We start from the raw sequence: 252,934 nt of genomic DNA, 5'->3' as shown, positions 1-252,934 counted from the left end.
GGTACCGTATGGCTCAGCGCACTAGTCAATCAATAAATATCATATTTTTCTTTCACTTGGGATTCCCAAGTCATCAGAACACAGGGAGAACTATTATTAACACCAGAGATTCCACACCAGAGATTCTCCCAGCAGTGGGCTGGGCCTGGGGCCTGCCCAGGGAGAAACCAGAGGAGGAGGTGGTGGAAGAAGTTTTGGGCTTCTCAGCCGACTGCTCCTTTTTCTCCTCCCCCTCACTAATCGTCGCTGGTCCAGTACGTGACTGGCTCTCCCTTACGCAATCCTTTGGGAACAAGATGAAACGTTAGCAAAGTGATGAAAAATGAACTGCTTAATGAACATACACTAACATCTGGAAAACTCATTGACATGACCTTTCTCTTATTATTTCACATCTGACAAAACAATAAGAAGCACAGCAACGTAGCTAGTGTTTCCCTATTATACTGTGGGAAGGAACTGGTGCAATTGCTATGCCCAACCTAAACAGTGGATTTGAACTATCACTTTAAGATTAAGTAGATGACCAGGGAAACACAGAATAAACATACAAACATATAAATAAACAACCAAGCAATTGATTCAAGAGGTTCAGGATAGAAAACACACAAAAGACTGTAAACCATGAAAGTCCATAAAACAACCATCTGCAGAGTGCAGACAGTTCACACAACATGCCATTGGAACACAGGAGTGATGATTGCTGATAATGGGCCTCTGTACGCCTATGTAGATATTCCATAAAAAATCTGCTGTTTCCAGCTATAATAGTCTTTTCAACATTAACAATGTCTACACTGGAATTCTGATCAATTTTATATTCTTTTAATGGACAAAAAGTGTGCTTTTCTTTCAAAAACAAGGACATTTCTAAGTGACCCCAAACTTTTGAACGGTAGTGTACCTTCTTCCCCTCTCTGGTGAGTCCTGATAGCGTGCCAACCGGTCGTCCATATCCCTGCTACTGGACTAATATGGTCGCATTTATTAAGCATTTTACATTACTATTCAGTGGAGTGGGTGTGTGGTCCCAAGTCTGGGTTCTCTTTTCCAAGCTTAAAATGATAAATATTCAACTTTGCCCATGCTGTCAATCCAGCAGGACTTCTGCCACGCTTAAAACAACTTGAAACTCAGAACTGGGAAATCTGATTTCAATGAGTTCAAGACAACTGGGAACTCGGGAAAAAAATAGCTCCCATCTGGGAAAATATGCTTTGAACAGTCATCCAACTTGGAGTCGCATGTCGGGAACTCTGGCCTCTTTCTAGAGCTCTGACCTGAAAATCACTGACGTCATGATTCAACCTTGTTTTTTTCCCAGAGTTCCCAGTTGTCTTGAAAGCACCATAGCTCCAGAAAATGCTAGACTTTGATGACAAAATTTGCCCACGAAGGACCGCCACGCCACCTTCCTGTTCAAGTGAGCACAGCACAACAAGATGAGTCCAAAAATGTATTGTATGCTGCTGCATAAATGATGTAATATGCCAGTGAGATATCTACAGTATACTGTACCTAAGAAAGTAATACTAAGTGCATGATGTGTAGTAAGCTGTTGGTAGCTCATGTGCCTCACCCTAATAATTGGGTCCCTTTTCAGCTCTTAATTTCACCTACTGTTCTGTTAGGTCAGCACCTATTCACAGAAAAACACAGCTGTTTTTCCAGCCAAAGAGAGGAGTCACAAAAAGCAGAAATAGAGATAAAATTAATCACTAACCTTTGATGATCTTCATCAGATGACACTCATAGGACTTCATGTTACACAATACATGTATGTTTTGTTCGATAAAGTTCATATTTATATCTAAAAATCTCAGCTTGTGATTTTTTGCAGAGAGCCACATCAATTTACAGAAATAATCATAATAAACATTGATAAAAGATACAAGTATTATACATGGAACTTTAGATAAGCCTCTCCTTAATGCAACCGCTGTGTCAGATTTTAAAAAAACTTTACGGAAAAAGCACACCATGCTATAATCTGAGTACAGCGCTCAGAGCCCAAACAAGCCATGAAGATATCCGCCATGTTGTGGAGTCAACAGATGTCAGAATAGCATTATAAATATTCACTTACCTTTGATGATCTTCATCAGAATGCACTCCCAGGAATCCCAGTTCCACAATAAATGTTAGTTTTGTTCGATAAAGTCCATCATTTATGTCCAAAACCTTATTTTTGTTCGAGCGTTTAGTCCAGTAATCCAAATGCACAAGGCGCAGGCACTAGGTCCAGACGAAAAGTAAAAAAATATAAAGATTATATTACAGTTCGTAGGTCAAACGATGTATATAATCAATCTTTAGGATGTTTTTATCATACATCTTCAATAATGTTTCAACTGGACAATTCATTTGTCTTTAGAAATGAAAAGGAACAGAGCTCGTGCTCACGGCCGCACGCGTAACTAAACTAATGGCTTTCTGCCAGACCCCTGGTTCAAACAGCTCTTATTCGCTCCCCCTTCACAGTAGAAGCCTGAAACAAAGTTCTAAAGACTGTTGACATCTAGTGGAAGCCGTAGGAAGTGCAATCGGACAAAATTTTACACTGTATATTGGATAGTCAATCACTTGAAAAACTACAAACCTCAGATTTCCCACTTCCTGGTTGGATTTTTTGTCAGGTTTTTGCCTGCCATATGAGTCCTACTATACTCACAGACATCATTCAAACAGTTTTAGAAACGTCGGAGTGTTTTCTATCCAAATCTACTAATTATATGCATATTCTAGCTTTTGGGCCAGAGTAGCAGGCAGTTTACTCTGGGCACCTTATTCATCCAAGCTACTCAATACTGCCCCCGAGTCCCAAAGAAGTTAATGAGTAAACCAAACACTGGTTTGGTTGAAAGAACGGCATGTTGAATAATTTATTTCCTTTGCAAGACAAAAAAATCCTGATAGTTTGTTTACATTCTTTTAGCAAACAAAAGGTCACGCAAGCGGGACTGATCAGCAAGAACTCAAGATAAGTGTAGTGAGTGCCCAGAAATGAACAACAACAACAGCTGAGTTATTTTTTCTTTTATAGATTTCCTGCCAATCTTCTGCTCAATTTCTAACAACTCATTTTGCATATTGAGTTTGAATATTATTATTTGTATAGTTCTTGTGAATATTTTCAATGGTAACCTTGATGGATCACTTACCTGCTTTGACCTAAAAGGGCAGATCAAACTCTCGGGGGGCATCTTTGTTTAAAAACTTCTTCAGAATCGGTGGGTCCCCTGCGGGATGTAGGCTAATGCGATTAGCATGAGGTTGTAAGTAACAAGAACATTTCCCAGGACATAGACATATCTGATATTGGCAGAAAGCTTAAATTCTTGTTAATCTAATTGCTCTGTCCAATTTAGCTATTACAGTGAAAGAATACCATGCTATTGTTTGAGGAGAGTGCACAGCTTTGAACATGAACAGTTATTAATAAACAAATTAGGCACATGTGGGCAGTCTTGATACAATATTTTGAACAGAAACGCAATGGTTCATTGGATCAGTCTAAAACTTTGCACATACTCTGCTGCCATCTAGTGGCCAAAATCTAAATTGAACCTGGGCTGGAATAATACATTATGCCCTTTCTCTTGCGTTTCAAAGATGATGGTACAAACAGCGGTTGTTTTTTTCTTTGTATTATCTTTTACCAGATCTAATGTGTTATATTCTCCTACATTCCTTTTACATTTCCACAAACTTAAACGTGTTTCCTTTCAAATGGTACCAAGAATATGCATATCCTTGCTTCAGGGCCTGAGCTACAGGCAGTTAGATTTGGGTATGTCATTTTAGGTGAAAATGTAAAAAAAGGGTCCGATCCTTAAGAGGGGAGAGGTTCTCTAGTTCCACCGCTCCTGGGAAGACAAGGATCAAGGGTGGGTCTAGACTTCAGCTACAGTGCTACGGCAAATTTATGATACATTATTATAATTATCGTGCTATATTGTTTACTGCAGGGATTCTGGTAGCATATCATGTTTGGCAAGTTGAAGAGCTGTCAAATTCAATGAGGGTAAGAGCGATGATGATGTCATCGTAGAAACAGACAGTGGACACCCTGAGTCACCAAACAGACAGACAGACAGGGTACCTTTGAGGAGGGCGATTGAGAGCTAGTCTGTATTTAAGCTGCTGCCATATTTTCCTAAGGTATGTGAATACCCAGGCAACAAGTCCCTCCAACATTATGAGGGGTCAGGGAGGAGGAGTGAGGAGGGGCTTAGAGGGGAAGGTGTGGCGGGGATTCTCCAGAATAACTTGATAAAAATATAAAAACAACCAAACATTAAAACAGAGTGGCTGGAGGCCTCATTCTAAAGTGAACTGGTAAGTGACAACACGTACAGTATAAGAACAAAGTTAACTTGTTCAGATTGCTTTGCAACTAACACCTGATGGTGCTCTTCACAAAAGTCATGATGGCAGTTTCTCTGACAACTAATCATAACACTAAATAACAGTAGCTACAGTACCTCTAACTAGTCTAAGTAACGTCTTTATCAATGCCAACTTGGCAAAACAGTAACTCAAGTTTGGCATTAGTTTTGAGCTAGCTTGTTATCACATGAGAACAGACAGACATCATGAGACAGACAGGTCGTTTCTGTTTTGACAACGATACCGTCACTAACTTAGCTATCTACGTTAGTCTATTGTCTAAGTTGGCTAAATCAGATAGCTAGCGCGCTAGTTTTGGCTACTATAAATTGACAGCTCAGCTGCCATTAATGGTTTTGAAAATACAATTTACCTTAAGCTAGTTATTAACTAGCCAACTCCCGTTAGTCTACCAGTGTGTTGTAAATAACATTAACAGTTCGCGTGAGTAATGGCAAAATGTCATATTCATAAATGTAAATTCACAAATAAAAAAACACTTCCATGTTTTCTATAAGGAATTCGAGCAGTACATTAAGACTATTCTACATTTTTTCAATAAGAAAGTTGTTAAAACAATCAATACGTGTTAATCTTTTAAGGTCTTTGTGTAATCTGTAATTTGTCGTACCCCCTAGCATATGTTATCATTGTTTGTTTGTATACTTCTTGTATGTATACTGGTGTTTCTGCAATAAACATAAATACATTAAATAACTGTTAGAGTAACAAAAGTGGATTCGGCGGTTCACCTTCAAAATAAAAGTCCTAATTTGAAACGGACGCAAACGGATAAAAATTGTCAAATCATGCCACAATTGGACTGACTCAATAATGCTGAACAAGGTTGGATGTTGTCATATGAATTCAACTAAATAACTGCATTGAGGGCATTCTTGTATGTGCTGTACAGCCTAACCTATGGATTGTGCACCCATGAAATGGGGTATCAGCCTACTCAGATACATCCACAGAACACAACTATGTAGAGTTTACACAAATATTTGCATATTGGCTATTATTGGAAGACTTTCATTGTGAGAAACCACATTTCCAATCAGTCTATTGTGTGTATTGGACATTCATATTTCACTGTTCAGCCTAACCTATGGATTGTACACCGATTAAATGGGGTATCAGCCTACTCAGTGACACTCGCAGAACAAAACTGTTAGAGTTTACACAAATATTAGCGTCTTAGTTATTATTGTGGGACTCTGAAACCACTCAAATAAAACATTGCACCGAGGAGGGCCCCAATGCCTGGATGTGAAATCGATCTGTTATTTTGTGACTCTTTGGCGGGCTTAAGGGATACTAAATTCATGAAGAATTTTTTATTTGAGACCATTTCAATGTCTTCAGAAATAACAATGCAGTCATTTAATGCTCAACAGTTGACCAAAATGTATACTATGGCTTGCCTATATAAATGTATTAATTTCTGTGATCCTGCTATCTAGCTTTCATCACAAGGGGGTGCAATTTGGCCATCAGTATAACTTGGTGCTGTGCACACTCATTGATCTACCATTCAGCTGGTATACCAAACAACCATCTAGCATTCAACATGTCAGAAACCAGGAAGCTTTTGTCTCCAGACATTAGGCCAATACATTGTGACCTAGTTGTGGCATATTCCATGGGTCAAAGTAATTACAAATTGTTTAGTCAACCAAATTGCCACAGTGATACAAAGTCATGTTGATGAAGCAAGTTAAAATAATGAGGAAACTGTTGACAAAACCCATCTTTGGCTGAGGGGTGACATTTTTAGTGGGTGGTGTGTTTGCCAGGAGCTATAACTTAGTGAGTCAGCAAAGCAGACCATGATGGACGTGTGATGGAGTATTTATAGGACAAGATTACAGTTTTGTTCAAATTTGCTTGATACACTTTTAAATGAGATATCCTTAACACTGCTGCTCACAAGCAAGAGGAGCAGATAGCTCAGTGCCGTCCATTGAGGTTATAAAGACACACTGGTATAATTTCATTATTTTAGTTGAGCTTTTTACTATATTGTTATGATTGAAATGTACAAATAAAATGTATTCCCCATTTTAATGTACATTGTATCTATAAGTGAAAATGAACTTGGAAGAAAAGTTTGATTTGATTCCACTAGTACATACTGCCATAAAATGGCCTGTGCAATGCTGTCAGTGGAAACATTTATGAAATTATACTGGTTTACAGAAATGCAATCTCGTGCGACCAGGTGCCAAATCTAATCCCAGGGCAGTAGTTAAATCTGGACTAACACCACATCCATTAGATTCTCATGATTTACTACCCCTCCTCCATCCATCCATCTCTACTGTCAACATCTACTAATGACTCTCGTTCCTGGCCCCACTGTGGTTTAAAACCCCTTTTGTAATTACTGGGCTGGCCTGATCCCAAGACTTCATCAGATCTGCTAAACATACTGAGAACACTAATCCAGCCAGACCCCACAAACCTAATCGCTATGGTCACCAGACCAGGAGGCTACACACACGGACATGCACGCATACACACGCACACACGCGGAGACATGTACGGCCACATACACACACACACACACACACACACACACACACACACACACACACACACACACACACACACACACACACACACACACACACACACACACACACACACACACACACACACACACACACACACACACACACACACACACACACACACCTCAAAACCTAAATCTAAATGATTTTCAACTTATCTTGGGTGTAGTCAATTCACCAGGACAGGATAGTTCCTTTACTTAAGTACTTCTCAGTTCTATTTTGTTGAGTCAGCAAGTATATCTAAACACTTAACAAACTGGCCAAATCCATTCCTATTACCTCCGTATGCCTTTTCTATAGCCTGCTGTAGCCTGTCTCCTTTACATATATGAAAAGTCACTTTATCGCACTATAATCCACTTTAGAATTTTGATTGTATGATGTAGGTTGAAAATGGTTTGGTGTATTGTTTCAAATAATGTGTAACAGAGTTAAATTAGTTATAAAGGGGCTGAGAAAGTACACATAAGACTAAACAGTGTAATAACCACACAATTACATAAAACACATTCATTATTACATCTTTATGGTAATAACCACACTCGGTCTCCCCTGTGCTGTAAGCATAACGCCTCCATACTTCCCCACCTCCAATACCCAGCACGTCCAGCAGCATTAAGTCCTGGCAGATGTTAGTCTTCCAACTACACTGCCCCCATAAACTCCACCCCCATCCGCTCCACAGACTGGTCCACATAATCCAAGGCAGGCCCACAGTGGCAAAGATCGCCATCTGTTCCGGCTCACAGATCTGTAAAACCCACATCTGGACACTGCACGGGCGAGGCAAGGGGGAGATGGGAAGCCCCTCACCCTCACGGGCCCTAATGGGAAAGGATTGATCTCTCTCTCTCTCTCTCTCTCTCTCTCTCTCTCTCTCTCTCTCTCTCTCTCTCTCTCTCTCTCTCTCTCTCTCTCTCTCTCTCTCTCTCTCTCTCTCTCTCTCTCTCTCTCTCTCTCTCTCTCTCTCTCTCTCTCTCTCTCTCTCTCTCTCTCTGTGTGTGTGTGTGTGCAACAAAAGCCTAAAGCATTTGAATTTGAGATCCCTTATAGCAGGCAGCAGCTCCCTTTCAGCACACAGCAGGCTTGAATGTACAGTACCTTCAGAAAGTATTCACACCCCTTGACTTTTTCCACATTTTGTTGTGTTACAGCCTGCATTTAAAATGTATTAAATTGAGATTTTGTGTCACTGGCCTACACACAATACCCCATAATGTCAAATTGGACTTACAGTACCAGTCAAAAGTTTGGACACATCTATTCATTCCAGGGTTTTTCTTTATTTGTACTATTTTCTACATTGTAGAATAATAATGAAGACATCAAAACTATGAAATAACACATATGGAATCATGTAGTAACCAAAAAAGTGTTAAACTAATCAAAATATATATATTATTTTTGAGATTCTTGAAAGTAGCCACCCTTTGCCTTGATGACAGCTCACTCTTGGCATTCTCTCAACCAGCTTCATGAGGTAGTCACCTGGAATGCTTTCCCAAAAGTCTTGAGTTCCACATATGCTGAGCAGTTGTCGGCGGCTTTTCCTTCACTCTGCGGTCCAACTCATCCCAAACCATTTGGGTTGAGGTCGGGTGATTGTGGAGGCCAGGTCATCTGATGAGGCACTCCACCACTCTCCTTCTTGGTCAAATAGCCTTTACACAGCCTAGAGGTGTGTTTTGGGTCATTGTCCTGTTGAGAAACAAATGATAGTTCCGCTAAGCGCACACCAGGTGGGATGGCGTAACTCTGAAGAATGCTGTGGTATGTCACGCCCTGACCATAGTTTGCTTTGTATGTTTCTATGTTTTGTTTGGTCAGGGTGTGATCTGAGTGGGCATTCTATGTTGTATGTCTAGTTTGTCTGTTTCTGTGTTTGGCCTGATATGGTTCTCAATCAGAGGCAGGTGTTAGTCGTTGTCTCTGATTGGGAACCATATTTAGGTAGCCTGTTTTGTCATTGTGGGTTGTGGGTGATTGTCTATGTTAGTTGCTTGTGTCAGCACTATTATTATTATAGCTTCACGTTCGTTGTTCGTTGTATTGTTTTGTATAGTTCGTTCAGTGTTCTCTGTTTATTAAATTCATGATGAACACATACCACGCTGCATATTGGTCCTCCGATCCTTCAAACTTCTCCTCCTCAGATGAGGAGGATGACGAGCGTGACATGGTAGCCATGCTGGTTAAATATGCCTTTCATTCTAAATAAATCACAGACAGTTTCAGCAGCAAATCACCCCCAAACATCACACCTCCTCTTCCATGCTTCACGGTGGGAAATACACTTGCGAAGATCATCAGTTCACCTACTCTGCGTCTCACAAAGACACAGCGGTTGGAACCAAAAATCTAAAATTTGAACTAATCAGACCAAAGGACAGATTTCCACCGGTCTAATGTCCATTGCTCGTGATTCTTGGCCCAAGCAAGTTTCTTCTTCTTGTTGGTGTCCTTTAGTAGTTGTTTCTTTGCAGCAATTCGACCATGAAGGCCTGATTCACGCAGTCTTCTCTGAATAGTTCATGTTGATATGTGTCTGTTACTTGAACTCTGTGAAGCATTGATTTGGGCTGCAATCTGAGGTGCAGTTAATTGCAGAATTCTGAGGCTGGGAACTCAAATGAACTTATTATCTGCAGCAGAGGTAACTCTGGGTCTTCCTTTCCTGTGGCGGTTCTCATGAGAGCCAGTTTCATCACAGCACTTGATGGTTTTTGCGACTGCACTTGAAGAAACTTTCAAAGTTAAGGAACTTTTCCGCATTGACTGACCTTCATGTCTTAAAGTAACGGACTGTCGTTTCTCTTTGCTTTTTGAGCTGTTCTTGCCATAATATGGACTTGGTCTTTTACTAAATAGGGCTATCTTCTGTATACCAACCCTACATTGTCACAACACAACTGATTGGCTCAAACTCACTAAGAAGGAATGAAATTCCAAAAATTTACTTTTAACAAGGTACACCTCTTAATTGAAATGCATTCCAGGTGACTACCTCATGAAGCTGGTTGAGAGAATGCCAAGAGTATGCAAAGCTGTTATCAAGGCAAAGGGTGGCTACTTTGAAGAATCTCAAATATAAAATATATTTGGATTTGTTTAACACTTTTTTGGTTACTACATGATTCCATATGTGTTATTTCTTTGTTCTAATGTCTTCACTATTATTCTACAATGTAGAAAATAGTAAAAAAATAAAAAAAATAAAGAAAAACCCTTGAATGAGTAGGTGTGTCCAAACTTTTACTGGTACTGTACGTTTTTCAGAATTTTTACATATTCATAAAAAATTTAAAGCTCAAATGTCTTGAGTCAATAAGTAGTCAACCCCTTTGTTAACCCACATAATAAGTTGTATGGACTCTGTGTGCAATAATAGTTTTAAACATGATTTTCGAATTACTACCTCATCTCTGTACCCCATACATACAATTACTGTATGCAACCTCATGTAGGTTGTGTGGTACTCCGGTGTTTTGGTTTCTTCTAGTTCTAACCACTGATTTCAGTCATTGGCACCATAATGCCACTATCTTTATCGCTGGATTTTAGATTTGAACTGGTTCCAAGTCGTTTGTCCCTTATTGGTGCTGTGGCAGTCAACATGGTCATGGACCTCTGTCACTCTAATCCCTTTTGTGGACCACAGAGAAATTATTCATACTGTTCAACTGCTGTTCAATTATTCATAGTGTTCAACTCACTCAAGGTGTAGCGTTACTTCCTATGTTCTCTACATATTTTTGCCCTGCAGGCCACCGCAGTTAACTCTGCAGGGAAGCTACATTAAGTAGATGTGGGACATTGGACACGTAACAGGGATGGTATTTGTTTTCATCCATCCTCAGAGGGTGTAACATGAGGCATTCGATTTAGTGAAGTTGTGTCTCACTTGCATAAGTGGATGGCATCAGAATTATAATACTATTGTATAATTCAGCTGTTTGTTATTTCTGTCTCAATGTAGTAGACAGGGGAGAGAGAAAGAGAGAGCAGTGACGTAGCAATTTTGAAATCTCTTCCTCTGTGGCAGTTTCGACTTCCAACCGAACTGGCCTCCAGCCATGTAACCATGGCGACAACAGGAATTCAGTGGATGAGGGAAAATCCTCATTCCCGAAAATCCTCCTTCCCCTCCTCCGCTCTCATCCTACTTCTGTCCATTCTGTATGGCGGCTCAGCTGACTGCACGGCATAAAGGATGAGGAGGGAGGCACTGGCAGAATGGCTCACCATCCCTCCACTCTGATCTTCATCAGTGGCGTGTTGGAGTCGGAGTTCTGTTCTGACTCAACACCCCGCTGTTTATCCGTTCCCTTTGTTTGTGTGTCCGTGCCCACAGGCTTCAACTGTATGCCATCCAGTTGTTTTACAGCACACGAGACAGTATTGTTCACCTCCCTTCGCCGACACTATCTAACAGCATGCTGACTCCCAGTGCATGAGGCACTATTTCAGCGTGTATTACATAATTAAGGTCCACAAGGACATACAAATACATTATATAAATAAACGTTTTAAGAAAAATATTACCATCAGAACAATAACAGGACAGTGTTGTGTTATCCTATCAAACAGAACCTAGACAGTGATGTAGCTGGTATGACAGTGATTATCTCTTTTGCGTATTATCTCAGATAGTCTGCATATTATACTGTATTATAACACATATAAGAATATACTCTATATTCGTAGGGTCAACAAATCTGATGACCACATGCCACATAACAATAAATCTTGAAAAATTAGGGTCTCCTTCAATCCTCAACTCTCTGTTCTATGGCGTGGGATATGGATGCCAGCTGTAGCGTTATGGGAGCTGTGATTATTGGACCGAAACAAACAGATTTCATTGAGGGTAAAGGTCAACCCTATTGGCCACATATGGGATCATTTGGTTGGACAGTGACATCCGCTCTTCACTGTAAGATGCTACTATGTGGGTATGTGGGTATATATCCATGAGACTGGACTAGAGAAATAGGACATTTCTATAGGCCACAATTTCAAACAATATAATGGAAGTGGGATTTTTCTCCATAGATAGGTTATGTTGCATGTGAAAGAAGTGCTCCATGTTGACATGTAAAGTTTTGTTTTCAGAGATAAATAACATTATATTACACATGCATAGCAGGATGTTTCTTGTTCCAAAAGGTTATTATTGCAAATTAGAATTGGTTCTCGAATAAGACACCATGTTATATAAGAGTTAAATCAATAAAAATATAAATATTTTACATATGTCTTCATTCAAAGAAACAAGACAGGTATGTGAAATCAAAGTTATAACAGCAAAGTTAGTGTGTGTATTTTACCGCTTTATTTTATCTCTTTACATTTTTTTATATTGCATTTTGCAACCCCATGATTATCTTTTCCAGGTGTTTGTTATGGTGCATCATGACAGAAAAATAGCCCTTTCATCTGTTTTTGGGATCTCAAATCTCATTGGTGGGTTACAAGCGCCAGCAAACCTCATTGGTGGGTTACAAGTGCCAGAGACGGATACAGTTTGACTGAAGAAACATAAGTGAGACAGATGGACACCCGCTCAAAACTCAGGTCTTGAAGCATCTGTGACTATGCTGGTTTTCATTTATGATCTACCAGTTGTTTCACTATTCTCTTAGCCAAACAATACACATGACATCATTGACCTATAGCATTCATTCATCAATTTCACCTGGCTGCTACTAGCTGCTGGTCTATTGAGGATATAAAGGCCGACACAGGAAAAGGCTGGAAGGCCCAAACATCAAGGATGATGAAGACGACGAAACACTGAATTCATTTTTACCTTAGCCCTCCTAGCTTGGAATTATAGTCTTTGTGACAATACTGTTACTATGTGAAATCCCCATACAAACAAGAGAAGACTTAATTTGTACAAAAAAAATAATAAAATAACCAAAACATCAACAAAAGCTTCAGTATCAATATAAACCTTTTGTTCAAATGTAAAAAATAAATAAAATAATTATGCCTGAAACAGGAAAATACTTACAGTCCACTTACAGTACAAGCTGTATAATATAATTATTTCCATAGTTACATTTGTGGGTCATAAATGGCAGGTTATTTTAGCATATTGTTCTATACTGTATACTGTACCTAATGTGTGATTGTTTTTTAACCAATATTACATTTGTGCTAGCCTAAGTGCCAGACTGTTTGTGCTCTCTTGCCAACTCCTTAGGGCGTTGTCTCGCCAAACATAGTCAGGCTACATTTGTGCTCCAAAAACAGATATTGTAACAATATCCTCCATATTTACTTGATTTTACTTCTGAGAGTTTGTGTCACAGTTTAGTGTAACATCCTTGTCGATAGCTCATGCTATCCCATTTCTGTGTTCTATATTGTAACAATAGAATCTTCTCATTCAGCCTGCTCTTTGGTAAACAAAGGTTAAGTAGGTTGCTACTCAAATCACTGCAATGGACATAGTTATGCATTAGACTGCAGTGTGCCTGTCCCTTGTCCTTCTCTCTGTTCTTTTACCTCTCAGCTCAACCCAGATCTCAAAGAACCTGTTTGCCCCTTTGAAAGGGTGGTGCAAGTAATTTTACCTCATCTTAGACTCAAAGTACAGCCCAAATATAGTACTATGATTTCAAGGGAATGCTGGAGGATCTCTCCAAAGTAAGGTAGTAAGGCTGTGTACACTAAGGCAGTGCTAAGGCAGTGCTAAGAAAACATTTGTATTATTCAAGCGTATGGTTTAACCCACTGCCCTAGCACCCCTCCTGGTGTGCCTCTGACTGCCACCAATGCGGCGAGCAGGAATTCACATGGTAAGATCCTTTTGGCCCAGTTCCTGGGCCAAATACTCCCTTGTTGTCCTTGACTTACTCTTCCATTTTCCTGCCCTTCTTCACGGCCCTCTTACAAGGTATGTAGTCAGGGTGTCTGCAGTGTCTGCAGTGACACTGAATCTGGTCCCAGATCACGCTCTTTCTCTCCCTCAGTCGTTGCCCTCCTCCTCGTCTGCCTGACCAGCTTTGCCCAGGCGCTGGAAGCAGTGGACCATAGAGGCCAGAAAGAAACTGGCTATGATGGCTACCACAGAGACGGAGATGCCCGAGAAGATGACTATGAGGATATCCGTGAGGGAGAGGTAGCCCCGGCACTCCCGGAAACTGGCCTCAGAGAGCAGACTCAGGGACATAAGACTCCCGTCCATGGGGAGGGAGCACTCCAACCCTTCCATACCTGAGAGGAGCGAGAGAGAGACAGAAAACAGTCTGGATCACAGTCACTCTATGGTCCAATCCCAAATAAACCCCAGCCTATACACAGTGTAGATCTGAAATGAATTTAAATATATACAGTGTATTCGGAATGTATTCAGACCCCTTCCCTTTTTCCACATTTTATTACTTCACAGCTTCATTCTAAAATTGATAAAATAATCTGCACACAATACCCCATAATGACAAAGTGAAAACAGGTTTTATAATTTTTTGAAAATGAAATACCTTGAGATATAAGCAAATACCATAAGCATTCAGACCATTTGCTATGAGACTCGAAATTGAGCTCAGGTGCATCCTGTTTAAATTGATCATCCTTGAGATTATTCTACAATTTGATTGGAGTACACCTGTGGTAAATTCAATTGATTGGACATGATTTGCAAAGGCACACACCTGTCTATATAAGGTCCCACAGTTGACAGTGCATGTCAGAGCAAAAACCAAGCCATGAGGTCGAAGGAATTGTCTGTAGAGCTCAGATACACGATTGTGTCGAGGCACAGATCTGGGGAAGGCTACCCAAAAAAAATCTGCAGCATTGAAGGTCCCCAAGAACACAGTGGCCTCCATCATTCTGAAATGGAACCACCAAGACTTCCCAGAGCTGGCCACCCGGCCAAACTGGGCAATCGGGGGAGAAGGGCCTTGGTCAGGGATGTGACCAAGAACCCAATGGTCACTCTGACAGAGCTCCAGAGTTCCTCTGTGGAGATGGGAGAACCTTCCAGAAGGACAACCATCTCTGCAGCACTCCACCAATCAGGCCTTTATGGTAGAGTGGCCAGACGGAAGCCACTCCTCAGTAAAAGGCACATGACAGCACACTCAAAGTTTGCCCAAAGGCACCTAAAGGACTCTCAGACCATGAGGAGACTAATCAGGATCGAGAGAAAGATGAACAGAGCAATGTACAGAGAGATCCTTGATGAAAACCTGCTCGAGAGCGCTCAGGACCTCAGACTGGGGCAAAGGTTCACCTTTCAACAGGACAACGACCCTAAGCACACAGCCAAGACAACGCAGGAGTGGCTTCGGGACAAGTCTCTGAATGTCCTTGAGTGGCCCAGCCAGAGCCCGGACTTGAACCTGATTGAACATCTCTGGAGAGACCTGAAAATAGCTGTGCAGCGACGCTCCCCATCCAACCTGACAGAGCTTGAGAGAATCTGCAAAGAAGAATGGGAGAAACTCCCCAAATACAGGTGTGCCAAGCTTGTAGCGTCATACCCAAGAAGACTCAAGGCTGTAATCGCTGACAAAGCTGCTTCAACAAAGTACTGAGTAGAGGGTCAGAATACTTATGTAAATGTCATATTTCAGTTTTTTATGTTTAATACATTCACAAACATTTCTAACCTGTTTTTGCTTTGTCATTATGGGGTATTGTGTGTAGATTAATGAGGGGAAACAACTTTTGAATCCATTTTAGAATAAGGCTGTAATGTAACAAAATGTGGAAAAAGTCAAGGGGTCTGAATACTCTCTGAATGCACTGTAAGTATGGTAATAGCTTAACAGTGAAGGTAACAGCTACACTCTGCCCTGTATGTTTAGTGGCATTTTCATCATATTGCATCTATTAATTCCTTTCAGATCTAAATGCATGTTGGAGCTGACCTCTCTCTGATGACTGAATAAAAAGCCCACACAGGTGATTAGCTGTCTTGTCTGTTCACAGTACTGTTGAATAGCATGCTGACCATACAATTTGGAATGGCATGCATTGACCGTGGTTGAAATCCACCAAGAATGGCTAGTCTGTGATATCATCCTACTGTAACAGTGTAAGTGAGGACACTGCGAGACCAGATGGGTGCCATTGTTTTGCCTTACAGGAGCTATAGCCCAGTACGCGTACAGTAGTAGCTACTATATTGTGTGTGTTCGTGTCTCATCATTTTCCACACCCATCGAATCACATCAAGTCCCAAAACCCCATTAATTTGATGTTTGTGTTTAGTTTTCCCTCTTATAATAGTGTAAAGTATCAAGTGTTGAATTTACTCACTGCAACAGAGAACCACATTGCCATAAATCAACACCTAACACTCCACAGGAATTTATGATTTTCTTTTAATAGCCATATAAATACATGTGCTTAGTGCCAGGCTGCGTTCCCTGTGTCGTCGTTTGGTGTGATTTAAAGAGCTTTACAAAGCACCTGTCACAGACACACGTAACTCATATTACATAATTCCTATATAAGGTTTTCCTTAGGAATCCAACTTTGCTTTATTCACCTCTCCAAGGCAAATATTAATTTGTGAAATGTCCATGTTGCAATCAGATTTATCTGATTTGGTTTATACAGAAGGAAGAGAGTAATTTACTCCAACCAGTGTGTTACTAGCAGACACCAGATCAACCGCTGGGTAATAATAGAACAGAGACAGATTTATTGAAACTGAAATACATAAATATCTCATTTACATAAGTATTCACACCCCTGAGTCAATATATGTTAAAATCATCTTTGGCAGAGATTACAGCTGTGAGTCTTTCTGGGTAAATTTCTAAGAGCTTTGCACTGTACAATATTTGCACATTATTCTTTTTTAAATTCTTCATGCTCTGTCAAGTTGGCTGTTGATCATTGCTAGACAACCATTTTCAAGTCTTGCCATAGGTTTTCAAGCTGATTTATTAAGTCAAAACTGTAACTAGGCCACTCAGGAACATTCAATGTCATCTTGGTAAGCAACTTGGACTTGTGTTTTAGGTTATTATCCTGCTGAAAGGTGAATTTGTCTCCCAGTGTCTGTTGGAAAGCAGACTGAACCAGGTTTTCCTCTAGGATTTTTCCTATGCTTAGCTATATTTTCCGTTTATTTTTGTCCTTGCCGATGACAAGCATACCCATAACATTTTGAAGCCACTACCATGCTTGAAAATATGAAGAGTGGTACTCAGTGATGTGTTGTGTTGGATTTGCCTCAAACATAACGCTTTTATTGAGGACATTAAGTTAATTTCTTTGCCACATTTTTTGCTGTTTTATTTTAGTGCCTTATTGCAAACAAGATGCATGTTTTGGAATATTTTTGTTCTGTACAGATTTTCTTATTTTCACTCTGTCATTTAGGTTAGTATTGTGGAGTAACTACAATGTTGTTGATCCATCCTCAGTTTTCTCCAATCACAGCCATTAAACTCTGTAACTGTTTTAAAGTCATAATTGGCCTCAGTGAAATCCCTAAGCGGTTTCCTTCCTCTCCAGCTACTGAGTTAGAAAGGACAACTGTATCTTTGTAGTGACTGGGTGTTTTGATACACCATCCAACGTGTAATTAATATACAGTTGAAGTCGGAAGTTTACATACACTTGGGTAGGAGTCATTAAAACTCGTTTTTCAACCACTCCACAAATTTCAAACTATAGTTTTGGCAAGTCGGTTAGGACATCTACTTTGTGCATGACACAAGTAATATTTCCAACAATTGTTTACAGACAGATTATTTCACTTATAATTCACTGTATCACAATTCCAGTGGGTCAGAAGTTTACATACACTAAGTTGACTGTGCCTTTAAACAGCTTGGAAAATTCCAGAAAATGATGTCATGGCTTTAGAAGCTTCTGATAGAATAATTGACATAATTTGAGTCAATTGGAGGTGTACCTGTGGATGTATTTCAAGGCCTACCTTCAAACTCAGTGTCTCTTTGCTTGACATCATGGGAAAATCGAAAGAAATCAGCCAAGCCCTCAGACAAAAATTGTAGACCTCCACAAGCCTGTTTCATCCTTGGGAGCAATTTCCAAACGCCTGAAGGTACCACGTTCATCTGTACAAACAATAGTACGCAAGTATAAACACCATGGGACCACGCAGCCGTCAAACCGCTTAGGGCGGAGATGCGTTTTGTCTCCTAGAGATGAACGTACTTTGGTGCGAAAAGTGCAACTCAATCCCAGAACAACAGCAAAGGACCTTGTGAAGATGCTGGAGGAAACAGGTACAAAAGTATCTATATCCACAGTAAAACGAGTCATATATGGACATAACCTGAAAGGCTGCTCAGAAGCCACTGCTCCTAAACCGCCATAAAAAAGCCAGACTACGAGTTTGCAACTGCACATGGGGACAAAGATCGTACTTTTTTGGAGAAATGTCCTCTGGTCTGATGAAACAAAAATCTAACTGTTTGGCCATAATGACCATCGTTATGTTTGGTTGAAAAGGGGGGATGCTTGTAAGCTGAAGAACACCATCCCAACCGTGAAGCACAGGGGTGGCAGCATCATGTTGTGGGGGTGCTTTGCTGAAAGAGGGACTGGTGCACTTCACAAAATAGATGGCATCATGAGACAAGAAAATGATGTGGATATATTGAAGCAACATCTCAAGACATCAGTCAGGAAGTTAAAGCTTGGTCACTAATGGATCTTCCAAATGGACAATGACCCCAAGCATACTTCCAAAGCTGTGGCAAAATGGCTTAAGGACAACAAAGGCAAGGTATTGGAGTGGCCATCACAAACCCCTGACCTCAATCCTATAGAACATTTGTGGGCAGAACTGAAAAGTGTGTGCGGACAAGGAGGCCTACAAACCTGACTCAGTTACACCAGCTCTGTCAGGAGGAATGGGCCAAAATTCACCCAATTTATTGTGGGAAGCTTGTGGAAGGCTACTCGAAACGTTTGACCCAAGTTAAACAATTTAAAGGCAATTCTACCAAATAATAATTGAGTGTATGTAAACGTCTGACACACTGGGAATGTGGTGAAATAAATAAAAGCTGAAATAAATCAGTCTCTACTATTATTCTGACATTTCACATTCTTGAAATAAAGTGCTAATCCTAACTGACCTAAAACAGGGAATTTTTACTGGGATTAAATGTCAGGAATTGTGAAAAACTGAGTTTAAATGTATTTGGCTAAGGTGTATGTAAACTTCTGACATCAACTGTAAGTTCACCATGCTCAAAGGGATATTCAATGTCTCCTTTTTTTATTTGAACTCATCTACCTGTAGGTGCCCTTCTTTGTGAGGCGTTTGAAATTCACTGCTCGAGGGACCTTACTGATAATTATATGTGTGGGGTACAGAGATGAGGTTGTCATTCAAAAACACTATTATTGCACATACTGTAGAGTGAGTCCATGCAACTTATTTAGGCTTGGCATAACAAAGGGGTTGAATACTTATAGACTCAAGACATTTAAGGTTTTCATTTTTATTCATTTGTAAAACTTTCTAAAAACATAATTATACTTTGACATTATGGAGTATTGTTTGTTGGCCAGTGACACAAAATCTCAATTTAATCCATTTTAAATGCCGGCTGTAACCCAAAGAAAATGTGTAACAAGTCAGGGGATGTGAATACTTTCTGAAGGCACTGAATGTGAGAATGCTGTTCATTGACTACAGTTCAGCCTTCAACACTATTGTTCCCTCGAAGCTCGACACCAGGTTCAGAGCCCTGGGTCTGGACACCACCCTCTGCATCTGGATCCTGGACTTTTTTGACTGGCAGACCACAAGCTGTGAGGATGGGCAGCAACCCCTCCTCCACACTAACTCCTAACACAGGGGCCCCCCAGGGGTGTGTCCTCAGCCCTCTGCTGTACTACCTGTTCCCCCACGACTGTGTGGCTTTGCACGACACCAACTCCATCATCAAGTTTGCTGATGACACCACGATTGTAGGCCTAATAACCAACAACGACGAGTCCTTCTCTAGGGAGGAGGTAAGCGAAATGGCATTGTGGTGCCAGGACACCAACTCTCACTCAACGTCAGCAAATCAAAAGAGTTGATTGTTGACTTCAGGAAGCAGAGGAGGAAACATGCCCGATCCATATCAACATGACTGCAGTAGAAAGAGTCAGCAGTTTTAAGTTCCTCGGCGTCCACAGCACCGAGGACTTAACATGGACCGAACTACAACACCACTCTTGATAAGAGGGTGTAACAGCGTCTCCACTTCATAAGGCAGCTGAAGAAATCTATTCTCCAAATACTACCGCTGCACCAACGATAGCGTCTCGACTGGTTGTATCACATCCTGGTAAGGGAATTGCTCCATCCACAACCGCAAGGCCCTCTAGCGGGTGATGAAGACCGTGATCCCACCCATCCAGGATATCTACTCGAAACTGTGCCTGAGGAAGGGCCACAGCATCATCAAGCACCCCAAACAGCCCAGCCACATGCTGTTCACTCCCTTACTGTCGGGAAGACGGTATCGGAGCATCGGGTCTGATACCAACAGGCTCAGAGACAGTTTCTATCTACAATACATCAGACTGCTGAACACTTGAACTGGACTGACCACCTGCACTGACTCTCCGCACTTTAGCACTCATGCACTCACTCACTCACTCACACACACACACACACACACACACACACACACACACACACACACACACACACACACACACACACACACACACACACACACACACACACACACACACACACACACACACACACACACACACACACACACACACACACACACACACACACACACATACATTCATGCTACACACACATCACAACTGCTTCTACCAGACTTCTATTATTATTGCTAAATAATGCACAATTAAACACCTTCCACCCAATCCCCCCTTCCGCAAAACACGTGTAAATATTGGACTATAAATTGTGCCTTCCTATATTATACTTATGCAAAAAATATATATATATATTCTACTGAGCCATTTACTATGTTCGTGTTCTTATCTTTTACTATTTCTTATTGTTGTTGCATTGTCAAGAAGGAACCAGAAAGTAAGCATTTCGTTGGATGGTGTATGCCATGTGTATCCTGTACATACGACTAATAAAAACTTGAAACTTTAAATTATTGCATGAGAAAAACAGAAGTGTGCAGAACAAGAAATAGACTTATGTTTGCACTCTGGTGATTAATATTTGCACTCTGGGGTTTACATATCATACCAGAATAAAATCAAATAATACACTGTAACAGATAATAACTGAACAGAACCAAATTATAATGATAAGGGGCATCAATGGGGCTCTGGTTTCCTAGTAAAATAACTCAATCTATTCCACTAATGCACTAATCAGAATTATATATATTTTTTAATCAATCGGTATTAGCTGTTTTTGTAAGAAGTATTCAATATAAAACATTCATCTAAATCACATATGGTGTACCTCAGTCATGATAATAAAGGCAGTTTCGATGCTTCCATTTTGGCATGCCTGTGCTGTGGTCAGCAGTCAGAATACATCATTATCAAGTGTGTGTGCGTGTGAGTGTGTGTGTGTGTGTGTGTGTGTGTGTGTGTGTGTGTGTGTGTGTGTGTGTGTGTGTGTGTGTGTGTGTGTGTGTGTGTGTGTGTGTGTGTGTGTGTGTGTGTGTGTGTGTGTGTGTGTGCGTGTGTGCGTGTGTGTGGTGAGTCACAGTCAGACCAGAAGGGGTTTTCCACATGCGGAAAGATTCAGTGACCTCATCGCTCTGTGATATTCCAGTCACGTGGCTCTCCTCTCATCTCACCATGCAGCACAACAAGCTCAGCCCAGACACTGGCTGTCCTGCTCTCTCTGTCTCTGTCTCTGTCTCTGGCTCTATCTGTGGAGAGGACCAGAATGCTAAATTGCAAATAGATGGAGAGAGTCTGTATGGTCTCGGTGTTGGTGGTGATGGGTTTGGGGGTGGGGAAGGGAAGAGAAGGGTTGAGTAACATAATGCCTACATTGTCTGACGCTGCCTATAAAATCAAATTGTATGTGTCACATACACCGAATACAACAGGTGTAGACCTTACAGCGAAATGCTTACTTACAAGCCCTTAACCAACAATGCTTTAAGAAGTTTTAAGAAAAAAATAGACAAGTAGAAAATAATTAAACAGCAGCAGTAAAATAACAATAATGAGGCTATATACAGGGGGTACCGGTACAGAGTCAATGTGCTGGGGCACCGGTTAGTTGAGGTAATTGAGGTAATATACATGTAGGTAGAGTTAAAGTGACTACAGTGGGGAGAACAAGTATTTGATACACTGCCGATTTTGCAGGTTTTCCTACTTACAAAGCATGTAGAGGTCTGTAATTTTTATCATAGGTACACTTCAACTGTGAGAGACGGAATCTAAAACAAAAATCCAGAAAATCACATTGTATGATTTTTAAGTAATTCATTTGCATTTTATTGCATGACATAAGTATTTGATCACCTACCAACCAGTAAGAATTCCGGCTCTCACAGACCTGTTAGTTTTTCTTTAAGAAGCCCTCCTGTTCTCCACTCATTACCTGTATTAACTGCACCTGTTTGAACTCGTTACCTGTATAAAAGACACCTGTCCACACACTCAATCAAACAGACTCCAACCTCTCCACAATGGCCAAGACCAGAGAGCTGTGTAAGGACATCAGGGATAAAATTGTAGACCTGCACAAGGCTGGGGTGGGCTACAGGACAATAGGCAAGCAGCTTGGTGAGAAGGCAACAACTGTTGGCGCAATTATTAGAAAATAGAAGAAAATAGAAGAAGTTCAAGATGATGGTCAATCACCCTCGGTCTGGGGCTCCATGCAAGATCTCACCTCGTGGGGCATCAATGATCATGAGGAAGGTGAGGGATCAGCCCAGAACTACACGGCAGGACCTGGTCAATGACCTGAAGAGAGCTGGGACCACAGTCTCAAAGAAAACCATTAGTAACACACTACGCCGTCATGGATTAAAATCCTGCAGCGCACACAAGGTCCCCCTGCTCAAGCAGGCGCATGTCCAGGCCCGTCTGAAGTTTGCCAATGACCATCTGGATGATCCAGAGGAGGAATGGGAGAAGGTCATGTGGTCTGATGATTCAAAAATAGAGCTTTTTGGTCTAAACTCCACTCGCCGTGTTTGGAGGAAGAAGAAGGATGAGTACAACCCCAAGAACACCATCCCAACCGTGAAGCATGGAGGTGGAAACATCATTCTTTGGGGATGCTTTTCTGCAAAGGGGACAGGACGACTGCACCGTATTGAGGGGAGGATGGATGGGGCCATGTATCGCGAGATCTTGGCCAACAACCTCCTTCCCTCAGTAAGAGCATTGAAGATGGGTCGTGGCTGGGTCTTCCAGCATGACAACGACCCGAAACACACAGCCAGGGCAACTAAGGAGTGGCTCCGTAAGAAGTATCTCAAGGTCCTGGAGTGGCCTAGCCAGTCTCCAGACCTGAACCCAATAGAAAATCTTTGGAGGGAGCTGAAAGTCCGTATTGCCCAGCGACAGCCCCGAAACCTGAAGGATCTGGAGAAGGTCTGTATGGAGGAGTGGGCCAAAATCCCTGCTGCAGTGTGTGCAAACCTGGTCAAGAACTACAGGAAACGTATGATCTCTGTAATTGCAAACAAAGGATTCTGTACCAAATATTAAGTTCTGCTTTTCTGATGTATCAAATACTTATGTCATGCAATAAAATGCTAATTAATTACTTAAAAATCATACAATGTGATTTTGGGGATTTTTGTTTTAGATTCCGTCTCTCACAGTTGAAGTGTACCTATGATAAAAATTACAGACCTCTACATGCTTTGTAAGTAGGAAAATCGGCAAAATCGGCAGTGTATCAAATACTTGTTCTCCCCACTGTATGTGAAGACACTTGCCAGTTGGTCTGCGCATGCTCGGATTACACGTCCTGGTAATTCGTCTGGCCCTGCGGCCTTGTGAATGTTGAACTGTTTAAAGGTCTTACTCACATCGGCTGCGGAGAGCATGATCACACAGTCGTCCAGAACAGCTGATGCTCTCATGCATGCTTCAGTGTTACTTGCCTCGAAGCGAGCAAAGAAGTAATTTAGTTTGTCTGGTCGGCTTGTGTCACTGAGCAGCTCTCTTGGTAAATAGTGTGGTCTACAGCTTATCATAAGATACTTTACCTCAGGCGAACAAAACCTTGATACTTTGTGCACCATCTGTTTACAAATACAGTATACATAGACCACCACCCCTTGTCTTAACAGAGGTCGCTGTTCTATCCTGCCAAAAAAGCTTAAAACCTGCCAGCTGTATGTTATTCATGTCATCGTTCAGCCACGACTCAGTGAAACATAAGATATTACAGTTTTTAATGTCCTGTTGGTAGGATATACACTACCTTTCAAAAGTTTGGGGTCACTTAGAAATGTCCTTGTTTTTGAAAGAAAAGCACATTTTTTGTCCATTTTTTGTCCATCAAATTGATCAGGATGTCACGACTTCCGCTGAAGTCGGTCCCTCTCCTTGTTCAGGCAGTGTTCGGCGGTCGACGTCACCAGCCTTCTAGCCACCGCCGATCCACTTTTCATTTTCCATTTGTTTTGTCTTTGTTTTACACACCTGATTTCAATCCCACAATTACTGTTTCATTATTTAACCCTCTGTTCCCCCATGTTTTTTTGTGAGGGATTGTTTATTGTATTTTCGGTCTGTCATGGTGTGCGTGTATTTGTTACTTTGTATATTTTACATTTTGAGTAAAAGTACGTTGATTACTCATATCTGCTGTCCTGCGCCTGACTCGCTACACCAGCTACACATAGGACCTATTACATAGGAATAAAGTGTAGACATTGTTAATGTTGTAAATTACTATTGTAACTGGAAACAGCAGATTCTTTCTGGAATATCTACATAGGCCCATTATCAGCAATCATCACTCCTGTGTTCCAATGGCACGTTGTGTTAGCTAATCCAAGGTTTATCATTTTAGAAGGCTAATTAATCATTAGAAAACCCTTTTGCAATTATGTTAGCACAGCTGAAACTGTTGTCCTGATTAAAGAAGCAATAAAACTGGCCTTCTTTAGACTAGTTGAGTATCTGGAGCATCAGCATTAGTGGGTTCGATTACAGGCTCAAAATGGCCAGAAACAAAGACATTTCTTCTGAAACTCGTCAGTCTATTCTTGTTCTGAGGAATGAAGGCTATTCCATGCGAGAAATTGCCAATCCCTTTACAAAACAGCGCAAACTGTCTCTAACCAGAACGGGGTGAGTAATCGCTGTCCTGATATCTAGAAGCTCTTTTCGGTCATAAGACACAGTGGCAGAAACATTATGTACAAAATAAGTTACAAATAACGCGAAAAAACATACATATTAGCACAATTGGTTACGGGACCATAAAACGGCAGCCATCTCCTTCGGCTCCATTCTCATATAAACCTAAAATTGTCAACAAAACACTGCATCATATCTGACATGAGTATGCATAGTATCTTATATCAATGTGATTACAGTTGCTATGCTGCTATAGAGTTGGCATTATATGTTTGTTTGTGTATACGTTTGTGTGTGTCCAGTGGCGTGTATTCATGGAAGCCAAGGAAAGCCAGACATCCCCCAAAAATTGACAAGGAAACAATATAACATACAAGAATCATTTTGCTTTCATCTCTCCGTGTTTCATAAATTTCCTTCAATTTGCAGAGGCTGAATGTACCGTATATCACCGGAGAAAGCATCCAAGCGAGCAAAACAGCGTCCCTCTATCCTAGTATGTGTAGCAAATCTATCTCATGCTGTCTGGTCAAAAAGAGTACGACATTGTTGCCACCCGTAGCATTGAATGCAAGAGAAGCCAGCGAGCATTTGTCCTCCCTTGATAAAAATAAATAAATGATAATATCCAATCAGTGTTGGCGCACCAAAAAAAAAGTGTCAAGAGAAGCCGGTTTGGATTTGGCTTCAGACCAATCACATCAAAACCAAACGTCATTGACAGGAGAAAACTTTTGTTATTGTTACATCTCGTTGTGTTGTTGTCCTCTAGTGGCTAGCTAGCTAGCTAAAATCGTTCCTTTCCTAAATTAATCATGAATGGAGATAGGGATTTGGACTTGTGGTTCTACTTAATTCTCCGTACTGGCCAATGATTATAACAGCGATTCTGATCCAACCATAAATTCATACATTGTGCCCCTGGCCTGAGAGGATGGAAGTATGTATGCTAATGTTAACTAGCTGGCCTACTGCATTATTGCCCATGAAAGGAAGTTAGGCTAACGAGCAACATTTTAGCCAGGTAGCCTAGGACAACAAAAACTAAAAGCGTGTACGGTATGACAGACTCATAGACCGTTTAGGCAACATGAAAGAGAAGGATGGCATTGGCGTTTCTCTACAAGTAGGGTGCGTCAACATGTTTTTTCTATTTGCATGCACGCGCTTACTCACGCACGCACGCACGCACGCACGCACGCACGCACGCACGCACGCACGCACGCACACACACACACACACACACACACACACACACACACACACACACACACACAGACAGAGAGAAATCAGTGCCATGGACAGCCACATTATGTTTAGCTTACGTTGATTGGACTAAATCGTTTTTGGTATCTTTTTAGTCATTGTTTCATACTAAGCATAGGTGATTTGATGATGTTGAAATATTGAAGTTGATATGGTGCTGGAATAGTGGAGGCAGCTTCTGTTTTCTTAGGGACTTCTGGTAACTCTCTGTGGTTCTAAATCAATAGTTGTTAATTAGTCCGAAAATGTTGTAAACATTACCTTGCTTGACCATGCTGTAGGTCATGTAATTGTTTGTTAAATACAATATGTTTTGTGGACTTCCCTGAACAGATGTTGCTCTCTGGTTTTGTAATGGAACAAATGTGTGGTTGAATTTATTCTGCTACTGTGTCTTCTTGTTGTCTCGACCTTAGCCTATACTGTATACCACGGTGCCAAGGCATATGAACTGACAGGTTATAGAGCAAACAATGCAATTATCACAACACATACAGCGCCTTTGGAAAGTAGTCAGACCACTTGATTTTTTCAACATTTTGTTACGTTACAGCCTTATTCTAAAATTGATTAAATAAAAAAAATCCTCAGCGATCTACACACAATAGCCCACAATGACAAAGCAAAAACAAGTTTTTAGAGTTTTGCAAATTTACTAAAAATAAAAATAGATCTGAGGAAGGGTACCAAAACATGTCTGTGGCTTTGAAGTTCCCGAAGAACACAGTCGCCTCCATCATTCTTAAATGGAAGAAGTTTGTAACCATAAAGACTCTTCCTAGAGCTGGCCGCCCGGCCAAACTGGGCAATCGGGGGGGAAGGGCCTTGGTCAGGGAGGTAAGCAAGAACCCGATGGTCACTCTGACAGAGTCCGGAACCTCCTGAGACGGTCTACGGTCCGGAACCTCCTGAGACGGTCTACGGTCCGGAACCTCCTGAGACGGGCTACGGTCCGGAACCTCCTGAGACGGTCTACGGTCCGGAACCTCCTGAGACGGTCTACGGTCCGGAACCTCCTGAGACGGTCTACGGTCCGGAACCTCCTGAGACGGTCTACGGTCCGGAGCCTCCTGAGACGGTCTACGGTCCGGAGCCTCCTGAGACGGTCTACGGTCCGGAGCCTCCAGCGACAGTCCCCGGTCCGGGGTCTCCTAGCGACGGTCCGGGGTCTTCAGCGACGATCCCCGGTCCGGGGCCTCTAGTGACGAGCTGCAGTCTAGAGTCTTCAGCGACGAGCTGCAGTCCAGAGCCTCTGGCGATGATCCACGGTCCGGTTCCAAAAAAGCGGAGGGATCAGCGTAAGGAGGGGGGGCTGCGTCCAGAAGCGGAGCCGCCACCGAGGGTAGATGCCCACCCGGACCCTCCCCTATAGGTTCAGGTTTGCGGCCGGGAGTCTGCACCTTTGGGGGGGTACTGTCACGCCCTGACCTTAGATATCTCTGTTTTTCTATATATTTTGGTTAGGCCAGGGTGTGACTAGGGTGGGTACTCTCGTTTTTGTATGTCTAGGGTTTTTGTATGTCATCTAGGGTTTTTGTATGTTTATGTTGGCCTGATATGGTTCCCAATCAGAGACAGCTGTTTATCGTTGTCTCTGATTGGGGATCATATTTAGGAAGCCATTTTCCCCATTGTCAGTTGTGGGATCTTGTCTATGTCTAGTTGCCTGTCTGCACTAGTCGTATAGCTTCACGTTTCGTTCGTTGATTTTGTTGTTTTTGTTAAGTGTTTCATTCAGTAAAGAGAATGTACGCATACCATGCTGCGCCTTGGTCTCATCATTACGACGATCGTGACAGGTGTGGCACGCTTGTAGCGTCATACCCAAGAAGACTCGATGCTGTAATCGCTGCCAAAGGTGCTTCAACAAAGTACTGAATAAAGGGTCTGAATACTTATGTAAAATATTTGTCAATGTGGGGTATTGTGTGTAGATTGATGAGGGAAAAAAACTATTTAATCGATTTTAGAATAAGGCTGTAACATAACAAAATGTGGAAAAAGTCAAGAGGTCTGAATACTTTCCCGGAGGCACTGTAGATTGTAATATGGCTATTTTGGGGGGTGAGGGGGGGGGCTTGGCCTCCCTGGTGATTTTACCCACGCACCGTGTGTCACTCGCAGAGCGATGGAGTATCTTTTACAGTGATGGAACATTAATCTAGATAATGTCAGTGTCAATGGCATGCTGTCATCAGTATCAAATTAAGTGTAGTTGTGAATAATAGATGCTGATTGTTCATCCTTGACCTATGCTGTAGTGTGATTACACACATTCACCTACAGGCACCATCGTGAAATATCCTCAGTGAATGTGTCTTAAACGGGCACTCTGCAGTTCAAACATAAACAGAGTAGTTATATTCTTCAAGAATCAATGGGTATATTCATTTACAAGTTAAAAAAAACATGTGTGCCAATTGCAGTTGCCTCTTTATCTGAGCTTTGTTGCATCTTGTTGATACAGTACCTGAGAGTACACTAGGCTTCAATGTGTCTATTCATGTTCTCAAATACTTAACAGATCAAGACGATCTCAATCAGGATCTGACAGAGCAATGTCCCTGACAGCAAAGTTGGGAAAAGAAAGATGTTACTGTTTGGGTCAGTGAAATTACGGTGTCCAATGAAATTACAGTGTCCAAGAGAAAATTAAGTTTTTGACTTATCCCACAAACCCAGTGACTGGGCTTGAATGAATGGCTCTGTGGAAGTGTCCAGTTCAGCAAGTGGTCCATTATTCCGTGCCCTTCATTCTCCAGTTTGTTCAGAGCTGTAGTTCACACAAGAACATTGATTGTGATTTGCCTCAGAGAGTCAGGAATTGAGTAATCAGTGAGTAAAGGTCTCGTTTAGCCTAATCCATCAAAGCTCCATTTCTTCCTAGTGTATACATTCCGATCCATGTTTCTAGTCTGCCCCCTTGTCAGAATGATGAAAAGATTATCATGGCATTCAACGAGTTTCTCCCAAAGGCAATGGGAAGGAGTAAGTCTGCCTGTGTGTCAAATATACTGTACAACCCACATGTCCTTTAGGTCAACATACAGTAGAGGCTTTCTATGGTTAGCCCTATTAAAGGTGCTAAACCAGGCATAAGGCCAGAGCCTACAGTTGCTAAGGCCTATAGAAGAGCATGTAGGAAGCACCATAGTGTTGGTGTGTATATGTGTCGGTGCTCACTGAAAACTAGGTGTTAATGTGCCCCCAAATCATTTTGTTACTATAACCTGGAGTCCAGGGCACAGCTATTGAAATGAAATCCACTGTGAAGATTGCCAATGTGCCAATTCGATCAATTGATATGATCCATAGAACACCGTGTTGCTTTGATTAGCGTACTGTAATAACATAGGGTATGTCCCAAATGGCACCCTATTCCTTATGAACCCTGGTCAAAAGTAGTGCACTATAAAGGGGAAAGGGTACCATTTTGGGATGTACCCACATAGCTTACTTCAATAGAGGCCCTAATTCCAGCTGACATTGCTGTACCTCATTTGTATGGCCCTTAATACACATGTAGGAGGGTGAAGTAGGACTAGCCCAGCTCTCTTGGGAAGCAGTTCATATGTAAATATGGAGTTGGACTTCCACTCACAGAACGTTTGCTCAGGTCAGAGCTCACCATAACATTGGAGCGCCGGAGAATGAGAGTGAGCATATACTGCGTGCAATAACCTGCCAGCACTGCAAACAAGGAAAACAAACAACAATACCCTCACCTTCTATAAATATGGCAACACTACAAAGTGTGGATCAGAAGCTATATGTAATGCTTATTGTCTGTAATTACATAAACAATGCAGCTATATTATGATCTATCAAGTGATTCAGATCCTATTGAATTTGATTCCCTGGCCTCATATCTTTTTCATCTTGAAGATCTTACATGTGATCTACCCACTCGATATTTTGGTGTACACACTCTTCGGGAAAAAAAAGTGCTATCTAGAACCTCTAGAAGGTTTAATTGGCTGTCCGCATAGGAGAACCCTTTGAAGAACCCTGCTTGTGTGTGTGTAAGAAAATAATAAAATATTACTACAAATAAGTAAAGTACAAAACACACACACACACTCTCTCCCCATGTTCTAAAATCCCAAAAAGGAGACTGTTTATTGACCCTATCCAGGTTTCATACTCAAAAACTATACGCACACGCACACACACACAATCTGAGAACACACTCTAATGAGGCATATGGTTCATTCATTATTCAGACACAATCTGGTATCTGTAATCTGGGACCCTCCACTGGCCTTACAGAATTATCTTCTCTCTTTCTAATGCTTATCAAGATGTTTCCGAGTGATCTTATGACAGCATTGAAGTGTCCATATCCATACAGAACTATCAGCAGTATGAGCAACAAACTGCACATGAAATAAATGATGATGAGGTTGTTAGCCAATAGCTGTTTACTCTATATTAGACAATTGAAAATAAAGAGGAGGAACCATATTTGTATACATACAGTGTAGAGATATTTCATACTAACCACTGTTATGCACGTTGCGTTATCTGTCTTTCAGTGTACTGTGCAGTTTTGGATTCTAATTCTATAACCGATTGGCTTATGGTATGATAGTGAGTTGTTTGAATCAGAAACGAGTGGGCTGACAAAATAGTGGTTTTATATGTCCTAGCATGTTAAAGCAAATACGTGCTGTTAAGCAGCTTACATACCCGTTGGAAGCTTGTGGCGGTTCTCCATCAGCCACACAAAGAGTTTAGCAAAGTGGCAGTTGCACACCCAGGGGTTGCCCTCCAGGCGCAGCACCCGGAGTGAGGTTAGGGGCTCCAGCACCCCCACGTCCAGCCCCTGCAGGCCGTTTCTCTCCAGCTCCAGCACCCGCAGTGAGGTTAGGCCCAGGAAAGCGTCCTCCTCCACCAGGCTAAGATAGGGGTTGTTCCCCAGCCGCAACTTAATCAGGCTCCTGGACTCTCCAAAGGTCTCTGACTGGATCTCTGTCAGGTTGTTGCTGCCCAGGTCCAGGAAGACCAGGCGGGACGATGTGCTGAGGGTGCCAGGCTCCAGCCCAGACAGGGAGTTATTCCTCAGGTCCAGGTAGACCAGGTCGCTGTACAGAACCAGGAAATCGGAGGGGATCAAGGGAATCCAGTTGTCAGAGAGCAGGAGGCGCCGGACGTCCAGGGGGATGGGGCTTGGGAGGCGGGTGAGACCTTGGCCCTGGCAGTCCACGGTGTGGTGGTCTGGACACAGGCAGCTGGACGGACAGTTGTGGCCCCGAGTCAGCAAGGTGGAAGAGAGCAAGGCAAGGAAAGGCTGAAGCCAGTTAATGCATGGTAACATTGTCAAGGGGGTAAGAGAGAGAGTAGGACTTTAGGTAGGGTAGGGGAGGGGGAGGTTGGGAGGAAGGGGGCACAGGACAGGAGAGGGCACGGGGGGTGGGTAGAGATCAAGAGGTGGGAGATTAAGGAAGGGGAGGGGGAAGCAGAAGGAGGAAAGGAGTCAATGTCCTGGCGCTGGCATCTTTCTTCCGCTTGGTGTATAATCTACAAAGGCCCGGCCATCGAGTGGCAAGAGAGATGCGGAACAGTGTTTTCCAGGAGATCATGTAGCAAGCGGTCTGTATCGAATAGCAGCCTGCTGGCTTTGAGGGAATAAGGGGAGGAGTGAGAGAGCGGGATTGAGCGAGAAAGAGGGAGGGAGGGGGTGTGGATTAACACAGAGGTAAATAGCAACTAGCGAACCAGATACACGCTGGGGAGGGGGTGTGTGGGGGTCGAGGGACGGAGGGCGGTAGGGTAAGCCAGGGGGGGGTGTGAACTTGCAGTAGGGTCGCCCCTCAGAACAGTTAACGAGTGACGCCGTCTGTGAGTCAAAAGAAGAATATCATGTGAGTATCTTAGCATTGGAAGGCTAGACTCACTTAAAACATGGGTGTTTGTATCCAACCGTTTGCCTCTTCTTCTTGTGCTCAGAAGCTACCGTCAGTGGCTCGCTGTCCAATTGACATCACATTCACAACTCACATGTTGCATTTCGCATTTCGCTATACTCGCAATAACATCTACTAACCATGTGTATGTGACCAATACATTTGATTTGATTTGATGATGTCAAATGGCTCCCAGAATCCCTGGAGGAAAATCATCCTGACGACTCCTGACCGTGAACCTCGGGAATCATCATCATATACGTCTCCTCCTCATCTGTCCTCTGCCTCCCTGTGCTGCACGATCCAGCCATCCCAGCTCCGTTGCCATAACAACATGCTCTAAACATCCACCGTGGCGTGAAGCCGCCTGTTCGGCACAGACGAATGTACTGAAAGTGTCATATTGAGGAATGCCATCACTTGACAGCTTGCCACAGCGGCATGATGCATTTGTCTCGTGCCTTCACTGAACAAGCTGAATGGCTGTCTCATACCATACACATCCACCACAGTACCTTTAATGCACTGTATCCTATAAATAGAAATACACTATACATCCACTACAGTTTAACACATCCACTGCAAAAGCCCAGTGGTCCTCAGAAATACTTGACCTTACACTAAGCAGTATGTTCCCAATTGCAGTTACCAACAGCAGCTGATTTGGCAGCTGTTTTTGTTGACATGCTATTTACCTGCATGCTACAGTAGTCAGACATGATGTCCCCAGACCACAGTTACAGAAACAGAATGTGTGCTAGTATGTCCTCCGAAAGCATTTCCTGGTACATGAAACACAGACCAATGAAATTACCATCAGTTTACACGGCAGCTTTGACCTATGGAAAAGAGCTAAACATGACAGAGATGTTGGCAAATCCTCTGAAAAGCCTCACATATCAAAATGGATACTAAGAGGGGTAAATTCCAATGAATCCCAGGAATGGACTTGCACAGATTCAGTAGGATTTTGTATGTGCCTAGTCCTAATGTCTTGTTCCTTTTTTTACAGTTTATTTCACTGTTTCCTATTTAACACAAAACAACCACAGAATACACCAAACTATAGACAATACAACCAATAAAATACAAAAACAATAGCCAACATACTGTACCAAACAAACAAAAAATGAATAATAAAAACCAAGTCCATAGGGAGATATTTATTTTCTTCTAATAAGTGATACTTCATTGCCATGGTACGTACCGTTAAAGAGGCACTTCGCAGTTGAAACAATAATAAAGTACCTTCCCCGCCCTTGTTTCCATAAAAAGATGGCAGGGTTGGGTATGTTACTTTCTAAATGTAATCTGTTACAGTTACTAGTTACCTGTCCAAAATTGTAATCAGTAACATCATTTTTGGATTGCGACGCAGTAACGTAATCTGATTGCTTTCAGTTAATTTTGGAATACTTTCCCCTTATGAGGCATTAGAATTGGACAAAAGGCATTCATCAAACACATTTGGTGTGTCATCATAGTGGTCTCTGATTTGTGGTCAGACTCACTCATGTGGGACAAACTTAAACGTGTGCTTTCTTTCAATGCCGAATTGAATGTCATTGAGAAAACAAAAAGACGTCATAATGTATTTTTTCACAAACATTCTTTCTGAATTTAAAAGTAATCCAAGAATTAATCATGTAGTTTTTCATAAGTATCTGTAATCTGATTACAATATTTTTGCTAGTAGGGTAACCAGTTGCTCTCTAACCCCGGGGAGTGGAGAAATGTAACCACTCTGAAATCCATAGACACAGTTATGGATGCAAGGACGCAGCATCCGTTATATCAAAATTATAGTTTTAACCATGTTTTGAGGCTATACAGTGTTTGTTTACATTTAATTTGATTACAAACATTGGATTAAAACAAGCTTATATTTTGGGTTCTGATGGGGTACAAATGTTGAACTAAGCTCATGAGGCATGTATAAATCAAATCAAATCAAATGTTATTTGTCACATACACATAGTTAGCAGATGTTAATGCGAGTGTAGCGAAATGCTTGTGCTTCTAGTTCCGACAATGCAGTAATAACCAACGAGTAATATAAACTAACAATTTCACAACAGCTACCTTATACACACAAGTGTAAAGGGATGAAGAATATGTACATAAAGATATATGAATGAGTGATGGTACAGAACGGCATAGGCAAGATGCAGTAGATGGTATCGAGTACAGTATATACATATGAGATGAGTAATTTAGGGTATGTTAACATTATATTAAGTGGCATTGTTTAAAGTGGCTAGTGATACATTTTTTACATGTATGGCAGCAGCCACTCAATGTTAGTGGTGGCTGTTTAACAGTCTGATGGCCTTGAGATAGAAGCTGTTTTTCAGTCTCTCGGTCCCTGCTTTGATGCACCTGTACTGACCTCGCCTTCTGGATGATAGCAGGGTGAACAGGCAGTGGCTCGGGTGGTTGTTGTCCTTGATGATCTTCATGGCCTTCCTGTGACATCGGGTGGTGTAGGTGTCCTGGAGGGCAGGTAGTTTGCCCCCGGTGATGCGTTGTGCAGACCTCACTACCCTCTGGAGAGCCCTGTGGTTGTGGGCGGTGCAGTTGCCGTACCAGGCGGTGATACAGCCCGACAGGATGCTCTCGATTGTGCATCTGTAAAAGTTTGTGAGTGCTTTTGTTGACAAGCCAAATTTCTTCAGCCTCCTGAGGTTGAAGAGGCGCTGCTGCGCCTTCTTCACCACACTGTCTGTGTGGGTGGACCAATTCAGTTTGTCCGTGATGTGTACGCCGAGGAACTTAAAACTTTCTACCCTCTCCACTACTGTCCCGTCGATGTGGATAGGGGGGTGCTCCCTCTGCTGTTTCCTGAAGTCCACGATCATCTCCTTTGTTTGTTGACGTTGAGTGTGAGGTTATTTTCCTGACACCACACTCCGAGGGCTCTCACCTCCTCCCTGTAGGCCGTCTCGTCGTTGTTGGTAATCAAGCCTACCACTGTAGTGTCGTCTGCAAACTTGATGATTGAGTTGGAGGCGTGCATGGCCACGCAGTCGTGGGTGAACAGGGAGTACAGGATAGGGCTCAGAACGCACCCTTGTGGGGCCCCAGTGTTGAGGATCAGCGGGGTGGAGATGTTGTTACCTACCCTCACCACCTATAAATTATATTCTTCAAGAATCAATGGGTACATATCATTAATTTATAAGTAAAAAAATAGATGTACAGATGTAGGATACTAATTTGATCAATATTAAGTATTAAGGAATACCTAGGATAGGATAAAGTAATCCTTCTAACCCCCCCCCCCCCTTAAAAGAGTTAGATGCACTATTGTAAAGTGGTTGTTCCACTGGATATCATAAGGTGAATGCACCAATTTGTAAGTCGCTCTGGATAAGAGCGTCTGCTAAATGACTTAAATGTAATGTAATGTAATGTAAATGATCAACCTGTTGCATGAGAACTTTCCTGAAATGCAGGAAATGTAAAACTTGTAGTGTATTTGAGGTTTAAAAAGGCTTCTGAAGTTTGTAATTTGAGACTTGATTTTCACATTTTTTTAAGTAGGCAAGTCAGTTAAGAACAAGTTCTTATTTACAATGACGGCCTACCCCAGCCAAACCCAGACGACACTCTATGAGACTCCCAATCACGGCTGGATGTGATTCAGCCTGGATTCAAACCAGGGACTGTAGTGACACCTCTTGCACTGAGATACTGTGCCTTAGACCACTGTGCCACTCAGAAGTTTCTGCAGGCTTATTTTCCTGCTGTAGCAAACTGGCTCAAACTAAGATCCAACATCTATAGCAACTACAGATTGCCCCTTTAAGGAAAAGAAGAATTGTCCCAAATATTTTTTGAGTCTGTATTATTTTTATAGGCTTTTGTCTAGAATAATTTTATAAGATTATGTTTTATCAACATAATCATCCATTCTGTGAACACTGGCTCATTAGAGCTTTTACAATATTTGACAACCAGCCTTAACATCGACACAATACCCAAACATAGTATCTTCTGTCTGGTTAATGTCTTGCTTGCCTGTCCCCTTGGTCAAGAAAATATGATAGATCGTTGGTTGTATCTTAGAAAATGAAATACAATAATTTATTTTAAGATATGAAGCAAATCCTTTAGATGCAGAGCAAATTTCTATGCAACCAGACAATGAAGTATGATCTCATCTCATTTCAATTCAAAGAAGCGTAGCTCAGGATATTTAGCAATCAAAACAACTCTCAAACGCTACATACATTACCATAAATTGCTCATTTCATTAGCACCAACATAGATTTTATTATTGTTATTGACAAGTTGATAAGTCAGTGTTCTTTCAAGGTGACTTCCCTGCAGGGATCACTGGAGCCCTATCAAGTGAAAATCGGCTAATGTGTTTCCCCCATACAGTGTAGGTTGAGCATGTAAATAAATGATAAATGTCAGTGTAGCGTGGTGTTTGGCACCCTGGGTCAGAGCATGGTGTTTGGCACATACAGGGCTGTGAGGGAGGGTGGTGCCATGGAAAAGCAGACAGCCTGGCAGGCACACAGGACACACACTGCAAATGTCATCCCACTTTCCGACAGTCTGTTCTCCAAGTGTCCAAAGCATCCAACACCATAGGGAGCAGCTGTGACATCTGTAGTTGCATGTTGGCAGGTGTGACTGTGCCCGCTGGCTGTTGGCCAGGAGTGGGTCACTGTCAAGGACAGAAAGCTTGGGCCCATAGGGGGAGAGCCACTGTGGAAAGTTAGACAGGCAGGCAGACACTGGGCATATTGAGGATTGGTGGTGTGATAAAAAATGATACACAGTAGGACCCTAACCAGTGCATTTGCGCTTTCGAGGATGTAGTATAATGTGCCTTCTGAGAAATGGGACACACTTACCCAGATTATGTGGCAGAAATAAAGGAGTATTTGAGTGTCCTCAGATGAGGAAATCCCTAATCTAGTAGAGATAAATTGCAGCTACATCTGTTACATTGCCAGATGTACGTATATATCCGGATTTCCATGCAGTTTGTTTACATTCGATAGTAAAGAATGAAAGTCCTCTCTCAGAAAGCACACATGACCCCAGAATGTTCTAGTGGGTGAAAGAAAACTGTTCATGGACAACTTGAAATCAAGCGTTCTTAGCCTTGTATTTGGAAATGTAATTACAATAATATTGTGTTCTGATAAAAGACTAAACAGACTTCAGGAAAATGCTCACCAATTCCCTCAGAAAAATAGCTTTGCAAAAACAAACAAACAAGTAACATTGTTCGACAAAACCCTAGAGTGGTCTCTACTCCCCCCTTCTGTTCAATGTGTTCTTTACAGACTAAGGACCAGATTTCCAAAGTGTTGGCACAAAATTGTAGCTGTTATTTTACAGTTAGTTTACAGTTGAGGAAATGTATATTTAATGCAAGATAAAGGGAAAAGGTGCTTTAAGAAAATACAAGTTCTTTGAATGTAACCTTTTTTTATTTATAGAAGACAGTTGCTACCGGCTTCCAGTTTGTTGTCGTAATTGTTGTTTTATTTTGTTTGTTCTTTTTTTATTTTTATAAAATAGACAAATAACAATATTACAAATAATTAAAATTGTTACATCATTCACAGGGTTACAGTCAATGTACATTTGTACAGAAAATGAAACGTCCCAATGCAATCACAGTGGTTAGGACTGGAGGGGGGGACAAAAGGACAGAGGACAAAAGTGAAAGAGTGTGAAAAAGGTACGATAAAGGTACTATAAAGGTATAGAGGTATGGTAATAGCGCAGGTTTAACATGGGACCAGCAGAGGGAATGAGCTTAGCACAGTGTACAGTGTTTGAGTTATTTTTAAACACCTAAAATGACAAAAAAGTAAATGTGCTCATATAGAGGTCACAGCTATATTGAGTTACAGTAGAAGCGTCCATTTTGGTTTATTTTGTTTGCAAATGGCACGCACTCAGAGATGGCAGGCTCTGAGTGTATTTGTTGACAGCAACAAAACAGTTTTTGTATGATTTTTTGTTGTTGTTACACATCATATTTGTATGATTGTCTTCCTTCATTTAGAAATTCAGATCTTGTATAGTACATTGCCTCCCCCCTTGTTGCGGCAGGCCTATAAAACAAAGTAAAATAATAGTGTCTGGGGCTATCCTGCATGATCAATTAACATATCTTTCCACACATGGACATAATTCCACATAATGCACACTATACCCAGCTGAGAAGCTATTGATAAGAGAATAATACGATGAGGACAATGTATCTGGGAAGAACTGCAGAAGAACATACCCCTATTTATCGAAATTGGAAATTACTTTTTCCCCCCAGAGGCAGCAGAGTTTGTTGGTTGGGTAGTAACAGTGTAACACTTTAATAACACCGTTGATAACACCATTACCAGCGGTAAATGGTCAAATGTTTCTCATTGAGGTGTATCCTAATTAGTACCATATTCATACCTATTAAATGCTACAGTATGTGAGATGACCTATGGAATGACTGATGGTGATTTATCCATGAAGTGCGGAGACAATGGAAGCATGCAAACACTATCGCACTCAAAGAACAGAGGGTTGCATCATCCTGGTTTGACTAGTGTAATTTGAATTAACATTTTTGTTTCTAATCCCTGAACCTCAAGTACAGTATGTTATGGATGGAGTATAAATGTGTAAACTTGTGATTTGTGCTGGCACAATATGAAAAAGAGCTATACCCTATTTCTCAGTACAAAAAAAAAACGAAATTACCTTTCATCCATTTCTTTAAAAAGTCCCCACTTTTCTCTGTGACGAATCATAAATCATAAAAATGAATGGCAACGGTATATACATATGTCAATATGAACGCTGTGTATGACCCCAGATCACGTGACAATTCACAGCTCCATCAAAGGTGATCATAGGTAGCAATATAAAAACAAATCACAAAATATCATTATAAAACACATTTAAAAACAAACCAAACAACAACAGTGTTCCGTGAAGTCTTTTAAATACCAGCAGGCTCCCTTTGGAATCCTTTCCCAACTGGTTTGAGCTTCAGAGGCTGTCATTTTGTGCAAGTACAGTATAGTACACCTGGCTGCATAACCTATTGCAGCCATTTTGTATGTACCATAAATGGAAGGACACGTGCTTTTTCATGACAGAGCCAAAATATATATTCACACGAGATCCTTTAAACATAGAGGAGGACAAAAGGAAAGTGAAATCTAAACTTTGCACACAACACTTTTGTAATGGAAGAATTTATGGAAGTGCCCATCCTACTTCTTTATTAAGGTGCACATACAAATATTTTAAAAACAAATACCAACTGAGTCACCGAAACAAAGACTGCACGGAGCGGAACTCCAAAACAGTGAAAATGGCCGACATGGTTCAGTGGCTATGGCAGCCTGTGATTCCCAGAAGAGAAAGAGACAATGACATGCACAGTACAGTACTTTTATATTATGTTTCATTTGGGCTGTTGGAAGTAATGTGTGTTCAAAGTTCAAGAGAACGGAAGTGAAGGTAGGTAGCAAACAGTAATATAATCACAACAATTTTCAAACTGTCAAATGAGAGCATTATGCACAAGGATGGTAAGTTTGTTCTCACGGGATAGACTCTTCCCGAAGATGAGTCATTTGATTTCACATCCATTAAGTCCATGGAACTGTATGGGAGTCTGACACTTGTCCTATTCACTATCCAGTACATCATACACTCCGTTCAGAGTACTGGTCCTACTGTTAAAGTCACTGATACCCTCAGAATCTCAATGTGAAAGATGCGAGTAAAGTTATATGAAGTCTTGTCCCAACCTTCTCTTAATAGCCCTTTTAAAGGGCCGTCTGTTGATGAGTTTTAGTCTGGGGATCAGTAGAAATCATATCCAACCAAAAGACTGTAAACAATGTCATACTACAAAAACAAGGAGGGGCTGCAGCCGTGCAATCCAACTGCAGTTGGAGACTGGACAAAATCTGAACAGAGTCTGGACAGTCGTAGACTCAGCACAGCTAGAGACAAACTGAACATAGGAGGGGCAGTGGTTGTGGACACGCTGAGCACGGCTGCAGACTGACCATAAAGTACAGGCTGCCGACTGTTGACTGAACTCATGGGAGTGCAGTCTAGAGAAGGGAGGCTGATGGGGATGGGGGTCACAGTCTGACAGGGAGACCAGGCTGGAGGTCCGGTCCAGTCCAGTGTCCTCCCCGTCTAGACATCAGAGGTCAGACCTCAACGGAGGTGATCTGATTCATCTGGGCCCGCATAGACTGGACACTGTTAAGGATCTTCTTCTGGTGGCCCACTAGGGTCACCCCTACTCGGAGGATGTCCCTGTGGAGAGAGAGAGCAGTCAGTGACACAACACTGTGTCTATGACACATTTAGCACAGTCCAGGACATATTTAGTACACTCCAGGACACATTTAGCACAGTCCACCAGGACACATTTAGCACAGTCTAGGACACATTTAGGACAGTCCAGGACACATTTAGTAGAGCCCAGGACACATTTAGTAGAGTCCAGGACACATTTAGCACAGTCCAGGACACATTTAGTACAGTCCAGGACACATTTAGCACAGTCCAGGACACATTTAGCACAGTCCAGGACACATTTAGCACAGTCCAGGACACATGTAGTAGAGTCCAGGACATATTTAGCACAGTCCAGGACACATTTAGCACATTCCGGGACACATTTAGCACATTCCGGGACACATTTAGCACAGTCCAGGACACATTTAGAACAGTCTAGGACACATTTAGCAGTCTGGGGAGGTTCACTTACTCCATGGTCATTTGGGAGACCACGTCGAAGCTGGTGAATTCCTCGTTGGCAAAGTTCTCCTTGTACTGGCCCATCTTGATGGCATCCAGCCACTCATCCACGGTGCTGAAGCTGGAGAAGTCAGGCGTCCTGCGGTCCAGCAGAGGTAGGTGAACACTAGGAACAGGAGAGGAACCCAGTGAGAACCCAAACCCAATGACAACCCAGTGAGAACTCAAACAAACCCAATGACAACCCAGTGAGAACCCAAACAAACCCAATGACAACCCAGTGAGAACTCAAACAAACCCAATGACAACCCAGTGAGAACTCAAACAAACCCAATGACAACCCAGTGAGAACTCAAACAAACCCAATGACAACCCAGTGAGAACTCAAACAAACCCAATGATAACCCAGTGAGAACCCAAACAAACCCAATGATAACCCAGTGAGAACCCAAACAAACCTCAAAAGACAAGGAGAAAATAAATAAACAGTGATGGATAGGCCTCTGAGATGAATGGTCGTCATTGAGGAAAGGAGATGAGGAAAGGGTGGACGCCAATTAAGATGACTGACATGCCTTACCTTGATGACAGCGGCGTCGTGGCCTTCAGACTGTTGGGGTTGCGGATCATCTTGTCCAGGTTATTGACAATCTGGCTGAACTTGGGCCGATTGTTGCGGTCCTTCTGCCAGCAGTCCAGCATGAGCTGGTGCAGGGCACTAGGGCAGTCCATGGGCGGGGGCAACCGGTAGTCCTGTTCTATGGCATTGATCACCTACAGGGCATTGTCACAGATTGATATGAAAATTAATAAAAATTATGATTTAGAAATCTAAGAGTCTCACTATACTTACTATACATTTGATTCAGGCACTATAAACCACACGGGGAGACCAAACACTTAGTGAGACTGTCTCTATCTGTATGTGTCTCGATCGCTCCCCCTGAAAGTATTGGGACTGCGACATATTTGAAGTGATACAATAACTATGAGGTTGAAGTGCAGACTGTCAGCTTTAACATGAGGGTATGTTCATCTATATCAGGTGAACCGTTTAGAAATAACAGTACTTTTTGTACATAGTCCCCTCTTTTTAGGGAACCAAAAGTATTGGGACAAATTCATTTATATGTGTATTAACATCGTAAATAGTTAAATATTTGGTCCCATATTCAATGACTATATCAAGCTTGTGACTCTACAAATTGGTTGGATGCATTTGCTGTTTGTTTTGGTTGTGTTTCCGATGATTTTGTACCCAGTAGAAATTAATGGTAAATAATGTACTTTGTCATTTTGGAGACACATTTATTGTAAATAAGAATAGATTACGGATAGTCCTGAATTAATCGTGAATAATGATGCGTGAGAAAGTAACAGACGTACAAATATCATACCTCCAAGACATGCTAACAGTTGAAAAATATATGGCAAATAGAAATAGCAAAAATGTTTATTTTAAATTTACAATCTGTAGAAACAATGAGAATAGAAAGGTTCAGAATTTTGGTGAAACATCACAACACAGTTGAAACATATATGGCAAATAGAAATCCAATATGGATGGTGTTACGAGATAGATGGGAGCAGTTGAGGGTAGAGGAAGGACAGGAGTAAAAACAAACAAAATAGAACTATTGTAAAATAAACTGTGTCCATACAATGTATATAGTATGTATAACTCCCGATTTGTTCAAAATAACAAAATGTCTATAGTTTTCCTCCCCAATTGTTTGTTGTGCTTGTTTGCAGTGCATCTCAGTGCTAGAGGTGTCACTACAGACCCTGTTTCGATCCTGGGCTGTATCACAACCGGCAGTGATCGCGAGTCCCATAGGGCACAATTGGCTCAGCGTCTTTTGGGTTAAGGGAGGGTTTGGCCGGGGTAGGCCGTCATTGTAAATAAGAATTTGTTGCCTAGTTAAATAAATAAATACGATGGAAATACAGGCCTAAGACATTACAAGAACAGGGGAGGTTTGCATTTTTTGGGGGTGTGATATTTGTGCGTCTATAACTTTCTCAGTCATCATTATTCACAATTTATTCAGGATTATCCGTAATCATGGTAGCAACCACATTAATATAGATGTGTTCATAAACATTTTCTATTCTTATTGACAATAAAAGTGACTCCAAAATGATACCACTCATTTCTATTGTGCTCAAAATAATCTAAAACACAACCGAAACAAACAGAAAATGCATCCAACAAAGCTGTAGAGTCACAAACGTGATGTAGTCACTGGGTGCTATGAATATGGGACCAAATACAAAACTTTTATTCCTTTAATACACATATCAGTGAATTTATCCCAATACTTTTGGTCCCCTAAAATGGTGAGACTATGTACAAAAAGTATTGTAATTTCTAAACGGTTCACTGAATAATGGATGAAAACACCCTCAAATTAAAGCTGACCATCTGCAGTTTAACTTCAAAGTCTTTGTATAATTTCAAATATAAAGTGCTTGAGTACAGAGCCAAAACAACAACAAAAATGTTTTACTGTCCCAATACTTTTGGAGGTCACTTTATGTTTTTGTTCTGCTGCTAGTCTACCATACACACATTGCAAATCAAATCAAATGTTATTTTGTCACATGCGCCGAATACAACAGGTGTAGTAGACCTTACAGTGAAATGCTTACTTACAAGCCCTTAACCAAGTTTTAAGAAAATCCCTAAAAAAGTAAGAGATAAGAATAACAAATAATTAAAGAGCAGCAGTAAATAACAATAGCGTGGCTATAGGTAATTGGGGTGTGTGGGGGGGGGGGCGCAAATAGTCTGGGTAGACATTTGATTAGCTGTTCAGGAGTCTTATGACTTGGGGTAGAAGCTGTTTAGAAGCCTCTTGGACCTAGACTTGGCACTCCGGTACCGCTTGCCGTGCAGTAGCAGAGAGAACAGTCTATGACTAGGGTGGCTGGAGTCTTTGACAATTTTTAGGGGCTTCCTCTGACACCGCCTGGTATAGAGGTCCTTGATGACAGGGAGCTCCTGAGGGAGAATAGGTTTTGTTGTGCCCTTGTCACGACTGTCTTGGTGTGCTTGGACCATGTTAGTTTGTTGGTGATGTGGACGCCAAGGAACACTCAAAAGGCTCCACTACAGCCCCGTCAATGAGAATGGGGGCATGCTTGGTACTCCTTTTCCTGTAGTCCACAATCATCTCCTTTGTCTTGATCATGTTGAGGGAGAGGTTGTTGTCCTTGCACCACACGGTCAGGTCTCTGACCTCCTCCCTATAGGCTGTCTCATCGTTGTCGGTGATCAGGCCTACCACTGTTGTGTCATCAGCAAACGTAATGATGGTGTTGGAGTCGTGCCTGGCAGTGCAGTTATGAGTGAACAGGGAGTACAGGAGGGGACTGAGCACACACCACTAAGGGGCCCCCGTGTTGAGGATCAGCGTGGCGGATGTGTTGTTACCTACCCTTGCCACCTGGGGGTGGCCCATCAGGAAGTCCGGGATCCAGTTGCAGAGGGAGGTGTTTAGTCCCAGGGTCCTTAGCTTAGTGATGAGCTTTGAGGGCACTATGGTGTTGAACACTGAGCTGTAGTCAATTAATAGCATTGTCACATAGGTGTTCCTTTTGTCCAGGTGGGAAAGGGCAGTGTGGAGTGCAATAGAGATTGCATCATCTGTGGATCTGTTGGTGCGGTATGCAAATTGGAGTGGGTCTAGGGTTTCTAGGATAATGGTGTTGATGTGAGCCATGACCAGTCTTTCAAAGCATTTCATGGCTACAGACGTGAGCGCTACTGGTTGGATGCAAACCCTGCCACATCCCCGACGAGTGTCAGAGCCGGTGTAGTACGATTCAAACTTAGTCCTGTATTGACGCTTAGCCTGTTTGATGGAGGGCATAGCGGGATTTCTTATAAGCTTCCGGGTTAGAGTCCCGCTCCTTCAAAGTGGCAGCTCTACCATTTAGCTCAGTGCGAATGTTGTCTGTAATCCATGGCTTCTGGTTGGGATAAGTATGTACGTCACCGTGGGGATGACGAACTCGATGCACTTATTGATGAAGCCAGTGACTGACGTGGTGTACTCCTCAATGCCATCGGAAGAATCCCGGAACATATTCCAGTCTGTGCTAGCAAAACAGTCCTCTAGTTTAGCATCTGCTTCATCTGACCACTTTTTTATAGACCGAGTCACTGGTGCTTCCTGTTTTAATGCTTGCTAGTACTCAGGAATCAGGAGGATAGAGTTATGGTCAGATTTGCTAAATGGAGGGCGAGAGAGAGCTTTGTACTATGTGTGTGGAGTAAAGGTGGTCTAGAATTTTCCCCCCCTCAAATAGTGTGAATCAAAGATATCATGTCATGAGAGAGAGAGAGAGAGAGAGAGAGAGAGATGATGACTCCTGGATACTCACATCTTGATTACTCATGTCCCAGTAGGGCCTCTCTCCGTATGACATCACCTCCCACATGACGATGCCGTAGCTCCACCCATCACTGGAGGAGGTGAACTTCCTGTACTGGATGGCTTCCGGGGCAGTCCATCGGATAGGGATCTTCCCTCCCTGGAAAGACAGACAAGTGTTGCGTACCAATTCTCTACCCTTCTGTCAGGACTGTGCACTCGATCACTCTCCTCATGCATTTAGAAGTATTGGATTGGTGCAAGTAATTTAGCAGACACTCTAATTCCAGAGCGACTTAATTTCAGTTTCCACCATGTTTCTTAAACTTGTCCATTTCTTTTAAAACTATAAGAAGGAGTACAAAAAAGAGGAAGGAGGTGCTGCTAGATAACACACTAGTACAGTAGGTATTTGTAAATAAAAGGTGCTCTTTGGTTAAAAGGGGTTAAATAACAAATATTTTAAAACTCTGACACATTTCGAAGAACTCCCTGATGAAGGCCATGCTGCCGAAACGCGTCTTTAAAAAAATATTGTTTCATTGAACATGAATACAAATAAAGCTTTTTTAATTCCCTTGGTCCTCCTTGCTTCTTTTTTTTGAGTGCACACTTCAGGAGTAGGGTAAAAAATGGACTGCAGGCTGCAAATAAAACCTAAGTTGTGGGTGGATCTTAATAGTCTCAAGAAGTGATAGTTGTTTCCTCATCTCCCTTGACTTCATCTGCACTGATCTGATGGCACTGAACAGGTGGAAGCAAATTCTTTGTTAAAGGGATACTTCAGGAGTTTGGCAATGTTGACCGTTATCTACTTCCCCAGTCAGATGAACTCGTCGATACCATCTTGATGTCTCTGCAGTTTGAAGGAAGTTGCTAACTAGCGTTAGCGCAACACTAGTTAGCATTGGCTCGTGAAACTACCTCTAACTTCCTTCATACTGGAAGCAGATACATAAAAATGGTATCCACAAGTTAATTTGACTCTGGAGAAGTAGATAAAGGCCTTCATTGCCAGAATCTCAAAGTATCCCCTTCAAGCAACTGTGATATTGCTTTCCTGTGTCCTATACTTGAAAATCAGTGGCGATGAAAGGACGGAGACGAGAAGAAGAACCCACTTTAGACTTAGGATGCATCCTGTATGCATAATCTTAAACCTGATACAGTTCCAAACTAGCATACCACTTACAATGCACGCCCAATACATTGCTTCATAATAAGTGGTATTCTAGTCTGTATATTGGAACCATAGAAATATAATATATTCCTATGATTGGTACAGAGCCATACTCACCAGGACACTGGTGTTTGTGGGGTCTAACATGCCCAAAATACATTGCTTCATACTACACAGTATGGAAGTATGGATATTGGGACAGAGCCACACTCACCAGGGCGCTGGTGTAGGTGGGATCTGATGTGTCATCCTCCAGAAAGCGCGAGAGCCCGAAGTCAGACACCTTACACACCAGGTTGCTATTGACCAGGATGTTGCGGGCGGCCAGGTCCCGGTGCACGTAGTTCATGTCATTCAGGTACTTCATGCCCGCTGCTATGCCACGCAGCATGCCCACCAGTTGGATCACTGTGAACTGCCCGTCATTTTGCTAAAAAAATACAGAAATGTTATATTGCTATATGTTATGCTATACTGTGCTATGTTATGCTATGTTTGTTATGTTATGTTTTATGCTCTCTGAAATGTGCTCAGGCGTACGGTACACATTCTCAAAAAATTATGCTGGTTCTCATATTAGTTTCCAGGCGTTGTTAGCCGCACAAAATGTAGCGTCTGGTTAATCCTCATCTGGATCTGTGAGCTCACCTGATCTAACTAAGCCAACTCTACACACCTCACACCTGGGCCCAGCCCGGAGGGACCCACTACAGCGAATCAAAAACAAGAAAGCTATAAAGTGTTGATGCAGAGGAGAGAAAGCCACTGTGTTCTTGAATCCATTGTGTTCTTGATGTAGAAACATAGTTGTAGTTGAAAAATCTGTAGTCGATAAGAGATACTTATCCACTGTCTGGTTACTGTGATACAGTGCCTTCAGAAAGTAGTCATACCCCTTGACTTATTCCACAATTTGGTGTGTTACAGCCTGAATTCAAAATAAATTAAAAACAAATATCTCATCCATCTACACACAATGCCCCATAATGACAAAGTGAAAACGTGTTTTTAGAAATGTTTGCAAATTTATAGAAAATTAAATACAGAAATATCTCATTTACATAAGTATTCACACCCCTTTATTCATCCTTGAGATGTCACTACAACTTGATTGGAGTCCACCTGTGACCAATTCAATTGTTTGGACATGATTTAGAAAGAAACACATCTGTCTATATAATGTCCCACAGTTGACAGCACAGGTCAGAGCAGAAACTATACCATGAAATCCAAGAAACTGTCCGTAGATCTCCGAGATAGAATTGTGATGAGGCATATATCTGGGGAAGGGTATAAAACTATTTATAGAGTGTTGAAAGTTTCCAAGAGCACAGTGGTTGGTGTCCATTGTTGGGAAATGGAAGAAATATGGAACTACCCAGACTCCGCCTAGAGCTGGCCGTGCGACCAAACTGAGCAAATGGGCAAGAAGGACCTTGGTCAGGGAGGTGACCAAGAACCCAATGACCACTCTGACATAACTACAGAGTTCCTTGGCTGAGATGAGAGAACCTGCCAGAAGGACAACAGTCTCTATGGTACTGAACCAATTTAGGCTTTATGGGAGTGCAGCCAGATGGAAGCCACTCCTGAGAAAAAGGCATATGACACCACACCTGGAGTTTGCAAAAAGGCACGTGAGAGTATAAGGCAAAAGATTTTGTGGTCTGATGAAACAAACATTTTACTCTTTGGCCTGAATGCAAAGCACTATGTCTGGAGAAAACCAGACAGAGCTCATCACCCGTCTAACACCATCCCTTCCCTGAAGCAACGGGGATGCTTTTTAGCGGCAGGGTCTGGGAGACTGGTAAGGATAGAGGGAACAATGAATGGAGTCAAATACAGGCAAATCCTTGATGAGAACCTGCTTCAGAGTGTAAATGACCTTAGACTGGGGTGAAGATTTATGTTCCAACAGGACAAGGACCCCAAGCATACAGCCAAAGCAACGCTGGAAAGGCTTCAGATCAAGGATGTGAAAGTCAATGAGTGGCCCAGCCAACGCCCAGACTTGAAACCCATTGAAAATCTTTGAAAATACTTGAAGAATGCTGTTCACCGCCGCCTCCCATCCAACCTAACAGAGCTTGAGAAAATCTACAGGGAAGAATGGAAGAAAATCCCCAAATCCATATGTGCAAAGCTGATACAGACATACCCAAGATGACTCAAAGCTGTAATCGCCACCAAAGGTGCATCTACAAAGTATTGACTCAGAGGTGTGAAGACTTATGTGAATGACATACATTTCATTTTCAATAAATTTGCTTAAAATTAAGTTTTCACTTTGTCATTATGGAGTATTCTTTGTAGATGAGTAAAACAAAAACAATACATTTTGAATTCAGGCTATAACAACAAAATGTGGTATAAGTCAAGGGGTATGAATACTTTCTGAAGTTCACTGTATAATTTAAATGCTGTCATATTTATTATCTCCGAAATTCACTCAGGAGAATAGGCAGAGATCCAGCCCTTAGGTTCTCCACTCCTAACTTCGTCACCTTTCCTTTTATTTGAAAAAGACAAACAGGGGAAAGCAACCTACTGTGTTTGAACCTGAAGTGTCTGGAAGAAGGAAGGAAAGGAGAAAAGATCTCTCCAGAGTATTGAGATGCCCTACGTTGAGGCCCATTGACCTACTGACCCTGAGGAAGGAGTCCAGTGATCCATTCTCCATGAACTCAGTGATGATCATGACGGGGGCACTCTTGGTGACCACGCCCTCCAAGTGGATGATGTTGGGGTGGTCAAACTGGCCCATGATGGACGCCTCAGATAGGAAGTCCCGCCTCTGGCGCTCTGTGTAGCCCACCTTCAGGGTCTTGATGGCCACCAGGATCTCTCTCTTTCCGGGGAGACGCAGGTTCCCACTGCACACCTCCCCAAACTCTCCTGAACAATAACATGTTCAGGTTTACTGTGCATCAGCAAAGGGCTCTGATACATCACTACAGATGCCGTATCTTAATTTGATCATCCTGTTGCAGAAATGTGCAAACTTGTAGTGTATTCAAGGTTTAACAAGGCTTCTAAAGTTTGTCATTTCCACTTTAACATTTTAGACTTGATTTGCCCTAACATTTTTTTATAATCCATTATAATCCACATAATAATTCACATTTCTTGTTGCTGCAGGATTATTTTCCTGCTGTAGCAAACTGGATCAAATTAAGATCCTACATCTGTATAAGACTTCCAAGTGCTATGATTTGGGTCTGTAACTTGGATATATTAAATGTAAGACAATCTTACAAAATTTATTATTGGGTTTAATACACACGTGTATGTCAATATCACACTTTATGGGCCAGTTTCCTAGACACAGATTAAGTCAAGTCCTAGACTAAAAAGTGATTTAAATCGAGAATCTCCATTGAAAATGCTTTTTAGTCCAGGACTTAGCTTTAAATGTGTTATAATGTATATATTGTAATGTATATAGGGTTTTCACCTTCACCGGTTGATTTTTTACCTGCGCCAATGACTTGCTCAATCTTGACACAGGAGGTGTCAATCTCTTTGGCAAACTCCCTCACTGCCTCGTTGGGGTCCTCATAAGTGAATGGGTCGATATAGATCTTCATTCCTGGAGACACTTGGAAGGAGAAACAAAGAAAACAGAGGCTATGCATAATATCCAGTACCAGTCAAAAGTTTGGACACACCTACTCATTCAAGGGTTTTTCTTTATTTTTACTATTTTACTAGAAGGCCAAGAGTGTGCAAAGCTGTCATCAAGGCAAAGGGTGGCTACTTTGAAGAATCTCAAATATAAAATATATTTTCTTTTGTTTAACACTTTTCTGGTTACTACATGATTCCATATGTGTTATTTCAAAGTTTTGATGTCTTCACATTTATTAGAAAATAGTAAAAATGAATAAAAACCCTTGAATGAGTAGGTGTGTGGAAACTTTTGACTGGTACTGTACATCCTGGGGATACGCATTGGGACTACATACAACAGTAGCTAAAACCTTGCCTGGGCTAAGACCTGATACAGGTAGTTAGGTACAGTAGTAACTCTGAACTCCCAGTATTCCACATCTAACCGTAATATCCCCACTGTCTCCAGGATGACAGTATTATTCCAAAACAAATGTTTCACTCCACCATTCAACACATTTGCCACGGATAGATGTTTATCTGTTGGAAGGTGGATCTATATAAATCTAAATGAATCCTAGTTCAAAAAAAGATAATTCAAATTGTAAAAACATGTTACTCACTGTGGCCACTTGTGTAGTGCTGGAGCTTATCTGTGAATTCAGATTCTGGTCTCTCAGAGCTTCTTCGATTGCAGACGAATACGAATACGACGACAGCGATGATGAAGACCATGCCTGCAGCGGCGGAGCCAATGATGAGGGGGAGCTTCTCCTGAAAGCTGGACTGGTACTCTTCTGCAAGTACACAACAAAATAAACCCCATTCGGCATATTAACTTCTACTAGGTTGGCCTACTCTGTAATGCTGCACTTTTGGGACCGTACCATTTAGCGGGCGAGCACCAAAAGTGTTTGGGAAAAAAACTAAAAATACTATTCGCTTGTTCAAGGTTTGGTTCAAACGGCATACCTTCGGTCATGGTCTGAAAGAACATCTTTCCGCTGAAGCGTCCGAATCCAGCCACGGTCCGAGCCCGCACCTGGAAGACGTATATAGCTCCAGGCTTCAGGCCCCGGATGACTGCTGTGTTGGTCTGGCTGCGCACCACTGATGAGTTCCATTCTGCCATGCTCTGGAACACACAGTGTAAGACTGGATCTGCTCACTGTCTGAATGCTCCCCAAGCTTACAGTAATAGTAATTACAGCAGTAATACAGTAGTAACACCTGTCAACTGACTTTACCTTTTCATAGTACTGCAGCTCATAGTCCAGTATGAGGCCGTTGGGCTGGTCAGGTTGGGACCAGGAGAGAGTGATGCTGTCAGGGGTCCGGCTCACCTGGTGCATAATCGACACGGCCGATGGCGCTGACAGAGAGAGAGTGAGTGAGTGAGAGTGAGAGTGAGAGTGAGAGTGAGAGAGAGAGAGAGAGAGAGAGAGAGAGAGAGAGAGAGAGAGAGAGAGAGAGAGAGAAAGAGAAAGAGAAAGAGAGAGAGAAAAGAGAGGAGATACAGGTTCAGATAGACAGGGATAGAAGGGTTAAGGTTAGTGACAACACCACAACACTCGGGAGCAGACAGCTTTAAAATCCCAACTGCCAATCAAGAACTAGACTAATGATGCAGCAACCTGTACCTGGTCCTGCACCCTGTCTCTAAGGCTGACATCTGTACTGTGCTGAAGGAACTGAGAGCCAGGAACATCGGAGGCGGTTTATTAAGTACTATTACAGTCATCCATGCGCTGAAAATACTTATAGTAATATTGTATTTGTTTTCAAAGGGGTGAAATATTCACTCAGTAGGCAAAGACACACAGGCATGTGCGTGCATACACACACACACCCACACACATGCACACACACAGGCATTTCGTTAATGAGGGCTTAATGAGGGCCTGTTTATGTAATATTAGTGCTTCTCCTTACAGTCTGTAATTGCAGGTCCCAGCAGCCCCAGAGACACTGGGGTTCATGGGAACCTGAGTTTGGTCTTTTTACAGTCCCAGCCCAGACAGTAATTAGGACTGACAGCTACTGCACTGGAGAAAAGACTACAGTGTCAAGGGCAGAGAGTTTCAACTGATAGCCTGACCCCAATAACAACACTGCCTGACACCCAGTCCATTGAATGTCATGTCTGAATACTGTATACCAAGCGCCCTAAATGCAGTGCAACTTACTCAATACTAATAAAGGTCCCAAATCATTCTGTCACTGAATTATTCTGGAATATCCTCTATCTCATGCAGACATCATAAATATTACTTAAGCATCCTTACACAGACATGGTTTGTACCAGATGAAGTATATATGTACTTATGCAGATCTTGCCCTTGGAAAACACCTGGATGACTAATATTTTCGTCCATCAAAATATCTAAACCTATTCGGTGTAATATTTCCTTTGGCACTCCTTGTCAGACTGGACCCACTGCAGACTATTTCTCTCCACTGAACTTCACACTTGAACACGGTACTGTTGGAGAAGAGTGAATCAATTGCTGCAGCGGACTGTGTCTATTGGTTCCTTACCGGCCTGGTTGGTGGTGATTTTGACTGAGGAGTACTGTGGCGAGTAGGGGCTCTGGTCGGAGACCCCGTTGACTGCCTGGATCTCAAAGGTGTACTGCGTGTGGGCCAGCAGGTCACTGATGTGGACCCTGGTCTCTGTCAGGCCCAGTTGGCGGGGGACGAACTGGACGTTGTCCCCGCAGCGGGTACAGCCTCCCCGGCCCCCTCCACAGCTCTTACAAATGATGTTGTAGACCACGTCCTCGCGGCCCCCGCCATCGCGCGGCGCGCCCCACTCCAACCTCAGGGATGTCTCGTTCACGATGGAGATTACACTCTGGGGCGCAGAGGGGATGGCTGTCAGGGAAGAGGGGGGATATGAGGAAGAGTTTAGGGAGGGTCACTGATAAATAAGGTCTATACTCCAGACATTGGTCATCATCAACCTTGGTCCTGAGGAGCAACAGGGGGTGCAGTGTTTGATTTCAACCCAACCCACACCCTGTACTATAGCTCTCCAGGATCAGAGTTGTTGACTACTGGTTAACTCTGTAATAAATTACCTCTATGTGGTTGGAGTAGTGAACAGTACGTTACAAAACTACAGTCTCTACACTCTACACAACAGAAAGTATTCACCTTAGCTGATCAGTCGGAGACTAAATTCAAAGACTCCAAAGTATTTTCATGAGCTCTATTCAACCCCATCAGGCTTCAGATAAACATGTTCAATAGTAGGGAGAGAGAGCAGTGAAAAGAGCAGTGAGCTAGCTAGTTAGCGTCCTGTCGGAATCTGAGACACAAAGAATGCCCATGCACACTCATTTCTGCCTCTTCAATCAGAAAGAGACTGCTGAGGGCCACCTCGCCATTGTGGCCCTGATTGCGTCCCATATAGAACCATATTGCCTTGATAGTACACTACTTCTTACCAGGGCCCATAATAGGGTACCCATAGGGCTTAGGGTCAAAAGTAGTCCACTATAAAGGCAATAGGGTACCATTTGGGACGCAGGCCATGTTTTCACATTCTAAAACAGCTGCCCCCCTCATAAGGGACAGGCTTATGCAAATCTCTCTATTTTCTCTGAGGTCCTTTTCGGACTGTTGCACCGATGGAAGAGAATGGAAGGGACATTCCACCAGTTCAGTGCGTATACAAAAGAGGGCTACCACATACCAGGATGAAGCATAACCCGTGTTTTTCCCTCGGGTACGGGGCACCTAGAAGTATGCATCACTTTGGTATTTCTTATGTGAAAATATACAAGTGGAGCTGGAGTGTTGTTAAAAGAGCGGACGTTGAATAGGTTAGCAGTTTTGTTTGTGCTCATTGCAATATGCACAAAATATATCAGATTAATTCTGTCTTTGCTAGACAGGTGCATTTATCTATAGTGAATGGCACGTTAGGCCTAAATTATTAGAGGTGAGGTGATCGATTCTGTTAGTAAATTCAAAATCACAAATGAAAACTCAGTTCACAAATTGATAATGGCCCATTATGTCCTGAGAGCATTTGTCAATTCATTAGTCAAAATGTAAATGTGCATGCTGCAAAACGTTATATTCTTAAATACACAAAAAGCCTACTAAATAAGCTGTAGTATGAGAATCTCCACTGTCTTTCCTTGACACTGTGCTACCCCCTATGGAGAGTGAATGGTACTGTAAGAACCAGGAACCTACTGGTGCAGGGCATCAGTGGGGGATCTGAGTCGGTGCGGTAGTAACCGTTGCGGCACACACAGTTGGTGGCCCCCTCGTTGGTGATGCGACTGTTGATGGGACACTGGAGACACTGGTGGTCGCCCTGGGAAGGCTTAAAGAACCCTGAGCCACACGCTGCAGAGGAGAAAGACAGATGTATTTTTATTTAACCTTTATTTAACTAGGCAAGTCAGTTAAGAATAAATTCTGATTTAGAATGACGGCCTACCAAAAGGCATTGGGATTAAAAAAATATATATTATAAATATAGGACAAAACACACATAGCGACAAGAGAGACAACACAACATGACATAAAGAGAGACCTAAGACAACAACAGAGCAAGAGGGCAACACATAACACCACAGCATGGCGATAGAGACATGAAGAGACAGAGGGAGTGGGAGAGTGAGGTTATGAATTAAGTTATTATACTTAAGAGTGACAAATTCAATACCAGACATTATACAATATGACGGCATGAGAGAAAAAAGGATACAGAGTCGATTGAAAGACAAATTCCCAGACATATCGTAAAATATTGGTCTTGAAATACACAGACACATTACCTTTGGCATGTCCTTCCACATATGGTTAATAAAATAAAACTTCCAGGAATCTGAGGCTTGCTATTCAGGTTTTTGTCTCATGGCATTTGAAACTCTGGGAGAACAGAGTGAGACATAGTCAAAGAGACTTTGAAGTCTGGAGGTCTGGAATTGAATGGCTATACCATAAAAGGCAAAGGGTGTGTGATAGGGAGAGAGAGGTGGTAGAGTGTAGGGGACAATATATGGAGTTACACATATTCTACAACTGTGGAGTATGTGTTGAAATAGGGCTAAAGAGAAAGAGGAGCATCTATACCAAATCCTCATATCACTACCAAAGGCTAATATGCTCCATCATTCATTCTCCTCCATGAATGCCGACATTGAGAATGTCTATGTGTAGAAACCTTTGTTCCAATCAACAAATGCTGCTAACCAATATCCTACCAAAACCACGTACGGTGTCTTCTAAAGGGGTAAATGATGTGTGTGAAGGTTCCTGCAGCCTCCAGCTTTGCAAGCTAATCCAATCAAGATGGTGTGAAAGTAATTAAATGCCTGTCTGCCACTTCCTCAACTCTCTGGATGCGTCCCAAATGGTAACCTATTCCCTATATAGTGCCCTACTTTTGACCAGGGCGGCAGGGCCCATAGGGCTTTGGTCAAAAGTGGTGCAAAGGGAATGGGGTGCTATTTGGGATGTGGGCTCTGACTGTCTGACACTGGCAGACACGTAGCAGTCCATCCCCGACCACTCTGGAGTGCATTTAGCCAGTCTGTGTCATGACAGTGGGAACAAATATATACTTCTGCACCTGCATTGCTTGCTGTTTTGGGGTTTTAGGCTGGGTTTCTGTACAGCACTTTGAGATATCAGCTGATGTACGAAGGGCTATATAAATACTTTTGATTTGATTTGATATACAGTAGTATATTTTTTACCCTTTTCGGAGGATAACTTTACATTGTTCTCTTGTATTGAAACAGTGTTAGTCTCTTGTTGTTATTGAATTCATTTAGTTTTTGTCTCATTTACCAAGAGGTCCGAAACCTTCTTTGACTAACTGTCCTATCTTCTACTTGCCACAAGGAGAAGCTATAGGAATCCCAGGCAGTCAAAGGACAGCCAGTGTGACGAGACAAAAGAAAGTTTGCTGACAGAGGGACCCAGGGAACACCCATGGCTGGACCCAGACAGAGAGGAAGGAGGATTGAAGGGGGAGAGAGGATTTGACAATTCTATAATAAGGGGTCATTCAATAAATAAATAGTTACACAATCTGTGATCCTCAGATATCAATATTTCAGGCCACAGTGTAGTCGTCCCAGCCCCTGGATCCTACCAAAATAGAATATATTCATAAGAATGGGTTTCCCCAATGAGGGCGCACTCCCTTTAAACTGCCCCTAATTTACAAATGTTTAGCTACAACTTCACTTGAGCAAAGTGAGATGTAGAATCACTGATCTACAAAAAGTATTCCCTGCCAAATAATAAGCATAGCGCAATTAAGATTCATAGAGCTATGCCTCCCCTGGCTTACGGCACTGCTACACTACAGCCATCGGGCATCCAGCAATGCCATCAGCCATTGAGGGAACACTTCCTTTGAAATCAATGAAAGCTGCTATACTGCCCGCGTTGTGTCACGTCCAATGACAGCGTCCAAGCTCAAGAATCGTAGATTCAATTCTCGACGGCTGACGCATTCTATCTTCTATCTTGTGAATGGAAATGAGGGTCTTGTCTAGCAGGTAGAACGTCACATTGACACAATGCTGATGGCAACACAGGTAGTGTAGCTGACTTGTTCGGCGATCCCCCCCAACCACAAATTCACACACAACCAGACATTGATTGACTGATTGGAGACAGCTTGTGTCAATTAAATAATATTTCCTGGGATTTTCTACCTGTAGCAGACCTACAGTAGTGGATAATGCTGGAAATACTGGTAAAAACAAAAGCAACCAAAACAACTGGCATGTGATACTAAAGAGCCAGATAAGGTTTCTATATTAAGGTAGCCAATGCTTGGTTACGATATTGTGGCTACGAAATGTGGAAGACTTGTGTAAAGAATTTGTTTGGAAACATTATTTCAAGTTATTGAACCAACTTAATTTATTGAATAGCTTGTAACGCAATTGAAGAAATGTGAATAGTTAACTCCAAATTAAAAAGTGAACTTGGAACAAGATGAAAAAATGGGTTGTAATTTACATTATATATTGTATTATATTTGGTTTTTATTAGGTTTAACCAAACGGAAACGAGTGTTGAAAGAAATAGGTTGCAACTTGAAATATCGGTTTGGTAATAATAAAATAAAACAGTTGGCAAATAATCATATATTTAGTTTCAACAAATGTAGCATTTTTCAATTGAGAAAACCTAACTAATTTACTTGTGACTAGTTTTTTGGGTTGATCCAAACTGTAATTTTTGGTGAATATCTATTCATCTGTGTTTGCCATTCACTGGCGCCCGAGAAACTGATACGAGAGGGGAGATGCAAGGCCATTATATTTCTAATGTTTATTATAGAACGAATGTAACCAGCTACATTTCCAAATGTTTCGCTTAAAGTTAATCTTGCATTTTACCAGAGAAAAGTAGGCTGGCTACACCGAGAAAAGTACTGGAGAAAGGTGGCTACCCATCAGTCAAAGCGATGTCTTTTGATAGAATGCCAATTTGTGAATTCTCAAACGAGTGCAGAAGGGCAAATGAAGCACAAAATCTGTTTGATGCTGAGCAAAAATTACAATAAGATATGTATTTTAGATCTGCGTTTAAAAAAAGAATCTGTGTGAAAAACGAAGAATTCTGAGTTAAGGCGACCCTTAAGATTAACTTGCTAGTTATCTAAGTAAGTGGCTAAATTAATAAGGTCACGGGGCATCATAATGTGTTAGCTTTCTGCCATGTTTGAGAGGTCAAAGCCCTTTGAATGAGTTATCTGTACAGCTGCCACTGCAGCTTGATTTCCTTGCGTTTGTTCTCCTCTCTGTTCTGGGCAGTCTGCTTCTCCCTATCTTCTTCTCCGAGCAGAGCAGGCAGACTCCACACAGACATAGTCTGTACACAGTACTGTCCTTCCTTCAGACAAGCATGCGTCCAAACTTGTTAATTTAATTTGCACAATGTCTTTCGTTCACATTTGCTTGAAAAAGTCCAAACGCACCAAAAATGACATTCGCTAGCTCCTACCTATATATGTATAACTTTATGAGCTGGATTGTCTGTCTTTGCAATTTGTGTATTTTCGTTTCCGCTCGTTAGCATATTTAGCTAGCAGCCTCCATGGAAATTGTCTATTACAAAGTGCTAATATTGTTACCATTCTGGTAATAGAGCCCCTTCTGTACTAAGCCGGTAATACCGTAAATCCCGATGTGAGAGAAGGAAGGTATGAGGATATGAACATCTGGATACGGCCCAACCCTAGATTCAAGCATGGCACTATAAAATATCTATAGATTTAAAAAAGTGTTTTAAATATCTATATCTATCTATAGATTTAAAAGTGTTTGCACTTTTACACTCTCAAGAGTTGGCTCACATTATGTGATACTACAGTAGTAGTACTACAGTAGTATGAAACTGAAAACACTTAAATAATCATGTTCTTTGAGACAATTCTTCTTGACAAAACGAAATAATTAATGAGTCAGCCTGATGTGGAGCAGTAGAATTTAACTTTGGCCTTATCAAAGGCTTAACAAAAATGTACACACGTAGCAAAGGTCAATTTGTAAACAGTGCCTGACTTTGATCCAGTAGCAGGCAGAGACAACCCACTGCCATGTATTGACACTGACAACATCGGCAACATTCTGCGGAGCCATTCTCCTAATTAGAGCCAGAAGCTGTTTGTGTTTCCCGACCATATAGGCTATAAATAGGACCCCGGACACGCATAGACGCGTGCACACATGCATGCACACATAGTCTGCATGAAGAGTCTCTGTCAGAAACGAAGAAGAGACACTTGTCTAAGAGAGGCTGAGTTCAGGAGTAGCAGTCGGACTGAAAGCAATATTATCCAATATGAGGTTGCCCACCACATTACCACTCTGTCTCCTCTACACAGCGCTGTGAATCTGTTAACACTGTGGTTAAGTAAAAATAACATATCAACTGTGTGTGAGAGAGAGGGGAGGACAGAGAGAGAGAGAAAGAGAGAGAGGAAGAGGGAAAGGGAGAGAGAGAGAGAGATGTGGATGTGTATGACTCAGTTTATGAGGGAGTTTAATGCGCCATGTTTGTAGGATTGGCGGTAAATTGAGAGGACAGTCTTTTCCCCTCATGCGTTTCCAGACCTCCTGACCCGTTAGTAATTGCTTGAGCTTGGGGGTCTGCCCTAACATAGCCCAGAATTCTATTCTCAGAAGACTTCATTTGCAGTGGCTTGATTCAAATGACTCTTTTACACGCAACAACCATGGTGTCCCAATAATCTGAGTGTGGCCCAGCATTACATAGGACCATGTGTCTGTTGGAGGTGGAGAGAGAGAGAGGGGTAAATACTACAGGGGGTTGCTTATGTTACATGTACAGAGTCATGCACATCTAATCTCTCACACAAAACTAAGTGTACTCTCTTTGCAAATAACACTACAAATGTTATTGTTTTTTTATACAGAATTGTCATCGTAATTTACAATGTAAGAGTTGTAAATCTGGTGTTGAATACACTGGAGGCAGCAGGTGAGTTCTCTCTCTCTCTGATTATGTTCAATGACCATTAAATTCTCAGTAGAAGCCGAAACCCAGAAGACAACATCCACTGTTGCAGGACATAACTCTGGCTTCCCCACTGGACAGAGTAAATGCCTGCAGTTCACCCAATAAAAGATTGTCTATGAAGCAAATCAGTTAACAATGTGCACAATCCAAACCCATCTGAAGCACATTGGTATTTTCTTTTTAAAGGGACCTGCATTTGTTTGATAGGGTCATAACTTTGGAAGTTTGGAAAAGGTGCTTGTACAAGCAAGAGTTTGAGTGTTCGCTTCGATCTTATGAAAGAAACCAACACAGCAACAATATGTGACAAGTGAATTTACTCCTCACAAATACAACAATTATGACTGGAAAGAGGGGAAGGTCTGAGGTGGGCTGGGCATGAGCGTTGCTAATTTCTCCACCTTGCATGTCCATTCATCCAACTAGACAAATGCATGTACCTATTGAATGTATTGTTACAGCAATAAGGTCCCTCTTTCCCCTGCAGGCTATCAGTCCTTGAAATTAATCCAAAGGGCTACACTCCCATGATTCACTGCTCTCCATGGGAGAGAGGAAGACTGGGCGAGGTTAGAGAGCTTGACCCTAGAGCATGTTGAGTAATCAGTAGAAGTGTTACCCAGTTTTTGCTGTGCTATTGTCTTTTGGACTAATGCACTCTCTAATCAGGTCATTATTTCCCAGAATATTGGGCATTTCTTGTCCTAACATGGCTTACATAAACCAGGAAGCATAGGTCATTAATAGATCAGTCGGCTATGGGCTATATACTGTATAAAAGCTGGGTGAGTATGAAGGTGCCTGATGATATGAAATTACCATTGAATGATGGTCAAATTACCATCGAAATGGACTCTTGAATAATGATTTCCTGGATGACTAAACCAAATTTAACAATATAGGGGAGTCACTGTTGGGTCTGCGTGACAGTATATAAAGCTCAGTGATATCATTGACTACCTCTGGCTATTTAAGTGTTCCTCCTCCCCAAAGAAACCTTCACACCATGAAACACGGCAGAACAGGTCGTTGAGGGCTTCATTAGCAGTGCTTGATATTTCTAATCAAATAGCCAGGGATTTGTGTGTGTGTGTGTGTGTGTGTGTGTGTGTGTGTGTGTGTGTGTGTGTGTGTGTGTGTGTGTGTCAGACATGTTCCTTGTCTCTTCCTTTCTTCACTCATCACAGAAATACATTAGGTAAGGGAAGACACTAGGATAGTGCTTTCTTGGCATAAAGTGATATCTCTCTGAATGCAAGGCTGGGACACAGGTCTACGGTTTAAAGACACCTCTAATTACCCTCAACACTCTCCCCCTACAGCACATTCTTGACCCATCTTTCCTGGCACTAATTGCGTTCCCTTAGTGATTCTACTGTAGTTAGTAAACCAAAGGTATATGCATTAAAGATGTAGGATCTTCATTTGAAACTGCATTTGACATTTAAAAAAGCTTCTGAAGTTTGTAATTTCCAAATTTCAAACTTGATTTTCCCTTCCGAAAAATGTATCAGCCGCTACATAAATGTCTATTAATTATAATCCAAATTAAGAGCCTACATCTGTTCACGTCTCTATCCTCTGGCTTATCACTAGTCTCAATAAGTAAATGACCCCAAGGCAAAACGTCCACAGTAGTAGTAAACACATTATATCAGCAGCTCTCACCTCGACACACCGTGCCGTTCTCCACCACCTCGTGCCCAGCCTTGCACATACAGCGCCCAATGGGCACCATCCACTCCCCGTCCCCGTTACAGTAGAGCTTGATGGGCACATCCACCTCCTCCCCATTGGGCACACACACACCCCGCGCCGCCACCAGGGAGGTGCTCTCCGCCCCCGACAGGGTCTCAGGGAACACAGCGCCATTCTCGACCACGCGGGGGCACTTCCTGTAGAAGACGCGCACGGCGATGAGCGACATGCAGCTGCCGTAGTCCTGGAATGCCAGGTAGAAACCCTGGCGTGACACGGGGCCGAAGCTCCGTACCTCCCTGTTGATTTTCATCACCCGGCTGCCCAGGTCCACCTGGGAGAAGCTCTCATCTGCAGCAATGGTGTCCACTTTAATCCAGGGGTTCTCCATCCAGGCCGGGGACACCTTATTGGCCGTGTCTGAGTCTGTCTCATAGTAGTACAGGTTAAAAGTCTCTTTACAGGAGCCGGGGACGCTGGGGATGGAGCTGCAGTCGCGCACCGAGAACTTAATCTCCACGTGGATGCGTTGGGCGCCGCGCCGGCGGATGTACTTGGTGCGGACCCAGTTGTTCTGGTTGTTGTCGAAGACATTGCACACCTGGTAGGTGCGGATGGTATTCATATTCTCATCGTAGCCACTCACCTCCTCCCACTGCCAGGGACAGACAGAGCAAGAGGTCAGTTTAACATCCATGACCAGTGAAAAGTCAACATATTATTTTAATTACTTTGATTACTGGTCTTAAAAAACCCAAGAACCCATATCATGATTAATGTCAAAATAAATGTGGTAACAATATGATATGACTAAAAAATATAATTGAAATGCGCACATCAGTTATCCAATTGGACACTATTGAACAAGCTTCAAAGTGACCAAATCCAATTGAATACACTGACCGATAACATTGTTATCAAAATAACATTGTTATACTTCTGCTTTGTATTTTAGACCTATGTCGGCATGAGACCACACATGAGGGATTACAAACACAGTCCATAGACAACAAATATAAAAGAGTACATTTCCATGTCAGACAATTGTCTTCCTGGGCTCCCTTGTTCTGAGGCCTCCACAACGAGCTGACAGTCAGACTATTCAGCAATAAGATTCAGTTGATGTATCACTTGGCTCACAGCTTTCACACTGTTTATCTTCCTGGCATCACACACTTTATGAATTATTGATTTCAGTATGACAGGACAATCTTCCTTCAGCAGAGTTAATAAAACAACATCGCAATTCCTCAGACAGCTCCCACTTTTACATTTTACATGAAAGGCATACGTAGGCAAATTTCCCCCAATTCACTTTGCTTAGTATATTTTATGAAATACATTATTAACTCTAACCAACTACATCAGGGGGGGGGGGGGGGTTCACACATGCTGTTTTGGGGTCTTTTGCAACCTATGACAGGATATATTGCTGCCCCTAATTGTATTCCTAACAACATGGTAAACAAATAGGGGTATTTATTCCTGATATATGCTGTTGTTGTTGCTCTAAATTGGGCTTCTCATGGTGCTCATAGAGACGGTTCTGCAAAATGACAAAAAGTTGTAAAAGTTTACAAAATGGTGTGTCATATAATGAAATGCTTTGTTCTACTCACCCCCAATGCTGGATAGATAGTCCACCCCAGCTCTGCTGTTGCCGTCGTAGAGTCCATGAGTATTTCTACAGGGAAATCAAGATGAACAAGTTGTGGTATTAAAAATCACAACTGCAAAACAGGGCAACTAATACAGCAAGACACATGTTACTGTCATTGTGAAATATTGTGGTGAGAAAATAGTGTTAACTGTGTATGACTGGCCAACGTACAAAGGAGGGAAAAAATTTAAATGTGTTTCTCTAGCCACATATGTACGTTCATCGTTATCGCTAGAGGGTTGCAACAATGTTGCCTTCTCTCCCCTCTGTTCTTAGCGTTATATATGGAGTCTGTACCTGTACATCTCTCTAAATAGATAAGATAATGACTTTATTATCCCCATGGGGAAATGTTAGCTCTGTGCATACATAATCAAACATAGAGATGGGCATATGCAGACAATAAATACATGTTCATGAGCGATCAATGATTCATCTGTAAACTACATACACATACTACATCAGTACACTCCGTCACTTAAAATGTTGCCATGATGCAGTCGTGACAGCTCTATTGGTTAATCATGATACTCCTAATATGGTCTGACAGAATGGCACAATTATGATCATAACACACTTTTGCGACTTGACGTAGAGTGATATCGTAGAAGTATTGTGTTATGACCCGTGCCCCTGCTTTGTGTTGTTTCAGTGATGGTCTGTGTGCAGTCACGCTAAGGGGGCACAGTGACACTCTGCTGCACCTCAACCACACTTAATACAGGAGGAACGGTACTGGATGACTCTGCCTGGTGACATCTGCTGCCTCTCTCTCTCTCTCCCTCTCTCTCTCTTTCACTCGTCCCTCTTCTCTCCCACTCTGTCTCTCTCACTCTTCCTCACACACATACACACACACACAACATAGGGCTGGGCGATATGGCCAGTATTTGACGGTATTTTATGTTTTTGATTAATAAAAGTTCTACATTTGATTCATGAGTAGTGCATGACCCTAGGGTGGCAACACATATATTCTAAATTATTTCTCCATTCTGATTGTTTTATATTGTTCAATTCAACTTCAACCTAAACTAATTTCCTGCATTTACATCAATTTCTGCATTTCCTGCACTCATTTCCACACTGCCATGATATGGGCAAAAATACTAGGCCTTATTTTTAACCAACTGTTGCAATTGTGATTTATATCAAAACACTTGGGTGAACTTTTGGAATCATGGAAATAGAATGTTTATTATAAATCTTCTATAGTTAAAATATAAATAATTGTGGGCACTTTGAATACAGTGCTATTTGACATGACAACGGAATGAAAATGCCATTGACGAGTTATTGTGACAGGGTAGGAACCAAAGTGATGTTCATTGTTTCCTAGGGGACCGTATAATCTTAGGCTACATTAAATCTTTATTCATATAGCCAACATATTCATGCCTCTTTGATTTAGAAGATACTGTTGCACACTAATGCTAATTGCTAGTCAGCTAACTAGCGATTAGCATTAGTAGCTAACACGATTTACCTTAACTTGCTAAGAAAATACAAACTAGCTGTTTGCAGATGTAAGAAACACAAACTAATATTGTAATTATAGAACGCTTGTGGATTTATATTAAGATCAAAGTGGATACAACATCGTTGTCATCAACATTGTTGCATGTGCTGCATTGACCCTGCAGACTGAACGAAAGTGTCTTGTGGTCAACCAACAACAAATGCGCTCCTTGAGTGACAGGGGGTGGGACTAGGTCTGTGTGGAAAGCGGCATGGAGAGAGAGAGCGGAGAGGGATGACTCAAGTAGAGGAGTAAACTATAAAAATGGACGTTGCACACGGCGTATCACATTTACAAACCAAACATTCAAATACCGTTATAGAAGGTAAAGTAAAAACCCAAACCGGTCCGGTGCATAAATACCGGTATATAGTAAAATACGGTATACCGCCCAGCCCTAACACAGCATCACCAAAACACACAAACACTCTGTCTCTCTCGCTCTTCCTCACACACATACACACACGTCATCACCAAAACACACAAACAGCATCCCCAGTCCATAACCAATCCATAATAACCAAACTTCAGTATGCGGACACATTCGCACGCAGACAGTGAAGCCCATAATCTCTCCTCTCACCACCCCCACCAGAAGGGGAAGGGCAAGTAGGCTGTAAGTCTCCCCACTGCCTGTGTAGACTGACACATTTTAAATTATTCACAGGGTCCTATCAATGAAGTGCTGCTGAGTGGAGAGATGGTACGAACAAGTATATTTAAGCTTTATATGCTGGTAGGGAATACGGGAAGGGGGACAGGCCACAACCTACTCATACAGTGGTAAAACATAGGTTGGACCCTGATTATGTAGACTGAGCACAATTCTGTCTATATAAAAATGGACCTGGATGGAAACCGTACTTGGGGGAAAAGGGTTAGAGTAAGGGTTAGTTGTTTATCGAGTGTATTCCTCATGATAACACACTGCCTGGTACCCTCACATCTGCAGTTGAGGACAAAGACTTATGGAAAGCCTATAGCATCAATGTCTGGTCCACAGGACACTGCAACACTGTCTTCCACCCTAGAGAATTAACACTCGCCATTGCAAGGGCCATGATTTCCCACCGGCAACCACACAACCCGAGCAGGAAAATCTCCTGCTTTTACATTTCCCTAACAATTTGTCCCCAGTCAGGTCACATGGTCAGGAAAAAACAGCCCCCGATGCTCTCTCTAGCAAACATCTGTCTTCAACTGTTCAGTACATCATGATATCCACTATATCCACTATCAGATTTTTCTCTACAGATTTTTTCCATCTAGGGAGCTTTTCCTTGCCACTGCTGCTGATTGGTCTTTGGGATCTAGGCTGGGTTATTGTCGATGTAAGAATTATATATAAATAGAATTTGATTATTGGATTGATTTGTCACACCATAGGTTGCTGAAAGGGAAGAGACCGTAGCTGACCCTCCCAGTTCTGAGAACGTTCTAGGAACATTAAACATGACGTTATCCTCGGGACATAAAAGGACGTTCAGTACAGCAGAAATGGCATGTAAATCACAGAAAAAAAATATTGTGGTGGCAGGTGCAGAGAAGTACTTGGGTGTACGAGATTTTGCTGCAGAGGAGTTACAAGGTGTTGAACGATAGTGTCCCGTCCTCCCAGGCTGTCGGCCTGGTGTAGGATCAGATAGGGCCAAGTAGTGGAATAGTGGTGAGGTTTTAATGGGTGTGGGTTTAAATGCTAGGGACATTTTTCTTCCCTTTTCCCCGTCCTTTCCCCCTTCCCTGTTGTGTTAGTTCCCAGTTTGTTTCGGGGATGTCCCCTGGGACGTTTATAGGACACTCTCAGGAAGTTGTGTCATGGACATGGTCCTGTGGAGATTTTGTCTAGTTACCGGTTTGTTCTGGGGACGTCCCCAAGGACGATTTTAGGATGCTCTTATAATGTACTTTCATGGTCCCCTGGAGGTTTTTGTATTGTTTCCAGTTTGTTCTGGCGACCACCCTAAACACGTTTTCAGTATGTTCCCAATAAAAAAAAAAAATCTGTCATCGGGACGTCGTGTGATGGAGCTAATGTAACGTTCTCTGGGGGACCTTTGTGTAGTTCCCTGCAAGTTACCAGGACGTCACTGAGGACCATGTCAACACTTTTATAGGAAGTTCTCAGGACTTTAATTTTACTAGTCATTAGGATGTCGCGTGATGATCCCAACGGAACTTTCTCTGGGGGACCTTTGTGTAGTCAGGACCATGTCATTGAGGACCATGTTAGGACATTTGTAAGATGATCTCAAGACATTTGTTTCACCAGTCATCAGGAGGTCACGTGATGTTCCCAGGTGTCCCAAACCAAAGTTTGTAAAGTTATTAATTGGTATGGGGGTTTTAAGGTAAGTGGGACGCTGTTCAGTTAAAATAATGTAAAAACTCTTTAATCAGTGACAATATGATTACATTTGACATGATTACTTAGTACTGAATACGTCTGTAGCATTCTCAGAAGTCCCCTACATAATCATGACCTATAATACATCTCTACACTTAGCAAAAGAGTACCATCTGCACTGCTATTTTAGTTCATCTCAATCTCATAATATTAATATCAAATATCAAATTCTCTCATCATTGACTTCATGTACTTGTTTCGGTATTTTGAGGGTTTTCTGTATAGTTGTCTAATGTTGTTGGGGAATATTATTCTGTTTTAATGTTACTCCTGAATCACTACGATAAATAAAATAGTTATTCTTGCGTGTTTTTTAACCGAGCTGAGATTTTGAAGTGCAAAGTGTAGGAATACAGTTGAAATCAGTCATTGACACAGACATGGTGGCGTAGCCCCTACTCGGATGGTATCGCGCCGTCCCAACCTTCGCTCTCTCTCCCCCGCTACTCTCTCCTCTTCCATCCTATCATCTCTTCCCTCTGCTCAAACCTTCTCCAACCTATCTCCTGATTCTGCCTCCTCAACCCTCCTCTCCTCCCTTTCTGCATCCTTTGACTCTCTATGTCCCCTATCCTCCAGGCCGGCTCGGTCCTCCCCTCCTGCTCCGTGGCTCGACGACTCATTGCGAGCTCACAGAACAGGGCTCCGGGCAGCCGAGCGGAAATGGAGGAAAACTCGCCTCCCTGCGGACCTGGCATCCTTTCACTCCCTCCTCTCTACATTCTCCTCTTCTGTCTCTGCTGCTAAAGCCAATTTCTACCACTCTAAATTCCAAGCATCTGCCTCTAACCCTAGGAAGCTCTTTGCCACCTTCTCCTCCCTCCTGAATCCTCCTCCCCCTCCTCCCCCCTCCTCCCTCTCTGCTGATGACTTCGTCAACCATTTTGAAAAGAAGGTCGACGACATCCGATCCTCGTTTGCTAAGTCAAACGACACCGCTGGTTCTGCTCACACTGCCCTACCCTGTGCTTTGACCTCTTTCTCCCCTCTCTCTCCAGATGAAATCTCGCGTCTTGTGACGGCCGGCCGCCCAACAACCTGCCCGCTTGACCCTATCCCCTCCTCTCTTCTCCAGACCATTTCCGGAGACCTTCTCCCTTACCTCACCTCGCTCATCAACTCATCCTTGACCGCTGGCTACGTCCCTTCCGTCTTCAAGAGAGCGAGAGTTGCACCCCTTCTGAAAAAACCTACACTCGATCCCTCCGATGTCAACAACTACAGACCAGTATCCCTTCTTTCTTTTCTCTCCAAAACTCTTGAACGTGCCATCCTTGGCCAGCTCTCCTGCTATCTCTCTCAGAATGACCTTCTTGATCCAAATCAGTCAGGTTTCAAGACTAGTCATTCAACTGAGACTGCTCTTCTCTGTGTCACGGAGGCGCTCCGCACTGCTAAAGCTAACTCTCTCTCCTCTGCTCTCATCCTTCTAGACCTATCGGCTGCCTTTGATACTGTGAACCATCAGATCCTCCTCTCCACCCTCTCCGAGCTGGGCATCTCCGGCGCGGCCCACGCTTGGATTGCGTCCTACCTGACAGGTCGCTCCTACCAGGTGGCGTGGCGAGAATCTGTCTCCGCACCACGTGCTCTCACCACTGGTGTCCCCCAGGGCTCTGTTCTAGGCCCTCTCCTATTCTCGCTATACACCAAGTCACTTGGCTCTGTCATATCCTCACATGGTCTCTCCTATCATTGCTATGCAGACGACACACAATTAATCTTCTCCTTTCCCCCCTCTGATAACCAGGTGGTGAATCGCATCTCTGCATGTCTGGCAGACATATCAGTGTGGATGACGGATCACCACCTCAAGCTGAACCTCGGCAAGACGGAGCTGCTCTTCCTCCCGGGGAAGGACTGCCCGTTCCATGATCTCGCCATCACGGTTGACAACTCCATTGTGTCCTCCTCCCAGAGTGCTAAGAACCTTGGCGTGATCCTGGACAACACCCTGTCGTTCTCAACTAACATCAAGGCGGTGACCCGTTCCTGTAGGTTCATGCTCTACAACATTCGCAGAGTACGACCCTGCCTCACGCAGGAAGCGGCGCAGGTCCTAATCCAGGCACTTGTCATCTCCCGTCTGGATTACTGCAACTCGCTGTTGGCTGGGCTCCCTGCCTGTGCCATTAAACCCCTACAACTCATCCAGAACGCTGCAGCCCGTCTGGTGTTCAACTTTCCCAAGTTCTCTCACGTCACCCCACTCCTCCGCTCTCTCCACTGGCTTCCAGTTGAAGCTCGCATCCGTTACAAGACCATGGTGCTTGCCTACGGAGCTGTGAGGGGAACGGCACCTCCGTACCTTCAGGCTCTGATCAGGCCCTACACCCAAACAAGGGCACTGCGTTCATCCACCTCTGGCCTGCTCGCCTCCCTACCTCTGAGGAAGTACAGTTCCCGCTCAGCCCAGTCAAAACTGTTCGCTGCTCTGGCACCCCAATGGTGGAACAAACTCCCTCACGACGCCAGGTCAGCGGAGTCAATCACCACCTTCCGGAGACACCTGAAACCCCACCTCTTTAAGGAATACCTAGGATAGGATAAAGTAATCCTTCTAACAACCCCCCCCTTAAAAGAGTTAGATGCACTATTGTAAAGTGGTTGTTCCACTGCATATCATAAGGTGAATGCACCAATTTGTAAGTCGCTCTGGATAAGAGCGTCTGCTAAATGACTTAAATGTAAATGTAAATGTAGCAGCAAGCTCGGAATGCTTTTAGACTTTCATTCAAGTTGTATTTTACTGGGTGACTTTCACTTGAGTCATTTTCTATTTAGGTATCTTTACTTTTACTCAAGTATGACATCCTTCCTCTGACTCCACCTAGTATATAGCTCCTGGATGGCAGGAAGCTTGGCCCCAGTGATGTACTGGGCTGTACGCACTACCCTCTGTAGGCTGTCTCATCGTTGTCGGTGATCAGGCCTACCACCGCTGTATCGTCAGCAAACTTGATGATGGTGGTGGCCACGCATTCATGGGTGAACAGGGAGTACAGGAGTGTACTAAGCACGCACCCCTGAGGGGCCCCCGTGTTGAGGATCAGTGTGGCAGATGTTTTGTTGCCTACCCTTACCACCTCGGGGCGGCCTATCAGGAAGTCTAGGATCCAGTTGCAGAGGGAGGTGTTTAATCCCAGGGTCCTTATCTTAGTGATGAATTTTGTGGGCACTATAGTGTTGAACGCTGAGCTGTAGTCAATGAACAGCATTCTCACATAGGTGTTCCTTTTGTCCAGGTGGGAAAGGGCAGTGTGGATTGCGATTGAGATTGTGTCATCTTTGGATCTGTTGGGGCAGTATGCAAATTGGAGTGGGTCTAGTGTTTTCGGGATGATGGTGTTGATGTGAGCCATGAGCAGCCTTTCAAAGCACTTCATGGCTACCGACGTGAGTGCTATGGGGCGGTAGTCATTTAGGCAGGTTACCTTCACTTTCTTGGGCACAGGGACTATGGTGGTCTGTTTGAGAGGTATTACAGACTCGGTCAGAGAGAGGTTGAAAATGTCAGCGAAGACACTTTGCTGGTCCGCACATGCTCTGAGTACACGTTCTGGTAATCAGTCTGGCCCAGCGGCCTTGTGAATGTTGCCCTGTTTAAAGGTCTTGCTCACATCGGCTACGGAGAGCGTGATCACACAGTCGTCCGGAACAGCTGGTGCTCTCATGCATGCTTCAGTGTTGCTTGCCTCGAAGCAAGCATAAAAGGCATTTAGCACGTCTGGTAGGCTCGCATCACTGGTCAGCTCGTGGCTGGGTTTCCCTTTGTAATCCGTAATAGTTTGCAAGCCCTGCCAGAGCCGACGAGCGTCAGAGCCGGTGTAGTAAGATTCAGGATTCTTACTTAGACATTACGTGTGTATCAATATGTACCCAGCTAACCACCTACTGTACTAGCCTATTTGATTACAGTGAAAACACAGAGGCAGAGTGACGTGCAAACCTTCTGGCTGCCAAGCAAAGCCAGCTCAGAGTGCTCGGTCATGACATTTAACAACAAGCCAGCTAGCTAACTGCATCGTAATGCCCACAATAACAAAAGTGTGATGCCAGCAGGTCCTGAGCACTTGTTGAACTACAGTATGCATAATGAACTATTCTATATGTAACTACCATGTAAATACTCTGGGACCAACATTGTTCTCCAAAAGAACGCATCTCTCAACAATTGAGAGCTAACATATTGATGTTAAATTATTAGATCTACTTCTAATAACCAGAAATAACCAGAAAGTCTTTATAACTAGCATTGGCACAAACCATTCCTTGCTCGAAATTAAAATGACAGCAACATGTCAGCAAACATCTGGGAAAATGACCAAGAATCTCTATTAAACTAGACAAATATGAACCAGGATCTAGTGTCCATTACTATGTGTCTGTGTCAATTACATTACCACAAATATTCAATTTAATTCAAGTCAATTGCATGTCGCCTCTGAAAGAATCCTTAAATACTTAGGGGAGTCTGAGCCATATACAATCTCTAGGGAAGTATGCTATAATGAGCCAATTACAGAACCATAATGGCCGATGATTCCAGTTTCATGTAAGCCACCTGTCGTAGAGAGGCAGTAACCACAGTGGAATAACCACAGTGGAATAACCACATGATTCATCCCCATTATCAACTGACCAGAGAGGCTGAATGACATAATGTATACGGCTTTACAACAGTAGGCATTTTATAGTCAAGTTCAGACAAAATGATTGGTCTCCAAATTGGGCCATTTTTCGGGTGATCAGTTCCTGTTAGTATCAGTGTGGATTAATGAGTAGCTGTGAGGGAGGGCGAGCCAGGTGTTGGTGCCGCCGCTGAACGGGAATAAAGAGGCCGGGAGCAGTGACCCGCTAAGAATTCCCATGGACTGAGCCTAGAGGGATTAGGAGGGGAGCGAGTCTGAGTGGAAAGTATGGAGAAGGGAAAGAATGGGTCTATGTGGATACTAGCTCCAGCTCTCCAAGTCATACAGTAGGCTCAAACTAACACACAACAAGGCTCAAAGTGCAAGGCATGCACAATCTGACGTACTGTAGCTGCAACAGGGGACAAAGGGAAGGGGGGTGACATTAGTTACTGCATGACGCCCTCCTTTCGTGCCTAGACATGTCATCAAAGCACTTCAGTTTCTGCTTGAGCCCAACCGAGTGTGCACAGTATGTCGCAGAGATCTTGTCACACACGACACGTGGAAGGCTATATTAAAGCTGAGTATGATAAATACTGTAAGAGATAAAGAGGTTGTCCAGAAAATGTAACAGAGCTCTACCAGGCGGTTGAGAGCGTCATAACTGCAATGCCATATTAGAATTACTCATCTCAACAATATTACAAAAATGACTTTAGGTCTGCTTCAGTGGCGTTCATTGGTAGGTAAGCATTGTTAAATGAGGACTAATGTCACATTTTTACAAATTATATACATTTTGCACATGAATATTCAATTAAATTGAAATGAATGTGTTTTCAGGTTTAGTTTAGTTTCCTCATTAGCTACTGCACATGCAGCAGATACTCTTCCTGGGGTCCACATAAAACATACAAATACATGACAAAGTACAGAACAGTTATAGACAAGAACAACGTAAGATATTATGTTAAATTACGCAACCCTGCCCCTTAGAGGCTGCTGCCCTATATACATAGACTTAGAATCACTGGTCACTTTAAATAATGGAACACTAGTTAGTCACTTTAATAATGTTTAAATCATGTTTACATACCGCTTTACTCATCTCATATGTGCCACTCCGACATTGCTCTTTCTAATATTTATATATTTCTTAATTCCATTATTTTACTTTTAGATTCGTGTGTATTGTTGTGAATTGTTAGATACTACTGCACTGTTGGAGTTAGGAACAGAAGCATTTCACTACACCCGCAATAACATCTGCTAAATACAGTGGGGCAAAAAAGTATTTAGTCAGCCACCAATTGTGCAAGTTCTCCCACTTAAAAAGATGAGAGAGGCCTGTACATTTTCATCATAGGTACACTTCAACTATGACAGACAAAATGAGAAGAAAAAAAATCCAGAAAATCACATTGTAGGATTTTTAATGAATTTGTTTGCAAATAATGGTGGAAAATAAGTATTTGGTCACCTACAAACAAGCAAGATTTCTGGCTCTCACAGACCTGTAACTTCTTCTTTAAGAGGCTCCTCTGTCCTCCACTCGTTACTTGTATTAATGGCACCTGTTTGAACTTGTTATCAGTATAAAAGTTTTCATAACAATCGGTAATCGGCATTTTTGGACACCGATTAGGGCCGATTACATTGCACTCCACGAGGAGGCGTGGCAGGCTGACTACCTTTTCCACGAGTGCAGCAAGAGCCAAGGTAAGTTTCTAGCTAGCATTAAACGTATCTTATAAAAAACAATCAATCTTAACATAATCACTAGTTAACTACACATGGTTGACGATATTACTAGTTTATCTAGCTTGTCCTACGTTGCATATAATCGATGCGGTACCTGATAATTTATCATCGAATCACAGCCTACTTCGCCAAACGGGTGATGATTTAACAAGCGCATTTGCGAAAAAAGCACTGTCTTTGCACCAATGTGTACCTAACCATAAACATCAATGCCTTTCAAAAAATCAATACACATGTATATGTTTTTAAACCTGCATATTTAGTTAATATTGCCTGCTAACATGAATTTCTTTTAACTAGGGAAATTGTGTCACTTCTCTTGCGTTCTGTGCAAGCAGAGTCAGGGTATATGCAGCAGTTTGGGCCGCCTGGCTCGTAGCGAACTGTGTGAAGACCATTTCTTCCTAACAAAGACCGGAATTCATTTGCCGGAATTGTACATAATTATGACATAACGTTGAAGGTTGTGCAATGTAACAGCAATATTTAGACTTAGGGATGCCACCCGTTAGATACAATACGGAACGGTTTCACGTTTTGTTTTCGAAATTATAGTTTCCGTATTTTACCATATTAAAACTTCTTGCAACTATAGGGGGTGCTGTTCCGCATTAGCATTTTTTGGTCTCCAAATTAAACGGCCTATTGCTCAATTCTTGATCGTACAATATGCATATCCTTACTAATATTGGATAGAAAACACTGTCTAGTTTCTAAAACCGTTTGAATTATGTCTGTGGGTGACCCAGAACTCCCTCTACAGCAAAAATCCTGACATGACTTGCGAAGGTCTGAGAATTATCCTCTGATCTGGGTTCAGTTTTAAAGCCTGTGTATATCCTATGGCTGGAATTGAACTGCACCCGCCTTCCCCTGGATGTCAGTAACCAATGAGAAGTGGAATGGTCTGTCTACGTAGCTGTCCGAGGTTATAAAGCCGGATGGAACGAGAGTACCTTTCTTTGTCTCGTTCGTCATGGCGCCTGGCAAGAAGTCAGGATGAAATTTTGGAACGCTCAGTTATCGACCAGAGATGTATCCGTCTGTAATTTAATTAAATATAGGTGTTAGAAACATCATAACGATGTTATTTGAAACCGATTTATATCAGTTTATGCGAGTATAGTGCTATTTTTCTGAATTTCCTTTGTATCTAGTTTGAGGATTTGGACATGTGTGTGCGACATAGCTAATGGTAGCAGCTAGTTCCAAAGGTGAAGAGGACGTTTTACAACAAAGCAACTATTCTTTTGAAGAAAAGACACATTGCCCAAGATACTGATGGAAGCTCGTCCAAAAGTAGGAACTATTTATGATGTTATTACGTATTTATGTGGAAAAATGTCATAGTGTTTGCGCGCCACTTTTGCAGGCACTGGTCTGGCTGCAACGCACACTATATGTCTAGTAACGTTAATTTTAAAAATCTAACATAGCGATTGCATTAAGAACTAATTTATCTTTCGATTGTTGTCCAACTTATATTTTTTAGTCAAGTTTATGAATAGTATTTTTATAAGAATAGGCGCTAATCCAAAATGGCGCCGGCCAGAATACATGCAATGTTTGTAGTGATTACATAGTATAACCACGATTTATGCTGCTAAATATGCACATTTTCGAACAAAAGCTATATGCATTGTGTAATATGATGTTACAGGTCTGTCATCTGATGAAGTATATCAAGGTTAGTCAAATTATATATCTTTTGTTGGGTTGTTACGATCGCTAACATTTACAGCTGGTAAATGCGGTTGTGATTCTGGCTATTGTGGTACGCTCATATAATGCTATATTGTGTTTTCGCTGTAAAACACTTAGAAAATCTGAAATATTCTCTGGATTCACAAGATCTGTGTCTTTCGATTGCTGTAGGCTGTCTATTTTTCTGAAGTGTTTTAGGATGATTCTTTTGGTAATTGACGTCGGTCTCTGTAATTATTCCGGCTGCTTCCAACGCTATTTCAGATTGCAGCTGCAATGTAGAACTGTGATTTCTACCTGAAATATGCACTTTTTTCTAACAAAAACTATCCTATACCATGAATATGTTATCAGACTGTCATCTGAAGAGGTTTTTTCTTGGTTAGTGGCTATCAATATCTTAGTTTAGCCGAATTGGTGATAGCACCTGATGGAGTAAGAAACTGATGGAGTTAGAAAAGTGGTGTATTTTGCTAACGTGTTTAGCTAATAGATTTACATATTTTGTCTTCCCTGTAAAACATTTTAAAAATCTGAAATGGTGGCTTTATTCACAAGATCTGTATCTTTCATCTGGTGTCTTGGACTTGTGATTTAATGATATTTAGATGCTACTATCTACTTGTGAAGCTATGCTAGCTATGCTAATCAGTGTGTGGGGGGGTGGGGGGTGATCCCGGACCCGGGGTAGAGGCTCGTTAGAGGTTAATGACCTAAGGCTCGTATTTCTGTGTGTTATATTATAATTAAGTCTATGATTTGATATTTGATAGAGCAGTCTGACTGAGCGGTGGCAGGTAGCAACAGGCTCGTAAGCATTCATTCAAACGGCACTTTCCTGCATTTGCCAGCAGCTCTTCGCTGTGCTTCAAGCAATGCGCTGTTTATGACTTCATGCCTATCAACTCCCGAGATTAGGCTGGCAATACTATAGTGCCTATAAGAACATCCAATAGGCAAAGGTATATGAAATACAAATTGTATAGAGAGATAGTCCTATAATTCCTATAATAACTACAACCTAATACTTCTTACCTGGGAATATTGAAGACTCATGTTAAAAGGAACCACCAGCTTTCATATGTTCTCATGTTCTGAGCAAGGAACTTAAACATTAGCTTTTTTACATGGCAAATATTGCACTTTTACTTTCTTCTCCAACACTTTGTTTTTGCATTATTTAAACCAAATTGAACATGTTACATTATTTACTTGAGACTAAATAGATTTTATTTATGTATTAAGTTAAAATAAAAGCGTCTATTCAGTATTGTTGTAATTGTCATTATTACAAATATATATATAAAAATCGTCTGATTAATCGGTATTGGCTTTTTTTGGTCCTCCAATAATCGGTATCGGTATTGGCGTTGAAAAATCATAATCGGTCGACCTCTAATTTATACACTATTCATATATACATATTCTTAGATACAGTACAGTTAAATTATATCATTAGAAAGAGGAGAGGCGCTGTGATACAATATGTTTTTTTAATCTGTTTTTTAAAGCTAAACTGTCTTTTTGCCAGAGTAACCTCTGGTGGCAGAGCATTCCACGATGACATGGCTCTATACATAACTGAGCGATGCATTGAATCTGTTTTTGGTTTGAGTACCGTGAAGAAACCCGTGTTTGGAGTGTCTGCTGGGGTATGTATGTCTGTTCGAAGTGTATGCAAATAGATTATACAAGTGGTTAGGTATTTCCAACACACAAACTTTTCTTAAAAAGACTAGAAGAGAAGTAGTCAATTTCTCATCAACCCTCAACCATGAAATACTATCATGCATGTTGGTGGTGTACATGTACACTGCAATGTCCCTCAAAATGGTTTTCTTACATTTCATATGATTCCAGGCTCTTCCACCATGTTTCCCACATGTTCAGACTACAGTGCCTTCGAAAAGTACTCAGACCTTGTCACGCACTGACCATAGAGAGCCCTCGGGGTTCTCTATGGTGTAATAGGTCAGAGCGTGACTAGGGGCGTTTCTAGATAGAAATATACTATGTTGGTGTATGTGTATGGTTCCCAATTGGAGGCAGCTGATAATCGTTGCCTCTAATTGGGGATCATACTTAGTGTGTTCCTTTTCCCACCTACGTGGTGGGATATTGTTTTGTTTTGTATGTGTGCTTATGTGCGCTACGTATTTCACATCGTTATATCTTTGTTGTTTTAAGAAGTTTCACTATTATTAAAATGTGGAACTCTACACACGCTGTGCCTTGGTCCAATTATTTATATGACGATCGTGACAGACCTCTTAACTATTTCCACATTTTGTTACGTTACAGCCTTACTCTAAAATGGATCAAATTAAAAGAAATGCTCAGTAATCTACACAAAATACCCCATAATGACAAAGCAAAAACAAGGTTTTAGGAAGTTTTGCAAATTTATAAAAAACAGAAAGACCTTATTTACATAGGTCTTAAGACCTTGTGCTATGAGACTCGAAATTGAGCTCAGGTGCATCCTGTTTCCATTGGTCATCCTTCAGATGTTTCTACAACATGATTGGAGTCCACCTGTGGTACATTCAATTGAATGCTTTGGAAAGGCACACACCTGTCTATGTAAGGTCCCAGAGTTGACAGTGCATGTCAGAGCAAAAACCAAGTCATGAGGTCGAAGGAATTGTCCGTAGAGCTCAGAGACATGATTGTGTCGAGGCACAGATCTGAGGAAGGGTACGAAAAAATGTGTGCAGCATTGAAGGTCCCCAAGAAACAGTGGCCTCCATCATTCTTAAATAGAAGAAGTTTGGAACCACCAAGACTCTTCCAAGAGCTGGCCGCCCAGCCAAACTGAGCAATCGGGGGTGAAGGGAGGTGACCAAGAACCCGATAGTCACTCTGACAGAGCTCTAAAGTTCCTCTATGGAGATGGGAGAACTTTCTAGAAGGACAACCCAAACTGGGGTACCATCGGGGGTACACCAAATAAAAATGTGATTCACATTTTTTTTTAAATAAACATATATATATATATATATATATATATTTTTTTTTTTAATAACAATTTCTTCACATTTTCAAACAGTTAATTTATATTTTCCAAAGGGGCTATACATTTGGGTGAGGTTATTCTCTCGCCTGAGTAGCCTCGTTTCACTGCCAAAAATACAATTAGTGGAGTGGTAACGCCCGTGCAAGCAGTTATCCACTGAGAGGCTCTTGCTGCCAAAGGAATGCCTGACCTGTTGAAAGACGTTTTGGACACTACAGTGAAAATTGTTAACTTTGTTAAAGCAAGGCCCCTGAACTCTCATGTATTTTCTGCACTATGTAATGATATGTGCAGCGACCATGTACCGCTTTTACAACATACAGAAGGGCGCTGGTTATCAAGGGGCAAAGTATTGACACTTTTTTAAAATTGAGAGACGTGCTTAAAGTTTTCTTTACTGACCATAATTTTCACTTGTCTGACCATGATGACGAGTTTCTCACACGACTGGCCTATCTGGGTGATGTTTTTTCTCGCCTGAATGATCTGAATTTAGGAGTACAGGGACTCTCCGCAACTATATTCAATATAAAAATTGATGCTATGATTAAGAAGTTGGAGCGCTTCTCTGTCTGCATTAACAAGGACAACACACAAGTCTTTCCATCATTGTATGATTTTTTGTGTGCAAATGAACTCAAGCTTACGGACAATGTCAAATGTGATATAGCAAAGCACCTGAGTGAGTTGGGTGCGCAATTACGCAGGTAATATCCCGAAACAGATGACACAAACAACTGGATTCGTTATCCCTTTCATGCCCTGCCTCCAGTCCACTTACCGATATCTGAACAAGAGAGCCTCATCGAAATTGCAACAAGCAATTTTCTGTGAAAATGTAATTTAATCAGAAGCTACTGACAGAGTTCTGGATTGGGCTGCGCTCAGAGTATCCTGCATTGGCAAATCGCACTGTTAAGACACTGATGCCCTTTGCAACCAAGTACCTATGTGAGAGTGGATTCTCGGCCCTCACTAGCATGAAAACTAAAATACAGGCAGAGACTGTGTGTGGAAAATGATTTAAGACTGAGACTCTCTCCAATACAACCCAACATTGCAGAGTTACGTGCATCCATTCAAGCACACCCTTCTCATTAACCTGTGGTGAGTTATTCACAATTTTAAAATGAACAGATAAAGATGTATATGTAAGATGGCTAAATAAAGAGCAAAATTATTGATTATTATATTATTATTTGTGTCCTGGTTGTAACGTCTGCTTCCAACTCACACTCTCAAACACATAGATCTCCAGAACGCAGCTCACTCTCCAGATCCCAATCACCTGAATTCTGATCACCTGTTCACACAACTGTATGTCATTTACACACACTATTTAGTTCAGTTCTTTGCACCCCATCATTGTGAGGTATTGTTTGTTTTGTTACACGGTCTAGTCAGAGCACTGTTTATTTCCGTAGTAGTCCTCCCGTGTATCATAGGTTTTGGCCATCCTCACTAACGACGCCTATTTGCCTTTTCCCTGCCTGTACTTTTGCCTATCAGATTTCCTGTCATCAACCTCTTGCCTGATCTCCCGGACTACGTTATTAGCCTTTTCCCTGCCTGTACCTTTTTGGAGTCCCTGTGTATGACCTTCTGCCTGCCCCTGGACCCAGCTACCTGCCTCCTCTTGTTATCTTTTACTAAGAAACACCTGCGGCGCCCCGCGCTTGAATCCAGCACTCTGTCTCCCATCGTACTCATTACACTGTGTTCTTTGTCACTTCTCACGAGCTGGGTTATGACAAAAACTCACACTAATTCTATTGTTTAATAAATGTATCGTATAGTGTGTGTGTGTGTGTCAGGCTTACAATGATGGCAAAAAATAACATTTGAGAGTGCGCTGACCCTGGTGCTAGAGGGGGTACGCAGCTGAACGTTTGAAGGGGTACGAGACTATAAAAAGATTGGGAACCACTGTGGAAGAGTGACCAGACGGAAGCCACTCCTCAGTAAAAGGCACATGACAACCCGCTTGGAGTTTGCCAAAAGGCACCTAAAGGCTCTCAAACCATGAGAAACAAGATTCTCTGGTCTGATAAAACCAAGACTGAACTCAATGGCCTTAATGCCAAGTGTCTTCCTCTGGAGGAAACCTGTCACCATCCTTACGGTGAAGCATGGTGGTGGTGGCAGCATCGTGCTGTGGGGATGTTTTTCAGCGGCAGAGATTGGGAGACTAGCCAGGATCGATGCAAAGATGAACGAAGCAAAGTACAGAGAGATCCTTGATGAAAATCTGCTCCAGTGCACTCAGGACCTCAGACTGGGGTGAAGGTTCACCTTCCAACCTGATCGAACGTCTCTGGAGAGACCTGAAAATAGTTGTGCAGCAACACTCCCCATCCAACCTGACAGAGCTTGAGAGGATCTGCAGAGAAGAATGGGATAAACTCCCCAAATACAGGTGTGCCAAGCTTGTAGCGTCATACCCAAGAAGACTCGAGGCTGTAACCGCTGACAAAGGTGCTTCAACAAAGTAGAGTAGAGGGTCAGAATACTTATGTAAATGTCATATTTCAGTTTTTTATGTTTAATACATTCAAACATTTCTAACCTGTTTTTGCTTTGTCATTATGGGGTATTGTGTGTAGATTAATGAGGGGAAACAACTATTGAATCCATTTTAGAATAAGGCTGTAATGTTACAAAATGTGGAAAAAGTCAAGGGGTCTGAATACTTCCCGAAGGCACTATATATTTTGAGATAATATATGACAGAGTGCAGTTTTTTATTACTATTAAAGTCATATTTATTGGTGACCTTAAGTCTGAATATTGATTAATTGACCGCATGGGTCATGAAGTGTGGTTTATCCAATTTATGTTGTCTAATATAGTGTGTTGTCAACAATTAAATAATATTTTTCACCAAAATAATACTTTAAAAAAAAAATATATATATATTCTTAGTCCACGATAATTTTTAATGGAATATTAACTGCCTGGTTGAGCACATTTTACAAAATTCTAGCTTTAGCCTTTTTAAATTTGAACTATTTATTTTCATATTCCTACTCATCTCTACTAACGGGAATGGTGCAATATTAATCCCTCACCAACTGAATTCCTGCCTTTTATCCCATATCTTCGGTGACTGATTTAGAGTTTTCTTAAAGTTAGAGTGCCACAACGCTCAACTGGAGCAACCGAAAAGTCTCCAAATGATATGAATTGATACAGGAGGGAGTGGGGAGTTGACCAATCAGGTTCAAGTGAAGATTGTTTTCATACCCACTTCTAATTCCATTGTCAAAACATGCTCTACCGGCCGGCTGAGAATATGGTCAAAGGGATAGACAAATCCCCATTATCTACTGCCCCATAAGTATTCTTAAACCAGAATTAAACATGCGAGAGGGAGAGGGGAATAAAGTTATAGCGGTCTCTCTCCCGCTCTCTGGCTCCACATCCCCCTCCCCACTGCCTGACTCCATCTGTCCCTGCATTCCTGCAATATAGAGCTCTCTCTTTCCTTCTCTCACTCTCTTTCTCTCCATATTTCAATGAAAAGTAGGGCACCGAGGAGGAGAGAGTAACTAAGTCCAGCACACATAATCCTTGCAGACTGCGCCACGCTCTGTACGCCACACTGGATTAAACCCAGGGGACACATCGCTGGGTTTTATGTCAATGTGCCTCCCGCCGTACTGCAACTCTCAGTCCCACATTTCTTATTTATCCATTTTATGGCCCTGCTTCTTCTGCTGCTTTTATATTTTATTTATTTATTTTATTTAACCATTATTTAACTAGGCAAGTCAGTTAAGAACAAATTCTTATTTACAATGACGGCCTAACCCAGACAAACCCAGACAACGCTGGGCCAATTGTGTGCTGCCCTATGGGGCTCCCAATCACGGCCGGATGTGATACAGCCTAGATTCAAACCAGGGACTGTAGTGGCGCCTCTTGCACTGAGATGCAGTGCCTTAGACCACTGCACCACTTGGGAGCCTAATATTAGTATTGTATTAGCATTGCACTATATTAGCATTGCAGGGGAACATCCCAGGGTTGTGGCATGTTCCACTAAAGCACACACAGAGACCAGCCTGCATTAGAGAATGCAGAGAGAGATGGCACATTTGGAATAAATTGTTCAAATCATCTTGGCTCATGCATGTTCTTCCAAGGCTACAAATCGAATCAAAGTGCAATATCTATTTGCTCAGGTTGATAACAGCAGCACATTATTAATACTGATGATGCTCATTCAATATATTGGTGCATCCTGAAAGATTATGATGGTAAGAAATGGTGAAACTGTGCACTTGACAAGTTTGCGAGATTTTTACCGTCCGAAGAATGGGGCCTCTAATAATCTAAATAAATTATCTCTAAGCAGATGTTATTTCATTATTTGGAGTAGACATTCTCAAGACCAGAGCCTATGAATTTATACGGGCAGGTAGTCAGCTAAGAATCAAAACAGTCTTATGCAATTTGACATCTTTAAAATCATTGTCTGTTTTCCCAAGAGGAACAATGGGAAATGTCATGGATAGCTCTTAAAACTTGCTGAATAATTCATGGCGGGTTAATTAATTCACAGCATAGCTTTGAGCCAACATGACATGCTCCAGTTGAAAAGCCTTCCCCACCTGCCTGCCTGCCTGCCCAAGTGGCCATACTCTAAAAGGAATACAGTAGGCTACCGTTCCACTGTGTCAAGCCCTAGACACATTTCTTCAATCGTCTCTGGTTTTGGCATTTGAGGGAAAAAGCACATTGGACACGTCCATTGCCCCATATCAAGCCATGTCAGGAAAAGAGTTGTGAGCATATGTAGGATATGTGGGAATGCTTACATTGCAGTGAATATAGGAAGATGAAAGTAATTTCTTCCCAAATAATTAGCATTTGATCAATGTGGTAATTCTGGACCCATGTTGGACTCCAATTCCTTTGGAAAAGAAAATTGGTTTGGTTGACCTGTCAAATAAGAACCAGGTGCCCTCAACAGGTATCAACGAGGCACTACTCACAAAAAAATTATATTTTTGTCTGTGTGTACATAACAGTTTGTCCAGCGAAGACAAGAAGACTGGACTCTGCACCATTGTAACAGCTGTGACTGTACATCATAACTCTCTTGCGTTGTGTTTTTAAAGAAAGGCCAGCGAGGAGCCGTGTACGGTTCAGCGAGCCCAGTTGATTTGTAGTTTATTCTGTCAATAGATTTGTTATTTGTCTGTTACCATGGAAATGACTGAATTAGCAGGGGCTAATGCGACCAATACAATTAGAGCATGCTAGCTAACTCACTCTTACAGCAATAACATACAAAAGCAAATTCCAGGATGCCCCCAATATCTAACAGGTACCGTACACATATATACACCAGGACATGTATCTAGTGAACTCGTACACATTGTAAATATGAAAATAGAATACAGTATTTCAGAACGTGACATACCACTTGCATGTCAATATCATACTGGGAAGAATTGACATTCGCGACCTCCCCCTATCTGCAAGCATGACCAATAGCATAACTCCTTATTGATATGTAAATTCAACAAACCAATAGGAATACATAAACATCAAATACATATTTCTGCAGAGTCAAGTGGAACCATAACCAACCCTGTTACACGTACTCCAGCCCTAAATGTACCTGATGAACCTCACAGGACATCCAACAAAACATTTATTTTCCTTGTCCCACTTTTGCTGAACAAGTTAAATGTTGATGAAATAACTCCTACATAATGAATGAACCCAAGCCATCCCAAAGTTTGCAAACAAAACAAGCATAGTGATGTAAGTAAAAGTGATGTAAGTATCTAGGCAGCAAAAATAGACTTAACTAGAATTGGATACAGCACTGTAACAATATGCGCTGAGAGTCGGGAAGCAAGTTCAGGGAGTGAGTGTTTTAACAAATGAAACATAATACAAAACAAGAAACACGAACAACGCACAGACAGGAAATTGAAACAGAAACATTGACGCCTGGGGAAGGAACCAAAGGGACTGACATATATAGGGAAGGTAATCAAGGAGGTGATGGAGTCCAGGTGAGTGTCATAATGCACTGATTCGTGTAACGATGGTGACAGGTGTGCGCCATAACAAGCAGCCTGGTGACCTAGAGGCCGGAGAGGGAGCACACGTGACAAGCACATAGCTTATCTGCGTATTTTTCAAGTCCTTTCAGTTTTTGGTATGTGTAGGCAATATACTGTAACAATACAAAAGAAGTTGAGAAATTATGATTATTTTTCAAATGAGGCTAAAGTACTGTATATCCATTTCCATTCCATGGACAGACAAATGCTGCATACTGTCACACCCTGATCTGTTTCACCTGCCTTTGTGCTTGTCTCCACCCCCTCCAGGTGTCGCCCATCTTCCTCATTACCCCCAGTGTATTTATACCTGTGTTCTCTGTTTTTCTCCTACCAGTTCATTTTGTTTTCGTAACAGCATTTTTTCCCGTGCTCCTTTCTGTCTCTAGTTCCTGTTTCTAGCTTTCCTGTTTTTTTACCATTCTGCCTGCCCTTACCCTGAGCCTGCCTGTCATTCTATACCTTGTCACACCACCCTGGATTACTGACCTCTGCCTGAGTCTGCCTGCCGTTCTGTGCCTTTCGGACTCTGCTCTGGACTACTGACCTCTGCCTGCTCTTGACCTGTTTGCCTGCCCCCCTGTTGTTGTAATACACTTTTGTTACTTCGAAACTGTCTGCATCTGGGTCTTCTTCTGAGCCTTGACACACACTGATGTATTAGGATTGTGTCAGTAAATTACCTTCTTTCGTATACTACTGCTAATGGGAGCAGCATAGAGCATTTTTGAGAATTGGGGAATTGGGACCCATTGATTTTCTATAGCTCCAGTTCTGTCACTCTCTCTGTACTGTTAGAGGGTTTATGATATATTGGGTGGGAAGACACTTGACTGGTGATGCTTACATCACTGACAATACACTGGATCAAGTACATTGAACTCAAATGAACTTGCAGTTAAAGCTGCTAACCTGTGTTACACTTGCAACAAAAAAATGTAGGGCTCAAATCCATCAAAAGCTGAAATAGTTTTCTGCCCGAGAAACCAAGTGGGTGTGCACTCTCCTTTCAATCAGTAACATTCATCAAGTCAAGAAAAACATAGTGACTGCATAACATAAAGGGTTTAGATGTGCAAACTTTCCTGTTTTTCACACAACTGACTTAGATTACTCTCTGTCTGAATGTTTACACACAAGTATTTTAAGTTAGGATTTATCCTTGAAAGGTCACATAAACACTACTTGTCCTTGGAATGAATTGATAGAATAATGTTAAAAAATATAAAAAAGAAATGGCAAGTAAACTGGTAGGCCCACTCTGGAAAAATGGGAGTTCACTAAAGTTGATAAGAGTAAAGTAATAAGGAGGTTTACAGCTCTTCTGCTGATCTTTACAGTTAGCCCTCACTGTTTTGACCAAGATATGATGATGGCACCGGAGGGGAGGGCTGCCGTATTAACGGCTCTTAACCAACAATGCTATTTTGTTTGCTTTTTCTTGTTTTGTACATAATGTTGCTGCTACCGTCTCTTATGACTGAAAAGAGCTTCTGGACATCAGAACTGCGATTGCTCACCTCAAACTGGACGAAGAGACATCTGACCAGGCCCAGATCCCCGTTATTCGCTGGAGAAGGAAACTGAGATTTCGCGGAAAGAGATCAGGGTGCCTTGTGAGGATCAGAAGACGAGTGGCTAATCTGCCCTTGCCTTCCTTCCTGCTAGCTAATGTTCAATTGCTGGAAAATAAATGGAACGAACTAAAAGCACGTTTATCCTACCAACGGGACATTCAAAACTGTAATATCTTATGTTTCACCGAGTCGTGGCTGAACGACAACATTAAGTACATACAGCTGACGGGTTATACACTTTATCGGCAGGATAGAACAGCAGCCTCTGGTAAGACAAGGGCGGGGGCCTATGCATTTATGTAAACAACAGTTGGTATACGATATCTAAGGCAGTCTCGAGGTTTTGCAAGCAAGAGGTAGAGTATCTCATGATAAGCTGTAGACCACACTATCTACCTAGAGTTTTCATCTGTATTTTTCATAGCTGTCTACATACCAGCACAGACCGATGCTGGCACTAAAACCTTTTTATTTAATTTCACCTTTATTTAACCAGGTAGGCTAGTTGAGAACAAGTTCTCATTTACAACTGCGACCTGGCCAAGATAAAGCAAAGCAGTTCGACACATACAACAACAGAGTTACACACAACCCTCCAGGCGAGCTTCAATGCCATACAACTCTCCTTCCGTGGCCTCCAACTGCTCTTAAATACAAGTAAAACCAAATGCATGCTCTTCAACCGATCGCTGCCTGCTCCTGCCCGCCTGTCCAACATCACTACTTTGGACGGCTCTGACTTAGAATATGTGGACACCTACAAATACCTAGGTGTCTGGTTAGACTGCAAACTCTCCTTCCAGACTCACATCAAACATCTCCAATCCAAAGTCAAATCTAGAATTGGCTTCCTATTCCGCAACAAAGCATCCTTTACTCATGCTGCCAAACATACCCTTGTAAAACTGACCATCCTACCAATCCTCGACTTCGGTGATGTCATTTACAAAATAGCCTCCAAAACCCTACTCAATAAATTGGATGCAGTCTATCACAGTGCCATCCGTTTTGTCACCAAAGCCCCATATACTACCCACCACTGCGACCTGTACACTCTCGTTGGCTGGCCCTCGCTTCATACTCGTCGCCAAACCCACTGGTTCCAGGTCATCTACAAGACCCTGCTAGGTAAAGTCCCCCCTTATCTCAGCTCGCTGGTCACCATAGCAGCACCTACCTGTAGCACGCGCTCCAGCAGGTATATCTCTCTAGTCACCCCCAAAACCAATTCTTCCTTTGGACGCCTCTCCTTCCAGTTCTCTGCTGCCAATGACTGGAACGAACTACAAAAATCTCTGAAACTGGAAACACCTATCTCCCTCACTAGCTTTAAGCACCAGCTGTCAGAGCAGCTCATAGATTACTGCACCTGTATATAACCCATCTACAATTTAGCCCCAACAACTACCTCTTTACCTACTGTATTTATTTATTAATTTATTTTGCTCCTTTGCACCCCTTTATTTCTGTCTCTACTTTGCACTTTCTTCCACCGCAAACCAACCATTCCATTGTTTTTTTAGTTTTTATTTTACGTGCTGTGTTGTACTCACTTCGCCTCCATGGCCTTTTATATTTTTATTTATTTATACATATATTTGTTTGCCTTCACCTCCCTTATCTCACCTCACTTGCTCACATTGTATATAGACTTATTTTTTTTTTTTTTCACTGTATTATTGACTATATGTTGTTTTACTCCATGTGTAACTATGTGTTGTTGTATGTGTCGAACTGCTTTGCTTTATCTTGGCCAGGTCGCAATTGTAAATGAGAACGTGTTCTCAATTTGCCTACCTGGTTAAATAAAGGTTAAATAAAATAAATAAATAAACATGGAATAAACAAACACACAATCAAAAATACAGTAGAAAAATGTATATACAGCATGTGCAAATGAGGTAGAATAAGAGAGGTAAGACAATAAATAGGCCATGGTGGCAAAGTAATTACAATATAGCAATTAAACACTGGAATGGTAGGGTGTGCAGAAGATGAATGTGCAAGTAGAGATACTGGGGTGCAAAGGAGGAAGATAAATAAATACATACAGTATGAGGATGGGCTAATTACAGATGAGCTATGTACAGGTGCAGTGATCTGTGAGCTGCTTTGACAGCTGGTGCTTAAAGCTAGTGAGGGAGGTAAGAGTCTCCAGATTCAGAGATTTTTGCAGTTCGTTCCAGTTATTGGCAGCAGAGAACTGGAAGGAGAGGCGGCCAAAGGAGGAATTGGCTTTGGGGGTGACCAGTGAGATATACCTGCTGGAGCGCATGCTACGGGTGGGTGCTGCTATGGTGACCAGTGAGCTGAGATAAGGCGGGGCTTTACCTAGCAGAGACTGGTAGATGACCTGGAGCCAGTGGGTTTTGCGACAAGTATGAAGCGATGGCCAGCCAACGAGAGCGTACAGGTCGCAGTGGTGGGTAATATATGGAGCTTTGGTGACAAAACAGATGGCACTGTGATAAACTGCATCCAATTTGTTGAGTAGAGTGTTGGAGGCTATTTTATAGATGACATCGCCGAAGTCGAGGATCGGTAGGATGGTCAGTTTTACGAGGGTATGTTTGGCTGCATGAGTGAAGGATGCTTTGTTGCGAAATAGGAAGCTGATTCTAGATTTAATTTTGGATTGGAGATGCTTAATGTGAGTCTGGAAGGAGAGTTTACAGTCTAGCCAGACACCTAGGTATTTGTAGTTGTCCACATATTCTAAGTCAGAACCGTCCAGAGTAGTGATGCTGGACAGGCGGGCAGGTGCGGGCAACAATCGGTTGAAGAGCATGCACTTAGTTTTACTTGCATTTAAGAGCAGTTGGAGGCCACGGAAGGAGAGTTGTATGGCATTGAAGCTCGTCTGGAGGTTAGTTAACACAGTGTACAAAGAAGGGCCAGAAGTATACAGAATGGTGTCGTCTGCGTAGAGGTGGATCAGAGAATCACCAGCAGCGAGAGCGACATCATGTGTACAGAAAAGAGAGTCATTGATGTATTGATGAATACGGCTGCACAGTAATGTCTCTTATCGATGGCGGTTATGATATCGTTTTGGACCTTGAGCGTGGCTGAGGTGCACCCATGACCAGCTCTGAAACCAGATTACATAGCGGAGAAGGTACGGTGGGATTCGAAGTGGTCGGTAATCTGTTTGTTGACTTGGCTTTCGAAGACCTTAGAAAGGCAGGGTAGGATAGATATAGGTCTGTAACAATTTGGGTCTAGAGTGTCTCCCCCTTTGAAGAGGGGGATGACCGTGGCAGCTTTCCAATCTTTGGGAATCTCAGACAATACGAAAGAGAGGTTGAACAGGCTAGTAATAGGGGTTGCAACAATTTCAGCAGATAATTTTAAAAAGAGAGGGTCCGGGGGGATCACGTGACCCTTGAACGAGATGGCCGCATGAACTAAGAGCTCCGCACAAGTAGTTTCCAATTCCTAATCTTACCTCCACTTCAAGTTTAACCTGTTTGGGGTGCAGCCCGACACCGGTACACTTATGACAACATCCAGCTCAAGTGCAGGGCGCGAAATTCAAAATCTAGTTTGTTAAAATATTTAACTTTCACACATTAACAAGTCCAATACAGCATATGAAAGGTAGACATCTTGTGAATCAAGCCAACATGTCCGATTTTTAAAATGTTTTACAGGGAAGACAAAATATGTAAATCTATTAGCTAACCACGTCAGCAAAAGAGAGCACTTTTCTAACTCCATCAGTTTTTTACTCCGTCACTAGCTATCACTAATTCGACCAAATAAAGATATATATAGCCACTAACCAAGAAACAACTTCATAAGATGACAGTCTGATAACATATTTATTGTATAGCATATGTTTTTTTTGAAAAATGTGCATATTTATGGTATAAATCATAAATTACATTTCAGCTACAATCAGAAATTGCACCGAAAGCAGCCATAACATTTACAGACACCAACGTCAAATAACTAATTACTCATCATAAAACATATCTGAGAAATACATACTGTGCAGCAATTGAAAGACAGGATTCTTGTGATTCCAGACAATATTTCCGATTTATTAAATGTTTTACAGCGAAAACAAAATGTAGCGCTATGTTAGCATAGCCACAATAGCCAGACACACTTGGGCGCCCGCGACCAGTTGACATGCACGACAGATATATGAAATAACATTATAAATTGGGTCTTACTTTGGCTGATCTTTCATCAGAATGTTGATCAGGGTGTCCTTTGTCCAGATGAGTCGTTATTTCCCTTCTCACTTAGCATTGGCACTGGTCGACTGGCACGGATTTGTCCAAAGTAAAAAAAGTCAGAGAACGGAACACGGCAAAACTCCCGAAAAAAATTCAAATAATCTGATTAAACTATATTGAAAAAACATACATTACGATGATATGGTCTCATTTATCAAATAAAAACCCAGCCGGAGATTGTTCCCGTCCAAAACAGCAGCAAAACAGAATGCAATATCACTCCCAAGTCGCGCGCTTCAGACTTCCGGAAGTGGTCTGTCACGTCAAAGAAATAGCTCTTATTCAACCTCTGAACAAGATATTCACTAAATTTCTTCTCTCATACCCTCTTGACACCCAGAGCAAGGCGTACGGAGTGTACGTAGGGTCTTACGTATAATGACCATGTATAGGCATAACGTTGAAGCGAGCATAGATTTCTGACATTCTACTTCTTGGTCAGGGAAAGTGCTGCCAAATGACTTCTGTACCACTCAGAGAAAAAATTAGAACGGTTTTAGAAACTAGAGATTGTTTTCTATCCAATATTAATATTAATATGCATATTGTAAGAGCAAAAATTGATTAAGAGGCCGTTTGAAAATTGGCACATATTTTCCAGTTTTTCCAATACGCCCCCTGCAGCCATAACAGGTTAAACTCCTTTAGCTTTAGTCAAAAAGTCATGGCGGCTACAAAAGGCAACATTACAGGTGACATTTTTACCCGGACTCGAGTATTAGCGATGGAAAAAGCCTCCAAGAAGCAGCTAGCTTCAGAAAAAGCTAGGGCCTCGGGGGGGAACGGGTCCTTCAGAAAAAGCTAGCGCCATTAGCCAGGAGCAAGAGGACCCGTTCCCCCCCGAGGCCCAACGAATGCCAACCTCGCACTCTGTCGAAGACATCCTTTCTGAGTTGAGATCCCAACGTACAGAACTCAAAATTAAATTAGATGCCATTAACTCTCAGCTAATGGCAAGGTGACAATCCTGGAAAATGCTTTGCCTGACATCAACAACAAGATAACCATAAACGCGGGGCGCCTGGACGAGGCAGAAGGGCGAATCCTATCCATGGAAAACTTATTGACAGACGCCATGGAAACAATAGCATATGCTAAAAAGAAAATAGAGCATCTGGCATCTGGAAGAGAAAACAGAGGACCTGGAAAACAGGGGGCGAAGGAATAATTGTGTTCTATTAAATCTGGGTGAAAAAGAAGAGGGAAACATGCCACTGATCCGCTACCTGCAAGACAAACTTCCCGAGTGGCTCCACCTGTCTACCGACAGGCCCATAGAACTCGAGAGAGCTCACCGAGCACTGAGGCCCCACCAGCAGCCAGACAACCACCACACCCAATCACCATACGTTTCCTGAGATTCACCGACAAGGAACGAGTCCTACAGGCGGCGAAAATCAACACCATTACAGTGGGAAACGTCAAACTCACTTTACACCAGGACCTGTCAGCTGGAATACGCCGAAAGCGCCGAGAGTTTGACGAGGTGAAGAAATACTCCATTGACCGAGGCATCTTTAGGGGATTCAAATACCCAAACAAGCTCAGGATTCTTCACCAAGGAGCCCTGCGACATTTCAAAACTCCCGAAGAGGCAAAACGTTTTTTGAAAGACAATCCTGGTCAATAAGAAATGGACCAATGACTAAATGCGATTACTGTTATTACTAAAGGAGGTAAAACAACATATAGCCGATATCCAAAGACCCACCCACCCCGCTAAATGTCATTATAGCCGTCTAATCTATATTTATGTTCCTTTAGCTGAGAGGGATAGGCTCTATAGCCTAACCTAGACCTACTAACGTTTCAGCCTACTTTTATTTCCCTTTTTTTGTTGCTATTATTACTTGTGGTTCCCTATGTCCCTTGGGGGAGGTATATGGAGGCTGGGCTATTGATTTTATTTTCTCCCTCTTTTAATGTGGTCTGGACGGGGGCTACGTTGTCATTTACTCAATGCGGGGCGGAGAGGAGAGGATGAGGCATTTCTTTGGTGGGAAGGGGGAGACGTTGTGCGTTGCTAACTGTTCCTGTTTTTTGTGTGTTTTTTTTTCGGAACACAGAATTGAGACTGAGCGGGGGGGTAATAGATCCAACGGGATATGTCGAGTTGTTTGGGAACTCGGCTGGGGTGTTCAGAGATTGTTATTTTATGTACACCATTTATTTTCCTTTTATGTGTACGCAGCTATAACTATTATCCACCTTTACCCAGAGATGACTTGCACTAAAGTTGGATTACTGTTCGATGACGATGACTAGTACCTTAAATCTATTGACATGGAACTGCCATGGTCTAGGTCATGCAATAAAACGGAAAAAGATACTATGTGCTCTAAAAAAGGAAAAAGCAGACATCGCGCTATTACAAGAGACACACCTCTGTGATGCAGAACATGCTAAACTCCGCAGAGCTTGGGTGGGACAGGTGTATTTCTCATCTTTCAAATCAAACAGTAGAGGTACAGCCATATTTATCCATAAGAATGTTCCATTCATAATTGACAAAAACATATCTGATCCGGAGGGGAGATTTATTTTGATAACTGGGTCACTGTATGGGAAACCAATTACTATCTTAAACATATACGCCCCTAACACAGATACTCCTGCTTTCATGTCAAAAAGTATAACCCTGTTCAATGAGCATTGTGTTTCCTTTGGAGAGTTGGCTGGAGATTTTAATTGTACCCTTAACCCAACCCTAGACAAATCATCTCAAGTCCCCACCACAAATCCTAGATCTGCAAAGATGTTGAACTCTCTTACTAAAGAGATGGGACTGATAGATATCTGGAGAGAGACTAATAGCTCATCTATGGACTATACATACTACTCTAATGTCCATAACACCTACTCCCGTATAGATTACATTTTTATCCCAAAGTTTCATAAATTCAGCCACTTGTACAATCGGACCCATAGCACTTTCCGATCATGCCTTTGTCCACCTCCGCTTTGACCTCTGCAAAAACATCCCGAGGTCAAAGAGCTGGAAATTCAACACCTCCATGTTATCAAACGAAGCGTTCCATACATTGGTAACTACATGGATAGACAACTACACACAAGACAACAAAGATTATCCTGTTTCTCCGGCCACAATGTGGGACGCTGCTAAAGCCACACCAAGAGGTCATCTAATTGCATATGCTTCCTCTAAGAAAAAAGCAATAGAAGCACACAGGTTAGATCTCGAGAGGGAGCTGGAACGCTGCGAAAAAGTACATAAACAATCCCCAGACAGCGCCTCCTGGAGTCAACTTAAAGCAGCCAAAACCAAACTGAATCTGGACTATACTCAAGAGATTAAAAAAAAGTTTTCTTTACTAAACAGAAATAACATGCGTATAGCAATAGGCCAATTAGATTGCTTGCTTATCAATTTAAAAAAGAGCAGTCAGAGCGTACAATCATGGCTATCCGAACAGCAGAGGACGAGGTCACATATGACCCAAAAAAGATACATTTTACTTTTCATGATTTTTACTGCAAACTATATACCTCTGAGAGAAAACACACGGAGGCAGAACTCCACTCCTTCCTAGTGGGAATCTCGCTACCTAAACTATCAGATACCGACCAAGAAGATCTCAACTCGCCCTTCACTCCTGAGGAGATCCTGGAGCCAATTACCTCCATGCCACCTAACAAGTCCCCAGGCCCAGATGGATTCCCCAGAGAGTTCTACAAAGCTTTTTGGCCCCAGCTTAGCCCTATTTTCATGCCAATGTTGCAAAAACGGAGTTCTCCCAGACTAAATGCACACAGCTCGCATTACAGTGTTGCTCAAAAAAGACAAGGACCCTCTATCCTGCTCCTCCTTCCGGCCCATAAGCTTGTTGGATTTCGACTACAAAATAATTACCAAATTGCTCGCCAAAAGACTTAACACTCTTCTTCCCAAAATAATAAAAGCGGACCAAACTGGATTTATGAGAGACAGATACTCTTCTGATAACATTCGGTGTCTTTTTGATATTATTGATCAAGTAAACGCACAGAAGACCCCTGTCCTGCTGGCTTCACTGGATGCTGAGAAGGCGTTCGACAGGATGGAGTGGAGCTTTCTGTTCTCAGTCTTAGAAAAGTTCAATATGGGCCCAAACTTTATTAAATGGACCAAATCACTATACTCTCATCCAAATGCCATGGTGACTACTAACGGACTGAACTCTGACAGATTCCCTTTGGGACGGGGCACAAGACAAGGGTGCTCGCTGTCCCCCCTGCTCTACTTGTTGGGGGCGAAGCCTCTGGCAGAGTTGATAAGGAGCAATCCAAGTATCATGGATGTTTCTGCAGGCGGCCTGCAGCACAAGATTTCGCTTTACGCGGATGATGTCTTGCTCTACATATCCAACCCTGAGAAATCCCTCCCTCCCATTTTAGACACAATTGCTCAGTATGGCAAGTTTTCAGGTTATAAGATAAATTTTAACAAATCCACTGTCTGCCCTCTCAATCTTACACTCACCAGCTCTATGAAGAAACTATGTCCATTCCAATGGAAGACACAGGGGTCTCAATACCTTGGGATCTTCATAACACCAGATCTGAATAGCCTTTTCAAGGAAAATTATCTTCCACTCCTGGATCGAATCAAGAACGATAGGAAGAATTAATGTCATCCGTATGAACATCCTCCCTAGACTGAACTATTTATTTCAGATGCTCCCATGCTATCTCCCAGTTTCCTTTTTCAAAACAACTAACCAAAGCATCACCAAGTTTATATGGGGCAATAAAAAACCTAGGATCAAGTTCTCCACTCTTCGAAACCTGAATCTAAGGGTGGTCTTGCCCTTCCCTCCCTTCAATTGTACTACTGGTCTGCCCAAATCCGCAACATGCTAACATGGATCACAAACAGACAAGAGTCAACGTGGATTCAGATAGAAGCCCAATCCTGTGGTTCATTGCCACTAAGCTCAATTATCCTCTTTGGGCTGCAGGGGCAGTATTGAGTAGCCTGGATAAAAGGTGCCCATTTCAAACGGCCTCGTACTCAATTCTTGCTCGTACAATATGCATATTATTATTACTATTGGATAGAAAACACTCTCTAGTTTCTAAAACCGTTTGAATTTTGTCTGTGAGTAAAAGAGAACTCATTTGGCAGCACACTTTCTGACCAGGAAGTGGAAAGTCTGAAATCGATGCTGTGTTCAAGGGCCTGCCTATAAATGGGCATGATACGTATGAATATACTTGCACGTCATACACCTTCCCCTAGATGTCAAGAGGAAGTGAGAGGAGAAATGAGTTGATTATCTTGGTCTGAGATATAATGCATCCTCTTGGAATGACGTGTCCCCCATTTTAGGTTTTCTGGAAGGCGTGTGGAGGGACCTGTAATTGCCTTCTGAAAAGCTGTCGTTAAAGGCGAATACTATCTCCGGCTTTGATTTTATTTGATACATGTCACAATATCATCGTAAAGTATGTTTTTTCAATATAGTTTTATTAGATTATTGAAATTTTTTCGGGACGTTAGGCGTGTTGCTTTGTCTGCATATGTTCAGGAAGGATAGCTTCGCGCCACTTGGCCAGTGTGCTTGCTAATTCAAGAGGGAAAAACGACGTTCTGATACCAAACAAAGACGGTTCTGGACAAAGGACCCCTTGTACAACATTCTGATGGAAGATCACCAAAGGTAGGACCCATTTTGTGATGCTATATCATATATCTGTCGAACTGTGTACTAGTAGTTTTGCGCACAGAATTTGGCCACTCTCTCGCTAATACATAAGCCTTATGTCGTAATGAAGATATTTTTAGAATTCTAACACTGCGATTGCATTAAGAACTAGTGTATCTATCATTTCCTATACAACATGTATTTTTTTGTAATTTCTATGAATAGCTATTTGGTCAGAATAGGTGAGAGTCTAATAGAAATATCCGCACATTCTGGGAAAAAGCTGCTACGTTAGCATAATGGATAACCACTGATTTCAGCTCTAAATATGCACATTTTCGAACAAAACATAAGTGTATGTATAACCTGATGTTATAGGACTGTCATCTGAGGAAGGTTTATGAAGGTTAGTGAAAATTAATATATTTTGCTGGTTTATTCGCTAACGCTAACGTGCCTATTGCTATCGCTAACGTGCCTTGATGAATGAATGCGGTTGTGTGGTAGGCTATTGTAGTAAGCTAATATAATGCTATATTGTGTTTTCGCTGTAAAACACTTAAAAAATCGGAAATATTGGCTGGATTCACAAGATGTTTGTCTTTAATTTGCGGTACACCATCGATTTTTCAGAAATGTTTTATGATGAGTATTTAGGTATTTCACGTTGGTCTCTATAATTACTCTGGCTGCTTCGGTGCTATATCTGACGGTAGCTGTGATGGTAGCAGCAATGTAAAACTGATTTATACCTCAAATATGCACATTTGTCGAACAAAACAAAGATTTATTGTGTAACATGTTATAGGACTGTCATCTGATGAAGTTGTTTCTTGGTTAGTTTGGTTGGTTCTTGGTTAGTTTGGTTGGTTTCGTGCATGCTACCTGTGCTGTGAAAAATGTCTGTCCTTTTTTGTATTTGGTGGTGAGCTAACATAAATATATGTGGTGTTTTCGCTGTAAAACATTTTAAAAATCGGACATGTTGGCTGGATTCACAAGATGTGTATCTTTCATTTGCTGTATTGGACTTGTTAATGTGTGAAAGTTAAATATTTCTAAAAAATATATTTTGAATTTCGCGCTCTGCCTTTTCAGTGGAATGTGGGAAGAGTTCCGCTAGCGGAACGCCGGGCCTGTAAAGGATAAATTCATTAATAACTTTAGTGAAGTGGGCAACATAGCCAAAACCTTTGTGATTTACAGCACCCTACTAGCGTGGAGGGACTGTAAGAAATACCTGGGAATTTCCTCCCAAATATGTTCTCACTCGCCTATAGTAGGCAACCCAGACTTGCCAAAAGCCCTGAGGGATGCCAACTTTAATCTTTGGCATACTCTAGGAATCAGGACCTTTTCAGACCTATTTCATCAGAAAACCACAACACTGAAATCCTTTCAAGAGCTCTGCAGTGAATTCAATGTGCCAAGATCCCATTTTTAAAAAATATCTTCAAATTAGACATGTCATTTCCTCATTTACTTCCAAGAGGAGGTTTAGAACTCAGTTGAATGAAGTTGAAACCCTTCTTGTCATAGCACAATCCATTAAAGGCAAAATATCTTATATCTATAGACTCCTTTCTAAGAAAGGAGGCTCCTCCTTTGAAAATAATCTGGGAAAAGGACCTTGGTCTGACTATCAGTGATGAGTTATGGGTGGAGGTTTGCAACAGGGTATACTTCTCCTCTACTAATGTAAAAATGAAAGAATCTAATTACAAATTTTTGTACAAATTTTATTACACTCCTTTGAGACTCCATAGAATGAAAACAGACATTTCTCCTAACTGTAAAAGATGTACCTCTTAAAGTGGAACCTATATGCATGTATTTTGGAGCTGTAGAGAGATTGCCAGATTTTGGCAATCTATACACACTGCTGCACAGAAAATACTAGATGTACAGTTTGATATGACCCCGTGTATCTATCTTCTTAATGCCCAGCAGGACTTTGTTCTTGATCCTGACAGAGAACATTTGCTTATGACTATTACATACTTTGCTAAGAAATGTATTATTCTATTGTGGGTCTCTAATACCTCTCCTACATTTAAAATGTGGATTGAACAGATTGTTGACTTCCTCCCTCTTGAAAAGCTCACTTATGACCTCCGCAAGAGACAGCCCAGGTTTGATAGACTCTGGTCTCCACTACTCAACTATATTTCAAATTGGACAGAGTGTAAGGTGCTGTAAAATCTAAAACCAAATTATTTGCTCGTCGTCTCAGCTAAGGCTGGAAATAGCTAATAAGAACCTTGAAGTTTTATATATATATTTGTTTTTTAATAATTATTCTTTGTGTGTATGTATATATGTGTGTATGTATATATATGTATATATATATATATGTTTATGTGTGTGTATGTGTATGTATGTATGATATGTGTATATATGTATATATTATTATTATTTTTTATTTTTTTATATTTTTATATATTATTATTATTATATATTTTTTAAGTCTGTCACATCTGTGAATGTGGAATGTGTTTTGCTGGTTGATTGAAAAACAAGAAAAAAAAAGAGAGGGTCCAGATTGTCTAGCCCAGCTGATTTGTAGGGGTCCAGGTTTTGCAGTTCTTTAAGAACATCAGCTATCTGGATTTGGGTGAATGAGAAATGGGGTAGGCTTGGGCGAGTTGCTGTGGGGAGTGCAGGGCTGTTGGCCGGGGTAGGGGTAGCCAGGTGGAAAGCATGGCCAGCCGCAGAAATATGCTTATTGAAATTCTCAATTATAGTGGATTTTTCGGCGGTGACAGTGTTTCCTAGCCTCAGTGCAGTGGGAAGCTGGGAGGAGGTGCTATTATTCTCCATGGGCTTTACAGTGTCTCAGAACTTTTTTTAGTTTGTGCTACAGGACCTCACTCAATGACCTGTATACGGCCATAAGCAAACAGGAAATATAACGGGGTGAGTGACTGGTTGCCGGGAAGTCAGGCGCAGGAGAGCAGAGATGGATGATAACAGGAGAACTTTAATATACACCCTGGCCCAAAGGCAGAGGCAGCACAAAGCACAACCACGGTAACATGAACCGGATTAAACAAAACAAACAAACCTAGTTTTGAAACAAACTTAGCGCAGGCCAGCCTGTAGCGTAACACCCTCCACAAAGAACAATTCCACACACAGACATGGGGGAAACAGAGGGTACTATACATTTAGTCTGATGAGGGAATGTGAACCAGGTGTGCGGGAAAACAAGACAAAACAAATGGAAAATAAAAGGTGGAGCGGCGATGGCTAGAAGACCGGTGACGTCGACCGCCGAACGCCGCCCGAACAAGGAGAGGGACCGACTTCGGCGGAAGTCGTGACAGGAAAATGCTCATCCAGAGGCGGCGCTCCTAGTGGCCAGGGACTTTAATGCAGGGAAATTTAAATCAGTTTTACCTAATTTCTATCAGCATGTTAAATGTGCAACCAGAGGGAAAACATTCTAGACCACCTTTACTCCACACACAGAAACGCGTACAAAGCCCGCCCTCCATTTGTCAAATCTAATTCTATCCTCCTGATTCCTGCTTACAAGCAAAAATTGAAGCTATTGTTATTTACTGCTGCTTTTTAATCATTTGTTATTCTTATCTCTTACTTTTTTGTATTTTCTTAAAACTGCATTGTTGGTTAAGGGCTTGTAAGTAAGAATTTCACTGTAAGGTCTACTACACCTGTTGTATTCAGCACATGTGACAAATCAAATTTGATTTCCCTCCCCATGGTTATTTGGGGCACGGGTGTGACGGCGACCAGGGTGGATCCTGCCTCTGTCACTGGAGTGCTCACCTCAGTAAACCTCAGAACAGCGTCATTCATCAGGGTTTCCCACTCTCCAATGTCAATTACTTTTCAATGACTTTTCAAGGACGAAAGCTTTTCACCCACTGGTGATCATATCAAGTCCCAAATGGACCACATCCTGATTCTGTTCCAATTAAAAAATGTGTTATGCAGATGAATGAGGACCCAAAAGCGACGTAATAGTAACAGAGTCTTTATTCCAGTATAAAACAAATAATGATTCTCCTGGATATAAATCAATGGTAATCCAAAACAGGAAACTGAAATCCTCTCGTCAATAGAGAGGAACGACTGGAGACGCGACCACAGACTGCAGGTCGCTTCAGGAAGGCACAGACCGTAGCTGACATAGACACCTGCTCACACGCAGCATCTGAAGAAGGCAAAAGAACACGACAGGGCGGAACAAGGACACAGAAACTGCAAACATCAAACAAGAATCCGACAAGGACAGGAGCGGAAAACAGAGGGAGAAATAGGGACTCCAATCAGAGGGCAAAATAGGGGACAGGTGTGAAAGAGCAAATGAGGTCGCAGGGAGAATGAGAAACAGCTGGGAGCATGAACGGAACGATAGAGAGAGAGAAAGAGAAAGAACCTAATAAGACCAGCAGAGGGAAGCACAGGGACAAGACATGATCAAAGACAACATGACAGTACCCCCCCACTCACCGAGCGCCTCCTGGCGCACTCGAGGAGGAACCCTGGCGGCAACGAAGGAAATCATCGATCAACGAACGGTCCAGCACGTCCCGAGATGGAACCCAACTCCTCTCCTCAGGACCGTAACCCTCCCAATCCACTAAGTACTGGTGACCACGTCCCCGAGAACGCATGTCCATGATCTTCCGTACCTTGTAAATAGGAGCGCCCTCGACAAGGACGGGGGGGGGGGAGGGAAGACGAACGGGGGCGCGAAGAAAAGGCTTGACACAAGAGACATGGAAGACAGGGTGGACGCGACGAAGATGTCGCGGAAGAAGCAGTCGCACAGCGACAGGATTGACGACCTGAGAGACACGGAACGGACCAATGAACCGCGGAGTCAACTTGCGAGAAGCTGTCGTAAGAGAAAGGTTACGAGTGGAAAGCCACACTCTCTGACCGCGACAATACCTAGGACTCTTAATCCTACGTTTATTGGCGGCTCTCACAGTCTGCGCCCTGTAACGGCAAAGTGCAGACCTGACCCTCCTCCAGGTGCGCTCACAACGTTGGACAAAAGCCTGAGCGGAGGGAACGCTGGACTCGGCGAGCTGGGACGAGAACAGAGGAGGCTGGTAGCCAAGACTACTCTGAAACGGGGACAGCCCGGTAGCAGACGAAGGAAGCGAGTTGTGAGCGTACTCAGCCCAGGGGAGCTGTTCTGCCCAAGACGCAGGGTTTCGAAACGAAAGGCTGCGTAAAATGCGACCAATCGACTGATTGGCCCTTTCTGCTTGACCGTTAGACTGGGGATGAAACCCGGAAGAGAGACTGACGGAAGCACCAATCAAACGACAGAACTCCCTCCAAAACTGTGACGTGAATTGCGGACCTCTGTCTGAAACGGCGTCTAACGGGAGGCCATGAATTCTGAACACATTCTCAATGATGATTTGTGCCGTCTCCTTAGCGGAAGGAAGCTTAGCGAGGGGAATGAAATGTGCCGCCTTAGAGAACCTATCGATAACCGTAAGAATCACAGTCTTCCCCGCAGACGAAGGCAGACCGGTAATAAAGTCTAAGGCGATGTGAGACCATGGTCGAGAAGGAATGGGAAGCGGTCTGAGACGACCGGCAGGAGGAGAGTTACCTGACTTAGTCTGCGCGCAGTCCGAACAAGCAGCCACGAAACGACGCGTGTCCCGCTCCTGAGTAGGCCACCAAAACCGCTGGCGAATAGAAGCAAGCGTACCCCGAACGCCGGGGTGGCCAGCTAACTTGGCAGAGTGAGCCCACTGAAGAACAGCCAGACGAGTAGAGACAGGAACGAACAGAAGGTTCCTAGGACAAGCGCGCGGCGACGCAGTGTGAGTGAGTGCTTGCTTTACCTGTCTCTCAATTCCCCAGACAGTCAACCCGACAACACGCCCTTCAGGGAGAATCCCCTCGGGGTCGGTAGAAGCCACAGAAGAACTAAAGAGACGGGATAAGGCATCAGGCTTGGTGTTCTTATTTCCCGGACGATAGGAAATCACGAACTCGAAACGAGCGAAAAACAACGACCAACGAGCTTGACGTGCATTAAGTCGTTTGGCCGAACGGATGTACTCAAGGTTCTTATGGTCAGTCCAAACGACAAAAGGGACGGTCGCCCCCTCCAACCACTGTCGCCATTCGCCTATGGCTAAGCGGATGGCGAGCAGTTCGCGGTTACCCACATCATAGTTGCGTTCCGATGGCGACAGGCGATGAGAAAAGTAAGCGCAAGGGTGGACCTTATCGTCAGACTGGAAGCGCTGAGACAGAATGGCTCCCACGCCCACCTCTGAAGCGTCAACCTCGACAATGAATTGTTTAGTGACGTCAGGAGTAACAAGGATAGGAGCGGATGTAAAACGCTTCTTGAGGAGATCAAAAGCTCCCTGGGCGGAACCGGACCACTTAAAGCAAGTCTTGACAGAAGTCAGAGCGGTGAGAGGGGCAGCCACTTGACCGAAATTACGAATGAAACGCCGATAGAAATTAGCGAAACCGAGAAAACGCTGCAACTCGACACGTGACTTAGGGACGGGCCAATCGCTGACAGCCTGGACCTTAGCGGGATCCATCTGAATGCCTTCAGCGGAAATAACAGAACCGAGAAAAGTGACAGAGGAGACATGAAAGGCGCACTTCTCAGCCTTCACGTAGAGACAATTCTCTAAAAGGCGCTGGAGTACACGTCGAACGTGCTGAACATGAATCTCGAGTGACGGTGAAAAAATCAGGATATCGTCAAGGTAAACGAAAACAAAAATGTTCAGCATGTCTCTCAGTACATCATTAACTAATGCCTGAAAGACAGCTGGAGCATTAGCGAGACCGAACGGCAGAACCCGGTATTCAAAATGCCCTAACGGAGTGTTAAACGCCGTTTTCCACTCGTCCCCCTCTCTGATGCGTACGAGATGGTAAGCGTTACGAAGGTCCAACTTAGTAAAGCACCTGGCTCCCTGCAAAATCTCGAAGGCTGACGACATAAGGGGAAGCGGATAACGATTCTTAACCGTTATGTCATTCAGCCCTCGATAATCCACGCAGGGGCGCAGAGTACCTTCCTTCTTCTTAACAAAGAAAAATCCCGCTCCGGCGGGAGAGGAAGAAGGCACCACGGTACCGGCGTCGAGAGAAACAGACAGATAATCCTCGAGAGCCTTACGTTCGGGAGCCGACAGAGAGTATAGTCTACCCCGAGGGGGAGTGGTCCCCGGAAGGAGATCAATACAACAATCATACGACCGGTGAGGAGGAAGGGAGCTGGCTCTGGACCGACTGAAGACGCGACCACAGACTGCAGGTCGCTTCAGGAAGGCACAGACCGTAGCTGACATAGACACCTGCTCACACGCAGCATCTGAAGAAGGCAAAAGAACACGACAGGGCGGAACAAGGACACAGAAACTGCAAACATCAAACAAGAATCCGACAAGGACAGGAGCGGAAAACAGAGGGAGAAATAGGGACTCCAATCAGAGGGCAAAATAGGGGACAGGTGTGAAAGAGCAAATGAGGTCGCAGGGAGAATGAGAAACAGCTGGGAGCATGAACGGAACGATAGAGAGAGAGAAAGAGAAAGAACCTAATAAGACCAGCAGAGGGAAGCACAGGGACAAGACATGATCAAAGACAACATGACAAAATGAGTGCCAAGCCTTGTATAATGACAATGATTTACTAAGCCTTTGCCACAGTGCAAAGTTGCACCTGTTGTCAGAGGGAGCAAAATTAAGGAAGCATTTTACATTCAAAGGTGTCAATGTTCCACAGGTGCAAAACCTTAACAAATCTGTTAAGATTTGTTTCTTTGGCACATGTGCTTGCAGTTCCAGAATGGGTTCATTCACTGTACCCAATGTCCATCTTGTCTGGCGAACGGTTGTCTGGCCATAATCCAACCTGGAAACAAGGATAGACTCATAACAAATCTATGACCATAACTACGGTATATATAGATTGTAACATTTACATGTTACACTGTTAAGTGTCCCAGTCATGTAAGTGTAACCACGTTTTGCAACCCCACCATAGGGAAGAAGGAGAAGTAGGTCATTGGCTGTTTTGATGCTAAATATTTTCTGTCACTGCTCCCAGAGGGGAAAGAGCACTGCACCGAAGAGCAGCGGTACACTGAATATTGATTGACTTCCAAAGAGCAGAAAGGCTCTGCGTCTTTTGGAAGCAAAAGGAAAAGGTGTAATGTCAACACTTTGGTTCATACTGAAAATATAAGTGAAGAAAATACGATTCCGTGACTTTTATTGAACTTATGTTTAAAATAAGTGGTTTGTTTTGTCTGGAACAAATGGACAGGTAAGGGCTTAAGGTGGACCAAAATGGACTCAGTCAGTCGCAAGTCGCAAGACATTGCTAAAAAAACGCCAGTAAAGAGGAAATAGAAATAGATCATCATAACAAATAGTTAACGACCATAATGTATAATCATCCATCCACCCCCCCCCCCCCCAAAAAAAAAAACAGATAACTAATGCATGGCATGACTATTTGCGGCAGAGTTGTTGTGATATTTTACCATAGTAAAAAGTGTATGGATAGACCAAAGAGGTGGATGGAAAGGAGAACCATCAAACAGTAGCCTACTGCTGCTGTGAACAAGACATTCTGTATCACACAGTCCTCGCCAGTAGGCATGGATAGGAAGAGAGCCTTCTGTATGTTTCATAAAAGCAAAAACCATTTGTGAAAAAAAAAAGAGTAGTGTTCAAGGTTGGAACTGCAGAGCCACCTAAGTACAGCCATTCAGCCATTACGTGTCAAACATTTCCAGTTGCACTCCTCTTCTCTGGATAAAAAATACCTACATTCACATGCATGGGTACCATCTGCATCCAATTGGCATGTGTAACTAACCAACCACTACAAAGAACCCAGTCAGGTAAAAAAAAAAAAATGTCTGTGGTGTGACAGAACATAATGGGGAGAGAGAGATAGAGTGAGAGAGAGATCCTATATGATTTCTCAGCCAGACTATGCAAGCCAATGCTGAGCCAATAGCTCTTGACGTGGCTGAAATCAGTCAGGTCTGCCCAGCTTACATAAAGGCTTGGGAACATGGACGCTGTGCAGCCCAACAAGGGGGAGGGAGGGAGGTCTCACAGCTGAAACAGAGGGACAGGAGGGGACAGCAGGCTGGGAGAGCAGAGCAGAGCAAGCAGACGTCACATGGGCCCAGAGCTGACAGACAGACATCACATGATCCCACACAACTCAGATATTTTTGACTGACTGAAGCAATTGAGGGGAATTATTAAAAGGCATCTAGCCCTATAGATTTTTTTCTTTCGTTTTAGTCAGAAGGTTGGTGACATCGTAATAGGCCTTGGACATGCATGATGTTATGGACATAAGCACAACAGTCACAGTTAGGCAGCCGTACTGTTAACCAGTAACACATTTGTTAAGTAATTTTCTGTGATTTTTATCACATATCTTGCTATGCATGAACCATGTAACTAAGGTAAAATTTCACATGAAGGCCTAGTAGTTACTCTATACTGTAACTACTTCAGTGACTGCATTGTCAATAGGGGGAGCTGTTAGCATTATTTATTTTTTTACATTTCCAAATTAAACTGCCTCGTACTCAATTCTTGCTCGTACAATATGCATATTATTATTACTATTGGATAGAAAACAATCTCTAGTTTCTAAAACCGTTTGAATTATGTCTGTGGGTGAACCAGAACTCTTTCTACAGCGAAACTCATGACAGGACATGCGAAGCTCTGAAAAATAGTCTCTGATCTCGGATCAGTTTAAAACTCTGTGTGTGCCCTATGGCTTGACATGAACTGCACCCGCCTTCCCCTGGATGTCAGTAACCAATGAGAAGTGGAATGGTGTCTCTAGGTGTTTCTCAGAGTTTATAAAAGGGAATGGAGTGAGATGTCCCTTCTTTTCGACGCTCGCCAGGACGCAAGGGAGGACATCAGAATCGCATGCTCAAAAGCTCTCATTATTGATCAAAGATATATCCGTCTGTGATTTAATTCGATATAGGTGTTAGAAACATCATAACGAAGTTATTTGAAACCGATTTATATCAGTTTATGCGAGTATATTGCTATTTTTCTGAATTTCCTTAGTATTGCGTTTGAGGATTTGGGCATGTGTGTGCCGTGTAGCTATCGTTAGCTGCTAGTTCCGAAGTTGAGGAGGTCGTTTTACAACAAAGCAACGATTCTTTTGGACAAAGGACACATTGCCCAAGATACTGATGGAAGCTCGTCCAAAAGTAAGAGTTATTTATGATTTTATTCCGTATTTATGTGGAAAAATGTAAACGCAGTTGTCAGCCATTTTTTGCGGCACTAGTCTGGCTGTAACTCACAATGTATGTCTAGTAACGTAAATTTTAAAAATCTAAATCAGCGGTTGCATTAATAACCAATGCGTCTTTCATTAGCTGTCCAACCTGTATTTTTTTAGTCAATCTAATCGATAAATAATCGTAAACTTAGGTGCCTTTCCAAGATGGCGCCGGCCAGAATGCATGCCATGTTTTGACAGATTACATTGCATAACCACGATTTGTGATGCTAAATATGCACATTTTCGAGCAAACTCTATATGCATTGTGTAATATGATGTTACAGGACTGTCATCTGAAGAATTCTGAGAAGGTTAGTGAAAAAATTAATATATTTTGGTGGCGATAACGTTATCGCCCCTTTTGCATTGATTCAATGCTGGGGTGATGTTAGCTCATGTGGTATGCTAATATAACGATATATTGTGTTTTCGCTGTAAAACACTTAGAAAATCTGAAATATTGTCTGGATTCACAAGATCTGTGTCTTTCGATTGCTGTAGGCTGTGTATTTTTCAGAAATGTTTTAGGATGAGTATTTTGGTAATTGACGTCGGTCTCTGTAATTATTCCGGCTGCTTCCAACGCTATTTCAGATTGCAGCTGCAATGTAGAACTGTGATTTATACCTGAAATATGCACATTTTTCTAAAAAAACATATCCTATACCATAAATATGTTATCAGACTGTCATCTTATGAAGTTGTTTCTTGGTTAGTGGCTATATATATCTTTATTTAGTCGAATTAGTGATAGCTACTGATGCAGGAAAAAAATGGTGGAGAAAAAAAGTTGTGTCTTTTGCTATCGTGGTTAGCTAATAAATTTACATATTGTGTCTTCCCTGTAAAACACTTAGAAAATCTGAAATATTGTCTGGATTCACAAGATCTTTGTCTTTCAATTGCTGTAGGCTGTGTATTTTTCAGAAATGTTTTAGGATGAGTATTTTGGTAATTGACGTCGGTCTCTGTAATTATTCCGGCTGCTTCCAACGCTATTTCAGATTGCAGCTGCAATGTAGAACTGTGATTTATACCTGAAAAATGCAAATTTTTCTAAAAAAACATATCCTATACCATAAATATGTTATCAGACTGTCATCTTATGAAGTTGTTTCTTGGTTAGTGGCTATATATATCTTTATTTAGTCGAATTAGTGATAGCTACTGATGGAGTAAAAAACTGGTGGAGTAAAAAAAGTGGTGTCTTTTGCTAACGTGGTTAGCTAATAGATTTACATATTGTGTCTTCCCTGTAAAACATTTTAAAAATCAGAAATGATGGCTGGATTCACAAGATCTGTATCTTTCATCTGGTGTCTTGGACTTGTGATTTAATGATATTTAGATGCTTGTATTTACTTGTGACGCTATGCTAGGCTATGCTAGTCAGCTTTTTTACTGTGGGGGGTGCTCCCGGATCCGGGATGAGTACCAAGTAAAAGTTAATAACTTAAAATGTCCTTTCAATGTTAATTACAGGTTTAGTTAATATGTCATTACGATTTGTTACACTGTTGTTACCAAAGCAGTAGCCTGACCACTCACGCTAAATTCTTTGTTCGCAACATACTTTAATCTGAGACTGCCATCATTGAAGTCGTTCGTAGTGGGGGCACGAGGGGCACGAGGGGTGTTGTACAAAACAAAGTCATCAGAGATTGGATGGTCTCTAACAAATCAGATTACAAAGCCAATGACACATTTTCAAACCGCCGCTTTACTCACTTGTGTTCTTGCTCTGGCCCAACCCATCTGTTTCTGGACCAAACAGGCGGCCCCAAATGTGTTCGCATTCGGTGAAGGGTCGGGGAGGTACTCAGATCCAGACTCATTGCGGAGAAGAAAATAACATCCGTGGGTGTGACGTAGCGTTTGGCCAGGAGCAAGGACTCTATGTAGCCAGGCAAGTAAATAAGGAAATCCTGAATCTCTAAGTTATTCTGCCATAAAATGTTCAAAACTCAGAATAAGTAGCTTTAACTCTCAACTCCTGAAAGTCCAAAAGACAGGCCAAACACACCACAGGGCCGGATCAGCTTTTCAATCCAAAAGACAGGCCAAACACACCACAGGGCCGGATCAGCTTTTCAATCCAAAAGACAGGCCAAACACACCACAGGGCCGGATAAGCTTTTCAATCCAAAAGACAGGCCAAACGCACCACAAGGCCGGATCAGCTTTTCAATCCAAAAGACAGGCCAAACACACTACAGGGCCGGATCAGGTTTTCAATCCAAAAGACAGGCCAAACACACCACAAGGCCGGATCAGCTTTTCAATCCAAAAAGCCTTTTTGCGCTGGATTTAGCCATCATGGGTCAGTTATGCATCCCCACATCCGATTCATCTTTCATTAAATACAGAAGACACCTGAAGTGTTGTGGAATGACTGAGAGAGCATATAACTCAACACCTAACCAACAAATCTCATGGAGTGCTGTTCAGAGTGAATATTTGCTTGTTTTAAAATGACACTAGTACAAATAATAGGATATACCTATATCATAAAGATATATTACCATGTTATTGATATATGTATGTATGTATGTATGTATGTATGTATGTATGTAGGCCGTCATTGTAAATAAGAATTTGTTCTTAACTGACTTGCATAGTTAAATAAAGGTTAAATAAATAAAAACAATTGGTTTAATGTATGTATGTATGTATGTATGTATGTGTGTGTGTGTGTGTGTGCGTGCGTGCGTGCGTGATTGAATTGCAAGCAAAACCATTCATACAGATGATTCAACATTGCATTTAACGTATTGGCAGACTATTTAACATAGCCTACCTACATTCTATTATCAAAGAAATAGCACATATGACTGAGATGGGGTTACAGGGTTACATGGTTTGTTCACTGCAAGTACCCCCCCCCCCCCCCCCCCACACACACACACACACACGGGCAGTTGTCTAAACCACATTTGTTACAATATTATATGCCATGAAGCAGATACATTTCTATAACATACTGTATACTGACTACAGGTAGTTTAGGAGTCAAAACTTGTGGTTTGAACCATTCAAATGACTGAAGCACTGTCTTACCTATAGATAGACTGTATTTCCTTTTTATCTAACGTTAGTTTTTTCTCTCAACAGCATTTCATCAGACTTTGATGCATACAAAATACCGGCGTTACAATTGTGACAGTCCCCCAGAAAGCATTTACTGTTGTCACATTTTTTTTTTTACTATAAAAACGACTTATTTACTTTTACACTACCATCACAATCCACCCCACTCCTAGATGTACATGATATTTGCGCAATATCTTACGAAAGGAATAATTGATGGTGTATAATTCATGGATTTATGGTGAGAGCTTATTCACAATGACAATCATCCATGCACGTTTTAATTATGCATTCAGACGAGAAAAAGAAAAAGCAGCATTCTCTCTTACCTTCGACAGCCCCTACCATTGGAAATATCCATAAACAATATAAGATATCCATAACAACGGAAATACTTGGCATTTTGGCTGTAAAAAGCCAAGGTATTCATAGAAAACAGGTCCACTAGCGGGCCATTGACAGCGAATGAATCTACAGAAGCGCAAACCCTTACAGCCAATGATTAGAACGAACCACTTTTGAAGGGAGAACACGCATCTGAAGCCAAATTTGGGCGAAACCAAAAGGGAATCATGCAAAGGGATAGGGCAATGTATCTGTAGTTTGGAGATGGCTGCAATGTACATTTACAAGATATCTCTGAATTGAGAATGTAATAATTGTTGTATTTAATATATGTTGTAATTAAATAACACCAAAGCACACTATTAAACTGTCGATGTCATTATTGTTGTGTTCATGCATCACTAACTGGCACCATACTTCAGCCACCACCACGGGTCTGGAGAGGATGAGAGTCAGATAGGTTGTCTGCTGGAAACATAAATTACAGATTGGAGCTTTAAAATCATAGAGAGGGTAGACTATCAGGCAAAATCTGCCTAGTGTGATGGATCATCCAATTGTAATGCTAGGATGTTGTGTGATCAGTAAGAAACAAGTGGCCCATTGTCAAATGTACACTTGATCTTTGACCCTAACCTGAGAACATCAACAAAGTAATTTGTCCTGGAATTAACCCCCATTTAGTCATGGATTAACACCCTCCATTACTCCAATCAACAGCACTTAAAGCAATGCTACGATGGGTTAATATCCCAACAACCCCTTAATTAAGATCTGCCCATCAAAAAATGACGAGAAAAGAAATGTTACTATATCTGTTTCTACATTGCATTAAGAAAGAATAACACACAATCAAAGAAAAACATATTAAAAGTTGAAACAATTAATCCACCCACTGGCCACTGTGTTGATATGTACATTATCCTACATGTGAATATATATTTGGGCCTTGAACACTGGCATTGGAAAACACTGAGTAAAGTTGTATTAGCGTAATTGAGTGACTAGGTGTATCTAGCACATCACATTTTTTGGAATGACACGTTTGATGCACATCAAACACATTGGTGTGTTGTTCAAAACCATATGCATTTCTGGCGTCACATTACACTCAGAGCAGGGGCACAGCTTTCACTGGGGACAGGGGGGACATGTCCCCCCCGCATTCTGAAATTGCATTTTTGTCCCCCCCAATTTTATCATTGGAATGTGATACAAAATGAGGCAACAGTGTGCTTTAGGACTATGTGGACGCCCCCGAGCGGTCAGGTATGCTGTTTGGAGTGTATCCTACTGGATAAACAACAAAAAAATATATATATTATGTCCCACCGACTTCTAAAACCAAAGTTGCGCTCCTGAATCAGAGAGTATGTAGCAGGCTGGCCCTGTATCTGTGTGCCTGTGCTGCCTGTCAAGACCCCTTAAAGGAATGACAAAATGAGGACACAGCATCCCAGTCAAGTTGACGTGTATTCAATATTTACATCTAGAATATTTATATAAATGAATCATACCATGTGTGTTGTGGAAAAATGTATATCAAAGATTATGCCATCAATTGTTTGTTTCAATTTATTTATTTTCTGATCCCATTGCAAATGAATGTGAAACATGCCACTTGGATTTCAGTGGGAAAACCAGGCCGATTCACTGCAAATGCCTATAGTAGACAAACATGTAAGGAGGAAAAAATAGAGCAGAGTGCTTGACGACAGGAGAGGGAGAGAGGGAGGTGGGGGCGCGGGGAGGCAAATAGGGAGTGGGTCTAGGGTGAGGAAATAGAGCAGAAGGATATGGGACTGACATAAAGGAATCCAACATAACTCAGCCTCAAGATGAGCGAGGGCTGCAAAATAGCAGATTAGAGGATCCAGGGGTCGTTCCCATGGAAACCTTTGCCCAGGGAGATCAGCGACCCTCTAGTCTGCAAATACGAGCTGAGCACATTGTAGGTCACACATGGCACCAACGACCTGATCAAGTCTAATCTGTCTTGACTTGTGGGTCATAAATTGAACAGGAAAGCTGGTTTGTTTCACTGACTACACTCATCTCTTTATTAATGTAGATTCAGTCACACAGGCAAATTTAGCTACGCAACCAGGCTAGATAGGGAAGTAACTAAGTCGGCCACACATTTTTTTATGAATGTTATGTATATATATACACACACAGTACCAGTCAAAGGTTTGGACACATACTCATTCAAGGTTTCTTTATTTTGACTATTTTCTACATTGTAGAATAATAGTGAAGACATCAAAACTATGAAATAACACACGTGGAATTATGTAGTAACCCAAAAAGTGTTAAACAAATCAAAATAGTTAAAATTAAGAAAAACCCTCGAATGAGTAGGTGTGTCAAAGTGCCGTCCGTCTGACCACTCTACCATAAAGGCCTGATTGGTGGAGTGCTGCAGAGATGGTTGTCCATCTGAAAGGTTCTCACATCTCTACAGAGGAACTCTGGAGCTCTGACCATCGGGTTCTTGGTCACCTTCCTGACCAAGCCCTTCTCCCGGATTGCTCAGTTTGGCCGGGCGGCTAGCTCTAGGATGAGTCTTGGTGGTTCCAAACTTCTTCCATTTAAGAATGATGGAGGCCACTGTGTTCTTGGGGACCTTCAATGCGGCACCCATTTTTTGGTACCCTTCCCCAGATCTGTGCCTCGACACAATCCTTTCGCTGAGCTCTACAGACAATTCCTTTGACCTTATGGCTTGGTTTTTGCTCTGACCTGCACTGTCAACTGTGGGACCTTATATAGACAGGTGTGTGCCTTTCCAAATCATGCCCAATCAATTGAATTTACCACAGGTTGACTCCAATCAAGTTGTAGAAACTTCTCAAGGATGATCAATGGAAACAGGATGCACCTGAGCTCAATTTCGAGTCTCATAGCAAAGTGTCTGAATACTTATGCAAATAAGGTATTTAAGTTTTAAATTTTTTATAAATTTGAATGAAAAAAACAGTTTTCGCTTTGTCATTATGGGGTATTGTGTGTAGACTGATGAATAAAAAAATAATCTATTTTAGAATAAGAGCTGTAACGTAACAAAATGTTGAAAAAGTAAAGGGGTCTGAATTCTTTCCCGAATGCACTGTATATATATATATATATATCAGCTCATACCCTAAAATACAAAGGGATAAAGCACACACATATACACACACACACACAGATAAGCACAGCCATGGCAACAATATAAAACATTTTTACAGTGTACAAAAGAGCTATACAACTAATGTGGTCTGGGATAAAGGTATTCTTTATAGAATTACATATTCTATGGGCTTACATCATGCGTTAGGAAAAGACGCCCACCTACTCGCTTCCCTGATTTGGTAAATTCTGCAGACTCAGACTATGATCAAACAGCACCCTTGACCGTTTCCTGTCTGTAAAGACACAACAAAGCCATCAGGGATTATTTTGAAAATGATGGTGAAAATGTGACCTCCAGGCAAATACCAGTGCTTGGGATATAAGACTTTACTGGAGAAGCGTTATTGCAGCCATAGAAATCTAATTAATTGCAAAGAATAGGGTAAAAATGGTCAGTGTGGCTTGGTGAGATGAACCTAGGCGGGGGTGTCTCCTGAATAGTGCAGGGCTGAGGGAGGTTACACAGGGTGTGGCGTGAGGTGGAGAGGTGATGAGGTCCAAGGTGGATGTCTGAAGATGTCCTAATATGTATGTCGTACTACTAAAATATTTCACCACCATAAATCATAACTATTTCCTGAAATTACTATTCCCAGTCCCACACACCCAGTGATCTTGTCTTTGATAATGATGCGTACTGAAGTGCGGGTGCACAAAACATTTTTTGACATGGCTGGCGGAGGTGACACAAGCCTGCTCTGGAAGACATTTCTGGAGACACAGTGAGTGAACAGCAAAGACTGCCACGCATCTGCAGGTAAAAGCAAATAGTTAATGAGTAATTTAATATCTGGAGCATGTGCCAGATATTGTTCTTCCGCGAATTCACCAGCTCTTTATTTTAGACAATTCATAAATGCTTGGGATTGTCGCTGTCTCTCTGGATTGTAATTAGCATCTCACTTTGACTCCTGTATGATGCCAGTGTGAAGAGAAGACTATTCATGCTGGATGGGGTTAATGTCTGTCTGTCTGTCTGTGAGTCCACTGCTCAGTGACCTCCCACTCTCTCCTGCCTGGCTGCAGTGAGGAGGTCACAGATGGGAGGGGTCAGATATGGACAGCAAATAGAAGCTTCCTCTTTTCACTTGTGTGAGCAAAGGTGGAAAGGTGTCTTGAAAAGCTTTCGTTTGCACTCTCCCTCACTCTTGCATTTTGGTACAGTCCATAATCAGACACATAAGCACATCTAACACACATTTTGAATATAAGACAGGCTCTGAAACTTAGGAACAGCAAGGATTTCGTCCTCCACCCACATGCAGTAGTCCATTCTGAGGATGGTTTCCGCTTTCACTTTGTGTTTTGTCTGTACTGTATGGCCGACTGCCTGGGATGCAAACGGATACTAATGAAGTCAAGTCAGGAAGTTGGAGGACCTTTGCTCCGTTGAGCAGCACTTCCCGCGCAGGGTGACGTTTTTAAACAAAGACACTGGGTAAACATTGCTATGGGGGTTTGATTAAATCCCAGCCTGTAAAGCGGTTCTAGGATAGGACGGGGTCAACAAATACCTGAACTGGGTACTGGTATGGAAGGCATGTAAAAGTCATCACTAAATAGAGATTAAATATCAAAGGGGTCGTAAAGACTAAAGTGCTTCATGCATATAAATAAGTCAATCCCTTAAATGTACTGATCAACACAATGTAAAAAAACACAAGAAATACATTCGCTGGCTGTCTCCAAGTCCACAAGATACCAAACAAGTTGTATTCAGAATACTTACAATTAACCTTACAAAAAACACACAGACAGAAATAGGATTGTCAACTGCAACCGGAATGACTATACATGGAGTGGGGCCTTGGAGACAGCAGGACTGTCCCTGGGTTTCCCTCTCCTGTGGAAAATTTCCTTGCGTTCTCTCTTCAGTCCCTTCCTCACCTGCCTTTGAAAAAGGTCAAAGGTAATCAACTACATGTGGCAAGGAGAGGAAACGTGGAAACAAATGCCCTTGTATTAAATGACACTCTCCTTCTCTACACGCACATCATGAGGCTAATGAGGTTTACAGAGGAGGAATCCCAATATATATGTTTAAGTGGTCAAAATAAATTTTTCTGGTTGTGCCAGACATTTTATAGATAAAAGATAAGTAGCTTTGGTTTTTAAACGTGTGCATGCTTTTCTTCTCCAAGAAAACAACAGCTGATTTCTATAACATATGAAGTGGTTAGCTGATACATATGAAGTGGTTAGCTGATACATATGAAGTGGTTAGCTGTTACATATGAAGTGGTTAGCTGATATGAAGTGGTTAGCTGATACATATGAAGTGGTTAGCTGATACATATGAAGTGGTTAGCTGATACATATGAAGTGGTTAGCTGATACATATGAAGTGGTTAGCTGATACATATGAAGTGGTTAGCTGATACATATGAAGTGGTTAGCTGATACATATGAAGTGGTTAGCTGATACATATGAAGTGGTTAGCTGATACATATGAAGTGGTTAGCTGATACATATGAAGTGGTTAGCTGATACATATGAAGTGGTTAGCTGATACATATGAAGTGGTTAGCTGATACATATGAAGTGGTTAGCTGATACATATGAAGTGGTTAGCTGATACATATGAAGTGGTTAGCTGATACATATGAAGTGGTTAGCTGAGATGAAGTGGTTAGCTGATACATATGAAGTGGTTAGCTGATACATATGAAGTGGTTAGCTGATACATATGAAGTGGTTAGCTGATACATATGAAGTGGTTAGCTGAGATGAAGTGGTTAGCTGATACATATGAAGTGGTTAGCTGATACATATGAAGTGGTTAGCTGATACATATGAAGTGGTTAGCTGATATGAAGTGGTTAGCCTCCTCTAAAAGCTTACATTTGTTTGGATTCTGTAAGAGCCGTCGTGGTATATCTAGAACCTACTCTGTGTAAACTAATAGAGGAAAATGTGTTTCTTAAACACAATCAATTAAAAATATATCAGTGCATTCACAACTCCAAATTGTAATGCTAATATTGTTGCTGGCTTTACTTGGATCCTGGAGAAATCCAATCAATCCTTAGTGGTGCCTAGTTTTGCTATCATTGTTGCTATTATCAAATCCAAATCCTGTATTATGTGATGATTGTGCCACGGCTGGCTACAGCAACAGTATCTACTGACCTCTTGTGGTCTGATTGGAAAGCATTACGGTAATAACCACATAACTCTTGAATGGCTTTTGGGTCATGGTCATAAATTGAGACTTCATACAACAGAGGATAATTATGATATGGGCAGACATTTTTCATTTCTGATAAAGTGTATGAGAGCATATGGTGGATCTGACTTCCCACGTCCATATCACAGTCACAGCTCATACTGTATGTCAGTACTGTTATATCATGCATCATAACTTAATTAAGGGTGCAGCTACTGTATCTGTCTCTCTTAGTTATTTGAGCTTCCTACCCATCAAAAGAAGACCATCGCGCTCTCCCCAAGAAAATGTAGTGCGTAAAACCCCGGAATTCAGATAAGTAAAATATTTGAGATTGGTCCGCACTAAAAAAGACGTCAAGCTTACTTCTTAATTTTTCTACTGCATCAGGTTGCTAACATACACAGACGATGCAGCTTTCGCCTTCTTCAGTGGGCAGCTTCCTACCCATCTGCTTGCTACAGATGTAGGATCTTAATTTGACCAGTTTCTCACAGCAGGAAAATGATCCTGCAGCACATATAATGAATTAACATTTTTGTAGGGGTTGATCAATTTTTTGTTAGCGCAAAATAAAAAACTTAAGAAGTCTTTTTAAACCTTGAATACACTACAAGTTTGCATTTCGAGAGCTTGGGTTCTATCTGCAAAAATATGATTCTGAGATAATTGCCTTTAAAGTCCTGAACCCTCATTGGTTTGAACGGAGTCAGCAATTTTTATCTTGTATTCTTTTGAACATGAATTGGGATATTTAGAATACTATATAGGTAGAGAACATTGAACAGAACAGGACTATGTTAATAACTTAATTTTTACAAAAATTCAGATAGATCCTTATAGTCCCAAGTTCTCGATTTCCTGCTGTGTAGGAAATTTCCTGCAAAAACATGGTGATCAAATTAATATTTGATATCTGTACTACCTGTTCTTATAAAACTCAAACTTTTCCTCATACATATGTACTCATCTTATGATATCTATTGCTTTCATAAACCTTCCGCAGACAGCATATGAAGTGCCATGGAATAAAAACAGAGTAAATTGTGTAAATGTCATCATCAATAAATCTCATCAGTAAATATAATTAATTTCTACTGCAGTGACTTGAACCAATTTAAGTTTGACGTGTGATGTGTTTGGTCTACAGTGTGTATAGTGTGTAGTGTTTGATGGTGGAAGATTACTGAAAATTATAGTGGTCCATTACTAGGCTTTATACCTTCGTCTTGAGGATAAATCATAATCAGTTCCTAATGAAAGTTACACTTGAGTTAGAGTGAAACTAGTATTTGCAGACACACACACATTTTCCACTTGACTGTGAGAAGGTAAAGAAAGCTGACATATATGTAACTGAGTGCATAAAACATATGTCATACCCATGTAATCCTTGTCTATTTGGCAAAAGCAGAATCCGAAGCAACATACAGGTTGTGGTAATCTCGGCACCTAGAACCAACTCTCAGCTACTCGGGCTGTCACAAGAGACTAAGGCAGTGGTGAACTATAATTTGGACCTGGCTCGTGTAATATTGATCATCTTCAATGCCGTAAGCACATTTTTTTACATTTACATTTGAGTCATTTAGCAGACACTCTTACCCAGAGCAATTTACAGTTAGTGCATTCATCTTAAAATAGCTATTTGGGACAACCGCATATCACAGTCATAGTAAGTACATCAGCAAAGTCAGAGCTAGTAAGGGTGAAAAGAGTCAAGTTGGGGGGGGGGGGGGGGGGGGGGGGTTAAGATACTCTTTAAGATACTCTTTGAAGAGGTAGGGTTTCAGATGTTTTCAGAAGATGGGCAAGGACTCTGCTTTCCTAGCTTCAGGGGGAAGCTGGTTCCAGCATTGGGCAGCCAGGACAGAGAGGAGCTTGGACTGGGCTGAGCGAGAGCTGCCCTCCCGTACGGTGCAAAGAGACCAGAGGTGGCAGACGGTTTGACCATAGCCTGAAGGTAGGAAGGGGCAGTTACTCTTGGTGCTCTGTAGGCAAGCACTATGGTCTTGAAGTGGATGCAAGCTTCAACTGGAAGTCAGTGGAGTGTGCAGAGGAGTTGGGTGACATTGGGAAGGTTGAACACCAGGCGGGCTGCAGCGCTCTGGATAAGTTTCAGGGGTTTGGTGGCACAAGCGGAGACTCCAGCCAACAGCGAGTTGCAGTAGTCCATATGGGAGATGACAAGTGACTTGATTAGGACTTGCGCCGCTTCCTGTGTGAGGTAGGGTCGTACTCTACGGATGTTGTAGAGCATGAACCTGCAGAAGTGAGTAACTGCTTTGATGTTTACAGAGAACGACAGGGTGTTGTCCAGTGTCACGCCAAGGTTCTTTGCACATTGAGAGGGGGACACCATGGAGTTGTCAACAGTGATGGAGAGGTCTTGGAGTGAGGAAGAGCAGCTCCGTCTTGTTGAGGTTGAGCTTGAGGTGGTGGGCCGACATCCAAGATGAGTTATCTGCCAGACACGCAAAGATGCGTGTCGCCACCTGGGTGTCAGAAGGGGGAAGGAGAAAAGTAGTTGAGTGTCATCCGCATAGCACTGATAGGTTGAGACCATGTGAGGATATGATAGAGCCGAGGGACTTGATGTTTAGAGAGAAGAGGAGAAGGCCTAGTACCTAGCCCTGTGGGACACCAGTAGTGAGAGTATATGGTGCAGACACAGATCCTCTCTGTCACCTGGCAGGAGAGACCTGCCAGGTAGGATGCATCCAAAGAGTGTGCAAAGCCTGAGACACCCAGCCCTGAGAGGGTGGAGATGAGGATCTGATGGTTCACAGCGTCGAGGCAGCGGATAGATCTAGGAGGATGAGAACAGAGGAGAGAGAGTCAGCTTTGGAAGAGCAGCGAGCCTCTGTGGCACAGAGAAGAGCAGTCTCGGTTGAGTGGCCCGTCTTGAAGCCGGACTGATTAGGGTCAAGAAGATCCACTCCAACTAGCAGCAAACCTAATGACTTGGTGGAGGTAGAAAGTGTTATAGATTAATGTTACATGTCAAATGTACATGGCCAGTTTCTGTTTAGACCACATCTACAATCATCAAAAAGTATTTTATCATAGATCTCTAATGGTCATGCCAACCATGTCTCTATTCTTAAATCAAAAGTGTAATTAACAGAATGGTATAAAGCTAGGATTATCAACTAGATTCAACCGAGGGCCGTTTTTTTTTCTTAAGCAGATGGTCAGGTGGCCGCAACATAATTACAAATAATTTGTAGACTGCAAACTGACGGCAAGAATCCCAACATAATAATTTCAAACGTTGCTTACATTATACGATCACATGTGTTTGTATATTATCCGTGGGAATACTTGATAACAGTTTTCCAAAATTAAAATCACTTGGAGGTGTTTTTACAGTCTTTTACAGTCTTTTATGTCCAACAATGAATACATATATATATGTGTATGTGTGTTTTGTGTTCAGAAAACTTGGGCCCAGAAATTCAAAATTGGACAAAGGCTATGCTCGAAGCAGGACAACTGTTCACCTGTAACAAGGTGCAATAAATGCAAAAGAAGATTATGCAAAGGCTTCATAGGATTCCTATTATACAGTACCAGTCAAAAGTTTGGACACATCTACTCATTCCAGGATTTTTCTTTATTTTTACTATTTTCTACATTGTAGTAACCAAAAAAAAAACTATTTTTGGTTACTACATGATTCCATATGTTATTTCATAGTTTATGTCTTCAATATTATTCTACAATGTAGAAAATAGTACAAATAAAGAAAAACCCTTGACTGAGTAGGTGTTGTGAGGACAGACACTGGGAGATAAGAAGCAAGTTATCAAGGCACAAGGCGAGACCCAGATGTAGACACAGGAGGCAGATGGTTGGTGTCTTACAATGTTTATTCATCCAAAGGGGTAGGCAAGAGAACGGTCATGTACAGGCAAAAGGTCAAAACCAGTTCAGAGTTCAATAGGCACCGAAGGGCAGGCAGATTCAAGGTCAGGGCAGGCAGGATGATCAGGCAGGCGGGAAAGTAGTCCAGAGTCAGGCAGTGGTCAAAACTGGGAAGACTAGCAAAAGAGAATAGAAAAGGAGTATGGGGAAAACCACGCTGGTTGACTTGACCAAAAATACAAGACGAACTGGCACAGAGAGACAGGAAACACAGGGATAAATACACTCGGGGAAATAAGGGACACCTGGAGGGGGTGGAGACAATCACAGGGACAGGTGAAACAGATCAGGGCGTGACACAAGTACAGGGAGTGAATATTTAATAATCGACGGACATGAAACAGAACACGAACAGCGTCTGGACAGGGGAAACAAAATAACATTAATGCTGACACGGGGATCAAACGGAGGAACAGACAGATATAGGAGGGGCAATCAACAAAGTAATGGAGTTCAGGTGAGTCCAAAGACGTGATGCGCGTAACGATGGTGACAGTTGTGCGTAATGATGGGCAGCCTGGCGCCCTCGAACTCCAGGGAGGGGGAGCGGGAGCAGGCGTGACAGGTGTGTCCAAACTTTTGACCTGTAGTGTATGTAATAAAATGAAAGCAGAATTCTCAGATACGTGTTGAAGTGTAAGAAGGAAAAAGGCCCTCGTGGCAATCTGTTTTGGACTTCTGGGAAAATGTCAAAACGGAGCTGGGGGTATGTTCACATGGCTATTTGTACTGGTTGTAGTTGGGAACAGGCCCTCACGTACCTTAGCACAGCTCAATCTTCTTAAAACATTACTCTTTGTGGCCCGCAAATGCATTCTCCTTAACTGGATAAAAGACCAGCCACTAACAATAAATCAGTGGTATTGTGAGATCTTTAAAGTATTGGCACTGGAGAACATGAGTGCTATATTTAGGAACAAGGAAGGAGATATCTATACAATATGGGACCACTTTTTGCTATCTCTTCCCCCTAAACTTGCAGATACCCTAAGAAGTGTCAATATAAAAATTAAATGAACTTATAGGTCAAGTGGACCCTGGTCGCTTTGTTGTAGAAAATAAATACAATTTGATTTGATTTGATTTTAAATATCTTGCTGTATAGGACTCTATACTCTGTTAGAGGTATTTTACACACTACAGCCAATTATTAATGGTATGTAAGGAAAATTAATGGTATGTAAGGAATGTAAGGAAAATAAATTAATGAACATTTAAGTCATGAAAAATTAAGAGCAGAGAACTGAAAGGGAATGTATAATTCCTATTGTTTTTGAATGTTTTTTTTGTTTTGGTATTTGTTGGTTATGTTATGTTTATTTCACCTTGTTTTATTTTGTAATTCAAATATATGTACATACAGAACCATTCAAAAGTTTGGAGGGTTTTTCTTGATTTGTGCTATTTTCTACATTGTAGAATAATAGTGAAGACATCAAAACCATGAAATAACACAAATGGAATCATGTAGTAACCAGAAAAGTGTTAAACAAATCAAAATATTTTTTATATTTGAGATTCTTCAAAGTAGCCACCCTTTGCCTTGATGACAGATGTGCACAAGCTTGGCATTCTCTCAACAAGCTTCATGAGGTAGTCACCTGGAATGCATTTCAATTAACAGGTGTGCCTTGTTAAAAGTTATTTGTGGAATTTCTTTCCTTCTTAATGCATTTGAGCCAATCAGTTGTGTGTAACAAGGTAGGGTTGGTATACAGAAGATAGCCCTATTTGGTAAAAGACAAGTCCATATTATGGCAAGAACAGCTCAAATAAGCAAAGAGAAACGACAGTCCATCACTTCTTTAAGACATGAAGGTCAGTCAATGCGGAAAATTTAAAAACCTTAAAAGTTTCTTCAAGTGCAGTCGCAAAAACCATCAAGCGCTATGATGAAATGGTCTCTCATGAGGACCGCCACAGGAAAGGAAGACCCGGAGTTAACTCTGCTGCAGAGGATAAGTTCATTAGAGTTTCCAGCCTCAGAAATTGCAGCCCAAATAAAAACTTCATAGAGTTCAAGTTACAGGCACATCTCAACATCAACTGTTCAGAGGAGACTGTGTGAATTAGGCCTTCCTTGTCGGATTGCTGCAAAGAAACCACTACTAAAGGACACCAATAAGAAGAAGAGACTTGCTTGGGCCAAGAAACACGAGCAATGGACATTAGACCGATGGAAAACTGTCCTTTGGTCTGATTAGTCCACATTTTAGATTTTTGGTTCCAACCACCATGTCTTTGTGAGACACAGAGTACGTGAACAGATGATCTCCGCATGTGTGGTTCCCACCGTGAAGCATGGAGGAGGAGGTGTGATGGTGTGGGGGTGCTTTTCTGGTGACACTGGGATTTATTTAGAATTCAAGGCACACTTAACCAGCATGGCTACCACAGCGTTCTGCAGTGATATGCCAGCTCTTAGTGGGACTATCATTTGTTTTTCACCAGGACAATGACCCAAAACACACCTCCAGGCTGTGTAAGGGCTACTTGACCAAGGAGCGTGATGGAGTGCTGCATCAGATAACCTGGCCTCCTCAATCATCCGTCCTCAACCCAATTGAGATGGTTTGAGATGAGTTGGATCTCAGAGTGAAGGAAAAGTAGCCAACATTTGCTCAGCATATGTCGGAACTCCTTCGAGACTGTCGGGAAAGCATTCCTCATGAAGCTGGTTGAGAGAATGCCAAGAGTGTGCAAAGCTGTCATCAAGGCAAAGGGTGGGTACTTTGAAGAATCTAAAATATAAATATATGTTTAACACTTTTTTTGGTTACTACATGATTCTATATGTGGTATTTCATAGTTTTGATGTCTTCACTATTATTCTACAATGTAGAAAATAGTAAAAATAAAGAAAAACCCTTGATTGAGTAGGTGTGTCCAAACTTTTGACTGGTACTATATGTACAATTTGTTTATGATGTTGACCTGAAACAAGGAAAATTATATAATAATTAAATATATATATTTAAAAGAAAACTTGAGGATGCAAATAAAACCACCAGCTGGCCAATTTGTTTATGATGCTGAGCTGAAACAAGGAAAATTATATTATAATAAAAAATATTTATTTCTAAATGAAAACTTGAGGTTGCAAATAAAATCACCAGCGGGTTTTATTTGCTAGGGGAACCCTGGTATATAGTGTGATTTGTGAAGTGAATCAATTCGCCCTCCCCCCGTTCGGCTTGAACTGATTATATTGCTGAGGATGAGAGCTTAAGGGTTCCCTCCTCTCCTAGGCCTTCTCCAGCATGGCTTTACAGCAGAATCTCTGGAGATTATGACGTCACGGCCCCTAGTTTGCGGACAGGGAATTGAATCACCCATTCAGGGATCACCGACTAGGATTAAGTGTGGGTAGGTAGTAGCAGGTAGCAAGTGAATGATTGGGAGCCATTGGTTACTGTACTGTATGTCTCGGTGAAAGAGTACTGAAGTAACTGGATAGGTTGGATGGTGGGGTTTTGCTAGCATCCGACTGAAGATGAAACATCAGTGATGTGAGAAGTTTGGGTCTTGTGGAACTGCTCTCAGCTGGAAAAGTGAGCATATTGAGTGGTAAATCCGCTGCGCTGTATCTATACAGTCAACAGGATTCTATCTATGAAAGTACATATTGCATTAGCATTTGGGATTGACAGTGTTCTGGCTTGTATTGCTATAGGCTACTATAGGCTTGTATTGCTATAGGCTTGTATTGCTATAGGCTACTATAGGCTTGATGCAACAAGCTTCTGTTTCAATGTCATGTTTTCTTTTGGAAAGACATTAACTACTGTTGTGTTAATCCGACGTTTTTTTATCCACTAACCAATTTATCCATGCCAAAGAATGCCAAAGAATACTTCATTGGGAAATGTATTTGATTGAGGACAATTAGGATCCCATTGATAAAGACTGTAAGAGGTGCAACTAACTTTCATGTCATTTCCAGCCTGTCCAACCTTGGGCAAGACCACCAGACCAGCAAGATGAAGGTGAAATGGACCAAGTTAGGCATGGTGGTCTTTTTGCTAATATCCTTGGTCATGACGGGATGCTTTATTTGGCAGTACAGGATGCCAAAATTAATAATAGGTAAGAGTCAAAGGAGAATTTCCCATCCCATGTGTGGTTCCATACATCCACTGATTCAAGAGCCATTCTTGAATTGTGAGTGTGTTCTAATGGGGGACCGTTGAAGTGTAGCCATTTCGCCCAAGCAGACAAAAATACTTAGATGTGGGTTTTAACATGGAAACACTTTTGTTCATGTAGCTTCCTTATCCTCTTTGGCTTAATTGCTCGTTTGCAGGGGCTGCTGGGGATTACACAAAGCTGCTGGATTACCGGGCCCTTTAATGCAGGCTTTAACACCGGGGGCGGGAGGGAGGAAGAGTATGAAGTGGTACGAAAGTGGGTGTTCCTGTACAGGACACATACTGTAGATCAGGCATGTGCACAGATAGGGGTCTACCTGTGCCATGAGCACCTGCCCCTTTGTCCTCTCACTCACCAAGTGTACTTTTGGTTGGTGGTATAGTTATTATTTATATTATAATTATACCATCACCCCCAGCAGCATAAGATTTGAGGAACACTTGATAACACTTGATTTACATCATTATCAATATTTGGTCTGGTTGGCTGACAGCCTATGCGCAGCAGAGCGAAGCAGAAAGACTTAGAGAGGAGCAGCTGCATCTGCGAGCCTCTGACCTCCGACCCTTCTTCAGTCAGGGGTTGCACTGTCAGGGCAGCAGAGCAGCAGCAACACAGGTAGTCTACACTCTAGCTAACCACCGTACAGTGCCTTCAGAAAGTATTCATACCCCTTGACTTATTCCACATTTTGTGGTGTTACACACAATACCCCATAATGACAAAGTGAAATCTTGTTTTTAGAAATGAATCTAATTCACATAAGTATTCACACCCCTGAGTCAATACTTTGTAGAAGCACCTTTGGTGGTGTTTACAGCTGTTACATAGTATTTTTGGGTAAGTCTCTAAAATATGAGGAGTGGTACTCAGTAATGTGTTGTGTTGGATTTGCCCCTAACATAACGCTTTGTCTTTAGGACAAAAAGTAAAACATTTGCCACATTTTCTGCAGTATTTGTGTCTTGTTGCAAACAGGATGCATGTTTTGGAATATTTGTATTCTGTACAGGCTTCCTTCTTTTCACTCTGTCATTTAGGTTAGTATCTTGGAGTAACTACAATGTTGTTGATCCATCCTCTGTTTTTTCCTATCACAGCCAGTAAACTCTGTAACTGTTTTAAAATCCCCATTGGCCTCATGGTGAAATCCCTGAGCAGTTTCCTTCCTCTCTGGCAACTGGGATAGGAAGGACACATGTGTCTTTGTAGTGACTCGATGTGTTGATATACCATCCAAAGCCTAATTAACAACTTCACCATGCTCAAAAGTATATTCAGCGTCTGCTTTTAAATTTTTTTACACATCTACCGATTGGTGCCCTTCTTTGTGAGGCTTTGAAAAACCTCCCTAGTCTTTGTGGTTGAATCTGTGCTTAAAATTCACTAAACTCTTAGAAAAAAAGTTGCTATCTAGAACCTTAAGGGGTTCTTCGTCTGTTGCCATAGGCTCAGGAGGGTGCCCTTTTTTCATTTTGAGCACCTGCCCCGTGAAAGGTCTGAGCACGGCCCTGCTGTACATAGCCTGGTACAGAATGACAGAAACATAAACTGGCAACAGAATGAGCATTGTCTACCATTTGTAACACATACAAATCCTCACATCAGATAGTAAATGACATAACTAATATGTGAGATAAGGTGACATAAAACAACCACAATGTTTAAATGCCACAATTTTAACATAACGAGACCATGTTGCCAAAGAGAATTGGTGAACTTCCATCACTCAAACAGAGACCATTGTGCCAAAGATAATTGGTGAACTTCCATCACTCAAACAGAGACCATGGTGCCAAAGATAATTGGTGAACTTCCATCACTCAAACAGAGACCATGGTGCCAAAGAGAATTGGTGAACTTCCATCACTCAAACAGAGACCATGTTGCCAAAGATAATTGGTGAACTTCCATCACTCAAACAGAGACCATGGTGCCAAAGATAATTGGTGAACTTCCATCACTCAAACAGAGACCATGTTGCCAAAGATAATTGGTGAACTTCCATCACTCAAACAGAGACCATGGTGCCAAAGATAATTGGTGAACTTCCATCACTCAAAAAGTATTTTTATACAGTCTTTTTCTGTTGCAACTGAAAATGATTGGCGTTGGTAGACGTGAACTGGCTTAATGGCCCAATTTGGTACCACGTGAAGTGTGATTCACCACCTGCACTTGTTACATCCCCTTTCTTTCTGTTCACAGACAATGTTGTGAACATTGAGGTGAAGGAGGAAAAGATGTGCCCTCGTTTCCCTGAGCCAGTACTCCTGGAACATCCCATCCCTGCACTTAAGGAAGCATTAGAAAAGGTCAACAATAACATTTCAATTGCGAGATCATGAATGGAATTTGATTGATAACCAAACGTGAATTAGACAAGCACTAGACTAGATATACAGACATGTACAGCTGCCTATTTGGCATTGACTTTACTTTACTTTCTCAAACATGACAGATTTGCCCTGTGTTGTTTTTGAGGCAGAATGCACGACATGCACATTTTTCTTCACAAGATGCAATTTTTTCCCCATACAGATAGATGTTGTCCTAAGGTTAAGTATTCATGACACTACACTACCAGCTCTGTCTGCCATCGTTGTCTTCAACGATTCTGTGTTGTGGAACGGAAACTTTGGCAGAAGGAACGGGAGTGATCCCTCCTCGCCTCCACCCAATGAATACACAGTGTACAGGTGAGCTCTGCCCTCCTCTGTTGTTAAAACATTTGTTAGAAGCATGTTAGATGAGATTTACATGATTTCTGTGACAGATTTGTATCTATTTCCAGAGACTGGGTCAGGTTGACAATGAGAATATTTGGGGGATTTGCCACAAATGTGAATGGTTGCAGGAGTAATAACACTCGACAATTGTTTTCCCAACAGAATTGCTAGTCTCTCAAAGATCTTCCCAACACTGATGCTGTACAAGCTATGGGAGGAGGGGAAGGTGGCCTCCTTGGATGACCCTTTTGAGAAGTATGCAGCAAACTTCACCATCAAGAACCCGCTGGGGAAGCGGCGGGAAGTTGTGGATGTCAAGGCTGGTTCTGACAGAGATACCCAGCCACGCTCTCCCTCTGTCACCCTGCGCAGGATGGCCGGTCAGCTCTCTGGTGAAGGCACTCTTCATCTTCATGACTGTACATTAACCTTAGCCTACCCTGGCCATTACGTGAATGGAGAGAGAGGCTATACTTAGATCGAGACTTGTCCCTAAAGATGGAGGTAATAAGCTCCTGGCCTATTAGCCTTTTCTCCTGACCAGATGCCTCTGACTGTGCTGTAATGTAATATACTGTACTGTACTCTCACTGGATTAAACCTGAGGAAAGCACTACGTGATAAAGGCTGTTCCCTTGTACATTCCTTTTACTCCAGAACGTTTGACATTCTTTTGACTCCAGAATTTGTTTCGTCTTCAGGGTTACCCAGGCGGCTTCGGGCAACAAATCTACTCTGGGGTGGTGACACAGAGGCTGCTATAGATCTATTACAGGATGATGTCCTAGTGGCAGACCCAGGCACCAAGTAAGATGCACCTCATTCCCCTTCCTGTTAAGAGCTTATCCAGTCAATTTTGGTAAAGGGTGGTGGTGATTTAATGTGACTGTGACATGGGGTTGCAGGTACCCTAGTGGTTAAGAGCGTTGGGCCAATAACCGAAAGGTTGCTGGTATGTATCCCGAAGCCGACTAGGGGAAAAATCTGTTGATGTGTCCTTGAGCAAGGCACTTAACCCTAATTGCTCCTGTAAGTCACTCTGGATAAGCGTGTCTGCTAAAATGACTTAAATGTAAAAATCACCAATACTTCCTCTTGCTCCCCTAGATGTCACTACAGCAATGTGGCCTTCTCTTTATTGGCTAATGTCTTGGCCGAGAACTTTGCGAAATCCGACTACGAGAGCTGGGTGTCCGACAACATCCTGGAGCAGCTGGGGATGGAGGACACAGGCTTTGATATAACCCCAGCCATTCAGAGCCAGATGGCGGTGGGCGTGTACAGCAGCGGCCAATCGGCACCCCTCTACGACCTGGGCTGGTATCGGCCCGCTGGCCAGATGTACTCCACGGCGGCCGACATGGCCAAACTGGCCATGGTGCTTCTGGGGGCCTACAGCCGGCCCCTCCTCCAACATGACACCCTGAAGACCCTGCTGACCCCTCTGTTTCGCTGCCACCAGGGCTACTTCGCCAACTACACCGGCACGCCCTGGGAGGTCAACGAGCAGCTGGGCTACGAGGTGGTTCGTAAGGACGGAGACCTGGACGGCTACGCCACCACCTTCTCCCTGGTTCCCCGACTGAAGCTGGGCCTGGTGGTGCTGATGGCCGGGGTGAGGCCGCCAACAATGGACGGGGATCTGGTCACCCAGGCCTACAGCCACCTCATCCCAGCCATGGAGAGCGCTTTCAGGAATGCACAGCGCAAGCTCTCGCCGCCGCCCGACCCCACGCCCTATGTGGGCCTCTTCACCTACCAGAACATGACCTTCTATGAGATAAAGGCGAGTTTGGGCGGGGTGCTGGTCATGCAGCAGTTTGGGCCCCAGGTGGACACCATGATACTGGCCAAGTACAGGACTATCAGGCTGGACTTCCTGCAGGAGAGGGTGTTCAGGGTGGTGTTTGAGGGGGAGTACCCCTGCAAACTTAAGGTCAACAGCATGTCAGTGTCTCTGGAGACCCAGGACAGGCAACTCTTTAACTTCTATTATTTCAACAAGAAGGGCGTGTCGCCTGGATTCGACTCTCCTGGGCTCAACACTTACAAAGTGCTCCGGATAGCTCGACGGCCAATCTTCAACAGTTAAACCCTGAACTGTTTTTATTGTATGGAATCACAGATGGAATTCTGGATTTTAAGTGGATCATTTCAGAGCCTGAACAGTGTGCAGAGACTTTGGAATTTTTATTTTTCTACCCTTTCAAATGCTTATTTTTTATGTGTATGACGTCACATGAATGAGTAAATTGTTGTTTTTCCTACAGTGAATGTCAGAGGGCCTTGTTATTGTGTTCTGTAAAGTAGTGCAATTGTAAGTCGTTTTATAATTATCTTATCTTCAATGTCAATTGTCTTCCATGCAAATATAATGCGGTCTCTTGCATGAAGTTATTCTTATTGAATGATCCATCATTAAGGTTTCATGAAGGTTAAATGAAATGGGTGCGTTATATTGTTTGTTGTTATACTGTGGTCACACATTCTCTCTGTTATCTTGTTACTTCAATGAAAGAAGCTGTCGTCACTATAATAGTTATTCGTCTCACAACAAAATATGACTGTGGTGACAATTCTGTAACCTAATGTCCACTTTTCTCACTTTTAATTCATTTAGGTGCCTCAAAAGACCTTGGGATAGAAAATCCTGTTGTCTAAATGTTTTGTCTCCACAGGTTAGAAGGCAAGTGCAGAGGTCCCTGGCCTAAAGGAAAACGCCACCCAAAAACGATATTTGGAGATTTGTTTCATTAGTCCATTGTTGATATAGTCCCAAAATGTTTTGCATGTCAGTAAATCAAGTTTCAAGATATGTAACTTTCAAAATACAATAATACTGCATTCATACAATGCAATTATACAAAATTGAGTAGAGTCCATATGCTGTCAACACAAATAAACTCAGCAAAAAAAGAAACGTCCTCTCACTGTCAACAGCGTTTATTTTCAGCTTAACATGTGTAAATATTTGTATGAACATAAGATTCAACAACTGAGACAAAAACTGAACAAGTTCCACAGACATGTGACTAACAGAAATTGAATAACGTGTCCCTGAACAAATGGGGGGGGGGGTTAAAATCAAAAGTAACAGTCAGTAAGCACTGCAGTGCGTCTCCCCCTCATGGACTGCACCAGATTTGCCAGTTCTTGCTGTGAGATGTTACCCCACACTTCCAGCAAGGCACCTGCAAGTTCCCGGACATTTCTGGGGGGAATGGCCCTAGCCCTTACCCTTCGATCCAACAGGTCCCAGACATGCTCAATGGGATTGAGATCCGGGCTCTTCGCTGGCCATGGCAGAACACTGACATTCCTGTCTTGCAGGAAATCACGCACAGAACGAGCAGTATGGCTGGTGGCATTGTCATGCTGGAGGGTCATGTCAGGATGAGCCTGCAGGAAGGGTATCACGAGGGAGGAGGATGTCTTCCTTGTAATGCACAGCATTGAGATCGCCTGCAATGACAACAAGCTCAGTCCGATGATCCTGTGACACACCGCCCCAGACCATGACGTACCCTCCACCTCCAAATCGATCCCGCTCCAGAGTACAGGCCTCGGTGTAACGCTCATTCCTTTGACGATAAACGCCAATCCGACCATCACCCCTGGTGAGACAAAACCATAACACGTCAGTGAAGAGCACTTTTTGCCAGTCCTGTCTGGTCCAGCAACGGGGGGTTTGTGCCCACAGGCGATGTTGTTGCCGGTGATGTCTGGTGAGGACCTGCCTTACAACAGGCCTACAAGCCCTCAGTCCAACCTCTCTCAGCCTATTGCGGATAGTCTGAGCATTGATGGAGGGATCTGTGAAGTTATTTGGATTTCTACGAATAATCTTTGAAAGACAGGGTCCTGAAAAAGGGACATTTCTTTTTTTGTTAAGTTTATGACTGAATCACTGTAAAAAGAACAAAACCCTATTGAGTTGGTGGTTTACTAAGGGAACCGATTAAAAATTCCATAATAAAGTCAAAGTTTAAAACACAATTTATTGTTTGTAAGAAATTGTGGAATAGTGTCCACCTAAGTCTAAACTTTTATAGTGACTCTAAACAGCAATAGAAAGTTAAGGCTCTATTCAATCCGTATTGCGTAATTTCAGCGTTAAGAGAGAAACCCAGAAACAGAACATACTGTATCACAGAGAAACAGAAAAGATGAAGACTGCTCTCTATTGTCCTGCTCCTCGTGGCTTATTGCCAGATGTCTAATGCTGTTCTTGTCAAGGTAAGTATCAATCAGCACTTTGGGAAAAACTGAGCTTTTATGAATATGTACTTGAATGAGATTTGATTCCTGGTGCATCCACCCAGGAGTACAGGCCGGATCAAGGGAACCATCGAAGTCCAACTTACCCCGCTTTCCATCACGACACGTAGCGTAACAAAGGGCCCGTTAGTAGGGAAGTCCGTTGATTCTGCCGAAATTCGTACCATAGGTTTTATCTAACTTTGTAAATCAGTACGTATGTTTTTTGATGTATTTTTTCTAATATCCCTCTTAGAGAGTGAGCTGGACACTATTATACCCATTGTGCCTAGCTGCTGCAATGATCCATTTTTGTTTTCTATTCTCTCCCTAGGAAGGAGATGTCATATTCTCTCTGGAATCAGTGGAGGAAACGTTGGACAGTGAAGGGACGTTTAAGCAAGACCAGCACAGTGGCTTTGTGTGCACACCATTCTCTCCCCGAAGAATTCATGCCTTTGTGCCAAAGCAAGGATGCCGGGGTATCCTTCGCAAGGTTAGGTGAGTTAAAGCTGCACTTCATAACATTTTCCAGTAGGGGGCACTCATGAGAAACTGCATCCGGAGTCTAGGTGAGGACCGGGTTGGGAAACCGATCTATCTAATTAGCAACTGAGCTTCCAAACTGTAATTTTGAAAAGGAAGGAGTGACCCGATGATTGATTGGCTGACAAACATTGGTATTTTCCCATTTATTTTCAAATATGGATGAAGTGTTAAGTCAATTGGCTAATTAGTGGATTCTTTCTGTAATATTGTGAAAAACTATAAATACCATGTGTGTGTGCATGCACACGCTTCTAAATGTACAGTATTTGCATGTGTCGGTATGCGTTTGTATAAATAGTTATGGGAAGATGTGGTAATTGTAGTGGTTGTGAACAGCAGGTGTGGCTGCCCATCCTCATGCCTGTGAGAGCTGCACATTTGCTACATGTACTGGCTGTTAAAATGGACACCTGCCAACCTTTCTAAAAGGCGACATCCCATTTCATTTTCTTTGTCAGTTTCAAGCAAAATATGTTTGGACTAAGATTTGTATTTGTCAATTGCTGTAGTTGCTGGTTTCTCACCATGTCAGATTATAATAAGCTTTATACGCATACTGTTAGGGGTCATGGCATCTCAGTCTATGCACTAGAGAAGCATATGTGAAAGACATTTGTATCAGCCAGTTGAATAGTTCTAATTAATTAATCTCTCACTTCCCCTGTCATTGACTGATTATTTGTACAGGAGACTCCACTCAAAATACATTTCAATTAAATGTATTCACTAAGTAAAACATTTTCCAACTGCACTTTGTTGTGATGTAGATACTGTATATTCATAATAAATGGTATGGTCTTTTATCACTGCAGAAAAGTGTACACACATACCATTTTAAGGTTTTATTTTTGGAGTACAAAATGTGGTATACGAGAACTAGTTCCATAAATACAAATACTCAACAAGGTTAGAACTTGAAGAATGAAAAGTGAGTTTCTAATCCTAAACATCAGATACAAACATGATGCCGGGGACACTTTGGTTTGAGGGTTACAGCAGGTTTCAAAGTCTATAAAAACGCTGCAGGACATGTTGCAGTGATGACCAAAAAAAACATTGAGTGATTTTCTATTTAAATCTGCATTTCATTGTGTAAACTATCCCTTCAATATGATACGGAGTACAAAATGGAATTGGGAATGGTGCGGTTCCCAAAAATGTATTGATTTAGATGATTTAAAATGTCACAAGTTTCATCCAAAATAGGTGGGGGAACCTGAACGTCCCTCCATGTTCCTGTCCAATTAAAACCCTAGTAGTATATCACAAAAATAATACAAACTTGGAATGACAGTTGTTTTCTTAGTTCCGCACTAGAGTTTGTAAGAGTAATCGATTGCCATTACCCCAGACTTCTGGAGGCCAGGGACCCTACCTGGTGGCTAGTTTGACAGACAACTACATATGGTTAAGGCTTGTCCCTTTGAAAATGACATTCACAGAAGTAGAAAGAACATTGACACAGGACAATAAATTAAGAAAGCAAACAATTATTCAAATTTAGAATCCTTAAAATACCCGTTTTGTAAAAACGGCAAGAAATAAAAAGGATGCAATGATTTTAGGCTATTTTGTTGAATTTATATACAAAAATACTTCAGTAAGTATCACAACCCACCTATTCAAGGCGTGAACTGTAACATTGTGTACTGTCCTGTGCACTGGATGGTGTTAATAACCTTACAAATCAAAATACAGTCCTAGGCAGGTTAACCTAGACCGAAAAACCCCAAACACCAACTTCCAGTCAAGAATCAAATATACACCGAGTGTACAAAACAATAAGAACACTTTCCTAATATTGAGTTGCACCCCCCCTCCTTTTGCCCTCAGAACAGCCTCAATTTGTCAGGGCATAACTTTCACCTGGATTCACCAGTCTATGTCATGGAAAGAGCAGGTGTTATGTTTTGTAAACTCAGTGGATATTATCAATGGCGAAGTAATCCAGATGCAACTACCTCACAATTTTAAAAAAACTGACTGACAGAAAGCTCCGCAACTTGTGACTATTAAGCATATAAACTCAGCAAAAAGAAACGCCCTTTTCAGGACCCTGTCTTTCAAAGATTATTCGTTTTTTTTTTAAATTACTTCACCGATCTTCATTGTAAAGGGTTTAAACACTGTTTACCATGCTTGTTCAATGACCCATAAACAATTAATGAACATGCACCTGTGGAACGGTCATTAAGACACTAACAGCTTACAGACGGTAGGCAATTAAGGTCACAGTTATGAAAACTTAGGACACTAAAGAGGCTTTTCTACTGACTCTGAAAAACACCAAAGGAAAGATGCCCAGGGTCCCTGCTCATCTGCGTAAAAGTGCCATAGGCATGAGGACTGCAGATGTGGCCAAGGCAATAAATTGCAATGTCCGTACTGTGAGACGCCTAAGACAGCACTACAGGGAGACAGGACGGACAGCTGATCGTCTTCGCAGTGGCAGACCACGTGTAACACCTGCATAGGTTCGGTACATCTGAACATCACACCTGCGGGACAGGTACAGGATGGCAACAACTGCCCGAGTTACACCAGGAATGCACAATCCCTCCATCAGTGCTCAGACTGTCCACAATAGGCTGGACTGAGGGCTTGTAGGCCTGTTGTAAGGCAGGCCTACAAGCCTGATGTCACTAGACATCACCGGCAACAATGTCACCTATGGGCACAAACCCGTCGCTGGACCAGAAAGGAGTGGCAAAAAGTGCTCTTCACTGACGAGTCGCGGTTTTGTCTCAACAGGGGTGATGGTCGGATTCGTGTTTATTGTCGAAGGAATGAGCTTTTCAACGAGGCATGTACTCTGGTGCGGGATGGATTTGGAGGTGGAGGGTCATAGCATCATCAGACTGAGCTTGTTGTCATTGCAGGCAATCTCAACGCTGTGCGTTACAGGGAAGACATCCTCCTCCCTCATGTGGTACCCTTCCTGCAAGCTCATCCTGACATGACCCTCCAGCATGACAATGCCACCAGCCATACTGCTCATTCTGTGCGTGATTTCCTGCAAGATAGGAATGTCAGTGTTCTGTCATGGCCAGCGAAGAGCTCGGATCTCAATCCCATTGAGCACGTCTGGGACCTGTTGGATCGGAGGGTGAGGGCTAGGGCCATTCCCCCCAGAAATGTCTGTGATCTTGCAGGTGCCTTGCTGGAAGAGTGGGGTAACATCTCACAGCAAGAACTGGCAAATCTGGTGCAGTCCATGAGAAGGAGGTGCACTGCAGCACTTAATGCAGCTGGTGGCCACACCAGATACTGACTGTTATTTTTGATTCCCCCCTTTGTTAAGGGACACATTCAATTTGTTAGTCACATGTCTGTGGAACTTGTTCAGGTTGTATCAGTTGAATATTATGTTCATACAAATATTTACACGTTAAGTTTGTTGAATATAAACGCAGTTGACAGTGAGAAAACGTTTATTTTTTTGCGGAGTTCATATATTTTTAAACCTCCTTCAGGCTGGATGTGCATTTCCTTTTAATTGAGCAAATATTTGCCTCATATTTTAACTCGTAAGTAAGCATTTCACTGTAAAGTCTACACCTGTTGTATTTGGTGCATTTTTTTTATTTTTTTTATTTTACCGTTATTTTACCAGGTAAGTTGACTGAGAACACGTTCTCATTTGCAGCAACGACCTGGGGAATAGTTACAGGGGAGAGGAGGGGGATGAATGAGCCAATTGTTAACTGGGGATTATTAGGTGACCGTGATGGTTGAGGGCCAGATTGGGAATTTAGCCCGGACACCGGGGTTAACACCCCTACTCTTACGATAAGTGCCATGGGATCTTTAATGACCTCAGAGTCAGGACACCCGTTTAACGTCCCATCCGAAAGACGGCACCCTACACAGAGCAGTGTCCCCAATCACTGCCCTGGGGCATTGGGATCTTTGTTTAGACCAGAGGAAAGAGTGCCTCCTACTGGCCCTCCAACACCACTTCCAGCAGCACCTGGTCTCCCATCCAGGGACTGACCAGGACCAACCCTGCTTAGCTTCAGAAGCAAGCCAGCAGTGGTATGCAGGGTGGTATGCTGCATGTGACATGTGTAGTTCATACATGCATAATCTATGAGCAGAATTACTTTACCTCAATTAGCCACAAAATCCTAGTTTGAAAGAGGCTGTTTACTGGAAGCTGTGTGGCGCCATTTACCCCCACGTGGGCCAGCCCCCTAACAACTCGAGTTCCAACCAATGTGCTTCAGCCCCTCACTATTTGAGTGACAGCTAGCAAGACGCACACAGCAGAGCGAGAGCAATGACGTGGTGCACATATGTGATGTAGTACGCAATTTTCAGGGACCACTTTTGGCTCGTGAGCACTACTTTCAGAACTACTGGCTAAAAGTATACAGATGTACCAGAGAATCTCTAACTACTAGTAACGGCATTTATGAACTTAAGTACCACCTTGTCCATTTGAGTCTAGCTGGATAAGTTCCTTGTGCACAGTACAACATCCACAGTACAACTCATTCAGTATCTAACAGGTCCTGCATTGCATAGGAGAGTCCAAAGAGGCAAAGCTCTAAACTCAGATAGCGTTGCCAATATGCTATGGACCCTCAGCTTCTATGAAACAGAGAGACACCCTTCGTCCATCCTCCACCCCCGTGGGACCAACCTGCCACAGCGGTAGGCTTGAGCCTGGTCAGAGTACCGTATAATTACGGTGTTCTGGACACTTTCCGGCAGTGTGGAGTGGCTCCAGAGAGGAGGGGTTACGAGTCTCTCAGCATACTGATCTCAGCAAAGAGCTTGAGCGCAGGCCCCAGTTTGATGTTCATGGTGCCCATGAGGTGGTCCTCTTTCAGCAGCAGCAAAGACTGGCCGTCGATCTCCTGCGAGCGGAACTCCTTGGCTATCTCCAGGCAACCTGGGAACAAAACAAACAGCCACTCATCAGTTAGCTTTATAAAAAAAATATATATTTAAAAAAAGAAGAACATTACACATAACCATCAGGTTCCAGGCAAGTCTATTCTAAAAATCCCTCCTGCTTGCTGCTTGATTTATGACAGGGGTCAGGTCACCAATTTTGTTCCTGGAACCGATATCTATGTTTTAGAGTGTTTAAACAAAGTTTGATTTCATTTGCATTTCAACTAATCAAACGACTAAGTTGATTGACTGAAGTAGGTGTGTTACTACTGGGATAAAACAAAAGCCTGCACGCCCTGCATTTCTCCAATAGCAAGGTTGGTGACCACTGTTGTATTGGGCTGCTACTCTGCCATTTAGCAACCTTGAGTAAATGGAAAATGTCGCAGTGCCCACCTGGCAGGGAGCAGATGAACTCGTAGACCTCCTCCACGTTCCACTTGGCCGGGTCGCTGGGCTGGAAGTGCTGGGAGAGGGGCAGCTCTTGTCCACAGCCCTCCGTGTGCTCGGCCCCTCTGCCCACCTGGGACCTGGGAGCACTAGAGCTGGCAGCAGACAGTGGGGGCGAAGGGGGACCCTCGTAGCTGGACATGTCTAAACAATGGCTGAACTCCCTGTGACCAGGGTGAGAGGGGTGGCTGGACGTCACCGATCCACCCCCAGGTTGTTGCCCAGTAGTGGGTGTCTGAAAACACAAAGGAAGGATATAGCTTTGAAGTGATTATTGCCATTCTAGCCAGAAAGAGAGTCTCAATGGAAATATGTTTATAAAGTCATATGGTGCTTTTATTCTTAATATTTTGTGAAGTGCCATTTCACCTGTATTTTGGTCTCGGAGCTTGAGTTCTGGTGGTTCCCATTGGATGTTCTCTGCTTCTTCAGTTTCTCCATTGTGGTTTGTCGATTTGGAAAGAGGCCCATTCGCTTTGTACACCCCACATTGTACCTGCACAAACATTTTATGGGGAAAAAATAAAGGCAATATATCAACAAGTAGCTTGGGTAATTAAGTGTTTCAAAGGCTGAGCAAGCCATTTGTTCAATTGTCAATACATTTTAAAACTGAGTAACAAATGAAAAGCTCAGGTAAAGAATAAGCCATTCATTTATTTGTTATTCCTGCACTTGTGTACTACTGCTGTAATTACTGCAGCAACAACTGCTGGTGAAAATGTCATTCAGGATGCCTGGGTTATATTCATTAAACCACACCTTTGCTAAATGTTCTTTAATGGAAAATAAAAGTTCAGATAGTTCCTCCCTGTTGCAGTCCATTTCCTTGGTGCCTAATGAGTACGACCCAGATCCAGCATCTTGTCTACCCAGGCCTTACCGTTTGGCACACACTGTGGAGCAGAACCTCTTGGATCTCTTGAAGTTGTAGGCAAAGTCCACTCTGCCACACAGCTCACACGTCAGGGTGGGCTCCTCTTGCTGCTTCAGCTCTGCACAACAACAGTTTCACGTCAACACATGGGAACCAGCGGTAAAAATACGGTGGGTATTAACACGGAATGCCGGTTGGCATGACAGGCAATGAGTGTGGCATGGCTTCATGTCTACGGAGGCAAGTGGTTGGTTGACTTTCCGATGTTCAGAGAGTTGATGTGAGACTGAAAGAAAACCCTAGACAGTCCTACAGTACGGATCAAGAAGAGCAAATCCAAGTTCCATTATGTACAAACATTTGTGCTGAGATTCAAGCAGAAGTGGGACGTGAAGCCAGGTAGCCAATGCCACAATGAGAAGCTTGTAGTTCTGGGTTAATAGGCCTTTTCTCGTTTGGGCAAAAGTCCATCCTACATCCTCTCTCCTCTGTGACCTGGATAGCGATAAGTGGTCGGGTAGTGTCAATTCATTAGTAGGCAAATGAAAGACGGTCCTCCACTCCTCGATAGCCTCCTTTTGGCGAGGAAGCGCGTGTATCCTACAGCAGAAGAGTTTTGATATCTGCCACACCCCCTTTGAATCAGCTGTTGTGCATGCTTTTCTCCTCCGACAATACACATTTAAAAACAATATGTTACTTGTCCTTTTATCTATAAAATTTCTTGCACAACTAACCTAATTTGTTTTTATCACTTTACACATTTATTTCGGGATTCCCCCCTGTAAACGTAATTTGCAAGTGGAGGAGCTTCTCATTTCGTATAAGAGCATCTTCGTCCACGTTCACTCTCCTCGACCGCCTCTCCTCGATTACCATTGACCTTTTTGAAAAGGAGGCAAGACGGAGGAGAGAAGACGCAGGAGTTGAGCAAATCTAATTGAGAAAAGGACATAGAGTGGGCCAAGCAAGATGTCTGGTCCTTTACCTTGCTGTGATAGGTCCTCCATCTCAGAGTCAGTGGTGCTGTTGGAGGAGGTAGTGGTCTTCTCTGAGTCAGAGTGTGTCTGCTGTTTGTGTTTCTTCAGGTTCTCGATCAGCAACGACAACGGACGTTCCACCTGAAAGGACAGAGACAATTCACGTCATACATGCTGCTTACACCGGTAATAAATGCTGTACAGTGCATAATGATATGAATGGTTTAGTCTAATTTAGTCCACTAGAGGGAAGTGCACTACTGGTCATGTACATGGGTGACTGTGTCCTTATGGTTCAGTTGACTCCAAAACAGGCGTGCAGGGGCAGATTAGGCTGGTCAATTATTTGGCCAGTGGGCCTGTCTAACTTCTGTTTTTTGTGCAAAATTATTTAATTTTTTTAAGAAATGGGCCGTTGTGACGACCAAGAGGAAGCGTGTGTTAGAAATGCCAGGGCCGATTTCTGGTCCCAGTCCGCCTGTGTGTGTGTGTCTCTGCTTCTGAAGAGCCATGTGCCCAGTGGGTGGAAAGCTTCTTCAGAATCCTACTCACAGGGAAAGGCTCTGCTCCCTCCTGGATCACAAATCCCTCAATAAAGTGGGTGAGGATCTGGGGTTTCACTATGGCTTGAGGCAGTTTGCTCTCGCCATTCTGTGGGGTACTGCCTGTCACCATGGGCGCATTGTTCCCATTCCCTGAGGTCATGACTGGAAGTGAGCCTGCACCTGGTTGCGCATTCAGCCCCTCAGCATCTCCCTTACCTGCTGGCATAATAATGGGATATTTGTGAGTAAATAAAAAAGGAAATATTTGTGTAAAATGTTAACTGACATGCAGGAGTCAGTGCTGAGGTAATAATAATAAAAAGAGAATGACCAATCATGTAACAATAATGATGAATATGGACATGTTTCACGCAGTGAAGAATTTATGATTCTAGAAGAAAATCTGGAAGTTTCGAAATTGTTGTGTTTATTTTCCTCCCCGCATCATTCTACATCTACAAAAAAACGACTTTTGTCAACAAAACAATTAATAATAATAAGTGTATTTAATACAAAGAATATGTACTGTATCAACTAATTATTAATGATCATTGCGCAAGGTGTTTATTGTCCCACATGCGTATTGTTCCTAATAAATTACGGTATAAAAGTGCAAAGGTTTCGTCGACATCATTAAAACTACATTTGCCCTCTTTTGAACATTAACTTAAATTGAGAAACGCACCACAATAAATGACAAATATAGACGCTCTGATTCAAACGCTCCGACAACGGTCAACAAGGGAGCGAAAGCACACCCAAAGACAGTACTCCGTGGCACACCCCTTTGTTCCACTGCTCCAACCAACCCTTCCTTTCATATCCCGTCCGCCAAGGCAACATGGAGCAAACAAATCATGTTCTCAAACAATTCGCAAATATTCCGTGGAAATACGCACCCGTTACATAAGTAGAAACTACACAAGCAATGCAATCACATCCACACTTTTTCGTATGCTTTCTTCAGTTTGTTCCGCACTATTATCCCTGCAAAAGTACACAAGCAAGTAGCCTTTGTATTCGTGAACTGAATAGAAAATATAGCGCTGGCCCACCATTGGCCCACGCAACTTGGAATGTGATCCAATGGTGACGAGTAGCTCAAAATCACTCCCTCTGATTGGTTGGATTGGCTGACTATATTTTCCACTCACACTGCTTTCCAGTACAATCTACCACATTGGTGGAGTTTGATTAAAATGAACCGCGGTGCACCGGTATATGGCCCGTGACGTGAACAAGCAAAAGTGGGAGGAGCCCCCTTCTCTATTCGAACAGTAATTGTCCATATAATATAGGTTCTAATTTCTATAACTAGTTTTCATTGGGATGGCAGATAGTTTTCAAAATATCAATTTTACATTTGAAAACACAAATGTCACTTTTGTTTTGAGCCGACTTGTATACAAATTATTTTCACCTGGTGCAAACTCTTCCCACCGGGATAACTTGGTCCAGATAATCGAATTCCCTCAATATTTGGGAAAAATATCGGTAAGACGAAAGCGGAAGCCTGAAAACTTTCCCATGGCGGGAGTGACAAAGCCTGGCCCTTTCCCGTAATTATGTCTAAAGCTGTCACGTTCCCCCAAGTGGCAAGGTAGGACAATGGACTCTGGGCCATGACAGATTTAGTATTCTGCTTGAGGGGAGCGCTAGAGTGGGGATGGCCATTGTGCCTGAGCTGCCCAAGCATACAGATGGATGTGAGTGAGTGAATAGGTTGTTGGTGGGTCAGTGAGTGAGTGAGTGAGTAAGAGAGTGAGTAAGAGAGTGAAGGGATGGGATGTCACATTACTGTAACAAATTGAACAGCCAGTCAGGGCTTCTGGTTATCCATAAGTCCAATGACTTAGAGATACAACCTGTGACATATCAAATATAATATCTACCTCCAGTGGGTGTGGTGAGTTTGCTGGGATCCGATGGGCATTGCTCAATAGTGATGACCTCAAGAATAGGAGGGGCTGTTGGCTGCTGTATGAGGGGAGTGGAGCTGTTGTCCGTGACTACCTCAGACGTGGGCAGCTCCTTGCCAGCACTATCCTGAACCAGCTGAGAGGCTGATGTAAGAGCAGTTGGCTGGATCTGGAGGTCGACTGCAGCCATCTGCACTAGCTTGGTGTTGGGCAGCGGAGCAGCCTGGGTCTGGGTGACCACAGGGGTTGGCCTGTTGTGGGTAAGAATCTGGGGACTGACAGTGGAGTGGAAGATGGTGGCCTGCAGGCTAGGAACATTGGCAGAGACAAATGGTTTGGGCAGCACAGGTACAGGGCCCTCCTTAGGCTGGGGCTGGATAGCCAGGGCCTGTAGCATCTGGGCCTGAGTGTGACTGTGGATGGAGGCTGTGTGTAGCACTGGGGCCTGGCCCCTCAGAGAAAGATGCTGGGTCTGGTGTCGCTGCTGCTGGAACACAAACTGCTGCTGTTTTTGCTGCTGCAGAAACTGGTGCGTCTGGATTTGTGCGTACGCTGTAAAAATACATAAATCAACATTAGTCTTTAAACTAAGAAATATCAGGTTTTTCACAAAAGCAATAAAATGTAGCTACCCTCGTACGTAATTCTTAGTTGTGTACATTTCAAGTTAGGATTTGGCCCTAAATGAGTAAGCCTCAGACATATCTTACATTGGTTACCATAGCAATAACTTCCCAAACAAACAGACAGCCCAGGGCATGTTCATCTTTGGCCTCAGTCAGTCAAGCCTGGATTAATCCTCACTCTCATAAAATGTGTTTATACACCAAACAATAGGTTCCCTGATACTAAACACATGACCATGGTCTGTGGAACTAGAGAAGATAATCTGGGGAAAAGAGCCATTGATGTAGTCGTAGGCGTACGAGTAACAGAACACTTAAAGGCAGCTTCCCGTTTTCAAAAACATTGCCGCCGTTCCACATCAGAGTCTTGCAAGCGCTGCAGTTTGTAAAGGTCTGTGGTTAGTACGGACGTTCACATATAGGAGAGCGAAACCCAAATCAAAACACCATCGAAGCCATGTTATGGCTAGTGACTTTAAATGTCTTTGAGTATCATGAAAAGCGCTATACAAATAAATATTGTATTAGTGAAATTAGGATTTCATGAGTAGTCTATTAAAGGTCTAATGCAGGCGTTTTTATCTCAATATCAAATAATTTCTGGGTAACAATTAAGTATCTCACTGTGATTGTTTTCAATACAAATTGTCAAAAATAGCTTCTTAGCAAACGACAATTTCTCAAGCAAGAATTTAGCTAGAACTGTCTGGGAGTGGTCTGAATGGGGAGGGCAAAACTGAAAATGTGCTGTTATTGGCAGAGAGGTTTGGAACTCTTTCTTATTGGTCTATTAACTTATTTACCACATGGTGATGCCACCATGGAAGGCCAGAACTCCCACCAAAACAGCTCTTACACTAAAAGGGCATTAGTCATTTTCACAAATTTACAGTATTATTCCAACGTCATAGCGTGGAAATATAAAACTGGAAATCACATTTGACTGCACTGGGCCTTTAACAGAAAACCATGGTAAACTAAAACGAACCTGTAACTAAATAGTCCTGAGTTTCTTTAATGGATTTGTCCCCTAAATCCTGTACTGTATGCCAACCATCACTGTAAAGCTAATACCTTTGACATCCCCTTCAGTCCGTTTGTATCGCGCTACCACAGAGTCTGTCGTCAGGTTAATGTATCCGGTCACTTGTGTCTCATTCTACACATGACACGCTCAATTCAATGGGACCTAATCGGTGAAACAGCTGTAGTCCTCCATGCATGAAGCCCAATCACTTTTGATTGAATGTGTGCAGTAGATGCCTCTACTGTATGTGAAGAGCAACAATTTCTGGAGGGGCAGCACGTCTCGTGATTATTAGCCTTCTTGGTTTCCTCTGCTGTGGTCCACTCATAGAATGCCTGCCTCACCATTTATAAGTACCTCAGTCAGGCACCAAACTGGTGGAAACGAAGGCCTTTTTGACAACTCACTCTGCTGTGGTTTGGGGATTATTCTGTGGAAACTCTTCTACAGCCACTAGTTATGTGACAACTCCTTTAAAGCGGTGTGCCAGCCTTCCCTCCAATATTCACACAACACTTGCATGTGTTACACTGCCAAGTCGAAAAGCTTCAAACTGGCTAGCTGCGGGGAGACTGCTTTGTGTCCAATTCAATATTGCGACTTTGGGTCCAGACCGCAGTCTACTTTTGGTTTTACACATATCAATAAGTAATTGAATCCAGCACGCAATGTTCCGTACATGAACCAATTGAGCCGGTCAAAATAACCCAACAGACGCAACCCTTACAGGAAAATCACATGATTTCACATGTGGAAAATGTAAAATCATATGAAAACATGTGTTTTTGGGACACTTCACATTTCACATGTGAAATTCATTTGGTTTTTCCATAAGGATGACTAAATCAGGAATAAATACCAACAATATTTTTATAAAACAGTAGCGCAACCCCTTGTGGCATGCATTTTAAATCGTAAGCAGAAGTTTCTGCCTCTGATCTATTGATTTTGGACGCTGAGATGGGGGGGGGTTCTTGTGCGCACATGGTGACAGAGGGGAAGATGTGCAGCACTGAGGGGCGTCCCCCCAGCCAGCCCCCATCTGGAAGTAGCTCATTAGGAGTAGCTCAGACCCATGGGTCAAGCCTTCAGCCGTATCCTCCACTGCAGCCTTGCCCTCCTCACCTTTAGCAACACTAGGGAAACCGTCTGGTTTGGCTTAGGGCTGCTTAAAGCTCTAGTGCTGCAGGAAGGAGGTGACTGTATAAGATGGTGTTTGGGATATCCCTTTTATGCCAACTACTAATGAGATCCTCATGGGGAAAAAGGTCTCTCCACCTCGTGCAACAGTTAGCTTATAACAGTGTCCGAACTTCAACTTCACTACATTCCAAAAGAAAATAATGTACTTTTTACTCCATGCATTTTCCCTGACAGCCAAAAGTACTCGTTACATTTTAAATGCTTAGCAGGACAGAAAACGGTCCAATTCACACACTTATCAAGAGAACATCCCCGGTCATCCCTAATGCCTCTGATCTGGTGGACTCACTAAACACAAATGCTTTGTGTTTGAGTGTGCCCCTGGCTAGCCATAAATAAATAAAAATATTGTGCCGTCTAGTTTGCTTAATTTAAGGAATTTAAAATTATTCATACTTTTACTTTTGATATTAAAGTATATTTTAGCAAATACATTTACTTTTGATAGTTAAATATTTAAAACAAAATACTTTTAGACTTTTACTCAAGTAGTATTTTACTGGGTGACTCACTTTTACTTGAGTCATTTTCTATTAAGGTATCTTTACTTTTACTCAAGTATGACAATTTGGTACTTTTTTCCACCACTGGTCAAGGAACTCTTCATATTAGAACTAAGCTGAGTGTACTGCTGCTGTGTTTTGAAGCCGTCAGTCGTCTTGCCATTAAGATACTTTTAGAACCCTTCTCTGCCATATTTGCTCCGTATAGGAGCTGTAACTGGGGTCTGGCTGAGGCTTGCTGTCTGATCTTAGGCCATTTCCCCTTTACGTCCTGTAATAACAATACATTTCCTCTGTAAGTGGGTCCACGTGAATAGGGCTGGCAGTCTAATGAAGGGTTGGCCTGCATTTACCATAAAGCCTTCTCTTGGATAGGTCTGACAGATAGCCCTGTGCCGGCCTGGTGATGTGGAAATAGAACTCAAAAGGACCTATAGCGGAGACAAGGTTATGGAAGTGTATTTTGACAAAATTGTGTGGTAAAAACACCTCTTTAGACTTGCTCTGTGTGAAATTTGATTTATCTATAGCAAAAGTAGAAAAGCAACAGTGCCCCGCCCTGGCTGCGGCTACATGCCCTACTGTTATCATGTTTATGAAACAGTGTTGGTGTCATCATACTCCACCCACATTCATGCTTATAACAATTACTATTAAATCTATGCTTCTTTGTCAGGCTAACCTTGAACAGGGCGCTTTGAGTGTGGTCTACCTGGGCTGATGAGGGGGTGACTGCTGACGGCCATCACACTGCGGCTCACGGTCACCAAGTGGCCCTCACCTTTCTGCCCCCCCTCTGATGGGGCCTCCAGGGACCCCAGTTGTGCTCCCTGTGGCCCCTGGGTTGGACCCCTGAGCTGGCCAGCCAGGGAGACTTGGGCCCCTCCAGACATCTGTTTGAGATGAAGGCCCTGGAGCTGAGAGGAGGAGGGGGCCCCCTGCTGACTACAGATGGCAAGGTTCTGCACCTACGGGAAAATTAGATTTTAAAACGTCATCATGGGAAAAGTTCCAATTGGAGAAAAGTATTTTCTCCTCGACTCCTCCGTGACCCGGAAACCAATGTGTGTTCGAGGAGTGACAATTCATTAGTAGGCAAACAAAGGAGCAGGGCTGCCATAGCGTGGGGGAGCGGTACTCCCTCACTTTTGTCAATTTGCAACTAGTCAGAGCTGGTAAAAATACTTATGGAAAATTAATTCTGAAATTCTAAATAAATGGTTTAGTCACCACTGAAATACCATGAAAACAATAGAATGACAAACGAAATAAATCTGTAGGCTATAGCAGCCTATAGATACAGATGTAGGATCTTAATTTCAGCCAGTTTGCTACAGCAGGAAAATAAACCTGCAGCAACAGGAAATGTGAATTATAATTAATGGAATTTGTAGGGGTTGATACATTTTTCGTTAGAAATTCAGACTTGATTTGCCCTAAGTGGAAATTACAAACTTTAGATGCTTTTTTAAAACTCAAATACACTACAAGTTTGCATTTCGTGCATTGCAGGAAAATTCTCAGCAACAAAAAAGTGATCAAATTAAGAAGATCCTGCATCTGTAGGTAAATGTTTCTTCCCTGTCTTCTCACTGGTTGTGGCACCAGTGATGAATAATTCCGCGTTCAAAACAACGGAACTCGGAACACAAAGCTCCGACGTATGACTTGAGTTCAAGACAACTCATGAAAAAACACAGCTCAGACTAGAAAATCTTTTGAACGGTCATCCAACTTGGAATTCCAAGTTTTTTTTTTTACAATTCAGCTTCAGATAAATGACTGAGCAGGTGTTTTTGGTGTATCATATTATAGACATACTATTATATTCTGTTCTGTCAGGTCATGTAAAATAAAAATGAATCATTATGTGATCTTGCGAGACGTTGACTCAGCTTCTATTTAACGTCACTAAACGAGCGCCACTGTGGTGATAATCTTGTCACGATCGTCGTAATGAATGGACCAAGGCGCAGCGTGCGTAGAGTTCCACATCTTTTAATAAACAGAAACTCACCAAACAAACGAACCGTGACGCTACTGGTGTGCACACAGGCAACTATCTGTAGACAAGATCCCACAAACACAATGGGGAAATGGCTACCTAAATATGATCCCCAATCAAAGACAACAATAAACAGCTGTCTCTGATTGGGAAGCATACCAGGCCAACATAAACCATTAATCACCTAGATGACCCACCCTAGTCACTATCACGCCCCAACCAACATAGAGAATAAACAGCTCTCTATGGTCAGGGCGTGACATGTATTCAGTTTTGAGTTTGCATCCCGATATTATACTTTATATACAGTACCAAACAAAAGTTTGGACACACATTCTCATTCAAGGGTTTTTCTTTATTTTTACTATTTTCAACATTGTAGAATAATAGTGGAGACATCAAAACTATGAAATAACACATATGGAATCATATAGTAACCAAAAAAGTGTTAAACAAATCAAAATATATTTGATATTTTAGATTCTTCAAAGTAGCCACCCTTTGCCTTGATGACAACTTTGCACACGCCTGGCATTCTCTCAACCAGCTTCATGAGGAATGTTTTTCCAACAGTCTTGAAGGAGTGCCCACATATCCTGATTACTTGTTGGCTGCTTTCCTTCACTCTGAGGTCCAACTCATCCCAAACCATCTCAATTGGGTTGAGGTTGGATGATTTCGGAGGCCAGGTCATTTAATGCAGCACTCCATCACTCTCCTTCTTGGTCAAATAGCCCTTACACAGCCTGGAGGTGTGTTTTGGTTCATTGTCCTGTTGAAAAACAAATGATAGTCCCACTAAGTGCAAACTAAATGGGAGTTCTAAATCAATTGAATTCTAAATTAATCACTGACAATATCAGCAGCAAAGCACACCCACACCATCACACCTCCTCCTCCATGCTTCACAGTGGGAACCACACATGCGGAGATCATCTGTTCACCTACTTTGCATCTTACAAAGACACAGCGGTTGGAACCAAAAATGTCACATTTGGACTCATCAGACCAAAGGACAGATTTCCACCGGTCTAATGTCCATTGCTTGTGTTTTTTGGCCCAAGCAAGTCTCTTCTTCTTATTGGTGTCCTTTAGAAGTGGTTTCTTTGCAGCAATTCGAACATGAAGGATTGATTCACACAGTCCCCTCTGAACAGTTGATATTCAGATGTGTCTGCTACTTGAACTCTGTGAAGCATTTATTTGGGCTGCAATCTGAGGTGATATCTGAGGCTGGTAACTCAAATGAACTTATCCTCTGCAGCATAGGTAACTCTTATTTTCATGTGGTGGTCTTCATGAGAGCCAGTGCTTGATTGCTTGATATCATAGCGCTTGATGGTTTTTGCGACTGCACTTGAAGAAACTTTCAAAGTTCTTGAAATGTTCCGCATTGACTGACCTTCATGTCTTAAAGTAATGATGGACTGTCGTTTCTCTTTGATTATTTGAGCTGTTCTTGCCATAATATGGACTTGTCTTTTACCAAATAGGGCTATCTTCTGTATACCAACCCTATCTTGTCACAACACAACTGATTGGCTCAAACACACTAAGAAGGAAATAAATTCCACAAATTATATTTTAACAAGGCACACCTGTTAATGGAAATGCATTCCAGGGGACTACCTCATGAAGCTGGTTGAGAGAATGCCAAGAGTGTGCAAAGCTGTCAAAAAGGCAAATGGTGGATTTTTTTTTTTTAAATCTCAAATATAACACTTTTGGGGTACTACATGATTCCATATGTGTTTTTTCATAGTTTTGATGTCTTCATTATTATTCTACAATGTAGAAAATAGTAAAAATAAAGAAAAACCCTTGAATGAGTAGGTGTGTCCAAACTTTTGACTGGTACTGTACATCACAGAAGACTGAAATATAACTGAATCGCTTGACATAGAAATACTGTATTTTCGGTGGTAAAAACATTTTTGTTCATTAATTATACAATTAGGAAAAATATTAATAACATTCCACCCATGAGGCCACTAGAGGGCGATTTGGTCATTTGACTGCAGGAAAGGGCTTCTTCGCTCACGAAACCACGAAACAGTCAGAAGATCTAAAGGCATATTCCCATGAAACTGATTGAGATCAAATTATTGGCATGCAGTTTGGACATTTCACCGGTAAAACATATAGAATTATCATTCAAGATTGACAGAGATGATGGCCTATTTGGATATTAGGTATACCTAACAGTGTTTGGCGTATTAAAAATAGCAAATATTCTTGAAACAATGTGTGGGCATAGGCAGACGTTGCAAATGGATGAAGCATTTTATGCATAGGTCTATTCTACAATGATATTCAATAGCCTACATCTGTCAGTAGGCTACAAACTTTGATTGACAAATTCAAAAATAGAACTACACCACTGCAAATAAAAATGTGTTCTTAACTGACTTGCCTAGTTAAATAAAGGTAAAAAAAATAAAAAGGAGTGTCGTCCCCTCCTCGATAGCCTCCTCCCACCGAGGAAGCATAAGTGTATCCTCTCGGCTCCTTATCGCAGAAGCGTTTTGAAATGCGCCACACCCCCTTTGAATCAGCTCTTGTTTTCTCAGAGGAGAAACACATACACACATTTAAAAACAATATTTTACTCATCCTTTTATCTGTAAAATGTCTTGCACAACTAGCTAAATCTGTTATTATCACTTTACATATTTATTTGGGGATTCATAATTTGCCTGATGACTTGTGATTGGAGAAGGACAGTTTCAATTCATACAAGCTCATTTGTTTCCACGTTTCCTCTCCTTGCAGATGGAGGAGAGGAGGCGAGAAAAAACAATTGTGATTCTCCCATAGTAGGACTTCCGAGTGGCGCAGCGGTCTAAGACACTGCATATCAGTGCTCGAGGTGTCACTACAGACACCCTGGTTCAATTCCAGCTGTGATCGGGAGTCCCATAGGGCTGTGCTTAAGACACTGCATCTCAGTGCTAGAGGTGTCACTACAGACACCCTGGTTCAATTCCAGGCTGTATCACAACCGGATGTGATTGGGAGTCCCATTGGGCTGTGCACAATTGGCCCAGCATCACCAGGTTTGGCCAGTGTAGGCCGTCATTGTAAATAAGAATTTGTTCTTAACTGACTTGTCTAGTTAAAAAAAGGTAAAACATATATATAATTGTATCCATGTGTGTGCTCATTGGGGTTGTGTGTGGTGAATATTACCTGTGCACTAGCAGACTGTTGGTTGGTGGCAGACTGTGATGAGGCTGCTGATTGGACAGTGGCAACAGCTGCAGTTGGGGTGAAGATGAGCTGGAAGAACAAATAAATATTGGCACTAAGACTGCTCCAAATCAGGACCAGCTAAGCCCTCAGATAAAGTTGGTGTTATCCCACTGAGCTATTGAGGCCAAAAAATAACAGTAACAAAGCTCTTTCAACTGAATCTTGCCATCCATGAATTACATGGCTAAGGCATTTTCTTCCCTGGCAGCAATTTGATTTTGAACAAGGCCAGCCATGTGCAGCCTTGCACTGTGTAATTCTGATCTAAGATGGATAGCAACTCAAGGATGCTTGATGGTTTAAGAGAGGAAAGAGTTGTCAACAAAAAAAACATTACTATCCATTATGGCTCCTGTCCAAAAAATCATACAAGGAACCTCAGTATATCTGCCAGTAAAAACATAACTGACACTCAACTTTTGAGTTTTGTTTTCCTTCTAAATTACCCTCTGCTGTGCCACATATCTATACCCTGGCCACATGAAGGAAATCATAATATTAAATCATATGGAAAACATAGAGTACTCTATTCTAGTCAAGTCCATCCTATTCAACTATTGCTGTACATATTCTGTTCTTTCTTTACCCCAATTGGTAGTAGTTACAGTCTTGTCTCATTGCTGCAACTCCCGTACGGACTCAGGAGAGGCAAAGGTCAAGAGCCATGCGTCCTGCGAAACACAACCCAACCTAGCCGCACTGCTTCTTGACACAATGCACATCCAACCCGGAAGCCAGCCGCACCAATGTGTCAGAGGAAACACCTGGCGACCTGGTCAGCGTGCACTGTGCCCGGCCCATCACAGGAGTCGCTAGTGCACGATGAGACAAGGATATCCCTGCCGGCCAAACCCGGACGGCGCTGGGTCAATTGTGCGTCGCCCCATGGACCTCCCGGTCGCGGCCAGCTGCGACAGAGCCTGGGCTCGAACCCAGAATCTCTGGTGGCACAGCTAGCACTGCGATGCAATTGTGCGCCACCCGGGAGGCCCTATATTCTATCCTACGTATTCTTCAGATATACTATACAGTTGAAGTCGGATGTTTACATACAGCCAGACTACCATACACTTAGGTTGGAGTCATTAAAACTTGTTTTTCAACCACTCCACAAATTTCTTGTTAACAAACTATAGTTTTGGCAAGTCAGTTAGGACATCTACTTTGTGCATGACACAATTAATTTTTCAAAAAATTGTTGACAGACAGATTATTTCACTTTAAAAGCTTCTGATAGGCTAATTGACATCATTTGAGTCAATTGGAGGTGTACCTGTGGATGTATTTCAAGGCCTACCTTCAAACTCAGTGCCTCTTTGCTTGACATCATGGAAAATCTAAAGAAATCAGCCAAGACCTCAGAAAAAAAATTGTGGACCTTCACAAGTCTGGTTCATCCGCAAGTATAAACACCATGGGACCACGCAGCCATCTTACCGCTCAGGAAGGAGACACGTTCTGTCTCCTAGAGATGAACGCACTTTGGTGTGAAAAGTGCAAATCAATCACAGAACAACAGCAAATGACCTTGTGAAGATGCTGGAGGAAAAAGGTACAAAAGCATCTATATCCACAGTAAAACGAGTCCTATATCGACATAACCTGAAAGGCCACTCAGCAGGAAGAAGCCACTGCTCAAAAACCGCCATAAAAAAGCCAGACTGCGGTTTGCAACTGCACATGGGGACAAAGATCGTTTTTGGAGAAATGTCCTCTGGTCTGATGAAACAAAAATAGAACTGTTTGGCCATAATGACCATCATTGTGTTTGTAGGAAAAAGGGGGAGGCTTGCAAGCCGAAGAACATCATCCCAACCGTGAAGCACGGGGGTGGCAGCATCATGTTGTGGGGGTGCTTTGCTGCAGGAGAGACTGGTGCACTTCACAAAATAGATGGCATCATGAGGAAAGAAAATTATGTGGGTATATTGAAGCAACATCTCAAGACATCAGTCAGGAAGTTAAAGCTTGGTTGCAAATGGGTCTTCCAAATAGACAATGACCCCAAGCATACTTCCAAAGTTGTGACAAAATGGCTTAAAGACAACAAAGTCAAGGTATTGGAGTGGCCATCACAAAGCCCTGACCTCAATCCTATAGAAAATGTGTGAGCAGAACTGAAAAAGCGTGTGTGAGCAAGGAGGCCTACAAACCTGACTCAGTTAAACCAGCTCTGTCAGGAGGAATGGGCCAAAATTCACCCAACTTATTGTGGGAAGGTTGTGGAAGGCTATTCGAAACATTTGACCCAAGTTAAACCATTTAAAAGCAATGCTACCAAATACTAATTGAGTGTCTGTAAACTTCTGACCCACTGGGAATGTCAGGGCCTTGGTCAGGGAGACTGCCCATGGAGTTTGCCAAAAGGCACCTAAAGGACTCACAGACCATGAGAAACAAGATTCTCTGGTCTAATAAAACCAAGTTGCTCTTTGGCCTAAATGCCAAGCCTCACGTCTGGAGGAAACCTGCACCATCCCTACGCTGAAGCATGGTAGTGGCAGCATCATGCTGTGGGGATGTTTTTCAGTGGCAGGGACTGGGAGACTAGTCAGGATTGAGGGGAAGATGAACGGAGCAAAGTACATAGAAATTCTTGATGAAAACCTGCTCCAGCGTGCTCAAGACCTCAGACTGGGGTGAAGGTTCACCTTCCAACAGGACAACGACACTAAGCACACAGCCAAGACAACGCAGGAGTGGCTTCGGGACAAGTCTCTGAATGTCCTTGAGTGGCCCAGCTGGAGCCGGGACTTGAGCCCGATCGAACATCTCTGGAGAGACCTGAAGATCGCTGTGCAGCGATGCTCCCCATCCAACCTGACAGATCTTGAGAGGATCTGCAGAGAAGAATGGGAGCAACTCTCCAAATACAAGTGACAAGCTTATAGCATCATACCCAAGAAGACTCGAGGCTGTAATCGCTGCCAAACGTGCTTTAACAAAGTACTGAGTAAAGGGTCTGAATACTTATGTAAATGTCATATCTCATTTTCTTTTATTTGTAATACATTTGCAAAAATAAAAAAAATAAACAGTTTTTGCTTTGTCATTATGGGGTATTGTTTGTAGATTGATTAGGACATGATTTAATCCATTTTAGAATAAGGCTGTATTTAATCATTAATAAATACAAATAATATATATATTTATTCATACTCCGACATTGCTCGTCCTAATATTTCTATATTTCTTAATTCCATTATTTTACTTTTATATTTGTGTGTTGTGGTATCCCGGCAGGTCTACCCTGGGGGTTGGTGATAGAGGGGAGGTACATGCTGGGACATTGGCCCCCTCTGTTGGGAGTACGCAGGCTGGGCACCCCGACGCTGATGGCACCAATTAGAGGTAATTAGGGGAGAGTGCCAACCAGCCGTGCAGGCCACATAAATGGAGCACAATGGCACCCCGTGGGAGAGAAAAAGTGAGAGTCAAGGAGTGAGCCTACAGAGAGGAATGAGGCACGGCGCCTAATATGAGAAGAAGAACCGAGCCAACCCTAAGTTATTTTGTTGTTACATTTATTTTTGTTACCTAGTAAAGTCTTGTTTTCTGACTAGAACCTCCCTGTCTCTGTGTCCATCTCTGTGCGCTCAACCCAACACCCCACGGTTTACCAAAGTGTATTGTTGTGTATTGTTAGATATTACTGCTAGGAACAAAAGCATTTCGCTACACCCGCAATAACATCTGCTAAACGTGTATGCGATCAATAACATTAGATTTGAGTAGATTGAGCAAAACGTTCCTTTACTATTCAGATGAAGAGGCCCATCTAGTTGTGTGGAGAGGAGATGACTATAGACCATTCAATCAGCGGTGAAATAGGTATGACAAATGTGTGCGCACGTGCCACTCTCTTACCATCTGAGCCCGCAGATACATCTGAGCTTGGCTGGCGGTGAGGACGAGGCTGGAGGCGTTGCCTAGGAGCACAGCCTGCTGGGGGATACAGGTGGGAGTGGAGCTAACGCTCTGGACTCTGCTGATTATCTGGGCCGCTGCTGGAGGTGTGGCCGGGTTTACCTGGGAGAGGGGTGTGCTGTAATGACTATAACTTGTAGAAGAACTAACACAATTTCAATCATATCTGTTAATATGTTTATTTTATGAACGTTCTGTAAGGTTGCCCACTCATGAACATGCCCTCATGCCATAGATATAATCAAGTCATAAAGACGCAAACGACACAAAGATGCAGGAACAGACATGCTGACATAGACATGTAGCACACACAAAAATAATCTAGGTCACAAGGACACAAGCAGACAGAAACAGGGACAGTCATTAAAATCAGTGGACTAGCTACAGACAGACAGCTTTATTAAAACAGTTCCACTCACAGTGGTCTGTGTGGAACATGTCTGGTGAGAGGAGGTCCAATTCTGGTTGGAGCTCTGTCTTCCTGCCACTATGGTAGCCTGGGAAATGAAGGAAATTAAGAAAGGTACCAATATCAAAACTAACAATCAATCATTTGTGCCATCCTGCAGGTAGCCTAGTGGTTGGGGCAGCAGGTAGCCTAGTGGTTGGGGCAACAGGTAGCCTAGTGGTTAGAGTGTTGGGCCAGTAACTGAAAGGTTGCTGGTTTGAATGAGCTGACAAGATAAAAATCTGTTCTGCCCCTGAACAAAGCAGTTAACCCACTGTTCTCTGGTAGGCAGTCATTGTATATAAGAATTTGATCTTAACTGACTTGCCTAATGAAATAAAGGATAAATATACTAAACAATTATTTATGGTGTTCCTTATAAGTAGCGTACTTGTACATCAAGCCGCCTCAGGTTACAGAAACAGGAAATACACTCCTGCTCTGTGGGCCATTCTGGCTCGGACAAGGCTACTTACCTACTTTTCTTCTTATAAGTATTTGCTATTTGCCACTACGTAGGGAAATCCCAATACAGACCAAAGAGTAATGGACAGAGACTTAGCCCCCAGGTGTAGCCTCCTCTTCTCTAATAGAGTGTAAATACCCTCATAGTGTAAGATGATTGTGCCCCCAGAGAGGGACTAGTCATCCATCAAGAGCCCATTTTAACCAGCCAGGTCTCATACTGATGGAGAGCAATTTGTTATTTTATTTTTTTTAAATTTATTTCACCTTTCCAAAAGGCAAAAGGCCTCCTGCGGGGACGGGGGCTGGGATTAAAAATAAAAAAATTAAATATGTGAGGGTAAACGATATGGATGTCTTTACATGGCTAGTAGTGAGCAACCACTAGTGCTCTTTAGCTATAGCTGTAATTTGTATTTGTATTTATTAGGGATCCCCATTAGCTGTTGCCAAGGCAGCAGCTACTCTTCCTGGTGTTTTTGCGACTGCACTTGAAATGTTCCGTATTGACTGACCTTCGTGTCTTAAGGTAATGATGAACTGTCATTTCCGTTTGCTTATTTGAGCTGTTCTTGCCATAATATGGACTTGGTATTTTACCAAATAGGGCTATCTTCTGTATACCCCCCTACCTTGTCGCTACACAACTGATTGGCTCAAATGCATTAAGGAAAGAAATTCCACAAATTAACTTTTAAGAAGGCACACCTGTTAATTTAAATGCATTCCAGGTGACTACCTCATGAAGTTGGTTGAGAGAATGCCAAGAGTGTGCAAAGCTGTCATCAAGGCAAAGAGTGGCTATTTGAAGAATCTCAAATATAAAATATATTTTGATTTGTTTAACACTTTTTTGGTTACTACATGATTCCATATGTGTTATTTCATGGTTTTGATGTCTTCACTATTATTCTACAATGTATAAAATAGCAAAAATAAAGAAACATCCTTGAATGAGTAGGTGTTCTAAAACTTTTGACCGGTAGTATATATGATGAAAATGAGGATAATGCCCTTTTAGTGGAAGAGCTGTTTGAATAGTTTTGGTAGGATGGAGTTTTAGCCTGCCGGGTGACATAGTTAACAGACCAATAAGAAAGATAGTGTTCAGTTGAAAATTGAAAATAATAATACAAAATAATCACAGTAAGGTACTTCATTGTTACCCAGAAATGATTTGATATTAAGACTTTTTTTTTTTTAAATTGACCTTTAACTATAAACCATTCCTACTGAGATACACACTCAATTCACAATTCAATCACACTATTGAGGTCCATGTCTATGGCACTGCAATTTCTCACAGACATCTAAACAAAAGTTATTACCCTGAACCCCAGAATAGAGAGACTGAGACATAAGTCAGGACATGGACTCCATTCACCCGTAATCATGTTAGCATCCATATTAAGTTAGAAGTGTTTAGAAACATATATTCTTATTTACAATAACAGTGACTCCAAAATGACAATACATTATTTTCTATTCATTTCTATAGGACACAAAATGATCTAAAACAACCAAAACAAACTGCAAATGCATCCAACAAGTTTGTAGACACAAGCTTGATGTAACCACTGTAATTTCAAAACGATTCACCCGAAATGGATGAATATATACGAATATATGATAGTCTGCCGTTTAACCTCATAGTCATTGTCTCATTTCAAATCCAAAGTGCTGAAGCACAGAGCCAAAACAACAACAAAAAATTTCACTATCCAAATCCTTTTGGACCTCACTGTATAGTAGGTATGTCGTGTGCTGTGGTTCCCTTGGCACTGGTATATGCCTTGCAGTCTTCCGGGTACACAGACATTCATCACTGTCAGAGCTCAGGAAGCCTGGGGGAATTCTCAGAGAGAGAGAGAGACAGAGAGAGGCACAGAGGGCTCTCCATCAATCCACACATTAGTCCACAGGAAGCAGCTCCCATCGCAGGTAAACATGGAGGGAAGGGAGGCAGAGTGTGGAAGTCTTTTCGGCAGTCTATCAGCTAGCTAGTCAATAGAACCCATGCCTTGTTTTGAAATGTTGATTAAAACAATAAATGCTCAAAAACGAGCATGTAACTGTAACACTATTTGTTTTTGAATGGGTTTGTTTGGTTCAATGGCCTATTGTTAAGGTAATTAATATTCATTTTTAATAATACTGTTGCTTTTGAACCAACTCGCAATGAACACATCCATCCAGAATGTGTAGCCCACGCGAGAATCATCCCTTTTCAATGTCTCGTCTATCTCGTTGGAGCACTGAACGACACAATACTAAAGAGAGCAAATCAGATTATGAATGTGTAATCCATGGCTGTCTAGGAGGATTTGAAAGATGGACATAAAGAAACCAGTTGGGTTGAGATCAATACTTATCAACCTGTATGGTCCAGGGATCATATGGTCCAGGTCAGGGGTTCCCAACCCTTTTCACATTTGAAAAATGTCACTATTTTTTATTATTGTTTATTGAGATAGCCTATATTAAATACAACACCAGGTTGAGTTTGTTCAGTTTGAGGGACCTATGATTTTTATTTTTTAAGTTCATTTCCTGCACTTCTACATAGTTTAGCAAGATGCATGACATATTTTAGGTAGGCTATTTAATAATAATATTAATAATGGATAAGGAAAATAGTCGAGACCCAATTTCCCCAAATTATATTCTGTTACGAAATATGTTTTATTATGATAATTTATATGAACCCTCAATTTAATTATACATATTCTCTTTTACCAAATGTGATTTAATCAATTGTTCGCGACAGAGTCACACATTGTATGAGATTACTTCCCAAGCAAAGTCCAATTTATTTGACTCCTCTACTTTAGAAGGTCGTACCTCAGCATCTGAATGTCATAGAGACAAACCAAAGATATTCCCCATGTGCATCAGAGTCGGTTCTTCCTCTGACATTTTACAGCTGAAAGCACAGATTTATGCGTCGTTTAGATCGGTATAAAGAATCGCAAATTGTAAAAATTAAGAAAAGAAAACACCACTCAAATCAAGGAAGGTCCCCCCTAGGTTGTGAACCCCTGGTCCAGGTCAAAGGTCGATGAACACACTGACACACACAGCATCCTATAGAAGAGAAATCACCAGTGTGCATGACTTTGGAGACATAGTTAATGTATGTCTGTGATACAGAGGCAGTCCTTGGGCACCAGGACAGCAGTGTGTATTACAAGGCCAACCTTAGCAGAAAACTGGGTCGAGACGGTCAAGATCTGCTTTGGTGAGATTGACCACATCTCAGTTACACAATATACCAGTCAATATGCTGTATTTCATTTCATTTAGCCAGGATAGTTCTATCAGTAAAACTTTTGAATTGTCATCTTCATCATATGGTTCATATGGCTCAGTTACCATGCTGTTTGCAACATCAGAGTTTAGGCTTTTATTGCTGCATGGTACAAATGTATTGGTGTCTATAAAAAAGTGCAATCTGGAATTTCCTTGTCCCTGTGGCCACAAACAATCAATGCTCCAATATACACACAAACACATCACTCACACACCACTCACATGGACCTGTTGCACACCGGCTAGCCTCTGGAGCTGAGCGTTGCTCAGTTGCTGCTGCTGCTGCTGTTGGAGGGCTGCTGTCTGAAGCATGAGGTGCTGCTGCTGGGCTGCATACATCTGCTGCAGGTACTGGGCTGCCGTGCTGGGTTGTCTGTGGAGCGCCTGTTGGACCACCTTCACAGAGAGAGGGAGAGTGAGATGAAAGATGGAAAGGTGAGAGAGTGAGAGAGTGAGAGATATATAGATAGATAGATAGATAGATAGATAGATAGATAGATAGATAGATAGATAGATAGATAGATAGATAGATAGATAGATAGATAGATAGATAGATATAGTAATGTGAGAGAGAGAGACACACACACACAGATAGATATTAGAGATAAGGGATCACCAGCACCTGTTGGATCACCTGCACAGAGAGAGGGAGAGGTGAAAGATGGAGAAGAGAGAGAGAGGGATATACAGTATATACACCTCAGAAAGCATATTGCCCAAATTCCCCCCTAAAGGCACCCATCCATTTCTGTGGTTCAATGGTGGCCCCAGAAAGTCTGGAGGACAGAGGGCCAGTGTCTGACAGCAGTGCTCAGTGCCCCCCCTCCCCCGTCACCCAGACCTCATCTGTCAGAGAGGCCTGACATCCAAGCCACATTCCCCAGCAGACCCCCTCCTAGGCCCCCCTGACCTCTAGAGGACCAGCCCTACTCCATCACTGCCTGCCTGCCTCCACACTCCTCACTGGCCGGGCCCCTGTTTACACCAGACCAAGACCATGCAACTGAAAAAACATGCAAACTTCCCATCTTCATGGTAGCACTTTATACTACGATACAGACTAGGCATTTACTAAGATTGTACACAGTAGAATGGTAATTACATTGTAATGAACTATCAATTACTTGTTTCTTTAGGATTAATTAAAACAAGCATCAATGAGATACGCTGTAGTCAGATGAAACTCATTACGTACCACACTTTGGAGATCTTTAAAAAAAAATACTTCAGTGAACTCAAACAAACCTTGATCAAATAGCAGGGGATTGCCCCTTTCTCTTCATAGAGTTAAATAAGATGAGACCCTCTCTTTTTCTTTAGAACCGACTTGGCATCACTTGCAATAGAAGTTCCGCCTACAGGGCTGTGAGATCCTTAGACAGAATCCTCCCCAACCTGGAATTACCAGCCAAGCACCGGGCTAGCCACACAAGAGAGAAGTTCTGCCTTTGGGAGCCAATAGCTGCTCTCCCTTAGCCTAACTGGCCCCTCCCACACATCATGGGGAGCCCTCATTAACCAGTGACATCATTGCATCTCAGTTTGACTGAGAGTCTATGTGGAGTTGCATGGCAAATGGGAGAGAGAGAGAGAGAGAGAGAGAGAGAGAGTGAGAGAGTGAGTGAGTGAGAGGGAGGGAGAGACGTTGACCAATGACCTGTGACCTAGATTCTCAGTGCTCAATATGATAGTCAGGATCACAGAGTCTTCATTCAGGTAGGCCCTTTTGCCTCTAACTGGGTGGTATTTGAAGCATCATTAATGCTGATACCTTTATGCACTTTCAAATCAAATCAAATGTTATTGGTCACATACACATATTATATATACTTTGAATCACCACTTAAATTGACGTGTCCGATGAGCAGTGACAAGTATCTGTTTCTGGAGGAAAAACACATACCATATTCTGGTATGAAAATAATTCAATGTAAGTATCATCAGTGAGACAATCACTGAACACTCATCCTGGACTCACAACCGATAGCTTTAGTCTTAAACTGGCCACTAGATGGCGGTAAAGACCTGGCAAATGCTGCTTGTTCTGCACTACTGAGCAGGGTTGGAGATCAAATCCATTTCAAATCCATTTCATAACACCTTTCAAACTCCAACTCCTATTACAACAGTATTGCTTTCTGAAGACATATGCTGCTTTACGTGTGTGAAAAGTCACTTTATTGCACTATATTGCTGTTGTTGTGATGCAGCAAAACATCCAAATTCATAAGTGGATTATGTTGCAATGGTGAAAACAACAGCATTAGCAACACCAACAGCAACAGCAACAACCCAAGGGTTCAACTAACTCCATGCCACCACACTGAACACACTTTTGAGATACTGTATACAAACATTGCTACTACTGTACCTGAGCAGTCTGTCTACCTGGGATCCCAGCGTAGACAGAGATGTGGGGCAGGGTTGGCCTCCCAGTGCTGCTAGTAGTGACCAGGCTGGTGGTGACACTGGGAGTCGTACTGATGCTGCTGGCACTGGCGGCTGCCGGGCCCTGGGCCTCATTCTGCATGTCGCCCTCCGCCTCCACTTCCCACAATCCACAGTGACTGCTTAGTCGGATACTCCTCTAACTGATAGAGAGAGAGCGAGAGAAAGAGTGTGAGAGAGAGAGAGAGAGAGAGAGAGGTGGGGGAGTGGAGAGATTTATCTTTAATTTAAAAATAAGTTGCAAGGCTGGTGTAATATTGCACTCAGAGCTAGTGGACATGTGTCTCACAAACCACATAAAACACAGGCAGAGTGTTGATAACATGGTCACTCTCTCCCTCCTCAGCCATGACTCCTTAGCCCCAATCTGGCAGGCCACTCTGAGAGGTGATAGGGAAACGACTAGAGTTACAGACAAATTTGCTCGTTATTGAGTCACTTGGAGAAGCCCAATCAAAATGAATCACAGGCCTTAAACCACATTGCTCTCTGGAACAATGAAAATAAATGCCACATTTTGCAGTTATCTAGTGGGCCATTTTTGAATTTTGTTGCTTAGTAAGCCAAAAATGACATCCCTCCCAACTAGTCTAGTTTATACTGGTAGCCCAATTCTAATATATTTTCCACTAATTAGTCTTTTGACCAATCACATAAAATCTTTTCACATCACATCTTCTTCAGAGCTTATCTGATTGGTCAAAATACCAATGAATGAAAAAAAGATCAGAATTGGTCTGCCTGTGTAAACGCAGCCTTGTATGTTAAGTCTGGCTCAATAGTTCTAAGAGAATCACAACCCAACATTTATAAATAGCTCTCCATTTTGCGACTCCTCCCTGGCAAGTGGAAGTGAATGGGGAATGCTGTAACACCTGCCGGAAATGACCCCAGGGCAACTCTTCTCCAAAGCCTTGTCTTTCCTTCTACAGGTTTACAGCTGTCTGTCTGTCCCATCTTTGTCAGCTCAACTCTCCTCTTTGATCTGGTAACATCAAGTAATATAAGCTAAATCAGCAGACCTGGAAATCGTCCCACCCAGAAAAATCATGTTTGCAACAAGGTACTAAAGTAAAACTGCAAAAAATGTGGCCTGAATACAAAGCATTATGTTTGCGGTAAATCCAACACAACACATCACTGAGTACCACTCTTCATATTTTCAAGCATGGCGGTGACTGCATCATGTTATGGGTATGCTTGTCATCAGCAAGGACTAGGGGGATAAAAATAAACGGAATAGAGCTAAGCACAGGCAAAATCCTAGAGGAAAACCTGATTCAGTCTGCTTTCCAACAGACACTGGGAGAGAAATTCACCTAAAACACAAGGCCAAATACACACTGGAGTTGCTTACCAAGAGTACATGGAATGTTCCTGAGTGGCATAGTTACAGTTTTGACTTAAATCGGTTTGAAAATGTAGATCAAGACTTGAAATTGGCTGTCCAGCAATGATCAACAACCAACTTGACAGATCTTGAAGAAATTTGCAAATATTGTAAAATCCAGGTGTGGAAAGCTCTTCGAGACTTACCCAGAAAGACTCAAAGCTGTAATAGCTGCCAAAGGTGATTCTAACATGTATTGACTCAGGGGTGTGAATACTTATGTAAATTAGATATTTCATTATTTCATTTTTAATAAAAACATGTTATCACTTTGTCATTATGGGGTATTATGTGTACGTAGATGGGTGAGAGAAAAAAATCCGTTAATCCATTTTGAATTCAGGCTGTAGCACAACAAAATGTGGAATGAGTCAAGGGGTATGAATACTTTCTGAAGGCACTGTATATCTCCTGTCTGATTCCCAGTTCATCCACTAGAGAGCAGTTGGAGATAACACGAGGTCTCTTGGCCACTTGAAAACAGTTGAGTCTGGTTTAGGTAGTGAGTCACTGTGCCAAAATGGCTGAACGGATTTTCAAGCCTGACATCGTAAAATAACTATTGGGAATCAGGCCTTTCAAGTTATCGAGTAAAAAAATATACAAAAATAAGACACAGACAGGTGAGGAAACTTCAAATGTATTTTCCACCTTTGTATTGCAAACGATGAGCTAGATCATGGCGCATGTGGAGGATGCATACAAGGTCATGTGGATGGAGAAGGAAATGCATTGCTTTACAATGACCATCAGGGTGTACCCTCTCCGTGCATACTAAATGTTTGCCCTTTTGGTGACATAACTTACATTGCATACTCTATGAATATGACCATAGCACATGATTTATGGCCTTTATGGGGTGGGTTATGACATTTCCAGCAGTAAGATTTGAGTTCAATGTTCAAAAAGACAAGGGCTGTAGCTTTCAAATGATATGTCACTTTCTATTTTCTGACAACAATTAGTTTTGGTGGGTAACCCAAAGATCACTGTTAGATCTTCTAGACCAGTGATTCTCAACTTGGGGGTCGTGACCCGGGAGAATTTTAAGGGGTCGCAGGACTCACTCACTGACCAATACAATAAAGTTCTCGCCCCACACACACACATTGATCCAATGAAATTACAGATTTCATTGTTTTGTTTTGTTTTGTTTTGTTTAAAATATGACGCGTCCAATCATATAATACAGATCTTCTTCTGACAGCTAGCTTGATTGACAGCTAACTATGCAGATGCGTTCTGCAGGCATTGCACATGTGGATAGTTAGCTGTCATTTAACTCATGTAGGCTAGCTGTCAGAGTAAAACCATGGACACGTTTTTTCTTCATCTACTGCTGCTTCCAATGCCAACAACAAGGCAGACAACCCGGGAATACCACCCCGACTTCATCAAATATGGTTTTACATATACAGAAGACAGTCAGGGTGAGTGTAGACCGCAGTGTGTCCTATGCAATAGGCCGTTAGCTAATGAGAGCATGAAACCCTCCAAAATGAAAAGTAATCTGGGCACCAAGCATCTAAGCCACAAAAATAAGACAGCTGACTTTTTTTAAAGGAAATGTCAATATCTGGAGGCCTCACAAGAGTCATTGAACAACGTATGCACGGTACAAGAAAAGGCACTTCACGCATCATACCTTGTGGCCCAAAGCAAGTGCAAAAAAGCCCACACCAGCGCAGAGGATCTCATACTCCCTGCTGCGATTGATATGTGCACTGAAATCTTGGGAGATTCCAGGACATGTCTGAGGACATAACGCGCCAGTGCAAATGGCCATTAAGCACTGCAGCTTGATGAATCCACAGATGTGGCTAACCGTGCAATTCTAATGGTCTATGTCAGACACGTCTGGGATCATAACTTTGAGGAGCAGTTCCTTTTTAGTGCTGATTTGCCCACCACCACCACTGCAGAAGCTGTCTTTAACAAAATGGATATGTATCTGGGCTCCGTGGGACTGGCTTGGGATGGGTGCGTTGGTGTGACCACTGATGGGGCTGCTGTCATGACAGGTAAGCACTCCGGAGTAGTAAAGCGGATCCTGGAGAGAGCACCGAGTGCGACGTGGAACAGGGAGGCATTGGCAGCGAAGCGCATGGTGCCTGAGCTCCTCGCCACTCTCCAGGATGTGATCAAGTGTGTCAACTATATCAAAAAGAGTTCCAGAAAAAGCAGGTGTTTCCAGGCCTTCTGCAGGGATATGGGGAGCGAGCACCAGCAAGTGCTTTATCATGCAGAGGTCCGCTGGCTTTCCAGGGGTAAAGTGTTGGGTCGCTTTTATGAGCTTCGAGCGGAGATTGCCAAGTTTCTTTCAGAAAACAAGTAATCTCTGGCCGAACATTTCGATTGTGAGGAATGGCTCGCACAAGTTGCCTTCCTGGTGGATATTTTTGATCATCTGAATTCGCTCAATGTGTCAATGCAAGGGAGGGGGCACAATCGATTTGAACAGTGTGACAAAGTGGATGCCTTCATGATTAAGCATACTGTTTGGGCAAATTATGTTTCTAACGGGAGGATTGACATGTTTCCCAATGCTGATTTCGAGATTCAGCATCTGATCAACAAAGCACACAGCAACACACACAAAAAAAACATTAAACGGCATCTTGTCAAGCTGCAGGGAAAGTTTTCCGACTACTTCCCGGAGGAGAACAGGAGACAAGACGACTGGATACAGGACCCCTTTCGAGTGGAGATGGGAAGCGTCACATTGCCAAGCAATGAAGAGGATCTGCTGGTGGAGCTGTCATTTGATTGAAGACTGATTATGCGCTTCCCGAAAATGACACAGATCTGCTGCAGCGTAGTGGGAGAGTATCCTGCTCTCGTTTGTCATGAATCATGTTACCGTTCAGCATTATCTATCTGTGTGATAGTGGCATCTCTGCTATGGCCGTTCTGAAAACCAAAAGCAGAAACAAACTAGCCAGCATGAGCTCCGAGTTGCCCTGTCAACCAGACTTCAATAAACTTATCAAACTATTGTTCAGAGCTGTTGTGCAGCAACTCACTGCCTTCCTGAAGACAATCAATGTATACGAAACGCTTCAGTCTGGTTTTAGACCCCATCATAGCACTGAGACTGCACTTGTGAAGGTGGTAAATTACCTTTTAATGGCGTCAGACTGAGGCTCTGCATCTGTCCTCGTGCTCCTAGACCTTAGTGCTGCTTTTGATACCATCGATCACCACATTCTTTTGGCAAATTGGTCTACACGGACAAGTTCCGGCCTGGTTTAGATCTTATCTGTCGGAAAGATATGTTTGTCTCTGTGGATGGTTTGTCCTCTGAGAAATCAACTGTAAATTTCGATGTTCCTCAAGGCTCCGTTTTAGGACCACTATTGTTTTCACTATATATTTTACCTCTTGGTGATGTCATTCGGAAACATAATGTTAACTTTCACTGCTATGTGGATGACACACAGCTGTACATTTCGATGAAACATGGTGAAGCCCCAAAATTGCCCTCCCTGGAAGCCTGTGTTTCAGACATAAGGAAGTGGATGGCTGCAAATGTTCTACTTTTAAATTCGGACAAAACAGAGATGCTTGTTCTAGGTCCCAAGAAACAAAGAGATCTTCTGTTGAATCTGACAATTAATCTTGATGGTTGTACAGTCGTCTGAAATAAAACTGTGAAGGACCTCGGCGTTACTCTTGACCCTGATCTCTCTTTTGACGAACATATCCAGACTGTTTCAAGGACAGCTTTTTTCCATCTACATAACGTTGCAAAAATCTGAAACTTTCTGTCCAAAAATGATGCAGAAAAATGAATCCATGCTTTTGTCACTTCTAGGTTAGACTACTGCTCTACCAATGCTCTACTTTCCGGCTACCCGGATAAAGCACTAAATCAACTTCAGTTAGTGCTAAACACAGCTGCTAGAATCTTGACTAGAACCCCAAAAAATTATCATATTACTCCAGTGCTAGCCTCTCTACACTGGCTTCCTGTTAAGGCAAGGGTTGATTTCAAGGTTTTACTGCTAACCTACAAAGCATTACATGGGCTTGCTCCAACCTATCTTTCCGATTTGGTCCTGCCATACATACCTACACGTACGCTACGGTCACAAGACGCAGGCCTCCTTACTGTCCCTAGAATTTCTAAGCAAACAGCTGGAGGCAGGGCTTTCTCCTATAGAGCTCCATTTCTATGGAATGGTCTGCCTACCCATGTGAGAGACGCAGACTCGGTCTCAACCTTTAAGTCTTTATTGAAGACTCATCTCTTCAGTAGGTCCTATGATTGAGTGTAGTCTGGCCCAGGAGTGTGAAGGTGAACGGAAAGGCACTGGAGCAACGAACCGCCCTTGCTGTCTCTGCTTGGCCGGTTCCCCTCTCTCCACTGGGATTCTCTGCCTCTAACCCTATTACAGGGGCTGTCACTGGCTTACTGGTGCTCTTCCATGCCATCCCTAGGAGGGGTGCGTCACTTGAGTGGGTTGAGTCAATGACGTGATCTTCCTCTCCAGGGTTGGGTTGTGCCGTGGCAGAGATCTTTGTGGGCTTTACTCGGCCTTGTCTCAGGATGGTAAGTTGGTGGTTGAAGATATCCCTCTAGTGGTGTGGGGGCTGTGCTTTGGCAAAGTGGGTGGGGTTATATCCTGCCTGTTTGGCCCTGTCCGGGGGTGTCGTCGGAAGGGGCCACAGTGTCTCCCGACCCCTCCTGTCTCAGCCTCCAGTATTTATGCTGCAGTAGTTTATGTGTCGGGGGGCTAGGGTCAGTCTGTTATATCTGGAGTATTTCTCCTGTCTTATCCGGTGTCCTGTGTGAATTTAAGTATGCTCTCTCTAATTCTCTCTCTCTTTCTCTCTCTTTCCCTCTTTCTTTCTTTCTTTCTCTCTCTCGGAGGACATGAACCCTAGGACCATGCCTCAGGACTACCTGGCATGATGACTCCTTGCTGTCCCCAGTCCACCTGGCCGTGCTGCTGCTCCAGTTTCAACTGTTCTGCATGCGGCTATGGAACCCTGACCTGTTCACCGGACGTGATACCTGTCCTAGACCTGCTGTTTTCAACTCTCTAGAGACTGCAGGAGCGGTAGAGATGCTCTGAATGATCGGCTATGAAAAGCCAACTGACATTTACTCCTGAGGTGCTGACCTGTTGCACCCTCGACAACCACTGTGATTATTATTAATTGACCCTGCTGGTCATCTATGAACATTTGAACATCTTGGCCATGTTCTGTTATAATCTCCACCCGGCACAGCCAGAAGAGGACTGGCCACCCCTCATAGCCTGGTTCTTCTCTAGGTTTCTTCCTAGGTTCTGGCCTTTCTAGGGAGGTTATCCTAGCCACGTGCTTCTACACCTGCATAGCTTGCTGTTTGGGGTTTTAGGCTGGGTTTCTGTACAGCACTTTGTGACATCAGCTGATGTAAGAAGGGCTTTATAAATACATTTGATTGATTGATTGATTGATTCACTATGTTAATTGTTATTGTTAATTAAATCTGACATTTATATTACATTTTATTGAACTGGTTAAAAACGTATACCTTTAAAAAACTGTTCAAGGTTGTGAAACTATTGACATGGTAATTGATGATTAAGAATTCCTAATGATTGTTGTTTTTTCCATTTTAAACACTGGTATGTGTTACTGTTCATTAACATTATTGGACTGGTTTTGATGTCATGTTCTGAGTCTAATAATTCATTACACCCCACTCCTGTACTGCTCCCATTATGGAAACACACTTCAAAGAACACCATCCTCCTCCTCCTCTCTCACTGGAGCTTCCAGGGGGGAGTTTGGCAGGGAGGGGGCTGGCAGAGGGTTCATTGAAGCTAGAGGGTGAGGGGAGTTAGGGAGTAAGCCTCATAAAGTTCCAGTTCAATTCTGAACTTCTGGTGGAAGAACAGCTACACCAACATCTCTACACCAACTGCAGTTTCTACACCATACGGCTGACAAACGGGAGTGTGACAAAGACATCCACCTGTCATGGCGTGTCACACACACACACACACACACACACACACACACACACACACACACACACACACACACACACACACACACACACTCAGACACACTCAGACACACACACACACACACACAGACAAAGCAACCCTATTCCATCCAATTTTGTGCATGACGTACGGCACCTACAAACACACTAGTCCACCCATTGAATCCATGGACATTAATTAGTGAAATAAATGTACAGTACGTCTAATGGACCCTCCATTAATGCAGAGGTCTCCCAATGACAATGCAGCATGGCTTTCTGTTTCCCCTCACACCAGGAAGAGAGAGAGAAGGAGTGAGCAGGTGACGGGTGCCATTGCTGACACCAGTGGTGTAAATAACTTAGGTAAAAATACTATACTTTAAAGTACTACTTAAGTCGTTTTTTGGGAGGGTATCTGTACTTTACTTTGTTATTTATATTTTTAACAACATTTGCTTCACTACATTCCTTAAGAAAATAAGTTACTTTTTACTGCATACATTTCCCCTGGCATCCAAAAGTACTCTTTACATTTTGAATGCTTATCAGGACAGGAAAATGGTCCAATTCACACAATTATCAAGAGAACATCCCTGGTCGTCCCTACTGCCTCTGATCTGGCGGACTCACTAAACACACAGTCTTCCTTTGTAAATGATGTCTGAGTGTTGGAGTGTGCCCATGGCTTTCTGTAAATAAAGTAAATAAAAATAAATGGTGCCATCTGGTTTACTTAATATAAGGAATTTGAAATTATTTATACTTTTTCTTTCGATAATTAAGTATATTTTAGTAGTTATATTTACTTTTGATACTTAGTATATTTAGTAAATGTAATACTCAACTAGTATTTTAGTGGGTAACTTTCACTTTTATTTGAGTCATTTTCTATTAAGGTATCTTCATTTTACTCAAGTATGACAATTGGGTACTTATTCCACCACTGGCTGACACCTCACCTCCTGTCTCTATCTCAGCATGGTGGAGTGTCAAACGGTGTGGTCTGCTCCTCCCAGCAATAACAGACCCACAGCACAGGCAAACGTCATTCACACACCCTACATTTCAAATGTGGTATCTTATCACACACAAACACAATTCTAGGGTGCTGGCCCTCACTTGATGGGCCAAGAATGGATCCCTGTGGTACCCCACGTGTAAAAAAGTAAAGTACATCTTGATGAACTGTAATAAGTGTATTGTTAAAAAGGAAACCATGAATCATGATGCCCATGTGGTGTGGTGTGTGGTGTGGGCTGAGGGTGTTATGCTGATGAATGAGGACCCAAAAGCGACGTAATAGTAACAGAGTCTTTATTCCAGTATTAAACAAATAATGATTCTCCTGGATATAATCAATGGTAATCCAAAACAGGAAACTGAAATCCTCTCGTCAATAGAGAGGAACGCCTGGAGACGCGACCACAGACTGCAGGTCGCTTCGGGAAGGCACTGGCCGTAGCTGACATTGACACCTGCTCACACGCAGCATCTGAAGAAGGCAAAGAACACGACAGGGCGAAACAAGGACACAGGAACAGCAAACATCAAACAAGAATCCGACAAGGACAGGAGCGGAAAACAGAGGGAGAAATAGGGACTCTAATCAGAGGGCAAAATAGGGGACAGGTGTGAAAGAGTAAATGAGGTCGTAGGGAGAATGAGAAACAGCTGGGAGCATGAACGGAACGATAGAGAGAGAGAAAGAGAAAGAACCTAATAAGACCAGCAGAGGGAAGCACAGGGACAAGACATGATCAAAGACAAAACATGACAGTACCCCCCCACTCACCGAGCGCCTCCTGGCGCACTCGAGGAGGAACCCTGGCGGCAACGAAGGAAATCATCAATCAACGAACGGTCCAGCACGTCCCGAGATGGAACCCAACTCCTCTCCTCAGGACCGTAACCCTCCCAATCCACTAAGTACTGGTGACCACGTCCCCGAGAACGCATGTCCATGATCTTCCGTACCTTGTAAATAGGAGCGCCCTCGACAAGGACGGGGGGGGGGGGAGGGAAGACGAACGGGGGCGCGAAGAAAAGGCTTGACACAGGAGACATGGAAGACAGGGTGGACGCGACGAAGATGTTGCGGAAGAAGCAGTCGCACAGCGACAGGATTGACGACCTGAGAGACACGGAACGGACCAATGAACCGCGGAGTCAACTTGCGAGAAGCTGTCGTAAGGGGAAGGTTACGAGTGGAAAGCCACACTCTCTGACCGCGACAATACCTAGGACTCTTAATCCTACGTTTATTGGCGGCTCTCACAGTCTGCGCCCTGTAACGGCAAAGTGCAGACCTGACCCTCCTCCAGGTGCGCTCACAACGTTGGACAAAAGCCTGAGCGGAGGGAACGCTGGACTCGGCGAGCTGGGACGAAAACAGAGGAGGCTGGTAGCCAAGACTACTCTGAAACGGGGACAGCCCGGTAGCAGACGAAGGAAGCGAGTTGTGAGCGTACTCAGCCCAGGGGAGCTGTTCTGCCCAAGACGCAGGGTTTCGAAACGAAAGGCTGCGTAAAATGCGACCAATCGACTGATTGGCCCTTTCTGCTTGACCGTTAGACTGGGGATGAAACCCGGAAGAGAGACTGACGGAAGCACCAATCAAACGACAGAACTCCCTCCAAAACTGTGACGTGAATTGCGGACCTCTGTCTGAAACGGCGTCTAACGGGAGGCCATGAATTCTGAACACATTCTCAATGATGATTTGTGCCGTCTCCTTAGCGGAAGGAAGCTTAGCGAGGGGAATGAAATGAGCCGCCTTAGAGAACCTATCGATAACCGTAAGAATCACAGTCTTCCCCGCAGACGAAGGCAGACCGGTAATAAAGTCTAAGGCGATGTGAGACCATGGTCGAGAAGGAATGGGAAGCGGTCTGAGACGACCGGCAGGAGGAGAGTTACCTGACTTAGTCTGCGCGCAGTCCGAACAAGCAGCCACGAAACGACGCGTGTCCCGCTCCTGAGTAGGCCACCAAAACCGCTGGCGAATAGAAGCAAGCGTACCCCGAACGCCGGGGTGGCCAGCTAACTTGGCAGAGTGAGCCCACTGAAGAACAGCCAGACGAGTAGAGACAGGAACGAACAGAAGGTTACTAGGACAAGCGCGCGGCGACGCAGTGTGAGTGAGTGCTTGCTTTACCTGTCTCTCAATTCCCCAGACAGTCAACCCGACAACACGCCCTTCAGGGAGAATCCCCTCGGGGTCGGTAGAAGCCACAGAAGAACTAAAGAGACGGGATAAGGCATCAGGCTTGGTGTTCTTATTTCCCGGACGATAGGAAATCACGAACTCGAAACGAGCGAAAAACAACGCCCAACGAGCTTGACGTGCATTAAGTCGTTTGGCCGAACGGATGTACTCAAGGTTCTTATGGTCAGTCCAAACGACAAAAGGGACGGTCGCCCCCTCCAACCACTGTCGCCATTCGCCTATGGCTAAGCGGATGGCGAGCAGTTCGCGGTTACCCACATCATAGTTGCGTTCCGATGGCGACAGGCGATGAGAAAAGTAAGCGCAAGGATGGACCTTATCGTCAGACTGGAAGCGCTGAGACAGAATGGCTCCCACGCCCACCTCTGAAGCGTCAACCTCGACAATGAATTGTTTAGTGACGTCAGGAGTAACAAGGATAGGGGCGGATGTAAAACGCTTCTTGAGGAGATCAAAAGCTCCCTGGGCGGAACCGGACCACTTAAAGCAAGTCTTGACAGAAGTCAGAGCTGTGAGAGGGGCAGCCACTTGACCGAAATTACGAATGAAACGCCGATAGAAATTAGCGAAACCGAGAAAACGCTGCAACTCGACACGTGACTTAGGGACGGGCCAATCGCTGACAGCCTGGACCTTAGCGGGATCCATCTGAATGCCTTCAGCGGAAATAACAGAACCGAGAAAAGTGACAGAGGAGACATGAAAGGCGCACTTCTCAGCCTTCACGTAGAGACAATTCTCTAAAAGGCGCTGGAGTACACGTCGAACGTGCTGAACATGAATCTCGAGTGACGGTGAAAAAATCAGGATATCGTCAAGGTAAACGAAAACAAAAATGTTCAGCATGTCTCTCAGTACATCATTAACTAATGCCTGAAAGACAGCTGGAGCATTAGCGAGACCGAACGGCAGAACCCGGTATTCAAAATGCCCTAACGGAGTGTTAAACGCCGTTTTCCACTCGTCCCCCTCTCTGATGCGTACGAGATGGTAAGCGTTACGAAGGTCCAACTTAGTAAAGCACCTGGCTCCCTGCAAAATCTCGAAGGCTGACGACATAAGGGGAAGCGGATAACGATTCTTAACCGTTATGTCATTCAGCCCTCGATAATCCACGCAGGGGCGCAGAGTACCGTCCTTCTTCTTAACAAAGAAAAATCCCGCTCCGGCGGGAGAGGAAGAAGGCACCACGGTACCGGCGTCGAGAGAAACAGACAGATAATCCTCGAGAGCCTTACGTTCGGGAGCCGACAGAGAGTATAGTCTACCCCGAGGGGGAGTGGTCCCCGGAAGGAGATCAATACAACAATCATACGACCGGTGAGGAGGAAGGGAGCTGGCTCTGGACCGACTGAAGACCGTGCGCAGATCATGATATTCCTCCGGCACTCCTGTCAAATCACCAGGTTCCTCCTGAGTAGAGGGGACAGAAGACACAGGAGGGATAGCAGACATTAAACACTTCACATGACAAGAAACGTTCCAAGATAGGATAGAATTACTTGACCAATTAATAGAAGGATTATGACATACTAGCCAGGGATGACCCAAAACAACAGGTGTAAAAGGTGAACGAAAAATCAAAAAGGAAATGGTCTCACTGTGGTTACCAGATACTGTGAGGGTTAAAGGTAGTGTCTCACATCTGATACTGGGGAGAAGACTACCATCTAAGGCGAACATGGGCGTGGGCTTCCCTAACTGTCTGAGAGGAATGTCATGTTTCCGAGCCCATGCTTCGTCCATAAAACAACCCTCAGCCCCTGAGTCTATCAAGGCACTGCAGGAAGCAGCCGAACCGGTCCAGCGTAGATGGACCGACAAGGTAGTACAGGATCTTGATGGAGAGACCTGAGTAGTAGCGCTCACCAGTAGCCCTCCGCTTACTGATGAGCTCTGGCTTTTACTGGACATGACATGACAAAATGTCCAGCAGAACCGCAATAGAGGCAAAGGCGGTTGGTGATTCTCCGTTCCCTCTCCTTAGTCGAGATGCGAATACCTCCCAGCTGCATGGGCTCAGTCTCTGAGCCGGTGGGAGGAGATGGTTGAGATGCGGAGAGGGGAAGCACCGTTAACGCGAGCTCTCTTCCACGAGCTCGATGACGAAGATCTATCCGTCGTTCTATGCGGATGGCGAGTGCAATCAAAGAGTCCACGCTGGAAGGAACCTCCCGGGAGAGAATCTCATCCTTAACCTCAGCGTGAAGTCCCTCCAGAAAACGAGCGAGCAACGCCGGCTCGTTCCAGTCACTGGAGGCAGCAAGAGTGCGAAACTCTATAGAGTAATCCGTTATGGATCGATCACCTTGACATAGGGAGGCCAGGGCCCTGGAAGCCTCCTTCCCAAAAACTGAACGATCAAAAACCCGTATCATCTCCTCTTTAAAGTTCTGATAATCGTTAGAACACTCAGCCCTTGCCTCCCAGATAGCTGTGCCCCACTCCCGAGCCCGACCAGTAAGGAGTGATATGACGTAAGCGATCCGAGCTCTCTCTCTTGAGTACGTGTTGGGCTGGAGAGAGAACACAATATCACACTGGGTGAGAAAGGAGCGACACTCAGTGGGCTGCCCAGAGTAACATGGTGGGTTATTAACCCTAGGTTCCGGAGACTCGGAAGACCAGGAAGTAGCTGGTGGCACGAGACGAAGACTCTGAAACTGTCCAGAGAGATCGGAGACCTGAGCGGCCAGGGTCTCAACGGCATGACGAGCAGCAAACAATTCCTGCTCGTGTCTGCCGAGCATTGCTCCCTGGAACTCGACGGCAGTGTTGAGAGAATCCATAGTCGCTGGGTCCATCTTGGTCGGATTCTTCTGTTATGCTGATGAATGAGGACCCAAAAGCGACGTAATAGTAACAGAGTCTTTATTCCAGTATTAAACAAATAATGATTCTCCTGGATATAATCAATGGTAATCCAAAACAGGAAACTGAAATCCTCTCGTCAATAGAGAGGAACGCCTGGAGACGCGACCACAGACTGCAGGTCGCTTCGGGAAGGCACTGGCCGTAGCTGACATTGACACCTGCTCACACGCAGCATCTGAAGAAGGCAAAGAACACGACAGGGCGAAACAAGGACACAGGAACAGCAAACATCAAACAAGAATCCGACAAGGACAGGAGCGGAAAACAGAGGGAGAAATAGGGACTCTAATCAGAGGGCAAAATAGGGGACAGGTGTGAAAGAGTAAATGAGGTCGTAGGGAGAATGAGAAACAGCTGGGAGCATGAACGGAACGATAGAGAGAGAGAAAGAGAAAGAACCTAATAAGACCAGCAGAGGGAAGCACAGGGACAAGACATGATCAAAGACAAAACATGACAGAGGGGGAGGGCTCGTAAACTACGGGCGAAGCTAACTCTTACCTCACTGCCCCCAGCAAGAGCTTTGACGGACTTTATGATGTGCCCTCCCCACGGTAGCTTATACCATACAGTGACTGCCTTTTGTCTGGCTACAGTGGAAATACCCAAACTACGCTGTACTCTGCAGTCAGTCAATGTACATCCCAAGCTTGGCCCAATACCGACACCAGCACTTCTCTCATTTATATACTGTAAGTGGTGAAAATTATGACAATGACGACGACGTCAGAAGAAATTGATTACATTTCAACCTCCAAAATGGTGGGCGGGGTACAACTCCTTTTTAGGGGGAACCAGAGTATTTCCAATGTATAAACGCCATACCTGTGACTTCAATCTGAATCTGAACTGACCACTACTGCTGGTATATGTATTTTTGGGGGGTAACCCTTACAACCCTTTTTTAGGGTAGCCCTTATAAAGAGATTCTGAATTCTATTAGTGGGTGTGTCGTGTGAGGGGAAAAAACCTCTCTCTTAGTGGCCAGGGCCACTGGGCAGGCAGGCGGGGGGAGATTATTGGCCCTCATTTCCTTAAGACCCCCCCAATAAACCTGCCTGCTTTGTCTGCCAGAGGAGGGCCTTTTGTGTGAGACAAGGCAGAGTGATATACAGCCTGTGTTGTCATGGTTTCATTGATTGTAGAGCAATGCAGAGAGAAAGAGAGCGGCTTAGTGATGTTGTTGAGGATGTGAATGCAGCACCTCGTGCTGTGGCTAATGTGAAGGAGGAAGACTGTGAGTGATGGTGATAGTCATTCTCATCTGAAGTGCTCCTCCCTCCCCTTTCTGAGGGTCATAACTCATAAACATTCAGTCACAACACATGTATTAATATAAAGGATTCATTTAGACAAAGGTATTCAACTGTTGTGATCAGAAAGCAAAAAAATGAAGGAAAAAAGTTGGAACTACTGCACCTGGATATAGCAAATGTACAAGAGCAAAATTTAAATGTGCAAAATAATATTGATGGCATCGATTTCCTAGGCTAATTTGCATATACATTTGCTGCTACTCAAGGTAAAGAAGAGGTGGTGTGTGTGCGCTGTTGAGGGGAAAAGGAGAGGAATTCAGATGGATGCACTCAAATCCACATTGCTGCCCATTTGTTATGATCACGCCTAAAATCGATCATGGACCTGGCACATGCTATAACATAAACTCAGCAAAAAAAGAAACGTTCCTATTTCAGGACCCTGTCTTTCAAAGATAATTCGTAAAAATCCAAATAACTTCACAGATCTTCATTGTAAAGGGTTTAAACACTGTTTTCCATGCTTGTTTAATGAACCAGAAACAATTAATGAACATGCACCTGTGGAACGGTCGTTAAGACACTAACAGCCTACAGACGGTAGGCAATTAAGGTCACCGTTATGAAAACTTAGAACACTAAAGAGGCCTTTCTACTGGCTCTGAAAAACACAAAAAGAAAGATGCCCAGGGTCCCTGCTCATCTGCGTGAACGTGCCTTAGGCATGCTGCAAGGAGGCATGAGGACTGCAGATGTGGCCAGGGCAATAAATTGCAATGTCCGTACTGTGAGACGCATAACACAGCACTACAGGGAGACAGGACGGACAGCTGTTCGTCCTAGCAGTGGCAGACCATGTGTAACAACACCTGCACAGGATCGGTACATCCGAACATCACACCTGCAGGACAGGTACATGATGGCAACAACAACTGCCCGAGTTACACCAGGAACGCACAATCCCTCCATCAGTGCTCAGACTGTCCGCAATAGGCTGAGAGAGGCTGGACTGAGGGCTTGTATGCCTGTTGTAAGGCATGTCCTCACCAGACATCACCGGCAACAACGTCGCCTATGGGCACAAACCCACCGTTGCTGGACCAGACAGGAAATCTGGTGCAGTCCATGAGGAGGAGATGCACTGCAGTACTTAATGCAGCTGGTGGCCACACCAGATACTGAGTGTTACTTTTGACTTTGACCCCCCGTTGTTCAGGGACACATTATTCAATTTCTGTTAGTCACATGTCTGTGGAACTTGTTCAGTTTCTGTCTCAGTTGTTGAATCTTGTTATGTTCATACAAATATTTACACATGTTAAGTTTGCTGAAAATAAACGCAGTTTATGTGCACCATATCCTCATGCAGGTGTGTGTGTTTCTGAGTGCCTACAGTCCAAAGAGATGCAGGACAGATAAGAAACTAACTTCAATCAGATGTGCGTGTGCCTGCTCCCAAGTTTGGAAAGTAGGGGGCCTTACTGGGAACACATGGAGGGAGGGAGTGAAAGAGAGGGAGAGAGAAAAAGAGAGAGAAAACATAGAGACCAGAAGAGGCTGGTGGGAGGAGTTATAGGAGACGGGCTCATTTTGGTTCCATATGTTTGATGTGTTTGATACCGTTCCATTAATTCCATACCAGCCATCACAATGAGTCTGTCATCTTATAGCTCTTCCCACCAGCCTCCTCTGATATTGACCATTACAAAAAAAAAAAAGCCAAATTTGCAGTTTCAGTGAATTAGCTGTTCTCACATGTTGGGCTTAAATTTGACATGACAAAAAAACACATTTTCACATGTATACATGTTGAATTCACATGTTAACACCACCTTTTCACATGTGAGAATAACATGTTTTCACCTCACATGTGAATTGCAGTTTTACATAGGAAATTTGAAAATCGAATATGCCGTTTCACATGAGATTTTCACGTGAACGTTTTTCACATATGAAGCTGCAAATTAGATTTTTACACGTGATTGTTTTTCACATGTGACCTTGCACTTTTAAATGTGAAAGTGAAAATCTAATTTGCAGTTTCACATGTAAGGAAAATCCACATGTGAAAATCTCACTTTCAGTTATGGAATTGAAAGTTATGGCAAGTTCACACGTAGGGTTGAAATAATGTTCTTCTCCTCACATGTGAAACGATGGTGGTAACATGTTGCAGTAGCAATGTTTCCACTGGTGGAATTAGGGTGACCACATCTAAAAATCCCAAATGCGGGACATTCTCGGTACAGTGGACAGAATACATTTTTGGGGCCAGGTTAATAGATCACATTCAAATGGAGACATCGTTGTGCTGTATGAAGGTCACTGCCTGTTAAAGGGCCAATCCTTACTTGCTACATCCATTTCTGGACTTATAAATGAATGATATGTACCCATTGATTCTTAAAGAATATAACGTATACATGCCTCATGAGCTTAGTTCAGCTGTCATACCCCATCAGAACCCAAAATATAAGCTTGTTTTACTCCAATGTTTATAAGCAAAGTAAATGTAAATAACCACTGTACAGCCTAAAAACATGTTTAAAACTATCATTTGGATATCATGGATGGTCAGTCCTTGCATCCATAGCGTAGTCTATGTTTCTGAGAAAGGTTACATTTCTCCAGGCCCATCCCTCAGCTTTTTACTGTACTTGTGGCAGTGAGTACACTTTGTTAACGGTTCAGTTAAGGATTGTTGCTTTAAACACCTTTAATTGAGTCATAGTGTTATTATATGGTGCAATCCTCTAGTGAGTGAGTTACTTTTGTGCTGTTAATATCAAGCAAAACTTCTGAAGTCGAGAAAAAAATGATTACTATTGCAAACAAAAAATATGATATTGAAAGCAAAACATAAACCCTAAAGTATTGATAGCAAAACAAAATATTGTAAGGTAACAATTAAAAAAAAAATATATATATATATACAATTTCAATTAAATAAAACACCTCCCTCTTTCCTGCAATTTTCCCTCTCTTTGGTTATGTTACCCTGGCCTTTGCTTTCACTGCCTTTTTTTCCAGTTGCAAGTTTTGGCACATTCCAGCAACATAGCACCCTCCATCCCACTGCCGCTCTGCCTCTGAAGCTCAAAATTAACACGTGAAACTTCACACGTGTCCGAAAATCACGTGTGTTTTTTTGTAAGGGGAGATATAAAGAGAAAACACAAACAGACCCCACAGAGCCCCAGGACAACAACACAATTAGACCCAAACATAAGTACTTGACACATTGAAAATAATCAACAAAAAGGAGCAAACTAGAATGCTATTTGGCCCTAAACAGAGAGTACACAGTGGCAGAATACCTGACCACTGTGACTGACCCAAAAATTAAGGATAGCTTTGACTATGTACAGACTCAGTGAGCATAGCCCTGATATTGAGAAAGGTCGCCGTAGGCAGACCTGGCTCTCAAGAGAAGACAGGCTATTTGCACACTGCCCAAACCGAGCTGCACATCCTAACCTTCTGCCAAATGTATGACCATATTATTTCCCTCAGATTACACAGACCCACAAAGAATTCGAAAACTAAAGCAATTTTGATTTTGAATATTGATTGGATGAAATACCACAGTGTGCAATCACAGAAGCAAGATGTGTGACCTGTTGCCACAAGAAAACGGCAACCATTGAAGAACAAACACCATTATAAATACAACCCATATTTATGTTTATTTCTTTTCCCTTGTCTACATCGTTACAACACTGTACATAGCCATAATATGACATTTGAAATGGCTCTATTCCTTTGGAACTTTTGTGAGTGTCATGTTACCTGTTTATTTTTTATTGTTTATTTCACTTTTGTTTATTATCTATTTCACTTGCTTTGGCAATGTGAACATATGTTTCCCATGCTAATAAAGCCCTTTGAATTGAATTGAATTGAGAGAGAGAGAGAGAGAGAGAGAGAGAGAGAGAGAGAGAGAGAGAGAGAGAGAGAGAGAGAGAGAGAGAGAGAGAGAGAGAGAGAGAGAGAGAGAGAGAGAGAGAGAGAGAGAGAGAGAGAGAGAGAGAGAGAGAGAGAGAGAGAGAGAGAGAGAGAGAGAGAGAGAGAGAGAGAGAGAGAGAGAGAGAGAGAGAGAGAGAGAGAGAGAGAGAGAGAGAGAGAGAGAGAGAGAGAGAGAGAGAGAGAGAGAGAGAGAGAAAGAGAGAAAGAGAGAAAGAGAGAGCATAGGGACCAGCGGCACCAGAGGGACCAGAGGGACCAGGAGGAATAACACCTGGATGTGAGAAGGAGTCACTTTCATCTGCTCCGGGACCTTCAGACCCTCCAGACCAGCTGCCTTGCCCAGAGGGGGAGAGGGGACAGGGCCATACCTCATCAGAGCCGAGGCACTCCAACCTGTCGACACTCACTTCCTAACGACACACTGAGTTACACTGAGTTCCGCTGCCTCGGCTGTCAGAAGCTCTCCCACAGATCTTTTATGATCAGTGTTCATACAGGTTATAGGTCTATAATTTCAATCTGGGTAAATGCAGTCTGTCTGTACTCAACGTCTACAGGCCTTCACTCACTGGTCTTTCAATGCAAACATCAAATGGTTCCGAAAGCATGCCTTTTTTTCTTTTTTTTTTACATTACTCCGTGTGCATGTGTTGGGGGAGTGGCATGTGAGTTTGACACGATAGTAAAAGGAGATGCTTTTAAGCTGTCATAAGACAGTCCTAATAGAAATGGCATGTTTTGATCCTCAACCAACTTGACAGTCTGTCTACTTTGGACCCATGGATAGAGAGCCCATTCGACAAGAATGCCATGATTTGAATCAAGTCAGTCCCTGATACACTTGACAAATGTAAATAAAATGCTAAAATCTTTACAGAACTGTTCCAATACTGTCCAGGTCAGACTTAAGTGTCTGAATAGTGTGCTGAAGAGACTGCAGACGGCATGTTAGTTGAGAGGCACACAAACACGTGGATGCACACACACACACACACACACACACACACACACACACACACACACACACACACACACACACACACACACACACACACACACACACACACACACACACACACACACACACACACACACACACACACACACACACACACACACACACACACACACACTTACACCAACAACACTTGCAGAGAATCCACATGTACCAATTCACACACATGCACACACACACACACACACACACACAAGCACGCACACTTACACCAACAACACTTGCAGAGAATCCACATGTACCAATTCACACGCATGCACACACACACATGTTCAAACAGTAAATCATGCACACATACCCCAACAACAAGCACACAACAGAGCCAGAGTTATAGTTACAGCAGCAGCAAGGCATGAAAAATGACTTTCAAAAAGACACAAAGCCACGCTTCCATACCTTCAACACAGGCCTCCCTCCATGCTGTATAGGTTTCCTGTTTCTTTCCTGTTATACTACACCATATCTGGGTCTTGCTCTGCCAGCCTCAGAATAGACCAAGGGTAGAGGAGGAGCTGGAGGTGGGAAAAAATCCTGTATGAATTAGAATTCCAAAAGCAGTCATGTGATTCAAATGAGCCAATGGTTAGCATCTATCAGCCTGTGGCCTTCCCCCTTCCCCCTGGCCCTCCTCCCTTGTTGTCTTGTAGAATGGCGATGACACGGCTGTAGTACAGAATGCCTGTCATTGTCTCCTTGGTAACACAGATATTTAACCCTTACTTGTGATGTTACTGCATCTCCCACAAAATTGGAGTTTGGTCAGGGTGTGTGTGAGTGGGTCTGCCATGCTGTGCATTCATAGAGTAACATGCAAGTGCATTACAATGTGTGTGTGTGTGTGTCTTGTGCACGTGTGTGACAGAGAGAGAGAGAGAGAGAGAGAGAGAGAGAGAGAGAGAGAGAGAGAGAGAGAGAGAGAGAGAGAGAGAGAGAGAGAGAGAGAGAGAGAGAGAGAGAGAGAGAGAGAGAGAGAGAGAGAGAGAGAGAGAGAGAGAGAGAGAGAGAGAGAGAGAGAGAGAGAGAGAGAGAGAGTCATTACAGGGGACTATATAGAACTTCTGAAGCTTGACGGCCTTGCGTTTATGGTCCATTTATGGTGCAATGGAAAGTAATCTATGATTGAAAACAGAGTGCTAATCACTCGAGTGCTCATTTTGAAACAACTAAAATATGAATGATTTGTTCTCGGTCTTTGGTAATAAAAGGTTCCGAAATGTAATTCAATCGGAGGACATCGAAGGCTAAGTGACTGTATGCGTAATTGTGTTAGACACACAGGTGCAGACAGCAATGGGGTAATTAGGCAGGTCAGGAAACGGCTGGGGCAGGAAACGGCTGGGGGACTGAGGGAAGTGAGGCTGCTGTATTCTACCTGGGGGGGGGTTAAGAAGCTAATAAGTTTGTCATGCTTTTATTTGATGGCAGGATAGTTTTTTATCAGCTCATCACATGTGGAAGGAAAAAGGAACCGTAAAGTGAATAATTACTATGATCAGATTGAAGCAGTTGTGCACAATGATACTAGCTGCCTGACTTTTCACACGGAAATATTTTGTGGAATCAATATTTAATCATTAATAACAAAACAACAGCACACTTTAAAGAGAAGTGAGATGGCTATTAACAAATGGCATTTAACTGTTTATTATGCTTCTAAAAAAGCTGGTACATTCCATGTCATTTGTTTAGTGTATGTTTGGTTCAAACAGTAATGTCCAATGGGCTGTTTGTAGGTGACGACAGAGGCCGATCGGGATGAATGGGAGCTCTGACACACACACACACACACACACACACACACACACACACACACACACACACACACACACACACACACACACACACACACACACACACACACTGTGGGATCCAGCCAGGATTAGACAGCAGCCTCTGACTCTATTTCTCCCTGCTGCTGTACCACCACCACAGCTCCTCAGCTTCCGCCCTCAGCTTCCCTCCACAACCAGGACCATAGCACCAGAAGACCATGTCCACCACCGAGGGGGTCAAGACCCCTATCCCTGGCCCCACAGAGGCCACCAGTCTGGTAAGGGGTCCAAGCCAAGAACAGGTAAGGGCCAGGCCCGGGGCTTCATTTAACCTCTTACAGCTTTTTCATATCATAGTTTTCTGGTAGAAAGTGTTTTTATTTGTAAGTATTCTTAAAGGGAATGATATTACATCATGTTGATGAGCTAGACTTTGATTGATGGGGTAGTTCTACATTGTTCAGACATATCTTGGAGGAGTGATATTGTATTGTGTAAAAGTGTTTACTATGTGTATGTCATTTTGAGGTTTTGTAGCAATACGAAGAAAACGGGGCAAAATATCCATGGCTACATAGACACAGCTGTCTCGGTTGATATCATACGCCATAGTGCGGTAGATGGCGTGATTGTGGTGTAATCTGATTACAGCATGGTACTGCACGTACATGGAGTTGATGACAGAAATTAAGCGTACTGTGCATACTGCGTGGTCCAGTTATAGCAGGCTAGTTATGACCTGGCTGTGACCTAGCTGTACAGAGGATTATATTCTCCATCTCTACACAAACTTTATATCCTACTACTGCATAAAAGACATGGCTGATAGCCTGGGACAATGCTGAGCGATATGTAATCTAATCGCAAGTAGAGTCCATCAGTACCACTGAGATGTACTTGACTGGGGGTTATATTGTCCTTAACCGAATCTGCTAAACATAGAAAATCGTCCATGTTTGTGTAGCCTCTGATGTTTTGAAGTCAATGTCATTACAGTGTTTTGAGTGAGATAAATCCATTTGTATTTGACTATTTACTTTGCAAGCTTCTCCCATGTTTATTCTACCATTTAGACATTTTTTTCTGCAATTCCATTTCACCAACTCTTAATATTTAGGAACATTGAACAAATGGTGTGTTATCTATAGCCTTGTGTTGATCTCACATCATGTGATAAAGCTTGGAGCAGCAGATGGAAATATGTGACGTGGCGTCACAGTAATGGGGAGATGCTGATTGACTGGTTGGAGGCTTTTTTGCTCGATAATCTAGAAAAAACAACAGAAGAAGAAGAAGGGAGAGTCTCTGTGTGAACAGTGACCTACAGTCAACTCTGGAATTATACACCACTACATGCTGTGTACCACTCACTGGCCGTGTTGCTCTTGATGTTGCTCTAAATACATTAAGGCCCTTATCCTAACCTGATACAGCCAAACCTAATTATTGTTGTATAAAATAATTTACTACTTTCTCTGTATGACGCTTATTTAAGCACAACATGTTTTGGAGTTTCTGATCATCTGAAATTATACTGAACAGAATATATAAGGAAAGTAAATGTTCAATTATTTAGGTACATCACTGACATACAGCCACATTTAATTGCTGTGATTTCACCATAGTGGGTTGCTGTCATTTTCCAACAGTGTATGAACAGTTTATTGTTTACATATTTATATTTTGTGTATTAAATTGACAGTGCTCTTTTATGTATGTGCAAGACAAATTCCCTACAAGGGCAATTAAGTTTATGTTTTATTCTATGGTGTTGTGTTGGGTCAGTATTAGGTCCTGCTTTTCTGTGCTCAAAGTTATGGGTGTTATTCTCCACAAGATGGCAGCAGCATACAGTACTGCCAAGAGGTTACTGCTACCAGGTTGCCCAAACAGCTCTGTAAATCTATGGAAGGTTGCTGGAGCATTGCATAAACCGAAGGGCATGTGTTCAAACACATACAGGCCAAACGGTGTAGGCTACAGAGCAGGTTTTCTCACATTAGAAGAAAGTATAACAATGCTTTTTTAAACATTTATTTTCATCTACATTCCTCAAACACACTGACTTCTAAGAGATATGGAAACATCTTCCCATGGCCAAAAGTGAGAGTGGCTATCTGAAAGCAATGGCTGACATGGTAAACTCTCCACCTTTCTTTTCACATCCTCCTTTGAGCAACTTCCTGTTGTTTTTTTTTAGGAGCTTGGACTAACTTTTTGGATCTTTTCATCTACTGTAGGAATCCTTTGAAGAACATTTATAAGCCTTGTTCAGAACTTTAACTCTCCTGGATGGGATTTTAGTTCCCAGAAAATGGTCAACAACTGTCGAGAGATACCTCAAAGCTAGAACAAGTTATTTTACTGTCTCTGTCACATTTGAAATTCCAGTTACTGGTGTCCTTCATTTAAATTCCCATGCTCATTAAGTTAATTCACCCATTCATTAGATTAGTCAGCACATTTACCAGCTTGACCCAGGGACTCTAGCTATGACAAGGGGTGAAAGTAGATTACATTTCTTACTGGTACGAGACCTACTACTAAAAATGTTATGGTTCTAATCATTGAATTGCATATAGAATCCCTATTAATTTAGTGATCTCCGTGGGCATAGTAGGCCTAATAAAGGTTTGTCATATAACTTTTATCATCTACTACATTTTAATGTGGCATAAACACAACCAGTCATGTTTTCATCTGATTGTCAAACAATCACTTCAAAAAGCACTCCTGTTGGCCACAACACAATTTGGAGAGTAGGTCTACATGCCCATTTTCAAGTCAGATCGCTCATTTCCATACAGCTGACATGCAGTACTGTTAAATAATGGTGTAATTGCCTATAGTTTTCTTGGCATTTTGTTTTAATTATTGTGAGAGGCTCACATTTTACCAGAATGGCATACACCCACTATTTATTTGCCTGGATGCCATACCGGTCCGTACCGCCTTACTTTCACCCCTGGCTATGACTCATCATTGAACTGAATGACTGGTCAAATTTTGTTCTCCTATTTCCTCCAGTCACAGAAAAAAGAGAGGCAAAATTTCCCTAATTGGGAAAAGGGAATAAATATTTTGAAACAGAACAGTGGCATGAAACTGCATGCGCTGTGCGCTGATGTGATATCACCATCTTTGTTGGGGTGATGGTTTCAATTTGACACTCCGCTTTCATGCTGTGCCATGAGCCTTTGGACAGTGTCAACCTCAATTGCAAAATGGCCCTTGATGACTGGGACAAGAGCGGTGAGGAAGTGAATGTGGGCGTACTTGCTTTGGGTACACTGGTCATACTCTTTTGTCCCCGTCCACCACCGGATCAGGCCTTGATCCTTCTGTTGGAACTCAGTAAACTGGCAGACCCATTCAACTATACAGTACAGCAGGTACATGACAGAGAGAGGAGGTTGGGGGGGAATGACGGCATGCTAGGCTACACAGTAAAACATCGACATTTCTACTACAACACGTTTGCTTGGCACTGGCTTAACAGAGTGAACTAGTTGTTTTGAGGAGAAATATCCTTGCACCAGTCTACCTCAATATTTGTTCTCTGCCATGCACTTATACCACATTCTTGGCTGTTCTACCGATGGCCTTGCATGTATTTGCCTACTTTCATGATTTATTCATTGTGCAAAGTGTCTCTCAAAGCACTTATACCTTGTGTCTTTCCTCTGTTCTCTGGATTGGCTAGTTTGGATGTCCGTCTCCTGGGTTTGGCTGGGATTGGAGGTTGGAGGCAGGATGGAGGCAGGATTCTGGATTAGGCAGCAAGAACAGGTGGGCCTCAGTCAGAGCAAGCAGGTGGGGAGGGGATCAGGTTCCCGTCATGTGAGGGTGAGTCACCCTGGAGACAAGGAGTATTCCCATGAGACAGCAGCACTGGGGGAGGTCACATGACCACCTGGATTAGGTGTCATGTTTTTACCTGAGCTCATCCTCTCTCAAGGGAAGTCAAGGTGGCCATGGGCCACAGCCCTCAGCCCTCATCACCAATACATCTGCAAGACAAAGGTGTGCATCTCATTTGGTCTCACATGCAAGATGTTCTAAATATTTGCATGGTGAAAAGTTTGCAGTTGTTGTATTTCAGAGGGAATAAAAGGAAACAAAGGTTATTTTAGGTTAGGAGTGAGTTGAAATGAAACCAATAGTATGTTTAGCTTTAGAAATGATTCCGTTCTGAAAATTATAGTTTGTAACTTTGTGTGCAAACGCTTAGTAAATCTGGTCCTAAGACCTGAATGTTACGTTCAGCCACAGCATCATCCAGGTGTCAGAAGTGCTGGTATCAAACCATAGAGAAGCGCTTCCTTAAAATAGAAACTGTACTCAGGGGGATTACAGTAAGTGCTAGGAACTGTCCAGATAAGCACTCTCTCACCTGTACTCGCACGAGAGAAACAATGCAACACTTCCATGACAGGTGAGAGGGACAGACGTACAGAGAGACAGAACAAATGATCGAATAATCCTGTAACAAATAAATAATGTCATTGCTGTGACGGTGCAGACCTTATAAACGTCAGTTGGCCGGCCTGTCTAATTGTGCTGTTTGCAGGTTGTTTGGCTAGCACACAACTTAGTAAAAACATATGGACTCACCAAATAATTGAAGCCTCTGTGTGGTGGAAGTCCTTTCAGTGGTAGATGACACCATGCAAGTATTAGATTGCAAATACCCAATGTGCTTTCCACTATCCTGTTTCCGTTCTAGCCTTTCGGCCTGTAGTGACTGACATGACCTGAAATTAAATGACTCAATACTTGTCATAAAATAATCAAACGTTCTTTGGGTGAATTTGTTTACAGGACAAAAGGACTCATCTAGACATTGCTTAGCTTATCCTCTATGCAGGATTGTTCTGCCCAAGGTGCAGTAGTAGTTCACCAACTAACACGTAAACAGTCAATAGTTGGCTAACTAACTAAGGGGACCCTTGGAAATCCCTTAGGCCTATTATCATGACTGGAGGCAGGGCATGAAAGGGATAACTGTAACGGTTCTCGTCCTCTTCGTCTGAGGAGTAGCAAGGATCGGACCAATACGCAGCGTGGTAAGTGTCCATTTTAATTTATTAAAACTGAACACTGAAAAATACAAAATAACAATGTGAATAATAGCGAAAACCGAAACAGTCCTGAAATGTGACACAAACACTACAACAGGAAACAATCACCCACAACACACAATGACAAACAGGATACCTAAATATGGCTCCCAATCAGAGACAACGACTGACACCTGCCTCTGATTGAGAACCATACTAGGCCCAACACATAGAAATCTAACAACAGAACAAAACATAGAAAAACAACATAGAATGCCCACCCCAACTCACGCCCTGACAAAACTAGAATAAAGACATAAAAAAGGAACTAAGGTCAGAACGTGACAATAACGAATCCAGTTGTTTGTGTCATCCGTTTCAGGAAAGTACCTGCGTAATTGCACACCCAGCTCACTCAAGTGCTTCGCTATATTACATTTTTACATTGTCTGTAAGCTTGAGTTCATTTGCACACAAAAAATCATTCAATGATGGAAAAACCTGTGTGTTGTCCTTGTTAAAGCAGACAGAAAAGAGCTCCAAATTCTTTATCATAGCCGTAATTTTGTCCTGCACATTGTATATAGTTGCGGAGAGTCCCTATAATCCTTGATTCAGATCACTCAGGCAAGACAAAACATCACCCAGATAGGCCAGTCGTGTGAGAAACTCGTCATCATGCAAGCGGTCAGACAAGTGAAAATGATGGTCAGTGAAGAAAACTTTAAGCTCGTCTCGATTTTTTTTTTTACTTGTCAATACTTTGCCCCTTGATAACCAGCGCCCTTCTGTATGTTGTAAAAGCGGTACATAGTCGCTGCCCATATCATTGCATAATGTAGAAAATACACCAGAGTTCAGGGGCCTTGCTTTAACAAAGTTAACCATTTTCACTGTAGTGTCCAAAACGTTAATTATTTGACTAGGCTACCTGTATTTGACATTGTGGTGTTATTTCGCTGAACACCAGATGGTTTAATTTTATTTTTGGCAGTGAAACGAGGCTACTCAGGCGAGAAAATAACCTCACCCAAATGTTGGAAAATCTAAATTTGCTGTTTGAAAATGTGAATCACATTTTTATTTGGCGTACCCCTGACGGCATTGCGCATACCCAGAACTTTGAGAGTTCCTTAATATTAGTGTCACGCCCTGACCTTAGATATCTCTGTTTTTCTATATATTTTGGTTGGGTCAGGGTGTGACTGGGGTGGGTACGCTAGTTTTTTGTATGTCTAGGGTTTTTTGTATGTCTAGGTTTTTTTGTATGTCTATGTTGGCCTGATATGGCTCCCAATCAGAGACAGCTGTTTATATATTGTCTCTGATTGGGGATCATATTTAGGTAGCCATTTGCCTCGTTTGTGTTGTGGGATCTTGTCTACATTGAGTTGCCTGAGTGCACACATGTAGCTTCACGTTTCGTTTGGTTGTTTGTTGTTTTGTTAGGTGAGTTTCAGTTGATTAAAATGATGTGGAACTCTACTCACGCTGCGCCTTGGTCTACTCTTTACGACGATCGTGACAATTAGAGATTGGGCACCAGCTGTTGTTAACAAAAAACACACCCCTCCTTCCTTGAGCTTACCCAACGCTGCCATTCTGTCCTGCCGATGCATAGAAAAACCAGCTAGATGTATATTATCAATGTCCTTGTTCAGCCACGACTCCCGGAAACATAGGATATTACAGTTCTTCAAGTCCCGTTGATAGGATAGTCTCGAACAGAGCTCATTCAGTTTGTTCTCCTGCGATTGTACGTACGCCAGTAGAACTTGAGGGTTGAGGTGGTTTATGTACTCGTCAGGTTGCCCGCACCTTGGCCTCTCTTACGCCACCTTTTTCTTTTCAGTATCTCAGGGATTAGGGCCTGGTCCGGGGTGAGCAGTATGTCCTGCACCTCTGACTTGTTGAAATAGAAATATTCATCCAAATCGAGGTTAGTTATCGCTGTTCTGATGTCCAGAGGCTCTTTTCAGTCATAGAAAATGATGGCGGAAACATCATGGAAAAAAATTATTCAGATCAGCGCAGCAAAACACAAAATAGCAGAATTGGTCTAGAGCCTGTAAAACGGCTGCTATCCAATGCAGCGCCATTCTAGTGGTATATGGGAGGGTAAATGCACATAAACACTGTTTACACACCTTTTTTTATTTTGTACGAGTGTTCATCCGCCTATTGTGTAAAAATGCATTGAGAATTTAGGGAGCATTACTTTATTCACAAGGAAAGCAACCACCATTTACCCACTTTTTTTTTTTTTTTTGTACAGCTACATCACTGGTTCTGATGGTATTTGATGAAGACATTGAACCTATTGCTTAAACATAGTTGTTTAAACATAGATGCACTTCACCTAACACATGCTGCAAAAATCTGTGCCACCCCTACTGCTTTCCCATGTAAACATGGTTCTCCAGGGTCCCAGTCTGACTGTAGTGACATCTTATCAAAGCAATCTGACATTTAGAAAATACCTAAACAATTACTGTAGGAGTATGTAGAGTATTGAATTAATATTATTAATACAAATAAGAGCGCCAGTGGCCATTTTGGAAGATGTCTGCCACAGGGCCATACCTGCGTTGGACCGTTATCTACATCTTTTGAGTTTTGATATAATCTGTACCAAATTTGGTGCTTTTATCACAAAATGAAGGATTACGATGAAGATTACTCACTCCACAATATGGCCTCATTTATAAATAACCTTAGTGCTTGAACTTTTAATTAATCTAATCCACAAGGAACTCAACCTTGGCCATCTTCCTACATCAACACTACTATGCACTTCCACCTGAGCACATGCCACTCTGTCCCTTTCAGAGAGAGCCTACATTTTATCATCTTGTCTTTGTGTTTGTTATCATTTAATAGCGTGTCTGCACATAGTGAATGCTATACCTTTAAAATAGCCTAACAATAAAAAATGTTTCAGTGATAAGCTTAAGTCTTTAATTGATTCTTGAAATGCTAATCTATTAACAAGGTATCTTGCCTTAGATACTCTGATTACTTTTTCAAAGTAACACATGCAAGATAAATATGGACTGAAGTGTAAAAATGTCTCTCTCCATCACATACAACTTTCTTGTAGTACTGTAGTTTGTTATGGGCTACGTCATCTGCCGAGCTATCCACAGCCAATCAGAGCCATATGTTACAAACAGGCTCTCCCACACTTCATAAACAGACATTGATCCCTCACGTCCGAAGCGCTCGTTTGGAAGCTGGCGGCAGCCAATCACAATGCAAGCTGCTTGAATTATATTAACCGGTTTATGTCCAGTTTATTAACCGGTTTAGCAGCAAGTCAATGGGAGCCTATAACGGTCTACAAACGCAACATACAAGAGATAAGGAAAGACGGCATAATGAAACTCTGTTAAGGAATTGTGTATTTTAATTATTATTTTTTTAAACTTTGATATCAATATTGAAAAAGGCTTACGACGGTGTAGTAAGCCCTGTGGATTTTAGTTGCCTATGAAGATACAAGGAAGATAGAAGACTCTTCTCCATAATTGTGTCCTGTCCAATAGGCTCCCACAAGCAGAAGCTGCGAGTTGTCCCGACATACCTGCTATCAACCATCGATCTACTTCACTGATCAAATATGGAAGGTGGAGGCAAGGTAATGAGAAAGTTAGATCTAAAAACTAGTTAAATTAGCCAAGGTATGCTATTAGCCAAGGTATGCTGATGGCCAACGGATAGTCTTGGTAACCTGTGCTGTTGGTTTTGTCTACATGAGTTCGACAGTACAGCTGGGATTAAATGGCCATTTTCATATTAATAATAGGTCATGCAATATCAGATGCTTTGTAGCAACTTTTTTGCACAGTAGGCCTATATGGAATACTGCCCTGAAACTACCTGACACAAAGGATGTTTGCGATGTTAAACTTTGGCAATATCTAGTGTTGCTGGGTAGAATAGGATGGTTCAATTTGTCTGAGGGAACAAAGCCTAAAACTTGCATATCAGTCTAGACTGGGTTCTGATACCTGGAGCAGAGAATGTTTGTGATGGATTGTTTATTTTGTGAAACATACAGTACTTTATTTGAGTTAGACCAAGTGTCAAAACATGATCGCTTTATGTGTGTGTGTCGGTGTTTGTGTTGACATCCATGTCAATGGTTCATGTAGATGTACACAAGTACATGTCTCCCTGCCTGACAACATTTAAAACCATGTTTTATTTTTTTATTGCTCACTCTGAGAAATGATCATCCTAGTTAGTTGTATGCCTTATATGGTATAAACATCAGATTAATGAATTACTTGTGGAACCCTGCCCCCATATGGCAATAACACATGTTATTATTCTAACACATATTGAGGCACTTTTCAGCATCCTTATAATTATGTGCCGCGAAGGAGGCTGCCAGGAGGCACACATTCACGGTCTCTGAGTTGTGTATTTTAAACAGAGGTTGCCTTGGTCTATCTGTTGTGTGTGTGTGTGTGTGTGTGTGTGTGTGTGTGTGTGTGTGTGTGTGTGTGTGTGTGTGTGTGTGTGTGTGTGTGTGTGTGTGTGTGTGTGTGTGTGTGTGTGTGTGTGTGTGTGTGTGTTTGGTTAACATCCTGTTCTGTGGGGGGTTAAAGAATGCACTCAATGACCCCAAACGCTGGCTTTCTCTCTCTCATTTAATGTTGTTAACATTTGGGTAATGCCCTTACTCATGGGTAAACTTTCTGATGAAGCTTTTCAGCGCTCTTTATCTCCACACCATTGTTTCCCTTGCATGACTTTTTTCCTGAAAATCTAACTATGGGGTACAAAAGAAAATACATTTAGTAGCAGCATCTTCAAAGTGTTATCAAAGCCATCAAACTATTCAATACACACCCACAAACTCACCTCACCCCCACACACACTTTCATCTCCCCTTCAGATTCCCCAGTGAAAAATATGGCTTGGTTATTTAGCTGCACGCACAATCAACATCAGAAACTCAAACGTGTTTTTCCTCAGGAGATAGAATGAGCTGGAGGGACAAACGATTGGTCGTCAGGACAGATAATTACTGACTGACTGCCCTGCCTGGTGGGGTCCTACGCTAAATCCTGGGAATAAAGGCTGCTGAATGGCTAGTAAATAAGTATGATTGGTGTGACCTTATTCCAATAAGAAAACTAAAAGAAAGTTGGGGTCTTGAATAGGAGAGAAGATGGCAATTTTTACAGCCGCCCCCAAATTTGCTTCAGCTGACAGGCCAGCTAAGGGTCGGTAGATTCTTGAGGAAGGGCAGCTTATTGAGCCGAGCAACAGGCATGACGTAAGTTCTATCCTTGACTTGGATCTCTGCTATCCTCACTTTCCTGTCTGCTCCAAGGATAACTGACTTAACAGTTACAACTTGCCAGAGTGCTCTTGGAGACTGATCTTTCACGATCATCACAACGGTCCCAACTGCAAGGTCCTCCTTATCCTTGTGCCACTTTTGGCGGGCTTGTGAATCAATGCCAGAAATGGTCATCTAGAACCTGGCTGAGTCTCTGCCTTTTGTGACTGAGCAGTTCAGACTCTCGGTAGACCACCTGTGGTAGTGATGAGTCTGGCCGCCACCATGAGAACAGAGTTAGGAGTGATTGGATACAGATCTGCGATGTCCGAGGACACATACCCCAAGGGCTTGCAGTTCAAGATCCCTTCTATATCAATAAGGATAGCCCTCAGCACCTCTTTGGAGACGGTCTGTGTGCCAAGAGTGGATTGTTGAACAGTCTTGATGGATCTGATCTCCCTTTCCAAGCATCCTCCAAAGTGCGTCGCACTAGGCGGGTTGACAGCAAAGCAAATATTTTGACTGGCCAACTGTTCCTAGAGCTGTAGGTGGAGAGCCATGAAGGCCTCCTGTAGTTCTCACTCTCATACCTTGAAATTCGTTCCTCAGTCAGACAAGATCAGAAAGGACTTTCGCCTGTGAGCGATGAAGCATCTCAACCTCATCAGGAACAAATCATATCCATGTTTGTCAGCAGATCCATGTGTACAGCCCGGGTGGTCATGCACTTAAAGGGGATTCCCCATCTCTTTTCATTTATTTGGCATATCTTGATAAGATACGGCCCTAAAAGGTCCACACCTGTAAAATAGAATGAGGGCTGATGGAACCACAGTCGGGCTGGAGGTAAGTCAGCCATCTTAGGCACATCTGGCTGGAGTCACCACTTCCTGCATTCGGTGCAACCAAGCAGGAAGCGGCGGATAGCTGTCCTCCCCATCAGAATCCAGAACTCGCCTAACACCCTCTCTAGGCCCAGGTGCCGCAGCTGCTAGTCATATTTCTTGATAGCCTTATGACTGGATGAGCTGGGTCCAGGACCACTGGTTGAAGGATGTCAGGAACCAGACATCCGAAGGCGACCTCCATCACTGATCAGTCCAGTGTCATTGTCATACTCAGTGGCAGTGTCACCAGACGGTTGCTTGGAGGGACTGGATTACCTGCCTCTAGTAGGGAGAGGTCTTCTGGGAAGCTCTCAGACTGGGCAGGATTAGGACCTGAGCTGCTTCCTGTGTGAGGTAGGGTCTTACTCTACGGATGTTGTAGAGAATGAACCTGCAGAGGCGGGTCACTCCTTTGATGTTTGCAGAGAATGACAGGGTGTTGTCCAGGGTCACGCCAAGGTTCTTTGCACTCTGGGAGGGCGACACTGTGGAGTTGTCAACCATGATGGAGAGGTTTTTCAGTGGGCCGGCCTTCCCCGGGTGGAAGAGCAGTTTTGTCTTGTCGAGGTTGAGCTTGAGGTGGTGGGCCAACATCCAAGTTAAGATATCAGCCAGGCACGCAGAGATGAGTGTCGCCACCTGGGTGTCAGAAGGGGGGGGGGGGGAAAGGTAGTTGAGTGTTATCCGCAAACAATGATAGGAGAGACCATGTTAGGATACGACAGAGCCGAGTGACTTGGTGTATAGAGATAAGAGGAGAGGGCCTAGAACCGAGCCTTGGGGGACACCAGTTGTGAGAGTACGTGGTGCAGACTAAGATCCTCTCTACGTCACTTGGTAGGAGCGGCCTGCCAGGTAGCATGCAATCTAAGAGTGTGTATAGCCTGAGACGCCTTGCCCTGAGAGGGTGGAGAGGAGGATCTGATAGTTCACTGTGTCAAAGGCAGCGGATAGATCTAGGAGGATGAGAACAGAGGAGAGAGAGTCAGCTTTGGCAGTGCGGAGAGCCTCCGTGAAACAGAGAAGAGCAGTCTCTCTTGAGTGACCCGTCTTGAAGCCTGACTGGTTAGGGTCAAGAAGATCGTTCTGAGAGAGATAACGAGAAAGTTGATCAGAGACAGCACGTGTTTTGGAAAGAAAGAAGGGATACAGGTCTATAGTTATTTTTGTATTTTTTTTGTGGTCAACATTTTTCATTATTTCACAATATACAACGCACAAGGCAGGATCACGTTACAAATACTAGCCAACCTGACGACACTAACATACAATATAACTATTTACATACTGTCAGGAGTCAATTATTTGTGATGTGACCAGAACTGGGACACCACAGGACATTCCCAAAGCATGTGCATTAGTGTTCCAACAGCATTCGTACAGCATCTATCACATATTGAAGTAGGAATCAGCTTCATCTCAAAAAGTGTAAATGGGATTGCATAACTTCTATGTATAAGCTTATGATGTATAAGCTGGTGTGCTGGGTTTTTAGAGGTAACAAATACATTTTTCCCGAAAGGTATCCCAGTTCAGGTTGTGCCCCAGTCCCTGAATTTTGCGGTTTCATACTAGAGTGACATCCAATGTAGTGCATTTAACAGACAGCAGGCAATCATAAGTGGCAGAGACTATTTTAGATGTTAATGAAGGGTCTATCCATGTAAGCATTGCGTGGGATGTTAACGCGTCATCCCATGGTACACCATAGGCTTTCAACAAAGATCTTAACTGTAGGTAAAGGAACCATGAAAAGCCTGGAAGTGAATACATTTGTTTGAGGTCCTGGAAAGGTATTAGCCCCTTATCATTATACATGTCTCGTAAGGTATGCACACCCTTATCTGCCTACAATGGGTACACAAAAGGCTTATTGTTTGTCAGCAAGTTATGGTTATGCCATATAGGAGAAGATTCACAGAACTTCTTAGTGTTGCCTATCAGCATAGTACCATACTTGTAGTGAGTTGGAAATCATTGAACCCAATTTTTTGAATGCTGTTGTTATCTTGATATCGGGAAAAAAATGATCTCTAAGTCTATGTGGTGCAACAAGTGCTTCCTCTATGCCTCTCCAAGAAGCTGCAATAGAATCATCGGACCATACTCTCAAGGATTTTATTTGGAAAGAGCAGTAACATAATTTGTAATCTGGAAGAGACAGACGTCATGTTCCCTTTAAACGTGTAAGAGTATCATATCGAATGTGTGGCTTTTTATCATTCCAAATATACTTTGAGGTCATTGACTTTATGTCCTCAAAGTATTTTGGCGGAGGAGGTATAGGCAGCATAGAGAAAATAAAATTCACTCGACCGAGTACATGCATTTTTACTATAGCAATCCTTCCTTGTAATGACATTTTAAGAGAGGACCATCTCTGCAAATCAGGGGTGATCTCCTCTTTTAGTTTGACATAGTTCCTCCTGCAAACTTGGGAAAATTTGGTGGGTATGCATATGCCCAAATAAATCAAGTCTGCCTTATGCCACTGCACTGGAGATGCAGCAGGCAAAGTAAGCAATTTCACAGGGCTATTAAGGGGCACCAGTATAGATTTTCCCCAGTTTATTTATATCCAGAGAATTAACCAAAAATAGTAAAGAATTTCAGAATCTGTGGAAGGGAAATTGAAATGTCTGAGAAATACAATAAGGTGTCATCGGCATAGAGTGACACTTTATGCTGAGTACCTTTAATATTGATGAGTGAAATAAGTGGGTCCAATCTAATCGCTTGAGCAAGGGGCTCCAAAGACAGTGCAAAGAGCATTGGTGATAATGGGCATCCTTGTTTTGTGGAACGTTGTAAACAGAAAGTCTTGGGTAGAATGTTTCCCGTCTGCACAACTGCTTGGAATACAGAATACAATGTTTTTACCATGGAGATAAATCCTTTACCAAAACCAAAGGCCTCCAAAACACACCATAAATAGTTCCATTCTAGCCTATCAAAGGCTTTTTCTGCATCCAAACTAAAAAGTGCAGCAGGGACTGGGTCGTTTTCGGAATCATTTATGATATGGAATAGACGTATAATATTGTCTGAGGCTAAACAACCCTTTATAAACCCAGTTTGATCATCGCTGATTAGATTTCCTACAAGCAGTTCCAATCTGATTGCAAGTAAGGCTTAAGGGCCTATAACTTTTACAGTCCAGGGGAGATTTTCCCTTTTTTAACAAAACTATAATCAGTGAGGTGTTTTGGTCTCTATGGAATTCTCCATGTTTTAATGCATGATTGATAGATCCAAGAATTAGGGCCCAACAATATCCCATATTTCAAGAAACAGCTCTGGAGGGAAACCATCAAGTTCTGGTGATTTGCCTCTTTTCATAGAGGTTAATGCACTCCTGAGTTCTTCAAGAGTAAGTGGGGAGTTAAGGAATCCAGATTGCGCTCTGTCGAGTTTGGGAAGGCCCAATGATGATAAGAAGTGTGTCATCTTACTATGATCAGGGTCCATCTCTGTCGTATATAATCGAGAATAAAACTGCCTGAACGTATCATTCATTTCTGTCGGGTCATGTGATATCTTACCAGATGGTGTTTGAATTGTATCGATACAAGAAAAGGCCTCATTTTGCTTAAGCCTTGCCGCCAAAAGTCTACTAGCTTTCTCCCCTTCAGAATAGTGTTACTCTTGTGCAATGCATTATAAATTCTGCTTTAGTTTGTAGTAAAGTGTTATACTCGTGTTTTAATGCTGTTAAAATCTTCCCCTTTTGCTCTGTAAATTTTTGTTTCTGCTCATTTTCAACAAGAGCGATCTGTTTTTCCAGGTCTACTACTTTTTTTCTGTGAGTTGAATTAAGATGTGAGGCAAACAAAGTACAGTTTCCCCTCAAAAAACATTTTGTCACCTCCCAAAGTGACTGGGGGGGGGGTGTGGCTGTATCTGTATTAAACAATAACAAATAGTTCAACTTTGCTGAAAGTTGTGACAAAAAAGCCTTATTCTGCAGCAATGTTGTGGTAAAGCGCGATCTTCAGGCACCATTCTGTTTGGAGCTATCAAGCAAGATACTATACAGGACAGCTCCATGGTCAGAAATGATCAGTTTGAGAGTGCGATGAATCATGAGACCTATCTAACTGAGAATTACATACTTGATTAAAATCTCCTCCCACAACAATTTGGTATTCTGAAAGATCTAATTGTCTTTTCAAGATAAAACTAAGGAAATTAGAATCAGTTATGTTTGGACAGTGGATTGAGGCGAAACACATCTTAGTGTGATTTATAACCGTAGTTACAAATCCAAAACGTCCTGCATCATCATTATCAGAACACATAGTTTTCTATCAAATAGTATTAACACCTTTCTTTTGTTTAGTGGCTGAGGAGAGAGCAACACATTTATAGTATCTGTTTTGGAATCTATAGACATCTTGTGTTTTAGGTGGGTTTCTTCTATTAGGGCGATATCAACCTTTTTGCGTTTTACGTATTCTAATCATTTGGTATACTTGATAGCGGAATTCAAACCATGTGAATTTAACAACATTACTGTCACGGCCGTCAAAAGAAGTGGACCAAAGTGCAGCATGGTGAGCGTACATTATCCTTTATTTTGGAATGACGCCAACAAAACAAGAAACAAACTAAACAACCGTGAAGTTTACGAGGGCTAAGTGCCACAAACACAAGTCAACTTCCCACAAACACAAAAGGGAAAAAGGCTGCCTAAGTATGATTCCCAATCAGAGACAACGATAGACAGCTGTCCCTGATTGAGAACCATACCCGGCCAAAACAAAGAAATACAAAAACATAGAAAATAGAACATAGAATGCCCACCCAAATCACACCCTGACCAAACCAAAATAGAGACATAAAAAGCTCTCTAAGGTCAGGGCGTGACAATTACGATGAGCTCACGTTTAATTTAAAACCTTTGTCATATAGAATGTATGGATAAGTGTATGACAAAATATACAATAAATTAAATTTAAAAACACCTACTTCAATATAAACAGGGGAAAAAAATTGTGCACCATTATACATATTTGTGAACCAATTCTGACAGCTGGGTTTTAACAATAATAAAAACAAAAACAGTAACCAACCGCAAAAGAGGAGGTCTATAGCTTCAACCGCTCTCTTTGGCTGGTAGGAACTCAGGTTCGCTAACATCAGAACGCTCCCAAACAGCGACGCACGTCCCAAGTACAGTCCCATTATGTCAGCCTCTTGTTTTTATCCAACATGACATGAATAGGTGGCAACGTTACTTTTCACAGAACACGTTCATACCAAGCTGAGCGCTCTGTATGTTAATCCCCATCATGTTTACCCTACCCCAGGACTGCTTTACTGATGGCTCAATTTTTTTGCCAGCTATTGTTTTCAGCCTGAACCAAATACTTATCCAGCCAGCTAACCTAACCAGCCAGCCAACTCAACTAGCTAGCCACGTGCCAGCCAGCTGCCTATTAGTCATTTAACCAGAATGCTAACTGCCAAGTTAACAAATCCACCATGCCCCTCATACCAAATTAACTACATTATGTCGCTGAATAACAAATAGACATGGGTGACGTTAGCTAGTTAGCTTAGCATTAGTTCTGTCCATCTTACTAGTTAGGTGGGCCTTCATGCGATGGGGTATTCAAGGAAGGAGGGGGACCGTAGTTTCTTCCGTGTGCAGTGGGGAGAATCTGGAGGAATGGGGAGTGATGACTGGGCTCCTTCTCTTGTAGTTGTCCTCAGCTGCAAGGCATGCCTCTGCTTCCTCCATAGTATGGAATTCTTGGAGTGTTCAATTTTTCCTGATCTTCAGGATGGCTGGGTATATCAGGAACGGGCGCAGTCCTCTTGCTGTCATCTGTCGTTTGACGTGGTCAAAGGATTTCCTCTTCAGTGTGGTTTCGTTGCTGTAGTCTTGGTAGAATGCCAGATTAGATCTCCCGTGTCTCGGTGGGTTCTCGAGGGCTCTGGTTCCCCGCAGAATATCCACTCGGTCCTCATATCTTATCAGGCAGAATATGAGGGTGCGGGGATGGCCACGGTTATTATTGCCACTGTAGATCCGGTGTGCCCGTTGAATTTCAATATTCCTCCCTTGTAGCAATGGTATCCATTTTGGTAGATTCTCCTGAAGAAAACCTTTTGGATCTGTGCCTCTCTTTGTTTGGGATCCTTTTAGGCCCCTGTGCCTTAGTTGAGTTTCCTCGGTCGCGTAGGTCCATATTATTAAGCATTTTGAAGGTTCAGAGGCCAGTTGTCAGGAATTTATGACGGCTTTTGGAATTTTGAGACGGTACTCAGAACTACACGTGCATCTCTGCCAAAAGACCACCGAAAGTTCCCAGGTCTATAGTTTTTGACGTCAGATGAGTGGAGTGTTGGTTTCTTGAGGAGGGGAGCAACTCACAAGGCAAGTGCTATCCGCTGGCACCTTTGTGCTCGTAGTCTTTGTAGCATTCTTAATAGCGGTTGTGCTAGTGTTGACCTCGTGGAGAATCTCAATATGCTTCTTATTGTACTTCTTGCACTTAGCTTTGAGAGTACACTGTGCTGCTTGGTGTTCGCGTCCACACTTCCAACATCTCTGATTTGTCTTGATTCAGGGTACTTTCTGTTCTTTGGAAAGGAGCTGGAAGTTGGTGTACTGATTCATGTAGTGCTGTATGGTGTTGCAGAACGGGCAGTACTTCTTTGGCTTCTACCGTGACCTTTACTCCGATGACTGGTTCTGTAAAGAGGCTTTGGCTTTGTCTTTTCTCTGCTCACCTTCGTGGCAGATGGGGAAGGACTTGTCTTTACGCTGATCTTGGCGTGTGATGAATTGCGTGCCATCTTCGTGCACTCTCAGCTCGTACTCAAGCCACTCTGTCAGGTAAAGGAGGGTTAGAATGGGTGTCTTAATGGGGTCCACATGTCTCTTGAAGCTGGCTCTTAAGTCGTGTGGCAACTTAGCTAAGAGTGTGAGCCACACCTCAGTTCCGTCTGTGCATTGCTCCCTAGATTATCCAACAGGTCAACCAAGTTGATGTTGGGGCCGTCCAATAACCCTGCGATGCGTTGTAGGGCAAGCTGGTGGGGCTGGCCATACAGTTCTGTGAGGGACTCCATGATGTTGTTGTAGGAGTCTGAAATTAGCAAAGCCTCTTCCAGCCTCTTCCAACTAGTATCTGAAACTAGAAGCGCTCTGTTGCATCTACAGGAAGCACATTGTCGAGGTCAACCTTCAGCCTTGCAAACTCCCGTGGGTCTTCATTGACGAAGTTGGGGATGGTAGAAGTTGGTCCACGGTAGGTGTGCTCCTGGATGGGTGGAGAAGGTGTGCGATAGCGGAGAGGTGAGTGCCGACAACGATCAGGTGAGTAGCGGCTACAACGATCAGGTGAGTAGCAGCGGTGATGATCAGGTGAGTAATCACGGCGGCGACTGCAGGATGAGGGCTGAAGCTGGTGTAGGCTGACGGCGGTGGTCAGGTCTAGGTCAGTTGAGGGCTGACGGCAGTCAGGTGACGGCTGATGATGGCAATCTGGTGTAGACTGACCGCGGGTTATGTGTAGGCTGACGATAAGCGTCAGGTGAAGGCCGACGTTGGTGATCAGATGAGGTTGGCCCTCTAGGTGGCTCTGTATGGCTACGAGTCCTGCAATGAGAAGACAACCTGTCTCGGTGGTGCGATGGCTCACAACACAGAGGGTTTAACTGAGTAGGTGATGACAATAATGATGGCTGGTCTGTGTTGGTGAATTCTCTGAGCCTGAGTTCTTCAATGAGCTGCTCTATCTTGCCTTTGTGACTGCAGTGTGTCCTCTTTGGTTGTCACTAGCTGTGCCCACTCAGGCTGACGTTGATCCATCCTCAAAGCTGCAGGTCAGTCTGCGTGGTTCCTTGAACTAATGGATGCTCATTGAAGCGGAAGAAGTTAGCTCTTTGGATAGTTCCATTATCTCACATCTCAACTTCTCACTTTCCTTTCCTATCAGCTTCAGGCATGTTGAGAGTGTTCTGGAAGAAGAGCGGGTGCTTTGTTTATCTCGTGCAGGAGGGTAGCTGGTGCTTGTCTGGTTGTGAGAGGACATAATTCCTCCCACAGCGACCTTTGCTTGCTCTCCCTCATTGGAGTGGTGTGTTTTTATGTGTTGTGTGTGACTTGACTCGAAGCTTACCTCATAGTCGATTAGATGATGTGGGGGGCGAGTTTGATGGCGGGGACGGACCACAACTTGTGGAGGATCTTCTCTGGTGACTGGCATCCTTGGGCTGTAGCAGTTCCTGGATCCGGTTCAAAGGACCATTGAAAAAGAGCACAACCAACTGGTGGTGGACTGCGATAGAGGTGCCAGTTTCGAGTATAGGGGCAACTGTACCAAAGTCCTGGTAAGAGGACTGATGAAGACCAGCAAGAGACTCACACTTTATTCAAACAGACAGGCACACACACACAGCAAATGAGAAGAGGAGGAAACTAGCTGAAGTAATAGTGATAGTGTTGTTGTGGTTTCTGTAGAACAGAAGAAACAAGGAATATATATTACATCAGAGTAATAGTAATGTAAGGCTACACAAAGGGAATGGCAATGATGTAAAATATAGAGCATTAATAGCAATATAGCGTATATGATAATGGCTATACAGTGATAGGCTACAAAGCTACTACAGTGTAAGCAGTAACAGGGCACAAATAGCATTAAATGGAAACAGTATACAGCAAAATTGTGGACTCGAGTCACATGACTTGGATTTGAGGCTGACTCAAGTCACAAATTTGATGATTTGGGACTGGACAATAAAATAACTTGAGACTTGACTTGGACTTGGAGCCTCAAGTCTCGGGACTCGACTTCAGACTTCAGACTTGAAATGATCTGGCCAGGTTTGGTAATGTTTTGTCACTTATTTGGTGGCACAGTCTACGTGGATTACTGGATGCAGCCAGAGACAGTAGCTGCAGCATCGCCCTTTCAAAAAAAACTGCAACAGATTGGCTAGTGATACGCACACTCAGCACTCTGATTAGACCAGTAAACTGTCAAACAACACAGGTCAGGCGAGCTAGTGTAATAAATATCATTTATTATAACACAAGCATATTTGCTAATACATTGTTATAACTAACTTCTTTCCAAACAGGGTTTCTCACAAACTCATAGCAGATACGGAGACCCACACACACCCAGAGACAGATGGCTGACACAGGCCTTTTCATAAAGACTGATAAGAAAAGTGGTGCCTGGTACTGCATATCACGAGAAACTGAGACACACACATACCCAAGGACAGAGGGCTGACGTAAACCTTTCATAAACACAGATAAGACAGGAACATCTTCGCACACACAAAAACTCCTCTTCAGTCTGAACATTTTACAGAGACACACAGAAATGTCAAAATAGGAACATCTACGCACACACCTAATCTCCTGTTTTAGCTGAACATTTCTGAAGACAAAGAACTCTACTCAGAGCCAATGGGACAGTGATACTGGCCTGAAGGAGACCTCGCCCAACTCATCAGAACCAACCAGAGGACCAGAACTTCCAGACTCAACCTACTTTCTGTACTGTATAAAATGTATATGCACTCTGTTATCTGGGCTTCTTTCGGATAGTTCCATTTGAGCTTGATGAAAAGGGTCCGTGCACGCTATTTCAGATATCTTTACCTCTGAATAAATTGCATTTAATTAAACCTCATCCACCCTGTCCAGAGTCTCTACTTCGTCTCAGTTCTCCAGTAAACTTGTTTTATCAACACTAGCGAACAGATTGCTGATTTATATGATTTGCTGTACGGCTATAGGGTTGGGTGCAGCGCAAACGTCAAATTGTAGGAAGAGAGGATTAGCATGAATAAATAAATATGCAGCTCCAAAAATTGTTTGGTGATCAAGAATATGAATTGTTTACTTCGCAAGCTCACCAGCAATGGGGCAACAATTATTAGCATAGGCCTACTGGTCTTTTGGTATGTAGCAATTGCTTGAAATTGATCATTTACTTCTGAAACTTGCATTTTGAATTTGTTGTAAAATGAATCATTACTGTGGCGAAGACGCACCATAGGCACGGCTCTTCACTTGCACTCTCCAAACTCCCGCCAGTGGAGGGGGAGTGCTTTTTATCTTGTTGAAATGTTTGCTGTTAAATGCATAGGCCGTATGTGGTAAATCTATATTCCATCTAATACTACGATAATTGCTAGCGTTTCATCATTACATCCCCGTACCGTTTTATTGCAACACAGACATTTCTGTTTCATGTTTGATAGGCCTACGATACATTTCCATGTAGACAACCATTTGTGACAGTGCTCTGAGTGGGCGCGATGTTTATAGTGCACATGGACGTTCGCAAGACTCATGAGGTAGAAGTTCTGTTTATTTAATTCAATGTATGGTTTCCTTTGTTTATATTTTCCGGGTTATGTCGGAGTTCTGTGTGTCTATGTCCTATGTCTGTCATTTTTGTTGTGCGTTACAGGAGCGCGCGCACTGTAGTGCGCATAGAAATAGGCTACGTGGCCTGCGCTCCACGCTTTGGAGTCAGAACGCTGAGTAAGAGAAAGATTTGTAGTTGAACAGGCGTTGCATGTTTTTAAAACTTGTTACTTGTCTCGACTTGACTTCTCTTAGAATGCATGACTTGGACTTGACTCAAGTCTTGACCCGTTCTACTTCAGATTCGACCTGAGACTCTGACATTGTGACTTGTGACTTGCTTGTGACTCGAATAATAGTGACTTGGTCCCACCTCTGTTATACAGTGGTTCAAGTATTGGATAGGTTAGTAGGCTAGCAGTAGACAATGGCACATTATAACATACATGCATGCTAGTAGCAATGAGCTAATATAACACACAATAGAACGGTACAGCCGATTGACGGCCCTGTATGGTGGGGTCCTATGCTAAGTCCCGGGAATAAAGGTTGCTGATTGGCTAATAAATAATGATGATTGCAATAAGAAAACTAAAAAGAGAGTTGGGGTCTTGAATAGGAGATGAGCTGGCCATTTTACACCCGGCCTGTCCTTCACAGGGGACAGTCTTCCCTCGCAGGGCGGGCGAGAAGATAAAGGGCATCTGATAGGTGTCCATGACAACGGTGTAGAAGGAGGCGTGAGCATGCCAAAGCAGCAGCTGATCCCTGCTAAGCTGCACTGCTGGCCGACTCCGCTTCCCTGGATATAACCTCCACACAGGAGCACTGTCATTCACAAGATAGGAGCCAGATTACTAAACTATTATAAGGCCACTGACGCAAAAAGCTCAAGCCTGGACAGCTAAGATGGAGAGTGTGTTATTGTTTGAGCAGACAAATGTTGTTGATACCCGATTTTAAAATAAGTGATTTATGATGTAGTACATGCTGTATAAGGTCTAAAAGCAATTTCACTAAGAAGATTTGTAGGAGTAGGAGTAAAGCTACTCTCAGTGCATCTCTCTTTTGACTTAACAGATAGAAGATGCAGATTCTAGAAGGTGAAATGACTGAGAGATTCCTGTCGATGTGAGTAAAGAGGGTAACTTTTATGGACGTCAGTGTGGCTGCAACGTATTTTTTATTTATTTAAACAATAATAATACAACAATAATACATTTCAAAACAGAGACATGGCTTACAATACCGACATGTGAATGCGAACGAATGAATGCGAACATAACAAAGGCCTGCTAAAGGCTTATGAACAAAATATCAGATCGATAATGGCAAGAGACTATCTATATCTATAACCATCAGATCCTCCTCTCCACCCTCTCCGAGTTGGGCATCTCCGGCGCGGCCCACGCTTGGATTGCGTCCTACCTGACAGGTCGCTCCTACCAGGTGGCGTGGCGAGAATCTGTCTCCGCACCACGTGCTCTCACCACTGGTGTCCCCCAGGGCTCTGTTCTAGGCCCTCTCCTATTCTCGCTATACACCAAGTCACTTGGCTCTGTCATATCCTCACATGGTCTCTCCTATCATTGCTATGCAGACGACACACAATTAATCTTCTCCTTTCCCCCTTCTGATAACCAGGTGGCGAATCGCATCTCTGCATGTCTGGCAGACATATCAGTGTGGATGACGGATCACCACCTCAAGCTGAACCTCGGCAAGACGGAGCTGCTCTTCCTCCCGGGGAAGGACTGCCCGTTCCATGATCTCGCCATCACGGTTGACAACTCCATTGTGTCCTCCTCCCAGAGTGCTAAGAACCTTGGCGTGATCCTGGACAACACCCTGTCGTTCTCAACTAACATCAAGGCGGTGACCCGTTCCTGTAGGTTCATGCTCTACAACATTCGCAGAGTACGACCCTGCCTCACACAGGAAGCGGCGCAGGTCCTAATCCAGGCACTTGTCATCTCCCGTCTGGATTACTGCAACTCGCTGTTGGCTGGGCTCCCTGCCTGTGCCATTAAACCCCTACAACTCATCCAGAACGCCACAGCCCGTCTGGTGTTCAACCTTCCCAAGTTCTCTCACGTCACCCCGCTCCTCCGCTCTCTCCACTGGCTTCCAGTTGAAGCTCGCATCCGCTACAAGACCATGGTGCTTGCCTACGGAGCTGTGAGGGGAACGGCACCTCCGTACCTTCAGGCTCTGATCAGGCCCTACACCCAAACAAGGGCACTGCGTTCATCCACCTCTGGCCTGCTCGCCTCCCTACCTCTGAGGAAGTACAGTTCCCGCTCAGCCCAGTCAAAACTGTTCGCTACTCTGGCACCCCAATGGTGGAACAAACTCCCTCACGACGCCAGGTCAGCGGAGTCAATCACCACCTTCCGGAGACACCTGAAACCCCACCTCTTTAAGGAATACCTAGGATAGGATAAAGTAATCCTTCTAACCCCCCCCCCCCCCTTAAAAGAGTTAGATGCACTATTGTAAAGTGGTTGTTCCACTGGATATCATAAGGTGAATGCACCAATTTGTAAGTCGCTCTGGATAAGAGCGTCTGCCAAATGACTTAAATGTAAATGTATATTTAGGCTAGTTACATTAACAGTAAACAAACTAGGCTATCTATTTCTATGATGAAACATAAAGATATACCCAGGGGCGTAATTTGAGTTCTTGCATTGGAATTATATTAAATTCTGCTTATATCACGCTATACCACAATAAACATAAAAGTTCAAATGTTGAGACCATTGAGTGCTTTTGACCAAGAAGTGAAAGGTTGGTGCGAAAACTCTTTTGTGCTTTATCAGCACCATGGACTGCGCCCTGGGCTGGCTCCTCTGTACCAAGATCGTCAGGAACAGACGGAGGTGGAGGGGGCTTTGGAGCCATTACCCTGGCAACACCTGTGAAAGGGGGGAAGGGGGGCTCTTCACGCGTAGCTAGCTGGAGCTCGGCAGCATCATCGCTGCTGGGCTTGGTCGGCGGCCTCGATGGTTTAATTTCTGATATCCATCGTGGCAGTGGCAGATTAGCTGGTTAGAGCTAAATAGGCTAATAACACTAACGCCTTTTGCAGCTAGCTAAGAAGCTAACGAAACTCTATAGTGGTGGGGTGTGAGGCAGAGTTCAGTGAAGCAGCTTCAACTGTAACTTGACCCTGTCCTTATAAATCTAATAAAAAAATAAAAAAATGACAGGTGGAGGAGTATCACATTATTCACATAGTCTACCACAAATGAGCATGTTTTTTTCCTCCAGTGGCTTTCCATAGCACCCCTACACACAAACCCACACACACATAGATAGATACACATACAGATTTCGTGCCAACCTGTCACTCAACTTTTTTGCTATTTTTATATAGGGACATAAAACTAAAACTGAGGTGGCACAAGTTTCAACTGAGGGGGCTAAGCCTCATTTTTGCTCTCTCGTGGAGCCATGCCCAGGTTCTGATGTTCCTCATTCCTTAAGGAGATTTTACTGAATGAACCACCAGTGTCAGTAACACCGGGCCTAGTTTCTGATGTTCCTCATTCCTTAAAGGGATTATACTGAATGGACCACCAGTGTCAGTAAACCCGGGCCTAGTTTCTGATGTTCCTCATTCCTTAAAGGGATTATACTGAATGGACCACCAGTGTCAGTAACACCGGGCCTAGTTTCTGATGTTCCTCATTCCTTAAGGGGATTATACTGAATGGACCACCAGTGTCAGTAACACCGGGCCTAGTTTCTGATGTTCCTCATTCCTTAAGGGGATTTTACTGAATGGACCACCGGTGTCAGTAACATCGGGCCTAGTTTCTGATGTCCCTCATTCCTTAAAGGGATTATACTGAATGGACCACCAGTGTCAGTAAACCCGGGCCTAGTTTCTGATGTTCCTCATTCCTTAAAGGGATTATACTGAATGGACCATCAGTGTCAGTAAACCCGGGCCTAGTTTCTGATGTTCCTCATTCCTTAAGGATATTTTACTGAATGGACCACCAGTGTCAGTAACACCGGGCCTAGTTTCTGATGTTCCTCATTCCTTAAAGGGATTATACTGAATGGACCACCAGTGTCAGTAACACTGAAGAGTCCAAGTGAGTTCTCAATATCTCATGCACATTTATTAAGTCTTAGTCCCAATTCACCTGTCTTTTATCCAAGTCCAAGACTTCTCATATAAAATCAGATTAGTCTGTATATACCTTCCCTCAAAGATATATATATTAAAATAAAAAAATAAAAATGCTCGTAGGATAATGCAATAACGCATGTGATTGAGCACTTTGAGCATTTCTTTGTAAAACTGAAGAGACTTTAATTTAAATTGTATTTTTGTGCCCACAGGAGGTGACGTTCCAGCTGATGATGGCAGTGGGAACAGCTGTGATTGGCTCGCTGCAGTTTGGCTACAACACAGGGGTCATCAACGCTCCCCAAAAGGTGAGTGAGAAAGGGACAGTTTCAAATGGCACCCTAATCCCTAAATAGTGCACTACTTTTGCCCAGTGCCATAGAGGCCCTGTATAGAGAATAAGGTGCCATTTTGGACACATACTCTGTTAGTTTCTATGTTTGTGCCCCTTAAAGCCTGTCCAAACCCAGTGAACATAAAGACAGTATTCTTCCTATTAATTCTTGACACCCCTTACTAGCTCTGCAGATTAAGATGTTCCTAAGAGATGCATGGCGCTCATAGATGTCCTACCCAAAGGTGCCGTACGCCCATGTCCAAAGTCCATTTTCCAAGCCATTAATAGTCTAGCAACAATACGTACCTCTGTCTGTGATATGAGTTAGATGGCAAACCTGACTATATATAAAGTGCCTCTTAACATTCGTTACCTGTTAGTTAATGGCCCACGTTACATGCCGTATTGGCTTTAAGATGATCAGGGTCGATGATTTGATGGTTCAGGATCGTCTATGTTGTGCCTATGACCCTACGATTCAGCCCAGACTGTTTTGCTACATATCTGCTTTTACTATATTTCTCGCTGCTCAGCCAAGTCACTTTACTACATGTAAATAACCTTCACAGTATATTCTTGAATTACCGACATAGGACATTTCTGTATTTTTCAGTATATCTTTCTTACTTTCTCACCTTTTTTTGTATTTGTATTTGTGCTCTTTTTGACTTAGTTATTGTGTCATTGTTACTATTATTGTATCCTGTGCATATGTCAAATAAACTCAGATTTGATTTGTTTGTCAAGGTTTGCATCTCATCTCTCCATCAAGAGCCCCACCAGGTCAATCAACCATGATACATAAAATACATGTAGGATCTTTGACTGACGTGGTGAGACTCCCTGGTGAGATAAGATGAGACGCAATCCTTCTACTGATGTCGGATCTTGGCACTTGGCTACAGATGTTGGATTTTTAGTTTGACCTGTTTTGTAGCAGAGGGGAAATAATCCTGCAGGAGGAGGATTTCAATGTCTGAAGAAATATTTAGAATCGTCACCAGGGGGAAGCTGTGATTGTATACAATGCAATACCGTACCTACTCTCTTAGAAAATATTACCTAAAACGGTTCTTCGGCTGTCCCTATAGGAGAACCCTTTGAAGAACCTTTTTTGGTTCCAGGTAGAACCCTTTTGGGTTCAATGTAAACCATTTCCAAGAAGGGTTCTACATGGACCCTGTAAGAGTTCTACCTGGAACCAAAAATAGTTCTACCTGGAAGCAAAAGGGGTTCTCCTATGGAACAGCTGAAGAACCCTTTTGGATCCCTTAGACTGCAGGTCCACTGGGCTCCAGTTCAAGTAGCCAGGCTACAGCGCGTCTCGTGTGAATTCTTATTTGGATTTGAATAAATCCACATATTTCTATGGAAGTAAATATATTTTTCGGGAGGGAAAATCCTTTTTTAAAATTGTTTTATTATACTGTATGTTCAAGACAAGCAATAGGCAGAATAACTAGTTGGTGGCCTTAGTGCCTATGTGGTCCAGTGGTTACAACCGCTGATCCCGTCATACATGTGCCAGAGTCAGCAGGGTTCGACTCCGGTCCACTGCCCTTTGACTCACCCTTCCCCATGTTTCCAACATTGTTCTCTCTCTTCAATAAAAGCAACAAAAAAAATAGGAAAGGAGTGGGACTGCCCCACTCGATAAAAATATATATTTAAGAAATAATAAATAATTGGACAAATTACAAATCGATTGGTGAGCGCACGTCCAACCTAAAACGTACAAGGTAGGCTAAATTGATTCATAAAACATGTACAGACCTAGCAGGCAACAATATATGCTATGCTAACTGATTCCACCATTGAAAGAGAAAACAAACAAAGAAATAGAAAATAAACCCTATATGCTGAGATTCAGTCTGGAGATTTTGAGGTGGAAAATAAAAACTTCAGAGGACTTTTAAGCCTTGAATACATGTAAGTTTGATTCACGCACTTAATGAGTGGAGCTCCACCAAAAGATTGCAGTCAGGGTGCAATTACTGCGTCCAAAATACCACAGAAGTTACTGCACTTTTACTGCCGTTTCAAAATTGCAATCTTTTTTTGTAAGGGTTTAGATAGCCTACAGCCTATTTTAGGCCCGCAAGGTAACTGCATTTATTTAAACGTTTTCAAGAAGTAAAACAAACTGTCTGATAATTTACACGTCAAAGAAAAGTGTCTCAGCTCAGCAAAATTGTCTTTGGATAGGCTCAAATCCATAAACATCTTGACAGCTTTACAAAATGAAATATTAAAGCCCACAATACATTACAAAATGAAATATTAAAGCCCACAATACAGGCTTTCAGTCCACAAGGATGACTTCAAATGCCGGCATCAAACTGAAAGTACAGTAGGCCTATGCTACTGTAGCCGGCACATAATAGCTTAGCAATGGAAATCTCACCTGCTGTAAGGGCATCCACACCAAAGACCAAAACTATATTGACAAATTATACATAGCCTTACTATAAAACGTGGGCAAGCATCCACACTGGAGGAAAGTTTATTGTTCTACAGTAGGCCTACATCTGTCAATCAACTGATGACCAAATTAGCTTATCAACTCAGCCAGGGAAACACCAACAAATAAAATAAAATTGCAGTTATGCAACCGGTCAGGATGCTCTCGATGGTGCTGGGGACCCATGCCAAATGTTTTCAGTCTCCTGAGGGGGAAAAGGTGTTGTTTGGACAATGATAGTTTGTTGACGATGTGGACACCAAGGAACTTGAAACTCTCCACCTGCTCCACTTCAGCCCCGTCGAAGTTAATGGGGGCCTATTTGGCCCTCCTTTTCCTATAGTCCACGATCAGCTCCTTTGTCTTGCTCACATAGAGAGAGAGGTTGTTGTGCTGGTACCACACTGCCAGGTCTCTGACCTCCTACCTATGGGCTGTCTCATCGTTGTCAGTGATCAGGCCTACCACTGTTGTGTCGTCAGCAAACTTAATGATGGTGTTGGAGTCGTCTTTGGCCACGCAGTCTTGGGTGAACAGAGAGTACAGGAGGGGACTATGCACGCACCCCTGAGGGGTCTCAGTGTTGAGGATCACCGTGGCAGATGTGTTGTTGCCTACCCTTACCACCTGGGGGCGGCCCGTCAGAAAGTCCAGGATCCAGTTGCAGAGGGAGTTGTTTAGTCCCAGGTTCCTTAGCTTAGTGATGAATTACGTGGGTACTATGGTGTTGAACGCTGAGCTGTAGTCAATGAACGGCATTCTCACATAGGTGTTCCTTTTGTCCAGGTGGGAAAGGGCAGTGTGGAGTGCGATTGAGATTGCGTCATCTGTGAATCTGTTGGAGCGGTATGCGAATTGGAGTGGGTCTAGGGTTTCTGGCATGCTGGTGTTGATGTGAGCCATGACCAGCCATTCAAAGCACTTCATGGCTACCGACGTGAGTCCTACGGGGCGGTAATCATTTAGGCAGGTTACCTTCACTTTCATGGGCACTTTCTTTGCATTAAAGTCCGAGGCCACTAGGAGCGCCGCTACTGGATGAGCATTTTCTTGTTTGTTTATGGCCTTATACAGCTCGTTGAATGCGGTCTTAGTGGCATCATCGGTTGGTGGTGGTAAATAGACTGCTGCGAATAATATAGATGAGAACTCTCTTGGTAAATAGTGTGGTCTACAGCTTATTATGAGGTATTCTACCTCAGGCGAGCAATACCTCGAGACTTCTTTAATATTAGACATTGCGCACCAGCAGTTATTGACAAATAGACACACACCCCCACCCCTCGTCTTACCAGACGTAGCTGCTCTGTCCTGCCGATGCACGGAGAAGCCAGCCAGCTCTATATTATCCGTGTCGTCGTTTAGCCAAGTCTTGGTGAAACATAAGATGTTACAGTTTTGAAATGTCCAGGAAGGTAGGATAGTCTTAATCGTAGATCGTCCCGTTTATTTTCCAATGATTGCACATTGGCCAATAATACGGAGGGTGGTGGTGGTTTATCTACTTGTCAGCTAATTCTTACAAGGCACACCGCCCTCCTCCCCCTTTTTATCCGTCTTTTCTTCACGCGGAGGATTTGGGCCTTCTCACGACAAAGCAGTATATCTTTCACATCAGACTCATAAAAAATAAATATTTTCCATTTCGGGGTGAGTAATCGCTGTTCTGATGTCCAGAAGCTCTTTTCGATCATAAGAGACGGTAGCAGCAACATTATGTACAAAATGAGTTACAAGCCTTGCGAAAAAAACAGTGGTGTAAAGTTCTTAAGTAAAAATACTTGAAAGTACTACTTAAGTAGTTTTTTTTTGGTATCTGTACTTTAGTATTTATATTTTTGACAACTTTTACATTACTTCTTAAAGAAAATAATGTACTTTTTACTCCATACATTTTCCCTGACACCCAAAAGTACTCGTTACATTTTGAATGCTTAGTAGGACACGCACTTATGAAGAGAACATCCCTGGTCATCCCTACTGCCTCTGATCTGGCGGACTCACGAAACACAAATGCTTTGTTTGTAAATTATGTCTGAGTGTTGGAGTGTGCCACTGTAAATTTAAACAACAAGAACATTGTGCCGTCTGATTTGCTTAATATAAGGATTTTTAAAATAATTTGTACTTTTACTTTTGATACTTATATTTAAGTATATTTACTTTTAGACTTTTACTCAAGTAAAATTTTACTGGGTAACTTTCACTTTTACTTGAGTCATTCCTATTAAGGTATCTTTACTTTTACTCAAGTATGACAATTTGTTTCCTTTTCCACCACTGGAAAAAACATACAAAATAGCACAGCTGGTTAGGAGCCCGTAAAACGTCAGCCATCCCCTCCGGCGCCATTATTTTAGCCTATTATCGTTTTTCACACCTTTCATTTTGTGACAATGGATAGGCTAGCCTGCAGAATGTATTGGAATATAATCACATAACAAGGGGCCTATTGCAACCATGGATGGCACTAGATTATCGCCAACTAAACCATCAATACTCGCTAAATTCACCCGCACATCTAATCTCAATTGCAACCATTATTGGTCACCACATTATCGCTACCTAAAAGATGTTGTCAGTGTTACCTTAGTCCTGCTTGGAACCAAAGTCTTAAGGCCGCTGCCTTCAGCACAGACATACATGTAAACCATAGCGTATCGCTATGGGTTTGATTCCAGCCCACTCTCTTCTGGCACAATAACTCAAAATTCTGTTAGTCCTTTAAAAAAAAAAATCTATTTGACAAGCATTCTGTACAATTGAAATAAAGTATTTCCTTGTTTACCATGGCAAATCTACTGTGGCAAGTTATATATTTTTCTATAATATATACACTAGATCAAAAAAATAATGGGCTGCGTTTTTTTGGTTTTAAAATCTGAGTCACTTTCTTTCATGCGCTATTGTGCTCCATTCCGTAGGCTACCTCACGATTCTCAATTTCATCTTGTCTTTACATCTGATATTATAGGCCTATGTGTGCAATTAGTTTTGATATGCTACAGTAGGCTATAGTTTAGGTATAGCCTACTATACAGCTGCATTTCGGATACACTTTACAATTGTATGTCGTAGTGGAGACCAATATCTATTTTGAGTTATTAAGCTTTATGAAACGACGTTTGTTGATGTGTATGGATGCATTTCAGATAAATTTTTTGTACATTTTAATATTGCAGTAATAGGACCTATAGACCTACAGTAGCAGTAGGAAATGTATTAATATTCTGTCTGGTGCTTTACCGTTTGAGGTGGCAAGAGAAGGATGATTTTGATAGCTGGCACTGGTCCGAATGACTCGACTGCCCCTACATGGAGAGAAAGAGAACTGCAGGTTTTCAGTGAACGTATCTAAATCACAAGTCTTCTGCGAATTTCTAGCTGGCAGGAACAAATTTTGCTACGAAAGAGTGATCAAATTAAGATCTGACATCTGTAAGTGACAGTCTGGCAGATATACTGGAGATACTCTGGTACTGTATGTACTTTACTCCAGTAGTTACTTGAGGTATTACTGAAGCCTGCTTTGTAAATAAAAATGTGTATTACTGTGTGTGTGTACTTATATTTGTGTATGTGTGTGTGTGTGTGTGTGTGTGTGTGTGTGTGTGTGTGTGTGTGTGTGTGTGTGTGTGTGTGTGTGTGTGTGTGTGTGTGTGTGTGTGTGTGTGTGTGTGTGTGTGTGAGAGAGAGATTTGGGAGGTTTAAGGCCAATCCTGGAGCCTCTTCGGGATACCTGAGCACATGAGCACTATAAATAGCTTTGTAGATTACGATTACATCAGTCTAAAGATGTGCAGGACAGTAAGGTAGCTGCTACTGGAGGTAGCTGCTAGTGGATCCAGTATCTTTGATACTTTGTTATGCAAGGATTAAAGTCACCTCCACGGTCTGCGGTGGAAAGTCACCATCTATTGTAGTGAATTACGGTTGCATAATTCCATTAACTTTCCCAAATTTACCAGGTTTTCCTGAGATCCTTGTTGGAGGATTCCCGTATTTCAATCTTATTCCAGGAAGTCTCCAACTGGGAATTTTGAGAAAGGTTTACCATTGCGATCATTCCACTTGCGGTGTGTCCATTACACGTGGCAGAGGTAACGAGGATCATTGTCACGTTTGCAGGATTAAGGTGGCTACAGGAGTTGTGCAACTAACAATAACAAAGAGATCATTCACTCTGACTACTCTCTTCTTCACATATTCTTTATGGCAAATTTATCTTTCATTTATCTCCTTCAAAGTACACTAGAAAATTAGTATCACCAGATAAAAATGTTGTGGGGTATAAGTCAATGTCAGGTAAAAAAACAATGATGTGCTCACATCCAACAAACCACTGCAGGGGGCGAATGGTGATGCCATAGGAAAAATATGTTTTCCATAGTCAGAGACCCAGGGCATATTCTTTGGAGGGCAATAAACCCTGCCTTACTCATACCTGTATCAATGACACTGAGTTATGTTTGTCAACATGAAGTCCTGTAATGAACGATCTTGTATCGTGTTTCTCTGCCCCCCTCTGCTGGTCAAAAGCTGGCTTCTGTAAGAATGTTTTTATTTACCTGTTTTTTAGAATACGGCTGAATACGGAGTGGCTGCGGATCCGACTTTTATGGACCCCTCTTCCCGACACGAAAGGTCCTGAAAGGTCTGCGCATGTGCGGATTCTCTACTTTACACACAGTCTCTGCTCTACTTGTAGAGAACAGGCTACTCTGGCGAATGTTGCTCGTTTAATAAAGTTAGATCAAAGCTGAATCCATTTCCGCAAGATCACAATGATAGTATTCTTCATAACAAAATAGAATATAACAACATAATAAGGACGGACAGCTGATCATCCTTTCAGTGGCAGACCACGTGTAACAACACCTGCACAGGATCGGTACATCCGAACATCACAACTGCGGGACAGGTACAGGATGGCAACAACAACTGCCCGAGTTACACCAGGAACACACAATCCCTCCATCAGTGCTCAGACTGTCCGCAATAGGCTGAGAGGCTAGACTGAGGGCTAGTAGCCCTGTTGTAAGGCAGGTCCTCACCAGACATCACCGGCAACAACGTCGCCTATGGGCACAAACCCACCGTCGCTGGACCAGCAGGACTGGCAAAAAGTGCTCTTCACTGACGAGTCGCAGTTTTGTCTCACCAGTGGTGATGGTCGGATTCGTGTTTATCGTCGAAGGAATGAGCGTTACACCAAGGCCTGTACTCTGGAGCGGAATCGATTTGGAGATGGAGGGTCCGTCATGGTCTGGGGCGGTGGGTCACAGCATCATCGAACTGAGCTTGTTGTCATTGCATGCAATCTCAACGCTGTGCGTTACAGGGAAGACATCCTCCTCCCTCATGTGGTACCCTTCCTGTAGGCTCATCCTGACATGACCCTCCAGCATAACAATGCCACCAGGCATACTGCTCGTTCTGTGCGTAATTTCCTGCAAGACAGGAATGTCAGTGTTCTACCACGGCCAGCGAAGAGCCCAGATCTCAATCCCATTGAGCACATCTGGGACCTGTTGGATCGGAGGGTGAGGGCTAGGGCCATTCCCCCCAGAAATGTCCGGGATCTTGCAGGTGCCTTGGTGGAAGAGTGGGGTAACATCTCACAGCAAGAACTGGCAAATCTGGTGCAGTGCATGAGGCGGAGAAGCACTGCAGTACTTAATGCAGCTGGTGGCCACACCAGATACTGACTGTTACTTTTGATCCCCCTTTGTTCAGGGACACATTATTCCATTTATGTTAGTCACCTGTCTGTGGAACTTGTTCAGTTTATGCCTCAGTTGTTGAATCTTGTTATGTTCATACAAATATTTACACGTTAAGTTTGCTGAAAATAAACGCAGTTGACAGTGAGAGGATGTTTCTCTTTTTGCTGAGTTTATAACGTTACTGTAACACAAAAAGGAATTCGTAATTTCTTGAGAAAACTCAACAGCATGCGCCAATAGGCAAAATATGTGCTTTGATTGAAACTAAAATGAATGCAAATAAGTTAGAAATGGTGCTACTAATGCACATGACGGCACAAACATGTCTCGTAAAAAGTAAATATGTTAGCTAGCTATCATACAGTAGGCGTATATAAGAAGACATGCAATCATAATTGACTGTAGCGCATATAAAGCACCCAGCCCTGGGCTGCCGTCGTGAATTGAATTATGGGGAGTTTCAGGCCCTGGAGTGCGAGTGAACAAAATTTTACACTCGCAAAGCCGACTAGAAACGTTGCAATGGCTAATAATTTGGACTACCCTCCAAGATGGCGACGGGGATTCCCCCAAGGGCATAAGACAAGGGTGTGTCTTTTAAGTGTTTGGACCGCAGCCCTGGTATCGTAGCGTCGGAGATGACTAACTAGGAACTTTGTTCCGGTGCACAGATGTTTCGTCACTGATCATTTGGATACATCATGATTTCGCAGGTGTTCGCATCTTTCCAATTTCGGAAGGGGAGGGGACATTTAACCCATATGTTTTCCCTGTAACTTGCAAAGAGAGAGGGGCGGAGATACCGCCCTGGCTTCCGCTCCACATTCTAGTAAATTATTTTTTCTATCATGTTTCCGCGCAGAATTTAATTGAGCATCTGACGCAATTACGCAAGATTTTTGTTCTAGTTCCGAGATTACAATATCTATAATTTCACTGTATGGTTGGTAATTCACTATGAATTGAATTGTGACTGTATGTATATGATGTATGTATGATAATGGTATTATTTAAAGGGGCAATCTGCAGTTTGTACAGACATTTTTTTACATATAAATTAACGATATGTACCCATTGATTCTTGAAGAATATCATTTATAAATGCCTCATGAGCTTAATTCAACTGTTGTACCCCATCAGAACCCAAAATATAAGCTTGTTTTATGCCAATGTTTTTTAACAAAGTAAATCTAAACAAACATTAGCTACATGGTTAAAACTACAATTTAGATATCATGGATGGTCAGTCCTTGCATCCATAACTCTGTCTATGAATTTGAGTCTATGAATTTGAGGGTGATTACATTTCTCTAGCCCCGTCCCTCAGCTTTCAAAATGTTTTATTTTAGTTTTACCCCTTTTTCGGGATATCCAATTGATAGTTACAGTCTTGTCCCATTGATGCAACTCCCGTACTGACTCGGGAGAGGCGAATGTCGAGAGCCATGCATCCTCCGAAACAAGACCCTGCCAAGCCACACTGCTTCTTGACACACTGCTCGCTTAACCAGGAAACACCATACAACTGGCGATCGCGTTCAGCTTGCAGGTGCCCAGCCCACCACAAGGAGTTGCTAGAGCGCGATGGGACAAGGACATCCGGCCGACCGAGCCCTCCCCTAACCCGGACGACGCTGGGCCAATTGTGTGACGCCTCATCGGTCAAACTCACTTTTGAGGCCCATCACTTTTTACCGGGGAGGATGCTTTGCTTTTTACCGGGGAGGATGCTTTGTTATTGTTTGCTGCTGGTTGCAGCTTTAATGTCTCCAGCAACCTTCAATGATGAATATAGTTAATGTATGTTCTTCATGTTGTGATATGTTGTATTGTACCTTAGATCATTGAAGGCTTTTTGAATGACACGTGGAACAACAGGTACTCTGAGCCCATCCCTGCCACATCCCTGACCACCCTGTGGTCCATCTCCGTGGCCATCTTCTCTGTCGGGGGCATCTTTGGCTCCTTCTCCGTGGGCCTCTTTGTCAACCGCCTGGGCAGGTAAATCTGCTCTGGTAGTGTTATATTTTAGACTGGACTTTACGGTAAAAGGGTGTGGTAATCATGGGTCATTTCGTTTTTTTGTGCGGTCCTATGCACCTTAACAACAGTATAGCATTTTTGTGCCTTTAGGAAGTGAAGAAGCCAGCCATATTTTTAAATTGACCTCTCTGTGAATGATTTGCAGGAAGAACTCGATGCTCATCGCCAATGTGCTAGCGTTCATCGCCGCCGGGTTCATGGGCTTCTCCAAGCTGGCGGCGTCGTGGGAGATGCTGATCATTGGCCGCTTCATCGTGGGACTTTACTCCGGCCTGTCCACTGGCTTCGTGCCCATGTACGTGGGGGAGATCGCGCCCACTTCGCTCCGTGGGGCGCTGGGCACTCTGCACCAGCTGGGCATCGTCATTGGAATCCTCATGGCACAGGTAGGCACCGTCCGTTGGGTGACTTTCAGTTTCACCTGATCCGATGTCAGTGATTACTAGAGATGACAATCCAAATGTGGCACAGGACAACTGGACAAATATAGCAATGACGAGAAGACAAATGTTCAAGTAATATTTGCTGCCCTCAGGTGTGATCTTTTTGTTATCTTTTTCAACGCTAGTGATACAGCACAATCATCTGGACAAAATATTCTTTCCATCAACATACAGTACCCAAGTAACTTCACCACAGTGTATTTCCATGGTAGTTTAACTTTCATTAACAGTGTTACAGTGTACGAACATATTGTTACTTACAGGTGTTTGGGATGGAGTCGATCATGGGGAACTCCACTATGTGGCCCTTCCTGCTGGGCCTCACTTTCATCCCGGCCGTGTTGCAGTGTATCCTGCTGCCCTTCTGCCCCGAGAGCCCTCGCTTCCTCCTCATCAACTGCAACGAGGAGCTCAAGGCCAGGGAAGGTAAGCCTCTGACCATCTAATGCTACACCTTCACTCCCTCAAACATGGAACCCTCCCGGCTGAGGACCTATTCCCATGGAGAGCAGGAGAGCTCCTGGGTGTGTAGGCTTTTGTTCCAGCCCTGCTCTAACACACCATTCAACTAATCAAGGTTCCGACAAGCAGCTTATTAGTAGAATCTGGGGTGTTCAAGTAGGGCTGGAACAAACGCCTGCACATCCATTAGCTCTCTAGGAGGAGGGTCGCATCTTGTTACCAGCTGAATGGAGTCCTGAGTGTGTTGTGGATTTGCATGCAGTGCTGGAGAAGCTGCGAGGCACTGAGGAGGTGGGCGACGACATGCAGGAGATGAAGGAGGAGGCCAGGCAGATGATGAGGGAGAAGAAGGTCACCATCCTGGAGCTATTCCGCTCGCCACTCTACCGCCAGCCCATCTTCATCGCCATCATGCTCCAGCTCTCCCAGCAGCTGTCTGGCATCAACGCTGTGAGTGTAGGACACTCTGGGAGACACACACTGACTTGTGAATACACATGCATGCATGCACATACATGCTAACTCATGCACACACATGTGCACACACATGTGCACACACACTTCAAACTACATGATCCACTAAATTATGACAATTTTGTGCAGGTTTTCTACTACTCCACCAGGATCTTTGAGAAGGCGGGGGTTTCTCAGCCAGTCTATGCAACCATTGGGGCTGGAGTAGTCAATACAGCCTTCACTGTTGTGTCTGTAAGTCAGAAAAACACTGTACAACATCCATAAACACCCATACGAAGAAAAAATAAAAATTTCAATATATTTAATTTCACAAAATGTATTTCAAATAGATGTACATACATTTCCCTCTTTGCTCAAATGCATGTAATGCCTGACAATTCCAGAAATGCATGGCTAAGATATCTAGTCTACAGGGTGGCCAAAGCAGTTCCTAATTTGGCATATGACATAGTTTGGGCCTTCAGAGTGGGTTAATTACTCTTTTTACACAAAATGTTGGCATTGATATAATTTTAACATTGTCATAAAGAGTGCATGTTCAACTTCATAAAAAATATGTTTCCTGTCTCAAGAGGTTAAATAAAAATGTAAAAGACTATATAGTAAGTGCCTGTCTTCAGCTTCATTAAATAATGAAAAAATCATTACATGATTTTAAATGTAAATGCATTTTAGTGCTTTCGGTATACTTTTGATATGTCTCAACTACAATAAAAATACATTCTGAGCAAATATATTGTAGCTGCGGCAGCCTATTAGACGATCTGGGGGCGTGGCTTCTTGGAGGCGTGGCCTTGGTTTGAGCTCGTTGGGTCACCCATGGGAGAACGTGTCATAATATAATTGAAAAGACATTTACAAATACATAAAATATATTTCCTAAATGTATCACTAAATACATGTGGAAACATTATTTAATGAATTTCAGAATGTACTTTAGAATACATGAATTACATTTTCCAATGCATTTAACATACACTGAGTGTATAAAACATTAAGGACACCTTCCTAATATTGAGTTGTGGAATCCAGGTGAAACCTATGATCCCTTATTGATGTCACTTGTTAAATCTACTTCAATCAGTATAGATGAAGGGGAGGAAACAGTTTAAAGAAGGATTTTTAAGCCTTGAGACAATTGAGACATGGATTGTGTATGTGTGCCATTCAGAGGGTGAATGGGCAAGACAAAATATTTAAGGGCTTTTGAACAGGGTATGGTAGTAGGTGCCAGGCGATGCTGCTGGATTTTTCATGCTCAACAGTTTCCCGTGTGTATCAAGAATGGTCCACCACCCAAAGGACATCCAGCCAACTTTACACAACTGTGGGAAGCATTGGAGTCAACATGGGCCAGTATACCTGTGGAATCCTTTCGCCACCTTGTAGAGTCCATGGCCCGACGAATTGAGGCTGTTCTGAGGGTAAAAGGGGGTGCAACTGGACTCAATATTAGGAAGGTGTTCTTAATGTTTTGTTCACTCAGTGTATATTGTGATATACATTTTACATACGTTTATATATGAATTTTAAATACATTCCGTAATATATGTTTAAAAAAATTAAACATTTCATATTTATCCCCAAAAAATGTATAAAAAATATATTTTAAATGTTTTTTTTTTCTAGTATAGGTGGAAAATGAAACAGACTAATGTGTCTTTGAAATGTAGCCACTCCCCAACCCCCACTAACACCACCTTTCTTCTCCTCTTCCTCGCTCTCTTTATATAGCTATTCATTGTGGAGCGTGCTGGGCGAAGATCCCTTCACCTCACTGGGTTACTGGGGATGGCATTCTCAGCGGTCCTGATGACAGTTGCTATGGCACTGCTTGTATGTATAATGGTGCACTAAAGGAACAAAAACATCATGGATATGCTTATATAATATTTTATGTACACGGCTACTTCAACCAGACTCCTCTACTGATGTGTCTTGCCTCAGGACCAGCTGCCATGGATGTCGTACGTTAGCATCGTGGCCATCTTCAGCTTCGTGGCCTTCTTTGAGATTGGCCCAGGCCCCATCCCATGGTTCATTGTGGCTGAGCTCTTCAGCCAAGGTCCTCGGCCCTCTGCCTTTGCCGTGGCTGGATTCTCCAACTGGACAGCTAACTTTATAGTGGGCATGACCTTTCAATACGTTGAGGTAAGGAGACAGAAACAATTACTATTGCATTAATGGCTCATTTTCGTATTATATGAATTAGAATACATTGATAGTATATATTATTATATATATTATATAGTTCTATAATAGTACTTATGACTTCCACTTTCAATTTGGAAATTGTGAAAATAATGTAACTTTTCTGTATTCTCTGTAGCAACTGTGTGGCCCCTACGTCTTCATCATCTTTACCGTGCTGCTGCTGGGCTTCTTCGTCTTCACCTACTTCATGGTGCCCGAAACCAAGGGACGATCGTTTGACGAGATCGCTGCTGGCTTCCGCCATGATGCCGGAGAGGCAGGGGAGAAGTATGCGCCTGACGAGATGAACAGCCTGGGGGGAGCCGACTCCCAACTCTAAGCCCTCCGACAACACCGATACTTACATACATACAGTTTTTCAACCACTCCACAAATTTCTTGTTAACTATAGTTTTGGCAAGTTGGTTAGGACATCTACTTTGTGCATGACACAAGTAATTTTTCCAACAATTGTTTACAGACAGATTATTTCACTTATAATTCACTGTATCACAATTCCAGTGGGTCAGAAGTTTACATACACTAAGTTGACTGTGCCTTTAAACAGCTTGGAAAATTCCAGAAAATTATGTCATGGCTTTAGAAGCTTCTGATAGGCTAATTGACATAATTTGAGTCAATTGGAGGTGTACCTGTGGATGTATTTCAAGGCCTACCTTCAAACTCAGTGCCTCTTTGCTTGACATCATGGGAAAATCAAAAGAAATCAGTCAAGACCTCAGAAAAAAATTGTAGACCTCCAAAAGTCTGGTTCATCCTTGGGAGCAATTTCCAAACGCCTGAAGGTACCGCGTTCATCTGCACAAACAATAGTACGCAAGTATAAACACCATGGGACCACGCAGCCGTCATACCGCTCAGTTAGGAGACGCGTTCTGTCTCCTAGAGATTAACGTATTTTGGTGCTAAAAGTGAAAATCAATCCCAGAACAACAGCAAAGGACCTTGTGAAGATGCTGGAGGAAACAGGTACAAAAGTATCTATATTCACAGTAAAACGAGTCCTACATCGACATAACCTGAAAGGCCGCTCAGCAAGGAAGAAGCCACTGCTCCAAAACCGCCATAAAAAAGCCAGACTACGGTTTGCAACTGCAGATGGGGACAAAGATCATGCTTTTTGGAGAAATGTCCTCTCGTCTGATGAAACAAAAATAGAACTGTTTGGCTATAATGACCATTGTTATGTTTGGAGGAAAAAGGTGGAGGCTTCCAAGCCGAAGAACACCATCCCAACCGTGAAGCTGCTAATGGCAGCATCATGTTGTGGGGGTGCTTTGTTGCAGGAGGGTCTGGTACACTTTACAAAATAGATGGCATCATGAGGGAGGAAAAGTATGTGGATATATTGAAGCAACATCTCAAGACATCAGTCAGGAAGTTAAAGCTTGGTCGCAAATGGGTCTTCCAAATGGACAATGACCCCAAGTGTAACAGTATAACTTTACGTCGTCCCCTCGCCCCGACACGGGCGCGAACCAGGGACCCTCTGCACACATCAACAACGGTCGCCCACGAAGCATCGTTACCCATCGCTCCACAAAGGCCACGGCCCTTGCAGAGCAAGGGGCAACACTACATATTGGTTTCAGAGCAAGTGACGTAACTGATTGAAATGCTACTAGCGCGTACCCGCTAACTAGCTAGCCATTTCACATCCGTTACACTCACCCCCCTTTCAACCTCCTCCTTTTCCGCAGCAACCAGTGATCCGGGTCAACAGCATCAATGTAACAGTATAACTTTACGTCGTCCCCTCGCCCCGACACGGGCGCGAACCAGCGCTCCACAAAGGCCACGGCCCTTGCAGAGCAAGGGGCAACACTACATATTGGTTTCAGAGCAAGTGACGTAACTGATTGAAATGCTACTAGCGCGTACCCGCTAACTAGCTAGCCATTTCACATCCGTTACACAAGCATACTTCCAAAGTTGTGGAAAAATGGCCTAAGGACAACAAAGTCAAGGTATTGGAGTGGCCATCACAAAGCCCTGACCTCAATCCTATAGAAAATGTGTGAGCAGAAAGGAAAAAATGTGAGCAAGGAGGCCTACAAACCTGGCTCAGTTACACCAGCTCTGTCAGGAGGAATGGGCCAAAATTCACCCAACTTATTGTGGGAAGCTTATGGAAGGCTACCTGAAATGTTTGACCCAAGTTAAACAATTTAAAGGCAATGCTACCAAATACTAATTGAGTGTATGTAAACTTCTGACTCACTGGGAATGTGCCTCTGGAAGCAATGTCAGCACAATAACTTTTCGTCGGGAGCTTCATGAAATGGGTTTCCATGGCCAAGCAGCTGCACACAAGCCTAAGATCATCATGCGCAATACCAAGCGACGGCTGGAGTGGTGTAAAGCTCACCGCCATTGGACTCTGGAGCAGTGGAAATGCGTTCTCTGGAGTGATGAATCATGCTTCACCATCTGGCGGTCCGATGGACTAATCTGGGTTTGGCGGATGCCAAGAGAACGCTACCTGCCCAAATGCATAGTACTAACTGTAAAGTTTGTTGGAGGAGGAATAATGGTCTGAGGCTGTTTTTCATGGTTTGGGTAGGCACCTTAGTTCCAGTGAAGGGAAATCTTAACGCCACAGCATACAATGACATTCTAGACGATTCTGTGCTTCAAATTTTTTGGAGAATTATTTTTTTTGGGGGGGAAGGCTCTTTCCTGTTTCAGGAGGACAATTCCCCCGTGCACAAAGTGAGGTCCATACAGAAATGGTTTGTCGAGATTGGTGTGGAAGATCTTGACTTGCCTGCACAGAACCCTGACCTCAACCCCATCGGACACCTTTGGGATGAATTGGAACGCGAGCCAGGCCTAATCGCCCGACCTCACTAATGCTTTTGTGGCTGAATGGAAGCAAGTTACTGCAGCAATGTTCCAGCATCTAGTGGAAAGCCTTCCCGGAAGAGTGGAGGCTGTTATAGCAGCAAAGAGGGGACCAACTCCATATTAATGCCCATGATTTTGAAATGAGATGTTCTTATGAGATACTTTTGATACTTTTACCACACCCTACATTATAGCCCTTTTGCCGTCAGATAGCGCTATTATTCCTTACGAACCTGGCTCAGTTACACCAGCTCTGTCAGGAGGAATGGGCCAAAATTCACCCAACTTATTGTGGGAAGCTTATGGAAGGCTACCTGAAATGTTTGACCCAAGTTAAACAATTTAAAGGCAATGCTACCAAATACTAATTGAGTGTATGTAAACTTCTGACTCACTGGGAATGTGATGAAAGAAATAAAAGCAGAAATAAATCATTCTCTCTAGTATTATTCTGACATTTCAAATTCTTGAAGTAAAGTGGTGATCCTAACTGACCTAAGACAGGGAATTCTTACTGGGATTAGATGTCAGGAATTGTGGGAAAAAAACAGAGTTTAAATGTATTTGGCTAAGGTGTATGTAAACTTCCGACTTCAACTGTACATACATAGATAGATAGATAGATTTTATTTGACCATGTTAAACAATATAATGCATAATGCATTTCAAATCATCAAGCATGACACAAACCATGTTTTAGATATATTTCCATTATGGTCCTCTTAAATAAATGGTTCAAAAATGTACAAACATAAACATACTAGGCATACTTGGCTTACACATATAACACATGACATAACAGGCATAGTTGGCTTACACATATAGCTAACACATAACAAATCAAAGAATAGGAGACATTGTCATAGCCATAGAGCAGGACTCCCTCAACAGATCAGCGATCTCAGGCTCCTAAAATGAGATGATGGTTTGATGATGGTTATGCCAGATAATGGTGACGCAGTTGATGCCAGATGATGGTGATGAAGTTGGCTTGCCGCCTCTGATATATATTATAAGGGGGTGTTCACAGGGTATCCTTTTCAAATGAAATATTGGGCATTAAAGCGTCTTGTTATTACGGTATTATCTATCATCTACACCGAAGACTAAGCTTCACAGTTACTAAGTACACGCTTAGAAAAAAAGTCGCTATCTAGAACCTAAAAGTGTTCTTCAGCTGTCCCCATAGGAGAACCCTTTGAAGATAAATATTTTTGGTTCCAGGTATAACTTTTTGGTTCCATGTAAAACCATTTCCACAGAGGGTTCTGTACTCCCAAAAGGGTTCTACCTGGAACCAAAAAGGGTTATACCTGGAACCAAAAACATTTATCTTATGGGGAAAGCCGAAGAATCCTTTCGGAATCCTTTTTTCGAAGAGTGTAGGACAATGATATCAGCAAATTTAAATATATACTTTTATATTAGCAAATTTCGCATACAACTCCACTTGAACCTATGGATTTTAGAGGGTGACTCTACAGAAGGGGATTCGTAGTCTGTCAATCAGCTAAGGCAAGACATTTAGGAATTTACTGATTTTTATCCTTGTCTTGTTTGAACAATACAATGTAATGTTTTGTGTGTGTGTGTGTGTGTGCGTGTGCGTGTGCGTGTGCGTGCGTGCGTGCGTGCGTGTGTGTGTGCGTGCGCACCACAAGTCACTGCTTTATGCATAGTGACTTTTTCTTTAGTATTGGACATATGCTGTAAATAATAGACACAATAAATCATTGTAGTTGTATAACCAGAATAAGAGTATAATCCCATGTAAGCTCTAACTTGTCAGTTACAGAGTTCTGTATCATTTTACAAAACAAATTATTTATTAGTGAGCTGTACAATTCTATTGTGTAGCCTACCAAAAAGAAAACGCTAATCTGTGTGTAGTGCCTAGGGGGATGGGGAAGTAGGCAGCAGAAGGAGATTTTTTGTGTTTTCTTTATCTTTTATGTTAAAACAAAGTGCCACGACTGCTCTACTGACAGCTCTTCCCCTTTTTTTATGATATATTGTATGGTAGCTGGATATTTTGCTCAATAAAAACAAGCTGCACACAGAGAACCACTTTCATGGGTGTGTCTTCTTTGGTCAACACATTCAAACAGAGAGTTGAAAGTTACCCAAATCATATTAGAATATAATCATTTATGAAATTATCATTTTTGTAGTATAATTTTGACATACACTATATATACAAAAGTATGTGGACACCCCTTCAAATGAGTGGATTGGCTAGTTCAGCCACACCCGTTGCTGACAGGTATATAAAATCGAGCACACAGCCATGCAATATCCATAGACAAATAGGAGAATGCCCTTAATGAAGAGCTCAGTGACATTCAACGTGGTATCGTCATAGGATGCCACCTTTCCAACAAGTCAGTTCATCAAATTTCTGCCCTGCTAGAGCTGCCCCCGTCAACTGTATGCTGTTACTGTGAAGTGGAAACATCTAGGAGCAACAATGGCTCAGCCACGAAGTGGTAGGCCACACAAGCTCACAGAACGGAACCTCCAAGCGCTGAAGCACATAGCGCGTAAAAATTGTCCTCGACTCACTACAGAGTTCCAAACTGCCTCTGGAAGCAATGTCAGCACAATAACTTTTCGTCGGGAGCTTCATGAAATGGGTTTCCATGGCCAAGCAGCTGCACACAAGCCTAAGATCATCATGCGCAATACCAAGCGACGGCTGGAGTGGTGTAAAGCTCACCGCCATTGGACTCTGGAGCAGTGGAAATGCGTTCTCTGGAGTGATGAATCATGCTTCACCATCTGGCGGTCCGATGGACTAATCTGGGTTTGGCGGATGCCAAGAGAACGCTACCTGCCCAAATGCATAGTACTAACTGTAAAGTTTGTTGGAGGAGGAATAATGGTCTGAGGCTGTTTTTCATGGTTTGGGTAGGCACCTTAGTTCCAGTGAAGGGAAATCTTAACGCCACAGCATACAATGACATTCTAGACGATTCTGTGCTTCTAATTTTTTGGAGAATTATTTTTTTTGGGGGGGAAGGCTCTTTCCTGTTTCAGGAGGACAATTCCCCCGTGCACAAAGCGAGGTCCATACAGAAATGGTTTGTCGAGATTGGTGTGGAAGATCTTGACTTGCCTGCACAGAACCCTGACCTCAACCCCATCGGACACCTTTGGGATGAATTGGAACGCGAGCCAGGCCTAATCGCCCGACCTCACTAATGCTTTTGTGGCTGAATGGAAGCAAGTTACTGCAGCAATGTTCCAGCATCTAGTGGAAAGCCTTCCCGGAAGAGTGGAGGCTGTTATAGCAGCAAAGAGGGGACCAACTCCATATTAATGCCCATGATTTTGAAATGAGATGTTCTTATGAGATACTTTTGATACTTTTACCACACCCTACATTATAGCCCTTTTGCCGTCAGATAGCGCTATTATTCCTTATGCCGTTTGCTTCCTTCTCAACTTCTCTGCTTCGCCTTGCCTGTGCTAGTCTGGGTGCCAGTCTCTATTTAGGGGTTAACAGTCTCTGCTAAACAGACTGGCACCCAGACTATGCCTGCGTCTATTATTACATTGTTATTATTATTAGACAGAAGTTGCCATATTATTCTTGTTACTTAATATTGTTTGTTTGCTTCGTTCGTTTTTTAAATTTGGACACTTGAAAACGACATGGTGCATATCAAGAGATTTCATCCTGTAAAATTCAAATATTAAAGGTGTCCACATGCTTCCCATCCGAAACAGTTTGTTCATATATTATGACAACATTTTGTGAGGTTGTTTATTGGGTCTTTTGCAAGGGTTATATTGGCTGTTTGGGGACACAAACATTTTTCATGAGGCAAGCCGAAGTCTACGCCCCTTCGTCGGTGATTGGTCAACAGTTGAGATTCTTCAATTAAGTGTTTCTTCGTGGCCATGAGGTGGGGGTAAAATGGAGGACAGGAAAAAAAGGTCAATATGGAGTGGTGGATCACACAGAACTTTTGGAAGAGCTACAGGAGGAAATTGAACGTGACGAGAGTGTGGATGAATGAACTGTGGTGGCAGATGCAGTGAAGACCGCTGAGTTTGAGCCTCATCCTGATGATGACAAAGATGATTCTGGCCCTGTGAGATTTTTGGAGAGAATGGATCCTTGCCTTCTGGCAGATCCACATCACAGGAGGCTGCAGAGGAGAGAACGGCTCGTAATAAGGGCCTGAACGGAGCACATGGAATGGCATCAAACATCTGGAAACCATGTGTTTGATGAACAGTGCATTCGGAATGTATTCAGACCCCTTCACTTTTTCCACATTTGTTACATTACAGCCTTATGCGAAAATTGACAATATTAAACATTTTCCTAATCAATCTACAAACAATACCACATAATGACAAAGCGAAAACAGGTTTTTAGAAATGTTTGCAAAGTTATGAAAAATAAAAAACAGAAATACTTTATTTGCATAAGTGTTCAGACCCTTTGCTATGAGACTGGAAATTGAGCTCAGGGGCATCCTGTTTCCATTGATCCTCCTTGAGATGTTTCTACAACTTGATTGGAGTCCAGCTGTGGAAAATTCAATGATTTGGAAAGGCACACACCGGTCAGAGCAACAACCAAGACATGAGGTCATAGGAATTGTCCTTAGAGCCCTGAGACAGGATTGTGTCAAGGCACAGATCTGGGGAAGGGTACCAAAAAATGGCTGCAGCATTGAAGGTCCCCAAGAACACCGTGGCCTCCATCATTCTTAAATCGAAGACGTTTGGCGCCACCAAGACTATTCCTAGAGCCAAACTGAGCAATCAGGGGAGAACAGCCTTGGTCAGGGAGGTGACCAAGAACCCGATGGTCACTCTGACAGAGCTCCAGAGTTCCTTTGTGGAGATGGAAGAACCTTCCAGAAAGACCACCATCTCTGCAGCACTCCACCAATCAGACAGAAGCCACTCCTCAGTAAAAGGCACATGACGGACCGCTTGGAGTTTGCCATAAGGCACCTAAAGGACTCTCAGACCATGAGAAACAAGATTCTCTGATTCTCTGATGAAACCAAGATTGAACTCTTTGCCCTGAATGCCAAGCGTCACGTCTGGAGGAAACCAAGCACCGCTCATCACCTGGCCAATACCATCCCTACGGTGAAGCATGGTGGTGGCAGCATCATGCTGTGGGGTTGTTTTTAAGCGGCAGGGACTAAGAGACTAGTCAGGTTTGAGGGAAAGATGAACGGAGCAAAGTTCAGAGAGATTCTTGATGAAAACCTGCTCCGGAGCACTCAGAACCTCAGACTGAGGCGAAGGTCTGTGTGTTTGGCGTCAATAGATTTGGCAGCTCTGCTTCTAGCTCCTAAGCAACTTTGCAGCATTTTGTTTTTTTGTGTGTTATTTCTTACATTATTAGCTCATAAAATGTTTGGTGTTATTACATACATAAAGAACTTTTGGATGTTAGAGCGGCAGTAACTCCCCAGCATTACGACCAGGAATACGACTTTCGTTCGTACCCCCCAAGACAATTTAACTTATTCCAGTGGCTGCTCCAAAACACCGCCGGCGGAGAAGAGGTATTCGGAGTGGACTTCTAGTCCGACTCAGGTGGCGTGCGCACCATCGACCACTTCTGAGTATATTACTCGCTATTGTTCAGTCTTTGAAAAAATAAAGTAGACAAGCTCAGGGCGAGGATCTCCTTCCAGAGAGACATCAGGGATTTTAACTTACTCTCTTTCACAGAAACATGGCTCTCTTGGGATATACTGTCCCTGTCCATAAGCCATCTGGGTTCTCAGTACATCGCACAGACAGGAATAAAGAACTCTCCGGGAAGAAGAAAGGTGGGGATGTATGTTTCATGATTAACTACTCCTGGCGTGATTGTGATAACATACAGAAACTCAAGCCCTTTGTTCACCTGACCTAGAAAACCTCACAATCGAACGCCGACCGTATTACCTCCCAAGAGAATTCTCTTCAGTTATAGTCAGAGCCGTGTATATTCCCCCGTCAAGCCGATACCATGATGGCCCTCAAAGAACTACACCAGACTTTATGAAAACTAGAAACGACATATCCCGAGGCCGCATTTATTGTAGCTGGGGATTTTAACAAAGAAAATTTGAGGAAAATGTTACCCAAAGATCTACCAACACATTGACTGTAGTTCTCGTGTTGGTAAAACATTGGACCACTGCTACTCAACTTTTCGAAATACCTACAAGGCCCTCCCCTGCCTTCCCTTAGGCAAATCTGATCACGGCTCCATTTTGCTCCTCCCTTGCTCAGGTCCATTCAATGCTGGTCTGACCAAATCGGAATACATGCTTCAAGATTGTTTTGATCACATGGACTGGGATTTGTTCCGGGTAGCTTGTCACGGCCGTTAAAAGAAGAGGACCAAGGTGCAGCGTGGTGAGCGTACATTTTCCTTTTATTAATAAAAATGACGCCAAACAAAACAATAAACACTACAAAAACAAACCGTGAAGCTAAAGGCTATGTGCCCTAAACAAAGTCAACTTCCCACAATGACAGGTGGAAAAAGGGCTACCTAAGTATGGTTCCCAATCAGAGACAACGATAGACAGCTGTCCCTGATTGAGAACCATACCCGGCCAAAACATAGAAATAGAAAATAATAGAAAAACAAAACATAGAATGCCCACCCCAACTCACGCCCTGACCAAACCAAAATAGAGACATAAAAAGGATCTCTAAGGTCAGGGCGTGACATAGCCTCTGAGAGTAACATTGACGTATACACTGACACAGTGATGGAGTTCATCAGGAAGTGTATAGGGGATGTTGTTCCCACTGTGACTATTAAAACCTAATCAAACCAGAAACCGTGGATAGATGGCAGCATTTGTGCAAAACTGAAAGTGAGAACCACCGCATTTAACCATGGCAAGCTGACTGGGAATATGGCAGAATACAAACAGTGTAGTTATTCCCTCAGTAAGGAAATCAAACAAGTAAAAACGTCAGTACAGAGACAAAGTAGAGTCGCAATTCAACGGCTCAGACACGAGACATATGTGGCAGGGTCTACAGACAATCACGGACTACAAAGAGAAAACCAGCCACGTCGCGGACACCGACGTCTTGCTTCCCTTCTTTGCCCGCTTTGAGGATACCACAGTGCCACCGACACGGCCCGCTACCAAGGACCAAGGAGGTCAACTAAGACCTCCTTGGCAAAAACATATTTTTTTTTACAGATTTCTAGAGTTATCTTAGATTAATTTAGACTATTTTGAGGAAGTATACTGGCTACAGCGTCTAAAGAGGGACAAATAGTACTATTTTCAATCAAAGGTCAAGAGCATGTGAGGTACAGACATTCACTTCGACTAGGAGCAAACCAAACCTAGTATGCAGAGAACCATGTTAAAACTATTTGGACATAGCTATAGAGAATGATAGAGGTCTCTCGTGGCCATAGACTGTTAAAAATATGGAGGAAGCCATCGATGACGTCACCCCATTGTTTCCTATGAGAATGCTCAGTGGCGCATTTAATGATCAGGAAGTGTCATCTTGCTACATGGAGGAGTTTTTGGAAACATTGCATGCGCAGTTTGAGCTACTCTAGGAAGTGACTTTGCAGGCTGGCTCAGTGTTTCCCCCTCTCATGGAGTATCTCAAGAAGAAGGCCCGACCAAGGTACTGTAGGCTAGCAACTAAATTATCCTTATAACTTCGTCTGTGTGTGATTTGAAAGTAATCGGTTCAAGGACATAAAGTACCAGTCAAAAGTTTGAACACACCTACTCATTAGAGGGTTTTTCTTTATTTTTACCAAATTTCTACATTGTAGAATAATAGTGAAAACATCAAAACTATGAAATTACACATATGGAATCATGTAGTAACCAAACAAGTGTTAAACAAATCTAAATATATTTATATTTGAGATTCTTCAAAGTAGCCACCCTTTGATGACAGCTTTGCACACTCTTGGCATTCTGTCAACATGCACTACTTGGGCTCCCGAGTGGCGCAGCGATCTAAAACGGCACTGCATCTCAGTGCTTGAGGCATCACTACAGACATCCTGGTTTGATTCCAGGCTGTATCACAACCAGCCGTGATTGGGAGTCCAATAGGATGGCGCACAATTGTCCCAGCGTCGGGTCTGGGTTGGCCAGTATAGACCGTCATTGTAAGTAAGAATTTGTTCTTAACTGGCTTGCCTAGTTAAATCATTAGATATATTTTTTATTGATTTTTTATTGAAGTAGTCACCTGGAATGCCTTTCAATTAACAACTGTGCCTTGTTAAAAGCTAATTTGTGGAATTTATTTTCTTCTTAATGCGTTTTAGCCAGTCAGTTGTGTTTCTTCAAGTGCAGTCGCAAAAACCATCAAGCGCTATGATGAAACTGGCTCTCACGAGAACCGCAACAAGGAAGGAAGACCCAGGGTTACCTCTGTTGCAGAGGATAAATTCATTAGAGTTAACTGCACCTCAGATTGCAGCCCAAATAAATGCTTCACAGAGTTCAAGTAACAGACACATCTCAACATCAACTGTTCAGAGGAGACTGCGTAAATCAGGCCTTCATGGTCTAATTGCTGCAAAGAAACCACTACTGAAGGACACCAATAAGAATAAGAGACTTGCTTGGGCCAAGAAACACGAGCAATGGACATCTGATGAGTCCAAATTTGTGATTTTTGGCTCCAACCGCTGTGTCTTTGTGAGACGCAGAGTAGGTGAACGGATGATCTCCGCATGTGTGGTTCCCACTGTGAAGCATGGAGAAGGAGCTTTGCTGCTGATACTGTCAGTGATTTATTTAGAATTCAATTTATTTAGAGTTCCCATCTGGTTTGCGCTTAGTGGGACTATCATTTGTTTTTCAACAGGACAATGACCCAACACACCTCCAGGCTGTGTAAGGGCTATTTGATCAAGAAGGAGAGTGATGGAATGCTTCATCAGATGACCTGGCCTCCACAATCACACGAGCTCAACCCAATTGAGATGGTTTGGGATGGGTTGGACCGCAGAGTGAAGGAAAAGCATCCAACAAATGCTCAGTATATGTGGGAACTCCTTCAAGACTGTTGAAAAAGCATTCCATGTGAAGCTGGTTGAGAGAATGCCAAGATTGTGCAAAGCTGTCATCAAGGCAAAGGGTGGCTACTTTGAATAATCTCAAATATAAAATTGTATTTGTTTAACACTTTTTTGGGTTACAACATGATTCCATATGTTTTATTTCATTGTTCTGATGTCTTCACTGTTATTCTACAATGTAGAAAATAGTAAAAATAAAGAAAAACCCTTGAATGAGTAGGTGAGTCCAAACTTTTGGCTGGTATTGTACATCTGGTGAAATAGAAGCAATTATTGGTACCATGCTTGTGTTCAAAAATAGGGATCCGCCTGATGAACATCACTTCAAATGGCTACCCGGACTATTTACATTGACCCCCTTTATTATTTATTATGATATTTGCACTGATTTTCTGCAAACTCACTAGACTCTAGTCACACACTTATACCTACATATGCTCACACACACAAAACATATACATATTGACTACACATACACACCGATAGACAGACTTTCATACTCGTTACGTGCGCTGCTGCTACTCTGTTTATTATCTATCCTGATTGTCTAGTCACTTTTGTACATACTGTAGCATATATTGTTCTTACTTTTTAACTCTGCATTGTTGGGAATGAGCTCGTAAGTAAGCATTTCGTGGTAAAGTCTACACCTGTTGTTTTCGGCACATGTGACCAATACAATTTGATTTGATTTGATGCTATCACAGACGCTACAATGGCACAGATACAAAGATGAGTCCTCTATCTATCTCTATGGAAGTAGCCCATATATGCTTTTGTAACGTTGTCGCCCACATTGCCACAATGTTTCTCGTGTCTAATTAACACATACATCCCCTAACATTTTTTAAACGTATGAACTGTTAAATAATAAGGAATGTAATAATCAGATATTCATCATTTTATTTGTCTTTTTTGCCTCCTGTTCAGGCATTATTTTGGCCGACTGTTTGCTAGTGTGAAAAGAAGGACCTCTGTCAGATGTTTATTTTCATGTCTCATCGTTAAATCTTTGCGTCTCACGACTCAGTTGAGATATTTAATAATATTAATTTATTGACGGCTAGTTAGAAATATATGTTGGCTTAAATACTCGTGGGTGCATAGAAATTTCGATTAGGTTGTGTTCTTTGCTCTACATTATTAAGTAACTGTAGAAACACACATCCCTAAATTCAAAGACGAATATATATAACGTTATATATATAAAAAAAACATCTATATATGAATACTGATAGCATTTAGGGTGGCGTCATCCTTACTAGCCAGAGGTGTTTGATAGGTTTGGGAATAACCAAGGATGGCAGACGAAGCCCTTTTTCAGTTTTTACACAATGAGGTGATACAGTATATATACAAATCATCTGAACATGGGGAAATGGTGAGGCCAGATTTTTTGTATGGTATTGGAACATACGGAATGTGTGTGCATAATAACTAATTATGTTGTTTTATCCTCATATCCTTTAGGAAAATGGGAGATGTATTACCAAACTGGAAAATATGGGATTCCGGGTGGGTCAGGGACTAATAGAAAGGTTTGTTGAAGCACTATGTTTGTTTTGTTTATTTATTGATACTAATAGGATAATTAATGTTGTTGTTTACCACTGTGACCACCTCCAATTATTATAATAATCACTGACATCACCAAACACAAATTATCTCCAAGGGTGATATTTTCCAAACTGATCTGTCAATGGTAATGGCTCTTCTATGACTCTTCGGGAAAGCATGCAGTTTATTAGGCTAGAGATTAAATAAATTATGATGAACTTCAGGGTGGTGGAAGTGCAAGGTGATGAGCTTGATGCTGCTTTCCAATAAATATCGAGGGTATTTTTCTGGTTACATGATAATCGATGCTTGGCTGCCGTTTGAAAACTAAAAATAATCTTGCCCTTTTATCTATAATAATCTCATCATGTAGGCTATATGTGCGCTCTAGCCAACAGCGTGTAGGTAGCGCTGTTGGCTAGAGCGCACGTGCCAGTACCAAAGTGGGCACACGCTATAAAACACCATTGTTTTGTGAGAAAACCACCAGTAAAGTTGAAAATGCGATAGAAACCAATTTAACTTGAATTTTTATTCTGTACATGGGAATTTAACTGCAAATGTATTTTTATATGCATTACGTCATCACGCACAGCCTTTTATCTGCAACATGTCAATTCGATGGGAACACATCTCTGGTGGGAAAATGCACATATTGTTTTTATGCAGATTTTAGAATATTTGTATGAAAATCTGTATCCAATTGGATGGAAACCTAGCTAGTGACTGACATAACAAGATAAAAATGTCTGATGCACAGCCACATTTTGAACTTGCATCTTGTGTATTCTAACTCTCAACAGTAAGTTGAGACCCTGACTGAGTAAAAATAAATAAAATATGAAAGTTGCAGGTTTGAGTCAAGTTTTCTGCAGTTCTACACATTTTGCCATTGGCCGGAGAGACATTTCAGTTTTAAGTCTAATTTCCTGCAATTCTACACATTTTGCATTGATTTATGCCATGTTAATGATATCTGAGTGAGCGTAACTAACAAAATCAATAGGGGCCCCCTGGAGGTCAGGACCCCTGGGCACGTGCCCTGCATGACCGGTCGGTATTCGACTATGATTACTACAAGTTTAGATAGCTGCCCTGGGTTGGTTGCGGCCTGGGGCCCTAAGTACCTGTTTCTGTCTGGAGCCGGCCCTGGGAACAACATCATGGTGAACATACTCTTTTTCTTTAGGTTCACCAAAGACACAGCACGGTTTAAAGATGAGCTTGATGTCATGAAATTCATCTGCAAAGACTTCTGGACCTGTGTCTTCAAAAAGCAAATTGACAACCTAAGAACAAACCACCAAGTAAGGTTACATTTTCCAATTGCACTTCAATCACCACCTCTCGTGGAAATATTATGCAGTCAAATATTTTCACTGAATATATTGTAATCTTTCATGTAGTGTTGATTTCTGTGGATTATTTTTCAGGGTATTTATGTCCTGCAGGATAACAAGTTCCGGTTACTCACTCAGCTCTCTGCCGGTAAACAGTATTTGGAGCATGCCCCAAAGGTGAGGAAGCATAATGGGGAAAAACTCACTTGTCAAGCACCATTTATACCTGGACAACTTTCACCACATAAATGGTTCTCCCTGCCCCTGTCATTGCAGTATTTGGCGTTCACATGTGGCCTGGTTAGAGGAGGGCTTTCCAACCTGGGAGTGAAGAGTATTGTCACAGCAGAGGTGTCCGTTATGCCTGCCTGTAAGGAAGACTTTTCTCTTTGGGAGAGCTTGTGAATTGAGAAACCTATTAAACATCTAACCACACATTCCTCCATAAACAAGCCATCCAGGGTTGTAAACAGTTTAATGAAAGTTAGACTTATTACAGGTATCCAGAGCTATTATGATTCTCAAGCATAACCATGCCCCAACCATTACTCAACAACCAACCAAAAACATCAGCCAGCCCAGACTGATATAGTATGTTGTGTGTGATGTTGGTATGGGAAGAGCAAAATGATCTTGGGATATACAGTACTTTTATCCTTCTGACATATTGTTTATTTCTACACAGGTAAATTTCAGGTCATGATCCAGAAAATGTAGCACCCTCCGAAGGAAGGCGTATTCACTCCAACCCCACCCATCCCAGTTGTATTGACTTTCTTTATTGAACAAAAGCTTGAAATGTCCTGCATGCAGACATCAGTGTTGTGCCTACATATCATATGTTTTTATCAAATGTATTTGTACTATTGTTACTTATTATTGTTGATTACGATTAATGAATGCATTATTGTAACATGCACATGAATCATGTTTTTTCTTTACATCTGAAAAATATTATTTGCACTGAGTGTTGATTAAAGACCCAAGTCTATTTCAACCTTTGTATCCATATCATTTGTTTAAGTTAGACCATAGCATAGGCCTAAATAAGTAGGCCTAACATGCCAAAAAATTGCTACTTTATTTAATAATTGATAAAGATTAAGCCTACAGAGCATGATGCTGTGCAAATGCACATTTATTATGTACAGTTGATTGCCCATCGAGTAAAATTTGTTACATTGTTGATAAATTAATGAGGAAAAATGATGCTCTTCAAAGAACATGGTCAAAGATTTCCCCTTTCATCTGTTGTTGTTGAACCCCCCCCCCCCCCCCCCTGTTACTGGAAGAGTTAGTTTTGCATGGGCCGTTGTCCCAGTTGAGTGGAGTTTTATTTTGAGGACCAATGGAATAGTTTTAAATGTGTAAACCCCGCTTACCCGGTGCACCGGGGGGCCATCCAAAACGAACTCGTGCACTGTTGTAGGTTTTTGCTGATAGCTGTTTTTTTTTAGGGAATTTTAAATTACAATTACTTATGTGGGTTTCTTATCTAGATACATTACTTGACTCTGGGTAAGAGTGTCTGCTAAATTAGTAAAATGTAGCCAAATGAAAATGTAAGAATGTGAGCATTCAGAATTGTTACAGAAAGTCCTCACGTGGCAGGAAATATAATTTGAGAATGCCGTAATCTAGGCATGTTGAGCCAATGGAAAACCAATTGCTCTGGAAGAGGCTGTTGATTGGCTGGTTCAAATGGGGAGGAAATTTAAACGGTAACGCCATACCTTATTTTGTTATTTCAGCACTGAAGCTAACTGACGGCTCAAGGGATTGCCACTACGGCTTGGTTGTGTTTCTAAGATACACGTTTAAAAGGTATGATATAATGTAGTGTATTTTTATGAACATGTTAACAATTTTTTTATCTCATAATATCCCCAGATAATTTGGATCAACAGTACAGTATCTAGCTAGTAACCCGACGTTAGCCACTGTAGCTAGCTTCAGTGGCTAATAACGATACCATTTCTGGTATTTTGTTTTTATATGGCTCTTGTGCTTGTTATGTTAAAGTACTGTATATCTATATTGTCGCTACGCAGTTAAATGTGTTCATGGGGGAAAAGTGTGACGTTTTGCTCGCTAATTTAGCGAAGTTAGCCACTGATACGTTTTGAAAAAAACTAACTCCTATCTTAACAATTGGCCTCCTGTCATCAACATCTGCTTGTTAGGAGACCAGCTACAGACAGCTGCTGAAATGGATGGTGAGATGGCGCAGAGTGAATCGGCAAGTCACTACGAATTTGATGCACCGTCACATGTCATTGATTTCAAAGCATTGGATACGGAGGACAACGCAGACATTTGGTTTGGTAAGATATGTTCGCAGACTTGTACACAATATTATACCGTATTTTGGAGGAAATACGGGGTTGTTAGTAAGGCAACGACTACAATTCCCATGGGCTGTGTAAGGATGGATCTTCCCAAGATTAATGTATGCATTTTGAAATATTGGAGCACGCTGACAAATGGGGGTCTGGGTGTTAAATGCTTTATCACCTATTGTAACTTGCAAAGTTGTTGAATTTGCACTTCATTCTTGAATTGTGTGACTTTCTGCAGACCAATGTGCTGGCCAGGGTGGGAGAATGTTTGGCCACCTTGCCACCCCAAACAGAAACAATATGCCACTTGGAATGACCCCTGAAACACACTTGCCCAGGGTGATTGTATCTCCCAGGGTGAAGGACAACTCTAACTCAGGTTGGTACTTTAGACAATTTCATGATTATCCTGAAATTTTCACACTTACATTCACAAGTTGGACTGACCTGTGTGTAATGTGATATATATTCTTGTTTCCACAGTAGAGGCCCCAAGCACTTCCTCAGGACCCACCACAGCAGATGCCCCGAGCATGTCCTCAGCTACCCTCCCCAACATTGTCACTTCCTGGGGAAATAAGCCAGCTCCGGGAGCTGCCCAGCCAAAAAGGAAGGGACCCCCTGCCCAACCGCGCAGGTATGATGCTTCTAGAACACTCAGCTCAGCTGACATCTCTTTGAGAGTCCTTAGGCTCTACATTGGTTAAATTGAGTTACTAAGGAATGTGGTTCTTTTTGAAGAACCCGATTGCAGCCACCCTGCTGCATTCATGGATGTTTGGAATATTTCTTTTATTAGTCCATTTCAAGTGGAAAGGAAAGATGGCAAAATGTTATAATGCTAAAGTAATGTTTCTTCTATAACCAGCATCAACCTGTTTAGCTGCAGACCAGTCCAGGACTAAATTAAGTTCCTATTGTATTTGACCTATCTGGTCAGTATTAGACCAAGTAACTGTATGTTTCTAAGTGGTAATATAACACTTTTTTTCTCCACTGAAGGGTGTCAAAGCGCAAAGAGGCAGCCTGCAATGAGGAAGGACAGCACACCGCCCCTCAAGTGCCACCACCTGTCAAGAAGCAGAGAAGGTCAGTGAACTTATACATTTTCACTATCCTCCCCTTTGCCACAGTGTGCCTGGAATTATCTAGCCCTGGATGTGGTCATGGCAGAGACAGCAATTCATCTTACTGCTTACAGCTCAAACCCTACTGCTGAAAAAAAATTAAAACGCACAAAAAAACAACATTTCGTCAACACATCGAAGTTAAACAACTGGAGTACCTTGTCTTCCCCCTCCCACCATGGTGGAAATGTATTTTGAGGGCTTGTTTAGCATGGTCCAAACTATTCACTATTGGGTTTGAAATATGAAATTAATTTTGGGTGTTGGTGAATGTATCACTCTATTAGTTTTTCACATGCAGCGCTCTCCACCTCTGCTTTGTCAACAAAACAATAATGCCTGGGCAGTGGTGCTGTTTCCCCCTACTGCAGATTCCATCTTTAATAATGAACTTTGACCAATTGTCTTGTGGACAAAAGTAACCAGACTGTCCTGGTCTGTTCATTTGCCAGGAGCTCATCTCTGCCCCCCAGGCGCAGTCTTAGTGTCCGCACCACCGTGCGACTCAACCCCAGAGCAGCCACGCAGGCCCGGCACGTTGCAGCGGCCCCCACCACCACACAGTATGTCATACTGCTATCACTCATCGATTTTAATTAAAGGAGGCATGCATGACCTGATGTTGGTGCTGACAATACTGTCAGTCCTTTAATCCGTGGATACGTTAAGGAATTTGACTGGTTACATTTCCCATCACTCAGCGTTATAACCCTAGCAGTAACTCTCCTTATTCAACTAATCAAGTATTGACACTGGGCTAGAACAAAATCTTGCAAAACCCAGTGGTTCTCTAGGACCAGGATTGTGGAACACTGCATTTGAAGGTTAATATCCCAAAATTGTGTTATAACGTTTGTATGTCAACCCCAGGCATAAGAGCTCTGAGCAGCAGGAGATGGAGCGCATCAAGGCTCTTCAGAAGGAAGTGGCTGACCAGCGGAAGAGGAACGAGGCCAGTTACAGGGCTGCAATGGCAGGCAGTGAGTAGCTTCAATTGTATGAAGGAGTAATCTGTCTGCATTAAGCAGAATTTCATCTGGTCAATCATGTCGTCACTCAGGTCAGCCCCCAAAGAAGCTGGCTCTGGCCACCACCGTACCCAAAGAGTTCAACTTCAGCACAGACGGACGTGTCAAGGTCAGCACCTTGCCACCGCACAAGGAGATGGACTTCACCGCTCAGCTCCGCAAGCACCCATCCTCCCCCGTAAGTAGCTAGCTTTTTTTTTGGGCCACATCAGCCGCTATGGCAGTTTAACTTTTACTTGGTACCCATCCCGGATCCGGGAGCACCCCCCACAGTAAAAAAGCTGACTAGCATAGCCTAGCATAGCGTCACAAGTAAATACAAGCATCTAAATATCATTAAATCCCAAGTCCAAGACACCAGATGAAAGATACAGATCTTGTGAATCCAGCCATCATTTCTGATTTTTAAAATGTTTTACAGGGAAGACACAATATGTAAATCTATTAGCTAACCACGTTAGCAAAAGACACAACTTTTTTTACTCCACCATTTTTCCCCTGCATCAGTAGCTATCACTAATTAGACTAAATAAAGATATATATAGCCACTAACCAAGAAACAACTTCATAAGATGACAGTCTGATAACATATTTATGGTATAGGATATGTTTTGTTTTTTTTAATGTGCATTTTTCAGGTATAAATCACAGTTGTACATTGCAGCTGCAATCTGAAATAGCGTTGGAAGCAGCCGGAATAATTACAGAGACCGACGTCAATTACCAAAATACTCATCCTAAAACATTTCTGAAAAATACACAGCATACAGCAATCGAAAGACACAGATCTTGTGAATCCAGACAATATTTCAGATTTTCTAAGTGTTTTACAGGGAAGACACAATATATCGTTATATTAGCATACCACATGAGCTAACATCACCCCAGCATTAAATCAAGGCAAAGGGGGCGATAACGTTATCGCCACCAAAATATATACATTTTTTCACTAACCTTCTCAGAATTCTTCAGATGACAGTCCTGTAACATCATATTACACAATGCATATAGAGTTTGTTCGAAAATGTGCATATTTAGCATCAAAAATCTTGGTTATGCAATGTAATCTGTCAAAACATGGCATGCATTCGGGCCGGCGCCATCTTGGAAAGGCACCTATGATTACGATTATTTATCGATTAGATTGACTAAAAAAATACAGGTTGGACAGCTAATGAAAGATGCATTGGTTATTAATGCAACTGCTGATTTAGATTTTTAAAATTAACGTTACAAGACATACGTTGTGAGTTACAGCCAGACTAGTGCCGCAAAAAATGGCCGACAACTGCGTTTAAATTTTTCCACATAAATACGGAATAAAATCATCATAAATAACTCTTACTTTTGGACGAGCTTCCATCAGTATCTTGGGCAATGTGTCCTTTGTCCAAAAGTATTGTTGCTTTGTTGTAAAACGACCTCCTCAACTTCAGAACTAGCAGCTAACGATAGCTACACGGCACACACATGCCCAAATCGTCAAACGCAATACTAAGGAAATTCCGAAAAATAGCAATATACTCGCATAAACTGATATAAATCGGTTTCAAATAACTTCGTTATGATGTTTCTAACACCTATATCGAACTAAATCACAGACGGATAGATCTTTGATCAATAACGAGAGCTTTTGAGCATGCGATTCTGATGTCCTCCCTTGCGTCCTGGCGAGCGTCAAAAGGAAGGGTCATCTCACTCCATTCCCTTTTATAAACTCTGACAAACACGTAGAGACACCATTCCACTTCTCATTGGTTACTGACATCCAGGGGAAGGCGGGTGCAGTTCATGTCAAGCCATAGGGCACACACAGTTTTCAACTGATCTGAGATCAGAGACTATTTTTCAGAGCTTCGCATGTCCTGTCATGAGTTTCGCTGTAGAAAGAGTTCTGGTTCACCCACAGACATAATTCAAACGGTTTTAGAAACTAGAGATTGTTTTCTATCCAATAGTAATAATAATATGCATATTGTACGAGCAAGAATTGAGTATGAGGCAGTTTAATTTGGAGACGATAAATGCTAACGTTGAAACAGCACCCCCTATATTGAGAAAAGGTTGGGATGGGTGCAACCCAAATATATGACTTTTCCACTTCCCTAGGTTGTCGCTTCACCCAGACATATTTGTGATTATTTGTTTCCCCTTGATGTCATCTCCTGAATTATTTTCTTTTTCAGGCCAAGGCGCCAAATGGTACCACTGTGCCCAAGCCCTTTAACCTGTCTACTGGCAGCAAGAGGAAGCTGGAGGACCCTGCCCCCTACGTGCCCATGGCCCAGCAGATTGAGCAGTTTCAGAGACGGACTCCAACCCGCTACCACCTTCGCAGTCGACAGAGCCACGAGAAGGGTGTGTATTAGCTCTAATCCAGCCAGTCCTTGCTGTTATACATGACAGGCAATGGTGGCAGTCCCACGCTCTGGGGTGTGCTCACTGGATGCATGTACGTGAAGTATAAATGGCAGCAAACTACAATGATTCTCTCCTTCAGGCCCGTCGCCTGTGAAGAGTGAGCAGCTGAAGATCACCCACCCTCACACCCCTCAGCTGATGACCCGGCAGAGGAGCCGACCCACGGCAGTCAAGAGCAGCGCTGAGCTTGAGGCTGAGGAACTCCAGAAACTCCAACAGTGAGTCCACACTTAAGGCTTCTTCACTCTGTTCTTCTGCTGGCATGCGGTGTGGCCTATAAATAGTAGTTATTCAACTTGGTGGGTTGCTTCTACCAATGAAGCCGACACGTTTACTGGTGCTCCAGCCCATTCGTGGTCCAACGACCTTGAACCCTCTTCAAGAGGATAGAAATGCATTGTTTAGAACATATATGATTTGTTTCAATTTGAATAAGGAATTGTCTTCACTTATTCTATTTGCAACCTTCATTATCCACCCCTGTCCTGTGGTATCTTCCAGGTTTAAGTTCAAGGCCCTGGAGCTGAACAGGAAGATCCTAGAGGGGGCGCTGAACCCCAAGAAGCCCACGGTGAAGGAGTCCACGCGGCCTGAGGCCTTTCATTTGCACATGGACAAGAGGCTGACGGATCGAAATGCCAGTAAGAAGCCGGAGGAGCCCGAGGAGCAGCACACCTTCCACTCCCGCCCGCTACCGGTCAGGATCCTAGAGGAGGTGGTGGTGAGTGCTACACAGCCAACTCTAGTTTTAACTAGATTGTCATGGATTGGTAGTACATGTAGCCTGCATGCCAGTCTGTTTGCTATCTGCTCCTTATGGTATTGTCATGCCAAACAAAGAACAGAAATGTAGTATTTTGCAAAACATTCTAGCTCTGGTATAATACCATGATGGTATATATGATGTGATGGTGCCCTTGCTAATGGGCTACCCACACCTGTTGGTTTACAGGGTGTCCCAGAGAAGAAGGTGCTGTGTCCCACTGTTCCAGAGTCCCCTGCATGGGCCCTGAAGAAGAGGGTGCGCATAGACAGAAAGGTGGAGGAGGTAAAACCCCCGGCCCCGCTCAAGGCCCACGCGGCGCCCCACTTTGGCCTGCCCTTCCAGCCTAAGCTCCAGGACAAGACCCAGATGGACGTGTGCCCCTTCTCCTTTGAAGAGAGGGAGTGTGAGAGAAGGCTGCTGAAAGAGAAGAGGCTGGAGGAGCTGAGGCATGAAGAGGTACTGCCTTAAAAGTGTTCAGTTTTCTCCTCGGGTTGCGTTTGCCTTAAATTCTATTAATATGGGGAGACCTGATGAGTAATGCCACTAGAGGGGTTACAGGAGCAGTTGCCTGTTGTACCTTGTCATTAGATGGTGACGAGCAAGGTGTTGCGCATCTAAGATTTGTGGTGCAACATTATTTTGGGATAATGATTTAAAGCCTTTTTGCTGCAAGTTGTTTAGCTAGAAAATGATCGTAACCAGGTCAATAAAAAATTCTGAACCTCAGGTGCCAAAGTTCAAGGCCCAGCCGCTGCCGGACTTCCATGAGGTGGTCCTGCCAGAGAAGAAGGTGGCTGAGCCCACCAAGCTTGAGCCCTTCAAGCTGCTCATCGATGAGCGGGGAGCTGTCAAGCACGACCGCTGGGAGCAGATGGTAAGGCCAAGGCAGGGTCCCTGGACAACTCCGGAGTGGTACTGACTGGATTTATTAAATTCCTGCTCGGCTGTCAAACTGAAGATGTGGCTAAGTTCATGCCGTTTCTTTCATACTCCGACCCTATAAATAGAATAACGAGTTCTGTATTTCTGACTGGCACCAAAGTACTGCATGTCAGGCACAATCAGTTTTTTAAAAGTTTATTTAAATGTTTTATATGTGCATCGACTATTTGCAAAATCCTATTTCCTGCCTAGGGCTGTTGCAGTGACCCTATTACTGCCACACCAGCATTCATGACCACAGTAAAATTCTAATCATGTTATGCACTCTGGGCATACATTAGTTGTACCCAACTGGCTAACAATCATCAGGTCCTAATGGCCTGGTACTTGGGGCTCTATTGTCCCTCCAAACACTGACGCCAATGCAAATGACATTTAAAATCGCATCAAACACCTATGTGCTTTTAAAACTCACCAAACTGATGTTCAACCTGTTGAAACTGAGTGGAAGACATGGTCGTTTCAAAGAACCTGAATTAACATTATTGTTCTGTTATACAATACACAGCCTACTGCACATGGCAATAAAACGTGAAAAGAAATTGATTAAAGATATCTTTGGTACGTAATTGGTGAAGCCTAAATGACACAGATTTAGCTTACAATTAGTAGGGCGTTTTGTCAAATATTTATCATTAATAGGCTTATGCTTTACCTTATTAAGCTACAGAATATCTCACCGCTGAGTTTACATCTCCTTCATTCCTTTCTCCAGCATGCATAGCGGGGCTGTCAACAGTTTAATCAAATGTTTTGTTGTGAAAACATGTTACTATCAATGTTCCTGAACAGTTTTCACTTGGTTTCCCAAATTGAAGCACTGGGTTGCTGCAGGAACAGGGTTGGGGAGTCCATGGCATACAGAGTTTGCTGAATATCACCTGTTGTGCAGTGACATTACCGGAGTAGCCGACTTGCATGAAAACGTACTGGTGGGAAAGTGGCCTCTATTTTCTATTCCAGTACATATGGGTGACCATGTCTTGCCCATTTGATAATGAGCCATTCTAAATCGAAACAAATTTGACATATTAGTAAAGACTAGATTAAATTGAGAATAGTCTGATGGGTGAAAATAAGATCACTTAATGAGAACCGCATGTGCATCCTGAGGCAAGGAACGGAGTGCAGGCTTTTTTGACTTTCTCAACTCATCAATAGCCTATAGTCGCATCATGCAGCCCATATCTTTTTATCTAACGTTTGTATCATTCACAACTAAAGTTGCCAAAACTTAATGTAGCGTATAGGACCTGTTTCAAATTCTCACTTTTACACTCAACATAGCCGCTTCATATGCGCACCCTCTTGCTCCGGAATGGGGAAAAATATCCTTTCTATTTTATTCAGCCAAGTTCAATAATAATTCTTACTATAAAATAATGGGAAGGGACATCTTGTCTGCTAAATGAACAAGCCTAAGGCATGGCGCATAGCCAACTTTTATATTCTCTTCTGAAATACATTTTCTTCATGTTTCTTTAGACCTGCCTAAAATAATGTATTTGTTGTGATGGTGAATATTTACTTTAAATATAAAAATATTTTACTCTTTCGCCCTAATTTCGTGATAGCCAATTAAGAGCTTGTCTCATCGCTGCAACTCCCCAACGGGCTCTGGAGACGCGAAGGTCGAGTCATGCGTCCTCCGAAACATGACCCGTCAAACCGCGCTTAACACCCGCCAACTTAACCCGGAAGCCGTCTGCACCCATGTGTAGGAGTAAACACCGTTCAACTGATGACCGAAGTCAGCCTGCAGGCATCCACCCACAACGAGTCACTAGAGCGTGATGAGCCAAGTAAAGCCCCCACCCGGCCAAACCCTCCCCTAACCCGGACAAGGCTGGGCCAATTGTGCGCAGCCCATATGGGACTCCCGGTCACAGCTGGTTGTGACACAGCCTGGGCTCAAACCCTGGTCTGTAGTGACGCCTCAAGTGCTGCGATGCAGTGCCTTAGACCGCTGCGCCACTCGGGAGGAAACTTATTTATGTAGATGTGACAAATGCGCGCACTAGTGGCTCGTATGTGTGGAGGCCTGGAGATGCTAAACGTGTTTGTTAATTAACGGTCAATTACCGTCAGCCCGGAAGTCTTTTGCATGACGACAACTGGCTGACAGAATTTTATGACCTCCACAGCACTATTCCTGCCCAAACCCTCTCTGTTTTGTTCTCTCCAGCTGAAGGAGGAACAGAAGCACCAGGCTGAGGCAGCCACCTTCAAAGCTCGACCAAATTTGGTCACTCACAAAGAGCCGTTCATCCCCAAGAAAGAGAACCGCTCTGTCCTGGGTAAGTATGATCACACCAGCCTCACTCACCTCTTTCTGCACTGGCCATAGACCACAACAGTCCTGCAAACCTGTTGGACCTCTAACTCACAACTTCTCCTCCCACCCTTTATCTAAGGGTTTCCCACACTTTTGTCACCCTGAACAGTTCTCTTGGATCATTACCTGTCTTGACTCATCTCTAGCCTATTTATTTCCCTCAACTACAAATTCCAGTCTTGTGTATCTTAGTCTCAACACTGGATCAGGGTTGCCTACTCCTTTACGTGGGCTTTGTTTGGGTAATGCTGAGCTGGACTTCTGCACTCATAACCTTTTTGCCTTTCCTTTACCACATGCCAATCTTTTTTTAAACACCTCGCCACCAAAACCCCTTTTCACCTCCCTCTTTTTACTTGCCTCTCTTTAGAAGACATGAATAATTCCGTAGTTCCAGGGGGCTTCCAGCTGTCTACAGAGCGCCGTGCCAAGGAGCGGCTGGAGTTTGACCGGGCGGTGAGTGAGAAGGAGGCCCTGAGGGCTCGCATGGAGGAGGAACAGCGCAGGGAGCAGGAGGAGCGTGAGAAGGAGGACATGGCCAGGCTACGCCAAGAACAGGTAACTACACTGACCTTAGACCAGCCCCCCCAGAAGTTGGTCATGTGCTTAAAATACTGTAGCGCTAAGTTGTAGTCTGGTTAGGGCTTGTTGTCCGTATACCACTTTTAAACAATTCTATTGAAATTAACCAGTCTCCCTCTAGATGTGCTGGCTTTTGTTCCAGCACAAACACCTGGGTAGGGTGGCCAACCTGAACTTGTCAAAAAAATATCATTTTCGGTTTCAAAATGTTGTGTACCCTAATCTGATGTTTGCTCTAGCCCGGCACCAACACACCTGATACAACAAATTTATTGCTCATTAGGGCATTTAATATAGTTTTTATTCGGGCATGTGGTGGTTTGTCAGAACAGAAGCCCTGGTTGTACCTTAGTGTAACGTGAGTGTCCTCTCTCTGACCCTCAGGTCCACAAAGCCCAACCCGTCAGACATTACAAACAGCTGGAGCTGAAGAAGAGCAACGTCACACTCACTGTGCCCCAGTCTCCCAACTTTTCTGATCGCTTCCGCATGTGATGGATGAGAAGGGATTTAGTTGTGTATATTATATAAACACTTCATTTAGTTATGCCGCTTCTGTGGTCTGCCTTTTTATTTTATTGGTTTGAACCATTCTTCAGCTTTAAACTTCTCTGGAAAAACCTGACTGCTCGTTCCCACTGGCCTGTACATTTCTTGCTTGTTCTGACTTGTTGTCGCTTTGATTTCAATTATGTATAATAAAGTCATGTTCTTAATGTCTTAACCTTTTAAAACACCAGGCTTTAAATTCATAATCTGTCTTTGAAGTCTTGTTACCTGTATTTAATTTCCTGACATGAATGTAGTCTTGACTGTCTCTGCAACATGTTGCAGCAGCCTTCTGCCAATAAAAATGGACTACAACATTCGCTGATACTTCTTGAATTCTTTGAGCTATTGCAGTGTTTCTCAACCTTTTTTCTGCCAGGGACCGGTAGTCTGGTTTTTCCCCCTGGGGGGGAAGCTTACAGCACTAGAGCTGGGTATATAAGTGTTGACTATCTCCAGGACCAGAGGTTAACCAACTGCGCAAGATTTTCAACTGTTCTGCCTGTGGCTATGGAACCCCGGCCTGTTCACTGGATGTGCTGTTTTCGACTGCTGCACCTGTCTCGAACTCAATGCTCAGCTATGAAAAGCAAACTGACATTTACTCCCGAGGTGCTGATCTGTTGCACTCTACAACCACTGATTTATTATTTGACCCTGCTGGTCATCTATGAAAGTTTGAAGATCTTGGCGCTGTACTGTTATCTCCACTCTGTACAGCCAGAAGAGGATTGGCCACCCCTCAGAGCCTGGTTTGTTCCTTTCTTGGGTGTGCCTCTTAACAAGGCACACCTGTTTTAATTTAAATAGATTCCAGGTGACTACCTCATGAAGCTGGTTGAAAGTGTGCAAAGCTGTCAAGGCAAAGGGTGGCTACTTGGAAAAATCTAAAATTTTGAATATATTTAGATTATTTTGCTTACTATGTGATTCCATATGTGTTCATTGTTTTGATGTCTTCTATTGTACAATGTGGAAAAATAAAGAAACCCTGGAATGAGGTGTGTCCAAACTTTTGACTGGTACTGTATTTTTTGTTGTTGTTGGAGCAGATGGCCAAAACAATTATTTGTACACTGCAAATTGACCACAGCTAAGCCCGAAGATAATTGCCTGCCCAGCATTTTTATACATGACCCTAAGCTTGATGGGATGTTAATTGTTTAACTCAGGAACTGAACCTGTGTGGAAGCAATATACTTTGTATCCTTGTGTTTCCATTATTTTGGCAGTAACCTGTATATTTCAATTCCAAAATGAAACAAGTTAACATGAAACAGCGCAGCATAACCAACAAACACCAAAACAAATTGGAAAGAGTATCTGAAACAGGAAGAGTATTATGGCGGAACAGTATCTGATAGTTTAGTGAGAGAGAGGTCAGAGACCTGGCCGGGTGGTGCCAGAATAACAACCTATCCCTCAACGTAACCAAGACTAAGGAGATGATTGTGGACTACAGGAAAAGGAGTACCGAGCACGCCCCCATTCTCATTGATGGGGCTGTAGTGGAGCAGGTTGATGAGAGCTTCAAGTTCATTGGTGTCCACGTCAACAACAAACTAGAATGGTCCAAACACACCAAGACAGTCGTGAAGAGGGCACGACAAAGCCTATTCCCCAACAGGAAACTAATAAGATTTGGCATGGGCCCTTAGATCCTCAAAAGGTTCTACAGCTGCAACATCGAGAGCATCCTGACCTGGTACGGCAATTGCTCGGTCTCCGACCGCAAGGCACTTCAGAGGGTAGTGCGTACTCCAGGAGTCGTATGGCTTGGGGGTAAAAACTGTTGAGAAGCCTTTTGGTCCTAGACTTGGCACTCCGGTACCGCTTGCCATGCGGTAGTAGAGAGAACAGTCTATGACTGGGGTGGCAGGGGTCTATGACAATTTTTAGGGCCTTCCTCTGACACTGCCTGGTGTAGAGGTCCTGGATGGCAGGCAGCTTTGCCCCAGTGATGTACTGGGCCGTACGCACTACCCTCTGAAGTGCCTTGCGGTCGGAGGCCGAGCAATTGCCGTGGGGGCGTGCTCGGTACTCCTTTTCCTGTAGTCCACAATCATCTCCTTAGTCTTGGTTACGTTGAGGGATAGGTTGTTATTCTGGCACCACCCGGCCAGGTCTCTGACCTCCTCCCTATAGGCTGTCTCGTCGTTGTCGGTGATCAGGCCTACCAATTTGGAGAGGAGGATGAGTAAAATGCAGAGGACTTTAGAGGGCCTGACCAAAGGTAACGTGTTCAATGACACATGGAAGTATTGTATCATTATTCACAGACTTAGTTTGACTGAGCTCACTACAGGTCAGAAAGGTTGTATTTCAATGTCTCAACCAATGCCATGTGATTAATATGAATTAAAGTTTCAAACAGCATTTGAAAGGAGATGAATAGCTGTGAAGTGGATATAAATTACAATGATTTTTCTCTCTCAATGTTGATGTTACAACATGCTATTGTGAAAATGAGAGGCTTGTAGGAAATGTGTCCAATTTCCATTGAGGACTATTCTGTTTTGTCTTGTAAATGAGGTCTGGAGCAAAGGGGCCACCACACCTGCCAGGGAATTTCCCAAGCCCCACCCATCGAGCCACTACCTAGGACAGCATCTCTGCCAGGCAGGACCTCACTTGTCACTGCTAAGTTACTTGGAGTCGGTTTCCTCGTGTGAATGGTTAAATGTATACACTGCATGGTCTTTTACCATGTTGATAAATGTCAACATGATATACACATATATATATATATATTTATTTTTTACAGGTACATATTTGTATGTTGACATTTGCCTGTGAAAAAAGGTGAATAACGAGGTGCAGGCGATGAAACAGCTGAGTCATCCCAACATCCTCCAGCTCTACGAGGTCTTTGAGGCCAAGCACCAGCTGGTGTTAATTCTGGAATAGTAAGTTGCTACTATTCCTTCATATTCCATTCTGATGTTCCTTGTCATGAACTCCATTACACTGTAGTGCTTCCCAACATTCTACATATAATTTAACAGGGATCAATAAATTAACAATTCATTAATATACTTTACTGATCTCCTGAGGGGAGATTTGGTTTGCTGGCAGCATACACTATAGTACAAAATACACATTCAGAGACATACATACAGTAGCCAGAATCACCACAAATATGGATACATGACGAAGCAAAGTGCATTACATCCATCAAATAAAAGAACACAATGGAAAGGGGAAAGGAGCAGTGGAGTTGGTCAACGTGCTGTCTGTGTGTGGCAGTGTTGAGATGTTTGAAAGGATCGTGGATGAGAGTGCACCGCTGACCGAGGTGGATGCCATGGTGTTTGCCAAGCGGATCTGTGAAAGGGTCAGCTACATGCATCAGTTGTACGTCCTCCACCTCGACCTGAAAGTGAGTATGGTGGACTCGATATGCATTGTCTCAAACCAGATTTTAAGGCCCACCACCAACTGTCACAAATGACAAGACACATTTTCATCACCACTTGAAGCACTGCGTGGTCACTCACCATGAACCAAAGAGGCACTCACGCATGTGTCGGTGTCATGAAAAGTAATTAATGGCTCATTTATCCACTACAATGTTTACAACCGGAGAATATCCTTTGTGTGAATCACACTGGCCATCAGGTGAAGATTATCGACTTTGGGCTGGTCAGAAGGTAATGTCTCCTTTCTCCACAGCTGTGTGTGTGTCGGGGGCTTTATTGTGAGCATTGGTAGCAGCTCTCTCAAAGATAACCTTAAAAATGAATGTTCTTTCTTCCTGGGAATCAGATACAGGCCTCAGGAAAGCTCTCAATTTTAGAACCCCTGAATTTCTGGCCCCAGAGGTGGTCAACTTTGACTTTGTGTCCTTCCCCACAGACATGTGGACCTTAGGGGTCATCACTTATATGCTGCCAGTCTAATATACACTACATTAACAAAAGTATGTGATTATTACAGTTTAATAGTAATACTTCTACCCGTTTCCCTGTTTGGCCAGAGGGCGAATAAGTGCTGGACAGTGTCTAAGACGCCCATGGCTCAACAACATTGCAGAGAAGGCCAAGGGCAGCAATATAGTACTGAAGTCCCAGGTCCTGCTGAAGAAATACCTGGCCAAGAGACTATGGAAGATCATCAGTTCAACAGATTTCCTACACCACACATGTTACTGTGGTTCATTTTGTGGTTAGAAGACACATTGTTCACATTACAGTAGTTTTATCGTCTTTGCACTGCAATCAACTTCATGTAAATTGATTCTGGTCTACCAGTTGATGAGATGCAGGGAAGCTTCCTGCCTTGCTCACTGTATGTTG

The 252,934-nt window shown here is 42.7% G+C and overlaps 7 protein-coding genes across 25 annotated transcripts; 4 read left to right on the top strand and 3 right to left on the bottom strand.

Moving 5' to 3' along the window:
- Positions 1-12,280: 12,280 nt before the first annotated feature.
- LOC139557018 (leucine-rich repeat-containing protein 38-like) lies at positions 12,281-32,697 on the bottom strand. The gene is made up of 2 exons (XM_071371311.1): positions 31,164-32,697; positions 12,281-14,189 (listed from the first exon to the last, which is right to left on the bottom strand). Exons 1-2 carry the CDS (start codon positions 31,789-31,791, stop codon positions 13,942-13,944), a joined length of 876 nt encoding a protein of 291 aa, XP_071227412.1. The 5' UTR covers positions 31,792-32,697; the 3' UTR covers positions 12,281-13,941.
- Positions 32,698-37,814: 5,117 nt separating this feature from the next.
- Positions 37,815-109,701, bottom strand: LOC139556998 (ephrin type-B receptor 2-like). 4 transcript variants are annotated; one of them, XM_071371248.1, is made up of 15 exons: positions 109,521-109,701; positions 63,154-63,218; positions 61,505-62,189; positions 54,512-54,667; positions 52,844-53,179; positions 51,553-51,677; positions 51,278-51,440; positions 50,929-51,102; positions 50,151-50,294; positions 49,344-49,591; positions 46,908-47,123; positions 45,524-45,673; positions 41,715-41,908; positions 41,145-41,300; positions 37,815-40,687 (listed from the first exon to the last, which is right to left on the bottom strand). In XM_071371248.1, exons 1-15 carry the CDS (start codon positions 109,591-109,593, stop codon positions 40,579-40,581), a joined length of 2,994 nt encoding a protein of 997 aa, XP_071227349.1. In that variant the 5' UTR covers positions 109,594-109,701; the 3' UTR covers positions 37,815-40,578. The 4 variants fall into 4 exon arrangements, with proteins under 4 accessions (XP_071227349.1, XP_071227351.1, XP_071227350.1 ...); XM_071371250.1 differs by having other exon boundaries at positions 50,172-50,294; XM_071371249.1 differs by having other exon boundaries at positions 50,151-50,285.
- A 14,052-nt stretch (positions 109,702-123,753) lies between these two features.
- Positions 123,754-128,956, top strand: LOC139558029 (putative beta-lactamase-like 1). 2 transcript variants are annotated; one of them, XM_071373446.1, is made up of 6 exons: positions 123,754-123,890; positions 126,162-126,268; positions 126,495-126,652; positions 126,845-127,074; positions 127,384-127,489; positions 127,790-128,956. In XM_071373446.1, the coding sequence occupies exons 1-6, from the start codon at positions 123,785-123,787 to the stop codon at positions 128,772-128,774; spliced, it is 1,692 nt and encodes a 563-aa protein (XP_071229547.1). In that variant the 5' UTR covers positions 123,754-123,784; the 3' UTR covers positions 128,775-128,956. The 2 variants fall into 2 exon arrangements, with proteins under 2 accessions (XP_071229547.1, XP_071229546.1); XM_071373445.1 differs by having other exon boundaries at positions 123,754-123,896.
- A 3,361-nt stretch (positions 128,957-132,317) lies between these two features.
- Positions 132,318-180,585, bottom strand: LOC139557011 (polyhomeotic-like protein 2). 13 transcript variants are annotated; one of them, XM_071371288.1, is made up of 15 exons: positions 180,481-180,585; positions 160,298-160,517; positions 158,149-158,322; positions 154,124-154,201; positions 153,645-153,806; positions 149,715-149,804; positions 145,233-145,488; positions 144,874-144,951; positions 141,135-141,713; positions 139,250-139,461; positions 138,706-138,838; positions 137,724-137,835; positions 137,210-137,336; positions 136,787-137,075; positions 132,318-136,385 (listed from the first exon to the last, which is right to left on the bottom strand). In XM_071371288.1, the coding sequence occupies exons 2-15, from the start codon at positions 160,454-160,456 to the stop codon at positions 136,231-136,233; spliced, it is 2,604 nt and encodes an 867-aa protein (XP_071227389.1). In that variant the 5' UTR covers positions 160,457-160,517; positions 180,481-180,585; the 3' UTR covers positions 132,318-136,230. The 13 variants fall into 13 exon arrangements, with proteins under 13 accessions (XP_071227389.1, XP_071227390.1, XP_071227391.1 ...); XM_071371289.1 differs by having other exon boundaries at positions 139,250-139,458; XM_071371290.1 differs by lacking the exon at positions 144,874-144,951 and having other exon boundaries at positions 145,203-145,488.
- A 1,379-nt stretch (positions 180,586-181,964) lies between these two features.
- On the top strand, positions 181,965-226,659 carry LOC139556997 (solute carrier family 2, facilitated glucose transporter member 1-like). The gene is made up of 10 exons (XM_071371247.1): positions 181,965-182,158; positions 207,798-207,893; positions 217,950-218,110; positions 218,298-218,538; positions 218,859-219,021; positions 219,320-219,507; positions 219,661-219,765; positions 221,269-221,370; positions 221,482-221,685; positions 221,864-226,659. The coding sequence occupies exons 1-10, from the start codon at positions 182,075-182,077 to the stop codon at positions 222,065-222,067; spliced, it is 1,548 nt and encodes a 515-aa protein (XP_071227348.1). The 5' UTR covers positions 181,965-182,074; the 3' UTR covers positions 222,068-226,659.
- Positions 226,660-234,594: 7,935 nt separating this feature from the next.
- Positions 234,595-237,547, top strand: trappc6b (trafficking protein particle complex subunit 6B). Of its 2 annotated transcripts, none has more exons than XM_071371244.1 (6): positions 234,595-235,034; positions 235,124-235,191; positions 236,400-236,517; positions 236,644-236,727; positions 236,827-236,920; positions 237,236-237,547. In XM_071371244.1, exons 1-6 carry the CDS (start codon positions 234,954-234,956, stop codon positions 237,265-237,267), a joined length of 477 nt encoding a protein of 158 aa, XP_071227345.1. In that variant the 5' UTR covers positions 234,595-234,953; the 3' UTR covers positions 237,268-237,547. The 2 variants fall into 2 exon arrangements, with proteins under 2 accessions (XP_071227345.1, XP_071227346.1); XM_071371245.1 differs by having other exon boundaries at positions 234,602-235,034; positions 236,662-236,727.
- A 695-nt stretch (positions 237,548-238,242) lies between these two features.
- LOC139556995 (targeting protein for Xklp2-B-like) lies at positions 238,243-248,959 on the top strand. 2 transcript variants are annotated; one of them, XM_071371242.1, is made up of 16 exons: positions 238,243-238,374; positions 238,734-238,874; positions 239,128-239,268; positions 239,373-239,526; positions 239,892-239,978; positions 240,469-240,579; positions 240,887-240,996; positions 241,077-241,222; positions 243,231-243,402; positions 243,545-243,683; positions 243,967-244,186; positions 244,418-244,687; positions 244,959-245,105; positions 247,359-247,470; positions 247,879-248,066; positions 248,475-248,959. In XM_071371242.1, the coding sequence occupies exons 2-16, from the start codon at positions 238,760-238,762 to the stop codon at positions 248,583-248,585; spliced, it is 2,223 nt and encodes a 740-aa protein (XP_071227343.1). In that variant the 5' UTR covers positions 238,243-238,374; positions 238,734-238,759; the 3' UTR covers positions 248,586-248,959. The 2 variants fall into 2 exon arrangements, with proteins under 2 accessions (XP_071227343.1, XP_071227344.1); XM_071371243.1 differs by lacking the exon at positions 240,469-240,579.
- The last annotated feature ends 3,975 nt before the right edge of the window (positions 248,960-252,934 follow it).

Source organism: Salvelinus alpinus, chromosome 28 (assembly GCF_045679555.1).
Source record: "Salvelinus alpinus chromosome 28, SLU_Salpinus.1, whole genome shotgun sequence".
NCBI lineage: Eukaryota > Metazoa > Chordata > Actinopteri > Salmoniformes > Salmonidae > Salvelinus > Salvelinus alpinus.
Note: the sequence above shows the minus strand (reverse complement) of the source record. Positions and strands in the feature narration are given on the sequence as shown.

Coding starts and splice junctions, on each gene's coding strand:
- LOC139556997 (XM_071371247.1), top strand. CDS start 182,075: ATGTCCACCACCGAGGGGGTCAAGACCCCTATCCCTGGCCCCACAGAG. Junction 219,022..219,319: donor GGAGCTCAAGGCCAGGGAAG/GTAAGCCTCTGA, acceptor ATTTGCATGCAG/TGCTGGAGAAGCTGCGAGGC. Junction 221,686..221,863: donor TGACCTTTCAATACGTTGAG/GTAAGGAGACAG, acceptor TATTCTCTGTAG/CAACTGTGTGGCCCCTACGT.
- LOC139557018 (XM_071371311.1), bottom strand. CDS start 31,791: ATGTTACCATGCATTAACTGGCTTCAGCCTTTCCTTGCCTTGCTCTCT. Junction 14,190..31,163: donor CCGCCACAAGCTTCCAACGG/GTATGTAAGCTG, acceptor CGCTCCTCTCAG/GTATGGAAGGGTTGGAGTGC.
- LOC139558029 (XM_071373445.1), top strand. CDS start 123,785: ATGAAGGTGAAATGGACCAAGTTAGGCATGGTGGTCTTTTTGCTAATA. Junction 126,269..126,494: donor TTAAGGAAGCATTAGAAAAG/GTCAACAATAAC, acceptor TTCCCCATACAG/ATAGATGTTGTCCTAAGGTT. Junction 127,490..127,789: donor GTGGCAGACCCAGGCACCAA/GTAAGATGCACC, acceptor TTGCTCCCCTAG/ATGTCACTACAGCAATGTGG.
- LOC139556998 (XM_071371248.1), bottom strand. CDS start 109,593: ATGCCAAGTATTTCCGTTGTTATGGATATCTTATATTGTTTATGGATA. Junction 51,678..52,843: donor AATCACCACCAACCAGGCCG/GTAAGGAACCAA, acceptor TCTCTCTGTCAG/CGCCATCGGCCGTGTCGATT. Junction 47,124..49,343: donor CACTGGACTCCTTCCTCAGG/GTCAGTAGGTCA, acceptor GTATTTTTTTAG/CAAAATGACGGGCAGTTCAC.
- trappc6b (XM_071371244.1), top strand. CDS start 234,954: ATGGCAGACGAAGCCCTTTTTCAGTTTTTACACAATGAGGTGATACAG. Junction 235,035..235,123: donor CATCTGAACATGGGGAAATG/GTGAGGCCAGAT, acceptor CATATCCTTTAG/GAAAATGGGAGATGTATTAC. Junction 236,518..236,643: donor ACCTAAGAACAAACCACCAA/GTAAGGTTACAT, acceptor ATTATTTTTCAG/GGTATTTATGTCCTGCAGGA.
- LOC139556995 (XM_071371242.1), top strand. CDS start 238,760: ATGGATGGTGAGATGGCGCAGAGTGAATCGGCAAGTCACTACGAATTT. Junction 239,527..239,891: donor CCCCCTGCCCAACCGCGCAG/GTATGATGCTTC, acceptor TCTCCACTGAAG/GGTGTCAAAGCGCAAAGAGG. Junction 243,403..243,544: donor TCGACAGAGCCACGAGAAGG/GTGTGTATTAGC, acceptor TCTCTCCTTCAG/GCCCGTCGCCTGTGAAGAGT.
- LOC139557011 (XM_071371288.1), bottom strand. CDS start 160,456: ATGCAGAATGAGGCCCAGGGCCCGGCAGCCGCCAGTGCCAGCAGCATC. Junction 137,836..138,705: donor GGAGGACCTATCACAGCAAG/GTAAAGGACCAG, acceptor GTTGTTGTGCAG/AGCTGAAGCAGCAAGAGGAG. Junction 136,386..136,786: donor GTTCATCTGCTCCCTGCCAG/GTGGGCACTGCG, acceptor TTTTGTTCCCAG/GTTGCCTGGAGATAGCCAAG.